This window comes from Musca autumnalis, unplaced genomic scaffold, assembly GCF_047663935.1.
Source record: "Musca autumnalis isolate F117 unplaced genomic scaffold, ASM4766393v1 scaffold_1, whole genome shotgun sequence".
Lineage (NCBI taxonomy): Eukaryota > Metazoa > Arthropoda > Insecta > Diptera > Muscidae > Musca > Musca autumnalis.
In genome coordinates, this window is record NW_027411644.1 from 267,548,943 (window position 1) to 267,837,300 (window position 288,358).

At 34.7% G+C, this 288,358-nt stretch overlaps 2 protein-coding genes across 7 annotated transcripts; both read left to right on the forward strand.

Annotated features, from left to right (window-relative positions):
- Positions 1–7,593: 7,593 nt before the first annotated feature.
- Osi24 (Protein) lies at positions 7,594–135,375 on the forward strand. Its single transcript, XM_073964162.1, has 7 exons — positions 7,594–8,818; positions 60,943–60,988; positions 111,501–112,671; positions 121,195–121,308; positions 133,229–133,414; positions 133,506–133,968; positions 135,071–135,375. The coding sequence occupies exons 3-7, from the start codon at positions 111,699–111,701 to the stop codon at positions 135,279–135,281; spliced, it is 1,947 nt and encodes a 648-aa protein (XP_073820263.1). The 5' UTR covers positions 7,594–8,818; positions 60,943–60,988; positions 111,501–111,698; the 3' UTR covers positions 135,282–135,375.
- A 76,291-nt stretch (positions 135,376–211,666) lies between these two features.
- Osi2 (DUF1676 domain-containing protein Osi2) lies at positions 211,667–258,467 on the forward strand. 6 transcript variants are annotated; one of them, XM_073964166.1, is made up of 5 exons: positions 211,667–211,764; positions 248,538–248,895; positions 248,972–249,121; positions 257,559–257,695; positions 257,773–258,467. In XM_073964166.1, the coding sequence occupies exons 2-5, from the start codon at positions 248,540–248,542 to the stop codon at positions 258,249–258,251; spliced, it is 1,122 nt and encodes a 373-aa protein (XP_073820267.1). In that variant the 5' UTR covers positions 211,667–211,764; positions 248,538–248,539; the 3' UTR covers positions 258,252–258,467. The 6 variants fall into 6 exon arrangements, with proteins under 6 accessions (XP_073820267.1, XP_073820268.1, XP_073820265.1 ...); XM_073964167.1 differs by lacking the exon at positions 211,667–211,764 and adding an exon at positions 232,435–232,453; XM_073964164.1 differs by lacking the exon at positions 211,667–211,764 and adding an exon at positions 238,325–238,579.
- The last annotated feature ends 29,891 nt before the right edge of the window (positions 258,468–288,358 follow it).

A 288,358-nucleotide genomic window follows, 5' to 3' on the forward strand; every position in this document is an offset into this window, starting at 1 on the left:
CCGTTCTGTGGGGGCTATATCAATACGTGGACCGATATATCCCATTTTCAATATTAACCATCCTGCAAGCAATAAAAGCTTTTGTACTCTCTATCTTTAAAATTGCGAGCTGTATCTTGATTTCAACAGACGGACGAACTGACGGACGGACGGACATGGTTAAATCGACATAGAATTTTATGCTGATCAATAATATATATACTTTATAGGGTCTCCGACGAATATTTCGATGTGTTACAAACGGAATGACAAATTTAATTATACCCTCCATATGGTGGATGGTATAAAAATCAATGCAAAATTAAGAGACCGCTTAATTAAGGTAGTTATAGATATAAACACATCATATAAAGAAAACCATTGACTAAATAGCAGAATATCCCGATTTTCTGCTATTTAGGCCCCAAAATAATATCTAATGGTGCAGGAATGCGCGGGCTCATATAGCAAATCCAATATAAAGCAGATTTTAGCACAACCATATCTACAGTTATGGTTGCAAAAGTCTTGTAATACTGTAATCATAAATATAAATTTGGGAAGTTCAAAATTTAATGTCCGTGCTACGTGTACTTATAGTAGGCCTGTACATTGTTTTCTGGCGAGAATATAGGCAAAGACAATTTTTTCTATTAAAACTGTTATTACTTATTGCTTTCTGACTCAATAATATATTATACCGATGTTGATCCTAACCAGACACAGACAACATAGAAGATCTACGCAGTAATCAAATATAAAAAATTGCGATATTTCAAATCTCTTAGACCTCAATAGTGCTATTCTTGAGGTGCGAGGCCATATGGACCGTTATAGACCTATTCCTCAAGTAGCTATACTATAAGTCCACATATCAAACTTAATTGCTATTCTGGTCTAAGGGAGACCCCTTTAAGTTCTAAATATGATTTATATAATAAAATATGGTATTATTTATTATAATGGACTAATTTAAATAGGGTGCATCATTTAAGCTGTGAGTAGGATTTTTGGAGTAGTACGAATCTTTTGATTTTCATTTCCCAAGGGTGTAGATTCTTTAACATACTTTTATAACAAATCAATTTATTTTACTCTCGCTTGAAAATAAGTCGAAATATTGTAACTTTTCATAATAAATTGTACCTGCATCAAAAAAGCTGAGAGTAACTGTATACTGTAGATTTTACTATGAGTAATGTTACCAAAAGGTTAACAAGTCGTTCTTATGTGCATTTATGCAAATATAACATTTTAATTTTTTCTTTTTTTTGTTGGATAAATTGGAATTTTTTCAATTTTTACTGACCACAAACCAAATAAATAGAGAAAGAAAAATTTAAAACAGGATTCAGGACCATGTGAAGAATGGATTAATATTTTTATACCCTCAGCCTTTAGGCTATGAAGGGTATATACACTTTCATACGGGCAAAATGTGCCTCATCGAAATAATGGTTTTAGACCCCAAGTATGTTTGGACGAAATGTGTTTCAGACAATTTGGAGTCGATCTAGCCATGTCCGTCCGTCTGTCTGTCTGTCTGGCTGGCTGGAGCGCACGATAACTCTCGAAGGGATGAACCGATTCGGTTCAAATTTTGGCTTTCGTAATATTTTGTCCAAACTTAGTTTAAGTTCAAAGATGAGCTATATCGGTCCACTCCTTCCGGTACCTCCCCCACAAAAGTTCGGAAATGTTCGGAAAATTTGTACGCACGATAACTCTTGAAGGGTGTAACCGATTTGGTCCATACTTTGCCCATCGTGGAGCGTGTACCAGTCTTAGATCAGGTTTTAATATGGACTCAATCGGTCCACTCCGTCGGGTACCTCCCACACAAAATTTTGGAAAAGTTCAGTTTAGGAATATCTCTCGAATCGCTTTGATTTTTGCTTTAGCAACTTGTATTCACTGCCCTCCATACGACGGTATAAGTTTCATCAGGGGCAAGTCCATACTTCCTGAGAAAATGGCCTGAAAGTTGCAAAAAACCCCTATGACACCGTGTGAGGAGGTTGGAGGGCAAAATAACTCTCGAACAGGTCTGCCGATTCGGTCCAAAGTTTGGCCTTAGTAATATTTTGTCCAAACATAGTTTAAGTTCGAAGATAAGCCATATCGGTCCACTCCTTCAGGTACGTCCCCCACAAAAGTTCAAAAATGTTCGGAAAAATTGTGGGTACAATAACTCTTGAAGAGAGTTGCCGAATTGGTCCATACTTTACACATCCTAATATATCTACCAGATATAGATCAGGTTCAAATATGGACTATATTTGTCCACTCCATCCGGTACCTCCCACTCAAAATTTCGGATACATGTTCACTTTAAGACCTGCTTTCGAATCACTTTCATTTTTGTTGAAGCAACTTGCATTGCTGCCTCAATTGCGATGGTAAAAGTTGTTTCAGGGGCAAGTTCATACTTCTTGAGCAAACATCCCTGAAGTTCTAAAAAACCCCTATGGTACCATATGTAGTGGCTGGAGATCCATTCTTTTTAGTATCTCCTCCGCAAAACTTTTGATATTAAATCCTAATCAACATTTTTGTCAGTTCAAACGCCAAAAATTTTTAAAACTCCCTAAATACATGCGTTTTTTGGAAAAAAAATTGTTTCAATATACACAGGCCAGGCTGAGGGTATATCTCTGTCGGCAAAGCCGACTGATACTTTTTTACTTGTTCATTTACTATATTGCGATATCCAAAGTTTGGGCAAAAGCAGTCTCAGTAGCCTAAACTCCGAGAACGGCTAAACATATTTCGACAATTTACATCAATTCGGAATGGTCTGGTGGCAGAAAAGGATAAAACCAAAAAAATCGAGAACATTTGTAAAATACAGGAAGGAAAAGATCAAAGTCAGGCAGAGCCGACTCTATGATGCTCTACACCACAGCGAATATGTTTACAACATGGAATAATTAATTATATGGTTTACTTACTTACTTAGCTGGCCTATTACAGAGCATTTGTTCCATAGACCGAAGTAAGAAAAGATCCTTTTCATTTCTTCATCCACTTGTATGCTCCATCGAAGCTTAGGCCTGCCGATTCTGCGTGCACCGCCATGTGGCATGTATTCATTAGGGTTATGACTTTTTGACATTTTTCCTCAAAAATGATTTCCTGTAACTGGGATGAATGAAATTTTGCCTATTAATCACTATGCTATCGTTTATTCCACTAAAAAAATAATTTTTTGAAAAAAAAATTAAAAAAATTATTTTTTGTTGCACGATTGAATAAATATAAGCTTACTAATTACTATAATAACGTTTATTTCATTCAAATATTAAAAAAGTCGTGAAAAAAGAAAGAAAAAATTTTAAATTTTTTGTTAAAAATATTATATTTTTGAATAAAAGCGTATACGACATTTTTACAATTCTCAGAATTGAAGAAAAATAGTTAGAAATAAATTTTATGTCATTTTAATTATCTCATGTGGCTCTAAAGTTTATTTTCAATTATATATCTGTTTTCAGTGATTTCAAAAAATTGTCCATAATTTTGATAAATTCAAATTTTAAAATCATTTTGTGCGTGAGGTTTTTTCACCGAATCACCTTATAATTAAGATTTTATGTAATCTTATGGCAAACTCATCAAGCTATGATACAGGGATATGAGGTTGTAAAAAAGTCATAACCCTAGTATTCATTTTCATCGGGTTCATCATCGTTCATTCTTATGATATGGCCTAGCAATCATTGCATCTCGATACATTTAACTATATTCATGTCTTTGTATAGCTGACATAGCTCGTGGTTCGTACGACGTCGATATTCACCGTGAACGCAAATCGGCCCGTAAATTTTTCGAAGAATTGCCCTCTCAAACACACCAAGCACTGCCTTATCTGATTGTGCAAGTACCCATGTTTCGGAGCCATACATTAGCACGGGCAGTATCAGCGTTTTGTATAGTGTTATTTTTGTTTGACGAGAAGTGGCTTTGTTTTTAAATTGCTTATTTAAACCATAGTAGCATCTGCTGGCCAATACAATTCTTCTTCTTATTTCACAACTGATGTTGTTTGTTGTGTTTATGGCAGTGCCGAGGTAGACGAAGTCTTTAACTACCTCAAAATTGTAGGTACCAACTTCCACAGTTGGTCCGAGCTCTATGGACGCTTTGTGCGTCGACACCATCAATTTGGTCTTTTCGCCGTTTACCGCCAGACCCACTTTCGCAGATTCTCCTTCGACCTTCCTAAAGGTATCAGTTACTTCCTTTACTGATCGTCCTATGATGTCTATGTTATCAGCATAAGTAAGTTACATGTGGCTATTGGTGTAAATTGTGCCATTTCTTTTGACATTTGCATCTCGTATTACCTTTTCCAGCAAAATTTTGAACAGGTCACACGAAAGGCTGTCTCCTTGTCTGAAATCTCTTGTGGTACTGAACTGTTCGGAGAGGTTCTTTCCAATTTTAACTGTGGACCTTGTATCAGTTAAAGTCACCTTACAAAGCCGGATGAGCTTTGCGGGGATACCAAATTCAGACATTGCATGGAATACCTTTGATCGGAGGGGACTGTCGAATGCTGCTTTATAATCGACAAAAAGGTGATATGTGTCGATCTGCATCTCTTGGGTCTTCTCCAGTATTTGACGCAGGGTAAATATCTGGTCAATGGTGGTCTTGCCAGGTCCAAAGCCGCATTGGTATGGTCCAATTATCTCGTTGACAATAGGCTTTAGTCGTTCGCACAATATCCCTGGCACTATCTTATAGGCAAAAGGGAGAATACTTATGCCCCTATAGTTGAAGCATACAGTCTTATATCCTTTCTTGTGCACGCAGAGAAAAAATATTGTTGGAACAATCATATTCTAAGAGCAAAATGGTGTATTTTAAAATTCTTAAAATATGTATTGTTGGCGCAACAATATATTTTGTGTCATCATGTTCCATAATAAAAAATATATGGTTGAAACAACAATATATATTTTCAGGTTTTTAAAATACACTATTTTACTCTTAGAATATGATTGTTCCAACAATATCTCTTCTCTGTGTGTGGACGGGACACATGATGCTCAAGTTCCAATCGTCGGGAACGCGTTCTTCCTGCCAGATGATGCTAACTAGCTGAAGCATACACCTTATCAGCGCGTCGCCTCCGGTTTTAAACAGCTCGGCTGGTAAGCCATCGGCTCCTGCTGCTTTATTATTCTTCAGTCGGTTGATTGCTATTTTTACTTCATCTTGGCCGGGCGGTATACATTCTATACCATCTTCTGGGATTGGATCTGTGGTATCATCGTCTTCGCTACTATTGGATACCAGCAGATTGGAGAAATGTTCCTTCCATATCCTGAGCACGGTATCTGTATCTGTTACCAGATTACTTTGCTGGTCTCTACAGGAGGATGTGCCTGTACCAAAGCCATCTATTTGATGTTTCACTCTTTGGTAGAATTTTCGGACTTCATTCTGGCTCCTGTACATCTCGATTTTTTCCATTTCTCTCTTTTTCTCGCGGAAAAGACGTTTCTCTTCTCTCCTTTTCTCCCGATATCTCTCTCGTGCGCTACACGTTGCTACTGATTGTAAAGTAGCTCTTTATGCCGCATTTTGCTCTCGGTAGCAGCACGACACTCCTGGTCATACCATGAGTTCCTATGGGGAGGTCTCTGAAATCCAAGTATGGATTTTGCGGCTGTTTGCATGGAGTGGGCAATATTTTGCCATTGTGTTATTATGTTATCGGGACAAGAGTGCTCTCATTAAGCAATTGGGCTAATTGAGTGGAATATGCTGTGGCTATCTGTTGTGTTTGCAGCCTATCGATGTCCAACTTCCGCATTGTGTCTGTTCGTGCTTTATTTGCAACGTTTAGATGGGTACGTACCTTTGCTGCAACAAGGTAGTGGTCCGAATCAATGTTTGCGCCTCGGAAAGATCGTACATCCAACACGCTGGATGAATGTCTTCCATCTATCACAACATGATCAATTTGATTACTTGTTCTTTGATCTAGAGACAGCCAGGTGCCCTTATGAATATCGAGATGATTAAATCTGGTACTGCTAACTACCATGTTTTCTGCAGCTGTAAAGTCTATTAGCCTCATACCATTGTCAGATGTTTCACTGTGGAGACTGAATTTCCCGACTGTTGGGCCAATGATATTCTCCTTTCCAATTTTGGCATTAAAATCGCCTAGAATGATTTTAATGTCATGGGCAGGGCAACGGTCATATATTTCTTCTAAGCGCTCGTAAAATATATCTTTGGTCTGTTCGTCCTTTTCTTCAGTGTGATCATGAGCGCAAATAAAGCTGATGTTGAAGAATTTAGCTTTTATTCGAATTGCAGCAAGTCTTTCATTCACTGCGGTGAAGTTGGATATCAGATGTTTTAGTCTCCGACTAACTACGAATCCGCACCAAACTCATGCTTTACGTCATGGCAACTATAGCACAGTGCGTCACCTTTAGGTATTGTTGTGACGCCTTTCCCAATCCATCGTATTTCCTGTATGGCAGTAATATCGGCCTTGTACTTTTCAAGTACGTCTGCCAATGCGAAGACAGCACCTTCTCTATAAAGAGTGCGAACATTCCAGATGCAGATTCGCAGATCATGGTCCTTAAAACGTTTGCGGGGTTCGTCAACTTTAGAGGGGTTTGTTTTTCTTTTCTTTCGTTTTTTCATAGTAGGCTGTTTTTTTCTAGGGGAGGGTTACTAAACCGACGCCCAAACCCAAGTTTTTAACGTTCTTATGGGTGAACGCGCGGCACATGTTAGCTCACTACTTTTAACGGATGTTAAAGGCAGTTCCCCAGGTGACACCACGGTTGAGTGACTTGACCGCGGAAAAATTGAGTGATCCCACGTCTATGTCTTCATTAGTCTAATGCTTTTTGAGAATTGGCTGTTTAAAATATGTACACGGTGCGCCTTAACCAATTTTAAATGAAAGGTGTTTACACCTGGGAAGTTTTTGCACCACCTTTCATTAAAGTTGGTTAAGGCGCATCGTGTGTGCGTTTCTATTTCAGTTAAATCCAGCTAGAAAAAAATTAATTTATTTGTGTTTTTATAATTTCGTAATATTTTTACACGTTACATCAAATTAAAAAAAAAAACTAATTAACACAAAAAAAATATTTCTTATAAAAATTACCTAAATATAAGCAGACTGGTAATAACCAGGAATTTGGTCACAAACAAAAAATTGTTTACGCTGCTTGGGAAGTAATGACTCCAACAAACGCGTCATCTTGTAATTCCAAACAAAAAACCAGAAAATGATGATATTAACATGCCAAGCTAGAGTCAGGGTAAAACGACAAGTGTTTTAAATTGTTGTTCATGGGGGCCAACGAAGAATGGGAAGAAGCTATTTAACAATTCAAAGAAAATCATAATCAATGTATAAAAAAGAGAATATGTTTACTCTCTTTGGTTTCTCTTAATGCTAAAGATTTTCTCTTAAATAAACATAAACGCAAAGCAAAGCTTACGTTAAAACAGTTATGCCATATTACACCGGACTACATACCGACAAAACACATGGCATTTGTTTGATGCCAAATGTTGTTGTGTTGGATGGAGCCACAAGCATGGCTTTCTCCGACTGCAACTTGATTTAGTAAAGAAGCGCCATTTACTTCAGACGGTTGTGGTAAGCGGAAGATTGTTTTTTTGTCGTTTCAACATTTGAATGTGAATCGCGTTAACGTGGAAGTGCGTTTGGCCAACTTAAACTTGTTGTGTAGTGGATTTTCAAGCGTTTAATCTAAGCTTAAAGAAATCTGGCGAAATCTTGACCTTTGCATTAGCTTTAAAAATAATTTGTATTGTGGATTAGAGATTAATAGAGTTTAGCTAAGTTGAAAATAGGTATTAAACAACAACACATCGATTTACTTTGTTTGGGTATTATTTACACAAAAACCAAGTTTTACTTAACCGCAGATCATCATCTTTGGAAAGTTATACTTTCAGTTGCAACAACAAAGTGTTAAAAAAAACTAAATACGTGTAACAAATATTTAAGTTTTAAATTGCATTCGTGTGGTTATATAGAGTTTGGTAGCTGCTTACCAATGCGGGTGCAGTTAATTGTTCAATGACCTTTTTTCGGCTATTAACCATTACATGCGGGCTCTAAGCTAAAACTAAACCAAAATCATAATTGGAAAAATACCAAAAAAACCTATTACTCATTATTACGGAAAACCCCTCAAAACAAAATCACACCTTTCGTATATGGCTCTGGCTGTCTTTACTTACGAAAGTTTTGAATGAAAGGAGTGAAATTAAACTACAACAAGAAAAAAAAAACAGACAAGAGAAAAGTAAACCATGCCTTGTGATCCTTACCGGTTTTGTATTGTTTAAGCATCGTTCATAGTCCGGCAGCATCCAAAAAGTCGTATAGTGAAATTAATTCATGCTGCAGCAAAGCATTTTGGCCAATCTTGTTGTCATTGTGTTCACGTTTTTATGACCAACTAAACAAATAAACAAAACAAAAAGCCACCAAAACTTGGCAAAGTGCAAAAAAAAAACGAAAAAAGAAGTGGCCAAAATCTTGAAGTTGTTGTTAATGTTTGTGTTAAATGAATGAAAACCAAAAGCGAACATTTCAGCTTATCACCAAATTAACCACAACAACAAGAAAAATATAAAAAAATATAAAACAAAAACAACTGTTGCTCTCTTACCATTCAAAATTCATAAAGGGTTTAGCAGCATCAGATTTTTTTTTGTTAGCAGAATTGTTGATTTGCATCTTTGAAGTGGATAACTTGGGGATTTTTTGTGCTGTTTCGGTCATTTCTTTTGGTTGTCGTTCAAGCAAAAGTAAAAGGTAAGTTAATGAAAGTGAAATTAATGGATAAGGTGTTGCTTGCTGTCTGTTTCTTCTTGTTATTATTAAATCAAAAACAAACAAAAAAATACCTTTCTTGTTACTCAGCAGCTCAATAAGGGCGGGCGGGCAAAGAATTTTCAACAAACTTTTTAAATAAAAGTTGTGAGCAAACTTTTTAATTTTGTCTTTTAGTACAATATGCATCAGCGTATGACAACGTTTATGCGGGGGCATTGTTATGAATGGGAAAGTACGGAACTTTTTGTAAGAGTTTGCTTTTTTGGCAGTTAATTTTAATTCGAATAAATAAGAAGAGTTCAGTTAGGTTGCCGTCATTTTTTCCCCACATATTTGATGAATGTACCTCTTAGAAAGATTGAAATTGACAAACATAAAACTTTTTTTCGCAACAGCTGTTCATGGAGAGAAAGGGGAAAATTCATGGTTAATATTATTTTGTACAAAGTTAAGAAGTATTTCCTCATCATTATCTGAGAAGTGGCAGTGGGGGAAATAGAGCATCTAACTTGGTAAAAACAAGCAAAAAAAGTATCAGTCGGCTTTGCGACAGAGATATACGAATGTATTTAGAGCTTTTCTGAATTTTGTCTATTTTGGAAGTGGACCACTGGTCATTTCAGTGGGTCAATATGCCAAGAAGCATGGACGAAAAAATAATAACGCAGGACCACAACGAACAGCATCGGTATACATTTCCAAAGGATCTTCGAACAGACCCTAAACTGCACTTAGACACAAATTTTGAACTTTTGTGGCGGAGGTAAACTAAGGAGAGGACCTATACGGGCCGAGATAAGCTAAATTTAGACAAAATATTAGGAGATCCACAGTTTGGACAAAATTGGTTGCCCCGTTCAAGATATATCGTGCATACCATTAAAGTGACATTTTTTTAAATATTGGGGGGAAGTATCGGAAGTTGTGGGCCGGTATTGCCCATCTTCGAACTGAAACTAAGTTTGAACAAAATATGACGAAGGCAAATTTTGGACCAAATCGGTCGATCAGTTCGAGAGTTATCGTGCTCTCCATCCACTACATATGGTGCTATAGGGGTTTTTTCTTACACCTTTCGGGCTGTTTTCTCAAGAAGTATTGTTTATAGAATTCCACTGCGTATACGAGAGCTGCACGATAACTATCTAACAATGAAAATGCGAATATTTACCATCCATCATAGTTTTATTGTTTTCTCAAGTAGTCTCCAGCATGAGTTATACACTTTTTCATGCACTCAAACCAATTGTTGAAGCACTTCTTCCACTCCGATTGAGACACCTCCAAATAATGGGTTTTGAACGCTTCAACAACATCGTTGACCATACCTTTTTTTGATATGCTGGAATCAGATCAAGTCATTGGATCACTAGTCAGGACTGTACGTCTGATGACCCAACAGTTCAACGTTTTATCCAGTCAAATAGGCGCCACACAGTGGATGCGCCCAACGACAAAAACCAAAATAATCGTGTCATCATTTTAAAAATTAAAAGTTCCAAATCCCTTGTAAACACTTCAAATTTTGCAAAACTCAACTTATTTTTGCCATTTGCCGCGGTTCTTAAGGACGAAAAAGCTTACAAACATGACTAATTTTGAAAAAAAAATTATTTTAAAATGAGAAAATGTGGTTTTATTAAAAGCGAGTTTCTGAATCAAAGGACTACTATTCACGCCTTAATTTGTGTTGAATAATTTAGTAAATCTTCTAAGCTTCGTTTTCTCATTTATAAGAATTCCTCTAATTTGCAAGGGGTAACCAAATATTTGAGTTGTAATATTGGTCAAAATGAAAATATTTAATATAGATGTATGAATTTCCTTAAAGTTTTAGTTACTTTCCAAACATACAAGAATCGCCACTAGTACCAAAATACAACCAAGGGCCTGAGATTTCAAAACTGCTTGGACTATTTGCGGACATTTGTGCACGCAAAAAAAAAACGGCCTCTCTAACATATGTCCCAAACATATTTTGCAGCAAACATATATATGTTTGCAATAGTCCCAAACATAATATATGTTGAATTGTGCAAAGATATTTATGTTTGGGTGCAAAGATATATATATTTGGGTGCAAACAAAGATATGTTTGGGTGGAAACAATTTTATGTTTGGGTGCAAGCATTTTATATGTTTGGGTGCAAAAAAGTACAAACCCAAAAGGCACAAAAAAAACTAACACATGCACCAGTGGGCGCTTACTGAGAGCAAGGGAGCGTAAAATTCAATGTAAAACACTTTGAAATGTGTGCTCACTGGCTCTCAGTAAGAACTCACTGGCTATCTCTATAGTATACACAAATGTTGAGGTTGTTTATTGAAAGGCAAAAGAACACCAAACACATAGGTACATACAAAATTCCAAAGAAATACATAATACACTTTAATAAAAGAAAAACTGATTGAAATAATTTGTAAATAGTCACACTTTTAAAAAGGGAAAATACATATATAGAAACGTAGTTGAACGCTTCTACTTAGTTGTGAAATAAAACAAATTGTCCTCATCGTTGAAATCATCAGCGGGGAATCGGCATCTAGAACCAAATGATTATGTAATGTATTAAATAAATATGGATATGCCATATTTCAAATATACATAAGTATGTATGTAATTACTAATATTAAATGCAATTTCTTCCTTGTCCAATAAAATAATTCCATTCAACTTTCCGATTCAATTATAAAATATATTGGGCATTTAATTTACTAAAAAGCACAATTTCTTTAAGAAAACACAAACCACTGATTTATTCACTCACTTGACCGTCTTGACTCTACAAAGGCATCTAAAACACTGAAGAAAGAAAAAAATATAATTCATATCATCTCTTCTTTTCTTCTTCGCCTGCTAAGTTGGTTAACAACAACAAAACAAGAAACATACGAGTTTTTCGCATACATGCCACCAAAGCCCCCTTCTTCGCTTCTACGTCTTCTATTATACAATACACACAACTCTTCATTATAAAACAGCATTCCACAGCCGTGAGAGCACTGTTATTAATCTCGTTGACAAACATCCTCTCTCCACCCATGAAAAAAATGTTCTAACATAAAAAATATGTGTTACCCAAACATATCAAATTGAGATATGTTACAAAATGTTGCAAACATATATTTGTTTGCAACCGGTCCCAAACATATATTTGTTTGGATCCAAACATATTTCTAACATAAATTTTTCTGCGTGTGGTTTTAGCTGTTATGGCCAAAAGGTCTTTTGTGCTGGTTTTTTGTGCTGAATTTATATTTTTTAGAATATGTTAAAACAATTTTATTCCTTCCATTTTGTTCAATATAATGTTTCTGGCTATTATTGATTTCTTTTATCATGATAAATTGCATTGGGTATACACTTTAATACATGTTTTTTCTTGTTTGGGACACCTTAATGTTGTAACTCGCCAGTACGTGGTAATTTTCCCCGCACTGAGAAACACAAATACGTTATTATACAAAATGTTGATTATATCTTATAAAGTACTGAAAATGGATGGTAACCCTATATGGAGGCTGTGGTCAAAAGTGGGTTTGAATATTTGGTTAACATCTGACGAAATAAACCGAGCTACAAATCATATGGGAGTATATCAAATCATCGACCAATACTGACAATTCTTCGCGGGGAGACAAGACAAAAGCTTCGCGGGATTAATTAATTGTTAATTTTAATACTCGTAGAACATTGGTGGCGTTTTTTATTGGGATAGCTGTTACAATTTTGATTTTTGAAAATGGTCAGGCTTAATCCCATTGATTTTGTTTTAATATTTAAAACAAACTAGTTTATTAGTGGAGAAGGTTTGGCATTGTTCGCCAAGGGGTAAGGCAGGGAAGACTAGTTTCGATCCTCGCCACAGGATCTCATCAGTTTACTTAACTTTAATATATACTGAAATACTATGCAGTAAGAACTCCTGGTAGCGGATTACAGAAAATTCAATTAAACAATGTATTGGTAACAGTAAAATACTTAAATTCAGGATGATTCGTTACATGGGAACTTGGATCAAGGACTACAATATTTTTGCTGTAGTGTTTTAGGCAACTAGAACCCATTGATAAACAATTTAGTTCGATATATTATCTAGAAGTGTTTTGTCACACCTTCTCATGTAAAGGCCACCACTGTGCGCTGGTTTGAATCGATGTGTACGTCCGTATAGTCGCCACACAGTAAGCTTTGCCGAAAAAACAGGCGAACATTTGCATCGAAGTGCTTCTTACATGAATAACTTTCGTTGGATTTGGCTCGCTTTCGAAGGCCTAAACGGTCGATTCGTGTTTTGTTTCGGGTTCCTAAGCATATATTCCAGATTCGTCATCTGTGACGATCTTAAATGTCGTTTGAAGCACGGCGATCGTTTTTCCTTGTACCTTTGTTTTTCTTTGTTTTCTTTGTACCAATCCACAAAAGCCTTTTTTTTGCCTCAGTCTTATAAAATATATCATGGTGATTTTGTATTATCCGTTCACGCACGGCTTAATTTTTTTTTCTGGCACACCATCTGTTTTTGGACGACCCTCACGACCTTCGTTTTTTGCGAATGTCGGCTACTATTGAATTTATTAAACCAGTTTTTCATAGTGCTTTAGGCAGAGCTCCGATTTACTCGCGAGTGAAAATTTGGGCGGAAGGTGTTAGTTTTTGCCCCTCCCAATTTCTTCGAATTCAAGAGGAGTTTCTTTTACTTGCGACATGATCGTCTGACAAACTGTACTGAGTACGTGTAGGTTCAAAACTATCAAACTTCCCAACAAAAAATTCAAATGGCACCTGGCAACACGCGCTGTTTCCTAGGCCAGATAGTTTTCGTGCAGCCCTCGTAGTTATGAAAAATCATATTCGTTTCTTTTTTAGTATGTTGGTATAAAAGCAGGACAAAGTGACCTTATTTGGAATTTTTCTCAATATTTAAGTTGTTTATTAAAATATAATATGCAAAATAAACAACGTTTTTTTAATATTTTTTTTTGTAATTGTAATGAAAAGTAAGTTAAACGAATTAAAAATATTCAGTGACGCCAATTAAATGCGCGTGTTTTAATAACACTAATGAAAACAATTGCAGCTGAGGATTTTTTGAAAGTACATACCCAAACGACAAAACCGCTAGTTGGGTTTTGTTATGTCAGATTACTTTTCATTTTTTGTATTCTTCCGAAATTAACCTACCGACACCCACTTGGTATATACAAAAATTTCAAACGGTATAGTCCGGTCAAAATAGACATTGAAATAGCAAAAATTCCCACAGAGCTGAATTTTGGTGGAGAGCTAGGGTTTGCCATTAGAAGCAACGTCCTAAAAGTCCCCATCGATGCCATGTGTGCAAAAAAATTATTCGGGGTCAAACGTCAAAATTTAAGGGTTTTTAGGTTTTCGGATTAATTTTTTGGAAACGGTTGATCTAATCAAAAAGTGACTAAAGTAAATATTGTAGACAGAAAAATTATCTACAAGTTTGACCCTTAAAATTTTTTTCTTAGAAGGAACCATTCTTGAGATATAGCCGTTCTAAAAAACACATGATTTTTATGCACATATAAGGGAAATATGCACATACATATGTATTCAGACGAACCGGCTAAAATAAGCGAAGTAATCGGGTCTGTTCCCCCAAAAAATATATATGTTCTTGAAGAGCGAAATTATAGCTATCTTCTAAAAAAATTCCAATAAATCGGAGTGTGTTTAGTAGAGTTATTCAATGTTAGAGTCATTTTATGCAAAAATAGCCCATTTAACCCACATGTATAATCGAAAGCCCAACGGGAACGACCCCAACGAAAACTCTCCGATTTTTTTCAAGTTTTGTGCGAAGGTAGGGTTTGTTGCGCTGATTACGGAAATGTATAATTTTCAAGGGTGGCGGATCCGGTTCGCCGGTTATTAGACCCGAAAGACAAAATTTAAAAACCGGGTTAGACCCGATTCTACTGAACCGATTACTGCAAAGTGGATATCGTTTGAAAGCTTACGGAAGTATCTAACACATAGTGTCGTTACTTTAACCGGTTCGCCTCATAATGTACTTACGCGGGTGATTTTTTATTTGACCTTTAGATCGAGACATTTCGAAAATGGTAAGTCTGTTTTAAGAATCATTAAGACCAATCTTGTGGGGGCCACCGTGGTGCAATGGTTAGCACGTCCGCCTTGCACTCATAAGGTCTGCGGTTCGAATCCCAGGCCAAGCAACATCAAATTTACAACGGTGGCAAAATTCCCCCTCAGTAATGCTGGCGACATTTCCTGAGTATTTCAGCCATGAAGAACTTCTCTACAAGTGGTGTCGTGAGACACGCCGTTCGGACTCGGCGATAAACTGTAGGTCCCATATCATTGAGCCAATATGAATCGGCGTGCACTCGTTGGTATGAGAGAAGTCTCCCTTGTCCCTTCAGGGATGTTGTGGGAACATATGTATGTATGTAAGACCAATCTTGTAGACAACTATTAAATCTACAACTTTTACTTTAGCGGGCTTTTGCTAAGTATTACCGTTTTTGAGAAAAATTAAAAAAACTGAATAATGCCTCCAAAAATGACCTTTGACCCCGAATAACTTGTTTTGCACACATGGGATCAATGGGGACTTTTAGGACGTTGCTTCTAATGGCCAACCCTAGCTCTCCACCCGATCCTCTCCGAAGACTTTACTACCAAAAGAGGCTTCAGACTGTAGTGTGATCTCTTGCAACAATATATACAAACAGCCAAATGTTACTTGCCCATGCCGACGACATAGACATCATGTGCCGATCGGTAAAAGAAGTAACTGATACAGTCGAAAAAGACGAAAAAGAATCTTCTAAAGCAGGTCTGGCAGTGAACGGCGATAAAACCTAGTTGATGGTATACACGCGTAATACGTGCACACATCTCGTACCAACTGTGAATGTGCGTACAATTTTGAGGTAGTAAAAGACTCCGTCTACCTCGGCACTGTCATAAACACAACAAACAACAACAGTTGTGAAATGAGAACAGATGCTATTTTGCGCTAAGTAAATAATGTAATGAATTAACGCTCTACAAAACATTGATACTACATGTTCTAATGTATTGTTAATAAGCATGGGTACTTGCGCAAGCAGATAAGGCATGTTCGAGCGGAAAATTCTTCGAAAGATATATGGCCTAATCCGCGTTGACGGTGTATATCGACGTCTTATAAATCACGACGTCTTATGAACCTATTCAACGGTATCAGTATAGTTAAACGTATCAAATTGCAACGATTACATTGGCTAGGCCACGTCTTGAGAATGAGTTTTGATGACCCCACTAAACGGCGTATAAACACGGGACCCATGGCGGCACACGCAGAAATGGAAGGCCAAAGATTACATGAAGTCAGTATGCAAAGCGGGCGTTAATATCACTGTTACACGGTGGCTCTCACCTATGAAATTTATACCTAAAGTCTACATTTATGCCTAAGTAATAAATTTTGATTTTATCTGAAATTTCAACTGAGGAATCAGAATCGAATTCTGAATCACTGTGCGTCGGGAGACTGTACCAAAACTGAGATATTGATATTTACTTGCTGGTAAATGTTCAGATTTCATTCTGAATTCCGGCAGGGTGTTGGATCTTTTGGGCAACTATCTGAGGAAGTAATATAATATGTTTGCTAAATTTTTTTCTGCGTGTATGAATAGGCTTGCACTCACTGATACGAGAGAGAAGTCTCTCTTGTCCCTTCTGGGATGTTTAAGGAAAAATTATTATTATAGCCAAGATCACCCATATACGTTAACGTGACTGCAACAACAACATATTTTCTCTTTATTCTTGTCTGACTAATTCACAAATTATTTTGAGCACCACCAATATAAATGATCTCTTTCGCTATTTGTTGTTGTCTATAGATTCTATACCGGTGGTGCTCAAAATATTTTGTTCATTAGTCTCGCTGAGCGAGTCTTTCCTTTGCTAAAGGCCGACAGATGACAATAAAGAGAACATATGTTGTTGTTGGAGTCACGTTAACGTATATGGGTGATCTTGGCTGTTCTATACCAATGCTGAGCAAAATCGAGAGAGAGGCAAATTTAAGAGAGAATTAATATTTAATTTTTCTTGATGTTTCATTACTTATTTCAAAATTTTTTAAACATTAATGTTGTCTAAAATCGCCCACAATGCAAATTATTAAAAAATATAAATAAAAAATTGCATAAACTTGTAATTGTTTATGGTTCACAAAAAACTAAGAGTACGTTTTCACACAGGCGTGCTCACCCCTATTCTATAGGATGGTAGGCCAAAATTTCGTTGGAAAGAACGGGTGAAAGATGACATCGAAGATCGTGGTATTCCCACTAACTGGGAAGAGATTGCTAGAGATCGAGGAAAATGGAAATCTATCCTTAGTTCGGCTTATGGAACAAATGTTCTGTGCGCAAGCAGAGCCACCTAAGTTAGTAAATAGATTCGGATAGATTATCAAATTTCCTTCTGCGCTCCTCCTTCACTTGAGCTTTTCTAAAAGTATTAGCATTTTCCACTTTATTATTGAAATGATTTTTTCGGAAGTGAAGTGGTGTATTCAACATAAAAAAATTAGTATTTGTATACGCCTTAAATTATGTAGTATTGCCATGGGGGCCTTTTATGGCGGTAGTCAAAACCTGTGGGAGAGAGATTGCTGTGAAAATATTTTACAAGCATAAAGTGTTATTGTTCTAATAAGTCGAACCAAATCATTTTACCACTAATTTCAAACATATGAAAGCTGCCATTGGACTGTTCCCCTTGTTTTGTAATTATAATTCTCTATGACACTTTTCGTTGATGATGCATTTGAAAGAAAATTTGATTTCGAATATTTCAATTTTTAAAATATACTCGTAAGTAAAAACGAAAAGAAAAGCAATATTTTTTTAATGGAAGTATAAATCCACATGAAAAATAAATAGGCATAATTTGTTAGCTATAGTGTAAAATCAAAAAACATATTGGTTGACGTGAAGCGTTTAGAGTAGCCAAAAATCATTAATAACAATTTGTATTGGACATTAAAACGTATTGAATGGTTTCGGCAACTCATCGCCATTAGCCAACCATTACAGTTAACAGCGTTCGAAATAGGCGTTCAAATGTAAGAAATTGATCCAGCCTGCCTAATGGCAAATGTTCATATAGAATTCACTATACAATATGGTACGTCTGTATGCATATGTATGTACACTGAATAAGAAATTGTGATTGGTAATAATTTATGGAATTTTTTTCATCGAATGAAAATGTAATGAAACGCATGGTTTACAATTGGGTTTTAGATCTTTGATGAATATACAAAATTATGTATGTAGTATATGAATGTCCGTTTGTGTTTGAAAATTTGATTTTAAGCAGAACCTTATTTTTTTTTAATTTTTTGATAGCAAGAAATTTCTTTTTTTGTTTTTGTGACATACAAAAAAAGTTTAGATAAGTTCGTCCTTTTATTTTAATATGTTACGGATGCACAGTGCTTCGCAACCTTTTTTTTTCTTGTAAAAATTATGTAACTTTTGAACGGATAGATAGATATACATATTTTCATAACACAATCAGCTTTCCGGTGAATTAAAAACGATTCAAATTCGGTTGGACGAATTTAAAAACAAAGTTAAATTTAAAGTTTTTTTTAGTATTTTGTATCAAAATATTAGTGTGGCAAATCCCTTCAGTGTAGTTATGCTGGTTTACATTTCAACCATGAAAAATTCCTCTACAAATGGTTTCGTAAGACGCACCATTTGGAGTCGGCGATAAACACTAAACAATATGAATCGGCGTGCACTTAACTGATATGAGAGAAGTCTTTTCGGGGCTGTTGTAGGAACATATGTGTGTATATATGTAGCTTCAGCGGTTTCATCTGGGCGATGATCCATATTAATGTATCTCCTTTAAATAATAATGAAACAAAGGTCCATTGTGCGAGGTCTGATCATTTTCCATTTTATTCTTTTTACAGGAGCGTGACACCCGCAAGTTTTACTCTATTAGCAGTGCATTTTAACTAACCCATTGGCATTGCAACTAACCCTTTAGAGTAGAATAGGATGCATTCCAATTTGCATCCAAAGGACGTGTTTTGATGCGGTGTTTTAGATTGAATTTAAAGCAGTAATCGGCACACAACAACAACAACTTCAGCAAACACTGTAGTCAGTGCATGGTTTTTCAATTAGTTAAATTGCGTGAGTGGAGAGAGAACCTGTGTTTGCTTGCTTGCAAGTAAAGGGCTGTCGAATGCTGATTTAGAGTCACTCTTCGGAATGTGTTTTTAATCAGTTAATCCCATTGTTGTTGTTTTATTATTTTAAAGCAACTAATTTATTAGTGGAAAAAAGTTGGCATTGTTCGCCAAGGGGTAAGGCAGGGAAGTCAGTTTCGATCCACGCCACTGGATCTCATCAGTTCCCTTGTTTCTTGTTTGTGGATATTCTCCACCGAACTTATTTTTCAATAACTTCTTCAACAAGAATCTTTTTATACCGAAACATCAATCGTCAGCTCGAAGTATAAATGTGAACAAAGAAAGAACTTCAATGAGAAGTTTTTCTTTGTCAACCTAACACAACTCCGACGAAAGTGTTTGCGGAACGCACCAAACCTTTTCCCACTGCTATGTGTCGTTGAATTTCGACGAATGCACATAATAAAATGTAGTTGGTAGCTTGTCGCAGCCAACCATAAAATAACTTCGGTGGAGAATATCCACAAACAAGAAACAGGGGAACTGATGAGATCCAGTGGCGTGGATCGAAACTAGTCTTCCCTGCCTTGCCCCTTGCCGAACAATGCCAACCTTTTTCCACTAATAAATTAGTTGTTTTAAAATAATAAAACAACAACAATGGGATTAAGCCAGACTATTTTGAAAAAGCCAGACTATTTTGAAAAAACAAAACTGTATTAGCTATCCCAATAAAAAATGACGCCACCAATGTTCGGTTAAAATAAATTTATTTTTTGTAAAAAACAAGAATATTAAGAACTTTATTCATAAACACAAATTACGAAAATTAATCATTAAATTCAATCGCAACTGAGTTTGCTTCCACCTCTCTCCGTTTAATCCAAGTTAACAGTGTTCTTGCTTTATCTGCCAAAGGGGTTATTATATTGTCTGCCCATCAGCAGTGGAGATTTCGACATGCACTTCAACAACACATAAAAAATTTCCGAACTTTTTATTTTATATCGAAATTTTAGAATTTGATGCACTCTTTTTTGTCTTTCGAAGAATGATGTCGCTCTACGCGGCGTGCTTATAGGGATCTCTATGCAACTGCTTGTAAAATGTATCGAACGGAGTTCATTTTTTACGACTCCGATTGATCTGCACCCAGATGCTGTTAAAATGTAAGAAAAGATGGTCATTCCTTGGATCGCATCAGCATGCGGTTAAAATGTAGGGAATAGAGTGCCTCTTTCACGACTCCGTTTGAACTGCATCAAAACATGCCATGAAAGAACGTCTCTATGCTGCACTACTTCTAATTTATTTTGCTGGGTTATTAACCGTGTTAACCTTATCAAAAATAACAGTATTTATTTATTCATCATTGGGTGCCACCGTGATGCAATGGTATGCACACCCGCCTTGCACACATAAGGTCGTTGGTTCGATTCCCCGGCCAGGCAACATCAAAACACTTTTCAACGGTGCCAAAATACCCCTCAGTAATGTTGGCGATATTTCCTGAGTATTTGAGCCATGCAAAACTTCTCTACAAAAGTGGTGTCTTAGACACGCCGTTCGGACTCGGCGATAAACTGTAGGTCACATATCATATAGCTAATATGAAACGGGGTGCACTCATTGATATGAGAGAAGTCTCCCTTGTCTCTTATGGGATGTTTGTGGAACAATTATTATTATTATTTATTTATCAATAACTATCTTATCCCCTTTAAAGTAATCCCCCTCAGATATAATACACTTTTGCCTACAGCTTTTCCAATCATCGAAACACTTCTGAAACGGTTTTTTGGTATAACCAATAGCTCGTATTTCGATTTTTCTTTTTTCCTTTCCTTTCATTGGTGTCTTCACTTTTGTGAAGAGGAAAAAGTCCGCGGGGGCCAAGTCTGGTGAATACGGTGCTTGAGCCATAATAACGGCTTTGTTTTGGCCAAAAACTCACAATTCTGTGCGTTTCTGTTTAATTGTTTCTCGCCAACGGGGCATAATTTCATGGCAAGTGATCAAAACCTTCACATTGACCGAAATTGGTGGGTTTACAAAGTAATGTAAACTATCTATTTTCCACATTACCTGTAAGCTGAAAATAATCAGTTATTTTTTAAAAATGTCAAATTTTTTAAAAATGTTGTAAGTAAGTAATGAATACGGTGGCACAGAGCGTGCGTGCCCGACTGCAAATCCGAAGGTTGTGTGTTCAACTCTCACTGTCGCCACGCGATTTTTTTGTTAATAAACAAGTAAAAAAGTGTCAGTCGACTTTGCGGACAGACACTCAGCCATGAGAATTGAAAGTTTAATCTACGGACAGATCAAATGTGTTTAGGGAATTTTTGCCAACAAAAACCGATATAGCCCATTATGGGAGTCATATCTTTTCATATTTGAACAAAATATGACGAAGGCCAAATTTTGGACCAAATCATGCTCTCCAGCCACCACATATGGTGCCATTGGGATTTTTACACCTTTCGGGTTGTTTTTAAAGAACTATGGACTTTCCCCCGAAAAAACATTTACCGTCGTAATTGAGGCCTCTAATGCAAGTTGCTTTAACAAAAACCAAGTGATTCGAGAGCAGTAGTGCGATTCTGTAACTTTTTTTAATAACGAACCGACATCGGTAGTTAACGAAAATATTCGGTTGAGTTAACGAATGTGCTATTCTGTAACTTTATGTTAACGATTGTAGAAATCGTTAACTCATACCGACGAAAATCGATAGGAAGGAAATGTCAAATATTATATTTTAATATTAATTAAAATATATTTTGAAGCTGAAAACATTATTTCGTCGCGAGTACAAAACATAAAGGGTTTAAGAAGGAAACAATTCAGATTTTTGGAGGAATTTGGCTCAAATGTGTGTCTTTTGGATGAATACGGATGCCAGTAAAGAAGGATTTCTTAAGATGTTTTTATTGTGTGTGTGATTTAAAAGTAATAAAAGTGATAAAACCATCATTAATTCTTTTTTAAAAGCGCAGTTGTATTTTTTTAATTAAAAGTTGGGATCATATTTTGGGTTGTCGCGCTCTGTATGGATCGTGGATCCACGTTACCGTCATTTGAGTTTATATATTCACATATTCAATTCACGCCCACATTAAATGAAATTTCTCATAGCGGAGAGTATGAAAAGTTCGAAAATCCATGCTTATACGCCACTTTTAGCATTCTGATTGTTAGTGATGCTGAGTTAAAATCTATTAGATAATCACAGAACAAAGTAGGTTATAGTAATACTATTCACGTGTTGGCCTCAATGCTAAATTAAAGCCAACGAAAGCCTCCTAGAAAGATAGTGTTACGGACATTGGTATAGGTCTTACATAGCAGTACCACACTTGAGTTCTTTCGAAGCATTAGCTAACGTTTTTCCTCTTTAGTAAGTAAAACAAAGGTTAGCGTAGTCTTCATATGTAGGATAGCATGGGGCAGCTCCGCCACTGTTGCGCCTTCGCCAGCGCCGATTTAATTGATGCTACATGAAGCTGGTCTAAAGGAAATTTATGAGTTAATCGAAGATCAAAGATAACTTTTATGATCTTTATGCAGTTTCAATAAAATCGGCGCTGGTGAAAGCACAACTGTGGCGAAGCTGACCCATGTTATCATACATAGTTAACCCTTATGTAAACGCTTTAAGAAGATTTTTCTCAATAAGGCAGAATTTACCTTGTGTACACTCCTCATTAACATAACATATGCTCATATAAAAACGCAATTTTTAAAGAAATCAACAAAATATTGCAATAATGTACTGTCGTTAAGACTTAACAACAACTTTTTTTTTGTTGTTAACTTAACAATAATTTTCGGTAATTAACGACAAAATTTACCGACAAAAATTGTTAAAATTGGTATACAGAATAGCACTTACCGAAAATTATAGTTAACTACCGACATTCGTCGTTAATTCTGTCGTTAAGGAGTTACGGAATCGCACTACAGGGGCCCGATTCTATTTCTATGAAAAATTGAAATGAAAAAATATTTCCTTTATATTTTTTCATTTGACAGTCTTTTTCTTTATAAAAGTTTTCAATTCACATTTTCATAGAAACAGAATTGAGCCCCAGTAGTGCGATTCTGTAACTCCTTAACGACAGAATTAACGACGAATGTCGGTAGTTAACGATAATTTTCGGTAAGTGCTATTCTGTAACCAATTTTAACGATTTTTGTCGGTAAATTTTATCGTTAATTACCGAAAATTATTGTTAAGTTAACAACCAAAAAAAAGTAGTTGTTAAGTCTTAACGACAGTACATGATTGCAATATTTAGCCGATTTCTCTTAACAAAGTCGTTTTTATTTGAACATATATTATGTTAATAAGAAGGGTATACAAGATAAATTCCGCCTTATTGAGAAAAAACCTTCTTAAGTCATTAACATAAGGGTTAACTATGTAGGATACATGGGCAGCTCCGCCACTGTTGCTCTTTCGCCAGCGCCGATTTTATTGAAGCTTCATAAAGATCGTCAAAGGAACATTTTTGGATATTCGACGGTCTTGGATGGTCTTTATGTAGCATCAATCAAATCGGCGCAGCCGAAGCCCATTTTACAATATACATATATCAAGGCTACGCTAATATTTGTCTTTATTTTTAAAGAGGCAAAACGTTAGCTAAAGTTTTAAAAGAACTTAAGTGTGTCACTTTTATATAAGACCTATACCAATGCGCTTAACACAATCTTTCTAGGAGACTTTCGTTGGCTTTAATGCCGTATAGAGGCAAAAACGTGTATAGTGTTCCTATAACCTACTTTGTTCTGTGGTAATCTTATAGATTAAAACTCAGCATCACTAACAATAAGAATGCTAAAAATGGCATATAAGTTCGGATTTCCGAACTTTTCATACTCTCCACTATGAGAAATTCTGTTTAATGTGGGCGTGAGATGAAGATCTGAATATATAAACTCAAATGACGATAACGTGGATCCCCGAAAATCACTGAAAGGACAGGCTTAAGTCATGTTATATTTTTAACCTCAATCTTCATCTAGTTCTTCTTTTTATTGCGCTATTCAGAATTTGCTTTCAAAGCTCCATAATCCAAAACATGACCCCACCTTTGTAATTAGAAAAAAAAAAATTAATAAAACAGCGCTTTAAATACATACATATAGGATTGTACATTTATATATTTTTATATCACACACATGACCTTTTGAGCAAAGATTCTGATTACATATATCTATTAAACATATTCATATAATGTATCTTCTTTCACTGCAACACAGACGGTGTATACTTCCTGAGACTACAGGCAAATTTGTTGGTCCGCCAGACAAGTTCCTGTCCACTTAAAACACATAAATCGGAGATATTCTATATTTTGCGTTGTGGTCCCTTTACGTGGATATTAAAGCAAAATATTCTGGAAAAAACACCAAAATCTATGATATGTATGTATGTACTGTTCATTTATCTCCTAGAAGCAGTTACATACAAACTTTACGTTGAAGTTACCCTTGGAAAACGCATTGTTGGGATACTTGCATTGTTGGGATACTGGGCACATTACTTCCAAAAAGAGATATGTTTTCTTCCTTACGCGTTTTGTCTTCTGTAGTTGTGAAGAAATAATATTTTCAACTTAAAAATACAATAATAAATATTAAAATATAATTTTGACAATTTGTCTTTCTATCGATATTCGTCGGTATGTGCTACCGATTTTTACAATCGGTAACGTAAAGTTACAGAATAGCACATTCGTTAACTCAACCGAATATTTTTTGGTTTGTTCCAGTACTGCAAGAATTTACTAATTTTTACTATTTTTTCCGATAACATAAAGGAAAAAATGTTATCGTAGTAAAAAATAGTAGCTTCTTGCAGGTTCTGGAACAGAGCATTTGTTAACTACCGATGTCGGTTCGTTATTAAAAAAAGTTACAGAATCGCACTACAGGTCTTAAAGTGAACTTATCGGAATTTTGTGTGGGAGACCTGAAGAAGTGAACAAATATAGTCCATATACGAACCTGATCTATATGTGGTAGATATGCTCAGATGTGTAAAGTATGGGCCAAATCGGTCACTCCCATCAAGAGTTATCGTACGCACAATTTGTCCCATGGCAGAACAAATATAAGGTAAAGTAAATACTACAACAAATACAACTCAACAACAACCACAAAGGAATTTGTTTTTGTTTGTAAACGTTACTGTCACCTGTACATGTAAACAAAACAAGGAAATGTCTATAAATTATTGGAATTTATAAAACTAATATTTTTGGCATTTGATTGATTATTTTGGAAAACATGAATGACAATTCGCTACATTTTCAACATGAATGTTTCCACATCAATCCACTAAATGCATAATTTCTCGCAGAAAGCAGAATTCTTGCAAAAATGTTTGGGGGTCGCTGGAAATTCATTGAAAAAGGAGAAGCTGTCTTCACTTTTGTTTTTAAAATCAAAGAAGCACATGTGTATTAGGGCTTTATGTTTTTCAAATTTAACAAAATACCACACATATTAATAAATATTGTACCGCCTCTATAAGCGGTGTTTTAGTATGCGGCATGTCGTTCGGACTTGGAGGAGGTTACATGTCATTTATATGAAGAAGTCTTTATGGGAAATAGTTTTTTTTTTTTGATGAATATATTTTTTCATCTTTGTGTTTATTTCAGCTTTAGTCCATATTTTGTTGTATTCAAGTATTTGAATAACAACAAAATGTTTTACAGTGGATATGAAATTGATTAGTTGCGGGCGGAGGGTAGGAAATACTATAGTTTCAGTTGTCACCAAACAACTTCATCAGTTCCCTTTTCCGCCGACTCTGTATCGATAAACAGGTCAATAAGCCCATCCAGCAAATTAAACAAAATGAGAAATTTGCTATATGGCCCTAAAACTGATTACCCTACAATTTGAGTCGAACTAAAGAATTTTATATCCACCACTGTTTTTATGTCGTCTTTGCTTTGCAAAGAATGCGAACATAGGAGTGTTGCTTCAATAAGCGGGGGTAAAACAACGAGAAAGTTGTTGTTTTTGCATTACGCATTGATCAACAAGGCCGTGCTGATGCCTATTATTGTTGTTGGCGTTTTTGGCGCAACTAATCAATTTCATATCCACTGTAAAACATTTTGTTGTTATTCAAATACTTGAATACAACAAAATATGGACTAAAGCTGAAATAAACACAAAGATGTAAAATTCTGCAGTCCAACAATAAAAAACGCCAACAATATATTTTTTCTTAAAAAATATATATCCCTAATGTACATCGAAATAGAAATAAAAAAATAAAATGTCGTATGGAATTTGACACTAACGTTACAACCCAGTTCAGTCAGCTGTGTATTGCTGTTACCTTTTATTGTTCTACCATGAATTTGTCCGAACATTTTTTAACTTTTGTGGGGGAGGTACTTAAAGGAGTGGACCGATATGGGCTATCTTCGAATTTAAACTAAGTTTGGACAAAATATTATAAAGAATCGACATGTCCATTCGGGAGTTTTCTTGCGCTCCAACCACTACACCCGGTAACATAGGGTTTTTTTTCAACTTTCAGGCTATTTTCTCAGGAAGTATGGACCTGTTTTTGGTGAAACTTGTACTGTCGTGTGGGGGCAGCGAGTACAACTTGCTACCACAAAAATCAAAGCGATTCGAAAGCTTGTCCTTAATTGAACTTCTCCAAAATTTTGGGTGGGAGGTACCCGAAGTAGTGGATCGATTGAGTTCATATTAAAACCTTATCTAGGTCTAGTAGAAATTTGTGCACAGTATGGTCCAAATCGGTTACTCACTTCAAGAGTTATCGTGCGCACAAATTTTCGGAAACGAATCGGTTGATCCGTTCGAAAGTTATCGTGCGCTCCCAGCCAGACAGACAGACGGACGGACATGGCTAAATCAACTCCAAATTGTCTGTACTTGAGGTCTAAAACCATTATTTCGATGAGGCACATTTTGCCCGTATGAAAGTGTATATAACCTCGTTAGCATAAATGCTGAGGGTATAAATATGAAGTGTGTTGAAATTGAAAACCAATTCCACCTCAACTGTTCCAAAAATAATTTTTATACCCTCAACATTTATCACGGTGTGCCTTAACCAAATTTAAATGAAAGGTGCTTACACCTGGGAAGTTTCTCCAGATTCTGAAACTACAATGCTCATAGATGAGAAATATCAAGAAACAAAAAAAAATCGCCTGAGGGATTTTCAAATAAATCGCGATTTAAGTTCACACTTTTAGGGGTTCTCAAGATAGGTCCATATTTTGATTTAGCTCCCATACAAATGCACAGCTAAATTTGTATGAATTTCATGCAAAATCCCTTATTTTAAAAGTGCAGTCATCAAACGATTTGCAAATATTTGCAGCCCGAATGTGGTTATTCAGTATCCAGAGAGTCCAATTTCATTCCTCAAAAAATAATCGGACCTAAGTTCGGTCAAGTTTACAAGATGCATTCTATGGAACAAGCGCGTACAACCCATAAAAACACTAAAAAAATTAATTTCTTGAAAATGTATTGCTATATAACTAAGTAACTCCAGACCCCAAACTTATTTTTATAATTTAAATCACACCCTCTGCTATAGAGCTGGCAAACCATCGATATTCCCAACATTAGATATTTTCGATATAATGTTTTAAAATATCGATTGCTATCGATATTATCGGTAAGTTGTCATCGCCATTAATTTGGAGATGAAAATGGCGGAATTGTCAATGATTTTCTTGAAATTATGCAAAAGTAGTTAACAGAAATGTAAAGGAGAATAAACAACTGCTTTTATTTTATAAAACCTGTAAAAAATTAAATTTTATTTTATTTTTGCCAGCTCTACTCTGCTATTAATTAAAAATATATCTTGTCCATTTTCATTACGAATTTATTTAACATTTAAACAAATATGAAGTTAATTTTTTTGCAAAATTTTTTTAAAATCTGGTGCAACAAAAACTCTTGTATTTGATAGTGAATAACTGAGTGAATATTTACAATAACAAAAATGAAAAAACAAACTCTTTGTCTGCAAAGTGTCTGTAATCGATACAATGGAAAATATTTCGCATTTTTATAGTTCGATTTTTTGACTTTGGCGCCGCTAGATCAGTGGTTTCGACCAGTGTGCGACGGTCCAATTTTTTTTCTTGTGCAAGTCCATACTTCCTTAGATATTAGCCTAAAAGCTCCATGAAACCCTGAGGGCACCAACCAAAATTGTGTGTCCGCAACATAACACTATGTTACAGTGAAAAATTGCAGGGGTTCTGATGCATAAATTTGGTATTGTTGGAGTCCATGGAAGACGAAAAAACCTTTGGGTCACTTCGTTTTTGATTTTATAACGGTAAATGTAGTGAAAAACGGGGTTTCTTGGATTTTCAACTTAAAAAAGGACATAACTTATTTTTTCCACAGCGGACACTTATTTCTTTTTTTATGTAAAAGGTGAAAATCATGTCTGTCGAACAAGCCCACAAAAAACTCGGAAAAAAGAGAAGTTTAATAGCTCTCCTCGCATCGTTTTGATTCTTTTTCAGTAGGTTGTTCTAGCGGCCTCATTTACAAAGGTACATTTTTTCCGGTGTGTGAGTGAATCAATATTTCCGGAGATAATGACCCAAAAGCTCCAAAACCCTGCCGGTACATACAAAAATAGTTTTTGTGCAAAATAAATCTAAAACTTTTTCAAAAATTTCTTCCAAACTTTTTTAACTAGTTGCAAATACCAAAGATGCTACAAAAACCCAGTTTTTGGTAAATGCTGGGGTACTGTCCAATCAACGCGAAAGAATATTATCTTCTGAATTCGTCTTTCAACGCGAAAGAATATTATTTTCTTAATTCGTCTTATCCTCACTTCCACGCTAAATATTGTCACAATTGAAATATTAGTAAGACCTCTAATCTACAGACAATAACAATAGGGTTAGTTTTCACACTTAACTGACCACATTCATAAAAGTAATTGGCATCAATGAATGGTTAAAAGTTTCAAGTCCGGATTTCAAGTTGGATCCAAAACTGCAAGAACTCCCAAGTTATAATTGAGCTCTGTAGGGGAATGTTTTGTGTAAATATATACACATGTTTTGACAGCAAGAAAAAAACTCGACTAGTCACCTTGTTTATTGCTCCATTATAATGACCATATAATTTGGTAAAAGAAATTGTGTAATTATGACATTCATGAAAGTGCTGATGATGTCTGTAAGACAATTAAGCGGGTGGCTGGCTGGTCGGTTGATGGCTACAGGTCAAATGCGTCACAAATGAGTTATGTTTGACATATTCAGCTGTCAATGTGTGATTTGTTTCTTAATGATAGACAGTGAAACGAAAAAGGAAAATAATTCATTTTTCTTTGCAAGAAAATTATTTATTTTTTCTTTGCATACTTTGGAGGAAATCTTTTGTTTCCACTTTAAGCATTTTGATTTTCATAGAAAATTATAGTATATCCATGGAAATTTCCAATCAAACGAAACGTCCAACGAAACAAAACTCTCACTCTCGTTTTGGTAAATTTTTGTTGTATTTATTTTCGGTCATTGAAAAGAAAGTGTCATAAAGATGTGAAATCTATGGGGCGATAGAAGCAACGCAGCAACAACAAGAAAAACAAACACAAGATCCGATGGTGATCCATATGTAATAAAAATTGAATTTTTATAATGCACACACACAAACTACCTAGTATGGCTCTTTTGGCCATTTGCCAAGTCTGGTGTGGTGGTGGTCAAAACGGGTTTTGTGCTTTTAGCCATCTTTGACAATGCCATCCATACGCATGCATAGGGGCGACATAAAGTGAATTTCATTTGATGTCACAGAGTCAAGTTTTGTTTATTTCGTTTTGAATAAAAAAACAAGTCAAAGAAGAAAGAAATGATGTTAGTAGCATAATTGTGCCTTAATTAAATCAATGTCTGTTTTTTTTGTCTGATTTTGTTTTGTGAAATACCATCATCATATTACATAACTCTGCCAAATGGGCTAGGGAAGTAAAACAACAAAACAGATCACAAAGAAAATAAAAAAATCAATGATCATCATATTACAGAGAAATGTTTACTGTTTTATGACTCAGCGAATTTTATTGATTTGATGGAAAAGTGTTGCAATAGCAAAGGTGGCCAGGTTTACAAAAGAGTACGGAAACGGATATGAAACCGATGATAGCATTCAATTAAATCAGGTGAAATTTGTAAAGAGGTTGAAGTGATTACTCATTAGATGTGTTTTTCTGTGTGCTCTGATCTCAGGGAGTTGCTTTTACTTTTAGCTACCGTTGCGACCTAAATAAGAGTGTATTATTTGCATTCTTTAAAGGTTAACTTTCTATTTTAGATTGTAGATTGCTTTTTGCAATAATTGCCATGATTCGGTTTTAAAATCAATTAACAACAATTAGTTAATAAACTGTGTCAGTTGCGATGTATTTTTTAGTTATTTTGTTGAAATATGCCAAAACCTGGAATGCTGTCGGAAACAAATATAACAAAGCAAGTGTAAAAGTTGAAAATTTTTGTTAGATTTGTTATCGCTTATTAATTTCAAAGAAACAAAAAAAATAATTTCGATTAATGATCATCAATATCATTTTTATTAAATTCGGAAACAAAAACGATACGTTTTTTGAGACCTGCGAGTAGTTTATCAATTTAATTTGGAAATAAATGGACAGACAGAGCAACTAAGAGTTGTACGACCGGTTATAGCATATTTATGTAAATTCCATTTGTAACACGTGGAAATAATAATCTTAACCCTATATAACTAATCTTTTTAATCCCGTTTCATGTTCCGATTTAGACTGGATCCTCTAAAATATTTTTGAGGGGCTGGGGATTCACCAAATATGATTTTATTGCAAGTAATTATACACGGTGAAAATAAGGCAATATATGTCCCAAACATATTTTGCAGCAAATATATATATGATTGCAGTAGTCCCTAACATAATATATATTTGGGTCCTGCAAACAAATATATGTTGAGTGCAAACAAATATATGTTTAGGTGCAAACAAATGTATGTTTAATGAAAGAAAAGCTAAATAAAATAATTTGTAAAAAATAAATAATAATGTAGTGTCACACAAAAACAAATAAAAAAACTATTAATTATATAAAACTAACTAGCAGACCCCGGTCCGCGTTGCTGGCCCGTCGTAATGAGTTTTACTGTCAACTTTTTATCGACTTTATGCTTGACAATTCAAAAATAGGTATTTTCTACCTCACTTCTTCGGTCCATTGTCAAACCGAGAAGGATTTTAAATTTATCAACAAATTTTGTCTGTAAACTTTCTTTTCTCTTACGGACTTTGTCGAATTTTTTCGCCAATTTGCGACTTTTAGGATTTATTTTCGTCCATGTCCCTGTCTTTATCCTAAAGCGATCTAATTATAAAAGTTAAAAAAATGGTTAAATCGAATTCTCCTGCTTATTGAGACTTATATGTTATATCTTTTCATGGTTGATGGACCGTTGAACCTCACCATTTAAGTACATTTGTAAATATATAGTTTTTCTTGATCGGTGGAGCTACCACCGTTGTCTCGAAAACTAATTTGCAACCTGATGCACTCATAAGTTTAGCAAATATAGCGATTATAAAAAAATAGGTCCCGAAATTCGTCTACAAATATATACCATTTTGGACCACGGACATTCCTGAACATTTTTTGAAAATTAGGATCAGTAGTTTTGGAAAAATAATGTTTTGAAAAGAGTGGGCGTGGTCATCAGTTTTCAAGATATAACATATTAAAAAAGTGGGCCTGGTCCGGTATTTTGGTTCCAAATATGTACCTAGGGTGCACAAAATTTCATTGCCTACCAAAATGTATGCTGAAACCGATATAATCATAAGTTTGGCTTATACGTATAGCGTTTAACAGAAAGGCATGGGGAAGGTACCCCACCTCTTCCGAAATTCATACAATATACATAACAACGGCAAACATTTAGGTTTTGCTGCAAATTTTATGGAAATCCCTTCAGTAGTATTGGAGTTATGACATATTAAGAAAACAGGCGTGGTCGGGCCTAGATTGTGGATTAATCTGTAAATTTTTAATCCGATACATACATAATTTTTGCAAATATAACTTTTTTTTAAGAATATCGCATAGGGAAGGTACCCCGCCCCCTCTGGAATTCAATAAAATATGTAACCTGTTTTCGGGGGCGTGGTAAACTTTTCTTTCCAAAAAACCTAAGTTGGGTTATGACAGCATTTGATTTTTATTCATAAAGGCAAGGCGTTTTTTTAAATATTCCCCCTTCAAAATTCAAAAAAATAGGTAGGTAAGGTCGGAGACACAACCACAATTGTCTCGCAAATTAACTTCCAAATAGATACATTCGTAATTATTGTAAATATAACATTTTTTAAAAAAAGTAGGGTATAGGGGAAGTACCACGCCCTTTCCGAAATTCAACTGAATTTGTAGCCTATTTTAAGCGGGGGCCATCTATGTACATTCCCTGGCAATTTGAAGGAAATCGGTTCAGTAGTTTTTGTAGAAATGATAAAAATTGAAAATTGAAAAAAGTGGGCGTATGTGGGCATGGTCAAATTTTCTTTGGATAAAAATCAAAGTCGGGTTATGGCGCACATTTTACAGAAAAAATTATCGAAATCGGTCCGATATGACTTAATTAGAAAGTGAGCGTGGTCGGATCTTAAGTCCCAAAATAAGAACGTAAGGTTGGAGACACAATCGCCATTGACTCGCAAATAAATTCCCAAACCGATACATTCGTATTTGTTGCAAATATTGCATTTTTACCAAAATAGGGCATAGGGGAGGTACCCGCCCGATCCGAAAGTCAAAAATATGTTTTATCGGGGACCAACCCTGTACATTCGCTGAAAGTTTCAGGAAAATCGATTCAGTAGTTTCGTATATATAACATATTTAAAAAAGTGGGCGTAGTCCAGTCTTAATACCCCAAATAAGCACGTAAGGTCGGAAACACAATCGCCATTAACTCGGAAATTAATTTTCAAAGCGATACATTTGTAATTGTTGCAAAAATTGCATTTTTACAAAAATAGGGCATGGGGGAGGTACCCCGCCCGATCCGAAATTCAACCAAATATGTAGCCTGTTTCAACCGGGGGCCATCACTCTACGTTCCCTGAAAATTTCAGGAAAATCTATTGAGTAGTTTAGTATATATAACATATTTATAAAAGTGGGCGTGGCCAATTTTTCTTTGCATAAAAACCTAAACTGAACTATGACTAACATTTCCACAAAAACTTATGCAAATCGCCCCAGCCGTTTTCAACTGATTCAATTACCAACAAACGACAATTGAGTTTTATATATAAAGATATTAAAAACTGTATAATGTTTAAGTGGCAAATCGTGTATATTAGGAATGCAAGTCTAGTATGTATGTTCATATAAGTACGCCTCTATATCTTAGGTGCCACCTTGGTGCAATTGTGAAGCTTTGTACACAAAAAAAGTCTGCCTTGTAAAAAAACTTTATCAACGGATTTATTCTATGATCGACACGCCCTTCGAACCATAAAAAGAACTCCCCATATAATTGACCTAAAAAATAGAGTCGCACAGCAATCATTGATATGAATTTGTTATATATGATGTACTGGTACTTTCGCGTTAATATTGTTTCAAAGAGATAACTAATGATACAACTATACATATAAGGAGTATTTATTTCCTTTATGTTTGCTCTCTGCCACGTCTATGCACCACAAACTCGATTTCTCATAGTCCCGGGAATTCCCGTGTTGCCGGGTATGAGAAATTTGTATTCCCGATTTCCCGGGAATGAAAAAGAGTTGGGAATTCCCAAACTCTAGTTATTTCTCATATTTATTATGATTTTCCGAAGATGACGTACGGTACGGATTTTTTCTCATTTTTACCGAAATTACTATTCATATGACGTTCTCTTACTGAATATCGCTCCTCGTTTCTTTGTTTACTACCAGCATCTGTTTCTTTCATTTTCTTTTGTGCGTTATTCTCCTTAACCTAAACAAACTGGGGTGTGCTAATTAGAAGTCCTCCTAATATATTTGCCTTCTTCAAAAAAATATTATGTATTTGAAACAGAACACCAATAGTATTTTTCTTCTACGACATTGAATAAATTTAGTACATAATACTAAACCATTTTACATAAAATAATATAAACATTGTATTCTAAAAAACATACTTTGAATGAAATCCGTTGAGGTATAGTGGGTGTGCTAATAGTGTGACCGACACTGTACATACGAGTATAACTTAATTTGTAATGTTATAAAACACCCAATAGAAAATATAATTTCCATTTCATAAAAATTGAATAAATTATGGTTTGTTTTAAACCACAACCACAAAAAATGCAGCGAATAAAATTGATTTATGCACCATTTCCTAAGCGACCACATGCCTACCAATGAACTACACAATTTCTTTTGATCAATTTTTCGTTATGAAATATAAAGGCTGAAATTAATTACATTCATCTGTATAAATGCATGTCGTATATATGAAAATACATATGTATTTATGTGTCTCCCGAAATGCGTTTCCAATATTCAATATGGCTATTTTGTAATCAGCTGCATGTGATTGCAAAATATGAAACTAATTAGCGACTCGTTCATTGGTTTTCATGTCATCTACCATAATATGGTGGGTATAATTAATTATAGTATTTGTCATTCCGCTTGTGACACATCGAAGTATTCATCGGAGACCCTATAAACTATATACAGTATAGTCTCGATAATCCGGACACCACATGTTCTGGGCGATGTCCGGATTATGGAATTGTCCGGATTACCGAGTAGTAATAAAAACATATAATTTTGAAAGTTTAAATCATTAATATGGGGTGTTTACTATATAATAACCTGACATCTAATGTACGCGAATTCATATTAGGCAAACATCATGGGTTGCGACCATTTTAAGACCGAGAGCAGCTTTCCTGGCTACCAAATTTACTTCTTATATTCCTCCATCGTAAGGTGACATTTACTAAGTGTTTTTGTCACCTAAAACTTCCTTACAACTGGTGTATATTAATTCAAAGTTATTTTAAGGACATAAACGTTGTAGTCCATGTACATATAATGATTTCCCTTTTTCATGGGACACGAGCCTCTTATGACTGACTCGCGATAGAAGTTCTATAGCCTATATATATATATTCTATAGTTCTATCATAGAACTATAGAATTAATATGCACTCATCTCATTATGGTGAATATTTAGCGATTTCTATTAACATCACCAAAAGACGACATCTCGTCGACGAACCAAAAAGAGATGTTTTTTATATAAATGTTTTAGCTTACCAATAAGACAAAATGGAATTCAAATCTTTTGGTTGCATAATGACGAGAATGCAATACAACAATCCTTAGTCGTCAGTGATTTTGAATGTCAAAAAAGAAAATGAAAGGGGCCATACGATTTTTTTAGTTTATTGATTCTATGGTATCTGCTCGTTTCCTCGTTTAGTTGTAAACCCAATAAAAACTAATCTATTAAACCCGACGCTTTAAATGATTTAAACATTTCTAGATAAAATGTCCTTGGAATACATTACATGGCCCGAGGGACTTTCTCACTAACTGGAGGGCGAATGAACTAATTCTTTCAGCAGGAAAGAACACGCAACATTGATCTTTCTGGGAACTAGGCTACCCAACATTAGGTTTTAAATACTGTTGCTTATCATAGCCAGGCATCAATAGTTGAGTGATGAGAAAGTCATTTGAAAGATTCAGATAGTTAATTCCATATTGTTTATATAACTGAATCAACACAGGCTAGCCAGAAAGCCGAGATTTGAACCGAAAACTTTGAAAAGCTTAATTTTTCTCATTTATACATCAATTGCCGAAAACGTCAATGAAATAAATAAGAATCTAATACTAAAATAGGAAAAAAATATTGGTGTCCGGATTATCGAGGTAAGAAAAATGTGTGATGTCCGGATTACAGAGTCTACAATGTAAAAAATTCTAGTGTCCGGATTACCGCGTTGTCCGGATTATCGAGGCTATACTGTATATTCTTTAATTAATTCTCTTTCTATTCTTGATCAACATAACATTTTAGGTCGATATAACCATGTCCGTCTGTCTGTTGAAATCAAGACACAGATTTCATTGTTTAGTATAGAGCTCAATAATTTTGTATAGGAGCTTATATTACTCCTAGGTTGTTTGGTATTGAAAATGGGCTACATCGTTCCACGTTTGGATATAGTGTCCATAGAACGGTCCTCCCGATTTTCGGTATTTTGAAGGTTGTGGCCTCAATGTCGCACCGAAATGACTGAAATTTTGTATTTAATATAAAACTTTCCACCAAGTGGTATAAAACTTTCCATCATTTGTCGGTGTCGTTCCACGTCTACATAAAGTCCCCATAGGAAAGTCCCTCCCGATTTTGGTATTTGGATTGTCATTATCATACCGAAATGCATGACATACAGTATTTAGTCTTCGATACATTTCAGAAGAGAATCATAAGTATAGGTCCACATTTTCATATAGTCCGCATAGTATGGTACCTCCCTCCTCTCTCCCGATTTTAGGTACTTTGATGGTTGTTGTCTCAAGTTCCAAACGAAATGGCTGAAATTTGACATTTAATCTGCATAAGGGTCTCCAAACTTTTCCCAAGAAATTTGTCACTATAGGTCCACGGATTCATATAGCTCCCCATAGAACGCAAACTCCCGATTTTCGGTATATTGAAGGATTTAGCTAAATAAATTATTTTGAAATGTCTGAAATTTGGTACATATTTGTCTTCTTTGAAGCTTCAGCTTTGTCGGCATAGAGGCCACGTTTTGATATTGCCTCCAACAGAACGGTACCGCCCGATTTTCTGTATATTGAAGATTTTAGCCACATTATCTAACCAAAATGGCTGAAATTTAGTTTTGGTCTTCGTTGGGGGTACAATACGTTTCCGCTGATAATAATCGTTTGATATCCACGTTTTGATATAGTTCCCATTGAAGAGGTATTGTGGGTTCTCACATTGGAAGATACAACGATACCGCTCGATTTCCCGGTATCGAGTGGTACTTAGTATTTCGGATTCTCAATGAGAAAAAAACCTCCACGCAGAAAACTATCAATATAGGTTTATCTTTTGCTATGTTCCCAATATGATTTAACGTAGTTTGGAGATAGTACACTAGGGTTATGACTTTTTCAACCTCGTATTCCTGTATGATATTTTGATGAGTTTTTATCTAAGAATACATAAAATTTTAATTATAAAGTGATTCGATAAAAAAAGCTTTCGCACAAAAAGCTTATAATGTTTTTATTTTTTTGAACTTTTGACAATTTTTAGAAGTCACTGTAAACAGATATTTAACTGAAAACAGGGTATAGGGGCACAAGACATACCCAAAATGACAAAACCGTTTGTTTCTCACTGATTTTATTACATATATATATATATATATATATATATATATATATATATATATATGGCAAATAACAAAATTCCTTTGCAATTCCATTTGAAAAAAATTAAAAAATTTTTTCGCGAGCACATCTACGATTTTTGGTGTAGAGTTAAAGGAAAAAAATTTGGTTTCAAATCTGCTCGCGTTCACGAAAGTGGCAGATGCGCGCAAAAGTTGTAGCGGTTTTTATCCTCTTATAAAGAAAAAATATTTTAAAATTTCTTATTTTTTGTATTGAGAAAATACAAGCATATATCAGTATTACTGATATAAGATATATATATGGCGAATAACAAAATTCCTTTACAATTCCATTTGAAAAAAATTAAAAATTTTTTTTACGAGCACATCTACGATTTTTGGTACAGAGGTAAAGGAAAAAAATCCGGTTTCAAATCTGCTCGCGTTCACGAAATTGGCCAATGCGCGCAAAAGTTATAGCTGTTTTTATTCTCATATAAAGAAAAAATATTTAAAAATATCTTTTTTGTTGTTATGAGAAAATGTATGCATAAATCGTTAACAGCAGTCCATATCTATTCGTAGATGTTTAAATAGTTATTAAATTTATTATTATTTTCGCGGAAAGTCAACAAATAATAAAAAAATTTTGAAGTAAATCCAAATTATCCTGTCCAAGAAACCGTACAAACCCTCAAAAAATAAATTAAAGAATATATGCGGAATCTAGACAATGCGTAGAAAAATATGATACCAAATTTATAGAGATTGGGTACATAAATTGCATATTATAGCAACAACAAAAGAGAAAAACTTATTGTTGGAAAATATTGATGCAAATATTTTTTTGGTTTGATTCTAAAAATTAGAAAAAATATTTGGGAGTTCTCCAACTATTTTGCTAAAATCCCATAGAATAATGAATGTATACAGTTAAAACTTCATCAAAACATATGGTTTACCATCGCGAGGGTTTAACTGATTACTGTGATAACTTATAAGGGTAGGAAATTAAGAGTAATATTGAAATTACAATCATTCAATTAATATTATAATTAAAAAGCCTGTTATTCGCGAATTAGTTAAAGTCGGTTGATGCACATCCGTTTTTGGATACAGCGAATCAATCTCTTTCAAAATTTATGCATATTTCGATGTTTCACTCAGGGGCCATTGTGTGCCACCAGTTGCATCATACACTGCAAAAAACCTTAAAGTTGGTAAAAGTCGCGCAATGTGCATACGATTTTGATGCGCATCCGGTTTCGTCAGCGCCTATCAAAAATACGTCCAAATATACCAATTTTAATTAGATTCTTCAAGAACCGCGGATGTGCCTCCACATTCTATTTTTGGTGAAAAACCCATATTACACGCGAATCTCTGTAATTTATGACACGCGTTTTCGCAAATATTATAATCGCGTATAAAGGATTCCATTTACGTAAAAAATTTTCAAGAAAATCGCGGTTTAGTACGCGGATTTGTCGAAATAATTTTTTGCTGCTTTTCCTATTTTCAGGATATCTATATCCGCGGTTTTAGTGGATGGATTCGATCGCGGAAGGTCTCATTAGATCCGCCGCGTAAAAAAACTAAATTCACGCGGGGTACAAAGGAAATTGAATGGCACTTGTAAATTTTAAACGCAAAAAATAGTTTTTTTTTTAAAAAATCACGCATCAAATATTGGCCTTTACACTCCAATTACTAGGATGCTGTAAGGAGCAAACTCATGAGATATGCATAAAACGACGTAGAATCACGAGTTTTATAATCCTAATGTGAGTTTTGAATATTATCTTGTTGCGCGTCCGAATTATTAAAACAATTCAAAAAACCCCGAAATTCCGGCTTCAAAATGTCAGCATCAATTTTAGGTGGATGCAGTGGATATATCGAAAAATGATACACTAGTATCATATTGCCCATGAAGTATTCTTTGAGTCTTTCTTTGGGCATATGTCTATAAAATGTAAGGTTAAGCCTAAAATCGGAAGGGAACATAAAAAAACTTGTTGGCTTCAACCCATTTTTACCTATTTTTCTACATTGATGCCAACACAGCTTCCACGTAAATTAATTTTAATGGTCGACCTTATGTGATTCCTCCTAAAACACTTCATTTTAAAGAATTTCAATCATACTATATAGAATATGTTAACAGTTCGCGAATTCTGAAAGGGTGAAACTCGGATTCATCGATTGTAAAAAATTTTTGTTTTTCGCCATATATAGTAAATAACAAAAATGTTTTACAATCGATAAATCCGAGTTTCACCCATTCAGAATTCGCGATCTGTTAACATATTCTATATAGTATGATATACATTCTTAAAAATGAAGTGTTTTAGGAGGAATCCCATAAGGTCGACCATTAAAATTAATTTATTTGGAAGCTGTGTTGGCATCAGTGTAGAAAAATAGGTACAAATGGGTTGAAGCCAACAAGTTTTCTTATGCTCCCTTCCGATTTCTGGCTTAACCTTACATTTTATAGACATATGCCCAAAGAAAGGCTCAAAGAATACTTCATGGGCAATATGATACTAGTGTATCATTTTTCGATACATCCTCTGTATCCACCTAAAATTTATGCTGACATCTTGAAGCCGGAATTTCGGGGTTTTTGAATTTTTTAATAATTCGGACGCGCAACAAGATAATATTCAAAACTCATAATAGGATTATAGAACTCGTGATTTTACGTCGTTTAATGCATATCTTATGAGTGTGTTCCTTACAGCATACTAGTAATTGGAGTCTAAAGGCCAATATTTGATGCGTGAATTTTTTTTAAAATAACATATTTTTTGCGTTTAAAATTTACAAGTGCCAGTCAATTTCCCTTGTACCCCGCGTGAATTTTGTTTTTTTACGCGACGGATCTAATGAGTCCTTCCGAGATCGAATCCATCCACTAAAACCGCGGATATAGATATTTGAAAATAGGAAAATCAGCAAAAATTTATTTTTACAAATCCGCGAACTAAACCGCGATTTTCTTTGAAATTTTTTACGTAAATGGAATCCTTTACACGCGATTATAATATTTGCGCAAACGCGTGTCATAAATTACAGAAATTCGCGAGTACTATGGGGTTTTTTCCAAAAATATAATGCGGAGGCACATCCGCGGCTCTTGAAGAATCTGTTTGAAATATGTGTATATAGACGCATTTTTGATGGGTGCTACTGAAACCGGATGCGCATCAAAATCCTATGCAAATTGCGCGATTTTTACCCACTTTAAAGTTTTTTGCATTGTGTGATGCAACTGGCGGCACACTTTGACCGCTGAGTGAAACATCGAAATATGCATAAATATTGAAAGAGATTGATTCGCTGTATCCAAAAACGGATGCGCATCAAGTGATTTTAACTCGCGAATAATAGGCTTTTTAATTTCCACATTTTTTGAATGATTGTAATTTCAATATTACTCTTAATTTCCTATCCTTATAAGTTATCACAGTAAGCAAATAAGCTTTCACGATGGTAAACCATATTTCTTGATGAAGTTTTAGCAGTACACATTAATTACTGTATGGGATTTTAGCGAAATAGTTTGAGAACTCCCAAATATTTTTTCTAATTTTTCGAATCAAACCAAAAAATATATTTGCAACAGTATTTTCCTACAATAAGTTTTTCTCCTTTGTTGTTGCTATAATAAGCAATTTATGTACCCAATCTCTATAAATTTGGTATCATATTTTTCTACGCATTGTCTAGATTCCGCATATATTTTTTAATTTATTTTTTGAGGGTTTGTACGGACTCTGTGACAGGATAATTTGGATTTTCTTCCATTTTTATACCCTACACCACTATGTGGGGAGGGTATTATAAGTTGGTTTTGGCCAAAAAGTTTGTAACGCATCGAAATAATGGTCGTAGACCCATACTTATATATACCAAAATGAATGTCTCGACGAGCTGAGTCGATCTGGCTATGTGTGTCCGTCCGTCAGTCCGTCCGTCCGTCCGTCTGTCCGTCTGTCCATCTAAACCTTGTAATCACGCTACAGGTCGCAATTTTGATCGGATCGTCACCAAATTTTTGGTGTTGATGAGGGTCCCGGAGGGGAAGAAGCCTATTGATTTTGGTGATGGTCGGATAATATTTAGGGGTCGGAAAGGGCAAAAAACCTAGGTGGATAAAAAGACAACGTTTTTTTCCAAAGCGAATATCTCAGCTTCTATATGGGGTATACCAAAAGCAAAACCTGACAATGAAAGTAGAAAATATCACCTTTCTAATGATGTAAAGTTGGTGCTCGTAGATGACCAAACAACGAAGATATCACAATAGTAGCAAATAAAACACCAATTTTATTTTTTGCGATTTCAATTATATTGACGAATATCACAGCTTTGGTTGCAAATTTTCCAAAAGCAAAGCCTGACTATGAAAGTAGAAGATCCCGTCTTTACAATGATGCAAACTAGGTCGGCGTAGGTAACCAAATAACGGAGATATCGCAATAGTCGGTAATACATCCCATTTTTCTATTTTTTTTGAAAATCACGCTACAGGTCGCAATTTTGATCGGATCGTCACGAAAATTTGAGGGTTAATGGGGGTCTCACAGATGAAGAAGCCTATTGATTTTGCTGATGGTCCGATAATATTTAGGGGTCGGAATGGGCAAACACTTATTTGGAGAAAAGTCAACATTTTATTTCAAAGCCAATATCTCTGTTTCTTTAAGAGGTATATCAAAAGCAAAACCTTGCCAGGAAAGTAGAAAAAATCACCTTTACAACGATGTAAAGTAGGTTGTCGTAGGTGGTCAAATAGCAGAGATATGGCAATAATCGATAATGCATCCCATTTTCCGATTTTTTTGTAATCACGCTACAGGTCACAATTTTGATCGGATCGTCACGAAAATTTGAGGGTTAATGGGGGTCTCACAGATGAAGAAGCCTATTGATTTTGGTGATGGTCCGATAATATTTAGGGGTCGGAATGGGCAAACACTTATTTGGAGAAAAGTCAACATTTTATTTCAAAGCCAATATCTCTGTTTCTTTAAGAGGTATATCAAAAGCAAAACCTTGCCAGGAAAGTAGAAAAAATCACCTTTACAACGATGTAAAGTAGGTTGTCGTAGGTGGTCAAATAGCAGAGATATGGCAATAGTCGATAATGCATCCCATTTTCTGATTTTTTTGTAATCACGCTACAGGTCGCAATTTTGATCGGATCGTCACGAAATTTTGGGGGTTAATGGGGGTCTCACAGAGGAAGAAGCCTACTGATTTTAATGATGGTCGGATAATATTTAGGGGTCGGAATGGGCAAAAACTCATTTGGAGACAAATTCAAAGTTTTATTCTTTGTCAATATATCAGCTTCTAGTAGTGATATTCCAACGGCAAAACCTGTCAATGGAAGAAGAAAATATTACCTTTACATTGGCGTAAAGCAGGTTGGCGAAGGTGGTCAAACAAGGGAGATACCACAATAGTCGGTAATTCATCCAATTCTTCTTCAAGCTACAGGTCGTAAATTTGATCGGATGGTCACGAAAGTTTGATTGCTTATGGGGGTCCCAGAGAGAAAGAGGCATATTATTTTTGGTGGTAGTCGGATTATATTCCCTAAAAGAAATGTTTACCAGTGAAAACCTTATGCACAGGGGTAGTGGTGTAGGGTATCACATGGTCGGCCCCGTCCCGACTATAGCCTTTGCTCACTTGTTTCAATTTATTATTTGTTGAATTTCCGCGAAAATAATAATAAATTTAATAACTATTTAAACATCTACGAATAGATATGGAATGCTGTTAACGATTTATGCATACATTTTCTGATAACAACAAATAAGATATTTTTAAATATTTTTTCTTTATATGAAAATAAAAACCGCTATAACTTTTGCGCGCATCGTCCAATTTTGTGAACGCGAACAGATTTGAAACCAGAATTTTTTTCTTAACCTCTATACCAAAAATTGTAGATGTGCTCGCAAAAAAAATTTTTAATTTTTTTACGCGGGAACTTTTTCCCAACTTAAGTGGAATAAAAGTTATTTTAGTCATTAATAGGCAAAAGGTCATTCATTCGTGCAACAGGAAATAATTTGTTATAAATTTTTTTTTTCATTTCATAGAATATTTGATTTTTTTTAGAAGTGGTTTGTGCGGAACCTTTTTTTTATAATAAAATGGAGTGAATGTTATTTTAAGCATTATTAGGAAAAAGTTCATCTATTCTTACTACAGGAAATCATTTTTAAGAAAAAATGTCAAAAAGTCATGGCCCTATTGTACACAGAGTGACCCAAAAAACACAAAATGTCTTTTTTTTGGAACTCCTACCCCTGTTTTTCCATTTGATCCAACACCCTTATATATGAAAATTTATGACGATCGGTTAACGTTAACCCGCGCCAATCTAGTGATCTTTGTTTCCATAGTAATTTGTATGGTGCTAAAGTAGCATTATTAGGAAAATACTCTAAAGGCCGCACATATGGTCCAATCGATGAAAAAACTTACCAATTTATTGTGTGGCTAAAAAACTATTAATACAAAAATGTATGACGATCGGATAACGATAACCCGATAGTACTTTGAATGGGAGCCAAAAGAGAATTTTCGAAGAAATATTGTTACACACAATTTTTTGTTTTCAGATTGATGAAGACATTTTACCAGTTCATTGTCGTGGCTAAAGAACACAACAATTTTTTATGAGCCGGATTTGCATATTGCTCCAATATGCATATATGGTCAATTATAGGTAATTTGGTCCCTCATATTAAAATCCAAGCCTATTTTCATACATTTCTGTAGGATTCGGTTTTTAGCCATAATAATAATTGTGGCCTGTAGAGCGATTTTCTGAAAAAAAAACCGTCATAGAACATTACCACCCGATTTTCGGTATTTTGAAGGTTTTAGCTTATCACAACGAAATGGCAGAAATTTGGTACTTAGTCTTCGTTGGTGGTATAAAACTTTCGCCCAGAATTTTGTCGGTATAGGTCCACGCCTTTATATAGCACCCATAGAACTGTACCTCCAGATTTTCAGTATTTTGAAGGTTGTGGACTCAATAATCCAAAATGGCTGAAAGTCGGTACTTAGTCTTCATTTGGGGTATTAAACATTCCATATAAAATTTGTCGGTATAGGTCTACGCCTTCTTATAGCCCCCATAGAACGGTGCTTCCCGATTTCCAGTATTTTCAATGTTGTGGCCCCTATATTACACCGAAATGGATGAAAGTTGGTATTTAGACTTTTGGGGTATTAAACATTCCATATAAAAATTTTCGGTATAGGTCCACGCCTTCATATAGTCCCCAAAGGATGGTACCTTCAGATTTTCGGTATTTTGAAGGTTATGGCTTCAATATTTTTCCAAAATGGCTGAAATTTGGTATTTAATCTTTGTATTATACATTCCATATAAAAATGGTCAGTACAGGCCCCGCATTAATATAGCCTCCATAGAACGGTATCTCACGATTTCCGGTATTTTTAAGGTTATGGCCACAATAATCCATGGCTAAAATTTGGTATTTAGTCTTCGTTGAGGGTGTTTAACTTACCCTCGCCTTCATATGGCCCCATAGAACGGTACATCCCAATTTTCGGTATTTTGAAGTTTGTGTCCACAACAACCCACCGAAATGACTGAAATTTGGTATTTAGTCAACGTTATAGGTAGAAACCTTTCCGACTGAAATTCGTCGGTATAGGCTCACGTTTCGATACCTCCCGATTTTCGTAATTCTGAAGTTTGGGAAGTCAATATCCCACCCAAATGACTGAAATTTGTTATTTAGTCTTCCATGGGGTTAGATAATATTCCAGAAGAGAGGTCCGCGTCTTTCTATAGCCCCCATAGAAGAGTACTTATTTATGTTCGTTTTTTTAGATTTTATCCACATTATCTTACCGAAATATCAGAAATTTGGTATTTAGTCTTCTTTGAGTCTAAAAACTTTCCGCCGGAAATTTGTCATTATAGATCGACGTGTTGATATAGCCACCTAAGAACGGTACCACCCCAATTTCGGAATTTGGAGGTTAGTCACATTGTTTTGTCGAAATTTCTGAAATTGGGTATTTAGTCTTCTTCATAAACAAAAGGAAACTAATTGTTCCATTTGGGGTAGCATATAGTCGACCCCTCTGACTTTGAAACTTTCCGTATCGAACCAACATTTAACTATAGTTTGAAGGTATCACAGGGCGATCCAACTGATTAGAGATCGTAAAGCCTACAAGGATTATGCGTCGATTTTTATCGCCACCAACACCCTAAAACATATCTACAATCATAAAACTAAAGTTTCTTTGCAATTTCTTCTTAAGAAGAGGTTAAAAAGCAGCACCTTCTGTCCTCTTATCCATGGCTAAAATTGTTTAAAAAAAACACTTATAATTTGTTGTTAAAGAAAATTACATTTGAAAATTTGTCTTCTCCAACCTTAATTATAACCAGACATAAATTTAATCATTCATTATTAACAATGAGTAGATCTCAAAGAACTTGTATTTTTCATTTATCTAGTAATGTCTGAGATAAAAAAATAAATTCAAAATAATTTTGTCTACGGCGGATTGCATTTGTATGTTCATTTTGTTCACATTCAAGTGACACAGACTTTGTCGATCCGTGAACCGTGAATAATAAGCTAAAAAACGTTTTTTCTATAAAAGTGTTGAATTCACTTAAACCGTCTGCTATAAGAATACAAACAAAACTAAGCACAGAGAATAGACCAGACACAACCTCAGTATGGCATTGTTAAAAACTAACATTTACCAAGAGGAAAGTAGAGTAAAATTGTTTATAAACATTTAAGGGGTGAGTGTAAATTTAAAGCCATTTTATATGAAATATATTCTATTGACCCGCAAATATCAATTTTTAAACCTTATTACATAAAAGCTAAGGGTCTCAGGATTCAAAAACTGTGTAAATTTTGAACTATGGTCAACAGTTTGTTTTGCTATGGTCATCATTTAAAATGTAAACTTTTTATATACAGGCGTTAAATAATATACTTACATACATATGATACATATGTCTCATATCAATGAGTAAATGCCGATTCATATTGGATCTATGATGTACTTTGGTACAAAATTAATGATACATTTCATTGATGTAACGTAAGATTTCATTTATGTTATGAAGTCATTTGTTAACAAAGTAACTGGTTTTCTACACAATAACTTACCTTCATATTTTGCCGCTGAGTCATCCCCTGTGTACATCCATGATGTTGGGATATAACATACAAAATTCACATAAAACAACTGTACACATAAAAACTACATGAAACAGTTTTTGTTTAATATTTGTATTTGTGTCCTATTGGGCGTTGTCAGCAGTAAGTAACAGTAAAATTGAAAATCATAAAAAATGATAGTAATCTATTTGTCTTTTGTCGCTGGGCAAATTCTGGCATTTTCTCCGTCATTCCACTCTTCTTTACGAGTAGATATTCTATAGCTTGCATCTTTTAAAAAGAAAAAAGCAAATAAATAAAAAATTCACTTAAATAAACAAATTAACATATAAAACTTACCAGAAATAGTTTGCCCAGTATTTATTTACTTACTTACTTTTCTAAGTTAAAAAACGAATGGTTAAATTTTTATTCATCCGCACTTGGTGGTGTTATAATGTCAACTAAAATAATGTTGTTGAAAATGTGCTGATCAACTAAAGCCTGTGCTTATTGTTGTGATAGAGAGAAGGCTTGTTTTGCCTAATCGTGTTTTCTGTTTGTTAAACGCACACACGCACATTCACACCACACAGCTGGAATTTACTTCTTAGCAACAATGGAATAAATAACAAAGAACAACTAAGAAAAACATACCGAGAGAATAAGTCTTGATACACGAGTAGAAAAAATGAGAAAAATATATTTTAATGAGAATGAATATGTGTGTGTATTATAGGTTTTGCAAATATTCCTCCATGCATATGTATGTATGAGGTATGTGATTCCATACACACATATGTATTTATGTGGCACATTTATAAATGTGTTTTGTTTATGATTGAGGAAATTTTAAAACATTTGTTTAATAAAGAAAAAATAATTAGAAAAAATTATAATATAAGGGTAATAGATAATATAGATAAGACCTCATTATAATAGACCTAATTTTCATTCCGCAAAATAGTATTAGGCACTTCAGAAATGTTTCATTTATTTAAGAAACTGTTGCATTTATTTAATGAAAATGTTTCATTTATTTAATGAAATTGTTTAATCTATTTAATGAAACTGTTTTATTTAATTAATTAAACTGTTTCGTTTATTCAATGATACTGCTTCATTTATTTAATGAAACTATATCATTAATTTTGGGAGCCAACCAAAAACATTAAATGTATAAAATTTTCCTCCATTTTCTCAAAATATGTTTGCGTACTAGTGTTTAAAGCCCATACTATTTAGCATAGTTTCAATACTCACATATTTTTTTTTTTAAATTTAAAGAAATAAAAAGTTTTATAACATTAATGAAATCCGTTTAATTTATACAATGAAACCTAAAATCATTAAATTGTAGGTAACGTAAGGTTTCACAGCGTGAACGATGTAATGTAACATTTCATAGCATCAATGAAACCCATTCATTGATACAACGAATCATTTTTCTTTCAGTGTATTGCAAATGGGCTATATCGGTCCACGTTTTGATATAGCCCCCACAGAACGGAACAGCCCGATTTTCGGTATTTTGAAGGTTTTAGCTTCATTATCACACCGAAATGGATGGAATATGATACTTAGTCTTCGTTGGGGGTATAACACTTTCCCTCAAAATTTTTTCGGTATAGGTCCACGCCTTCATATAGACCTTTTTAGAACAGTACCTCCCGAGTTTTGATATTTTAAATGTTAATAGTTAGTCGTCGTTGCGGGTATGAAAATTTCCAGCTCAATTTTGTCGGTATAGGTCAACATCTTTAGATAGCTCCCATAGAAAGGTACCTCCCGATTTTCGGTATTGTGTAGGTTGTGGCCTCAATATCTCACCGAAATGACTGAAATTAGGTATTTAGTCTTCGTTGGGGTTATACAATTTTCCACCTAAAATTTGTCGCCTGTATACACTGAAAGAAAAATGTCTCATTGATTTTGAACCAACGTAGAATTTCATTGAATAACTGAAAAGTTTCATTAAATAAAAATAATAAGTTTCTTCAATATTCCAATGAAATTTCCTCAATTATGCAATGATACTTTTCTATTAATTCAATAAAGTAGTTAGAAGTTACATTTCTATTATTGCTTTGGAACTTTCACATTAATACTATGGAACAATAATGAAAGTTATTTTATGAAACTAAATGAAACTTCTTCATTAATAAAATGAAGTCTTACATTGGTTCCAAATCAATGACAAATTTCATTTATACAACGTAATTTTCTTTCAGTGCATAGCCCCCATAGAACGGTAATGCTACTTCTGCAATAAAAGGATGAGCTTAGTACTTTCATAATCGAAGGGAAATTAATTGTTCCTATTCACTTAAGTACATTTCGTGGTGGAGGGTGTATAAAGTTCAGCCCGGCCGAAATTAACACCGTTCATACTTGTTATTTGTGAAAATTTTAATTGATTGAGCTAGCATGACCTAGGAGGAGTTGTATTGAATAATTATATCTAGCTATGAGTTCGAAAATACGTGTTACACCAAACAACTGGACTGGTTCATTTTGCCTTAAGGGGTAATGGCCGCTTACAAATTTAGAAAGAGAAAATTCATTGTGATTTGTATGTAACATCGAAGTTTGAAACGCGGTTTTCTTAAAATGGCATTTTGAAATGCGGTGTCCACTGTACATATAAAATGCCTGTACTTACGCGAGAGACTTTATAAAAAAATTTTTTGACGCATTTATGGCGAAAAAACCATCAATTTTTTTAGTTAAAATCGAAGTTCAAGATTATTATGTTCTTAATGATCCCAAAAAAACATATGCTGATCGGTTTATTCCTTTTCGAACTAAAGTGGCCACCGTTTGCCAGAATACTCTACAATATTTTTCAACAAAAAAAAAATTCCGAAAGTAGCTCAAGTTGTGGTCTTTCAATTAGTAGATTTCTTGTAAAAAAAATTAATGAAAAATTCCATTTGTCCTGCTAAATAAGTGGCCATAACCCCTTAATATCTTCTTTGTTTCCAATTAACTCCTTGGGGAGCATAGGGACAAAGCTTTTTTGCCTTAGCATATTCGGTACTGTAAATAACTTTAGAACCTCCGTAGCAAATGTTGATTCGTGAAAAGCTTAAGCTTAGGAGTAGTCGTGTAGGGTAACACAAAGTCGCTCCCTCCCAGCACAAGACCACTTCGACGCCTCCAAACAATAGTATGCTAAGTCGACTTAGCATTTTTTCAAGTTCTTTAAATTTTTATATTTAACGTCCTTTAACTTAAATTCTGTCAAAGTTTGGTAATCATCTTACAATCCGAACAGAAGTTATAAACAAATATTTACTTAGCATAGTACTGAAGGTCAAAGAAATTTCCAAACTTTTAGAGTTGTCCTGCAAAACTCACTGTTCAGAATTGGCAAACTATTATTTGGAGGTGTCGAACGTCCTTAAATTCTGTCAAATTTTGGTAAGGATCGGTCAATCCGAACAGAAGTTATAAACAAATATTGACTTAGCATAGTACTGAAGTTCAAAAAAATTTCCACACTATGAGAGCTTCTCCTGCAAAACTCACTTTTTAGACTTAGCATACTATTATTTGGAGGTGTCGACTTTAAGCTTGAATAATCAATAAACATTTAACTCTGTTTAATTTCCGTTAGAAAGCGATTCATTATAACGCACTTTCAGCTTAAGATTACATTCTATATTTTACATAAAATACCTTGACCTTGGCGTCTGTTTGTTGCACACTAGGATCATAACAATATGCAGACCATTTCAAAAGTTGTCCTCATTTTTTCCAACACACCCCATTATTCGTAAATGTTTCCCTTTAAAGTTTCTTTCTACAATTAACCAACACAAAACTCTTCAAGTGGAACAAAATTTACCTTCACAAAAAAATACCTACCAAGGTCACATACATAATTAAATAGTTCAAAACAATTTGTACAAATTAATTTAATTGTTTTATTTTGAACGTGCCACAAAAATGCTTTTAATTTTTAAAGAACAAACATTCATTCTGAGAATTGCCAAAATTGTTTCCGATTTTAAACAATTTCATTAGCAGGAGAATATTTTTCAACAAATTGTTCACACTTTGTGAAATTATAGCATTTGAGGGAATTGAAAAGCAAACAAAAACTTTCTCTTGACAATTTTGTTCTACGTTCGTTCTGTCATCGTTAGGTTCGAAAGTAAACCATAACAATAGAAACATCTATTCATTTCGCCTAAAAGTTGCGGAAACTTTAATGACAGTTTATTGATTGTTGAATTTTTAACAAACCATTACTTTATGTTAGTGGCGGAAGAACTAAACTGTTATGGTAAACTTGGCAATTCTATGAAATTGTATTTAGCAATTATGTTGTTCATTGAAAAGCAGAGGGTTTTATGAGTGCGTGTGGATGTAGTATGTATACCCAGGGTTTTGGTTAGAAAAGTACTTATGTTCAATGTTACTATATGTTTGTACACTATGTATGCGCGGAAGCCACATCAAAGTAACCATTAATTAATTAATTAGTATGTAGATGGTTTATGTGCTTGTCATTCGAATTCGTAGTCACCGTAACGAAAACGTTGCTGTTTGACCAGTTCAACCAACAACCATCATTACTAGTAGCAACGAATTTTCAAGGCAACTTTTGCATGTTTTGCTCCTGCTGCTGCCGCCGTATGTAGAACAAATAGAGAAAATAAATATTTCTTTAATTATAACTTTCGAGCGTTGAAAATAATATTGCTTTTCTTGTTTGGTTCAATGGCTGGACGGGTTATATAAATAGAAAAAAATATACAGCTTTCAAATGGGGCATCTGATCTAGGAAAAACACTTTCCTATTTCTAATTCATGATTAAAAATATATATATGTACATTGTCTGTATAAAAACATAATGTGTTGGGTTAAAATGTAATTAAAACTACTACTAGATATCTTATAACGACGCACAGTGTTGACTCTTCCATACAAATGGGGACAAAAACAGATGGCGTTGACCTAGGTTGATGAATTTTTGCAGAAGTACTTATGAATGCAATGGTATGCACGCCCGCCTTGCACGCTGAAGGTCGTAGGTTCGATTGCCCGGCCAGGCAACATCAAACATTTTTCAGCGGTGGCAAAATACCCCTCAGTAATTTTGGCGACATTTCCTATATAAATCCTATAAATCGGTCAATTTTTGTAAAATAACCTTCAAATTTAACATGGGATGTTTCCTTAGGTCTGTGTCCTCATAAGTACTTTTGCAAACATTCATCAACCCAGGTCAACGGTAAAACTAAACAGGGGACTGATGAATCCCATGTTAAATTTGAAGGCTATTCATCAAAACTTGAGCGAATTATAGCAAAATCGGGAAAAGATATATATGGGGGCTATATAAAATCTGAACCGATATATCTCAGAAGTTTGCAGGGATGGGCAGAATGTTTTTACACATTTTGATTTGGAAGAGATGTCCAATTATCGAAAAACAGGAGCCAAGGTGGCAATCAAAAGATCTGCTCTACTAAATATTAAGAATTTTGAATTTTTTTTTTCAAATTTAAATTTTGATTTCTTGATAACGGTACATTGCCCATGTGCAGTTAATATCAACTTTTTGTACTAAAACGTTATATTTATAGCCCACTCATCAAATCACCATCCAAAACTTTTAGTATTGTCAAAAAATTTTTCAGAAGCTTCCTCCTTATAAAACAATGTCATAACTGCAATTTCCCAACTTAAACTTTTATATTTCAAAAACGGCACAACCTAGGAAAAAACCTTGTGGGGCTTTTTTACGGCAACAACATATTCTTTAGTCCCATTTCGAAATGATTTGCAGTTTTCAAGCTAAATCCTGAAGACCTACGAAAAAAATTTGAACGTTTGATCCGAACCTTTATACCTCAAAAATGGTAAAACCTATCAATCAGCCAATCTCTTACAGAATTTTCACTGCTACAACATTTTCTTCAGTTTCATTTCATTTCTCATCTATGAACATTGTAGTTTCAGAATCCGCAAAAACTTCCCAGGTGTAAGCACCTTCCATTAAAATTTGATTCAAGAGCACCGTGATTTTTGAACGAAAAAATGATTAAAGAGTGGTACTGAGTCTTCTTTGGGCCTACTAAACTTTTTCCCGGAAATGTGTCAGCTCTGGTCCACGTTTTTTATTACCCACCATAGAACGGTACGGCCCGATTTTCGGGGGTTTTCAGGGATTTAGCTGCATTATCCTATAGAAATGGTTGTAATTATACCCTCAGCATTTATGCTAACGAGGGTATATACACTTTCATACGGGCAAAATGTGCCTCATCGAAATAATGTGTATCAGACAATTTGGAGTCGATTGAGCAATGTCCGTCCGTCCGTCTGTCTGGCTGGCTGGAGCGCACGATAACTCTCGAACGGATGAACCGATTCGGTTCAAATTTTGACTTTCGTAATATTTTGCCCAAATTTAGTTTAAGTTCGAAGATGGGCTATATCGGTCCACTCCTTCCGGTACCTCCCACACAAAAGTTCGAAAATGTTCGGAAAATTTGTGCGCACGATAACTCCTAAAGGGAGTAACCGATTTGGTCCATACTTTGCCCATCCTGAAATGTGTACCAGACTTAGATAAGGTTTCAATATGGACTCAATCGGTTCACTCCTTCCGGTACCTCCCACATACAATTTCGGAAAAGTTCAGTTTAGGGCCATCTCTTGAATCGCTTCGATTTTTGTTTTAGCAGTTTGTATTCACTGCCCCCCATACGACGGTACAAGTTTCATAAGGGGCAAGTCCATATTTCCTGAGAAAATATCATGAAAGTTGAAAAAAACCCCTATGACACCGTGTGAGGTGGTTGGAGCGCAAGATAACTCCAGAACGGATCTGCCGATTCGGTCCAACATTTGGCCTTAGTAATATTTTGTCCAAACATACTTTAAGTTCGAAGATAAGCCATAGCGGTCCACACCTTAAGGTACCTCCCCCACAAAAGTTCAAAAATGTTCGGAAAAATTGTTCGTACGGTAACTCTTGGTGGGAGTGGCCGAATTGGTCCTTACTTTACACATCCCAATATATCTACCAGATATTGATCAGGTTCAAATATGGGCTATATTTGTCCACTCCATCCGGTACTTTCCACACAAAATTTCGGATAAGTTCACTTTAAGACCTGCAATCGAATCACTTTGATTTTTGTTGTAGCACCTTGCATTCGCTGCCTCAATTACTATGGTAAAAGTTTTTTTCAGGGGCAAGTCCATACTTCTTGAGCAAACAGCCCGAAGGGTGTAAAAACCCCATAGGCACCATATGTAGTGGCTGGAGATCCACTTCCATAATGGTCAATGTCGATCCATTCCTTTTAGTATATCCTACGCAAAACTTTTGATATTTAATCCTAATCAACATTTTTGTTGGTTCAAACGCCCAAACTTTTTAAAACCCCCTAAATACATACATACGTTTTTTGGGAAAAAATTCAATATACACAGGCTGAGGGTATATCTCTGTCGACAAAGCCGACTGATACTTTTTTATTTGTTTAATACATATTTAGTCTTCTTTGGGGCTACTAAACTTCCCTTCAGAAATTTCTCAGCACTGCTCCATGTTTTATATAGCCCATAACGATTTTAGGAGTTTTCAGGATACTCTGCTACAGAAATGGCTGATATTTAGTATTTAGTCTTCTATGGGGCTATAATAACTTTTCCCCCTTATTTGTCAGTACATTTCCACGTTGCGATATAGCCACCGACATTTATGATAAGTACCAGTGTTCGAAATTTCGATCAGTCAACTTTGCATATATGTAAAGTCGTGCTTGGGCATCTAAATCATCTTCTTTATATTTTGTGAAACGGTTCCATATATTGACAAAAATTCACCACGACTACTTTTTAAATTTCATTTTTTTAATTTTTTAATTAATTTTAAAAGTATCCAAAAATGTTGGTTTCAAAAATCCATCTAGGAGAAGGGGAAGTTTTCAAGGGAAGATTTTTTTTATTTGCTGACAGATGAATACATACTAAAACTTGTTTAAAATTTGTTTACTGTTCAAAAAATCGAACACCAACTACGAAATGGGTTAAACAGGTAAACAGAGACATAAATATATTAACATTATCTAGGTATGCTATATGTATGTATATGTTAAGAAATTACTATGCTCGAACCACAAGAGAATGTGCATCCAATGTCATTAGGTGTATATTTCGCTTGTTTCGGAACATATTTTGTAAAATGGTGTGAAGGATAACTCTCGACGGGAGCCATCGATTTGGTCCAAAATTTGCACATCGTATTATTTCATCCAGTCATGTATCAAGTCGTATATAGTCCATATCAATCCCGTTCTTCGGGTACCTCACATTCAAAATTTCTCTATAAATTGGGTGCAATTTAAGGGTTCATAGTGATCAAAATACTTCTCCGCCAATATTTGTGGACATAGGTCCACGTTTTGGTATAGCCTCTACCGCCCAATTTCAAGTATTGTACAAAATTTTAGCTGACCAGATAAGGTTAGGTAGTAGGTAATTGGTTTACGAAGTGGTTAAACAAATTCGCCTAAAACTTTGGGCAATGGTACTTTCGTAACAGAAAGAAAACTATCTGTTCCATATTAGTTCAGGTGGACGTTTTTTGTTTGTTTTTCATTAGGTAAGTACCTAAATAAAGGTTTTAAAATTTTGTATGTAAAAACTATACACATCACAAACAAAAGTTGCCTGCCCCCACCTAGATTTGATCCTGGCTACGCCCTTGCTTAAATGTCGTCTAATTTTCATATGATTATCGCCTTAGATTACCTGAGAAATATTTTTCATATTTAAAGAGCTATAACTTCATTATAGATGCACATATCGACAAAATTCTTTCAGATTCCTTGTATTGGACGTGTTTACTGTAAGAAAAATACATAAACATACATATGCAAAAGTTAACATCACATTTTTTGATTTTTGTCCACGCGGCAACACTGTGAGACGGTAAATGACTATCAGTCGGCTTTGTCGAGGGTATGTCTCTGTGAATTGAGACTTTCTTCAATGCACAGATCGAATAAATAAATATAAATCTTTTCCCCAAAGATTATGTATTTAGGGGATTTTCAGAATTGTCTGGCCAAATTGGAAGTATGAGCTTGCTCGTGGTACAACAAAGAAGGTAAATTAAATACGGAGGGTTGGCGTTTTTTATTTGGGATGACGACTTCTATTTCGTTTTCAAAATAGTCAGGCTTAATTCCATAGTGGTTGTGTTAATATTTTATTAAAACAACTTTAATTTATTAGTGGGAAAAATTGGCGATGTTTACGAAGGGGTAAGGCAGGGAAGACTATAGTTTCAGATCTCGCCACAGATCCTCATCAGTTCCCTTGTTTCTTGTTTTTCAAGAAGAAACTTTTATACCCAAGTGTCAATTGCTCGCTCAAATATATACGTGTCCAAAGAAACACTCTGATCGAGAATTTCTTTGGCACTACCTAAACTCGAGCAACTTTACTTGCAAACAACTAATTTGTTGGTATTGCATACTACAGCAATAAACAACATTTTGACGGTGCCCGGTCTCACAATTAGGAGAGTTGGCGTTTTTTATTTGGGATGACGACTTCTATTTCGTTTTCAAAATAGTCAGGCTTAACCCCATAGTCGTTGTTTTAATATTTTATTACAAAACTTTAATTTATTTGTGGGAAAAATTGCCGATGTTTACCAGGGGTAAGGCAGGGAAGACATATTTTCAGATCTCGCCACAGATCTTCATCTTGTTTTTCAACAAGAAACTTTTATACCCAAGTGTCAAAAAAGTAAATTAATTACTACAACAAATGCAACTCAACAACAACCACATTGAAATCTGTTTTTGTTTGTAATGTTAGTGTCACCGGTAAAGTAAACAAAACAAGGAAATGTCTATAAATTATTGAAATTTAAAAAACATGAACATGAATGAAAATTCGTTACATCTTCAATTTGAATGTTTCCATATCATTCCAATAAATCTCGCAGAGAGTAGAATTCTTGCAAAAATGTTTGGAGTCGTTGGAAATTCATTGAAAAAAGTGAAACTGTATCAGTTTTTTTGCTTTTGAAATCAAAACGAATATGTTTATTAGGGCTTTATTTGTTCAAGATTAACAAAATATTACATATACGAGGGCTGAACAATAACTATCTGGCCTTACAATGAAAACGCGAATATTTACATCAAAAATGATTTTATTGTTTTCTTAAGTGGTCTCCAGCATGATTTATACACTTTTTCGTGCGCTCAAACCTATTGGCGAAGCACTTTTTCCACTTCGATTAAGACAACTCCAAAACATGGTTTTTGAACGCTTTTACAGCATCTTCAGGCAACAAAAATAGTTGACCACGCTTTTTTCCTTGATGTGCTGGAATAAATTGAAGTAATTTGATCCCCAGTCAGGGCTGTATGACGGATGACCCATCAATTCCACGTTTTATTGGACCAAACAGGCGCTGGTTTGAATTGATGTGTGAGAGTCCACATTGTAATGCTATTGAATGATTTGTCTTCTCTTGTTCGTTTTTCGAACTTCTTAGGATACTTCAGGAACACAAATTATAGTGTACTACTCAGAATTAGCCGTCCTATATTTCTCAAGCATTATAGTCACCACACTGTCAGTTTTTCTGAAGAAACAGGCAACCTTTTGCTTCGATGTGCTTCTTACATGCATAGTTTCGTTTGATTTGACTCGCTGTCGAAGACCCAAACGGTCGATTCCTGCTATGTTTCAGGCTCCTAAACATAGATCCTAGATTCGTCTGTGACTATCTTATAAACGTCGTTCAAGCACCGCGATCGTTTTTATTCACATTTCCTTTGTACCAATTGTCCAATTTTGCCGAATCTAACGAGAAAAATCCATTTTTGCGGCCAGGTGTTCATGGAATATCAAATGTTAGTTGGTGGAAGAAATGCCCAAGAATGCCTCTATCTCACGGTATTTAACATGGCGATCTTGCATTATCCGTTCATGCACGGCATATTTTTTTCTGGCACAACGACCATCGGTCCACTCCTTCGGGTACCTTCCACACAAAATTTCGGAAAAGTGCAGTTTAGGACCTGCTCTCGAATCGCTTCGATTTTTACTGTAGCAACTCGTATTCACTGCCCCCCCCCCATACTACGGTACAAGTTTCATCAGGGGCAAGTCAATACTTCCTGAGAAAATAGCCTTAAAGGTGCAAAAAAAACCCCATGACACCGAGTGTAGCGGTTGGAGCGCAAGATATCTCTCAAACGGATCTGTCGATTTGGTCCAAAAATTTGACCTTCGTAATATTTTGTCCAAATTTAGTTTAAGTTCAAAGATAAGCCATATGGGGGTACCTCCCCCAAAAGTTAAAAATGTTCGGAAAAATTGTGCGCGCGATAACTCTTGATGGGAGAGACCGATTTGGTCCGTACTTTACACATCCTAATATATCTACCAGATATAGGTCAGGTTCGAATATGGACTATATTTGCCCAATCCTTCGGGTACCTCCTACAACAATTTTGGATAAATTCACTTTAAGACCTGCTCTGGAATCACTTTGATTTTTGTTGAAGCAACTTGCATTCGCTGCCTCAATTGCGACAGTAAAAGTTTGTTCAGGGGCAAGGCCATACTTCTTGAGAAAACAGCCCGAAAGTTGTAGACCCCTATGGCACCATATATAGTGCCTGGAGAGCTCGAACCGAATACTTCGTTGGTTCACACTTTGGATATCGTAATATTTCTTCGTTGGGGGTATAAAACTTTCCCCCAGAAATTTGTCGGTATCGGTCCAGGCCTTCATATAGCCCCCATAGAACGGTACCTCTTTATTCCGGTATTTTGGAGGTTGTGGCCTCAATATTCCACCGAAATGGCTTAAATTTGGTATTTCGTTTTCATTTGGGGTATTGAATGTTCCATATGAAATTTGTCGACACAGATCCACGCCTTAGTATAGCTCCCATAGAACGGTACCTTCCTATTTCCGGTATTTTGAAGGTTGTGGCCTCAATATTCCACCGAAATGGCTGAAATTTAGTATTTGGTCTTAATTTGAGGTACAAAACGTTCCATATAAAATTTTCGTTGCAGATCCACCCCTTAGTATAGCCCCCAAAGAACGGTACCTCCCTCTTTCCGGTATTTTGATGGTTGTGGCCTCAATATTTCACCGAAATGGCTGAAATTTGGTGTTTGGTCTTAAAGGTTCCATATAAAATTTGTCGGTATAGGTCCACGCCTTAGTATAGCCCCCATAGAACGGAATCTCCATAATTCCGGTATTTTGAATGTTATGGCCTCAATATTCTACCGAAGTGTCTGAAATTTCGTTATTTTTAAGGTTTTAGTCTCATTAGTCTCTCAGCGAAATGGCTGAAATTTGGCATTTAGTCTTCGTTGCGGGTACAAAACTTTCTACCAGAAATTTGTCGGTATAGGTCCACACCTTCATATAGTCCCATAGAACCGTTCCTCCCGATTTCCGAAATGATTGAATTTTGGTATTTAGTCTTTCTTAAGGGTAAAAGCCTTTTTGACTAAAATTCGTCGGTATAGGTTCACGTTTCGATATAGCCCCCATAGAGCGGTACATACCGATTTTCGTAATTCTGAAGGTTGTGACGTCAATGTCCCAACTTGTTATTTAGTATTCCATGGGGTTATAAAATATTCCAGAAGAGAATTATCAGTATAGGTCCGCAGGTTCCTATATCCCCAAGCGTACCTCTTCATTTTCGGTATGTTGAAGGTTTCGGAAATTTTGTATTTAGAATTTTAAATTTATAGATATAGATCGACGTTTTGATATAGCCCCATGGAACGGTACCTCCCGAGTTTCGGTATTTTGAAGTTTAGACACATTGTTTTACCGAACTTGCTGAAATTTGGTATTCATAAACGAAAGGAAACTAATTGTTCCATTTTACGTCAATACAACTCGTGGTGGAGAGTATACAAAAACAGATTTGGCAAGGCGATTTTATTTCTTAATTGTATTGTACCAGAAATCATTGATGTAGAATCAAACATTTTTTGGATTATTTTCAAATGAAAATTCAATTTTGTAAATTTTTGCCCACATGTAGCCAGAAAGTTTTGTCTGTCCATTATAAAATAAAGAAAGTAACATATAACGTGACACAATCATATATAAAAAAATTCCGAGGAAAAGAGGAAGTGGTGTAGGGTATTACAAGGTCGGCCCGTCCTGCTACAGCACTCTCTTACTTGTTTTACATGTTTTTTTTAACAATTGTGTAAATAAAATCATTGAAATGTCTTCACAAAAAGCAAAGGTTTCTTACATGTCAATACATTTTAATTTGGGCGTGTTAATTGGATATTGGATAACATACCCAACAAGAATCGTATCAATTTTCTTTTATAGTTTGTTAGACATATCAATTTACATACGAGTAAACACATATATATGTATGTATTTTCTTCATGCTATGTTTATTCTAAACTTTTGCTTTCCATAAAATGAATACTTAAAATATTCAAGAAATTTCTTGTGAAATTAAAAATTGGATATAATGGATTATATAATATATATATATATATATATGTTGTAATATAAAAATGATTTTCTGGATTTATTTGAGCATGGGAGCATTTTCTCCTTATGCATTTGGAAATATTTTGGTTTCTTCTGCAGCATAGATAAGTTTAATCTATTACACACAAATATCAGTAATTACCTACATATAGTTATTACTGATATTTGTGTGTAAAAGATTAGACTTATCTATCCTGCAGAAGAATAACGAGAAAATTAAATGTAATAAAATATATTTCTTAGAATTTACAATTGTATTGTTCTTTTGTTGTACCATATATACATTTTTTCAATTATGCTAAAAAATGTGATTAGAAAAATAATTGCTAGATTTTAATTACAACTAAATAATATAAAAATGCCACTTATCGTCTTCTATTCAACACAGACAACGGGCATGTTATATGTAGTAAAAACTCAATATTTTCATAACAATTGTTGGTTAAAGTGTTTGCAAGTGACATCGTTTTCTTTTCTCTGTTAATTGAAAATAAACTAACAATAAAATGACTATAAACTAATAATGTAATTTTAGTAAATTCTAATTAAAGTAATAGCATATAATTCTTAGTTTGAATTTTAATTATTTTATCTTAATTTAATAATAATAGTAAATTTTGACACTGCATTCACTTTATGTTTTAATGAAGTTTTTATTTTATTTTGTTTTTTTTTTTCAGTCTTCTGTCAATGTCACTAAATTTAATAACCGGTTGATTATGTCAGGTATGATTATAATATTATTTCATTTATATTGTGTATTTCTTACATGTAGTCATAATTACATTTAACAAGTTAGGAGATTGTTATTATGTTTATTATAGTAACAACAAAACAATGGCTGACAAGTAACATGTTTTATTTTGTATTTTAAATAAGTACAGCAACAGCTGAGACAATTGGTTAGTTGGTCAAATACATATTACATTTTACAATCAGCCTTATGTCTAAGGAGAGTAGATTCACGTTGATACCATCAAACATATGCCTTGTGGAAATAATGGTTTTAGATCCCACATTTGTTAACACCAAATTTGTTAAAGAAAATTTAGAGTCGATTTGGCCATGTCCGAACGTAGTAACCGACTTGTTAAGTCTAATATTTTCCCAACTAATTTTACGTTCGAAAAAGGATCATATTGGCATTCGCTTCTCTATAGCTCCCACATAATTGTAATTTCGGATTTCATATATTTTGAAGATTTTAGCCCCATTTTTCAAACTATGAAAGATAACTATCCGTTCGAAGGTTTTAGTATTTCAAATTCTCCCTGGACAGGAATTTTGATTTTACGTATTTTTGGGGATTTATTGAAGTGGAGTGATCTATAAGGGGTGTGGTCTATAAGAAGCGTGTTATATAAGAGGCGTGGCTTATTAGAGGAGTGGTATATTAGAGGCTTGGCCTATTAGAGGAGTGGTCTTTAGGAGGAGTGGCCTATAGGAGGCATGATCTATAAGAGAAGTTGTCTATAGGAGGTGTATCTATAAGAGGGGTGGCCTATTAGAGAAGTTATATATAAGAAATAGGCTGTAAGAGGCGCGGCTTATTAGATGAGTGGCCTATAATAGGCGTGACATATTAGAGGAGTTGTATACAATATAGGCGTAGGCGTATATAATATAGGCGTAGCCTATTAGAGCAGTGGTCTTTAATAGGAGTGGTCTCTAAGAGGCGTGATCTATAAGAGGAGTGGTCTATAGGAAGTGTATCTACAAAAGGCGTCGTCTATTAGAGGAGTGCAATAAGACGCTTGGTCTATAAGAGGAGTGGTCCATAATAGACGTGACCTATTAGAGGAGTGGTCTGTAACAAGCGTTGCCTATTAGAGGAGTGGTCTATAAGAGGCGAGGGCTATTAGAGGAGTAGCCTCTAAGAGGAGTGGTCTAGAAAGAAGAAACTATAGAGAAGGCGTGGTTTTCAAGATAAGAAACTATGGAGTATTCTTGGCATAATAAACAGGAGAGACTATAGAGTAGACGTGGTCTTAAACAGAAGAGACTATAGAGTAGGCGTGGTCTTAAAAAGGAGAGACTATAGAGTAGACGTGGTCTTAAACAGAAGAGACTGTAAAGTAGGCGTGGTCTTAAACAGGAGAGACTATAGAGTAGGCGTGGTCTTAAACAGAAGAGACAAACAATAGGAGAGGTCTTAAACAGAAGAGACTATAGAGTAGGAGTGGTCTTAGACAAAAGAGACTATAGAGTAGGCGTGGTCTTAAACAGAAGAGACTATAGGGTAGGTGTCATCTTAAACAGAAGAGACTATAAAGTAGGGGTCATCTTAAACAGAAGAGACTATAGAGTAGGCGTGGTCTTAAACAGAAGAGACTATAGAGTAGGCGTGGTCTTAAAAAGAAGAGACTATAGAGTAGGCGTGGTCTTAAACAGAAGAGACCATAGAGTAGGCGTGGTCTTAAACAGAAGAGAATATAAAATAAGCGTGGTCTTAAACAGAAGAGACTATAGAGTAGGCGTGGTCTAAAACAGAAGAGAATATAAAATAGGCGTGGTCTAAAACAGAAGAGAATATAAAATAGGCGTGGTCTTAAACAGAAGAGAATATAAAATAGGTGTGGTCTTAAACAGAAGAGAATATAAAATAGGCGTGGTCTTAAACAGAAGAGAATATAAAATAGGCGTGGTCTTAAACAGAAGAGAATATAAAATAGGCGTGGTCTTAAACAGAAGAGAATATAAAATAGGCGTGGTCTTAAACAGAAGAGAATATAAAATAGGCGTGGTCTTAAACAGAAGAGACAAAAAGTAGGAGAGGTCTTAAACAGAAGAGACTATAGAGTAGGAGTGGTCTTAGACAAAAGAGACTATAGAGTAGGCGTGGTCTTAAACAGAAGAGACTATAGGGTAGGTGTCATCTTAAACAGAAGAGACTATAAAGTAGGGGTCATCTTAAACAGAAGAGACTATAGAGTAGGCGTGGTCTTAAACAGAAGAGACTATAGAGTAGGCGTGGTCTTAAAAAGAAGAGACTATAGAGTAGGCGTGGTCTTAAACAGAAGAGACCATAGAGTAGGCGTGGTCTTAAACAGAAGAGAATATAAAATAAGCGTGGTCTTAAACAGAAGAGACTATAGAGTAGGCGTGGTCTAAAACAGAAGAGAATATAAAATGGGCGTGGTCTAAAACAGAAGAGAATATAAAATAGGCGTGGTCTTAAACAGAAGAGAATATAAAATAGGCGTGGTCTTAAACAGAAGAGAATATAAAATAGGCGTGGTCTTAAACAGAAGAGAATATAAAATAGGCGTGGTCTTAAACAGAAGAGAATATAAAATAGGCGTGGTCTTAAACAGAAGAGACTATAGAGAAGGCGTGGACTTAAAAAGAAGAAACTATAGAGAAGGCGTAGTCTTAAAAAGAAGAGACTATAGGATAGTCTTGGTCTTAAACAGAAGAGACTATAGAGTAGACGTGGTCTTAAACAGAAGAGACCATAGAGTAGGCGTGGTCTTAACCAGAAAAGAATATAGAGAAGGCGTGGTATTAAACAGAAGAGACTATAGAGTAGGCGTTGTCTTAAACAGAAGAGACTATAGAGTAGGCGTTGTCTTAAACAGAAGAGACTTTAGAGTAGGCGTGGTCTTAAACAGAAGAGACTATAGAGTAGGCGTGGTTTTAAACAGAAGAGACTATAGAGTAGGCGTGGTCTTAAGCAGAAGAGACTATAGGGTAGGCGTAGTCTTAAACAGAAGAGACCATAGAGTAAGCGTGGTCTTAAACAGAAGATACTATAGGGTAGGCGTGGTCTTAAACAGAAGAGAGTATAGGGTAGGCGTGGTCTTAAACAGAAGAGACTATAGGGTAGGCGTGGTCTTAAACAGAAGAGACCATAGAGTAAGCGTGGTCTTAAACAGAAGATACTATAGGGTAGGCGTGGTCTTAAACAGAAGAGAGTATAGGGTAGGCGTGGTCTTAAACAGAAGAGAGTATAGGGTAGGCGTGGTCTTAAACAGAAGAGACTATAGGGTAGGCGTGGTCTTAAACAGAAGAGACCATATAGTAGGAGTGGTCTTAAACAGAACAGACCATAGAGTTGGCGTGCTCTTAAACAGAAGAGACCATCGAGTAGGCGTGGTCTTAAACAGAAGAGACCATCGAGTAAGCATGGTCTTAAACAGAAGAGACTATAGAGCAGGCGTCGTCTTAAACAAAAGAGACTATAGAGTAGGCGTGGTCTTAAACAGAAGAGACCATAGAGTGGGCGTGGTCTTAAACAAAAGAGACCATCGAGTAAGCGTGGTCTTAAATAGAAGAGACTATAGAGTAGGCGTGGTCTTAAACAGAAGAGACCATAGAGTGGGCGTGGTCATAAACAAAAGAGACTATAGAGTAGGCGTGGTCTTAAACTGAAGAGACTACATAGGTCTTAAACAGAAGAGACTATAGAGCAGGAGTGGTCTTAAACAGAAGAGACTATAGAGTAGGCGTGGTCTTAAACAGAAGAGACTATAGAGTAGGCGTGGTATTAAACAGAAGAGACTATAGAGTAGGCGTGGTCTTAAACAGAAGAGACTATAGAGTAGGCGTGGTCTTAAACAGAAGAGACTATAGAGTAGGCGTGGTCTTAAACAGAAGAGACTATAGAGTAGGCGTGGTCTTAAACAGAAGAGACTATAGAGTAGGCGTGGTCTTAAACAGAAGAGACTATAGAGTAGGCGTGGTCTTAAACAGAAGAGACTATAGAGTAGGCGTGGTCTTAAACAGAAGAGAATATAATATAGGCGTGGTCTTAAACAGAAGAGAATATAAAATAGGCGTGGTCTTAAACAGAAGAGACTATAGAGTAGGCGTGGTCTTAAACAGAAGAGACTATAGAGTAGGCGTGGTCTTAAACAGAAGAGACTTTAGAGTAGGCGTGGTCTTAAACAGAAGAAACTATAGAGTAGGCGTGGTTTTAAACAGAAGAGACTATAGAGTAGGCGTGGTCTTAAACAGAAGAGACTATAGAGTAGGCGTGGTTTTAAACAGAAGAGACTATAGAGTAGGCGTGGTCTTAAGCAGAAGAGACTGTAGGGTAGGCGTGGTCTTAAACAGAAGAGACTGTAGGGTAGGCGTGGTATTAAACAGAAGAGACCATAGAGTAAGCGTGGTCTTAAACAGAAGAGACTATAGGGTAGGCGTGGTCTTAAACAGAAGAGACTATAGGGTAGGCGTGGTCTTAAACAGAAGAGACTATAGGGTAGGCGTGGTCTTAAACAGAAGAGACCATCGAGTAGGCGTGGTCTTAAACAGGAGAGACTATAGGGTAGGCGTGGTCTTAAACAGAAGAGACCATAGAGTAGGCGTGGTCTTAAACAGAAGAGACCATCGAGTAGGAGTGGTCTTAAACAGAAGAGACCATCGAGTAGGAGTGGTCTTAAACAGAAGAGACCATCGAGTAAGCGTGGTCTAAAACAGAAGAGACCATCGAGTAAGCGTGGTCTTAAACAGAAGAGACTATAGAGCAGGCGTCGTCTTAAACAAATGAGACTATAGAGTAGGCGTGGTCTTAAACAGAAGAGACTATAGAGCAGGCGTCGTCTTAAACAAAAGATACTATAGAGTAGGCGTGGTCTTAAACAGAAGAGACCATAGAGTGGGCGTGGTCTTAAACAAAAGAGACCATCGAGTAAGCGTGGTCTTAAATAGAAGAGACTATAGAGTAGGCGTGGTCTTAAACAGAAGAGACCATAGAGTGGGCGTGGTCTTAAACAAAAGAGACTATAGAGTAGGCGTGGTCTTAAACTGAAGAGACTACATAGTATGCTTGGTCTTAAACAGAAGAGACTATAGAGTAGGCGTGGTCTTAAACAGAAGAGACTATAGAGTAGGCGTGGTCTTAAACAGAAGAGATCGAGGAAAACAGACCATTAAAAGTTATTTTGAAATGCAAACTTTTTGAGTATGTCCCCTTTTTTTGTGAAAAGTTTCACAGTATTAAGAATTTTCCTTTCAAGCTGATTCTTTTGTATAAATAATACAAATGTGGTAAATGTCTCTTATTCAAATTTTTCTGTAAGCTATTTTTTTGTTAGCTATGAATATAACTTGTAGACTGATGGTCATGCTGCAGGGAATCACGTTATGTTCTTTACCACAGCAATACGATTATGTCCATTTCATTAACTGTAATATTATGACATTTGATCAACCTACAGGGAGGGTCATTGTTATTGTTGGTCAAAAGAACCACACAACCCATTCTTCATGCACAGTTATGTAATGTCATTAACCGACATGTTAATGTCAAAGTCATGCTTTTATCTAATGTTTTTCTTTGTTGTTTCTTTTTTTTTTTCTTTGTCATTATTTTCTTATGATAATTATTATGTTGGAGACATCAACCTACTCACAAATTCCTGTCTATTCTATGCTGCAACTATGAACTTCTTGGTCACAGCATGTGGCCTGGCAACAGCATATTGTGACTCATTGTATCTTTATTTCTTGTATGGCATTTAAGTAGAATATTTTTTTCTTTTTTTAATTAGATAAAGAAAACATGAGCATGAAGAAAATTCTCGCTCGTTACTTTTAAAAATAAAATATTTGCTGATATAATGACTTGTTATCGTGGATGAAAACTAAGAAAATTATAACAAATTCTCTTTGTGTATTTCCGAAAGGCACATATAACTTTATATCGCTTTTAATAGTAGAAAATACATAATAAGGCGATTCGTTCAAATGCACAAACTGAGTTTTCTGTGTAGAAATTGAAAGGAATAATTGGCAAAGTTAGTAGTTTCATAGATATGTCAAAATATGTGATACATGGAATGTTTACAGTATGAGCACGTGTATTGTTGAAAGCTTTGCTGGTCTTCTTGATTAGCTTTATACATGTCTTAAATACACCAAATAGAAACAGAGGTATTTGTCATTAAAGTAAAAACTTCAACATATTAAAATTGCGATAGATTAGCGATAGTGAATGCCACATTTTGTATTAATTTAAAGTTCAAATGGTTTAGTTTCATTATCAAGTTCTCTCCTTGGAATATGTCCAACAGAAGCAGAAATATCTGACATGGAAATTAAATTCCATAACTGGGAAATTGGGATAACCCAGCGTCTTTTTCAACATCACAAGCATTTCACCAATTTGGTGGGAACATTTTAAAGCTCAGGATGTCTTCAATGTTGAAATGCATCCAACCAAAGCTGATATACTCGTCAGTACAAAAAAAAAAACAAACTATTTTGCATCATAATAAAGGTGATTTTTCATGATCGATTGACGGGCTTTCCTTTTGGAATACAACTACTAAAAGCGGAGATATTCGGATAAGAATAAAATTTGTTGCTGTAAGTTGTTTGCCCATACTCAATATGCTTCTTCCCCTTCGGGACCTCTCTTAATTCACGAAATTTCCTTACGATCCTATCAAAATTGAGAAAATTGGATATATTATCGACTATTGCGATATTTCCTTTATTTGGCCACCTACGCCAACCTACTTTGCATCATTGTAAAGATGAGATTTTTCTATTTTCACCAACCAAAGCTGTAATATTCGTCATTATAATAAAAACAATTATTATTAAAATCCCAAAAATGAAAAGTTTGGTTTTATTTCCGATTATGGTGATATCTTCGTTGTTTGAACACCCACGACAACCTTCTTACCGTTAGAAAGGTGATATTTTCTACTTTCATTGTCAGGTTTTGCTTTTGATATGCACTTATAGATGCACAGCTATTCGCTTTGGAAAAACGTTGACTTTTTTCCCAAATAAGTTTCTTGACCATTCCGACCCCATTCCCCTCCTGGACCCCCATCAACACACAAAATTTGGTGTCGATCCGATTACAATTGCGACCTGACCCATGATTACAAAGTTTAGATGGACTGACGGACGGACGGGGGGAAGGAAGGAAATAGCTAGATCGACTCAGCTCGTGGAGATATTCATTTTGGTGTATATAAGTATGGGTCTCTACGACCATTATTTCGATGCGTTACACACATAGTTGTGTAGGCAAATATTTTTTTGCAACTAAAATTAAAAGTTTCGCGCAAAAGATTGGACCGTTTTAATTTTAATATTTATAAACAATTCTAAAAAATCGAGGCTTGAAAATAAGCTGTTATAAGTCATTGCCGTTAACTGAATTTGTATCCTTTGTAGTGATGTCAAAATGGATTAGCGAAAAATCAAATTTATTACAAATTGTACGTATTGGTAAGTATATTTTAGAAATAAAAGCGCTCATGCTTACAAAAAATATGAAAAAACATTACGTGGGGCACTACAAAATCTTCTGGGCTAGGCAACACGCAGTGTCGCCAGGAGTCATTTGACATTTTTTTTGGAAAGTTTCACAGTAAGTGTACTCAGGACAGTTTGGCATACGAATAAAAAGTGGTAAAACTTGAAGATTCTTGAACGTAAAGAAACAGAGCTACTATGAAAAACTGGTTTAATAAATTTACTAGTGGCCCGACACTCGCCAAAAAAAAGAAGGACGACCAAAATCAGAAGTTGTGCCAGAAAAGAATAAAGCCGTGCGCGAACGGATAATACAATCGCTATGTCATATACCGTGAGATAGAGGCACCCTTGCGCATTTCTTCCACCAACGAACATTTGATATTGCAGTGACACCTGGCCACAAAAATGGATTTTTCTCGTTAGATCTAGCAATCGCTCAAAAAAGTCTCTTCTGGATTGGTGCAAAGAAATTGTGAATAAAAAAAATCGCGGTGCTTCAAACGACATGTATAAGATCGTCACAGACGACGAATCTTTAATCTATGCTTAAAAGCTCGAAACAAAACAGGAATCGACCGTTTGGATATTCGAAAGCGAGCCAAATCCAACCAAAGTTGTTCGTGGGAAAGACCTTTAAAGCATACTCGGCAAAACTGACCGTGTGGCGACTATACGGCTTGAGAATTGTAGGACGGTTATGAAATTACAATGTTCATGTTATTTCATAAAATTCGAAGGCAATATGAGGAAAAACATAAAAATTATATTGTTCCATTTTTTTTTGTTTTGTTTTATGGTTTTAAAGGAAAAGTTGAAGAAAATGAAGATATTCCATTGCAAAAATTTTTGCTTTATAGTTGACCTATTGGTGAAAATTTTTATATTAAATCACAAGGACTTCAAATTGTGGAATATAATTAAAGTAAATTTAAAGTAAATATTACAACACTTGAAATGCATAGAAACCGCGTAATAGTGGAAATAACATGTTGCGCATGCGATTTTCCAAAACAGCGAATCAATCCCTTTTATTTGATATACACTTTGTTTTATTCTATTTAGCGACCACGATATATCACATGTTGCATATTAGGGTGCAAAAAACAGTAAAATGGCTGTGGTTTCCACAAAGTACATTAACATTTGATGCGCATACGATTTCAATGATAACTATTAAAAAATATATCATTATATGCCGTTGCAGTGCGATCCATAACGAACCGTGGATTTAGCATCTCACTCAATTTTTAGGAAAAAACTATTAATATTATATTTAAATATCTCTTTTCGCACATTTTAAGGCCACTTACATATTTTACAAAATCAATATTTTTATTGTCATCATTTTAAAGTATATGTAGAATAGAAAATGGTGCAACAAATTAAAAATCAATCGGACAAAAATTAGCTGAGATATGAGCGTTAGAATGGAAAATATCATTGTGATTTGTATGTAATATCGACGTTTTAAACGCGGTTTTCTCGAAATTGCATTTTTGAAAGGAGTGCCCACTGTAGCTCGAAAACGGATGATCCAATCTGCATATGTTTGTGTGGGATTATTATACACATAAAGAGCTTGTCCTTAAGCGAGAGATTTTTTCACGGATTTATGGCGAAAAAGCTACCAATTTTTTTACTTAAAATTTAAATTTTGATTTTGACAGTTTACCATTTTTTTTAATTGACAGTTTTAATTCCGCTTCGCTTAAGGACAAGATAATTAGGTTCTTAATGATCCCACAAAATTATATATTGATCTGTATATTCGTTTTCGAGCTAGCGAGCGAGTTTGCGTCTATATCAAAACATTGACATAATTTCATAATTTTTGGGTAGATAAGATTAGCGGCCAATAGCACCCTAAATACCAAATTATAGCTAATTTGGTTTGAAACAAGTAAAAAAGTATCAGTCGGCTTTGCCGACAGAGATATACCCTCAGCCTGTGTATATTGAAACAATTTTTTCCCAAAAAAACGCATGTATTTAGGGAGTTTTAAAAAATTTGGGCGTTTAAACTGACAAAAATGTTGATTAGGATTAAAGATCAAAAGTTTTGCGGAGGAGATACTAAAAAGAATGGATCTCCAGCCACTACATATGGTACCATAGGGGTTTTTTACAACTTCAGAGATGTTTGCTCAAGAAGTATGGACTTGCCCCTGAAACAACTTTTACCATCGCAATTGAGGCAGCGAATACAAGTTGCTTCAGCAAAAATCAAAGTGATTCGAAAGCAGGTCTTAAAGTGAACATGTATGTGGGAGGTACCGGATGGAGTGGACAAATATAGTCCATATTTGAACCTGATCTATATCTGGTAGATATATTAGGATGTGTAAAGTATGGTCCAATTCGGCCACTCTCTTCAAGAGTTATCGTACGCACAATTTTTCCGAAGATTTTTGAACTTTTGTGGGGGAGGTACCTGAAGGAGTGGACCGATATGGCTTATCTTCGAACTTAAACTATGTTTGGACAAAATATTACTAAGGCCAAACTTGGGACCGAATCGGCAGACCTGTTCGCGAGTTATTTTGCCCTCCAACCTCCTCACACGGTCTCATGGAAGTTTTTTTGCAACTTTCAGGTTATTTTCTCAGGAAGTATGGACTTGCCCCTGATGAAACTTATTCCGTCGTATGGACGCAAAGCAATTAGCGAGATGGTCCTAAACTGAACTTTTCCAAATTTTTGTGTGGGAGGTACCCGACGGAGTGGACCGATTGAGTCCATATTAAAACCTGATCTAAGTCTGGTACACGCTCCACGATGGGCAAAGTATGGACCAAATCGGTTACTCCCTTCAAGAGTTATCGCGCGCACAAATTTTCCGAACATTTTCGAACTTTTGTGGGGGAGGTACCGGAAGAAGTGGACCGATATAGCTCATCTTCGAACTTAAACTAAGTTTGGGCAAAATATTACGAAAGCCAAAATTTGAACCGAATCGGTTCATCCGTTCGAGAGTTATCGTGCGCTCCAGCCAGCCAGACAGACAGACAGCCGGACGGACATTGCTCAATCGACTCCAAATTGTCTGTAACACATTTCGTCCAAACATACTTGTGGTCTAAAACCATTATTTCGATGAGGCACATTTTCATCGTATCAAAGTGTATATACCCTCGTTAGCATAAATGCTGAGGGTATAAATATGGCTAAAAACGACAAAATAACTTAAGGTTGGGCGGCACCATTATATGAAGGTTATACCAAAACGTGGACTGATATAGCCCATCGAACTTCAGCTGCCTGCAACTGAAATAGAAAAAATGTTTGCACAGTGTGATTGGGTGAAATTTTCGCGATTCAATATTTTTAATCACTTTTTATCAATGATTGTACTCTTCGATATTTTTTGAAATTTGGTAGCGGGATTCGAATTACTATTACTATTAATACCCTAAACACTATGTGGAAAAGGTATTATAAGTTTGTTTTTCCGAAATTTCATGTTACACGGCGAAATATTCGTCGTAGACCACACATGTGTTATACCAATATTCATATCTCGACGAGATAAAGCGATTTTAAGATGTGTGTCCGTCCGTCTATTAAAAATTGTAATCACGCATGGACCAATCGTCACACAATTGTGTATGAGGTCGGGTCCAGACCAGAATAGAACCCCTATAGTTTTTGGTGATGATCGCAAAACATTAAGGGAATAAAATGGACCAAAAACAAATTGTTTATCCGATTTTGTAGCGGCTCTGTAGGCCACAGTAAATCGTTGGTCCCATACATATTACTATGGAAACTTTGAGGTCAATTTGCACGTGTTAACATATTCCAATTGTTCTCAAACTCTGGTAATCTTAAAAGCTAACAAAACTAATAATTTTATAGGGGAGCCGCCGACATCAATTTTTCCCTTTGAGTTAAATCCAGCCTAGGTATCATGTATGCATGTCAAATTATGTACGTATGGTCGGAGGCAAATATATGTCACAGTCATATAAAATAAATTCCGTGGAATACTAGTGCCCTGGATTAGTGGTGTAGGGTATCACATGGTCGGCCCCGTCCGACCATAGCCCTCTCACACTTGTTTTTCGTAATTTTTTAAAATTTGTCAATACAGTTTTTCCTTTATACCAGTGGGAAACATTTATTATTTTACAAAAAATACATCTTTTAACATTTGTTTTATCGTTTTATTTGGGAATTTATCTTAAAAATCGTTAAATCTGCTTCATTTTAAAAAGTATTAGCCATTATTGTACCAGACGGACAATAAACTAACTAAATTGATTATCAAATAGCTACAGCTCAGGACCAAATATTAAAGTGATATTTTCATAGCAAAATGTTCGACGCAAAAGATGTCATTCAATCATATGTGCAAGTGATCTGGCATGTCATCTTTTAAGCATCTTCATCGATGAATTTTATATGAGCGTGGACCCCAAAAGATGCTATTAATTTTTGGATCCAAAGTATGTCATTTACACCAATGCTTTGCCATGTCATTTTCTCCAATGCTTTGGCATGTCATTTTCACCAACCCTTTGAAATGACATTGTCATTACGACGAGGGTTTTGGTTTGTGATTTCGAGTCTCCGAGAACATCTCTATTGGATCGATGGAATGGGTTCAAATGAAAATATCGGATCTTTTACGACTTACTTTGCATGGGTTCAAATGCTGATGAAAAGATCGGATTTTTCACGACTTCGTTTGAACCAATGCGAAAGATGTCATGATATCACGTCATCGCATGGAACCCCTTCCTTTAAATTTTGCTGGGTTTCTTTAGAAAATGATTATTTAAATACGAAAGAGGATTTAAATTTAAGATTTACAATGGCTGAATGCCCAATAATTGAAAGTGTATATACCCTCGTTAGCATAAATGCTGAGGGTATAAAAATTCGAGAAAATCGAAAAGTACAATCATAGATAAAAATTGATTTAAAATATTAAATCGCAAAAATTGCCCAACATTTTCCTATTTTTATTACGTAGCTGATTGAAAAACAAAAAAATACATAAAAATATTTTTTCTAATTGGACCAATATTAACCCACTAAGCGCAACATATACTGAAATATTTCGCTGATGAGCAGCATCAACACAGCAAAAAATTAAGTAAATCGAAAAACACTTTTTGCGAATGTGTCTGATTTCACTCAAAAATCCCCATCTACACTTTATAGCAGTGGTAGGCATTGTGACTCACAAGAGAGCCCATGTGCTCTAAGTGAGCGTAAATTGGTTATCAATCACAGCCTGTGTAGATGCTATCACGTTCCGAGCAACAACAATAGACCAATATTTCGCGGTGTTTCACACATTTTGGGAAAGACAAACTCATAATACCCTCTTCACATACTGAAAATTGGTAATTGGAAATTTTCTTCACCTACGATTTTATAGTTTCTATTTTCAGAATTTATTATTCTTTAGTACTACCCAATATTAGAGAACAAACCTCAAATATCTCCACAACGTAGTCCCACCTTCAACATTCACCTACTTCTTGGCTTTTTTATAAGCGTATTATCTCTTTGCTTTTGTCTTTTTCTTTTTTGACATTTTCTCATACCTTAACGGTTTTATGTAATTATTGTACATTATAAGATTAGTTGTTGTATATTTTCATATCTTAGATCCAATATTCGATTATGTCAAATACACGTTCACATTTTAATGAACCGTTATTATCAGAACATTATCGAAAGAACATTATCGTCTCATAATCGAAGACATACATACACACATCCATTTTATTCACATATCCATGGAAATTGTAATTTTATGCTCGATTTAAATAATAGGCAGATAGAATTAATAGAAGACTTCCTCCGAAGCAGCTGAAGCAGGAGATAAACATTATAGATATGAATGGGAAGAAGCGGCAAAAAATTGTTGAAAAATTGTTTTCTAAATGAATTGATACAAATGAGTATTTAGTTGGTTATGTTGAAATACACATATCCAAAATGATATGATAATATGGGTGGGTAACTTTATTGTTTGAATTCGTTCTTAATATTAACTTATTGGAATTGTGTACTTTTTTCCTAAGAAATTTACTGTTTTGGCAATATAGAAAATGAGGCAAATGAAAATATGGTAATACTCTTGTTTAATGAAAATAGATTTCGATTAATTATAAGGAACGTGTGTAAGTATTTCAACCTTCCTTATTGCCAACATTATAAACATAAGTAATTCAAGTTTAGTAATTACAAAAAAACTTGCACGAAATTAGATGTCTAGATGTCTAGTGTATCAACACCATTTGTGGTCGAAATGAGCACGCCGTTGTCAATTTGACAACGTGATGGTGTCAACGGTTTCGAGAATGGACAACGTACCTTGCTCAAAGTATAGAACTTGATTGTGGTAGAAATATTTAAAATTGAACACGCATGTGTTCATATTGACACCATTCGTGGTCAGATTCAAAAAGTGACAACAGTCGTGGTCAAAACAAAAAATTGAGAACGCCTGTGCTCATGTTGACTCCATACGGTGTTGATTTTAAATCGATATTGAAAGTTTGATTTAAAGTTTTGCTGGTCTTCTTGACTAGCAGGTTACATCTTTATAATACATCAAATAGAAACAGAGATATTTTTCATTAAAATAAAAGTGTTTAAATACAAAAATTGGGATAGTTCACAGCCTGTTGCAATAACCTGATATTTGACCATCTTCACCAACACATTAGGTTTGATTAAAAGCTCAGACGCTCTACTTTCATTATCAGGATCTTCCCTTGGAATATGTCTAACAGAAGCGAAGATATTCTTCTTCATATTGGTCACTGGGATATTCGTCATTGCAATTCAATGCATTACCGACTTTTGCGATATCTCTGTATAATGACCATTTAGCCAACCTACTTTGTATCACTGTAAAATTGATTTTCTCTTCTTTCATGTTGAAACTTTGAATATTTCTCCAAATAAGTTTTGTGCCCATTCCGACCGCTGATTATCGTTCGACCATCAAGAAAATCAACCGCTTACAATTTCGTGAACATCGACCTGTAGTGTTATTACGATGTGTAGATGGACATACGGACGGACGGACACACATAGTCAGATCGACTCAACTCGTCGAGACATCCTAGCAAAATTTGAAGGAAGGGTTTCCATGCGATGACGTGATATCATGTCATCTTTTGCATTGGTTCAAACGAAATCGTGAAAGATCCGATCTTTCCATTAGAATTTAAACCAATGCAAATGAAGTCGTGAAAGATCCGATCTTTTCATAAGCTTTTGAACCCATGCAAAGGAAGTCGTGAAAGATCCGATCTTTTCATCAGTATTTGAACCCATTCCATGGATCCAATAAAGATGAATTTTGTGTTTTTATTTATACACATTTTTCTAAATATATAATATTAATTATTTACAATAGGCTTGATGTTGTCGGAGACTCGAAATCACAACCAACGTTGTTAATTAAAACTGTCGGCGTAATGATAATGTCATTGCAATGCATTGGTGGAAATGACATGGCAAAGCATTGGTGACAATGACATGTCAAAGCATTGGTGTAAACGACATGCTTTGAATCCAAAAATGAATAGCATCTTTTGGGGTCCACGGTCATATAAAATTCATCGATGAAGATGCTAAAAAGATGACATGCCAGATCACTTGCACCCATGACTAAATTGCATCTTTGGCATGGAATATTTTACTGGGACTAATTTTGGATAGGCCTACAACATAGGTGGCCAACAAGAGAACGACTAAAAAGATAATGTATTGTAGAAAATGCGATTATTGCAACTGTATTAGTAAATTTGTAGGTCAAACAATGTGTTGAACAGCAACAAATCAAAACAATTGTTCTCTTTGTTACACTCTTTCTTGGTAATCGTGTCGTATGTGTGTAAATTACCAAAAACGTCGGCACCGCCGTGCCAAGCGTGAAAGCAATGGGTCTTCGACCATTATTTTGACATGTAAGAACCTTTTGGGCCAAAACCAAATTAAAATTTCCTCCCCACATAGTGGTGTAGGGTATAACAAGTAAAAACTTATCAGTTAGCTTTTCTGACGGAGATATACCTTCAGCATGTGACATGAAAAAGCAAACCCTCCCAGCAAAAACTTTGAATAATCCATTACAAAGTTACCTAAACAAGCTACTTTCTGCATTACGATTAAGCCTAAAAATGTTGGTTATTTCTTTACAAGGCCAAACTATTACTTTTCTCATTACTAGGTAATGAGTACGGTGGCACAGGGCGTGCATATCTGACTACAAAACCGGGCAAACAAGTTTTTTGATAGGAAATTATTAGCGTTTAAATAAACCTAAATGTTCGTAAGCGTAGCACAGTGTGTAGTGTGCTTGCCTACAAGTCAGAGGTTCGCATGTTTAAATCCAGCAGAGAGCAAAACAAAACAAAATAAAACAAGTGAGAACGGTGTTAGGTTCGGCCGGGCCGAACTTTTTATACCCTCCACCATCCCAGCAAAATGTTCGATGCCAAAGATGCCATTCAATCATGGGTGAAAGTCATCTGGCATGCCATCTTTTTAGCATCTTCATCGATGAATTTTATATGAGCGTGGACCCCAAAAGATGCTATTCATTTTTGGATCCAAAGCATGTCATTTACACCAATGTTTTTACATGTCATTTTCACCAATGCTTTGGCATGTCATTTTCACCAATGGTTTGCAATGACATTATCATTACGACGAGAGTTTTAACAACGTTGGTTGTGATTTCGAGTCTCCGACAACATCAAGCCTATTGTAAATAATAAATCTTATATATTTAGAAAAATATGTATAAATAAAAATACAAAATTCATCTCGATTGGATCGATGGAATGGGTTCAAATGCTGATGAAAAGATCGGATCTTTCACGACTTCCTTTGCATTTGTTCAAATGCTAATGAAAAGATCGGATCTTTCACGACTTCGTTTGAACCAATGCAAAAGATGCCATGAAACCACATGGAACCCCTTCCTTCAAATTTTGCTGGGATGGGTTGTATTGGAGTAAAATGGAACAATTAGTGTCCTTTCATTTATGAAAGGCTTATTCCTAGGAGAAGTGGAATATGCTAACTGAAGCATATAACAAGGTTTAATACCAATGAGACATCAATGTTTTATACCTGTTCAGAATCGGAAATACCATGTTACAATTCTACGATACGTTTCAAACTGAAAATATGTAAAATCAGGAGGTACCTGCGTACATACAAAAAATATTCACCTATGAATCCGTTATATTTCTTCAATGCCATCTATTTTAAACCGTACCTCTTTACCAACAATTCCCTGTAGGCTTGTTCTATACCCACGTTGAACACCATAGGCCAAATTTCCACCATTTCTGTGGGCTATTTTCAGTGGGAAAATGGTGTACTCTCAACGAAAACTAAATACCAAATCATCCATCTTGGTTAGATAATGTGGCTAAACCTACAAAATATCGAAACTCGGAAGGTCACGTTCTATGGGGGCTGTATCAAAACGTGGACCTATGCTGACAAGTTTCGGGGGGAAAGTTGTTTGGTCCCAAAGAGGACTAAGTACGCTTCTATATGAAGACTTGGCTATTTGAAGACTTGGACCTAATAATTCTCTTCTGGAATATTTTATACCCCCATGGAAAAATAATTACCAAATTACAACCATTTCGGTGGGGTGAGGCCACAACCTTCAAAATAACGAAAATCGGGAGGTACTGCTGTAGAGGTCTATATAAAAATATGGACATATACAGACAAATGTCAGGTGGAAAGTTGTATACCCATAACGATTACAAAAACCCAATTTTTTGCATTTTCGGTGTGATATTGACGCCTCAACCTCAAAAATACCGAAAAAATGTGGACATATACCGACAAATTTAAGGTGCTTAGTTTAATACCCCCAACGAAGACTAAATACCAAATTTCAGCCATGTCGGTATTATATTGAGGCCGCAACTTTCAAAATACCGAAAATCGATAGGTACCGCTCTATAGGGGTTATATGATGGCGTGGATGTATAACGACAAATTTTGGGTATGTAGTTTAATAGCCCCAACGAAGACTAAAACTAAATTTCAGCCATGTATATTGATGCCGTAACCTTTAACCTACTGTTCTAGAGAGCCGCAACTTTCAAAATACCGAAAATCGATAGGTAGCGCTCTATGAGGGCTACAGGAAGGCGTGGACCTATAAAGACAAATTTCAGGTGGAAAGTTTGAGATCCATATCGAATAATAAATACCAAATTTAAGCCATTTCGGTGGGATATTGAGCCCACAACCTTCAAAATACTGAAAATCGGGAGGTACTGTTATAGAGCCATAACGAATACAATAACCCAAATTTCAGTATTTTCGTTGGGATATTGACGCCACAACCTTAAAATTACCGAAAATCGGGAAATGAAGGCGTGAACCTATACGACAATTTTCAGGTGGAAAGTTTAATATCCCCTTCGAAGCCTTAATACCAAATTAAAGCCATTTCTACCTACAACCTTCAAAATACGGAAAATCGGGAGGTACATTCTTTGGGGTCTATATTTAGGCGTGGAGCTAAGCCTACAAAATTCTAGTGGAAAGTGTTATACCCCTAAAGAAGACTAAGCACCAAATTTCAGTCATTTCGTTGTTATTATGAAGGTAAAACTTTCAAAATACCGGAAATCGGGCGGTACAGTTCTATGGGGTTATATGAAGTCGTGGACCTATACCGACTAAATACCAAAATTTAACCATTTCGGTGTTATTATAAAGCTAAATCCTTCAAAATACCGAAAATCGTTAGGTATGGGGCTATATGAACCCAGGGCCAATACCGACAAATTTTAGCGGAAAAGTTTAGTATACCCAACAAGAACTAAATGCCAAATTTCAGCCACTTCGGTGTGATAATGAGGCTAATATTAGGGCCTCTGACGAATATTTAAAAAAAAAATTGCTGTTTGGCCAGAAAAATCGATTTCTGAACTATTGTGTGACGGTCCTTTTAAAAGCTTCAAATGTCTTATTGTAATTTCACTTTCATTTCAATATGCCACAAAATAACATTCAATTTTTATTATGCACTAAAAATATTTCGGTATTTGTCATTTCCCTCAAACATTGATTGAAGTGTTAATTTTACAAACAAATCATGTTTGTGCGGCTGGATCTCTTGAGTGCCAAATATGTAGACGATAGAAAGTGAAAATGCATGCCGCACTCTTTTTTAACTAGAAAAATACCAAAACAAAACAAAAAATGCATTGATGGTTTTCTGCTATAAGCCAGGTTAGTACAAACGTAATACTAAATCATTGTTAAGGCCATATGATGATAATGATGATTTAAGTGGTAACCACAAACATAATGACGATGATGACTATGGTAATCATCGTGTGCATAAAGCAATAAGCGTAAAACGGCATAATAATAACCAACACAAGACACGCACACAACAATTATTAATATTTACAATTTCACTTTCTGTTTATAAACAAAAAATAAAAAAAATGAAAGAAAAACAAATATTAACTTGTAGATGGATATGTCTGCCTACCCCGCCATATCTTTAATGTTCAGCAGAAATTGTTTGGTTGAGTGATTATCTCCTGCTTTACTATGAAATAGATCCGAATACCTAGACATAATATGACTACCTACCTACACACTTACAAACCCAATGCCCATTTGATTAATGTGGAAAATGTGTTAATTAATCAATTTAGTAGAGATTAATTTAAATGCTAATATTGCATCAACACACCGCTTTATTGACAATGTTATGTCAACTACTAAATATTAACGTAGTATCACTTTCTATTTAATACACACACACACACACACACACATATTTTTGTCATTTTGCCAAAAATACCGTGACTGCTTAATGCTCAAAACAAAGAATCACGTACAAAATTTCTATCTACACGACTGACTTTCTGTTGTGCAATAGTCACTTTGTGAAAAAAAAAGTTTTATAGCTGTGTTAATTACTCCACGGTCAAGTACCTAAGCATATGCATGACGTGACCAATAAAATGACAACATATTAGTACTTGTCGGACAATTAGGGAGCTTAGAATTTACATAGTTTAGCAAAAGTCAAATGTTTTTTATTAAAATAATTATAATGAATTTTAGAATGGGCACAGTTTAAAACTGGAAGTTATTTTGTTCACGTCATTCACTAAAAACATGCATGTAATAGAACCCAGCAAAAATTTAAGAGTTACCCAGCAAACAAATTATTTACAAATATCCTTACTAATCCATTTTTTAGCAAAGGCATATCGGGAGACATTAAACTAATTTTTCTCATCGATCGTACACTAAATGCTAGATAAAATATTAAAACGTCCGCTAAACGTGTATAGAGACGAGCAAAAATACTCATTACAAAACGCCTTACTAACCCATTATTTTAACAAGATATTGTCGGCGTAATAAGTTGTTATTTTTTGCCACTAAAATAAGTAGTTTCTAATAGTTTTAATTGCTTATTTAACTACATATTTTAGGGGCAAAAAGTATACAATAATTACATGTGACATATCCTTGTCAAAATAATGTACGTTATGCAGTATTTTGTAATTGTACATTATACTATACAAAAGTTAAGAAAATCAAATATGTAAGAACAGAGTTAAGTTCGGTCAGGCCGAAATTGTTATACCCTCCGCGTTGTATTGAAGTAAAATGGAATAATTAGTTTCCTTTCGTTTATGAACAAGACTAAATACCAAATTTCAGCAAGACCGGTAAAACAATGTGGCTAACGTTCAAAATACCGAAACTTGGGAGGAACTGTTCCATGGGGGCAATATTAAAACGACGATATGTACCTACAAATTGCTGTCGGAAAGTTGTTAGACCAAATTTCCGAAATTTCGGTAAAACCTTCAAAATACCTAAAATAAAGAGGGGGATATAGGAAATCGGAAACCTATACTGATAATACTTTTCTGGAATATTAGGTCTGTCTCGTTACCCTAAAATTTGTAACAATTTGTACCCAATGTTGCTGGAAGTCGTCTGTTAACACAAAAAACCAGCAAAAGAGAGCGATTCGAGAGAGACATTTTTACTTTCACTGAGAGTTTACAAATTCTTGCTGGACAAATTTCTTCTAGCTATGCTTCTTCTTCCTGAAAGCAGTCAATCATTATACCCTACACCACTATGTGGGGAGGGTATTATAAGTTGGTTTTGGCCAAAAAGTTTGTAACGCATCGAAATAATGGTCGTAGACCCATACTTATATATATCAAAAATGAATGTCTCGACGAGCTGAGTCGATCTGGCTATGTGTATCCGTCCGTCAGTCCGTCCGTCCGTCTGTCCGTCTGTCCATCTAAACCTTGTAATCACGCTACAGGTCGCAATTTTGATCGGATCGTCACGAAATTTTAGGTGTTGATGGGGGTCCCGGAGGAAAAGAAGCCTATTGATTTTGGTGTTGGTCGGATAATATTCAGGGGTCGTAATGGGCAAAAAACTTATGTGGATAAAAAGACAACGTTTTTTTCCAAAACGAATATCTCAGCTTCTATACGGGGTATACCAAAAGTAAAACCTGACAATGAAAGTAGAAAATATCACCGTTCTAATGATGTAAAGTATGTTCTTGTAGGTGATAAAATAACGAAGATATCACAATAGTCGCAAATAAACCCCAAATTTTCAAGCTTGCGATTTTAGTTATAATGACGAATATCACAGCTTTGGCTGGGGACTTTCCAAAAGCAAAGCCTGACTAATAAAGTAGAAGATTCCACCTTTACAATGATGCAAACTAGGTCGGCGTAGGTGACCAAATAGCGGAGATATCGCAATAGTCGGTAATTCATCCCATTTTTCCCTTTTTTTGGAAATCACGCTACAGACCGCAATTTTGATCGGATTGTCACGAAATTTTGGGTGTTGATGTGGGTCCCGGAGGGGAAGAAGCCTATTGATTTTGGTGATGGTCGGATAATATTCAGGGGTCGGAATGGGCAAAAAACTTATGTGGATAAAAAGACAACGTTTTTTTCCAAAGCGAATATTTCAGCTTCTATAAGGGGTATACAAAAAGCAAAACCTGACAATCAAAGTAGAAAATATCTCCTTTCTAACGATGTAAAGTAGGTTCTCGTGGGTGATCAAACAACGAAGATATCACAATAGTCGCAAATTAAACACAAATTTTCATTTTTTCGATTTTAGTTATAATGACGAATATCACAGCTTTGGTTGGATACTTTCCAAAAGCAAAGCCTTACTATGAAAGTAGAAGATCTCATCTTTACAATGATGCAAAATAGGTCGCCGTAGGTGACCAAATAACGGAGATATCGCAATATTCGATAATACATCCCATTTTTCCATTTTTTTTTTCGGAAATCACGCTACTGGGCGCAATTTTGATCGGATCGTCACGAAATTTAGGGGGTTAATGAGGGTCTCACAGAGGAAGAAGCTTATTGATTTTGATGATGGTCGGACAATATTTAGGGGTCGGAATGAGCAAAAACTTTATTTGGAGAAAAAGTCAACGTTTTATTCCAAAGCAAATATCTCAGCGTCTATACTGGGTCTACAAAAAGCAAAACCTGGCATTGAAAGTATAAAATATCACCTTTACAACAATGTAACGTAGGTTGTCGTAGGTGGTCGAACAACGAAGATATCGCAATAGTCGCTAATAACACCCAACTTCTCATTTTTGCGATTTTAATAATAATGACGGATATCACACCTTTGGTTGGGGACCTTCTAAAAGCAAAGCCTGACTAAGAAAGTAGAAAATCCCATATTTGAAATTATGGAAAATAGGTTGGCGTAGGTAGTCAAATAATAGAGATATCGCAATAGTCGTTAATGCATCCCTTTTTTCCACTTTTTCTGCAATCACACTACAGGTCGGAATTTTGATCGGATCATCACGAAATTTTCTCACAGAAATAGAAGCCTATTGATTTTGGTGATGTCGACAGTAGTCAAATATAAAATTAAATATTAATTATTTTGGTTCAGTTCGCCTTAAGTCATTTGGTATAAAAGGCAGGTAGGTGAAAACTTTCGTATCTCCAAAAACAAAATGTTTTCGAGTGAAAAGATTATTCACAGAGGTAGTGGTGTAGGGTATCACATAGTCGGCCCCGTACCGACTATAGCCTTTTCTCACTTGTTTATTTTTAATAAAATACGAGGTGTTTGCTTCCTTTATTGGCGGACAAATTGTTCTGTTTTGGCAAGTCAGCTGTTTGCTTGCTAGTTTCTCCTGGGAAGGTGTCTGTTTACTTTTTAAAAATTTCTAGCAAAAGAGAATAAAAACCCCTTACTCTCAGAGAAAGTTCTTGCTGGAAAATTCTTGCTCGGAAAGTAAACAGACAGATTTATTTTTTAACCCCATGGAAGACTTAATAACTAATTTTCTGTCTTTCGGAGGGATATTAAGGTTACAACCTTCAGAATTACTAAAATCGGGAGGTACCGAAAATCGGAGGACCCTATGGGGGCTATATAGAAGCGTGGACCTATACTGACGGATTTCAGTCAGAAAAGCTTTTAGCTCCAACAGAGACTAAATACAAACAACATTTAAGCGATTTCGGTGGGTTGCTGGAACGTTTAATACCCCAAATAAAGACCAAATACGAAATTTCAGCCATTTCTGTGTGATAACAGGGCTAAAACCTTAAATACCGAAAATCCGGTGGTACCGTTCTATGGGGAATATATCAAAACGTGGACCAATATAGCGCATTTCCAATACCAAAAATCTCTACCAAACTACAAAGCCCTCTCTTAAAAATTGCGAGCTATATCTTGATTTCAACAGGCGGACGGACATGGTTATATCGACTTAGGATTTTACCCTGATCAAAAATATATGTACTTTATAGGATGTCCGACGAATATTTCGATGTGTTACAAATGGAATGACAAATTTATTTATACCCTACATATTATGGTGGTATCGCCTAAAAAGTACCCGCTAATATTAACATTAATCAGAATATTGGTGTTTAACTCATACATACTTAAATGAGAGATAAGAATATTTCATGAAACACTCGAAAATATCACATGGGTACAAATTTCACATTTTGAGTACTCTGAAGCGCTACTGTGGCATATTGTTTTAGTGCCGCGAAAATAATGCTACTTCCAATAATTTAGATTTTAAAATAACATAGAATCGGGTATCTATTATAAAACCAGTATAAACTGGCAATATATCATCCATGCATTTCTAATAGTAATATGGCCTGGTATTTTTATCGTCAGATATTTACCGAAAACACGGGGTATAAATTTTTTTGGTACTTGATGTATTTTTTAATAAATGTTATAATGTGCAAAGTTTCGGCAAAATCGTTTTCGTGCTCATCAATCACATAAGCTGCTGCCGGCAGGCAAATCCTACTGCAAACAATTTCATGACGATCCGAGAGGAGTTCCTAAGCTACACTTTTGCCGTAAATTTTAAAATTTTGTGAGGGAGGTGTATAGGGTTGCCCACCGGAACAAAACTTTGGAAGTTCATGTTAGCGAAAATTTGTTATTTAATAATGATGAAAAACTGGTGTTAGACTTTTATTGCTGACGATGTATGACGATATTCACCAATTTTTTCTTGGTTTTAGAACACTTTGCAAAATTATAAATCGGTTTTAATATACGAATTTTCAATTCAATAATAGTCACATATATTTTTGAGCATATCATTTATCAAATTGTAGGCCGCCGTCAGTAAACTTCAGGAATAGGCTATAATTCACATCGAGATGATATAATTACCATTCACTTTGGTAAGACCTTAAGAAAGAGAATGCAATCATAAAACCATAGGAATATCTTAAAATATTTAAAATAATGTTTTTTTTGGCTTCGACATATTTATTTATTTATTTGTGCATATTGAAATCGGTTCATATTTGGATGTAATATATGGTAACATGGGGCGCCTTCGCCACGTTTTTGTTCAAAATGTTCTCATACCGACACCGTTAAAGTTTTTTCAAATATTATTTTTGTTACATATATTAGCGTATCTTGACTATAAGTTTTGATATATAAGTGGTTATAATTTTGTTTTTAAAATGTTATTTTTGAGAATTTACAAAATGTCTAAAACGTGGCGAAGCCTCCCCACCCATGGGGCAGCTTCGCCATCGATATTGAACATTTTCCAACGGACTCTAAAACTGTAATTTATCATACTTTTTCCTTAAATATCAACATTAGCGAAAAAGGAACATGTCTTCTATTGAATAATCAAAAATGATTCTAAAATTCACAAATAGTAACCGATTCTAGCGGTTAATTGAAATAGGTTCCTTGAATTTAGGTACAAAAATCATAATATAACCAAAACAAGATACGTTTATGATAGTATTTGATTTTAACTTCACATTATAGTGTGGTATATCTATGGCATAAAAAATTGAAGTTAAACATGACAAATTTCTGACATTAACCCACCACACCCCTATCATGGCGTAGGCGCCCCACCCCCAACATATCTCATAATATGAATATATTTACACTTGTTATTGTTTTTTTTCATGCAAATTATTGGGATTTCTATTCTTCAGTAGTTGTTTTCTAACGGTATAAAATATGTTTTTGAAATCACAAAAGGTAAAGAAGATATCACAAAAAACATCCACCATAATTATTTTCTCCAATACCCTCAAAACACAAAACCGCGTGCGTTCTCTATCATACTTATGACACATCTGCCAGCTTTTGGGAGATGATAGATCTTCATTAAACTCACAATTTTGCCTTTAACGGATTTTTTCTAACGCTTGTATTTTGCGAGAAAATCGGCGATGGCGTACCCGCCCCAGTGGCGAAGGCGCCCCATGTTACCATATATGTTTTTTTTTTTTTAATTGACAGGCAGGATTCAGGAGTTATAAAAGTGATGGGAAAAAATGGTGAGACATCTTCTTTTTTATAACGCTGCGGTATCAGAAAATGGCTAAATTTCCAAGACTCAAAAAATTACACACAGTGTTATTAGGGTTCTCCCACGAGGGCCTGTTATTATAAAATTCTTGCGCCAAGACATGGGTTATTAGTAGACAATTTCTGACTTCCAATCTTGTATTTTAAGTAGACACAATCTGGTGACAAAATGTGAATCTGTTAATAGAAAAATTGTGACTTTCAATCGTATTTCTTTTAACAGACAGTTCTGGGGCTCAAACAGACTTTTTTCATAGGACCACCTAAAAATTTCAATGAAACTACTATAGTGTGACCTGCGACTAAGCAATGTAAAGAATTCTTTTAGTAAAAACCCACGAACACAAATTTGTCCAATGTAAATGTTTTTGACATTTTGAGGCACAATAATTTGTTTCAGCCCTTTTATCGTTTATCTTCCCAAATTCCTATGCGTAAGAGACAATACGCATCTTTTGTTTTTGTTCAAAAGATAGGCGGCAAAAAGTCCCTGGTCGCCAAGTGACATTTTAGCAGAGAAAATACGGCTTACTCTTAAACGGCTATATCTGGGAAACTTATTCCAAATAAAGCAAAGTTGTAGCAAGATATCAGTTAAAATAATATTAACGGACAGGACTGCGATGGAACAGTTTTCCAAGTAAAAGGGTTAATATATTTTTTTGTAAAAATTTTAACAACAACAAGGAATTGGTAATTGTTATGATATTAAAAAATGTAATTAAGAAGTTATGGAAAATGTTAAACCGCAAATATTGACCACTTTTTGCCTCTGGTTGTTTTAACGCCACAAAAATGGTTGCAACAATTTACGTAAAACTCGGTTATTTTCACAATTTTTTGTGCTTTTTTCCATTTTCTTATAGTGTTATCTTTTATTTGTCGTTCCACGCTTAAAGAGTTTCAATTGGCTTTTGTACTTCCAAAAATTTGGCCTAAAACATAAGCAATTAGAAAAATCGATTTTTTAACTGCTTGCGAGAGTAGAGAGTATTTACTTCAAAACCAAGGGATTACATCAAATCTATACCCCTATATTACCCCCCAAAATTGACAGTATTTTCAAAAGAAGGCGCGATTCCGTTCTATTTTTGTTAACATTTTTTTTGAAAGTCTTAAAAAGGTAATTTTCTTATATAATTTTAAGTTTTCTCGCAAAAAATATCGGTGCTATGTAAGTTAAGCAATCATTTCATCTTCAGCGATTTTCCAAAAATTTGAATTGGTCTTATCAAAAATCTCAAAAACCAAAAAAAAAAGAATTGTTTTTCCAAATATTGTTCATAAGCCAAAGTATTGATTGTTATATGCCACAAACGTAATGTTCTGAAGACAATAATACTGCAGCCAGTCTAAAGTTACGGTTAAACACTTCTAAACAACTTAAAACATGACATCGACTATGCAGAAATTTACTATAAAGGTCTAATAATTCATTATTTTTGTACACTTTATATATTTAGTAAAATTATCATCTGTAATACTTCCCCCAATACTTTAAATTTTTCTTGACAAAGCACTATGGTTTCAGCCAGTAATTTTTTGCCCAAAACTATTTTTTTTTTGAAGTTCCAAAATTTTAATTTGTTTTTGCGCAGAATAATAAAAACACTTCAAAACAACGGAAAATAATTAGTTTTTGTAAATACCGTTAGTTTCCGTTGGTTGGAGCAGTACCAAAGCTGACACTTTTTTATGTAAAAATAAAACAGACTTTGTGCTGTAAAATATACAATTTTTGTAGTATTGCGTCGCTGCATAAATATACAGAAGTGAGACCAAAGTTATTATGAATCGGGAAGCTGGTAGTGAGTACTTTTATAATATTTACAAAAAGAACGAAGAAATTTGTAAAATTAGAGTAATAAAATCAATGTTTTTATATATATTGAAAATTATTTTTTACAAATATTTTTTAAATATATTTAAACTTTAAAAAAAATGTCCAAATATGTCTACCTCCAAATCGAATTTGGAAGCTAGCAGGGGGTCTGTACTAATAAATTCAGAAGTAAAATCTTGCTCAAATTTGCCACAGGTAAAATAAAGTAGATTTTTCTATTTTAATATGGGAGCATTTTTTGTAAATACCTGTTGTGACTGTACGTAGTATCCAATTAAAATAGAACAATAACACCCACATCTATCAACCAATTCTTAAAATTCGTATTTAAGGGTTTCAGAGTGTAGAAAACAAGTATGTGTAATTTTTTTTTTTTTGAAAATAGGTGCATTTTTTGTCATAGCCTCCACATAAACGTACCACCCGATTTTAGATATTTTGTGGATTTTAGCGACACTTTATGACCGATTCGGCTGAAATTTGGTATTTCGACCTCTTAGAAGATATGAATCCTTCGTACCAAAAATTATTAACATAGGTCAATGTATATATGGCGAATAACAAAATTCCTTTACAATTCCATTTGAAAAAAATTAAATTTTTTTTTTTACGAGCACATCTACGATTTTTGGTACAGAGGTTAAGGAAAAAAAACCGGTTTCAAATCTGCTCGCGTTCACGAAATTGGCCAATGCGCGCAAAAGTTATAGCGGTTTTTATTCTCATATAAAGAAAAAATATTTAAAAATATATTTTTTGTTGTTATGAGAAAATGTATGCATAAATCGTTAACAGCAGTCCATATCTATTCGTAGATGTTTAAATAGTTATTAAATTTATTATTATTTTCGCGGAAAGTCAACAAATTTTGAAGTAAATCCAATATATCCTGTCCCAGAATACGTACAAACCCTCTAAAAATAAATTAAAGAATATATGCGGAATCTAGACAATGCGTAGAAAAATATGATACCAAATTTATAGAGATTGGGTACGTAAATTGCATATTATAGCAACAACAAAAGAGAAAAACTTATTGTTGGAAAATATTGTTGCAAATATTTTTTTGGTTTGATTCTAAAATTTAGAAAAAAATATTTGGGAGTTCTCCAACTATTTTGCTAAAATCCCATAGAATAATGAATGTATACTGTTAAAACTTCATCAAAACATATGGTTTACCATCGCGAGAGTTTAACTGATTACTGTGATAACTTATAAGGGTAGGAAATTAAGAGTAATATTGAAATTACAATCATTCAATTAATATTATAATTAAAAAGCCTGTTATTCGCGAATTAGTTAAAGTCGGTTGATGCGCATCCGTTTTTGGATACAGCGAATCAATCTCTGTCAAAATTTATGCATATTTCGATGTTTCACTCAGGGGCCATTGTGTGCCACCAGTTGCATCATACACTGCAAAAAACCTTAAAGTTGGTGAAAGTCGCGCAATGTGCATACGATTTTGATGCGCATCCGGTTTCGTCAGCGCCTATCAAAAATACGTCCAAATATACCAATTTTAATTAGATTCTTCAAGAACCGCGGATGTGCCTCCACATTCTATTTTTGGTGAAAAACCCATATTACACGCGAATCTCTGTAATTTATGACACGCGTTTTCGCAAATATTATAATCGCGTATAAAGGATTCCATTTACGTAAAAAAATTTCAAGAAAATCGCGGTTTAGTACGCGGATTTTTCGAAATAATTTTTTGCTGCTTTTCCTATTTTCAGGGTATCTATATCCGCGGTTTTAGTGGATGGATTCACTCGCGGAAGGTCTCATTAGATCCGTCGCGTAAAAAAACTAAATTCACGCGGGGTACAAAGGAAATTGAATAGCACTTGTAAATTTTAAACGCAAAAAATAGGTTTTTTAAAAAAAATCACACATCAAATATTGGCCTTTAGACTCCAATTACTAGGATGCTGTAAGGAGCACACTCATGAGATATGCATTATACGACGTAGAATCAAGAGTTTTATAATCCTAATGTCAGTTTTGAATATTATCTTGTTGCGCGTCTGAATTATTAAAACAATTCAAAAAACCCCGAAATTCCGGCTTCAAAATGTTAGCATCAATTTTAGGTGGATGCAGTGGATATATCGAAAAATGATACACTAGTATCATATTGACCATAAAGTATTCTTTGAGTCTTTCTTTGGGCATATGTCTATAAAATGTAAGGTTAAGCCTAAAATCGGAAGGGAGCATAAAAAACTTGTTGGCTTCAACCCATTTTTACCTATTTTTCTACATTGATGCCAACACAGCTTCCACGTAAATTAATTTTAATGGTCGACCTTATGGGATTCCTCCTAAAACACTTCAGTTTAAAGAATGTATATCATACTATATAGAATATGTTAACAGTTCGCGAATTCTGAATGGGTGAAACTCGGATTCATCGATTGTAAAACATTTTTGGTTTTCGCCATATATACTGCATAATTATTGTGTTCGATTCTTTTTTGGTCATAGGCTGAGGGTATATTTCTGTCAGCACAGCTGACTGATACTTTCATACTTGGTATACAATATTTTGCCAAAGGTAGCATTGAATTATGTATTGCAACATAATAGTACAAATATAATAATTTTGTAATGGGATAAATACAAGCTCTTGCCATCAACAAAAATCCTAATTGGATTAACTCATTAATACTAAAAGCGGATTACTGTAATGTTTATATAATATGAAAGAAAGCTTCAGAAATATATGCTCGCTCTATCATTCATGGTCAAACAATATGCATTATGAAAATAAACAATATAGTCATAATAATAACAGATTTTCATCATTCATAATTAATATACATACATACATATGTAATTTCAATGAAATCGAATACTTATTAAGAACAGTTAATTAATAGAAAAAGACTAATTAGCTGTATTTATAGCTAATGCCAATGATTTTGTTTTTAATTCCAAGAGTATACATTACAAATTAATGCGAATTTTGTTACAAAGAATTGCTTTAAAATACATACTTACAAAAGTGAATCATTAATAACGCATTTTCATTTAACATCATCACAAGAAAATTTGTGCCGACACTTTAATGAATTCCCTCCACTCAGTTATCGTTCTAAATCTTTAGCCATCTTTCTATTAGATAAATGGTGAAGCTTAAAACTTTTGCTGACATCGTTTCTAGAGCATGAAATTTTAAACCATAAAAATGAATGTTTATGAAAAATATAAGAATGAAAGTATTAAGAAAAGAGTTACAAATGGCCACTATTGCAGAGTATTGTATTCCCGGAATTTGTTAACATGAATGTTGACGAATTTCAATATAATGCAAAACTTGGGTTATTCAATTGGGAGTAAAGCTTGGAGGAACTAAAATTTCATAACGTTAAATAAACATTTTAAGGGACATGAGTGTTACATAATATTGATTTGTGTGCGCTCAGGATTTGTTTTCAAATTAACAAGTAACAAGAAAGAAAGTATCAGTCAGCTGTGCTGACGGAGATATAACTTCAGCCACTGCCCAAAAAAAAAAACCAGAACCATATTCATTTTGTATCATGAATTTGCTTTAAAATCTGTAGGCATCGTAATGTGCGGTTGTACAAAATCATTGAAATATACCCAACATTTTTAGTAACCAAATTTCTTCATAAAGGACCCGAAATATTAAATTACGTTAAAATAAGTTTGGAAGACATTTTTGAAAAAGTTTTAGAGTTATCTTGCATAATAGCCATTTTAGTATGTACCGGCAAGGTTTTGGAGCTTTTGGGCAATTATCTCAGGAAGTATTGACTTAATCCGGAAAAAATATACCGTTGTAAATAAGGCCGCTAGAACAACCTACTGAAAAAAGAATCAAAACGATGCAAGAGGATCTCTTAAACGTCTCTTTATCCGAATTTTGTGTGGAAGTTACCCGAAGGAGTTGACCGAATACATGACTGGATGAAATTATACGATGTGCAATGTCTGTACCAATCAGAAACCCCCTGCGAGATTTATGTTGCGGATTTGCCATTTTGGTTGGTGCCGTCAGGGTTTCAAGAAGCTTTTAGACCAATATCTCAGGAAGTATGGACTTGCGCAAGAAAACAAATTTACCGTTGTAAATGGGGGCGTAAACCTACTGGAAAAAGTTCAAAACGATCCGAGAGGAGTTCCCAAACATCACTTTATCCGAATTTTTGTGTGGGAGGTACCGAAAGGAGTGAACCGATATAGTCCATATTCGAAACCGATCTATATCTGGAAGGAATAATACGATGTGGAAAGGTTGGACTAAATCGATTGCTCCCTTCGAGAGTTATCGTTAACACCATTTTATAAACAAATTTTGAAATTTTGTGGTGGAGGTACCCGAAGGAGTGGACTTCGAACTTAAACTATACTTGGATAACATATTACTATACCCAAAATTTGGTTCGAATCGGTTGATACGTGCGAGAGTTATCGTGCGCACCAGCCAGACAGACAGACGGCCATACAGACGGACTGACAGACAGACTCCAAATGGTTTGAAACTAATTTCGTCCAGCCTTTCTAGCCTAAAGGCTGAGGGTATAAAAATTTCTCATGGAGATTGTTTCTTTGGCCAATCTTATCTTTTGAGCCGACGATTGATGTTTGGGAAATAACTTGGGCGAAGAATATCCGCAAAGAAAAACAAGGGAACTGATAATATCCTGTAGCGAGAATCGAGACTATAGTCTTCCCTGCCTTACCCCTTGGCGAAAAATGTCAAATTTTCTCCATTAATATTCTCGTTGTGTTAAAATATTAAAACAACAACAATGGGATTAAGCCAGACTTCAAAAAATAAATATTTTTTTTAATTTTTACGAATTTTTATACCCTCAGCATTTATACTAACGATGGTATATCAAGCTTTTTGTAGAAAATTAACTTATGTTGAAACTGAGGTATGGGGTATTGTAAATCGCGATCAGTTTTACTATAATCAGTTTACTATATAATATAATCATTGTTGCGTGAAATTTTGACGAAAATGCCGAAGAACTCAAACATTTTTTCTCCAACTTTTCCTATAAAACCATAAAAAAATAAAATTAGAATAATATGATTTTAATTTTTTCGTAATATTTTCTTCGTATTTTTGCAAATAACATAAATACTATAGCTCCAACCTTCACAACTTAGGTTTCATTTTATTCCTCAAAATGTCTGGATGCTGTTATAATTTTTTTATATACTTTTCGTAACTATGAGCGCTATTGTTTCAAAAATATGTTTGTAAATACGATAAATTATTTATCAAATTTGATTTTTCGCGAATCCATTGAGACTTTGCGATTATTTTTTGCATCACCGCAAAGGGTACGAATTCAGTTAACGATAGTAGGATATAACAGCTAACTATATTAAGCCGCGATTTTTTTAGAATTTTTTTCTAATTATCATAATTAAAACGGTCATATCTTTTGCGCGCAACGATCAAAGTTAGTAACGAAAACAGATTTGGAATGCTGATTTTTTTCTTAATCTATGTACCAAAAATCATTGATGTAGTATCAAAATTTTTTTTTGATTTCTTTGAAATGGAAAAGACAATTTTAGACATTTTTCCTGATATACACTTTCATACGGGCAAAATGTGCCTCATCAAAATAATGGTTTAAGACACCAAGTATGTTTGGACGAAATGTGTTTCAGACAATTTGTATAGCTCTTGAAAGGAGTAATTGATTTAATCCATAATTTGCACATCGTGAAATTTCTACTAGAAATCGATCCACTCCTTCGGGTACCTCCCACACAAAAATTCGGAAAAGTTCAGTTTAGGACCTGCTCTCAAATCGCTTTGATTTTTGTTGTAACAACTTGTATTCACTCTCCCTCATATGACGGTACAAGTTTCACCAGGGGCAAGTCCATACTTCCTGAGAAAATAGCCTTAAAGGGGCAAAGAAAAAAAACCTATGACACCGTGTGTAGTGGTTGGAGCGCAAGATAATTCTCCAATGGGTCTGCCGATTCGCTTTCGTAATATTTTGTCCAAACTTTGTTTAAGTTCGAAGATGGGTTATATCGGTCCATTCTTTCACGTGCCTCCCCCACAAAAGTTCAAAAATGTTCGGAAAAATTGTGCGCACGATAACTCTTGAAGGGAGTGACCGATTTGGTCCGTACTTTGCACATCCTAATATATCTACCAGATGTAGATCGGGTTCGAATATGGACTATATTTGTTCACTCTTTCGGGTACCTCCCACACAAATTCACTTTAAGACCTGCTCTCGAATCTCTTTGATTTATGTTGAAGCAACTTGCATTCGCAGCCTCAGTTACGACTGTAAAAGTTTTTTCAGGGGCAAGTCCTTACTTCTTGACAAAACAGTCCGAAACCTGTAAAAACCCCCTATACCACCATATGTAGTTGCTGGAGAGCTCGAACCAAATACTGCGTTCATCCACTTTGAATATCGTAATATTTCTTCGAATATTTGATGAAATTCGAAGGTGGTGCTTATAGGTCTACTCCCTTCGGTACCTCCCCCACATAAGTTTGAAAATATTCGTTAAAATGGTACGTGCGATAACTCATAAACGCAGCAACCGATTTGGTCCAAACTTTGGATCTCTAAATATATTGTACAAACTTAGTTTATTTTCAAATGTGGGCCCTATCGGTCCAATCCGTGGGGTACCATCCACACAAATGTTCAACATGTTTGTGTGGATAAGGAAGATCCTTTGGAAATTTGTACCGTAGGTTTTCCTAGTGACCCTGTTTATAGCGATATTATGTTTTTCGTAGGCAAATATGGTACAAAAGCCCTATCTATCGATATCCCCTGCAAATGTTTGAGCTTTAATCCAATCCATATTTTTGTCGGTTCATAAGCCCAAAATTTTGGAAACACCAATAAATACATAAGTTTTTTTTGGCAAAGCCGACTGATACTTTTTTACTTGTGTATTGGTTTTTGACTTCTTAAATACATTGCAACATATGAAAAACTCAAAAAAAAAAATCATATTTTTCTTATTAAAAAATCAACATTTCAACATTGAAATTGAATTCCTTTGCAACTGCTAAACCAAATTTAATCGTTTTCGATGCATCAAAATGCTGATTGTGTTATCCGCCGAAGAAACAACAAAATTATGAAAATATCTCTCTATCCATTCAAAAGTTATTGAGTGTTGTGTCTTCCTTCACTTGAATTTGAATAATATGTGTGTTCGTTTAGCCAAAATTTGTACAAATTGTTACTGGATGTTGTTAGTTTACTCTACAGTATTACAGCACAATGCAAAAGACCTCAGTCGTTTACAAGAAGTTACTAACTTTGTAGAAATTTGTACAAATTATTGAATAAACGAACACACATAATAAAATCCCTTTTGTAAAGTTTAAGCAGATCTCAAACATCTGCAGTGCACGATGGAACCCTCGTGCCATCCTAGCTCTTCTTGTGTTTATTCTGATACCTGACAGGCGGAACAGGTTGCGTAAAATCGCTTCAATATACTTATGACCAGCGTTGTCAGTATTGGGGATTTATTTCTGGAAATGGGCACAAAAAATTGACTTGGAGATTTGGGGGATTTTTGGGGAAATCTGAAAAAATATTGGGCATTTTTGGGCAGTTCCTTCTTAAGTAGTTATTTGATTGTTTTTAAGTCTGAAGTATTAATATTATCTCAACAGAAAGTATAAAAGATAAAAAAACATTGAAAAAATAATGTAATTCTGTAAAAACGCCTCGAAATATTTACCATTGGAAGTCATTGATTACCCAGAAAAAATCTGATACGTTAGTCACTATGTAACTCATTACAAAGTAATGTAACAAGGTGAAACTACTTACTTAGTAATGAGTACGGTGGCACAGAGCGTGTGTGTCCTAGGGTTGTGTGTTAAACGCTTACCGTCGGCACGCGAGTTTTTGTTAGCAATATAAAAAACATGCACAAAGTTCATACTCGTAGCACAGTGTGTAGTGTGTTCCGCTACAAATAAGAAGTTCGCATGATCGAATCCAGCAGAGAGCAAAATAAAAATATGAATTGTGTTGAAATTGAAAACAAATTCCACCTCCACTGTTCTAAAAATAGAACGTATGCTTTTAGCATATTTTTCAACTTCTAGTGGCCTATAACTATTTATTCTAGTGATAATATTATAACTAGTTATTAAGTGCTACATGCCCTTGTTGAAACAATGAGTAAGTAGGGGGTTTGTAAGCTGTTACGACTACCCAAAAGTAAAAATAATGGGTTTTATTATTTGGTAAAGATTTTTTTGCTGGGTAGTTTTTGCCAAAAATTATGAGTTTAGAAGACCTGTGCCGAATATCTTAAATGCTTGTTAATACCAATGCTTAAACGTAAGTTCGGCCACTTAGGCTACTTGTGACAAAAAACATAATAGATTTTTCATTATTGTGATTTGAATTTCTTTGTATTTTAAATCACAATAATGTTTTTGACTACAAACATAATAATAAGATTGGCTTATTGACCGACTTTGTGGAGGTAGGCCTTGCTTAAACGTCTTCTTACGAATACATACTAATTTTTTTAAAACGTACAAGCAATTTCCCCCAATATTTTCTGTAATAAATTTGCTTGTTCTGTTTAATCTTCTGGCCAGCTTCACAAAGTCGGTGGGAACTGATGAGGAAAAGTTGCTTCATTCATTCAATAAACTAAATTTGGACAAAATATTAGGAGATCCAGCATTTGGATAAATTTGGTTGCCCCGTTCAAGAGATACGGTGTATACCATTTTAGTGATATTTTTTAAATATGGGAGTGATTTACAGGAAGTTGTTTCCAATCTTCGAACTGACCAAATTTTGAACCGAGTGTGCAGATCCGTTCAAGGGTTATCTTGCGCTCCAACCACTAAACACGGTGTCACAGGGTTTTTTTAGAATTTTCAGGCCATTTGCTCAGGACGTATGGACTTGCCTCAGATGAAACTTGTACCGTCGTATGAGGGGCGGTGAATACAAGTTGTTACAACAAAAATCAAAGCAATTCGGGAGCAGGTCCTAAACTGAACTTCTCCAAACTTTTGTGTTGGAGGTACCCGAAGGAGAGGACCGGTTGAGTCCATATTGGAACCTCATCTAAGTCGGGCAGACATTTTACGATGTTCATTATGGACCAAATCGGTTACTCCCTTCAAGAGTTATCCGCACACAAATTTTCCGAACATTTTCGAACTTTTTTTGGTTAGGTACCGGAAGGAGAGCACCGATATAACCCATATTCGAACTTAAACTAAGTTTGGACAAAATATTACGAAAGCCAAATTTTGAACCTATTCGGTTGATCCGTTCGAGAGCTATCGTGCGCTCCAGCCAGCCAGACAGACGGACGGACAGTGCTAAATTAACTTCAAATTGTCTGAAACGGATTTCGTCCAAACATACTTGGGGTCTAAAACCATTATTTCGATGAGGCACATTTTGCCCGTATGAAAGTGTATATATCCTCGTTAGCATAAATGCTGAGGGTATAAACACAACATATAAATATATTCTGCATTCTAATAATATAAGTTCGGGAATTCGGCTGATGTCGATTGGGTGTGATGGTTGTAATAACTAGCAAACTATTAATATACAACTATAAGCAGCTGAAAAATCATGAGTTATTTCTTAAAAATGTTACAAGTCAAAACTACTTACTTTAATGAGTACGGTGGCACACAGCATATATGTCCAACTACAAATCACAGCAGAGCTGAGCAAAATCGAGAGAGAGGCAAATTTAAGGGAGAATTATTATTTAATTTTTCGTGATGTTTCATTACTTATTTTAACATTTTTTAAACATTAAAGTTGTCTAAAATCGTCCACAATGCAAATTATTAAAAAAATATAAATAAAATATTGCATAAATATTTAATTGTTTATGGTTCACAAAAAAAACTAAGAGTACGTTTTCACAATCTGCCTGTGGCTAGCACACAGGCGTGCTCACCCCTGAATCACAGGGTTGTGTGTTCAACGCTCACAGTCGACTAACAATTTTTTTGTTAGCAAAACTACGAAGAGTTGGTGGCGTTGTCCGTACGCGCAGCACAATGAGTAGTGTGTTTGGCTACAAATTAGAAGTTTGCATGTTAAAATCCAGAAGAAAGAGACAAATAAAATGTGGAGTGTGTTGAAATTAAAGACAAATTCACCTAAACTGTTCTAGAAATATAACAAATTATTTTAGCTTATTTGTCAACTTCTAGTGGCCTTTTTAAAATAATGGGTTAGTAGGGTGATTTGTTCGTTATTACGAATATCAAAATGTGCTATAAAAATTCGTTGATTGTAATGCTGGCTGTAATTTCTGCTACGATCTCCAACATACTTCAACCCATCTCTTTAAAAAGGGAACGGACGTTCCTGTGAGGCACAAATGACTTTAATGCATGACTGCATATTTAATCCTAAAAATTCCTACATCCCAAACGCGGCACAGTGTGTGCAAATTCAATATTTTGTGCCAAAAATGCAAAAAAAATGAATTGTCGAAAATTCCCCAAATTTTTACATGAAGGTATAGAAACATGCTGGCTCATGCTAACGGTACTTAAAACAAATACTAAAAATCGCAAGGAAATCCGTCGATTTTGTGTGGACCATATTATCACAAGTTATTGGAATTTTTTAATGGTTCTTTTTGCTATCCGATAATACGAAACTTGACGTATTAAACTGTGCTTATAAGTAAATATATTTGCTTTCCTGTTCTGTAGAATAACCTGATTTGTTTTGAACATTTTTTGCGGGTATATTTTTAATTAGTTCGTTTTTAATAGGATATAACTAAAAACTTCCACGGGGTTCCACTCAAATATAGAGGAGCACTCGGACTCTCGATTTCTCAATAGATTAATTGCGACCAAGTGCGACTCCGGGAAATAGGCCCCCTATAACGGTACCACCCGATATTATATATTTTCAGGATTCTACCTACAATATTAAACGGATCTATCTAAAAATTTAAATATAACGATTTCTACGAGTATATAAGGAAAAATGTCTAAAATTGTCTTTTCCATTTCAAAAAAATCAAAAAAATTTTGATACTACATCAATGATTTTTGGTACATAGATTAAGAAAAAAATCCGCATTCCAAATCTGTTTTCATTACTAACATTGATCGTTGCGCGCAAAAGATATGACCGTTTTAATTATGATAATTAGAACAAATTCTAAAAAAATCGCGGCTTAATATAGTTAACTGTTATATCCTATTATCGTTAACTGAATTCGTAACGTTTGCGATGATGCAAAAAATAATCGCAAAGTCTCAATGGATTCGCGAAAAATCAAATTTTTTAAATAATTTCACATATTTACAAACATATTTTTGAAACAATAGCGCTCATACTTACGAAAAATATATAAAAAAATTATAACAGCATCCAGACATTTTGAGGAATAAAATGAAACCTATTTTGTGAAGGTTGGAGGTATAGTATTCATGTTATTTGCAAAAATACGAAGAAAATATTACGAAAAAATTTAAATCATATTATTCTAATTTTATTTTTTTATGGTTTTATAGGAAAAGTTGGAGAAAAAATGTTTGAGTTCTTCGGCATTTTCGTCAAAATTTCACGCAATAATGATGATATTCCGTTGTAACAAATTTGTCGCTTATAGTTTTCCTATTGGATAATATTATTAGAACCTTATTTTAAATCACAAGGAATTCCAATTGTGGCATAACGTTAAAATAATGTTATATTGAATATTACAACATTTGAGACGCATATAAACCGCGTAATTATGAAAATGACATGATGCGCATCCGATTTTCCAAGACAGCGAATCAATCCCTGTTATTTGATGTACAGTTTGTCAAATTCTATTTGGCGGCCACGATGTAGCATCTGCTGCATATTAGGGTGCAAAATACAGTAAAATGGTCATAATTTCCGCGAAGTTCATTTACATTTTATGCGCATCCAATTTCAATAGTCACCATTAAAAAATACATCATTCTATGCCGTTTCAATGCGATCCATCAAGAACCGTGGATGTAGCATCTCACTCAATTTTTAGAAAAAATCTATTATATCTCTGGATTTACGAGAGTTTTTAAATATCTGTTTTCGCGCAGTTTAAACACGCGTATCGATCTATTTATTTAAGTAGAACTGACACATCTAAAACGCGTTTTAATATGCGATATTTTCAAAATAATTTTTTGCAAATTTTCGAAATTTGGGGGTATCATATCCGCCGATCTAGTGGGTGGATTTTTACGCGCCGTGGCTTCTTAGATTCAGAACGTAAAAAAACTAAATTTACGCGGGTTTCCACGAAAATCGAATGACGTTTGTAAATTTTAAACCAAAAAAATAGGTTTTTGAGAAAAATTTACGCACAAAAATTTCGTGTTTGGGCGCAGATTACTGTGATCCTGTGAGGGCTACACCCTCATGTTATACATAAAAAAATGCGAAATCGCGAGTACTACAATCAAATAATAAGCTTTTAGGGAAATCCTGCTGCGCGTCCCGATTAGAGCAAAAATTCAAAAAAACCCATTTTTCAGGTTTCAAAATTTCAGCATCCGTATGAGGTAGATACAGTGGATATATTAAAAAATCATACATTAGAAACTTAAACTCTGAAGTGTACTCTTTAACTTCTCCTTTGAGCATTAAGCTCAACATTGTGTTGTAAAACCACTAATTGGAAAATAACATAATGAAACTCGTTTATTTCAACGATTTTTTCCGATTTTTTTACATTAGTACGACCACAGCTTCCGCTCAAATTATTATTTTAAGAAACCCCTCGGTGAATCGGGCTAAAACAATTTATTTTACCGAAATGCGGTCAAAAGTTATGATATAGTAAAACTGATCGCGAGTTACAATACCCCATACCTCAGTTTCAACATAAATTAATTTTCTACAAAAAGCTTGATATACATACCAAAAAGTGTATATATAGATCCACGTTTTTATGTAGCCCCCATATAACGGTTCCGTCCGAATTCAGATCTTTTAGAGTTTTTAAATACATTTTCGGAATGAAGTTGCTACAATTTTGCATTTAGGGTTCCTAGTGGTCAAAAAACTTGCACACCAAAAATTGTGGGCATATATCCACTTTTTGATAGAACTCTTATATAACGGTACCCCCGATTTTAGATATTTTGGAGTTCAAAGATAAATTTTCCGACCAAAGATACATTGCTACCAACAGTAGTACATTTAAATGATAAGGACTTTAAAGTTGAAACAGAAATGATACTTTGTATGGTTGATGGACATAAGGATACACGGAAATACCGCCAGATCTTTACGCGAATGATATCCAGAAAGGCCACAAACGAAGACTTGGTTCATCGATTTTTTTCCGTTTAGAAAATATAGATTTTTGACACATATTCAAATATTACCGGACACACTGTGCGCGGTAATATTTGTATATATGCATTGCCTTCCCTAAGGTACTTTCGATCATACCAAAGACATTTTTTCGAATAATTTATTACAATTCAATTTCATCGGTTAAATGCTCAAATTATAAACCCACAATATTATTACAAATCAATTTCATTAATGAAAGAAATAAATAATTGTGTCACATATTGAAAAAACTAATCGTCGGTCATTAGATTAGATTCCACATGTGGAGTTTCTCGGCATTCAACACCAAAGAAATGTTGACTTTATGACTTAAGTATTGACTGTGTATTTAATAGAATGCAGAACCATTATATGGAACACATTAGCATACACAATATGTGTTATTTTTCCCCATATAATGACTATATAATTATGCATATATGTATGTTTATACATACATTGACAGTTATTATGAATTACACAGCCAAGGACACTTATTATGAATAAAAATGATAGTTAAAACATAGTTAATTGGATATTGAAAACAATTGGCAGCCGTAACGATGTGCTAATGACGACTTAATGTATATACGAGTATTTACATTACGGTTATGACTATTTTACAAGCTCATTTTCCTGTACCATAGCGTGATGAGTTCCGCACAAAATGTTTTTAAAATTTAAATTTTTCAGAATTTTGGTCAATTTTTTGAAGTCACTGTACGCGGATATACAATTGAAAATAAAATTAAAATTAGAGCCACATGACATAACCAAGCTGACATAGCATTTATTTCTCAATCAATTTCTTTAATTTTTAGAATCATATAAATGTCGTAAACGTTTTTTTCAAGGATATTTTGTTTTTTAAATTGAAAATTTTTTCGATGTGGTTTGTGCGCACTTTGCACAATTTTCAGATTTGGATGACAATACATGAATATGAAATTAAAACAATGATTGGTCCATTTTACAGTGTTTTAACGGTGTTTTATTTAACTTGCATTTTATATCTGGTAACTCATTTTCCACGCAGTTACAGTTGACCAATCGAACTGAAATTTTGCACACTTTTCAGATTAGGATGGCAATACATGAATATGAAACCAAATCCAATATGGGCCCATTTTTCCTATAGCCCACATATAGCGGTACCACCCGATTAAGTTCAAATCTAGTAACTCATTTTAAACGCAGTTGCAGTTGTTTACCCACCAAACTTGTGAACTTAGGTCCAGGTTTTGTTATAGCCCCCTTATAGCCGTACCAATTTCAAGTATTATGAGGATTTTTACTTCATTTTTACGCCGAATTTGTTGTAACTTGCAAATGGGAACCCCCATAGGTACAGAAACTTCCTCACTAAAAATTATGGACATAGATAGGTACAGGTTATGGTATAGCCCCCATATAGCGGTACCACCTGATTTAAAGTGTTTTAAGGATTTCATCTTCATTTTTAACCCGAATAGGCTGTAATTTGGCATTTGGAGTCCTCAATGGTACAGAAACTTCTCCACCAAAAGTTGTTGACATAGATCCAGCTTTTGGTATAGCCCCCATATAGTGGTACCACCCGATTTCAAGTGTTTTAAGGATTTTATCTTAATTTTTAGCCAGAGTTGGCTGTCACTTTGCATTTGGAGTTCCCAATGGCAAAGAAACTTCCCCACCAAAAATTATGAACATAAGTCCAGGTTTTGGTATAGCCTTTACATAACGGTACTGCACGATTTCAGGCATTTTAAAGTTTTTATCTAAATTTTCGGCCTGAATTGACTATAATTTTGTTCTCAGTGGTAAAAAAATGTATTTACTATAAAGTTAAAAATAATTAAAAAAATTAAACTCATTGTTTTATTTAGAAATGCACTTAAAACTAGAAAATAATTTGTAGCTTAGCCTCAATAAATATATTCTTTCTCATGATGAAATCTCTCAAAAAATTAAACGGCAAGCGTTTTATTTGAGAGATTCCATCATGAGAAAGAATATATTTATTGAGGCTAGGCGACAAATTATTTTCTAGTTTTAAGTGCATTTCTAAATAAAACACCAAAATTTAATTTTTTCAAAAAAATTTTTTGTTTTCATTTAAAAAAATATTCTTTCAAAATCGATTTGTGCGTGAACTTTTTTCATATTTCAATGGAATAAACGCTAATTTAGTGATTAATAGGCAATAGTTCATTCATTAGTGCTGCAAGAAATCATTTTTTGAGAAAAAAATTTCGAAAAGTCATAACCCCAACGTACATACATATGTATACATGACATCATTTGTTTGTCTGTCACTTGGAAAAGAAATGAGCAATGTCATGACTATTATTCTGAATGACACACCATAAACAAATAGATTGGATAAAGAACAAATAAAAATCTATTTCTTATTAAAGTCTTTTTTACCATAACAATGAAATTTAATGCCTGTGAAAATTATTCAACAAATGACAATCCATTGGATTTAACACTCATTTTGATGAAGATTTAAATTTTTATGGATGAAATGATGTTTTTGAAACTGTAGTCATTTTCGTAATATATCCACTTGACCTCAATATTAGCTGTTCGAGGGACGCTAACGACAGGAAGTGTCGTCGCACAGCATTTAATAAGTTTGTAAAGTTCAACATTCCAAAGGAATATATTTTGTGTCACTTAAATACAGTGGGGATGATACTAGAAGTGTCATGTTTCTCTTAACCACATCTAAGAATAAAAGGGACAAATGGCTCGATTCTATGACTTTCGGGCGGGGGCATCATTATCCATTCTATTGACATGAGCCAGCCAATGCTGTGTGGTTCATACGATGCTGGTATTCACAGTAAACGAATATTGTTCCTTAAATCGTCCGAAGTTTTTCGGCTATAACCCGTTTTAATCAATCTATTTAGGTGTCATCTGCGTATGCCAGTAACATTATTTCTATTGTATTTCTATAGTGCTATTTATACCCTCGGTCTCTATACTACCTAGCAAGTCTATACTTCCTGAGATTATGTCCCAAAAGCTCTAACAAAACTCTTCTGTTGAATGATGAACACTAAAACTTACGAATTGAGTATCCGATTTATATTTATATTGGAAAACATCTTCGGGTACCTACCTCACAAAAACTCAAACATTTAGCTTAAAATTTATTTAAGTGCTGTTCGAGCATCGTTTGCAATTTTTTATCGAAAGTACTTTTTGTGGTCCTTTTTATAGTTCAAGTAAAGAAGTATCAGTCGGCTTTGAAGATGGAGATATACCCTCAGCCTATGTGAATTGAAACTTTCATCTACGGACAGATCGAATGTATTTAGGGTCTTTTAGAATTTTGCGGCCCTTTTTTGACATTTGAAATTGCCGACAAAAATGTGGATTAGGATTAAAGTTAAAAATTCTTGCGGAGGAGGTACTTGAAGGAACGAACCGACATAGTCATCTATTTTTGATACATATCGCGCCCACTAGTCATTTCTGTGGGTCATAGTATAACTTTTGAATTAGTACGCCAGGAAGCATAGACTTGTCCACGGAAAACATAATATCGCAAAGTGATTCGAGAGCAGGTCTTAAAGTTAACTTATCCGAAATTTTGTGTGGCAGGTACCCGAAGGAGTGGACAAATATAGTCCATATCCGAACCTGATATATATCTGGTAGATATATTAGGATGTGTAAAGTATGGACCAAATCAGTTCAAGAGTTATCGTGTGCACAATTTTTTCGAACAGTTTTAAACTTTTGTTGGGGAGGTACCTGAGGGAGTTATTATTATTATATTACGAAGGCCAAATTTTGGACTGAATCGACAGATCCGTTCAAAAATTTTTGCAACCTTGAGCCTATTTTCTCAGCAAGTATGGACTTGCCCCGGATGAAACTTGTACCGTCATATGGTGGGAGTGAATACAAGTTGTTACAACAAAAGCGATTCGAGAGCAGTTCCTAAACTTTTCCGAAATTTTGTGTGGTAGGTACCCGAAGGAATGGACAGATTGAGTCCATATTAGAACCTTATATAAGACTGGTAGAAATTTAACAATGTGCAATGTATGGACCAAATCAGTACCTCCCTTCAAGAGGGAGACTTTTTTTATGGGGGAGGTACCGGAAGGAGTGGACCGATATAACCCATCTTCGAACCTAAACTATGTTTGGACAAAATATTAAGAAGGCCAACCTTTCGACCGAATCGGTTGATCCGTTCGAGAGTGTGGAGTGTGCTCCAGCCAGACAGACGGACGGACATTGCTAAATCAACTCCAAATTGTCTGAAACGTATTTCGTCCAAACATACTTGGGGTCTAAAACCATTATTTCGATGAGGCACATTTTGCCCGTATTTTTGTAGGCAAGTCCATGCTTTCTTCCATAATTGCTAAGAAACCAGAGTGATCAAGTATAGTGCCTGATAACTATAGAAGGGTGTGATTGCCATTGGTCCATATGGACTATAACGGTCCACTCCTTCGAGTTCAGGGACATGTCTAGAATCGTTTTGAAATTTATATAACAGGTAGTCCTTGCGGCTCATATTATGACAGTATAAGTTTTAACGGGTGTAAGTACATACTGACGGCGATAATTACCCTAAAGCCTTACAGAACCTACAGTCACCAACTAAAATGGCTCTTAAATGGAATCCTGGATTTGGTCCATTCTTTGGCCTTATTGGCCTGAAACGTATTTTGTCCAAACATACTTGGGGTCTAAAACCATTATTTCGATGAGGCACATTTTGCCCGTATTTTTGTAGGCAAGTCCATGCTTTCTTCCATAATTGCTAAGAAACCAGAGTGATCAAGTATAGTGCCTGATGGACAAGAAAACTATAGAAGGGTGTGATTGCCATTGGTCCATATGGACTATAATGGTCCACTCCTTCGAGTTCAGGGACATGTCTAGAATCGTTTTGAAATTTATATAACAGGTAGTCCTTGCGGCTCATATTATGACAGTATAAGTTTTAACGGGTGTAAGTACATACTGACGGCGATAATTACCCTAAAGCCTTACAGAACCTACAGTCACCAACTAAAATGGCTCTTAAATGGAATCCTGGATTTGGTCCATTCATTGACCTTACTGTCGAAGACGGATTTATGGTTGACGAACTGGTGGTATGTGTCGATCTGTTTTTCATGAGTCTTCTCTAGGATTTTGGGTATAGTGAAGATTTTGTCTATTGTAGATTTACCGAGTCGAAAACTGCATTGATATGATCCGATTATTCCACTGATCATAGGTGTTAACCGCTCACGCAGTATGCTAGACAGCACTTCATATGCGATGGGTAGGATACTTATGCATCTGTAGTTGTACACGTGGCATAGCAGATTGATTTTTTCAATCGTCGGATATGCATTCTTCAAGCCAAATTTTTCCAATCAACTGATGAATATTCCCTTTCAGCATTTAGCCACCGGTCTTGAACAATTCGGCAGGAAGCCTATAAGCTTCCGCTGCCTTATTGTTCTTCAGCTGATTTTTTGATGTCATGACCTCGCTTTGGCTAGGTGGTAAACACTCAATACAGTCGTTTGGCATTGGCTTTGGGATATCGTCATCGCCGCCCATGTTTGATACCAAAAGTTTGATGAAGTGCTCCATCCAGATCCTCAGAACGCTATTGTATCAGTAGTAAAATTCACTTCATCATCTATGCAGGGGAATGTGCCTGTCTCATAATCTTTTGTCTGGTGTTTTCCATTCTAATAAAATTGTCGGACTTCGTTTTATCTCCTGCACATCTTGAGTTTTTCAACCTCAGGGTTTTCCTGCTTTTTCGTCTGAAAATATCCAACTCGTCTTCTCCCGATATTTATCTTAGCGCGTAATATTGCCTCTGACTGCAGAGTTGCTATATATATGCCGCTTTCTTCTCTTCTGTAGCCTCGCGATACTGCTTATCATACCATGGATTTTAGGTGGTGGTTTTTGGTACTAAAGTATAGTTTTTGCGGCAGATTAAAGAGGTTGGCCTCTTTTTTGCCACTGCGCTTTCACAATATCTGGACAACGAGTGTCATCCTTCTACATGCGGGTAAGTTGAGCAGATTAGACTTCTGAATACTGTTGTGTTTGCAGCAACTCGACATTCAACTTTCGTTTTGTGTCAGATTGCACTTTTGCGGCAATATTAAGAAAAGTGGGTATCATGGCTACTACAAGGATATGGTCTGAATCAATGTTCGCCCCTTCAATCGCTCGGACATCTAACACATTGGAAGAGTGTCTTCTGTCTATCACAAAATTATCGATCTGGTTTCGGGCTTTTCCATTTCGGAACATCCTTGTGGACTTGTGTATGTGAAGGTGTTGGAAGCTACTATGCTAACATGTTTTTTTGCCTCTGAACAATCGATCAGCCGGATTCAATTGTCTGATGTTACCCCATGAATTTGGCTGAATTCTGGAGACCGTGAAACAAAAGATATTTCTTCTCCCATTTATTTTGATACCCTCATATTTAATGCTAACGACGGCATTATTGAAATAATGGTTTTAAACCCCAAGTATATTTGGATGCAATGCGTTTCAGACGTTTCTAGCCGTTCTCTGTCTGGCTCGATAACTCTTGAACGGACTAAACGATTTTATCCAGACTTTATCTCTCGTAATAGTTTGTCCAAACGTAGATTAAGTTTAAAGATGGGCCATATCGGTCCACTCCTTCGGGTACTTGCCACTCAGAAGTTCAACATTTATCGCAAAAATTGTGAGCAAGATAACTCTCGAACTGATAAATCGATTTGTTCTCAAATTTTGCACATCGCAATATTTCTTCCAGACATAGATATGATTCGAATATAAACTTTTTCGATACACTTCTTCGCATACATCCCACACAAAATTTTTAAAAAGCGCAGTTTAAGAACATGGATCGATGGAAGTGCATACGTTCACAAATTTGTGTAGGGTATAAAATGCTGTACTTACGTTTCAATAATAAACACCCAAATAAATACCCACAAATGGGTATTTACCAGGTGCACACATAACTTACCGGGTATATTCCCTGTAGGGTATTTACTCCCTGTCCATATATATACACCAAATTTCAAAATTGTTCGCACACGAGCATTTTCGGACATGGCTGTGATAGTTTTGCGACGGTAAATTTTTAGAGAGAAATTCTATACTTCCTGAGATAATTGATCAAAAGCTCTATAAACCCTGAATATTCCAACCAAAGCAATTAAGAACGGCGTTATGTTCGGCCGGGCCGAACTCATTGTACCCTCCACCAAGAGTCGTATTGAAGTAAAGTGGAATACAGTCGAAATCGCTTATAACGTCGTCGTTTATATGTCATATCGCTTATAACGACGAAATCCAAAAGTCCCGAATTAGACCTTTGTGTTCCACAAAATATCGCGTATAACGTCATATCAGTTATAACGTTGGTTTTTTTGTGAAATATTTGAATTTTGGACAACTAAATTTCGACTGTCATATAGGCGCTCTCAAGTCAATTAAGTTTGAATTTTTCCACCCAATGTCATCCCTGTTTTACAACCCATAGACCAAGGAGTAATAGAATCATCAAAATCGCATTACCGGAATCGCCAAATATCCACTATCCCGTCAAAAATAAAAAGGGATGAAAGTTCGAAAGTAAATGTGTTGGTTGCAGTGTTATTGTTAGATTGAAAGTTTTAGAGGAAGGCAATTCTAACGAAGAAATTGAGGATACTACAGAACCAGACTTTCAATTACCGTCAGTGTCGCAGGCCTGCCTATCAGTAGAAACTCTTCAAAAATGTATTTACTCTGTTTAGGGTCTGTTCGAAGATCCTTTGGAAATGTATACCGATGCTATTTGTTGTGGTCCTGTTTACAGCGATATTATGTTTTCCGTGGACATGTTAATACTTCATGGAATACTGGTCCAAATATTATACGATGACCCATTGAAATGACTAGTGGGTGCGATATCTATCGAAAAGATGTGGCTCCCAAAATAAGATTCACTTTCATAATGGAGTATGTCGGTCCATTCCTTCAAGTACCTCCTCCGCGACACTTTTGAACTTTAATCCTAATCCACCTTTTTTTGTAAGTAAGTTCATTCAGTTATAGCGTCCGAATTTGATCGGTCCCTTGACCGACGTTATAAGCGATTTCGACTGTACTTAGTTTCCTTTCGTTTACAAAGAAGACTAAATACCAAATTTCAGCAATTTCGGTAAAACAATGTAGCTAACCTTCAAAATACCGAATTTCGGGAGGTACGGTTCTATGGGGGCTATATCAAAAGGTCGATCTATAACTAAAAATTTCTAGAGGAAATTTCCGATAGGACAATGTGGCTAAAATCTTCATAATACCGAAAATCAAGAGGTACGCTTCAATGGGGGAGATAGGAAGACGTGGATCTATACTGATAATTCTCTTCTTGAATATTTTATAACCCCATGAAAGATTTAATAAAAAATTCTGACTTTCGGTGGGATATTGACGTCACAACCATTAAAATTACGAAAATTGGGGGTATCGTTCTATGGGGGCTATATCGAAACGTGGACGTATACCGACGAATTTCAGTCGAAAAGGGTTTTACTTCCAACGTAGACTAAATACCAAATGTCAGCCATTTCGGTGGGTTGTTGTGGCTTCAAACTTCAAAATACCGAAAATCAGTAGGTACCGCTCTATGGGGACTATATGAAGGCGTGAATCTATTCCGACAAATTTCTGGGGAAAAGTTTTATACCACCAACGAAAACTACAAACAAAATTTCAGCCATTTCGGTTGAATGTTAAGGCCACAACCTTCAAAATACCGAAAATCGGTAGGTCCCGTTCTATGGGGCCTATATGAAGGCGTGGACCTATACTGAAAATTTGTAGGGGAAAGTTTTATCCCCCCAGCGAAGATTAGGTACTAAATTTTAGGCATATCGGTGTGATAATGTATTATGTAATATACTTTATAGGGTCTCCGATGGGTATTTCGATGTGTTACAAACGGAATGACAAATTAAATTATACCTTCCATAGTATGGTGGATATAAACACTGATGAGACCGAATTCACACATAATAATATTTCTCTCAAACGTAAATCTAATTCTAAGATAGTCTATATCGGACAACCGTTTTCTGTACCACCATTATTAAAGTCCAAAACGTTCCTTAAGTGCAGTTTGGGGATTGTTTCATCTGAATTCATTTCATACGATTCTATCGGAACTATTTTTTGTGGATACATCCATGCCTGCTGTCTGTCATAATGACCCAAAAGGTTAAAAAATTTTTGTGTGTGGAAATGTTAATTGTGTAGTTGTTTACGATACTTATTGAGATATGAGCCCCGATGTTTACGGCCACTTCTTCATACAGCTCTCACAATAAATTTGTTAGCAGTTTTTGTTACAATGCTATAATGTTATTCTGTGTAGACTGTGTTGATTACGTTTGTCAGCGGAAAAATTAGACCAACTGAAAACTTCCAAAACTTCTTTTGTCACCTACGAGAATGCAATTTATTTTTAAAATTAGGGATCTATACTTTGCACATTTAGATTCACCGCTCTATTATTGTTTGTTGTACATTCAAAGGCTGAGGGAATATCTCAGTCTGACTTACACTTTTTACTTGTTTTGGTAGTAGGATATTTTCTTATGGGTTTGGGTTACATATGGCTAAATACTTCAGGGGCTCGATTCTGTTTCTATGAAAATATGAAATGAAAAATTTTATAAAGGAAATAAATGTCAAATGAAAAAAATTATAAAGAAAATAGTTTTCATTTAAAATTTTCATAGAACAAGAATCCAGGTGCAGCTTGTATCTTTTAATTTTATGTTTATGTCAAACTAAAAAAAGATAAAAGTTTTTTTTCTTCAACCACTTTTCTAATTCAACTTTTAAAATTCTTAGATTTATATTAAATTCTTTTCTTCCTTTTCCATGTTATTTTCAGATGCAGAATTGCTGAAACTATTACAAGGATTTTGTAATGCAAGAATATAAAGCATAAAAAGCGATTCGCATTGAAACTTTCGTCATTTCATCTGTCATCAACATTTTCCTGTAATATACCGAACGAATTTACTACTGTATTTATTATGTCCCTAAAGGATTTAGCTTAAATCCTCAACGTAATAAACAGCATATTAACATGAAACTTCAATTTTCTTCAAAGGACGACAACAATAATATTGACATTATAGCCAACAACAAGAGTCAAGCATTTTCCAATAACATAACAACATTCATTAATGAAAAATTAAACAAAGGACCATTCACAATGAACAGTCGAACATTTGAACATTTTAAACAAAGGAGATATCAAAAAACCCACACAAATATATTCGCCCAAGTTGCACAGAGGATAACACCGCTGCTTATTTTGATTATCCTCGTGAACAGTGTGCACGAATCCTATGCAACGACTGCAGAAACGAGAATAACAACAATAAAATCAACAACGCCCAGATACAGTCAACTGTTATCGACAAATGGAAAATTCATCGAAATGTCTGGTGGTAGTGGTGATGACGACGACATGTTTCGTCCATTCGTTCTAAAAGATCCAGAGATTATATCACGTAGTGTTTTTACACCTTCAGGACAATTTCGAGTATTCCAACCCATAGAAAGCGATTTACGTGCTACCGTTACATTGGAACAAGCAACCAACAAACATCAGATGGCATTATCTAAAGAATTCTCACCTCAAGCCAAAGAAAATGCAAAAGCGACGAAAAGCATCAAACATAACGAACATCCAATAATTGAAATCACCAAACCCATCGTCAATGGTACTACACACAAACCTGTTCGTGATGTTCGTAAACAAAATATCGACAAAAAACTCAATACAATAGAACCGAATAATAATGACTTGTCATCTGATTTAAAGAGTTTGGAAGATTTATTAGTTGAATATGTCCAGAATTTCTTTGAAAAGGGTCAATACCAACCGTTGCCAGGTTTGGTGGTTGAATTGCAAAAGAATCACAGTGACCCAGTGGAAAACTCTCACATGGAAAAAACAAGAAATGTTAGACAAACCTCCAAACCCATTGGAGCCAAAGTCAGTTTGGATGTTCCGCGCACATTGGCCACTGGACGTTTATTGTTTTTAACAGGTAAATTAAAATTTGTACATATGTATGAATACACTATGTTAAGTTTTTCTAATCTTATTATATAAAAGTGCTTAGTGATGAGTGAGTGACTGACATATCATCGTCCAGACGAAACGGCTGAAGCTAAAAGCTTGAAATTTTGATTGTGGGTTGCTGTTGGTGTGTAGGCGTAAGATAAGGCTGGGTTTTTGGAAATTCGAATGGGAAGGGTACGAAAAGTACTAAAAGGTACTAAATATGGCACCCTAATGGAGAGTTAGAAAGATGTACCAAAGTGTTTTTGGAAATTCGACTTATAAGTGTACGAAAGGTACTAAAAGTTATTAAATTTAGTACCAATTGTATATTTTGAACGCCTATAGCTAGAATCTTGGCATTTGGTATGGAAATCAAGGTTGGGATGTGGTGTTTATAAAACGAAATGGATTTAGAAATTCGTACTGATGTGTACGAAAAGTACTAAATGGTACTAAATTTAGTACAATTTGGATTTGGGTGAACGGATAGAGCTGGAAACCTGAAATTTGGAAATAGGATTACTGTTGAAGTAAAAGATTGAGATATGGGGGTAGTTTTGAAAATTCGTACTTATGTGTACGAAAAGTATTAAATGGTACTAAATTTGGTACAATTTGGATTTGGGTGAATGGAAAGAGGTGGAATTCTAAAATTTGGAATTAAGATTACTGTTGAGTAAAATTGAGATATGGGTAGTTTCGCAAATTCGTACTTATGTGTACGAATAGTACATACTAAATTTAGTACAATTTGGATTTGGATGAATGAATGCAAACCTGAAATTTAAAATTAGGATTACTGTTAAAGTGTATGATTAAGATATTGAGGTAGCGTTGGAAATTCGTACTTCTGCGTACGAAAAGTACTAAAGAGTACTAAATTTGGAACAATTTTGATTTGGGTGATTGGATAGAGGTGGAATCCTGAAATTTGGAATAATGATTACTGTTGGAGTGTAGGATTGAGGTAGTTTTGAAAATTCGTACTGATGTATACGAAAAGTACTAAACGGTACTAAATTCGGTACAATATGGATTTGGGGGAACGGATAGAGCTAGAAACTCAAAATTTAAAATTAAGATTACTGTTGAAATGTAGGATTGAGATATTTATTGAAATTCATATTTTCGTACGAAAAATATTAAATGGTACTAAATTTGGTATATGAATAGGGGTAGAATTCTTATATTTGGTATTATAGTCGCTGTTGGTGTGTAGGGTTGAGATATGGAAGTGGTTGAGGATATACGTACCACATAAATCAACGAAAATTAATAAATGTCACATAATTTCGTTCAAATTGTTATTGTGTAAATGGGTATAGCTAAAATTGTGAAATTCATTATTATGATAGCAGTTATCGTTTAGAGTGGAGATATGAAGGAGGTTGCGGAAATTCGTACTTTTGTATACGAAAAGTACTAAATACTGCTATAATTGGTTTTAGGAGAACAGATAGATGGATAAATGAGTATCGCGGATGGGATATTGTTTTGGATATAGGGATGTAATTTTTGATACTTATACACACACGCAAAAAAAAATCGGCCTCTCTAACATATGTCCCAAACATATTTTGCAGCAAACAGATATATGGTTGCAACAGTCCCAAACATAATATATATTTGGGTCTCCAACAAATATATGTTTGGGTGGAAACAAATATATGTTTGGGTGCAAACATATATATGTTTGGGTGCAAACATATATATGTTTGGGTGCAAACAATTTTATGTTTGGGTGGAAACAATTTTATGTTTGGGTGCAAACATTTTATATTTTTGGGTGCAAAAAAATACAAACCCAAAAGGCACAAAAAAAAACAAACACATGCACCAGTTAGCGCTTACTAAGAGCAAGGGAGCGTAAAATTCAATTTAGCACTTTAAAATGTGTGCTCACTTGCTCTCAGTAAGAACTCACTGGCTGTCTCCATAGTATACACACAAATGTTGAGGTTGTTTATTGGAAGGCAAAAGAACAACAAACACATATGTAGGTATATACAAAATTCCAAAGAAATACATAACACAATTTAATAAAAGAAAAACTGATTGAAATAATTTGTAAATAGTCACACTTTTAAAAAGAAAAAATATATAGAAACGTAGTTGAACGCTTCTCCTTTGTTGTGAAATAAAACAAATTGTCCTCATAGTTGAAATCATCAGCGGGGAATCGGCATCTAGAATCAAATGATTATGTAATGTAATAAATAAATATGGATATGCCGTATTGCAAATATACATAAGTATGTATGTAATTACCAATATTAAATGCGATTTCTTCCTTGTCCAATAAAATAATTCCATTCAACTTTCCGATTCAATTATAAAATGTATTGGGCATTTAATTTACTAAAAAGCACAATTTCTTTAAGAAAACACAAAACACTGATTTATTCACTCACTTTACCGTCTTGACTCTACAAAGGCATCTAAAACACTGAAGAAAGAAATAAAATATAATTCATATCATTTCTTCTTTTCTTCTTCCCCTCCTAAGTTGGTTAACAACAACAAAACAAGAAACACACGAGTTTGTCGCATACACGCCACCAAAGCCCCCTTCTTCGCTTCTACGTCTTCTATTATACAATACACACAACTCTTCATTATAAAACAGCAATCCACAGCCGCGAGAGCACTGTTATTACTCTCGTTGACAAACATCCTCTCTCCACCCATGAAAAAAATGTTCTAACATAAAAAATATGTTGGTACCCAAACATATCAAATTGAGATATGTTACAAAATGTTGCAAACATATATTTGTTTGGACCCAAACATATTATGTTTGGATCCAAACATTAATTTGTTTGCAACCGGTCCCAAACATATATTTGTTTGGATCCAAACATATTTCTAACATAAATTTTTCTGCGTGCACTATAAGTACTAAATTTGGTACCTGTTTGGTCTTGCATAAAAAGATATAGCTGGAATTTCTAATTTTTGTATTAGGATCAGTGTTGGTGTTTAGATAAAGAGTTTTTAAAGGAGTTTTTAAAAGAGTTTTTAAAGTAGGATACAACTTCTGAATTTAGGTATGGAGGTCGCTGAGGACTGAATTATTGAGTTGGTGTTGGAAATACGAAATGTACAAAATGGTGCTAAATTTGGTGTTGGGTGAAGTTGCAATTATATAATTAGTGTGCGAAAAATACGAAACTGCAATAAATTTGGTACTGGGCTAAAGAAACAAGTGAAATATTGATTTATTATTTATTTGTCAGGTTCACTATTAGAGGTGTTAGTACAACAAGTGTATTAGAAGTATTAAATAATACTAAATATTGAAGCACTGCACAGTGGATCCACTTGTATGGAGAAAGTGGCCAAAAATATTTAGAGTGTAAAAATCAAGCAACTGCACCGGTTACAGTTTTGTGCTGCTGCGAAGAGTATTTAAAGAAACCACGAGCGTAACATTCTCCCCCTTTTCCCCTCTGGAGGGGGTATACAGTAAGAATTGTTTTATGCTGTTAATACAAAATGACAAGAACAAAGGTCCCGATTATCTTATGATGCAAAAATAGGCTTGGGGAAACAAAACAATCTCTAAAACAACATAAAATCCAATCAATTTAGCAAATTAAAAAAATCAAAATTTTTTCTGAAAATTGGTAAAATGTTTAATATAGATCTTATAGCGTTCTTCCTGGAAGGCACGTACCGCCAACGTAAGACAAGTTTGGAAGAAGATTTCTTCATCTTGCCACTGATGCCAATTATGTTAATGTACGTGGTCAGATAACAGAGTTAAACGCTAATATATCCATAGAAACCCTATTCTAGGGCGGCTTTAGTCAGCTACCCACCATTTATAGTCTGGCACTAGATGCCAGCTGATTTTAATACTTTGGAAAATTATTCCCGAGGTGGGCACTGGTGGGCATCATGACTAAAATCTTAGGTCAAATTTAAGTATATGATCGAATTGGCATTACAAAATACACTAAGAAAATATGCAGCTAACTAGAATTCCAAAAGACGCTAAAACACTACTTTTTAATGGGAAAAGTGAATACAAGTTGTTACAACCAAAACCAAAGGGATTTGAGTCCAAATTTGGCCCGATTCGGCTGATCCGTTCGAGAGTTATCGTTCACTCCAGCCACTACACACGGTGTATTTAAAACCTTTCCGACTATTTTCTAAGGAAGTATAGATTTTCCCCTGAACAAGTAAGAACGGCGTTAAGTTCGGCCGGGCCGAACTTGTTATACCCTCCACCACAAGTTGTATTGAAGTAAAATGGAATAATTAGTTTCCTTTCGTGTGTGAAGAAGACTTAATACTAAATTTCAGCAATTTCGGTAAAACACTGTGAGGCACCATTCTATGGGGGCTATTTCAAAACGTCGACCTATACCGACAAATTTCTGACGGAAAGTTTTTAGGCTCAAAGAAGACTAAATACCAAATTTCCTATATTTCGGTAAGAGAATGTGGCTTAAACTTAAAAAATAATGAACATCAAGAAGTACGCTTCTATGGGGATATATACCGTTCTATGGGGGCTATGTCGAAACGTGGACCTATACCGACGAATTTTAGTCAGAAATGGGGCAATATGAAAGCGTGGACCTGTACAAACATATTTCTGGCGAACAGTTTTATATCACATTGAAATCTAAATACCAAATTTCAGCCATTTTGGTGGAATATTGAAGACACAACCCTCAAAATACAAAAAATCGATAGGTACCTTTCCATGGGGGTTCTATGAAGGCCTGGACCTATACCGACAAATTTAAAGGGGAAGTTTGAGTACCCCCAACGAAGTCTAAATAACAAATTTCAGCCATTTCGGTGGAATATTGAGGCCACAACGTTAAGGTACCGTTCTATGGGAGCTATATGAAGGCATGAACCGATACCGACAAAGTTCTGGGGGGGAAGTTTTATACCACCAACGTAGACTAAGTACCAAATTTCAGCCATTTCGGTGTGATTATGAAGCTAAAACCTTCAAAATACCGAAAATCAGGAGGTATCGTTCTATGGGGGCTATATGAAGGTGTGGACCGATACCGACAAAATTCTGGGGGAAAGTTTTATACCCCTAAAGAAGACTATGTACCAAATTTCAGCCATTTTGGTATGATAATCAAGCTAAAACCTTAAAAATACCGAAAATCGGGAGGTACCGTTCTATGAGGGCTATATTAAGGTATGGACCGATACCAACAAAATTCTGGGGGAAAGTTTTGTACCCCTAAAGAAGACTACGTACCAAATTTCAGAGATTTTGGTGGGATAATGAAACTAAAACCTTAAAAATACCGAAAATCGGAAGGTACCGTTCTATGGGGGCTATATCAAAACGTGGACCGATATATCCTATTTTCAATACCAACCATCCTGCAAGTAATAAAAACTTCTGTACCAAATTTTGACACTCTATCTTTAAAATTGCGAGCTGTATCTTGATTTCAACAGACAGACGGACTGACGGACGGACGGACAGACGGACATGGTCAAATCGACATAGAATTTTATGCTGAACAATAATATATATATATATATATATATATATGGGGAATTCCAAGTGAAATCGGACAGTTCGGAGAAAAGTAATTTTTGATTTCAATTGTTTTTGGTTCAATTAATGCTCCTAGCCAACAGAACATTTTAGTATATTTTAAAATTTTTTTTGACCAACGGTACAGAGATATCGCCTATTGAAATTATCACATTTTTAAAGAACTATGTCCAAATAAATACTCATAACTTCTTTAATATTGGTCCAAATGGGACCATCTTTTTTTTGAATTGTTTGTTTTTTCATCAGCTATCGAAAGAAATACTTAAAAGAGAAATGCACAGTGGGCTTCAATGCAATTTTCGGGATTTAATATTTAAAATCAATTTTTAAATATGATTGTACCCTTCGATTTTTTTCAAAAAAAATTATATGTTAAACTACGTTCAATTACAAAAATTTTAAGCTCTAAATCGTAATGGGATGCGAATAAATACTGTTTTTCTGAATTTTTTAAAATTTGTCAATTTAATTTTTCCTTTATACCTTTGTGCAAAATTTATTATTTTATTAAAAAAGCTAAAAGTTTCATTTATAAATATTTGTTTTGATTTTATATTTATGAATTTATCTCAAACATCTTAAAAACTGCGTCATTTTTCGATTTTGAAAATGCATCAGCGAAAATTCCATTAATGTCCACTGTGGATTTTTTTTCTATTTTTTATGATAAATATATAATATATAATGATAAATATGTACTCTTAGCTTCAAAAATACAGGAAATACAAATTTTGGACAAAGGTATTAAGGAAAAATTGTATCGACAAATTTTAAAAAATTCAGAAAAAATAGTATTTATTCGCATCCCATTACGATTTAGAGCTTAAAATTTTTGTAATTGAACGTAGTTTAACATATAATTTTTTTTGAAAAAATCGAAGGGTACAATCATATTTAAAAATTGATTTTAAATATTAAATCCCGAAAATTGCATTGAAGCCCACTGTGCATTTCTCTTTTAAGTATTTCTTTCGATAGCTGATGAAAAAACAAACAATTCAAAAAAAAAGATGGTCCCATTTGGACCAATATTAAAGAAGTTATGAGTATTTATTTGGACATAGTTCTTTAAAAATGTGATAATTTCAATAGGCGATATCTCTGTACCGTTGGTCAAAAAAAAATTTTAAAATATACTAAAATGTTCTGTTGGCTAGGAGCATTAATTGAACCAAAAACAATTGAAATCAAAAATTACTTTTCTCCGAACTGTCCGATTTCACTTGGAATTCCCCATATATACTTTATAGGGTCTCCGACGAATATTTTGATGTGTTACAAACGGAATGACAAATTTAATTATACCCTCCATATGGTGGAGACATTACTGTCGTAATGGAGACGATTTGAGAGAAGACCTTAAACTGCACTCTTTACAAATATATGTGAACCTGATCTATGTTCCGTAGAGATATTACGATCCGAAAAGTATGGAACAAATCGGTTACTCCCTTCAATAATTATCGTGCGCATAAGTTTTCCGAACATGTTCAAACATTTTTGGGGGGGAGGTGCCTGAAGGAGTGAACCGATATGATATAACTTCGAACTTAAACTAAGTTTGGACAAAATATTATGTACGCCAAATTTTAGACCGAATCGGCAGATCCGTTCGAGAGTTATCGTGCGCTCCAACCACTACTCATGGTGTCATAAGGGATTTTTTTCAGCTTTCGAGCTATTTTCTCAGGAGGTATGAACTTGCCTCTGATAAAATTTATACCGTCGTAATGGGGGAACAACAAAAATCCAAGCGATTCGAGAGCAGGTCCTAAACTAAACTTCTGAGATATTTTGTGTGGGAGGTACCCCAAGGAGTGGACCGATATAACCCATCTTCGAACTCAAAATAAGTTTGGACAAAATATTAAAAAAGACAAATTTTGGACCGAATCGGTTGATTCGTCCGAGAGTTATCGTACGCTCCAGCCAGCCAGACAGACAGACATGGCTAAATCAACTCCAAATTGTCTGAAACACATTTCGTCCAAACATACTTGGGGTCTAAAACCATTATTTCGACGAGACACATTTTGCCCGTATGAAAGTGTATATATACCATCGTTAGCATAAATGCTGAGGGTATAACAAGTGAGCAAAGGCTATAGTCGGGACGGGACCGACCATGTGATACCCTACGCCACTACCCATGTACATAAGCCTTTTACTGGTAAACATTTCTTTTAGGGAATATAATCCGACTACCACCAAGTTGGGTTGAATTAGCGACTATTGCGATACTGCTAGCGACTATTGCTACTACACATCGTTGTAAATGTGATATTTTCAACTTTCCTTGCCAAGTTTTGCTTTTGATATACCTCTTAAAGAAGCAGAGATATTGGTTTGAAATAAAACGTTGACTTTTTCTCCAAATAAGTTTTTGCCCATTCCGACCCCTCAATATTATCCTTCCATACGGGTCCTTGTTTTGGTATATCCGCCACATAAATGTACCAACAGATTGAAGACATTAACTATTTCACTTTAGTCAAGAATATTTTATGATGGAGGGGAAAAAAGTTCTGCCCGGCCGAATTTAATGTTTTCTACTTGTTTTTTTACTTGTATACCCTACACCACACTGTGGTAAGAAAACGAGATAGGCCCATAGTTCCTTTTGGGTATATACATAGAATCACTTTCTGAGCCAAGTTATATTGACATCGGTTCAGTTTTGAATATTTCAAGTTATTAAGTACTATTCACAGTGGTGTAGGGTATCTATCATATAGTCGGTCCCGCTCGACTTTGATCCTTTCCTTACTGGTTTTATTTTTCAAAAACATCCTCCCTCATATTTAAATAAATTTTTTAGACAAAGTGTTAGATTTTTATCTTGTGATCCGGATCGTTCAATTGAACGAGATTGCCCAACCAATAACCATGACTATAACATCAAAAAATTAAAATATACGTTTTTTTCTTTTAACACATTTTTTCTCTTCCTTTCAGGTCTGAAAAAAGTTCTATGGCCCGTGTTTATGGGTTTGCAAGTTCTAAAATCACTGCTCATCGCTATGTTCATCCCAGCACTAATTGGATCATTTACAAAACTTCTGGGCAAAGGTGAGGCACAACTTTTATTATTCCATTTATATATACATACATACATGCATACATACATACAAACATATATAGTATAATTATACTACTATCCCAGCAAACACAACGTCGGACGTCCGACGCGAATGCTGGTAAATAAATCAAAAATTCATACGATAATTCATCAGACTTAGGACCGAATTCGGTCCGAAAGCCGTCCAAAACTTCCGAATTGCATAAGATTTTACTTCGGACCGATATCTGTCCGAACGTCGGTTAATAAATAATTAATTCATCAGAATTCGGACCGAATTCGGCCCGAAAGTTTGCAAAAACGTCAGATTTTCATCCGAATTTCGGTCAGAGAACACGTCAACCAATCCATATGACTTTCGGTCAGAGTTTGAACCGAACTCGCATCCGAACTCGGATGTTTCTTCCGATTGTGGTTTGCTGGATAATGGCAAAACTTTATTTGTAATTGATAAAACCAAATATTATTGTTTTTCTGTTTCAACGGAAAGTTTGTTAATTATGATTTATTCAAATTGAATATAATTTCAATTACATACTGGCATGTGTATATTCATACAATTTTAGCTAGAGTTACATATTTAATCACTTTAATGTTATATTTGTCTATTAATTGAGCTGTTCATTGCACGCTTCGATTAACTTCATAAAACGACAAGTTTAGAAACACGGTTATGCAATGTATGTTTGCCATTGTGCATCTGTATATTAGCCATTTAACAGTGCTAATCTTTATTATTCAGGAAAGTTATTAGGAATATAAAAAGTTATGACTATATCGATGGCTTTGACACTTAAATTTAAGATTTATCAAAAAGAGGAGTTAATCGATGTATGCACTAGGCGGCTTAATTGTTGATACATTAAAGTATCCTGAAAAAAAAGATGAATTTGACAAAGAGCAAGAAAAAATATATCAGTCGATTTAACGACTTCTGTATACCCTCCGCTCATGACAGGCAAAATAAATAATAGTGAAGAAGACCGTAAATTGGAGTTACGTATGGAAACGCTTAATTGAGAAACGTTTTTTTTCCTGCTCAAAATTCTGTATCTTTTGAACGGATAGAGATATTTTCATAATTCTGTTTTTATTAGACAGTAAACACAGTCAGATTTCCGGTTTATTTCTGATTTCCATAGCCATAGGAATTCAAGGTCAAAATTAAAATATTGAGTTTTTACTTTTTTTCATCAAACTATGAGTGTTTTTCATAACTCCCTATAACTTAAAAATGACCAAACCCCAACAAATAAACTATAGTATAATCTAAACAATCCGGACACCACATGTTTCGGCGGTGTCCGGATTTGCAAAATGTCTGGATTACCGGATAAAATAAATCGCGGTCAAAGTTCACATTTTTAATTTTTTTATGTTTTCAGGATTTTGCTGGAAAGTCCTATCGAAACGGGATTAAAGAAAATATTGTAGAGAATTTTCACTGCTGCCTCATTTTCGTAAGTCCCATTTAAATAGGACCTGCGGCTTTCAAGTAAAATCGTAAAATCCAAAAAAGCCCTTAAATGTAAACTTTGATCGCAATTTATTTAAAAAACCATCCAGCGATTTTTTTCTTTTTTTGGATTTTTCTCAGATATGGACATTGCTCTTTTCATTTACTCGTAAAGTTAGTTAAGTTGCACCGTACATGACATGATTATAAGCAGGCGATACAGTCAGTACATTCTCCCAATTTGAACTTCTATATTTCAAAAAATGGTAGAAGCTACGAAAATATATCAAAGGCCAATCTTGTAGAGAATTGTCACTGCGGTTTCCAAGCAAAATCGTTAAAACCCTTAACAATGTCAACTTGAATCGCGATTTATTTAAAAAGCACTGCGGCGATTTTTTTATTTTTTGATATTTCTCATCTATGAGCAATGTATTTTCAGATCTGTAATTCGATATTTTAGGTTTCCAGTAGTCACAAAACTTCTCCACCAAAAATGGTCAACATAGGTCCATGTTTTGTTATAGCCCCCATATAACGGTACCTCCCGATTTTCGGTATTTCTAGTATTTTAGCAACAATTTTTAACCGAACTGTTTGTAATTCGGCATTTGTGGTTCCCAGTAGTCATAAAACATTTCTACCATAAACTGTCAACATAGGTCCGTGTTTTGGTATAGCCCCCATATAACAACTGCACCTCCCGATTTTCTGTATTTTGAGGATTTCAGCTACAATTTTTGACCGAAGTATCTGCAATTCGACATTTGAGAAGGTACCTAGTGGTCACAAAACTTCTCCACCAACAATTATCAACATAGATCCACACTTTGATTTATCCTCATATAAGGTTGCCATCCGATTGAAGACATTTCTATATGAATTTGTTTACCTTATTTAGGTAAAATAAAATATAATTTAAAAAAATTAAGTGTCAGTGTTTTATTTAGAAATGCACTTAAAACTAGGAAATAATTTGTCGCTTAGCCTCAATAAATATATTCTTTCTCATGATGGAATCTCTCAAATAATTTTGCCACCATTTAGGATTTAAATGCAAGCGTTTTATTTGAGAGATTCCATCATGAGAAAGAATATATTTATTGAGGCTAAGCGATAAATTATTTCCTAGTTTTAAGTGCATTTCTAAATAAAACACTGACACTTATTTTTTTTAAATTATATTTTATTTTTAACTTTTTAGTTAATAATTTTTTTTGACCACTGAGAACAAAATTATAGTAAATTTAGGCCGAAAATTTACATAAAAACTTTAAAATGCCTGAAATCGTGTAGTACCGTTATATAAAGGCTATACCAAAACCTGGACTTATGTCCATAAGTTTTGGTGGGGAAGTTTCTGAGTCATTGGGGACTCCAAATGCCAAGTTACAGCCACATCGGCCTCAAAATGAAGATAAAATCCTTAAAACACTTGAAATCGGGCGGTACCGCTATATGGGGGCTTTACCAAAACCTGGACATACACATATGGCCAAAATAATAAGTACATCATAGTTTATGTTTGATTGTGTACTCCACAATCAGTTTTTTTCTCAAAAACGATGTGAACTGCTTTACATTTCGAAACTTCTATTCGTAATAAATGATGCAACAAGCATAAAAACGCAAAAAATTGGTAATATTTTGTTTTTGTGCCACTTTTTTCTAAATGTTCAAAATTTTGTTGGCCAAAAAAATAAGTACATTTTGGATTTTTTATTATTTACCAATAACCGAGTAAATTTTAATAAAGGTTGGTTAGTAATTTAGCTGTGCTAATAATATTAGACAAAAATAAAAAAAATTAATTAGTGGATGGGACGAAATGAGCACTATTACACTGGAGAGGGGAGATTGGAGTAAAAATTAAGAAATGAGAGAAAAAAATTTCGATAAAAGCCAAATCCCTGGAAAAGCCGGTGGGTTTTTTCTAAAATACATTGAAACCAAAATGAAACTGAAAAAACACGGTGTAGGCCTAAAAAGGCAACAATAAACAGTCGACCTATTAAACTCATCTTGGGTAAGTACTGTTGGCATAGGTAATGTTATATTCACCCGAATAGCTCGGAGAATACTAGGGGCTATCAAATTACCAGAATAATTAACAAAAGGCGTTCAAAATTTTTGTTGACGAGGTCTTCCTTAGCTAACAATGATATGGGTCGGTCGGGAAAAACTTACATGGACAAAATTGGCGAAATTTTCTCTAGAGCATTGAAATAAATATGAATAAAATAAGTTTATTCGGTAACAATTACGACAAGATGAATTTTAATCTCAAGGGAGAGGAATTTCATACAATAGTTACAAAAATCCAATTAAACACGGAGGTAGCCACCTAATAGTGTGAGACTGATTATTTTTTCCTGGTATGGTCTTTATCCAATATATCACATTACAGATGCTGGGACCCATTTCCAATACAAAAACATATTGGTCAACACATTGTTGCTACTAACAGAAGAAAATTTGTTTTTTATATGGATTTTTCAACAGAACTACGGTCCAAAAAATGCATCCCTATATGTCAAGGATGGGTTCCAGGACAATATAGTGAAGTAACTTGACTCGCCTATGCAGTAATCGGATATGAATGCAATAGTAAACCTTTGCGGACACTTAAAATAGCGCATTGGTACACAATCGTTCCAAAATAAACATCAAATTTGGAATTTTATTCAAAAAGTTTGGTATTAAATAACTTTTGAAAATTACAGCAAACTTCTAAGCAATATGCCAAAAAAGAATACAAAAAGTAGGTCAAAATAAAGGTGGAAGCAACAAATATTAATAATATAAACATCCTAATTACAATCTATCCTAAAACAATTGAATATACTAATATTAATTATTGATTTCCAAAATGTACTTATTATTTTGTCCATCAATTTTTATGACTTTTTTCTTAATATCGCATTTAGAAGTTTGTTTATCTTGAAGATCTACGCAAAATTTATTTTTTAAGTGTCATTTATGTTGCAAAACTTAAATTTAAACTGAACATTGTCTTACAGTGAATACATTTTCTGAATTGAACGAAAAATATGCATACTTATGTTTGTACTTATTATTTTGGCCATATCTGTATGTCCATAATTTTTAAGGGGTACGTTTCTGTACGATTGGAAACCCTAGTTGTCAAAAAACAGCCAATACGGGCTTAAAATGACGATAAAATACTTTAAACCGAGTGGTACCGCTGGACGGTAGCTACAGGAAAAAATGAACCCATATTGGTTTTGGTTTCATATTCATGTATTGTCATCCAAATCTGAAAAGTGTACAAAGTTTTAGTTCGATTGGTCAACTAAAAATGTGTGAAAAGCAAATAAGATAAAAAACTGTAAAACAGTGTAAAAATGGACCAATATTGGTTTTGATTTCATATTCATGTATTGTCGCCCATATCTGAAAAGTGTGCAAAGTTTTAGTTCGCTTGGTCAATTACAACTGTGTTAAAAATGAGTTACTAGATTTGAAAAGCATGTAAAATTGAACACTGTACAACACTGTAAAAATGGACCAATATTGGTTTTGATTTCATATTCATGTATTGTCATCCAAATCTGAAAAGTTTGCAAAGTTTTAGTTCGATTGGTCAACTGCAACTCTGTGAAAATTGAGTTACCAGATTTGAAAAGCAAAATGCCGAAAATCGTGTTGTACCGTTATATGGGGGCTATAGGAAAAAATGGACCCATATTGATTTTGGTTTCATATTTACGTATTGTCATCTAAATCTGAAAAGTGTGCAAAGTTTTACTTCGATTGGTCAACTGCAAACGTTTTAAAAATCAGTTACCAGAGTTGAAAAGGGGGTTAAGTTAGTCACCGTAAAAACACTGTAAGAATGGACCAATATTGGTTTTGATTTCATAATCATGTATTGTGATCCAAATCTGAAATGTGTGAAAATTTTAAGTTCGATTGGTTAACTGCAACTGTGTGAAAAATGAGTTACCAGATTTGAAAAGCAAATTAGATAAAACAGTGTAAAAATGGAACAATATTGGTTTTGATTTCATATTCGTCTATTGTCATCCAAATCTGAAAAGTGTGCAAAGTTTTAGTTCGATTGGTCAACTGCAACCGTGTTAAAAATGAGTTACCAGATTTGAACTAAACACACACCAAAGCAAGTTAAATAAAACACTGTAATAATAATAAAAAAATATCTCCACCTCAAATGATGGACAGGATATACAATTATTATTCTGTTTTAGTTTAGAATATTTTATGGTGGAGGGTATAAAAAGTTCGCCCTGAACCTAACGCTTTTTTACTTGTTTATATTTCAGTGGAATAAACGTTATTTTAGTAATTAATAGGCAAAAGTTTATTTATCCGTGCTACAGGAATTTTTTGAGAAAAAATTTCGAAATGTCACATTCCTATTTTTTATATTTGAATATGATAAAGAGTGAAACATTACGATGCGCAAAGGTTGGACCAATATCTATCCCTCCTGTCGATATTATCTTGCTCATCAGGCACTTTAGTTGGTCACCGTGGATTTTTTAGTGCTTTTGGAAATTTGCAAACTATATTCCAACAGTTTTTAAACTGCAATTATGCAAAAATGTTGAACTCTTATGAGGGCGTTGTCCGAAGATATTTTCCAATATAGAGCTTCTTGGAGCTTGATGTACGTTTGATAATTCACTTCGCAAGAAGTTATGCCCATCTGTAAATTTAGTTGTAGCCAGCAGGGACCGCGAGCACAACATGCAAACAGTTTTATAATGATCCGAAAAGTGTTCCTAAACTGCACTTGTACCAACATTTTCAAATGTTTTGTGGGAGGTACCCGAAGAAGAAGACCAAACAGAAAATATGTCTGGAAGAGTTATCGTGTGCACAATTTTAGCGAAACATTTTGAACTTTTGTGGGGGTGGTACACTTAAGAGTGGACCGATATGATCCATCTTCGAACTTGATCTAAATTTTAGAGAAAATATTACGAGAGCTATATTTTGGACCAAATCTGTTGATGGCTAAATCGACTCCAAATTATTTGAAACTGATTTGGTCCAAACATACTTGCGGTCTAAAACCATTATTTCGATAAGGTACATTTTCATCATATCAAATACCTTCGTTAAACTAAAGGCTGAGGGACGAAATCGGTTGCTGCATTCAAGAGTTATCGTGCGCACAGTTTTTGGCGAAATTGTTTTATCTTTTGGGGTATCGGGAGGAGTGGACCGATATTTGAGCCTGATCTTAGTTTGGACAATAAAATAAAGGAAATAAAAACCTCATTTTGAAAAAGAGCCCACTTTTACTCAGAAATCCCCATATTTTGTTTTCGAATTACAAATGGAAAAATTCGAAATTCAAATGAAATAATTTGGATTTCAAATTGAATAATTCGAATTATAAGTAGAATTTTTGAATTACAAGTGAAATGTTACACATTGCAGCTAAAATGTTTCGAATTACTTTTGAACAAGTAAGGACGTATCAGTCAGCTGTGCTCACGGAGAAATACCCTCAGCCACTGACCAAGAAAAAAAAAAAAAACAACAAAACAAACACAATAATTATGCCGTATATACTCGTAAAATATATTGATTTTATATCGCGAGTTTGTTTTAAAATCTGTAGGTACCGCAACGTGGGCTTATACCAAATCATTGGCAGATACCAAACATTTTTGGCAACCAAACTTCCTCATAAAGGACTCAAAATATGAAATTATTTTAAAATAAGTTTTTAATTAATTGAAAAGTGAATTCTAGCGAAATACCACACACTCAACCATTACGCTACGATCGTCTCGCCTGGTGGTTTAAGCCAGGCTCATCAGGCGTATTTTGAATGTTAATGGCTAGAAGACAAAGGCTGATTTAGATAACTTCTATTTATACAAACATTTTTACAAATTTGTAATTTTGAAGTATTTATTGAAGTATTTTTCTTTATCAATTCACCCTTGTGTCTTGTCTAGGAATCATTTTTCTCAATACATTCACATGTACAATCGAATGAAAACTTCACAGCAGAGCCCGGCTGTGGTTTGAACCTGGGTCCTCTCCAACAAACAGACAATGTTGTCGAGGTCTCAGCGTTCTAAGCCATTGCAAATCTATCATATCAAGAAACTAGTCGACATGATATCAACAAAAAAAAACTTCAGAAACTGAAGACATAACAATTCATGAAGGAAACCCCCCTTCGATTGTACATGTGAATGTATTGAGAAAAATGATTCCTTACTATTTGTTGTAGTCAAGCTTAAAGTCCAATTTACATATGCACATTAAATGATTTCGTTTTACGAAATCCTAGAATCAAATGAAGTGTATTTACATCTGTTTTTTTGCGTCATTTGCTTACACACACAATCGCACATACACACTTATACAATAACACAAACACACGCACACAATATATTTATTCTGAAAAATAGGAATTTCACAACACAAATGTGTATCAAATAACTTAAATTAATTCCAAAAACAAAAAAAACATAATTTTTGCAAGTTTTTTAACCATTTATTTTCACTTTTGTCATCGTTTGAGTATTTTTGTTTTTCTACAACACACACAAACAAACAAAGACATAATAAAACAGTTGCATTTTTTGGTAGTTTATGACGAAAAAGCAGGGTTGCGTATAATAGTATGTTGTTTTCGTGCGTTGTTTAGAATAAATGACGCAGCTATCGTCATTTATTTTTGTATGGCAAATGACGCAAAATGTTGCCTGTTTTAGCAAATAAATGACGAATCAGCTCCAAATGACGAAAAAGTTGCTAATGTAAATTGGACATAATCTCATATTTGTTGTTTTCAAATTTAAAAAAAAAACAACAAGTTTAAAGTGGGGTGTAGTTAAAATTGATTACTTTTGGGGATGGCAGAGAATACTATTTTCGTCCAACGCCACTTGGACTCATCAGTTCTCTTAGTTCTTTGTATTGAAACAAAGAACTAGAGTTGTGTAGTTCGCGAACGAACTAGTTCAATTGAACGACTCACCTCAAAGAACGACTGAACTAGATCACTCGAAGTCGTTCTTTATAGTTCAGTAGTTCAGTAAAAGAACGAAAGAAATGTCAGCTGTTTCAACCAGCGTTTGCACCATACAATTTGTCTTCAAACTCTGATTTACTAACACATACATACATTTGTCAGCTGTCCATCATTTTTTCACAGACAGTAGGGTTAACAAATTTTTGACATTTTTGTAAAACAAGTGAGATAATAATTGCAATGTGTTGAAAACAAAAGAACATGAACCAAAACAAAATCTGTGAGATTAAGCTTGACTACAACAAGTAGTAAGTAAAACATACATCTCAACAAAACTGCCAAAGTGAATCTAAAAATAGACACAGAGCACCGTGGACGATTGGTTGTTGTTATTTTTCGACAACTATCAAAATTGTTATGTGCATTCTCTGCAATGTGGAGACACATGACAGTGGGAGTAGTTAATTTGGTTTACATATGCGGCTACGAGAGTTTTTAGGCGTTTTCGGTTGAATTCGCATTGAAACGAATTCATCAGTCACACTTATTCTTGAGCTCGAGTCGTCATAAAATTGGGGAAGGGTTCTTTGTTTCAATACAAAGAACTAAGAGAACTGATGAGTCCATGTGGCGTTGGACGAAACTAGTATTCTCTGCCATCCCCAAAAGTAATCAATTTTAACAACACCCCACTTTAAACTTGTTTTTTTTTTTTTTAAATTTGAAAACAACAAATATGAGATTAAGCTTGACTACAACAAATAGTAAGTAAAACATACATCTCAACAAAACTGCCAAAGTGAATCGAAAAATGATTCCTAGACAAGACACTAGGGCAGGGACGAGCTTCTTTGCTTAGATCGTATAGTGAGGGCGCCCACTGAGTTGTTTTTGCATTTGCTTCTCTCTCTCTCTCTCACGTACAGTGTAAATTAATGAAAACAAACAAAAATATAATGTGGTTGTTGCTTTTTTCACTCATACGTTCATACATGTCTTCGCTTTGGTTGTATTTCTGTGGTCATCGCTGCACTAGGGTGACTTGATAAAGAACAAGTAAAAAAGTATCAGTCGGCTTTGCCGACAGATATATACCCTCAGCCTGTGCAAATTGAAACACTTTTTTCACAAAAAAATTATGTATTTAGGGGGTTTCAAAATTTTGGTCGTATGAACCGGCAAAAATGTTGATTAGGATTAAAGTTAAAAAATTTTGCGGAAAAGGTACTTAAAGGAATGGACCGACATAGACCATGGGGGTGCCATAGGGGGTTTTTACACCACTCGGGCTGTTTTCTCAAGAAGTATGAACCTGCCCCTGAAACAACTTTTACCATCGTAATTGAGGCAGCGATTGTAAGTTGCTTCAACAAAAATCAAAGTGATTCAATAGCAGGTCTTAAAGTGAACTTATACAAAATTTGGTGTGGGAGGTACCGGATGGAGTGGACAAATATAGTCCATATTCGAACCTGACCTATATCTGGTAGATATTATGAGAATGTGTAAAGTATGGACCAAATCGGTCACTCCCATCAAGAGTTATCCTTTGATTTGGTTCGAATCGGTTCGTACCAAAGTGTATATATACACTTTTAGCCTAAAGGCTGAGGGTATAAAAAAGGTGTAAGAGTAGAATCCAGTCTTTTATTGATTGCTTATACAGTGGTGTGAAAAATAATAAGGACACTTCAATCCATAACCAAGATTACATTGAAAACTGACTATAGAAGTGAAAATTACATTAGTTTATAAAATTTTATGTTTTCTTAAAATGTTAGGAAAAGTATTATAAAAATATTTTGATTGCTTGTAACCATATTTTATTTATCTTTTATATTTTATGCGAATTGTCGTAGTTTGGTGTGTGAAAAATAATAAGGACACTTCATGACATCCTTTAATAAGGACCAAACTTGAAAGAAATTAATCCAGGTTTTTACTAAATAATGGCAGATAAAGTGTTTCAGTGTCATTAATACGTTGTAGACGATCCTTTGTTTTCTAAAACGAAAGCGCATCGTCTGGGCATCGAGTCGACCAAATTTTGGCACTTCTCTACTGGTATCGCGTCCTACGCAACCTGTATAAATTGCCAAAGGTCGTCATAATTTGATGGACACTTTCCCCTGCTTGATTTTTTAACTTCCATTCCACAACATTTTTCAATTGGGTTCAAATCAAGGGATTGTATGGGCCATTCTAACAACTTAACTTAACTATTCTGGAACACCTTTTTTCATTTTGCCGCCATTTTTGGGTCATTAACCTTAGTGAACACTCATTTGAGAGGCACACCCCCTTCAGCATACGGAAGAATTATATTTTTCAAAATTTCAATGTAATCTAGTGATTTCAAAAACACTTTGAATACTGTATAGAGACCCCACAGCATAGTAAGAAAATGAGCCCCACACCATGCTGTTACCTCTGCCATATTTAGCCGCCTTCAGAGTATATTTTGGGTTATATTATTGATTTTTAGGTCTTCAACCCTGATAAACTCCTCTATCGGAACAAAAAAATATATTTGTTTTCATCAGACCAAAGGATGGTACGCAATTTTTCTTAGACCAAGCGATGTGATTTCTAGCAAACTGTATTATTTGCTGAATATTTTTATACCCTACACCACTACGTAGGAAGTGTATAATTTTTCGATTAAAATGATACTTTTCTGACACTGTGAGCTCTAATGTGGCCACCACAGATGGTTTTAGGAGTCGTTGATGCGTCAAAATTAATATTTAAGTAGTTTTTTATTTGTAAAGATGTGGAAAAAGGATAAAAGGAATAACGCATTTATTATTACAGGTGCAATTTTTGGATTTCTACTACGATTTTTATCTTTCAAGTTCATTTAGCTGCATCCTCCACCATTGTTTTTAAAGATTCTTAGCTTTTTCTGTAATTTTTCTGTATGAAATTCCTTCTTTACGTAAACATTTAATGATTTCTCGAGTAGCGTGATAACAATGCATATTTTTACCCATATTTGCAAAGAAAAACTAAAAATACCGGTAGATTTAACATTTAATGAATAGAAATTAATTCATTTTAAACTTTTACTTACAGGAAAGAATCACAAAAAAATAATATCAATTTATTTTTACTAAAACGAAAAACTGTCCCTATTATTTTTCACAGCAGAAATCACGAATTTTACGAAAAATTTTGTTTTGTATAAAAACTAAACAGAAAGAAACCAAAATCGTAACGGGATTTCTTATTGCAATACATGTACATTTTCAAAAACAAATTTCCATCGCAAATTCTTCCATTTTACACATTTTAGGAGTGACCAAAAGTTGTGAATGTCACTGTCCTTATTATTTTTCACACCACTGTAGGTACCTGTTATAGTCAGGTCCGATTTCACGTATTTTTGAATATTCCCAAAAACATTAATATTCAAATTATTGAATATATTATAATTAAATAAAATTATTATATCTATATCTTATTTTAGGTATCAGCTCAGGTTCGGCACCATTGTTCATACGACCTATGGATCCACCACAGGAATTGGACTTCCGTGATAATTTTGGTGATGGTGGTGATAAATTCCTTGCAGCCGATGATGTATTGAATGATCCATTCCAACCAACAGATGATACACTAAAAGATCACAAAGCTTATGCCTACAATCAACCGGGTTTGTTGGAAATAAATTTTATGATAAAACCTTTGATACATTTCAGAATTACTTATTAACATTCGTTTGTTTTTCTAATTTCTTTCCACAGAAGCATCGCAATACAGCAATCAATATGCCTACAATAGTGTAGACTCTTCATCACATCTGGGACCATTGAGCTTTACACGCCTTGGCATGAATGAACGACAACATCAATTAATGCAAAACTCATATATGGGAGCGTTGCAAACCATAACATCGGCCTCATTTAAAAACTCTAACTCAATATCTGGTGGATCTTCTCAACTTTCGGCACCCATGGTTAACAAGCCAGCTGCCCCGGCAAATATGAATACATTTCAACAATTCCAAAAAGTTCCTGCATCATCGTTACTACTCTCCAACTATGATCCATTCTATAGTCCATTGCTATCGAGATTGGATTCGGTATTTGCTCAATTGAAATTGAAGTCAGATAATGAAGAATGTCGTGAGAAGGTCATATGTTTGATGTATGCCAATCCCGCAAAGTATGCTCCATATAGTAATCTTGTATCGGCACAATTGAGTCGGTAAGTAAGATGCAAATTAAAATATTTAGTGGAACCTATGTTGGTGTAGTAAAATTCAGATATGCCTAAAAGTAGGCTTTGTTTTTTTAATTTAAAAACGTTTAATACGTTCCAAATAACAGTGGAACATTGTTAAATATTTAGTGGGTTGTAGGTGAGTGATAATGCTGGGTTTTTAAACCAATAGGTACAGAAAATGTGGTTAACAGCCAAGTCGGACTATAGGAAAGATTTGGAATTAAATAACTAATATTAAAAATTAAAATAAATAATTGGAATGTTCAATTTTCGAATGATTTGTGGCATAAATGCTAGTTCCCTAGCTTAGCCTTCGTCCACTTACTAAAAATAACATTCTAATATGCCTGATGATCGTCTAACCACCCGTGAAACGTAGCATAATGGTTGAATGTGTCATAAACAGCTCAACTCGAGAAGAATTAATTCAAACAATTTTACAATTTAACAGAATGACTGATAATCAATGCCCAGTCAAAACGGCTGAAGTTAGAATATTAAAATTTTGGATGAGCCTTACTTTGAACTCTGACATTTGGAATCAGGGTCACTGATGTATAGGATGTACATATATAGTATAGGATAGATGTTCCAAAGGATTTGTTGAAATTCGAACTACAAATTACTAGAATGTAAAAAATTTAGTACCATTTGGTACAATGTGATTGAGCAGAGCTAAAGGTTTGAAATTTGGAATGAGAAACGAATCAGGTCTGAATTTTGGTATTCCAACCACTGGTGGTGTGTAGAGAAGAGATACGTAGCTGATTCGGGGAATTATTACTTAATTGTACAAAAAGTGCTAAATTTGATGTTGTGTGTAGCAATAGCGTGCGGGGTTCAGATATAGTTTTGGAAATACCTACCATAAGATTTCGAAAGGTACTTAATGACACTGAATTTAATATTGGGCGTAAGAATATAATTAGAACTATGACTTTTGGTACTAGGGTCTGAATTGTTCATCTTATTGTACAGCCTATTGTATTGTAAATATTCATTGTATTTATATGCAAATTTTATATACATACATATATTCCCATTGAAAGAAATAAACATAACATTAATATTGTTCTCTTTCCAGGGAATTGAATGAATTGCGAAAACCCACATCGGATAATCCTGACATTTTGCGTTTCTTTAAATACATGCGTGCAGCGAAAGATGGTCAAGATGGCGTTGATTGTGAACAGGCATTCGAAAAATGTACGGAATTTAAGGATTTCGAAAATCCTGCAATGGTTTCCACTTATCACGACATCAACAAATTGGTACAGGCCAGAAAAATGGCGTAAACTTCATAAGCAAATGTTTCAAGTCAAGCAATTTGGAATACTGTAAATCGATGCAACTTAAAATTAATTTAATTTTTAAGTAGAAAAAAAAACTTATCAGCCATAGATATTTTTAGAAACTATTTATTTATTATTTATTTAATTTATTTATTATTTATTTATTTAATATTTTTATTTATATAATTTATTTATGATTTTTCTTGTTTTTAAGTCAAAATATTTTTTTGAAACAAAAAATGTTATCCTAGCATTTTTTTGTAAAGTCCTATATAAATTATTGTAGATAGTAATAATATTGCAATACTGAAATGTATAGATAACTACAAAACCATTATTATTATTAACAGATAATGTAAAATGAAATGATACTTTAGTCTGTAATTTAAGAATTTGAAGAAAAAATATAATTTTTTAAAATACATTGATCTTTTTGGTTTATGTGTTGCATTTTTCTCCAGAAATTTTTAATACATGATATTCCAGTCAAGCCGTTATTCTGTATTCAAAAGGTACAATTTTAAAGTTTTGAGGCTTTGAAAATTGTTAATGAAAACGTTGGGTGCAATTAGAACTTGACTAGAGTAAATGTTGAAGATGGAAAAATTGTCCTCATTCATTCAATGAACCGTATATTGACCAAACTTAATTGCAATATTGAAAAACAAGGTATTAACTTATTTTTTATGCAGTTTTGTGTTAGTTAATTTTTATACCCTCAGCATTTATGCTAACGAGGGTATATACACTTTCATACGGACAAAATGTGCCTCATCGAAATAATGGTTTTAGACCCCAAGTATGTTTGGACGAAATGTGTTTCAGACAATTTGGAGTCGATTGAGCAATGTCCGTCCGTCTGTCTGGCTGGAGCGCACGATAACTCTCGAACGGATAAACCGATTCAGTTAAAATTTTGGCTTTCGTAATATTTTACCCAAACTTAGTTTAAGTTCGAAGATGGGCTATATCGGTTCACTCCTTCCCCCACAAAAGTTCGAAAATGTTCGGAAAATTTGTGCGCACGATAACTCTTGAAGGGAGTAACCGATTTAGTCCATACTTTGCCCACCGTGAAATGTGTAAATGTGTATAAGGTTTCAATATGGACTCAATCGGTCCACTCATTATGGTACCTTCCAATATGGACTTAATAGACTCCTTCGGCTTCCTCCCACACAAAATTTCGGAAAAGTTCATTTTAGGACCTGCTATCGAATCGTTTAGATTTTTAATGCAACAGCTTGTATTTACTGCCCCCTATATGACGGTATAAGTTTTATCATGGGCAAGTCCATACTTCCTGAGAAAATGACCTGAAAGGTGCAAAAACCTGTCATAGGGGGTTTTTCAAGATCTGCCGATTCGGTGCAAAATTTAGCCTTCGCAATATTTTGTTCAAACTTCGTTTCAGTTCGAAGATAAGCCCTATCTGCCTACCGCTTCAGGTACCTCCCACACAAAAGTTAAAAATGTTCGGAAAAATTGTGCACACGATAACTCTTGAAGGGAGTGACCGATTTGGTTCATACTTTACACATCCTTATATATATACCATATATAGATCAGGTTGAAACATGGTCTATATTTGTCCACTCCTTTATGTACCTCCCACACAAAATTTCAGATAAGTTCACTTTGAGACCTGCTTTCGAATCTCTTTGATTTTTATTGCAGCAACTTGCATTCGCTGCTTCAATTACGACGGTATAAGCTTTTCCACGGACAAATCCATACTTCTTGAGAAAACAGCCCGAAAGGTGTAAAAACCCCCTATAGCACCATATGCAGTGGATGGAGAGCACGATAACTCTTGAACTGATCAACGGATTTGGGGTAACATTTGGCTTCGTTATATTTTGTCCAAACTTAGTTTCAGTTCGAATAATGGCAATACCAGCCCACAACTTCCGGAACTTCTATTTATTATTTAAATATATATCTCATGAACGGGGCAAACAATTTGGTCCAATATTTGGATCTCCTAATATTTTGTTAAAATTTAATTTATCTCGGCCCGTATCGGTCCTCTCCTTAGCAGAAAAGACTTTAAATACATTCGATTTGTCCGTTGATGAAAGTTTCAATTCACAAAGGCTGAGGGTATATCTCTGTCGGCAAAGCCGACTGATACTTTTTTACTTGTTTCTATGCCCTTCAATAAAAACACCACCATTTATAAATGTGTTGACATGTTAGAAATACCCAGTGACCGCTTGCTGAGAGCAAGTGAGCATACATTTCAATGTGTTTGACATTTACGCCTCCTTGCTCTCAGAAAGCGCCCACTGGTGCATGTGTTTGTTTTTTTTGTGGCTTTTGGGTTTGTATTTGTTTGCATCCAAACATATATATGCTTGCAGGACCCAAACATATGTTACGTTTGGGACTGCTTGCAAACAACTATATGTTTGCTGCAAAATATGTTTGGGACATACATATGTTAGAGAGGCCATTTTTTCTGGGTGTATGATGTGTCCTATATGACGATTTTTTCCTCTGTAACAAACATTTTGAAGAAAATTATATCTTCAAAAAACAGAAACTACATACCACTACCATTCCACTGAATATCATATATATGTATTTGATTATCACCAAACTCAAACAAATTGCGTTTAATTTCTGCCATAAATTTTAATCTTTTTTATTTTTCCTTCGAAATTTTGATTTTGACTTCGAATTATACCCCGAATTTTGAACATTTTTGAAAACAAATTGCATATCCCTATACTTTGACATGTTCTTTCTTCAAATCAAATTATAAAACTCGCGTTATTAAAAGTGCAAAAATCTGTTTTTTGCTTAAAAACCTATCCTAATTACCTATTGTGCACCGAATTGGTTGCAACTTGGTATTTTGTGCCTCCAGAGGCTAAAAAACATTTGTACGTACATTTTTTTTATGTAGGTTTACGTTTTGTTATAGCAGAAATTTGGTATTTAGTCCTCTCTTGGGCTACAAAACTTTCTCCCAGAAATTTGTCAGCACAGGTCCACGTTTTATATAGCCCCATAGAAAGATACCTCACGATTTTCGGTATTTTGAAGGTTTTGGTTTGGTATTTAGTCTTCTACGGGGCTATAAAACCTTTTCCCAGAAATTTCGGCCACGTTTTGATGTACCCCTATAAATTTAATCCAGAACTTTGTTGGTATCGGTTCACGTTTGATATTCCCCCATAGAACAGTACATCCAGAATTTCGGCATTTCTAAGGTTTTAGCTTTATTATTACACAGAACTGGCTGAAATTTTCTGTATTTTGTAGGTTTTAGCCTAATTATCACACCGAAGTGACTGAAAATTGATATTATGTCTTGTGTGGGCCCAGCAAAAAACCTGTAAGGATAGGATCAAAGTCCCCGTCCGACTATATGGTACCCTACACCACTGTGAATATATAGAATATATATGGGAACTATATTCAAATCTAGACCGATTACAGTATGTTGAAATGACTTCAACAAATAGTTTAAATTAGTCAATTAAGAAATAAAACAATAAATTTCCCTATTTTTATTGAATTGAAAACTTGAACTACTGCTTTAAATCTAACTGAATTTAGCTTATGCGATCTTGTAACCTTGTTTTCTAATAAAACTGCCCTCAATTATCAAGGCTACCATTTCTTAGATTTAATTCCATTCGTTTCTCTTATTGCAAACAGAAGAAAATGCATGCAGCATTACATTGCAACTTCACTTGTATCAGAACAATAAACACGACAAGAAGTTGCATCAATAAAGTTTCCCGCATTTTGTACACATAAATAAGAAAACAAATTCTTTTTCATTCTTCCGCTAAACCGCTTTGCACTTGAGAGAGTTGCCACCGCCAATCCGCAGACAAATCTACAGTCCACTTCTGGCTAACAGCCGCAAATGTGGTCTTTAAGGGGTCGATTATGCATTGCCACTAAACTTGAGTTGCGTTGTCAATTGTCAGCACAACTGGTATGAAATGTTGTATTATTAATATCAACCCAACTGGGTTGTCGATAAACGTGTTACCTATCACTGTTTTTCAAACTTGTGAACTCTATATTAATCCAAAAGGCACAATTCGCAAACAAAAAAACTATTTTAAAAATATAAGTTCAGTGAAATTATTTTTTGATGAAGAAAATCTACAGGACATGACATCTATTTGAAGAAATTTGAGGGACAAGTCGAATCCTTTGAAATTGCCATCTGCACTGTAAGTTGAAGCTCATGTTGGAAAGATCTGTATAATCAGTAATTTATTTTATGTTTAAGGGGTATTTTCGTTTGAAAAGGATGCCGTAGTTTACATTGCGGAAACGTTAAAGGATGACTTCAAAGTAAGTTACAGATCAACAACAATACCCCCACTTTTAAAAGTGTGCGCTGCGTTGAGATTTTTTGCAGAGGGAAGTTTAAAAAAGTCCCATGACAACGATTACAACAATTGCATGGCTCAATCTATATTGTCGAACGTATTGAAGGAAGTTGTTCCCTTGATAGAGGACAAATTGTGCCAAAAATGGATCGTTTCGAAATTGTCGGAGAAGGAAGAAAGACAAAACAAAAATCATATTTATTCAAAAACGAAATTCCCTGGTGTTGTCGGCTGTATAGAGGGTACCAATCAGAGGTCCGCAAAATGCATATAAAAGGCACACTCTATTGCCTTTTCCCAAAAGCGAATAGTGCTGTGCCTTGCATATAAAAAATATGAATGTGCAAAAAACAGATTCACCCCAAAAAATGATTCACTGCTTTAGTGCATGCTTGCTTGCTTTTACATTTGTAGTCACACGATTCGCAAATGCAGTATGCACAATACTGCATACCACCACACAGTATCGTACCATCTTCTGTTTGAATAAATGAATACATTTGCCAAATTTCGCTTTTTCTTTGAGTTTCTTTAATAATAGGATAAACTAAACTAGTAATTGTTTTTATTTTCTCAACATTAATTTTTTTATGTTTATTAACATGTAAATTTGACCAGAAATATCTACTGCTTTTTGTAATGCAACGTGCTTTTTCGAAGGCAGCGTGCAAAAAAAGGCAACGAGCTCTTGCAGTGTGTAGTGTGTGTGCAATTGGCACACACTCATGAAAGTAAAGGCAAAGCAAGCAATAGCACTAAACAGAGATGGCAATAGCAAGCAATGAAAAAAGCCCGAAATCGCGAATATGCATTAAAAGCGAGTGGCATTTTGCGGACCTCTGGTACCAATGTGCACATATTGGATTTGCACTCAATTTATAAATTAATATTTCAAATTGTTGTTTTATTGATACACAAAACACTGTGAACACAAATTTTGGGGGAGAGATAATTTCTTTTGGAGATGAAAGCCCTTGTTGATTATATTAAGAATCCCAAAGGACAGATCCGCCGTGAGTCGAACTTGATGATGAAGTTTTTGCTAGAGCCGCTATAAAAGTACCACAAACTGACGTTTTTCAGCTTCGAAATGTTCTGCAAAAATATCGCTCAGAAAATTTTAGGTACGGCTCTCATTGACAACTAATCGATTTTGTCCCGTTTTCATAGTCATTTTTGACATTTACCCCTGTTTGCTCAGAAAAAAAAACTGTGTTTTGTGTTTTTGTACGTTCTGTAACGAACATACAAAAAACAAAATATAGTCCTTTTCTAAAAAAACAAGTAAAAAAGTATCAGTCGGCTTTGCCGACAGAGATATACCCTCAGCCTGTGTATATTGAAACAATTTTTTCCAAAAAAGCATGTATTTAGGGAGTTTTAAAAATTTTGGGCGTTTTAACTTACAAAAATGTTGATTAGGATAAAATATCAAAAGTTTTGCGGAGGAGATACTAAAAAGAATGGATCTCCAGACACTACATATGGTACCATAGGGGTTTTTTAGAACTTCAGGGATGTTTGCTCAAGAAGTATGGACTTGCCCCTGAAACAACTTTTACCATCCCAATTGAGGCAGCGAATGCAAGTTGCTTCAACAAAAATCAAAGTGATTCGAAAGCAGGTCTTAAAGTGAACATGTATCCGAAATTTTGTGTGGGAGGTACCGGATGGAGTGGACAAATATAGTCCATATTTGAACCTGATCTATATTTGGTAGATATATGAGGATGTGTAAAGTATGGACCAATTCGGCCACTCTCTACAAGAGTTATCGTACGCACAATTTTTTCGAACATTTTTGAACTTTTGTGGGGGAGGTACCTGAAGGAGTGGACCGATATGGCTTATCTTCGAACTTAAACTATGTTTGGACAAAATATTACTAAGGCCAAACTTTGGACCGAATCGGCAGACCTGTTCGAGAGTTATTTTGCCCTCCATCCTCCTCACACGGTGTCATAGGGGTTTTTTTGCAACTTTCAGGCTATTTTCTCAGGAAGTATGGACTTGCCCCTGATGAAACTTATACCGTCGTATTGAGGGCAGTGAATACAAGTTGCTAAAGCAAAAATCAAAGTGATTCGAGAGATGTTCCTAAACTGAACTTTTCCAAAATTTTGTGTGGGAGGTACCCGACGGAGTGGACCGATTGAGTCCATATTAAAACCTGATCTAAGTCTGGTACACGCTCCACGATGGGCAAAGTATGGACCAAATCGGTTACTCCCTTCAAGAGTTATCGTGCGTACAAATTTTCCGAACATTTTCGAACTTTTGTGGGGGAGGTACCGGAAGGAGTGGACCGATATAGCTCATCTTCGAACTTAAACTAAGTTTGGGCAAAATATTACGAAAACCAAAATTTGAACCGAATCGGTTCATCCGTTCGAGAGTTATCGTGCGCTCCAGCCAGACAGACAGACAGACGGACGGACATTGCTCAATCGACTCCAAATTGTCTGAAACACATTTCGTCCAAACAAACTTGGGGTCTAAAACCATTATTTCGATGAGGCACATTTTGCCCGTATGAAAGTGTATATACCCTCGTTAGCATAAATGCTGAGGGTATAAATAGGGTAAATGCACAAAACGACCACGAAATCGCGACAAAATCGATTAGTTGTCAATGAGAGACGTACCTAAAATTTTCTGAGCGAGATTTTTGCAGAACATTTTGAAGCTGAAAAACGTCATCATGTGGTACTTTTATAGCGGCTCTTAAAATAAAGGACGAAAAGGACATTGAAGGAAGCGAGTTAGAAGGTCGAAGTGTTCTACGAAAATAAACCTCATTCGATTTAACTGCAGATATATCATCTCAAAAATAAGCTAAAATAACAGTTAGCAAAGATATAACGCTAATTTCAGATGCCTTACAGGGTTTCTAGCAAAAACTTCATCACGCCATAACGCGGAAGTTCGACTCACGGCAGATCTGTCATTCGGGGTTCTTAATATACTCACCAAGGCCTTTGTTTCCCAGTAGAAATTTTCTGTGCCCAGACTTTCACCTCCAATTTGTTGAACAGTGTAATCAACAATTGCTATGAAATTAATTTTTCCTTTTAATTTTACTTCTTGTTTCTTCGAAAATATTCACTGTAACTGAAAATAACTGGTTGCTGAAAAATAGCCTGTTCGTTAACTGAGATTCGCAACTTCAGTTGAAGGTTGCCATACATAAAGTAATTTTGATAACTGACAACTTCACTCAACGATAATTGCTATCGATAAATATTTAAATATAAATATTTAAACTTTTCATTCATAATTTTGCTTTTTAATTTTACCGATTTTTGTCGGTAACTCAAAAAATTACTTAGAGAATCTAAAAAATCTAAATCTTAAAAATAAGCTGCTAATCCCGACGCTTTAAATTTTTTAAACATTTCTAGGTACAAAATCATTGGAATACAATAGACAGTTCCAAGGGACTTTCTCACTAATCGGAGGCCTAATAAATTAATTCCTTTAGAGGAAAGGACCAACATCGACTTTTAAGGGAACTAGGCTATTCAACACTAGGTTTAAAATACTGTGGCTTTTCATAGTCATCCATCGATGATTGAAGGGTAGAAAATTATTCTAAAGATTCAAAGAATTAATTCCATATTGACTGTATAACTGAGTCAACAGTTGCTAGCCAGAAAGACGAGAGGTGGACCGAAAAATTTGGAAAACTTAATTTTTCTTATTATACACCAATTGCTATTGCTAAGAACGAAAACGTCAATGAAATAAATAAATATCTAATGCTCAAATAGGAAAAAATGTAAGATGTCCGGATTACCGAGTCTACAATGCAAAAAAATTCTAGTGTCTGGACTACCGCGTTGTCCGAATTATGGAGACTATACTGTATATCCAAATCTGAACAGATTCTTTCCAAAATAAATACGGTTCGTCCTATGGGCATAAAACGTCTCTTCACCAGTTTTTATGCGAATCGAAAAATAAATGCGATTTGTACATTGTTTACAAAAAGACATGGACATACAGACGGAAAGACAGACGGAAATCGACTCAGAACGTGAATCTATGAAAATCATCAAAAGGAACTATGCACAAAGACATAATACGCCTTTACACAGTGTGGTGTAGGGTATAATAAAGGAAACCAAAAACCACTATTTGAAAGTGTTCGATTTCACATAGAATTTCTCATATACATATGTATGTACATATTTTAATTTATAGACGACCTTGGTTGAAATATTTTCTTCCCCTTCCCCATACACTTCAATGAACTTCCATGAAAGATATAAAACATTACATATAACACCAAACATTGTATTTTACACATGCATCTTTTATGTTATTCTTTCTTTAGAAATATCTTATTAACTTGATATAAAATAGAAGTCAATAAATAAAGAGAAAGAAAACGAAGAATTGCAATTTATTTAGAATTTGTACAATTTTCCTAATTGGAAATTATCGAAGTGTATCTATCCATTACAAAATACGGATACTGACAGTATAATACCAACAATGAACTTTTTTGTATTGCAAAATTTAAAATCCCTTTCTTCATTACACTAATTGGATGGATGGGCAAAAGTTGATATTGATTCGGATAACACATGTCAATGGTGCCGAAATATTTGCTCAGTTTTACCCACGGCCCGTGACAACGGGACAATAAAGTGTGCACACTAGGGTTATGCATTTTTTACAACATCGTATTCCTGTATCATATTTTGATGAGTTTTTACCTAAACTTATATAAAATCTTAATTATAAGGTGATTCGACAAAAAAGCTTCAGCGCAAAAAGCTTTTAAAACTTTTATTTTTCAGAATTTTGAAAAGGTGTTGAAGATATTTAACTGAATACAATGTATAGGGGCACATGATATAACCAAAATGATATAACCTTTTGTTTCTCACTAATTTTATCATCGTATTATAAAATATATATAATTTTATATTATATACAACTTTATTTCATATATCATAAAAATTAAAAGTGGTTTGTGCAGGTTATTTAACTAATTAATAGGCAAGAAAAAAGTGTTTGTCATTTCATAGTATATTTAATTTTTTTAATAAAATTTAATGAATATTATTTCAGGTATTACATAATAGGCAAAAGTTCATTCATTCTCACTGCAGGAAATCATTTTTGAGAAAAAAAGATCAAAAAGTCAGTAGGGTTATGAATTTTTTACAACATCGTATTCCTGTATCCTATTTTGATGAGTTTTTACCTAAACTTAAACTTTTGCAGAATTTTGAACAGTTTTTGAAGTCACTGTAAGCAGATATTTAACTGAAAACAATGTATACGGCACACGATGTACACAAAATGACATAACCGTTTGTATCTCACTAATTTTATCATCGTATTATAAAATATATATTATTTTATATAATATATATAACTTTATTTCATATATCATACAAATTAAAAGAGGTTTGTGCAGGACCTTTTCTATATTTAAATGGAATACTAGTTATTTTACTCATTAATAGAAAAGATGTCATTCATTGGTGCAACAGGAAATAAGTTTTTGAGAAAAATATTTTTTCATTTCATAGTATTTTATTTTATTTTTATTTTTATTTCAAAAATTCATTTGTAATACAAAGCCAAAAGGCCAATAAATGTATCAATTAACAACAAATAATATATCCTGAGTTTAATGTATTTACAATACTCATAATTATTACTAAAATTTAAATATATTTAATTACTTTTAATTCTTCAAAAATGAAAAAAAAACAAGTGCGGCTCCCCAGCCATAAAAATATGTATTTATATAAATACTATGATATAAGAATGTCCAATAAGCGGCAACACTCTATACAATTAGCAATAACTATCAGGCCTTTGAAAAAATTGAAGAACTTTCACGAAAAACATTGTTGCTATGAGAAAAAACACGTAGTTCAAGAGGAAGTACATTCCAACTTCTCGCACCTCGAACCAAATACGATCTTGCAAAAATATCTTTAACTATTCTGGGAATATAAATCTGAGGGTTCCTTAATGAATGTATAAAAGAAAATAACATCCTTAATGAATATGGAGAATTATGTTTGATAATATTATGGAACAAGATTAAGCAGCGATAGTTAATGAACATATCAAATGAACACCCTGGAAATCGCGTAACATCTGCTGTTATATGACTATCTCGTCGGAGATTATATACAAAGCGTGCGATTGTATTTACAATCCGATTTAGCTTATCGAAATGCGATCCTATAGTCCCAGAAAACATCTCAAGACCGTACAAAACTTGTGACATCAAAAGAGAATTTGCCAGTGTTTGTTTTACATGTTGAGTTAAGTACAAGTTCGTAGAGTAAATCCGACGTAAGGTAGCATATATTTTCCCAGTCAGTGCATCAATATGATTTTTAAAGGAAAGTTCGCAATCAATTATAACACCCAGACACCTGTGCTGTTCAACAAACTCGATTCTGGCTTGGTCTATAAATATATTTAATGATTGTGATAGTCGATTGTTTAATCGAAAATCTAAAGCCTTAGTTTTTGACGGATTAACTTTTAAAGAATTTCTGGTTGTCCAGCCAACAAAGCGATTAAGATACAGTGGCGGCCATATAATTAAGAACGACATCGTATTAAAAAGTATTTGACTTGCTACGTTCCAAATATTTGAATATTTATATGGAACAAAATTTGTTAATAAAGTACACGGTAAGCACTTTCAAATAAAGCCAAAACATGTTTTAATTCTCCCTCGTTTATACGAAAGAAACCACGATTTATTAAAATAGTCATAAATCGACCTGGCCACATAATTAAGAACGATATAAGTAAAGTTTACTTTAAGGTAATTTTCATACACAATATGTGAATATATCGTTATGTATTTTAGAAATCGGTTACTTTGATTCATTTTTAGTATCAAATGTCCTTCAGTGGTACATATTATTGAGTCTAAGTTTGATAATTAGGGCATACCTAACGTTTTCAAAAATTTGCCCATAATTTGACGAATTTATTTTATTTTTGGGATTTAAACCACAGTTTTGGCTTCCTCTCATTCCCTCGATGACGCTCTAAACGATACCCTGTGATTGTCGTTCCATAGTCGGCGCTTACTTACCCTTAAATTGGCTTTTATCCCACTTCTTTGAGTCCTTGACGAGGAAATTGTCTTGGAAATAGTTTCGTAAGAGCAATTTCCACCTTATAAAGCGGTAGGATTTTTGTCTGCAGGTAGTAGACAGGAAATGAAACAATGATATAACGTCTATACAAAAATTTGAAGAATTCCACACCGAATATAATATTAATTAACATAATGTTTTGAATGCTCGAATTCCACAATAATTTTGTGTATGTACATCAGACATTAGTTTATACAAAAATTGTATTTTCTTCCATAAAAATTATTGATTTGACTGGTTTTGATATTAATATGAGCTTCATTGATTAAAAAGTCTTACATAACTATGCCTATCACACCCACAAAGACATTGTGCAATGAAACCTTTCAAAATATTAAACCTTTCATTTTTGTTCGGTGTACCGTTAGGCCAATTTTTTGTACAAAACGAAATTATTTTTTTATTTCCTGTCTACTATCCGCAGACAACAATCCTGCCGATTTATAAGGTGGAAATGGCTCATACGAAACTATTTCCCAGACAATTTCCTCGTCAAGGACTCAAAGAAGTGGGATAAAAGCCAATTTAAGGGTAAGTAAGCGCCGACTATGGAACGACAATCACAGGGTATCGTTTAGAGCGTCATCGAGGGAATGTGAGAAAGCCAAAACTGTGGGTTTAGATCCCAAAAATAAAATAAATTCGTCAAATTATGGGCAAATTTTTGAAAACGTTAGGTATGCCCTAATTATCAAACTTAGACTCAATAATATGTACCACTGATGGACATTTGATACTAAAAATGAATCAAAGTAACCGATTTCTAAAATACATAACGATATATTCACATATTTTGTATGAAAATTACCTTAAAGTAAACTTTACTTATATCGTTCTTAATTATGTGGCCAGGTCGATTTATGACTATTTTAATAAATCGTGGTTTCTTTCGTATAAACGAGGGAGAATTAAAACATGTTTTGGCTTTATTTGAAAGTGCTTACCGTGTACTTTATTTACAAATTTTGTTCCATATAAATATTCAAATATTTGGAACGTAGCAAGTCAAATACTTTTTAATACGATGTCGTTCTTAATTATATGGCCGCCACTGTACATGTTTATGTCATTCTCAAGCGCTTTAGGGGATTCACGACAACCATTGAAAAGCATGAAAATGTCATCAGCAAATAAGTATGTTGAGCACCTTGAAGAGTTAGTGTGAAGCGGTAGATCGTTTACATATAAAATGAAAAGAAGTGGACCAAGGACAGAGCCTTGAGGTATACCTGAGAATAAGGGATATGTATTAGACATAACATCATTTAATATAACAAATTGACAACAATCTTTTAAATAAGAAAGAATTAGCCTACAGGCAGATTTGGAAACATCAAAGTAATATTTAAGTTTCCATACAAGTTGGTAATGGTCAATTGAACTAAATGCTTTTGACAAGTCTAATGATACCAGAACACTTAACTTATCATCATTTAAATTTTTCCGAATAGAATCAGTTAGGGTAAGAAGCAAGTGGGTGGTATTATACCCTTTGCGGAAAGCATATTGAGAATCGCTTATTTTATGTGAGCAAGCCTGTAGCATTTGTTTCTTAATAATAGATTCTACAACCTTTGACAATGCTGGTAAAATTGATATGGGTCTGAGATCACTTGGTTCGTGGACCGAACGACATTTTGGAATTGGCACCACTCGAGCAGTTTTCCAGCATAAAGGAAATGTAGATGTAGTTAATATGCTATTAACGAAGTCCAACATGACTTCAGAGATGTATGGAAACACTTTCTTAATAAATGTAATAGGAATCCCATCAACACCTACTGATTTGGACTTAACTCCACATAAAGCCTCTACAAGTTCCAATTCGTCTACACAACGAAAAGAGAAAGATGAATCTGAATCTGGAAAATCATTTATATTAAGAGACGAAGTATATATGCTCATAGAAGTACTGCAGAAAAAGTTATTTATGCTATCGACATCAATATCTATATTATCGTGATCATTTCCAACACATCCGGAACCTTTAAGTACTTTCCATAACCTACGAGAATCTAATCCACTAAAAAGTCTGGAATAGTGAAGTCTTCTTCCTCTGCGAATGGCCGATTTTGCTCTATTGCGATATTTACAATAGATACGCCAATTCTCATGCGATTGAACATTTTGGAAAGACGAAAAGGCTAAATCCCTTACAGATATAGCAAATCTAACATCCCTTGACATCATCCAGGGATCAACTGAATATTTAATCTTCTTCCTAACAACTGGAACAAATGAAAATAGAGAATTTAAAAGAGAACTAATGCAGGCACATTTAGCATCCACACCTACACTTCTAAAAACCAAATTAGGATCGAAGGAGGCAAGGAAGGACCATAAACCACTCCAGTCAATATTTTCGAGGTCTCTATATTCAATATAATCCGGAGAACTCCTAAATCTTAATGAAAGTGATCCAAAAATTAGGGCATGATCTGATATGGCCGGGCATTGAATTTGGCCAGTATAAACTATAATGGAAGAATCACTGGTTAAAATAAAGTCAATTAAGGATGTTGAACCGCTACCGATGTTAAAATGAGTAGGCCTAGAGTTATGGACAATTGTCAAATTTAAGCGGGTGCAAAGTCCACGAATCAGATTCGCTTTAGCAGGGTCAAACATATTGCTGTTAAAATCACCAAAAATTACAATGTTGTTGTATTCTGCAAGAATGTCACAATGGAGGCTTTCGAACAAATCAATATCACCTGAAGGCAAATAAATAACACCAAAATGGATGTTTATATGTCCAAACTGTAATTCTAAGAACAGTGATTCGCAATGTCGAACTGACGTTTTAAAAACAAACTTAAACTGAAGATTCTTAGATAGGTATATTCCAACACCACCACCTCTTGTAGTGTCTGGTGTCTGGCGATCACTACGTACGAAGTTGTAGCCCGGAATAGAAACCGCTGTGTCTAATATCTCAGGAACAAGCCAAGTTTCAGAAACAGCTAGGATATCAAAGGTATTATTTCCCACAAGGTTTCTTAGCTCATCCAGCTTAGTAATAGGCCGAATGCTTCGACAATTCAAGTGTCCAACATTTAAGTTATTGACATAAGGAGACAATAGATTTTTTAAGTAAGAGCGACCACTTACTATTGGACCAAGGTTTTCATTAGAAAGCATCAAAATAGATAAAAAGTGCAGAGGCGGGGAACCAAATAAAGAACAATAATTGCAATAGGCAAAGTAAATAAAAACTTAAATTCATCTCTAATATAAAAAAACTTTACTATCTTAACACAGCTAATCGCTTATTAAAAATAAAATGTGAGATCAAAAATTAAACATCGAATTTATAAAAGAATGGACAATAATGCTTTACCAAGATGTAGCTAATATTTATGTACACCTCAAGGAGGCTATATGAAAGAATTCAATAGGAAAATAACTACATCCAGGTTTACATGAAAAATATGCATGTAGGGAAAAGTGATAAAACTTCAATTAGAGTTTGTAGCCTGATCAGTAAGCAGCGATGAACATCCACTTGCATCTCGCACAAGTACAGAACCGTCTGGCATTATAATTCGAGCTTTGGTGCCATTATCACCGTTTAATATTCTATATTTTGCTATAATATTCTGTTTACGAAGCTTAGCACAAATAGAATTCAATTTGCTGGCAGCAGGAGAGAAGTGGTCGTTTAAATATAACCGACTGTTGATATCCCCAGCAACATCAGGTAAAACATCTCCAAGTTTTAGAGAACGATTTTTGAAATATTTTCGCATAATTTGGTCACGAAATTCCGCACAATTCAGCTTCACTAGAACATTCCTCTTTTTGTTAATATAGCAAACTAAACCAATATCACGGCGTGTTAGCTCCACATCAAAAATAGCAGCAATTGCAATAATCACACCCACTAAATCATCTAAGCCATCAGGCAGGCAGGCCACTAACGAGGAAATCTGAACGATTTAGCCTGTGATGCAAGGAATTATTTTCTAACCACAAGGCTTTATTTTCCTCCTCCAGGGTGGACACAGAGCTCTCAACCCTAACAACACGATCATTACACTTCGAAATATCTGCTTTGATTTCTGCTAGACATGACGTCATCTGGGTGTTCATGTTTTCTATAGCCACCTTGATATCACTCAATTCATCATGATGCTTAGCAGTAAAAACATCCAGTTTCTTGTTAAGTTTAACAAAATCACCCGTTGAATTATTACGACCAATGTTACAATCACAAGATTGGCATATAAACGCACTGTTCTTTATTGCCTTAAGTGCCGAAAGGTCTTTGTCAGATAGGTTGACACAAGCTCCATGAAAATAAATAGAGCAAATGTTGCATTTTATGGATCCTTGAGTTTTTGTCACAGATTTGTCACAAGATCCACAAATAAATGTTCTAGTAGATGGCATATTTAATGTCCACAGCAGCAACAACAGATAAATTCCAGAAACAGGTAACAGCAAAAACAGCAGTAGCAACAACAACAATTCGTATCCAGCGAAAGGAAAAACGGCAAATGATGTTATGTAATTGCCGTTTATCATAAATAAGAATAATCCTATTTAGGCCAAAAAATATTAAAAATTTCAGCTTATCCGAAATAAATATACTCTTAGCACGAGATTTCAATAGTAAACATTAGCAGACAATCGATATTTAAGAATAAACAATAAACTTGCGATCAGCTGCAGTCAAAACACGTTTACTCAGGCATAGGGTTGGAGAAAAAATGTCAAAAAGTCATAACCCTAGTGCACACTATTGTTATGAATTTTTTACAACATCGTATTCCTGTATCATATTTTGATGAGTTTTTACCTAAGCTGAGATAAAATCTTAATTCGATAAAAAAGCTATTTTTTCACATACATTTTTTATTTCATATGTCATATCAATTAATATTTAATTGGAATGAAAGTAAATTTTGTCATTAATAGACAAAAGGTCATTTATTCGTGCAAAAGCAAATAAGTTTTAACAAGTAAAAAAGTATCAGTCGGCTTTGCCGACAGAGATAAACCCTCAGCATGTGTGGTTTGTAATACTTTTTTCCCAAAAAAAAAACTTATGTATGTATTTAGGGGGGGGTTTCAAAATGTTGGGCGTATGAACCGACAAAAGTATGGATAGGATTAAAGCTCAAAAATTTGCGGGGATAACGATAGATAGATAATATCGCTGTAAACAGGTCCACTAGGAAAACCTTCGGTAAAAATGTCCAAAGGATCCTCGAACAGACCATTAACCATACAAAAATGTTGAACATTTGTGTGGGTGGTACTAAACTAAGTTTCGACAATATTTAGATATCAAGAGTTTGCACCAAATCTGTTGCTACGTCTATGAGAAATCGCGTTTACCATTTTAGGGAATATTTTCGATGTTTTGTGCGGGAGGTATAGGAAGGAGTGGACATACAATCACCACATTCGAATTTCATCTAATATTCGAAGAAATATTATAATATCCAAAGTTTGGACGAACACTGTATACGGTTTCAACTCTCTACAAATGGTGCCATAGAGGATTTTAGCAACTTTCAGGCTGTTTTCTCAAGAAGTATGAACTTGCCCCTGCAAAAACTTTTACTGTCGTAATTGAGGCAGCGAATACAAGTTGCTTCAACAACAAGTAAAAAAGTATCAGTCGGCTTTTCCGACAGAGATAGATATACCCTCAGCCTGTGTGGATTGAAATTTTTTCAAAATTTTGGGCGTATAAACAGACAAAAGTGTGAATAGGATGAAAGCTCAAAAATTTGCGGAGATATCGATAAATAGCCTACGAAAAACATAATATCGCTGTAAACAGGGCCACTAAGAAAACCTTCGGTAGGAGTGGACCTATAAGCAGCATCTTCGAATTTCAGCTAATATTCGAAGAAATATTACAATATCCAAAGTGTGGACGAACGCAGTATTCGGTTCGAGCTCTCCAGCCACTACATATGGTGCCATAGAGGGTTTTTGGAATTTTCAGCCTGTTTTATCAAGAAGTGTGGACTTGCCCCTAAAAAAACTTTTACTGCGGTAATTGAGGCAGCAAACGCAAGTTGCTTCAACAATAAAAAAAACCAAAGTGATTCGAGAGCAGGTCTTAAAGTGAATTCATCCAAAATTTCGTGTGGGAGATACCCGAAGGAGTGGACAAATATTGTCCAAATTCGAACCTGATCTACATATGTCTGGTAGATATATTTGGATGTGTAAAGTATGGACCAAATCGGTCACCCCGATCGAGAGTTATCGTGCGAACAATTTTTCCGAACATTTTTGAACTTTTGTCGGGGAGGTACCTGAAGGTGTGGACCGATATGGCTTATCTTCGAACTTAAACTAAGTTTGCACAAAATATTACGAAGGCCACCCAATCGGCAGATCCGTTTGAGAATTATCTTGCGCGCCAACCACCACACACGGTGTCATAGGGGTTTATTTTAACTTTCAGGCTATTTTCTCAGGAAGTATGGATTTGCCCCTGATGAAACTTATACCGTCGTATGAGGGGCGGCGAATACAGGTTGCTACAACAAAAATCAAAGCGATTCGAGAGCAGATCCTAAACTGAACTTTTCCGAAATTTTGTGTGGGAGGTACCCGAAGGAGTGGACCGATTGAGTCCTTATTGAAACCTCATCTAAGTCTGGTAGAAATTTCACGATGTGCAAAGTATGGACCAAATCGGTTACTTCCTTCAAGGGTTATCGTGCGCACAAATTTTCCGAACATTTCCGAACTTTTGTGGGGGAGGTACCGGAAGGAGTGGACCGATGTAACCCATCTTCGAACTTAAACTAAGTTTGGACAAAATAAGCCAAACCTAGGACCGAATCTGTTGATCCGTTCGAGAGTTATCGTGCGCTCCAGCCAGACAAACAATACGGACGGACATTGCTAAATCAACTCCAAATTGTCTGAAACACATTTCGTCCAAACATACTTGGGGTCTCGTTAGCATAAATGCTGAGGGTATAAAAATCAAAGTGATTCGAGAGCAGGTCTTAAAGTGAATTTATCCAAAATTTTGTGTGGGAGATACCCGAAGGAGTGGACAAATCGTCGGTGCCATGTTTAAGTGTTCCATACGCCATTTGCCCGTTTTGAGATAATCGCATTTTTTTTAAGCAAATATTTATATTTTTGACTTGAAATATTAATAATAGTATATAGAACTTATTTGCAAAAATTTAGAGGAATATAAAAGTTATAAAGTTATAGATATTTAAAAAAAAAGAATTTTTGTCGATTTGTTCCATATCCGCACTTATGACACAAATGTGAAATATTGTAAATCAATAAATTAAATACGAAATACGAAATTAAATCGAAAATTAACATTCTGATTTTTGAAATGTGTTTTAACACTTGTAAGTTTTTAAAATATTAATTTCATATCTCAAAAAGGTTTATACTTTCCCGTCGAGGCGTGGATATCTCAGATGAGGCACATTTTGGCAGTATGAAAGTGCATATACCTCGTTAGCATAAATGCTAAGGCTATAAAAATCATTAAAAAAAATTTTTTTAAAGTTGTTTGTGCGTGACCCTTTTTATACCCTTCATCCTAATATGGAGGGTATAATTAAATTTGTTATTCCGTTTGTAACACATCAAAGTATTAATCGGAGACCCTATAAAGTATATATATATATATATATATATATATTCTAGATCAGCGTAATATTCTAAGTAAATATAACCATGTCCGTCCGCCCGTCGCAATTGTTAAGATAGAGCTTTGTAATTTGGTATAGAAGTTTCTATTACTCCTAGGATGTTTGGTATTGCAAATGGGCTGTATCGGTCCACGTTTTGATATAGGTTTTAGCTTCATTATCACACCGAAATGCGGAAATTTGGTACTAAGTCTTTATTGGGGGTACAAAACTTTCCCCTCAGAATTTTGTTGGTATGGGTTCACGCCTTCATGTAGCCCCCATAGAATGATATATTCCGATTTGCGGTATTTTGAATGTTGTGGCCTCAATATTCCTTCGAAATGGCTCAGAAAATTTGTCGGTACAGGTCCACGACTTCATATAACCCCTTATAGAACGGTACCAACGGATTTTCGATATTTTCAAGTTTGTGGCCTCAATAATAATCCGTAGTAGCTGACATTTGGTATTTAGTTTTCGTTAGGGGTACGAAACTTTTCCCCAAAATTTGTTGGCACAGGTCCACGCCTTAATACAGCCACCATAGAACGGTACCACCCGATATTCGGTATTTTGAAGGTTGTGGCCTCAATATTCATCCGTAGTAGCTGAAATTTGGTATTTGGTTTTCGTTGTGGGTACGAAACTTTTCCCAAAAATTTGTTGGCACAGGTCCACGTCTTAATACAGCCCCCATAGAACGGTACCACCCGATTTTCGGTATTTTGAAGGTTTTAGCTTTATTATCACACCGAAATGGCTGAAACTTGGTACTTAGCCTTCGATTGGAATATGAAATGTCCCCTCTGAATTTTGTTGGTATGGGTCTACGCCTTCATATAGCCCCCAAAGCAGGGTACCTCCCGATTTGCGGTATTTTGAAGGTTGTGGCCTCAATATTCCTCCGAAATGGCTCAGAAAATTTGTCGGTACAGGTCCACGCCTTCATATAACCCCTTATAGAACGGTACCAACGGATTTTCGGTATTTTCAAGTTTGTGGCCTCAATAATAATCCGTAGTAGCTGACATTTGGTATTTAGTTTTCGTTAGGGGTACGAAACTTTTCCCCAAAATTTGTTGGCACAGGTCCACGCCTTAATACAGCCCCCATAGAACGGTACCACCCGATATTCGGTATTTTGAAGGTTGTGGCCTCAATATTCATCCGTAGTAGCTGAAATTTGGTATTTGGTTTTCGTTGTGGGTACGAAACTTTTCACAAAAATTTGTTGGCACAGGTCCACGCCTTAATACAGCCCCCATAGAACGGTACCACCCGATTTTCGGTATTTTGAAGGTTTTAGCTTTATTATCACACCGAAATGGCTGAAACTTGGTACTTAGCCTTCGATTGGAATATGAAATGTCCCCTCTGAATTTTGTTGGTATGGGTCTACGCCTTCATATAGCCGCCAAAGCAGGGTACCTCCCGATTTGCGGTATTTTGAAGGTTGTGGCCTCAATATTCCTCCGAAATTGCTGAAATTTGGTATTTAGTCTTCATTTTGTGTATAAAACTTTCGATATGAAATTTGTCGAGATAGGTTCACGCCTTCTTATAGCCCCATAGAACGGTACCTCCCGATTTTCGGTATTTTGAAGGTTGTGGCCACAACAACCTACCGAAATGGCTGAAATTTGGTATTTAGTCTGTGTTGGAAGTAAAACCCTTTCCGACCGAATTTTGTCGGTATATGTACCTCCCGATTTTCGTAATTGTGAAAGATGTGACGTCAATATCCCACCGAAATGACTGAAATTTTTTATTTAGTCTTTCATGGGGTTATAACATGTTCCAGAAAATAATTATCAGTAAAGGTCCACGTCTTCCTATACCCAACATAGGAGCGTACCTCTTGATTTACGGTATTTATTTAGATTTTAACCACATTATCTTACTGAAATATCGGAAATTTGGTATTTAGTCTTCTTTGAGTCTAAAAGCTTTACGCCAGAAATTTGTCGGTATAGATCGATGTTTTGATATAGCCCCCATAGAATGGTACCTCCGGAATTTCGGTGTTTTTAAGTTTTGCGACGTTCACGGTGTGTCTTAACCAAATTTAAATGGAAGGAGCTTACACCTGCGAAGTTTCTGCGGATTCTGAAACTGCAATGTTAATAGATGAGAAAAATCAAAAAACTAAAAAAAATCGCGGTCAAAATACACACTTTTAGGGGTTTTTTAGGTTTTCACGATTTTGCTTGAAAACCGCAAGTCTTATGGAAATGGGACTAGAAAAAATGTTGTAGCAGTAAAAATTCTCTACAAAATTTACCTCTATGATATTTTGGTAGGTTTTACCGTTTTTGAGATATGGAAGTTCAAATTGGGACAACGCACTGTCTGTATCGTCTCCTTAAAAAACAATATCATGCACGTGCGCCATAACTAACTTTAAATGAAAACCGCTATACCTAGGATTTTTTTTTGCGGATTCTGAAACAGCTATGTTTGTAGATGATAAAAATCCAAAAACAAGAAAAAATGGCTGGAGGGATTTTTAAATAAATCGCGGTCAAAGTTCACATTTTTAGGGTTTTCTTGGGTTTTCACGATTTTGCTTGAGAACGGTAAGCCCTATCGAAATGGGGCTAAAGAAAATATTGTAGCTGTAAAAATTCTCTAGAGGACTGACTATTATGATGTGTTCGTAGGTTTTACGATTTTTGAGATATTGAAGTTTAGGTCACATTTTTAGGTTGTTTTTGTTAGGTTTTCGCGATTTTGCTGAAATGGGACCAGCGAAAATCTTATAGCTGTGAAAATTCTCTACAAGATTAACTTTTGTAATTTTTTTCTAGGTTGTACCAATTTTGAGATATATAAGTTTAAGTTGGGAAATTGTAGTCATGGCATTGTTTTGTAAGGGGCGATACAGTCAATGCATTGTCCCAATTTGAACTTCTAAATCTCAAAAACGGTAAAACTTACGAAAATATCATGAAGGTCACTCTTGTACAGAATTTTCAATGCTACAACATTTTCTTTAGTCCCATTTCCATAAGAGTTGCGGTTTTCAACCAAAATAGTTAAAACATAAAAATCCCCTAAAAGTGTGAACTTTGACCGCGATTTATTTAAAAAGCCCTCCGGCGATTTTTTTTTAGTTTTTTGATTTTTCTCATCTATGAACATTGCAGATTCAGAATCCGCAAAAATTTCCCAGGTGTAAGCTCCTACCATTTAAATTTGACTAAGGCGCACCGTGCATTGTTTTACCAAAATTGCTAAAAATGCAACTGATGGTGGAGGGTATAACAAGTTCGGCCCGGCTGAACTTAAAGCCGTTCTTACTTGTTAATACTTAAATTTAATTAACATTATTTTAGTAATTAATGGGCAAAAGTTCGTTCATTCCAGCTACAGGAAATCGTTTTTGAGAAAAAAGTCATAACCCTAGTGCACACACGCACACAAGAAAGCATAGACCAATCATATTATGTTTTTATATGACAAATATCCTTTTTGTTTTAAGCGAATTTGCGTAACATTGAAGCAATGTATACCGAAGCAATGTAACTTTGTTCCTTTATATTAGAATTTGAATCGCCTTAGTTTCCGAAATTAAATTATCTGTGTAAATTTGTTTTCAGAAGTTGGACCTTTGTTGCAGTGACACTAATTCAATAATATTATGTATTCTAAGGATAACGGGTGTCAGATCTCAATTTAGTGCGTACTGAAATTTTTTCCTTTTTTATTCAATATATGTGTGTAAATGTGTATTGTATTGTATTCTAGTATTTCTGTTCTCGAACTAGACATTTCTTTAAATCGGTCGGAGTATTTTATATCACATTCATAAAATACGAGGATTGTACGATAAATTTTCGGCCTAATAACACTATGCAACACTGAAAATGCAAACAACTTCTAGTATGCATTTTTTTTGAAAGTACATATTTAGACTAAAAAACCCTAGTAGGGTTTTGTCCTGTCAGATCCAGTTCGGATTTTATGGCCTCATCTAACTAGGGTCTGTACTTTCCAAAAATCCTCAGTTCGAATTGTTTGCACAAGATCACCTTAAAAATGTTGCACAGTGTTATTTTAAGCTTTCGCTAATTTGCTTGGAAGCCGCATGTGCTATCGAAATGGGCCTAAAGAAAGTGTTGTAGCTGTGAAAATTCTCTAGAGGATTGACCATTATGATTTGTTCCCAGGTTTTACCATTTATGAGATATAGAAGTTCAGGGGCTCAATTCTGTTTCTATGAAAACTTTTATAAAGGAGATATTTGTCAAATGAAAAAAATTATAAAGCAAATACATACATATGTACATACATACATATGTATTTTTCATTTCAAATTTTCATAGAACAAGAGTCCAGCCCCTGGTCACATGTTTAGGGTTTTTTAGGTTTGCACGATTTGCTTGAAAACGGTACCATTGTACCATTTTTAGATATATAAATTTAAGTTGGGAAATTGCAGTCATGACATTGTTTTATAAAGGAACGATACAATCAGTGAATTGCCCCAATTTGAACTTCTATATCTCAAAATGGTAAAATGTACGAAATTATCATAAAGGCCATTTTTTGGATGTCTTATTTAGTTTTTTTATTGATTTTTCTCAAAAACGGCAAGACTCATCAGAAATCGACTAAAGTAAAAATTGTAGCCTTAAAATTGGCTACAAGAATAATCTGTATGACTATTCAATAGGAGTCATCATTCTTGAGATATCGTGATATAAGTATCAAGCTTAGTAAGAATATCATGAGGAAGATCGGCATGTGTTAGGTATTTCCATGAGATTTCAAACGATAACCACATTGCAGTAATCGGTTAAGTAGAACCGGGTCTAACCGGTTTAAATCTGGCCTCTCGGTTATGTTAGCCGTTTCACCTGAATATATTCGTATTTCCCTTATAAGTGCATATAAATGATGTGTTTTTAGCAGGGTTTCGGAGTCGGAGTCTAGCAAATTTTGCTGGAGTCGGAGACGAAGTCGTGAAAAAAGATCGACTCCGACTCCGGACAAGAATTTTTTTTATACATTTATCAAAAGTTTGTAAAATCAAAAATGTGGAAATCTGTTAAAGGACCATAATTTAAACACAATTTTTATACCCTCAGCATTTATGCTAACGAGGGTATATACACTTTCATACGGGCAAAATGTGCCTCATCGAAATAATGGTTTTAGACCCCAAGTATGTTTGGACGAAATGTGTTTCAGACAATTTGGAGTCGATTGAGCAATGTCCGTACGTCTGTCTGTCCGTCTGTCTGGCTGGCTGGAGCGCACGATAACTCTCGAACGGATAAACCGATTCGGTTTAAATTTTGGCTTTCGCATTATTTTACCCAAACTTAGTTTAAGTTCGAAGATGGGCTATATCGGTCCATTCCTTCCGGTACCTCCCCCACAAAAGTTCGAAAATGTTCGGAAAATTTATGCGCACGATAACTCTTGAAGGGAGCAACCGATTTGGTCCATACTTTGCCCATCGTGAAATGTGTTCCAGACTTAAATAAGGTTTCAATATGGACTCAATCGGCCTACTCCTTCGGGTACCTCCCACACAAAATTTCGGAAAAGTTCAGTTTAGGACCATCTCTCGAACCGCTTTGATTTTTATTTTAGCAACTTGTATTCACTGCCCTCCACACGAAAGTACAAGTTTCATCAGGGGCAAGTCCATACTTCCTGAGAAAATAGCCTGAAAGATGCAAAAAACACCTATGACACCGTGCGAGGTGGTTGGAGCGCAAGATAACTCTCGAACGGATCTGCCGATTCGGTCCAAAATTTGGCCTTAGTAAAATTTTGTCCAAATATAGTTTAAGTTTGAAGATAAGCCATATCGGCCCACTCCTTGAGGTACCTCTTTAGAAAAGTTCAAAAATGTTCGGAAAAATTGTTCGTACTGTAACTCTTGAAGGGAGTGGCCGAATTGGTCTAAACTTTACACATCCCAATATATATACCAGATAAAGATCAGGTTCAAATATGGACTATATTTGTCCACTCCATCCGGTAACTCCCACACAAAATTTCGGATAAGTTCACTTTAAGGCTTGATATCGAATCACTTTGATTTTTGTTGAAGCAACGTGCATTCGCTGTCTCAATTACGATGGTAAAAGTTTTTTTAGGGGCAAGTCCATACTTCTTGAGCAAATAGCCGGAAGAGTGTAAAAACCCCCTATGGTACCATATGTTGTGGCTGGAGATCCACTTCCATAACGGTCAATGTCGATCCATTCCTCTTAGTATCTCCTCCGCAAAACTTTTGATCTTTTATCCTAATCAGCATTTTTGTCGGTTCAAACGCCCAAAATTTTTAAAACCCCCAAAATACATACGCGTTTTGGGAAAAAATTGTTTCAATATACACAGGCTGAGGGTATATCTCTGTCGGCAAAGCCGACTGATACTTTTTTACTTGTTTATCTTTATGTTGTTACGAAATGCATAACGAAACATTTTGTGTCAATTGATTGTTTATAACACACTTTGGAATAATGGTTTCATATCCCACATATTCTTGGGGAAGATTTTCTGGAAGATTTACTGGTCCTCTCATCTTGTTTCTATTAGAAGTCATCAATATCTTCTGTGTAAGGACCTGTGGGACTTATTGAAAATACCTTGTGGTTTTATTTTAAAGAAATCGTACTGAAGACAACATGGATTTTTATAGAAGTGAACGCGGTGCGCCTAAATTAACTTCAAATGTATGGTTCTTACTCGTGGGAAGTTTTAGCGGATTCCGAAACTACAATGTTCGCAATTAAGAAAAATAAAAAAAAATCGGAAAAATGGAAACCGCAAGTCCTATCGAAATGGGACTGAAGAAAATTTTGAAGCTATTTATGATAATGGCATAGGTTTTACCGTTATTGAGATATAGAAGTTCAAATTGGGACAATGCATTGACTGTATCGTCTCCTTATAAAACAATGTCATGACTGCAATTTTCCCACTTAAACTTGTATATCTCAAAAATGGTAAAACCTATGAAGAAATCATAACGGTCAATCCTCTAGAGAATTTTCACAGCTAGAACATTTTCTTTAGCCCCATTTCGATAGGACTTGCGGTTTCCAAGCAAAATCGCGAAAAGCTAACCGCTATTTATTTTAAAATTCCTCCAGCGATTTTTCTTGTTTTTAGATTTTTCTCACCTATACATTGCTATTTCAAAATCCGCAAAAAAACTTCCCAGGTGTAAGCGGTTGTCACTTAAAGTTAGTTAAGGCGCACCATGTACGAACTTGTTTTAGGTAGCGGTAAAAGCTATGAAATTATGATAAAAGTCAATCTTGTAGAGAAAGTCAATCTTATAGCTTGAACATTTTTTTTAGTTCCATTTTGATAGGACTTGCGGTTTCCAAGCAAAATCGTGAAAACCTAAAAAACCCCTAAAAATGTCAACTTGAATCGCGATTTATTTTTTTTTTCTGTTTTTTTTTTTTTTTTGATTTTTCTCATCTATGAACATTGTAGTTTCAGAATCCGCAAAAACTTCCCAGGTGTAAGCAACTTCCATTTACCTTTCGATTTTCGGTATTTTAAAGGTTGTGGCCTCAGTATCCCACCGAAATGGCTGAAATTTGGTATTTGCTTTTCGTTGGGTGTTTAAAAGTTTCAACCTGAAATTTGTCGGTATAGGTCCTAATCTTCATATACGAAACTGCTGAGATTAGGTACTAAGTCTTCGTTGGGGGTATACAAGTTTCCAAATTAAATTTTTCGGTATTGCTGCACGTCTCCATGTAGCCCAGGTAGAACTGCCTCTCCAAATCTTTAGTATTTTCAAATTATTCAAACGGAATAACTGAAATTTTGTATTTGTTGCCTGTTTCCCTAAAACGATTCGAATACAAATTAGGTCGAACTATTATCTGTGTTTTTTGAAAGATATTTGATTCCTTTTTTCAATCAAACAAAATTTTTCTACATCAACAGGAGTTGGGGAGTAATTCGAACAAATTTGAATTCGAATCGTCTTAGAGAAACTGGCAATTAGTCTTTGCTAAAGGTACAATATTACAGGTACAAAACATCACTTGAAAAAAACCTGACAGTATAGGTTCACGTTTCTTTTTAGCCCCCATATAAGCGTAGCCACCATTTAAGGTTTTTTGAAGATTTTTGTCACATTTTTCTACCGAATTGGTCATTAATTGGATTTTTACGTTTCCCGAAAATAGAAGAAGGAAACTCGCAAACAAGCTGCCCATATATATCCGGATTAAAGTGTAGACGGTATTTCCCAATTTATTGTATTTCGAGGGTTTTTCGATGGCCCCCCATATGAGCTTTTTGGAAGGGATTATTATCAGTTGGGATATATTATTCCTGCAATAACAGGTGTGTTCTTATTCACTTCAATACAGTTCGTGGTGGAGGATATAAAAAGTTCGGTCCGGATAAATTTAACGCCGTTGTTACTTGTAGGTTGGTATATATTTTATTTTATAACAATTTTTTGAAATATTTACACGCTTTCACGTTGTTGGTAAAGTTGATACCGAAAATATGTGTACTTCCTTGTAAGTTATTTAATCAAACATTATTAATTTAATACTTGTTTCAGTTTAGTTTTTCGGAAAATTAATATTAACAATTTTAAAAATTTTTTGAAATACATATTTACACCCTTTTATGTTTTTGGTAAAGTTGATACCGAAAATGTTTGTACTTCCTTGTAAGTTATTTAATCAAACATTATTAATTTAATACTTGTTTCAGTTCAGTTTTTCGGAAAATTAATGTTAAGAATTTCATATTTAAAATGTATAATTATAATTAAAATTTACGTGCTTGTAAAGATTTTTACTATGCTGTTCGTTACGCAGTTGTTACATTTTGCTATGAAATATTTGTATTTCCTAGTAAGTTATTTAATCAAACATTATTTATTTAATAATTGTTTCAATTAAGTTTTTCGGAAAATTTCAACATTAATGTTAATAATTTCATATCTAAAATGTATAATTTTAATTAAAATTCAAGAGATCAAATATAAATTACATTTAACCAAATTAAGTTTTTCTAATAAATATTGAATAAGTAACATTGTAAGAGGAAGATAACTTTTAAAATTTATTGATTTAATTTACAGTTAATGCATTCTCAATAATAAAATGCCATAATTGAAATTGTATAAAATGTAAACGGTTTCGATGACATGTACATTAGGGTTATAATTTTTCTCGTGTAGAGCATGGAAAACTTTTCCCTTACCCTTAAAAAAGTTATCTCACTAATTGTATGAATCACGGCAGGAAATCGTTCTGAAATAAACTATTTTGTATTAAAATTGTATATAATATTCATGGTATAATAAAGTAGAGGTAGGCCAGGTATGAAAATCGATGAAAATACAACCCTGTAGCCATGACTTAAAACGTCAAATGACATGAAGCAATAATAAAGGTAGATGTATATGAATAGTTAGTGGGTTTTACAAAAACATATGAAATTTAGAACTTCACTGTTTATTTTAAAAGTACCAAATAGAGAAAAAAATAAAAATTTCTTCACTTACACTGTGCAACATTTTCAATATAGTTTTGTGCAACAACTTCTAATGTGGTTTTTATAAAAGTAGACAAAAACCACATTTGGGTTTTGTTTTGTTAGATCGGGTTTGGATTTGATGGCCCTATCTAAACTTGGTTAAATATTGACTTTTTAAAGCAACTCGGGGCTACATCATTGAAAACAATTCGAATTTTTCTATGACGTCCGCAGCAAACTTGTAGATAAGAAGAAGCATATCATATTTTTCAACGACAATTTGATAAATATATCGATAATGCATTGAAATTTCAAATATGAGAATAAACATCCTGTGTGAACATAGTTTGAAATATGTTTTCTAGAAACTGTGATATGAAATACCGCCTACACAACATGAAATAAGTGTTTTACAGTTTCAGAATGTTCTGAAGAATTGCTGAGGACATTATTTGGAAAATGTTTGGGAAAGGCTACTTGGTTCAACTCCCAATAGCTGGGCAGTTACTGACCATAATTCCAGAAATTATCTAATCTTTCCTATATTTTATCAATTTTGTTGCGCTATATGCGGTTTTTCGTAGTTCGTCTGTTTGACATATAAGTTCTACTAGCAAAATTCTTATTAGTTTCTGAGATAAAGTACGGATCAATTGAAAAAAGGGTCGTTTTAGCCCGGTATAGATGAGGCCATAAAATCCAAACCCGATCTAAAAACACGAAATCCAACTAGGGATTTGAAGTCTTAATATGTACTTTCAGAACATGCCCACTTGAAGTTGTTTGCATGTTCAGTGTTGCACAGTGTTATTCTTCAGAATATTATTGCTAGATAAGTGTTCCAAAAATAGCAAAAGTATCCAAAACTTAAGACAGCGAAAACAAAACGCCATTCTCTTATCTTCTACTTGAAAAGTTTAACTGATTTAACATCGTAATTATGTGTGTTCGTTTACTCAAATTTTTTACAAATTGTTACTGAATGTTGTTCGCTTACTCTATAGTACAATGCAAAAGACCTTAGCCGATTACAAGAAGTTACTGGACTTGTACAAATTTTTACAAAATATTGAGTAAACGAATAAAGTTCGATTAATTAAATTAATTAAAATCTCACAAATAATGGCCTTCGCCCCTAAAAAAGGCAAAAACTTAAAAATAAAAATTAAGCTGAGCCCGGCTGGGTTGTCGCCAACTAACAGACAATGTTGCTGACGTCTTAGCGTTCTGAACCACAATCCACTTAAAATCTTTCGATGTGAAGGACATATGTATATAGCCTACGATGGAAAGAAAGCCATTGGCTGTAATATGAATGTAATATTGAAAAATTGATTTCTGGAATAGAAGGGGAACAAATGAGTCGTCTTTGGAAATAAAAAGCTTCAATTTTAAATTCACAAATGCAAATTTGCAATCTTGAATGTATAAATAGGGGCTCCAAATGGCGAAAATTGTCTAGCAACAACAACATCTAATATGCTTGAGGAAGTAAGCCTAACCAGCTAAAGGCCTCGGTACATAAGCTGCTTCTGATAAAAGATAAAAGGGCAACCCTGTTCAAAATTTGCTCGGCCTTGTTTATTCTTTATACCCTCCACCATAGTATGGAGGGTATATTAAGTTTGTTTTTCCGTTTGTAACGCATTGATTACTTATTTGGGACCCTATAAAGTATATATATTCTTGATCAGGGTAAAATTCTGAGTCGATCTGTGCACGTCCGTCCGTCTGTGGTAATCACTCTAGCATCCACAAAAATGGAGATAGAACGCTCAACTTTTGGGAAAATGCGTCTTTTGTTTGCAGGCAGGTCAAGTTCTATGATGGGCTATATCGGTCCACGTTTTGGTAAAGCCCCCATATAACGGTACCCCCCAATTTACGGTATTTTGCCGTTTTTAGCTACATTTTCAGACCGATTTAGCTACAATTTGACATTTAGGGTTCTTAAGTGTCAATAAACTAATATAACAAAAGTTGTGGACATAGGTCCACGTTTTGGTATAGCCCCCATATAACGGTACCCCCCGATTTACGGTATTTTGACGTTTTTAGCTACATTTTCAGACCGATGTAGCTATAATTTGACATTAAGGGTTCTTAAGTGTCAATAAACTTATATAACAAAAGTTGTGGACATAGGTCCACGTTTTGGTATAGCCCCCATATAACGGTACCCCCCGATTTACGGTATTTTGACGTTTTTAGCTACATTTTCAGACCGATTTAGCTAGAATTTGACATTTAGGGCTCTTAAGTGTCATTAAACTTATATAACAAAACTTGTGGACATAGGTCCACGTTTTGGTATAGCCCCCATATAAGGGTACCCCCCGATTTACGGTATTTTGACGTTTTTAGCTACATTTTCAGACCGATTTATCTATAATGTGACATTTAGGGTTTTTAAGTGTCAATAAACTTATACAACAAAAGTTGTGGACATAGGTCCACGGTTTGGTATAGCCCCTATATAACGGTAACCCCGATTTACGGTATTTTGACATTTTCAGCTTCATTTTCAGACCGATTTAGCTATAAATTGACACTTAGGGTTCTTAAGTGCCAATAAACTTATATAACAAAACTAGTGGACATAGGTCCACGTTTTCGTATAGCCCCCATATAACGGTACCCCCCGATTTACGGTATTTTGACGTTTTTAGCTACATTTTCAGAGCGATTTATCTATAATGTGACATTTAGGGTTCTTAAGTGTCACTAAACTTATATAACAAAAGTTGTGGACATAGGTCCACGGTTTGGTATAGCCCCTATATAACGGTACCCCCGATTTACGGTATTTTGACGTTTTTAGCTACATTTTCAGACAGATTTAGCTATAATTTGCAATTTAGGGCTCTTAAGTGTCACTAAACTTATATAACAAAACTTGTGGACATAGGTCCACGTTTTGGTATAGCCCCCATATAACGATACCCCCGATTTACGGTATTTTGACGTTGTTAGCTACATTTTCAGACCGATTTAGTTATAAATTGTCATTTAGGGATCTTAAGTGTCAGTAAACTTATATAACAAAACTAGTGGACGTAGATCAATGTTTTGGAGTAGCCCCCATATAACGTTACCGCCCGATTTCAGGTATTTTGACGATTTAAGTCTCATTTCTAGACCGAATTAGCTATAATTTGATATATAGGGTTCTTAGTGACCAAAAACTTATATTCGAAATAATTATGAACGTATGTCCATGTTTTGGTATAGCCCATATAACGGTACCTCGGTATAACGGATTTCGGTAGCCCATATAACGGATTTTCAGTATTTTTAGAATCTTACCTACAAGTTTAAACCGAATTATCTGTAATTTGAACATTTGAAAATTGAAATTTTTAGTGGTTACAATACCTCTCCATCAAAAATTGTCAAGAAATTTCGATGCATTGATAAAGCTCCCATATAAAAGTACCTCCCGATTTTCAGTAATTTGATGATTTTAGCTACAATATTAAACCGAACTAGCAGTAATTTGACATTTGAAGTTCTTTGTGGTCACAACACCTCTCCATAAAAAATTGTCAACATAGCTCCCATATAACGGTACCTCCCAATTTTCAGTAATTGGCAATTTTAGCTACAATTTTTAACCGAACTAACTGTAATTTGACATTTGACAATTGTCAACATAGCCCCAATATAACGATACTTCCCGATTTTCGGTACTTTGAGGATTTTACTTAAAATGTTTAACCACGTAGGTCCATGTTTTGGTATAGCCCCAAAACAAACCTCCCGATTTTCCGTACCTTAGCTTTATTTTTTGGACGAACTTTCTGTAATTTGAAGTTTAAAAGCCAACAAAAATTCTGCAACAAAAATTGTTCATTTAAGTTCATATTTTCGTGTAGCCCACATACATCCGAACTAGCTGTTAATGACATATGAAGTTCCCACGTTATGTACCGATTTTCGGTATTTTGAGGATTCTAGCTACAATTTTTTACCGAATTAGGAGTTATTTGACATTAAAGACTCCCATCAAAAACTGTCAACATAGGTCCATGTTTTATAATAACCCCTATATAACGGTACCTCCCAATTTCTCGCCCACCAAAAATTGTCAACGTACATAGTTAGATATAGGCACCATAAGAAAGGGCCTCCCGAATGAAGCATTTTATGTACATTATCTGACATTTTAACGTACCCACTTAAAGTTGGGGACAGGAATGAAAACTAATTATTCCATTTTAGTTCAGAATATTTTATGGTGGAGGGTATGAAAAGTTCGGCCCGGCCGAACTTAACGCTTTTTTACATGTTATTTTTATTATGTCAGAAATGAAGCAGGAAAGCAAGGCAATCAGGCGAGTCAGCTTATGTACCCAGGCCTTAACGAAACGATCGTCGCATAGCGGTTGATGTGTGTGTAGGACTTCGCTAGATACCAATTTTTTAATGTAATCTCATTAGGTCATAAAGCTCGATTAATTAAATTAATTAAAAGAACACACCTATTGCTGGCATCCGATTTGCAGGTACGCGTACCGTATATACGGTGACATTTCGTTTACAATATTTGTAATTTTTCCGTTCCCGTACTTCTAGAACAAATTTCAATAAATGTCAATACTTGACAAATCGTTCATTCGAAAGTATTACTGCATATTGAAAATCAACAATTTTATTTAGCTACGCGAATAAAATGTCTTGTCCTTGTTTTCAATTTTAAGATATAGGGTTAAAGCAGTTTTTTGTTGGAACAATTCAATTCAACAACAGTAAAAAATTACAACCCTGCTTTTGACAGAATAGGCCATAACAAGAAAAAAATTGTAATCAGCTGTTAGCTGTGGCCTACCTTATACATTATTGTACCATGACCGAACCATTCCACAGAAGTCGTATACAAAATGTTCGCCAAATCGCTGGAATACTCTTATTAATTCTAAACTTTTGAAGTAAAGGTAGAGGTAGTTTTGGAAAATCATACTTATGGGTACGAAGAGCACTTAATGGAACTAAGTTTGGTACAATTTGGTATTGGACGAACGGATAGAGCTGGAATCCTAAGATTTGGAATTAATACTACTGTTATTATTTGCTATTAATGTCAGTGTAGGGTTGAGGTATGTGGCTGTCGAAATATGTGGTTTAAGAAATACGTACGTACATACCATAAATTTACGAAAAGTACTTAATCGTTCTAAAATTGGTATCGGATGTAGGAATTCTAAAAATTGTTCTTAGAATCACTTTTGGTGTGTGGGGTAAAAAAATGGAGATGAGACTGGAAATGCATAATATGAAAAGTACTAAATGGTACACAATTTGTATTTGTGAAGAGGAGTTAGCGGAAATTTTAAAATATTTGGCAACGGTTTCGGAAATTCGTACTTATCTTATTATATAAAGGAGCTTAGTGATGAGTGACTGACGGAAATATCATCGCCCAAATGAAACCGCTAAGGTAGAAAGTTGAAATTTATAAGATAAGGCTTGGTTTTTGGAAATTCGTTCCAAAAGGGTACGAAAAGTACTAAGAGGTACTAAATATGGTACCCATTGTATTAGGCAAACGGGAAGAGCTAGAATTCTGAAATTTGGAACGAGGGTCACTGATGGAGAGCTAGAGAGATATACCAAAGGGTTTTTGGAAATTCGACCTATAAGTGTACGAAAAGTACTAAAAGTTACTAAATTTGGTACCAATTTCATATTTTGAGCGGATATAGCTGCAAACTTCAAATTTTGTATATGAATCAAGGCTGGGAAGTGGTGTTGATATAAGGAATGATTCTGGAAGTTCGTACATACATATGTGTACCAGAGGTCCGCAAAATGCATATAAAAGGCACACTCTATTGCCTTTTCCCAAAAGCGAATAGTGCAGTGCCTTGCATATAAAAAATATGAATGTGCAAAAAGCAGATTCACCCCAAAAAATGATTCACTGGTTTGGTGCATGCTTGCTTGCTTTTACATTTGTGTTCACACGATTCGCAAATGCAGTATGCACAATACTGCATACCACCACACAGTATCGTACCATCTTCTGTTTGAATAAATGAATACATTTGCCAAATTTCGCTTTTTCTTTGAGTTTCTTTAATAATAGGATAAACTAAATTAATAATTGTTTTTATTGTCTCAACAATAATTTTTTTATGTTTATTAACATGTAAATTTGACCAGAAATATCTACTGCTTTTTGTAATGCATCGTGCTTTTTCGAAGGCAGCGTGCAAAAAAAAGGCAACGAGCTCTTGTAGTGTGTTGTGTGTATGCAATTGGCACGCACTCATGAAAGTAAAGGCAAAGCAAGCAATAGCATTAAACAGAGATGGCAATAGCAAGCAATGAAAAAAGCACGAAATCGCTAATATGCATTAAAAGCGAGTGGCATTTTGCGGACCTCTGATGTGTACGAGAAGTACTAAATGGTACTAACTTTAGTACAATTTGTATTTGGGTGAATGGATAGAGCTGAAAACAATAAATTTGGAATTAAGATTACTGATGGAGTGAAGGATTGAGGTAGTTTTGGAAATTCATACTTATGGGTCCGCAAATGACTAAATTTGGTACAATTTGGATTTGGGTGAACGGATAGAGCTACAATCCTGAAATTTGGAATTAAGTTTATTTTGGAGTGTATGATTAAGGTAATTTTGGAAATTCGTATTTAATGGGTACAAATGAGAAAGTACTAAGTGGTTCTTAATTTGGTACAATTTAGATTTGGGTGAACGGATAGGGCTGAAATTCTGAAATTCGTACTTATGGGTACGGAAAGTACTAAATGGTTCTAAATTTTGTACAATTTAAATTTAGGTGAAATTTTGAATTAAGATTACTATTGGGGTGTAGGATTGAGTAAGCTTTGGAAATTCGTACATATGGGTACGAAAAATACTGATTTTTTTATTTTTTAATTCAATTTATTTCCATTTTATAATGCCCAGTCTTTCAACCTTAGGGCTGTATACTACATTTGAATTTAAAATAACAAATTGCATGACTTAATGTAGTAGCTTAAAATTAATAAGGAAAGGGTGTTAAACTACTCCAATCAAAACAAAATACTATCACAATAAAGGGTAAGAAAATCATATAAATTTTGCATATCCTAACAGAAAACTTTTGATTTAAAATTCATGTATTACAACTACTCCAGGAAGGAGTGGGAGGGATGTTCAACTACTCCAAACAAAACTTAAAAAGTTTAAGAATTAATTGCAGTAAAATAAATAAGTTATATAAAAAAAAAGATCTTAAAAGTTTTTTGATTGAGTTGTGACTACTCCAGAACAATAACAATAACAAATTGCATGACTTAATATAGTAGCTTAAAATTAATAAGGAAAGGGTGTTAAACTATTCCAATCAAAACAAAATGCTATCATAATAAAGGGTAAAAAACATATAAATTTGCATCTCCTTACAGAAAACTTTTGATTTAAAATGCATGAATTAAAACTACTCCAGGAAGGAGTGGGAGGGATGTTCAACTACTCCAACCAAAACTTACAAAGTTTAAGAATTAATTGTAGTAAAATAAATAAATTATATAAAAAATCTTATTAAAAAAACCCTTTTTGATGGAGTTGCGACTACTCCAGAACAATATTCAAAATAAGAAAAGAAAACAGTTAATGGAATTTGAACTACTCCAATAAAAAATACGTTTTGATATATGTATGAATATATAAGATTATCATTGCAATGCAATTATGAGCAATAAAAGGGCAAAAAAACTTATATAATTGGGCAAAACTAAGAGTAATTTGAAATAAAATACTCTAACATCTTTTCATGAAATAACATTGATGAAAGATTAAAAGTTTTTAAGGGCTGTGGCAATACATTATAAACCCGAGCAACACGTACATGAAAAGATCGATCCAGAGAAGATAATAGCATTGGGATACGAATTTGACGATTTCGCAAAGACCTCATGAAATTAAACATTTTGAGAAAGTGAAGTGGAGTCTGCTTCTTAAAACATTTATAAAATAGGATGTACATCCGCAGTTTTTTGAAATCATGAAACTTGCAACCTAAGAAATCAACAGCGGGTGAAGTACCGCGCTGCCAACTTCTGATTGAATAGACGTACATTATTACTCTGTTAAAAGCTACTTGTAGTTTTTTAAGAACGTAACCAAAAGTTCCTGAAAAAACTTCAATACAGTACATAACTAACGGCATAATCAGGGCTTTAACGACATACTTGTTTGTATCAACCGATAGACTTAGCTCTGTGCTATACAGTTTCCTTAACATAAATTTCAATTTTGATACTAATGAATTGATGTGAGCCTCGAAAGTCAATCCATTATCCACAAAAACTCCAAGACATTTTATAGATTCAACGAACTCAATTTGCGTGTTGTTATATCTAACAACAATTTCAGACCTAGCAGCTATACCAAACGCCATAGCCTTGGTTTTATTAACATTAATTTAGGGACATCCAACTAGCCATACTTAAATTAGCATGATCAATAACACTATGCATGACATCAGGGAAATCGGCATCACACTTGAACAACAACTGAATGTCATCGGCGAAGGCAAAAGGAAGACAATTTTGGGATGAAATAGAAGCAAAGAAATCATTCAGGAACATAATGAACAATAAGGGCCCAAGAACGGACCATTGGGGCACACCACTGAAGACTGGCAACAAACCCGAATGATTTCCTCCAGCACAAACATATTGATATCTACCAGCGAGATACGATGCGATTAGGGAACACGACTCGAAGGAAAATCCAAAATGACGGCACAATTTAAATTCAAGCAAATGATGATCAAGTCTATCAAAAGCTTTCTCTAAATCAACAGAGAGAAAAACACATAAACCATGGTTACTCGTGACATGACGAATTTCGTCAGTAAGACCAACTGGAAGGGATGTGGTGTTTCTATCACGCCTAAAACCATATTTCGAATCATGGAGGAGAGAAGGAAAATATATATAATCCAAAATTTGCTTTTTAATTATGTGCTCCGCCATCTTAGAAAGATATGGGCCGAAAATCATTAACAGCATCAGACTTACGAATAGGGATTACTTTGGCTACTTTCCATAGTGAAGGGAACACAGATGTCATAATTATAGTATTAACTATGTGAAGAATATGATTACCAACTCCAGCAGTTCGAAACGAAAATTCACCAAAGCAGCTGAGAATAGGCGAAGCACTGCTGCTACCTCTCTGAAAAGAGGCAAATAATGAATTCAGTTTATCAACATCAACATCGATAACGTCCTTATTTTTACCAATACCATATGTATTTAAAAGGGACCATATTTCTTTAGGAGTTTTTCCATTGAACATCTTATGATGAAAAGAGGCTTTGATCCGCCTTATCACACGCTTCGCCTTATTGCGACTTCTGCAATATCTACGCCAGTTTGCTTCACTTGGACTATGTAGATATGCCCTCCAGGACAAATCTCTAAGCGAAAGCGAATATTTGATTTCAGGCAACTTGAACCAATCATCCTTACGACCATTCATACATCGCCTCCTGCGCACAGGAAAACAGTTATGCACCCCATATAAGTTCATGTACAAAACACTCAATTGCTGATCCACATCATTCGTATTATAAAGACCGGAAAAATCATAGTTTTGCAAAGCACTTTCCAATGTTTCGTTCGTTGCCGCAGAGTAGTCAGTGTACTCATAATACTGGGGAACAGCATTGAAAACAATGTCCAACGAGATAAATATAAATGAATGATGCGATATTCCTGGACACTGGAATTGGCAGGAAAAACGTACCAAATTAGGCATCGACATTAAAAAATAATCAATTAAAGAAGATGATTTATGGAAAAGATCGTAGTGAGTTGGTATAGAATAATGAACAACAGAAAGATTCATGTTGCGACATATTGATCTAACGCTAAACGATTTACGAAGATCGTATAGATTGTTATTGAAGTCTCCCATCAAAATAACATTCTCATACCTAACTACTAAGTCTGACAGATCTGCCTCTAAAGTACTGAAAGCATCATGAGGGAGGTAAACAGTACCAACTAGGAACTTATTATACCCTACACCACTATTTGGAAAGGGTATTATAAGTTTGTTTTGGGAAAAATTCATGTAACACCGCGAAATATTCGTCGGAGACCCCCAATGTGGTATACCAATCTTCATATCTCGCCGAGATAAAGCGATTTTGAGATGTGTGTTCGTCCGTCCGTCCGTCCGTCCGTGTGTCCGTCTGTCCATTATAAATTGTAATCAAACTCCAGGCTGCAATTATGAACCGATCGTCACGAAATTTGGTATGGAGGTCGGTTTCACATCAGAATAGATCGCTATTTTGATTGGTGATGATCGTGAAATATTTAACGGGTGAAATGGACCAAAACACTAATTTTTATCAGATTTTGTAGCTGCTCTGTAGGTCGCAATTTTGCACGAGGTAAGAGTTTAGGTTGAAGAAAATGCCTATAATTTTGCATGATTATCTGATACTATTTAACGGTTGACATAGATTATTACTTTTGTATGAAAAATATACAAATTTTATTTTTGGTCCATATTTTCGTTCCTGGAGGGCATATACCGGCAAAGGAGCCTACATATGGAAAAATAACTACTGATCTTCCCCCTGATGCAAATTGCAATAATGTGTCTGCTAGATAACGCACCTTCTGCCTGATATATAATGTGTTTTGTGTAGAGAACCACAATTTCCTCCCATGCTACAAATTGTCTCTATCATGACAGAAAAATTTTCAGTTCAGTTGTCTAATTGGATTTTTATACAAATATTGCAACATGGGGTCGCTTCGCCACCTATGTTATACCTCAGGATTTAGGGTAAAGGGGATACAAACAAAATATGACCAAAGATGTGTCTCATCGAAATATAGGTTTTAGACCCCAAGTTTATTTGGACGACAATTTAGAGTCTATTTAGCCCTGTCCGTTCATCTGTCTCTCTTAATGTCTAGCTGGCTGGTGCGCACGATAACTCTCGAATGGATCTACCGATTAGAACCAACTTTTATACTTCGTAATATTTTGCCAAAGCTTTGTTTAAGTTCGAATGTAGGCTACGTTGGTCCACACCTCCCCCAAAAAAGTTCAAAATTGTTTTCGAAAATTTGTGTGAACTATAACTGGCGAAGTGAGCAATCGATTTGCTCCAAACTTTCCATATATTATTATTCCTTCCAGATATAGATCAGATAAGACTATATCGGTCCTTAGGGTACCTCCTACACAAAATTCGGAAAAGGGAAATTTAAGAGTCCCTTTGAATCGTTATGAATTTTTTCAGCAGATTGTACTTGCGCCGCAAATCCACAAGTTAACTCTCAAGGGGATTTTCTGATTGGTCGAAACTTTACACATCGTATTATTTCATCCAGTCATGTGTCAGGTCGGAATATGGACTATATCTGTCCGTCCTTCGAGTACCTCCCACACAAAATTTGGGAAAAGTGCAGTTTGAAGACCCGTATCGGATTTATTTGATTATTATTTTCTTTTTGAAGAAGGTTCTTTTTACGTTCCGTATTCTGGTCCCTTTCCCGGGGTAAGTCATACTTCCTGAGATAATAGTTCAGAAGTTCCAAAAATCCCTGCCGGCACGATAGATCTTCAATAAACTCTCAATTTTCCCAATAATCAAATATACCAAATTGCGTGGTACATATCGACACCTCCAAATAATAGTATGCTATGTCTAAAAAGTGAGTTTTGCAGGAGAAGCTCTCAAAGTGTGGAATTTTTTTTGAACTTCAGTACAATGCTAAGTCAATATTTGTTCATAACTTCTGTTCGGATTGACCGATCATTACCAAAATTTGACAGAATTTAAGTTAAAGAACGTTCGACACCTCCAAATAATAGTTTGCTAATTCTGAACAGTGAGTTTTGCAGGACAAGCTCTAAATATTTGGAAATTACTTGGACCTTCAGTACTATGCTAAGTAAATATTTGTTCATAACTTCTGTTCGGATTGTCCAATTATTACCAAAATTTGACAGAATTTAAGTTAAAGGACGTTAAATATAAAAATGTAAAGAACTTGAAAACATGCTAAGTCGACTTAGCATACTATTGTTTGGAGGCGTCGATATGTATTTATTTTAGGTGTATTCCAAAGAGGAACCTGATACTCAAAGACAATTTGAAGATGTAGCAGGAGGGGCTAATCAATGTGAATTTTCCAATTTTCGAATATTATTTAGAAATGTATAATTTATATATTTTTCCACAAACATCCCAGTAAAGACAAGGGAGGCTTCTCTTATATCAATGGATTCATATTAAGTTATTGATAGTGTCCTAAGTTGCCACTTGTAGAGACTTTTTCATGGCTGAAATACTCAGCAAATATCGCCAACATTACTAAGGGGTATTTTGCCACCATTGACAATTTGATGGGAATCGAACCCGGACATTCAGCGTGCAAGGCGGTTGCACATAGCTAATTCCGACAGGTTGTGGTGTAGGGTATCACATGGTCGGCTCCGTCCTTTGCTTACTTGTTTCCATTGAAATTAACCTCAACAACAATAGCTTCAACAACACCTTCATTTACACTAGCAAAAACTACCACCAGAACGATCATTTCTGTAGCAAGAGTACCCCGGCATGTCAGCAATGTTGGTACAATTTCGATTTGGGGGAACGAATAGAGCTGGAATCCTGAAACTCGGAATTAAGATTACTGTTGGACTGTAGGATTGAGTTAGTCTTGGAAATTCGTACTTATAGAAATTTGGTATTATAGTCCTTGGTCACACTAGATGGTTTCATTGAAATAATTTCATGAAATCCATGGTTCCTTGGTCGATGTCCATACTAGAGTAAAATCATGAAGTTGCTGTAGTGGGGAAACCGATTTAAGAATCCCTAAAAGTTTCAATAAAACCACTCTAGTGTGACCTTCGACATAGCTGCTGTTGGTGTGTAGGGTTGAGATATGGGTGTGGTTGTGGACATACAGTGCTGCTCAAAACATTTGCAACTGGATTGACTACTTAACTTTTTATATAGTTGTGAGGTAATTTATGGATTTGAAATGCAAATATTTTTGTAGGTTGATTGTTTATTGACCCCTTTTTAAAGATTTAAAAAAGAATTGGCAATAATTGAACTTATTTTACAAAAATACACGAAACAAAGCTCGTACTCACTTTTGGTGATTTGATAATATATTGTGAGTTTAACCTTTTATTTATTATCTGGACATATTATAAAGGTATCCAGGTAACTAAATAAATTAATATATCCTTTTGAATCCTGTCTCTAAGGATAACTATTAAATACAAAAGTTTTATTAGATTTTTAATAGTGCAGAGTCCATTTTAGGGTCCCGGAACCTTTTATATGGATTCAGATCACTTAAGCTGATAGGGTCCGATAAGAACACAAACAATATTTCCAAAAAGTTGCTAGTTTTACGTGGTCATACATGCGTTTAGTGGCGGTATTATGCCAAAAATCCCTCTTATACGACATCTGTGGTTTGTACTTGGTGCGATTTCGACATATTATATGTCTGGTTAGTTTTTAAATCCAATAAATATCTCGACCTCATGCCTCTAGTACCATCTCTGTCCATAAAAGTACCTCCAGGTCAATATAAAACACCATATTCGTTTTGGGTCAACTTTTTTGTATAAGGGGACAAATTCGATTATCATTCGACTTGGTGATCAAGTACATTTTTTCAAGTCATATAACTCAAATATTGATTTAAGTCGACCAAAAATACTCGATTTTATAACTCCAAAATCAATTCCAAATATTTTTTGCAAAATTTATATGAAAAATTGAACTTATCCTGGAAATTACTGTTTTCGTAAAATTTGCCTATATTGGTACACCGGTATCTATGGTATGTATCAGAGGGTTTTGTATATATTTATCAATGTAAAGCCTTTATTTAACGTCTGTTGATGTCCTCTGAGGGATCTGCTTAAAAATTCGCATCATTATTTGATTATCCCCTGCAGTAGATCTAGTTGTACATTCACCTCCTTCCCATCTTATCGCAATTTTAGTACTTTTTACGCGGTATACAGGTTAATTTTAAATATTGTCATGTTCTTATCTTTATTTCTGGACTGCGTTGGATCCACAATTTTCAGAAATAAACATTTTTCATATCTTTGATTCAAATTTCGGACCATAACTTTTGTTTTTATTAAAAAAATAGAAATGTCTCGTTTTCGGCATACTTGTCTGTCAAAATTAAACATAGGCGACATAACATGTATTTCTCATGAAAGCTTTTTGCCCCCTTCTTCTGATTAAAAACCATCTTATGCCAAACAACACAAAAAACTCAACAAAAATTAGGTAATAAATATTCGAACCACGAAGTTGCATATGTTTTGAGCAGGCTAAAACACGTGATCGTCCGAATTTTCACACATTTCTGTAACATAAGTGTTAAGAACTGAATAATCATTTTAAAATCTTGAAAGTAGGGTCAATAAAGAATCAAATTGTAAAAATAAATATATTTCAAAACATAAAATGTCCTTAAAAATAGTCTAAATATGATATGGACATCTGAGTTGCAAATGTTTTGAGCAGCACTGTACGTACAATAAGTGTACGAAAATTACTAAATGGCACATAATTTGGTTCAAATTATTATTGTGTAGAGGGGTGAGCTGAAATTGTGAAATTCGTTATTAGTATAGCAGTTGACGTTTAGAGTGGAGATAGAGAGGAAGTTTTGGAAATTCGTACTTATGTAAACGAAAAATACTAAATCGCGGTTGGGATATACATAGTTTTGGATAAAAGGAAGTAATTTTTGAAAATTATTCATATTATAAGTACTAAATTTGGGACCAGTTTGGTGTTGTATGAGGGATTGTATTGGTGTTTAGATAAGGATTTTTTAAAATGCATACAAATTCTAAAATTAGGCTGAGGGCTGGCTGATTTATTGACAAATTCGAAATTTTCTAAATGGTAGTAAATTTTGAGGTTGGGTGTAGCCATCAATTATATAATTAGTGTGTGAAAAGTACAAAATTGCAATAAATTTGGTATTGGGCTAAGGAATAGAAGTGGAATTCTGATATATTAATTATTTGTCAGGTTCATTGTTAGAGGTGGTCGTACAATAAGTGTACTAGAAGTAATAAATAATACAAAATATTGAATCACTGGTATTTAGTGAATCGATAAATGAAATTTGTTATGAGGGTCGCGGTTGAGATTGGATCAAAATGTTTATTAAAATCCGCCTTTAAATGTATGAAGTTTTCTATATGTAATACCATTGGCATTGTGTGAATAAATAGAGCTAAAACTGTAACATTTGATCAAAGGTCTTGGATTTTTAAAATTGTACTGAATAATGTTCTACTGTGTTAACTCGAATTCGGTTTCTAAATAATGTACTGACATGAAAAAGGTCAAACGTACCTATTAAACAAAATTGTTTTTATTTTTATTTTTTGAAATTTTGCCTGTTAGGGCGAAGGATAATTTTTAATGATTTTTATTAATTTTCTCGTTTAGAGTTTAGCTTGATGATCGGAAAATTTTTTGTAAGTGAAAAAGGAAAGCCAAGGACTCGAATCCACACAGTCACCAAATTAGGTGACCTGGTTTCACTGTTAGTTGAGCAGCTCTTCAGGCGTATCGACTGTGGAATGGCTTCTCTGTCCTAGAACTATTCGTTTTTCAAATGCAAATGTGTTTTATACATTAAAGGATATTTGGCCTTTGAATTGTATTTCTTCATGACAAACGCTATTTTGCGCTGCCTTTGAAGTTATGAGTTGTGGCTTTGAACTTGCAAACAAATTTCCGATCATCAAGCTTAACTCTAAACGAGAAAATTAATAAAAATCATTAAAAATGATCTTCGCCCTAACAGGCCAAAATTAAAAAAAAAACAGGCTGAGCCCGGCTGGGATTTGAAAACATATCAAAAATGTTGTCACGGCGTGTTAGCGTTCTAAGCCAAAACTCATAACTTCAAAGGCAGCACAAAATAGCGTTTGTCATGAAGAAATACATTTCAACGGCCAAATATCCGTTAATGTATAAAAACACATTTGCATTTGAAAAACGAAAAGTTCTAGGACATAGGAGCCATTCCACAGTCGATACGTCTGAAGAGCTGCTCAACTAACAGCGAAACCAGGTCACGTAATTTGGTGACTGTGAGGGTTCGAGTCGGTGGCTTTCCTTTTTCACATGTAAAAAAATTTCCGATCATCAAGCTTAACTATAAACGAGAAAATTAATAAAAAATTATTTTTATTTTTGTTGTCTATTCTGAACGTTATAGTAAGTTCATTTGAAAAGGTAGATCTATGCGGCTAATGTTTTGCAAGAAGGATTTTACACCCTGAGAATAAAAAAGCCTTAAACAAAATGCCTTAAAAATTAACTGTTATAACATACTGTTATACATAAATGTTGTAACATTTTAGAATAAAGGTTTGCTACATTTTGATGTCACCAATTCCAAAATTCGGTTGGAAAATGTGGATAATATTTTCAAAATACCCATACCGTTGTAATAAAACATGGACTGGAATTTAAAATGTAGGCCGCTGTTGAAGTGTAGAGGTCTTTTTTTGAAATTGGAACAAAACGTGTACGAACAGTACTTGAAAGAAATTAAATATCAATTCAAATATAGTTAGTGAAAATAATATTCGGTTTTCAATTTTACCAGTAATAACACCTCAGTAATTTAGAAACCCTTGCCCAATAACCAAAAAAACCAAATAATGAAAAATATGTTGGCAAATCCTGTGGCATTTAAAAAAGTGTATAACATGGCATTTAAAAAATGTGTATATAACCATATAAACTAAAATAATAAATAAAAGTTTGTTAACCCTGTGTCCTATGAGTCAAAAATATTCGGGTTTTTAACTTTTTTTTTTTAAATATTTTGTTATATAACAGGTTATTATCGATCTTTTTAACAATATTAATATACAATTCAATAAATGCGAATAGAGCTTTTGTCCCTGTGTGCAAAAATAATACATTTTATATCAAATTATTATAATTAGGCGCCAAGGAAAAACCTGTTATATTTCATTATAAAAACGCCAGACATTAACAGAAATTTTGCTTGTTTTGAATATTTAGTCGTATATAGTTGAAACACATGCAAAAGTCACGAAAATATAGGAATAATAGATTTCATGAAACAAATAACCCAGCCAAATCCAATGTCTGGAAGAGAAGATAGTGGAATCGTGTGTAAAATTATTGCTAACCCGCCCCTAATTTTCTTGAAAGTGGTCAACGAGCCTTAAATGAGTTTATGATGAAAGAATCAACACTTACCTGCTAAAAAAATCGTAAGGTGGAACGCTTCTCATAGCCTTGTGAAATGGAGATAGTTTTGAATGCCTAAGAAGGAAAATCATCATACCACCATGTTTCCTACCATTCTGTGTACTCCATCACAAAACGTAAAAACGATCTTCTAGGAGACATGTATTTGCAATGACTTATGATGTGTTACAAGCCTATGAGAAGCTTTTTAACTTATGATTTTTTTGGAATGTAAATGTTGATTCATTCTTCTTAAACTCATTTAAGACTCGTTGACAAATTTCAGGAAAAATAAAGCAATTTAGCAGTAATTTTTCACAAGATTCCACTATCTTCCCACCCAATCATTGCTTTTGGCTAAATTATTAGTTTCATGAAATCTGTTATTACTATGTTTTTGTGACTTTTGCACATGTTTTCAACTACATATATTCGACTAAATATTCAAAAATAAGCAAAATTTAATTTTTCATTCATTAATTTACAATACAAACGCCTTATCTCAACCCTAAACACCAACAGTAACAACTACAACCATTTTATCATTTCATCCTAATGTCAACTTTGGACACCAATTCCATTTCACCCAATTCCATATGTTAACTTTTTTCGTAAATATTGCCAAAATCAACATAATCAATAATCAACCGTGCTTTTAATACAAAATTTTAAGATGTTAGCTCTATATGTTCATATATGTAAAACCAATTGGTTCAAAATTTAGTACTTTTCGTACTCGTTTTGTTCGAACCAGGCGTTTTTGTTATAAGGAATAATACTTTTCCCCTAAAACTCCTCAATTGGGAGTATCCTAAAAATTATAGTTTAACTTCATATGAAGTTTTATACAGATTTAAAGCTTTACAGGTATCTTGCCATTTGTGAGGATACCTGTAACGTTTTGGATATTTTGAATACCTTTACATTAAACCGATGCTCTGTTGATCTACTTCTTGTAATGGTAATGCATGTTATTGTTGTTGTTTTAACATGTTGTGTGCAACCATTCGTCATTCCCTGTTAGATTGTGTCTGTGTAACGGTGTTGGAGGGGAATGGTGAACTCATCATTTGACATGACCTGCACCTGCGGCTTAGACTATTGTTGATTAACCACATTCAGTTTAAGAAAGGGTTGTGAATGTTTGTGTTTGTACTGGTGTTTGGTATTGTAGCTGCTTCTGCTGCATATTGGTCTCTGGTAATTTGTTTGCGTTGTTCAGACGTTGTTCAATTGTTTACTCATTGTCAATACACATATTTTGAGAATTTTGTTGCTTTATTGCTGGCTTTTGTTGGAATAAAAGTAATACATTTTTAGTTCCTGACATAAAGCCTAGACAACAAAACCTTCAAGTATTCCAGTCGTGCAATTTTGAATTTTTATACCCTCAGAATTTATGCTAACGAGGGTATATACACTTTCATACGGGCAAAATGTGCCTCATCGAAAAAATGGTTTTAAACCACAAGTATGTTTGGACGAAATCCGTTTCAGACAATTTGGAGTCGATTTAGCAATGTCCGTTCGTCTGTCTGTCTCGATGGTGCACACGATAACTCTCGAACGGATGAACCCATTTCGTCCAAAATTTGGCTTTCGTATTATTTTGTTAGTTTAAGTTCGAAGATGGGTTATTTTGGTCCAATCTTTTAGGTACCTTCCCCACAAAAGTTCGGAAACGTTCGGAAAATTTGTGCGCACTATAACTTTTGAAGGGAGTAACCGATTTGGTCCATACTTTACATCGTGAAATTTCTACCAGACTTAGATGAGGCTGTAGTATGGACTCAATCGGTCCACTACTTCGAGTACCTCCCACAAAAAAAAAAGTTTAGTTTAGGACCTGTTCTCGAATCTCTTCGATTTTTGTTGTAGCAACTTGTATTCGCTGCCCCGCTTGCAACGGTACATGTCTCATTAGGGGCAAGTCCATACTTACTGAGAAAATAGCCTGAAAGATGAAAAATCCTCTATGACACCGTGTGTAGTGGTTGGAGCTCAAGCAAACTCTCGAACGGATCAACCGATTTGGTCCAAAATTTGGCCTTCGTAATATTTTGTCCAAACATAGTTTAAGTTCGAACATAAGCCATATCGGAAAAATTGTTCACACGATAACTCCTGAAGGGAGTGACCAATTTGGTCCATACTTTACACATCCTAATATATCTACCAGATATAGACCAGGTTCGTATATGGACTCCACTCCTTCGAGTATCTATCACACAAAATAAGATAAGTTCACTTTAAGACCTGCTCTCGAATCACTTTGATTTTATTGAAGCAACTTGCATTGACTGACTCCCTTTACAATACACACTGGTCCGAAATCCAATTTTTCTGGCCAAAATTATTTGTACGTTCCTTTTTAAAAATACTTAGTTTTATTTATAATTACTGTCACAAAATATTAATACAGAATTATTTTCACCCTGAATTTCCAAAAAACCGTTAAAATATATTAAACAGGGTGATCCCATTGTATGAGGTCTAAACTAAAACTTTGACCTATGTTCATCATATTTGGTGCGAAGGGTTCATATCTTTTAAGAAATCAAAATGCAAAATTACAGCTAAATCGGCTTAAAAATATGGCTAAATATGGCAAATTACCTTAAATTGGGGGTACCCTTATATGGGGGCTACACCCCAACGTGGACCTATGTCGACAATTTTCGGTTGAAATATTCTCTGGACTCTCGAAATAAAAATACCAAGTTTTCAGGAAAATTGGTTCAAAATTGTGTTTCTTAGAATTAATTTTGTACCAGCCGAATATAAAATATTTCGAAATTTGATGTAGCCTGAAAAAATTGTGCATCATTTATCGCAACGAATCGCACCTTTAAATGATTTTTTTATTAAAGTATACACATCAAAGTATTTTTGATTTTTTTCTAACATCGACCACTAGCGATCAAAATTATTTCGGTACATAACAATTTTACCATTGAAACAAAATGTAAAAATTTAAGAGTGTTCCAGAAATATGTTGATAGCCTTGTTCTTAGACCGAATTTTTCTGTTCTTTTTGGAAAATGATTTTATTTACATTCTTCTTTCTTCTCCATATTTGAGTTTAACATTTACACTTTTACTTATTGCGATTTTATAACCCACAAATTATCACAAAATACTGCGCACTCAACTCGATTTATAACACACTAAACAAATCTCTACTTTGACTCCTTCTCGTCTAACGTTAAATGCAAATTTAGAATAAACAATCATTGTTTTTGTTGTTTTGGAGTGTTTACTTCAATATTGCGAAGAAAAAAACTCAAAAGAAGAATGTCAAAAAATTGACTTTTGGCCAAAGAATTCGCATTTGCGACCAATGTGTGATGGTACAAATTTTTTCAGGGGCAAGTAAATACTTCCCGAGAAAATAGCCCGAAAGTTGTAAAAATCCCTGGAGTGGCTGGAGTGTACTATTTCACTCGAACTCGTCAACCGATTTGTTCGAAATTTAGCCTTCGTCATATTTTGGCCAAACTTAGTTTCATTTCAAAGATGGGAAATACCGGTCCACAAGTTCCAGTACTTCCCCCCCAATTTGGTCCAAACTTTGGATCTTTTAATATTTGTCCAAATTTAATATAACTTCTAAAATAACATATATTGGTCCACTCCTTAAGGTACCTCCCCTGCAAAAGTTCAACATTTTTGTTTAAGTGCAGTTTAGGGTCTGTTCGAAGATCCTTTGGAAATGTATACCGATGCTATTCGTTGTGGCCCTGTTTACAGCGATATTATGTTTTCCGTGGACAAGTTCATGCTTCCTGGCATACTAGTCCAAATGTTATACGATGACTCACTGAAATGGCTAGTGGGTATGTTATCTATCGAAAAGGTATGACTCCCAAAATATGCATTCGATCTGTCCGTAGATGAAAGTTTCAATTCACATAGGCTGAGGGTTTATCTCTGTCGGCTAGTCGACTGATACTTTTTTACTTGTTTTTGTACCATCCACCTGTATGTTAAAATCAAGGTAAAGCTCGCAATTTTTAAGATAGAGCTTTGAAATTTGGTATAGACGTTTCTATTGCTCCTAGGATGTTTGGTATTGCAAATTGTATATTGTATTGTATTCTAATATAGCCCCCACATAGAACTGTACCTTCCGAATTTCGGCATTCTGTAGGTTGTGGCCCCAATATTCCACCGAAGTGGCTCAAATTTGGTACTTAGTCTTCATTAGAGGTACAAAACTTTCCCCCCGAAATTTGTTAGTATAGGACCACGCCTTCGTATAGACCCCATAGAACGGTACCTCCCGATTTTCGGTATTTTAAAGGTTTTGGCCTCAAATTTAGTATTAAGTCTTCATTGGGGGTATAAAACTTTCCATGTGAAATTTGTCGGTATAGGTCCATGCCTTCATATAGCCCCCATAGAACTGTACCTCCGATTTTCGGTATTTTGACTGAATATGGCTGCAATTTGGTATTTAGTATTCGTTGGGGGTATAAAACTTTCCCCCGGAAATTTGTAGGTATAGGTCCACGCCTTAATATAGCTCCCATAGAACGGTACCTCCCGATTTTCGGTATTTTGAAGGTTGTGGCCCCAATATTCCTCTAAAGTGGCTGCAATTTGGTATTCGTTGGGGGTATACAACTTACCCCCCGAAATTAGGCGGTACAGGTCCTCGCCTTAATGTAGACACCAAAGAACGGTACCTCCCGATTTTCGGTATTTTAAAGGTTTTGGTCTAAATATTCAACAGAAATGGCTTAAATTTAGTATTAAGTCTTCATTGGGGGTATAAAACTTTCCATGTGACATTTTTCGGTATAGGTCCATGCCTTCATATAGCCCCCATAGAACTGTACATCCGATTTTCGGTATTTTGAAGGTTGCGGCTTCAATATTCCACCGAAATGTCTGACATGGTGTTATTAAACTTTCCCCCAGAAATTTGTCGGTACAGGTCCTCGCCTTCAGATAGCCCCCATAGAACGGTGCCTCTTAATTTTGGTATTTTGAAGCTGGCCACAACAACCCCACTGAAATGACTGAATTATGGTATTTACCCTATGTTGGTGGTAAAATTTGTCGGTATAGGTCCACGTTTCGACATAGCCCCCACAGAACGGTACCTCACGATTTTCGTAATTCTGAGGGTTGTGACGTCAATATCCCACCGAATTGACTAACATTTTTCATTTTTTATTCCCTGGGGTTATAAAATATTCCAGAAGGGAATTATCAGTCTATTTCCACGTCTTCCTATATCCCCCATAGAAGTGCACCTCTCAATAGCCGGTATTTTGAAGATTTTAGCCACATTATTTTTTGAGTCGAAAAACTTTGCCAGAAATTAGTCGGTATAGATCGACCCCATTGAACGGTACCTCCCAAATTTCGGTATTTTGAAGGTTAGTCACATTGTCTTACCAAAATTGCTGAAATTTGGTATTTAGTCTTCTTCATAAAGTCCCAATTTACATTAGGCGAGTTTACTTGCGGCAATTGTCAGTTTGTAGGTGAGAGAGGGTGCTGAGAGGCCATATGCCTCACCTCTCTCTCCTACAAAATGACAATTGCCGCAAGTAAACTCGCCCAATGTAAATTGGGACAAACGAAATTAAGGTATAATAAGTTCGGGTCGGCCAAACTTAAGGTTCTTATTAGTTTTTTTTTTGGTTACGAATAAAACACGGTGAAATTAAATTGAAAAATAACGAATGATGTTTAATAAAAAGTTGGCAGCGCTGTTGCTATGTGTGGGGTATAGCAACTAGTTTATTACATATGTATTTTTGAGTAATATACGAAAATATAAGAATATTAATTTTACCGATTTTTGTCGGTAACGACAAAATGAGTTAGAAAATTTCACCACTGACAACCATACATATTTTGAAGAAGAAGTTCTGCATATACATATTATTAATTTTACATATAAAATTTACATATTTGTTCGAATTAGACCCTCCAAATATTAAATTGGGTTTGAGGAGGATTAATAAACCTTTAGTCCAAAAAACTAACCTTCCCATTTCATTAATGTTTTCCAACGCCGTGTCTACACAAACACGCTGTATTCATTCAATGATATTGTTTCTTCTGATTATAGGTCAAGACTTTATAACGCATCAAAAGTCCATACAAGGTCATTCCACAATAATCGAAAGCATTTAATAATCATTTAAACAAACTGGGTTTATATTCGTTGTATGTTAATTGCCACCTTAACGGTGACTCATCATATCGAATTCGAATTACAATAATAACAAAACAAAAAACGTTGACAATTTTATAAAATTGCAAATAAAATATTATTTAATTATTTGTTTTCAACACCCAACAATTTTAGTGGGTGTTGTAATTTCAATTTCAATAATAAAATCATTACTTTCCATCAGTGTACCGACGAACGAAAAAAACTCTTTAAAGTCAAACCGCTAACCCGAAAAGATCATTACCAATGTGAGCGTTGAAATCCAGTTTATCAGACTAAGCCACAATGAACAGATTTCGAGGTGGTTGAAACGTAATACATACAAATGTAGTTGTAATCATATCCATCATCATCATCATCATCGTTGTAGACATCATAATGATTGTCACTGGAATATACAGCCAGCCCAGTCAGACAAACAAACAGTTCATGAGTGTACATGAGAAATTGCATAATAAATGATAAATTGCTTTTTATTTCACGTTTTGGCCACAAGAAAATCCGTACGAATTGTTTGGTGTATTCCCACTTGAATGAGTCATATTTAGTTACACTTAATTGGTTTACAAATAGTTCAGTGCTGAACTAGTAGACCGTTGACGACTTTTGTATTACCCTACACTGCATTAATAAAGACGGGAGTATGTTTGTCTATTCGAAATTTTTGCACCATCTAAGGAAAACATTACACATATTTCAACTTCAAATGAACATTATGTCCAGGTGAACATGGAACTACCCCGAATAACCTATTACAAAATAAAGTAAACAATCTACCTTTTCCATTAAAATTTTGACCACGCCCACTTTTTTCAATTTTAATCTTTTCTAAAAAAACTACTGAACCGATTATCCTGAAATTGTTAGGGAATGTATAGTGATGGCCCCTAGTGAAAATGGGCTACAAATTTAGTTGGAATTCAGAGAGAGAGGGGCACCTCCAATATACCCCCTTTTTTATGCTGTATTTACAAGAACTACGAATGTACCGGTTTGAAAATAAATTTGCGAGACAATTGTGGGTTTGTCTCCGACCTTCCGTGCTTATTTGGAACCCAAAGACTTGGCAACGCCCACTTTTTTAATATGTTATATCTACAAAAACTACTGAACCGATTTTACTGACATTTTCAGGGAATGTACAGGCACCCGATGAAAATAGACCGGGTATTTTGTTTAATATTTAAAAATAGCTACATTTGCAATAATAACGAATTTATCGTTTTAAAAATGTACGAATTAATCTAGGTACTTCTTTTAAGCCTAAAAGCACGACCACGCTTACTTACTTACGTATGTACGTACTTTTGCTGCAACAAGGTAGTGGTCCGAATTAATGTTTACGCCTCGGAACGATCGTACATCCAAAACGCTCGATGAATGTCTTCCATCTATCACAACATGATCAATTTGATTACTTGTTCTTTGATCTGGAGACAGCCAGGTGCTCTTATGAATATCGAGATGATTAAATCTGGTACTGCTAACTACCATGTTTTTTGCAGCTGCAATGTCTATCAGCCTCATACCATTGTCAGATGTTTCACTGTGGAGACTGAATTTCCCGACTGTTGGGCCAAAGATATTCTCCTTTTCAATTTTGTCATTAAAATCGCCTAGAATGATTTTAATGCCGTGGGCAGGGCAACGGTCATATGTTTCTTCTAAGCGTTCGTAAAATATATCTTTGGTCTGTTCGTCCTTTTCTTCAGTGGGAGCATGAGCACAAATAAAGCTGTTGTTGAAGAACATAGCTTTTATTCGAATTGCAGGAAGTCTTTCATTCACTGGGGTGAAGCTGGATACCAGATGTTTTAGTCTCCGACTAACTACGTATCCGCAACCAAACTCATGTTTTACGTCATGGCAGCTATAATACAGTGCGTCACCTTTAGGTGTTGTTGTGACGCCTTTCCCAATCCATCGTATTTCCTGTATGGCAGTAATATCGGCCTTGTACTTCTCAGGTGCAGATTCGTAGATCATGGTCCTTAAAACGTTTGCGGGGTTCGTCAACTTTAGAGGGGGTTGTTTTTCTTTTCTTTAGTTTTTTCATAGTAGGCTGTTTTTTTCTAGGGGATGGTTACTAACCCGACGCCCAAACAAGTTTTTAACGTTCTTATGGGTGAACGCGCGGCACATGTTAGCTCACTACCATTAACGGGTGTTAAAGGCAGTTCCCCAGGTGACACCACGGGGAGGTCAGTCAGGGACGTACGCAGGATTTCATTTCGGGGGGGGCCCAACTTGACCAAAAATCATGAAAAATTCAAATGTTGTGTAGCCTTACGTAAAGCTATTTTAATGGTTTATGGCCACTTATAAGAATCAGAAAAGCCATTTTCATGCAGTTTTTATAATACCCTAGACAGACGGCAGATTTAATTTGCATTAAAAATTTCCTAATTTGAATTAATTTTTCACCCTGACAGACGATAGTTTCTGCATTTATGAAACAGCTGTTTGTGTTGTTTGTTTGTACCCAGCAGACCATTTCATAAAGCTTTACAAAAGTTCGCCAAAATATACGAAACAAATACACTTTCTACCATTGACATTTTCACCACGATGAAGCAAAAATAAATTTAATTTTTTCGCGATGTTTTTGAGTCTTTTTAATATTATAAAAATATTGCAAAACTTTAAAAAACATTTGAAGAAGATATAATTTTCGATAGAATTGGTATGGTGGGTAATGATATTTTTTGTTAAAATAAAAAATTTAAAAAGTCGATGGTCAGACTAGCACGATTTCAACATGGCGACGTCAAGTTTATAGGCGAGGGGTATGAAGTAGTGAAACCCATGTACATGGTTTTCTGTGTTTGTTATGTTGCCTCTTCTTGTTTTTCGTTGCAAGATTTTTTCTTCCATTTTCTTTCATTTTTATTTTCTCAAGCAAACGTTAACAACAAAACAAACATAAAAAGATTTAATAAAAACATTTAATTAATGAAATAGTGAAAATTTAACTATAAATATTAATTTAATTATTAATGTTAATTATTTTATGTTGTTTTTTTGGTTTATTTATGTCTTTTTTTGTTTTTATTGGTATGAGAAACACAACAAACGCGAATGGTAAAATAAAGAGGACACGCAAAAATCTTAAATTACACGTTAACGTGTGTGGACATTAACGAAACTTGAAAAGAAACTTTACCGAAATTGGTTTCAAGAAACCTTGCTAGTCTGACCATCGACAAAGAGATTTGTTAGAAGGCGCGAAAAACGATTAGCTGCTATTCTACTCACAAAAGACCACTACTTATTTTGAAAAAACGCGAAAATTGCTGATTTTTTTCTTTTTTATTTTCTTAAACATGGAAATTTGACAAAAGACAATTGATTTTCAACAGCATTGCCATATTGAAATTGCTAAATTCAGTTTAAATTTCCTTTGATTTTGTGCATTAAGAATGTGGATAATGCACGAATTAATTTGAATTAAGGCAGTTAATGCAAATTAACGCTGCCGTCTGTCTAGGGTGTAAGAAATCTATTAAACCTTGAGTTACCTTCCATTTATTTATTTTTTTTTTTTGAAAAATCGTTCAATACCCACGTATAAAGCACTGTTTTTACTAAAGCAGTTTGCGGTACCCACTGTAGTTTGAAAAAAGAGTAAACCGATCAGCATATATTTTTGTGGGATCATTACGAACATAGTAATCTGGTCCATTATCGAAACGGAATTAAAAAAATAAATGTTTAAACATTTTGAACAGCTAAAATCAAAATTTAGATTTTAACAAAAAAAAAACTGTAAAAAAATGATATTTTTGTCGGACTCCGTCAGCAGTTACTTAAGGACTGTCTCGGTTAATCACATGCTTTATGTGTATAATAGTCCCACAAAAACATATAAAGACCGGAGCATCTGGTTTCGAGAACCGCTTTCAAAAGTGCCTCTTCGAGGAAAAGACGTTTTTAGATTCTATGCTACATACAAAGCTCGAAAGCTCATATCTCAGTAAATTTTTGTCCCATGGACTGGAGATTTTGGCACATATTCTAGTCTACATGTACTTTAAAATGAGCCAACAAAATTTAGATTTTTCGAATTTTATATGAAACTAGCGGACCCGGCGAACTTCGTCTCGCTATTAAGGAATAAAATTTCATACAAAAACTCAATTTTCGATTTTTCCAATTTTCCGACTTTTCCAGAGAGATTTTCCAAAATTTTCTTCCGTAAAGACCTTCTCCTCGAAAATACGAATAACTGACAAAAAATTTTACAGAAATCGGCCCAGCCGTTCTCATTTTATGAATTACTATACATTTTTTACACCATTTTTATATATATAGATATTGGTACATAGTATATAAATTCAATAGAATGAATTCATAATATTTAGGATACAATTTTAAATATTTGCAGAGTAGGATATTTAGAATTGAAAGTAGGCAATATCGAGCCACGTTGGTACAGTTTTTAATCATACAGGTCCACGTTATGGTTTATCGCAGAATTTTACAACTACAAAGAATTACCGTTGTCGTTGCTATAGCAAGATTTTCATTATTTCGATGATCTTAGCTTAATTTTTAAGAATATCGTCTGTCGTTGTCGTTGATATGTTTCCAAATGAACACATTAAGAAAAATTTAACAGATTTGGAGATATGGTGCGAAATGTATTCATGAATACAAATTATGGAATTTTTAGATATATTACTAGCTGACCCGGTCCGCGTTACTGCCCCGTTTTTGAGGTCCCGGTATAAACATTTACAACTACAACTTTTTTCAACAACGGATTTCTACTACCAACACAACAACTAATGATGTAGACCACAATACCAATGTCATGTTTACCAATGGTCAAAACAGCTGTGGGGGAGGTCACCCGAGACCACTTCCTCCCGTTATACTATGAGAATTTGCAATGAAAGCTGTTATTTCGATATTTTGAAGAACTTTGGCTGATTTCCCAATCGATTGTTTTGGAATTTTGGTCAAGTGCCATTTCAAATTATCGGAATTTTACTGTGAAAATTGTGAAGTTGACCGCAATGTCTAACTTACTGAAGCCAGTGTTTATAGCGCTTTTAAAGACACGCGTACTAACATTAAGGATATTATCTGCAAATATACATTTTTGAAAAAAAAAAAATTGTGGACCGCGATATTTCACTTCCGCGATGACCATTCAGGGTCAGGGCAATAATTACCATAGCATTCCAAACAATTTTGAAACAATAGGTTGAAAAATATCTTCGATTTCACGTTTTATTAAAAAAATTTGTGTGGGAGGTACTCTGGTCACTCCACTGACCACTATAAAAAGTAGTTAAAAACCTATTCTCAGACCTACAAATTCCATATACAAAATTTCATCAAATTCGGTCCAGCCGTTTCGGAGGAGTTCAAAGCCGAACACCGTGACAGGAGAATTTTATATATATATATAGATATAGATAACATTTGAGGCAATAAATGTAGTTTTTCCAGTTCATTATTTCTCCAGAGATATAGCCCCGAGTTGCTTTAAAAAGTCAATATTTAACAATGTTTAGATGAGGCCATAAAATCCAAGCTGGATCTGACTCAACAAAACGCAACTAGGGCTGTTATATTTTGGGTCTGTACTTTCACAAAATCCTCACTTCGAATTGTTTGCACAAGATTACCTTAAAAATGTTGCACAAGCTGGGGGTGAATTTTTTTTTTGGTGATGAATGTCGATTAAGATAATATAATATTTGTGGTAAATATTTTAAAAGCACCCCAGATGTCAACGTAAGCAATAACCAATTGTTATGTCTACTTATCTATACATAACCAATTACGAATGTACAGAAAAACAAAACATAGTTTAATTCTGAACCAAGTCCGAATAAATGCCAAAAATGGCAATGAAAACGGGACAAAATCGATTAGTTGCCAAGGAAAACCGTACCTAAAATATTCTGAGGAACATTTTTGTAGAATATTTGGATGCTGAAAAATCTTATCTTGTGGTACTTTCACTACGGTTCAGAAACAATGGACGAAAAGGACATTAAAGGCATTGAGTTAGAAGAATGAAAGATATGGAGCTATTTTCCCAAGTATTATAGGTTAAAAATCAAAAACTTCATCGCGCAATATCTTAGAAACTTGACCTATGGCGAAAATTCCTTTTCGGTTCTTAGTATACTCATTAAGGGCTTTCATCTCCAAATGAAATTTTCCACCCCCAAAAATGCTGCTGCACAGTGTAATAAGCTAATTAATGTTTGAAATGGATCTTATTTTGAGAGACACTCCTCTCGATATTTATCGCGTCCATAAGTTATTTTAGTTGGTCACCGTAGTATTTAGAGCTTTGTCAGAAAGCATTAACTTGTCCACGAAAAATAGGATATCGCTGTAAACAAGACTACAAAATGTTTAAAGGATCCTCGAACAGTATTTAAACTGCAATTATGTTAGACTTCTATGAGGGACCTGAAGATGTTGTCCAAACATATTCTCTTGGAACTTGATCTACTTTTGGAAGTAATTTTGCGAGTGGACCGAGATACTCCATATTAGGTTCGATTTTAGACTGAATCGGTTTGTCACTTCGACCATTTTAGTTTGTATTTTTTAACTTTTATGGCAGAGGTACCGATATGACTTAAATTTAATTTGGACAAAACATTACGAGATCCATATCTTGGACCAAATCGGTTGATCCGTTCTAGAGTTATCATGAGTTCCAACCTGCCAGAAAAACAGAGATACAGACGGACGGTGGTAAGTACTTCCATCTTGTCTGAAACGAATTTCGTCCAAACATATGTGGAGTGTAAAATCATAATTTTGATGAGACATATTTGTATCATATCCTAGTGTATATAATCTCGTAACCTTAAACTCTGTGGCTACAATTATACTTCGGTGATGATAAGGAAAAAATAAAGTGAAGCACAAAACTTCATTTGTCTTCATAATTTTCTCGTACTGTTTAGCAGTCAATTTGTCTAAAATAGAATAACAAAATATTTGCGATGGCAGTAAAACAAATGTTGTTATAGAATGAGTTTTAAGCCTTGAGAGCTCTATATAGTTCAAATATGACATAAACTTGGAGTATATTTATTATGGAATTCGCATTTGATAGTGGAATGATATGACATGAAGAAGTAATTCAGATTTCATTGGATGTTTCTCTCAAAAACAGCACACAAACAAATTTTTTTAAATATTTTCTTACAAAACTTGTTAATGATGAACATTTTTCTGCTCAGAAACTTAAGAAAAGTGTACGTTTTAATTTTAAATCTTCAAACATACAAACATTTTTATGAGAAAAAATATAATAACTAGCTACAGTAGCTTAACAAATTTTGTTCGGCCAAACCATTTCGGGGGGGGCCCGGGCCCCCTGTGCCCCCCCCCCCCCTGCGTACGTCCCTGAGGTCAGTGTCCACTTGAGATGAAAGAGGGACAAAGATAAATAATAGGCTTTGTCATGTTGAAACCGGTCAGGACCGTTCCTTGGTATCTTCCATCCTCTACGTCACCCAATACTCGTATGTTATATCTCCAAAACTACTGAAACGATTTCCATGAAATTTGCAGCAAATGCTCAGGTTTGCCGTGTCAATATATGTATATATGAATACTTTATGAATTTCAGAGAAGGTGGGGTACCTTAACCACGCGTTTCTTTTAAACGCTATTTGTATATGCCAAACTTATAAGTATATCGGTTTCAGCATTAACTTTGGTGGACAATGGATTGTGTCTCCGACCTTAGGTACATATTTGGAGCCAAAAATACCTGACCATGCCCACTTTTTAAATATGTTATTTTTGTTTAAGTATGTTATGTCCAAAAGCTCAAAAATCCAAGCATCCGACAGCAATATACACAACAACAACAGCTACAATTAAACATCACAAACATAGCACCGCATGGCAACGTTGATTCGAAGTGGAATGCTATTAAAGATGCTTTTATCGATGCAGGATCAAAAGTACTCGGTCACCAACGCAAAACCAAAAAAGACTGGATATGTACATCTACCTGGGAGGTTATCGATGAACGCCGAAGAAAAAAAGGCAGCTGTCAATGCAGCAAGAACTCGTGCTTCCAAGGAAGACTTTAAACAAATCTGTAAAGCGAATGTGCAGACACGACAAGCGGATGTAGATCAGTTGATTGCAACACAAACAGAAACTGCAGCTGGAAGCGGGAACACTAAAATGCTTTATGAATGCACAAAACGACTGTCAGGTAGACCAATAAAATCTAAAGATGGCACAATTCTTACCTCAGAAGAAGATCAACTCTCACGATGGTATGAACATTTCACCGAGCTCTTTCAGGTTCCATCTGAGAAAATGGACAACCTGACTGAATTCGTACCTCACTTCGCAATCCAGCAAATCAACCGCGTCGGGTTCCAATGCCCCAGCATCCGAGAAATTGAATCGGCAATAAGGAGTATGAAATGTGGCAAGGCGGCTGGTATCGACAATGTCCATGTAGAACTCTTTAAAGCGGATAATGAACTATCTGCTCGGGCTTTGCATGAATTATTTCAGGATATCTGGACGTCAAAAATGTTTCCAAACGATTGGCTACAAGGGATAGTTGTAAAATACCGAAAAGGAGCACTAAGCGACTGCAATAATTGGAGAGGAATCATGATCCCGTGCAGCTGTCTAAAAATATTCTGCAAAATCATTCTAAACCGTATTGAGAACAAAATTTACGATACCCTGCGGAGCCAACAAGCCAGATTCCGCAGTCGCAAATATTGTGTCGACCATATTGCCACTGTACACATAATAATGGAACAAATAAACGAAATGCAAGACACGCTCCACCTTGTCTTTATTGGCGTCCAAAAAGCGTTCGACTTAATTAAAGTATAGTACACATTGACAAGCAAAACTGACAGTCATCTAGGTCTATTTCGTGAATATCAAAGCCTAACTGAAAAAATTTCTTTTGTAATATCTAAATAATCTATACTTATAAAAGAGTTCAGTAATGATGACTCACTGACTCACTGACTGATTCATAATCAACGCCCAGGCTAAACGGCTGGAGCTAGAATCTTGAAATTTTGAGGGAGTGTCACTCTTGGTTCCAAGGTGTCAGATAAGGCTGGGTTTTTGGAAATTCGAACTAGAACGGTACGAAAAGTACTAAAAGGTACTAAATATGGTACCCTTAGTATTAGGCAAACGCGAAGAGCTAGAATTCTGAAATATGGAATGGAGTTCACTGATGGAGAGCTAGAAAGGTGTACCAAAGGGCTTTTGGAAATTCGAACTATAAGTGTACGAAAAGTACTAAAAGTTACTAAATTTAGTACCGTTTGGTATTACGTGAACGGACAGAGCTAAAATCTTTAAAATTTAAATGAAAATCAAGGTTTAGAAGATGAGTTGATATAAGGAGGTAGTTTTGAAAATGTGTACTCATGTGTACGAATAGTACTAAATGGTACTAAATTTGGTACAATTTGAATTTGGGCTAACCGATAAAGTTGGAATTCTGAAATTTGGAATTACTATTACTGTTGGAGTGTAGGTTTGAGATATGGAGGTAGTTTTCGAAATTCGTATATATGGGTACGAAAGGTACTAAATAGTACAAAAAAGGTACAATTTGAATTTGGGGGAATGGATGGAGCTGGAACCTTGAAATTTAGAATTATGATTACTGCCGGAGTGTAGGATAGAGGTATTTTGGAAATTAGTACTTTTGGGTACGAAAAGTACTAAATGCTACCAAATTTGGTACAATATGAATTTAAGTGATCGGATAGTGCTGGAATAGTCAAATTTGGAATTATGATTACTATTGGAGTGTGGGATTGGGATACTTTTGGAAATTCGTACTTATGGCAACGAAAAGTTCTAAATTCGTACTTGTGGGTACAAAAAGTACTAAGTGGTACTAAATTTGGTACAATAGGGATTTGGGTATATGGATATAGCAGGAATTCTGAAATTAAGATTACTGTTGGAGTGTAGGATTGAGTAGTTTTGGAAATTTTTGGTTATGGGTACGAAAAGTACTAAATGGTACCAAATCTTGTACAATTTGGATTTGAGATATAAATAAGGAGTACTGTTGGAGTGTAGGATTGATAAAGTTTTGGAAATTTTTATTTATGGGTAGGAAAAGTACTAAATGGTACTAAATTTAAATTTGGAATCGTGAAATTCAGAATTAAAACTGCTGTTGGAGTGTTGATAGAGATAGGTTTGGAAATTCGTACTTTAGATACTTATAGTACTAAATGGTACCAACTTTGGATTTGAGTTATCGGATGTATATGGAATCCTGAAATTCGGAGTTAAGCTTATTGTTTGAACATAGCACTGAGGTAGTTTTGAACATTTTTACTTATGGGTACGAAAAGTACGAAATGGTACCAAATCTGATACAATTTGGATTTGGGTGAACGGATATAGCTGGAATCCCTAGATTCGGAATATGGATTACTGTTGGTGTGTAGGATTGATGAAGTTTTTGAAATTTTTAGTTATGGGTACGAAAAGTACTAAATGGTACCAAATTTGATACAATTTTAATTTGTGTGATCGGATACATTTGGAATCCTGAAATTCGGAATTACGATTACTGTTGGAGTGTTGATAGAGGTAGGTTTGGAAATTTGTACTTTGGATACGAAAAGTACTAAATGGTACCAAATTTGGTACAATTTGGATTTGGGTGAACGGATATAGCTGGAATCCCTAGATTTGGAATAAGGAGTACTGTTGTGGAAATTCGTACCTATATTTACAAAAAGTACTACATATGGTACAATCAGGATTTGGTAGTCCTAGGGGTACGAAGATGGTCCAATGCATGGTACAATTTTGAATTGGACTAACGAATAGACCTGGATTCGTGAGATTTAGAATTAAGATTACTGTTGTTATTTGGTAATAAAGTCAGATTTAGGAAATATGTACCATAAATATACGAATTGTACTATATGGTACAGGATTTGGTACTATTTGTTATTGTGTAAAGGGAATTTTGAAACATTAGGAGGAGGTTCGTATTTATATGTAAAGTACTAAATAGTACAATAAATGGTTTTGTGGGAACAGATAGAGCTGGAAATGAGGATCGCGGTTGGTGGATTAAGCCGTCTTGGTGCTGAACACCCCAATTAAAATATCTCAACAATTATGGCTGGCTCTTGATGTGTAGGCGTGAGGAAAATCGGACTTATGTGGTACGAATAGTACTTACATGAAAACAAATATCAATTAAAATAGGTATTAGTACAAAATTTTTTCCATGTTCACCGTTCTATATTACATATTGTTTATTTGCTTTGTATATCCTTTCCGCATACGAAGTAGCGGGTACTTTGCTAGTACCGTATATATTGTATTTAAAAGGTTTTTCGCTAAATAAAAGTTGTTATTTGCGGAAAATTGTCCCCGACAAGATTTGTAACCTAATCAAAGCAATCAAATCAAATATCACCGTTTTGAATGCAGAGTAAGACATGGTAATAAACTCTGCCCTTTATATCCGTAAAATCCGGGGTGAGACAAGGATGTGTGCTGTCACCGCTGCTATTTCTTATTGTTATTGATGACATACTTGTCAGTACAATCGACAACAATCCGCGTCGAGTAATAATGTGGCACCAATTAAAGATGTAACACCTGAACGACCTGATGACATTGTTTTAAGCAAAATAACCGACATAGCATCAACTTCAAGTGCATATGGCTTAAAGATTAACGTGGACAAGACCAAATCACTTCAATTAAACTCCACTCAAAGACAACCGCTCTCTGTATGGACAAGACATCGAACAGGTGGCGAACTTTACGTACCTAGGCAGTCAAATTACGAAAGATGGAGGTACACGTGATGATATATCAACCCGCATCCGAAAGGCTAAGGTCGCTTTTAGGGTTTCTATAAAATATGGAGGTCCAATTAACTAAGTACCAAAACAAAGATACGCATATTTAAAAGTAATGTTCTGTCAGTTCTGCTTTATGGATGCGAAACCTGGCTTGTGTCCAACGAACTCACGAATAAGCTGCAATCTTTCGTAAATAGATCCCTGAGTTTTATTCTCCACATATGTATGGTGGCCAAATAACTGGATATCAAACTTGGATCTTTATCAGAGGAGTGGATAGGTGGATAGGTCACGTTCTTCGTAAATCAGCGGTTGATATATGTCGAGAAGCCTTTGATTGGAATCCACAAGGAATGCGAAGAAGAGGCAGACCGAGGGGTAGCTGGAGAAGAAGCATTGAAGAAGAAATAACCTTACATCCAGGAAATCTATCTTGGAATAATGTTAAAACTTTAAGTTCAAATAGAAATGATTGGAATAATTTTGTATTGGCACTATGCGCCCACGATTTGGCGTAAAAGCAATAAATAATAATTAATAATAATATTTTGGAAACTGATGACCACGCCCGCTCTTTTCAATACATTTTTTTTTTCAAAACTACTGAACCTAATTTCATAAAATAATGTTTAGGAATGTCCCGTGGTTCAAAATGCTATATATTTGTTGGTGAAATTCGGGGTCCTCTTGTTTTGTAATCGCTATACTTGCTAAACTTATGAATGCATCGGCTTGCAAAATAATTTTAGATACAACGGTGGTTGCGTTCTTTCTTGATGCCCGAAGTCCCACTCATGGCCAGTATTTAAGTATGTTATATCTCGAAAACTAAGGAACCGATTTTTATGAAATTTTGTGGAATGTGCCGAAGGTTACACGGTATTCAGGAAAATCATATATTTATAAATTTCCTTAAATGGTCGCTATAGGATAAAGATTGGGGATATGGACGATAATAAATCCTAAACAACATCAATGGGCGAACAAATCCGACAAAGTCCGTAAGAGCAAAGAAAGATTACAGACAAAATCTGTTGATAATTTTAAAATCCTCAATGAAAACCTCGTTTTGTCAATGAACCATAAGAAATGAGGTAGAAAATACCTACATATTTGTTCCCTCAGCATTTATGCTAACTTTAATAATAATGGTTTTAGACCCCAAGTATGTTTGGACGAAATCCGTTTAAGACAATTTGCAGTTGATTAACCATGTCCGCCCGTCAGGCTGGCTGGCTGGAGCGCACAATAACTCTCGAACAGATCAACTAATTGGATCCAAAATTTGGCCTTCGTAATATTTTGTCCAAAATTGGTTTAGTTCAAAAGTTCAAAAATTTTCGAGAAAATTGTGCGCATCATAACACTTGAAGGGAGTAACTGATTTGGTACATTCTTTGAACATTGTGACATTTCTACCAGATATAGATGAGGCTTGAATATGGACTCTATCGACCCACTCCTTCGGGTGATTTTTGTTGTGTCTCAAGGCCAAAACTGCCTAAAGGAGCATCCCAATGCTTTTGAGATGTGCAAGCGGGTTCTTAATTATTGTCTTGGCTCCACTTTTAGTCTTAGTGTTGGATCGAAAATGTCAATGGTTTGGATGTTATATGCCAAATTATCCAAAAACATGGATAAAAAACTTTAAGTCAAAATCGGATGGCTCGATTTTCCCCGTAGACATATGCTCTAGTACAATCCCAGGAATCAGAAATGTGTCCCAGCCATTAAGGTTTTTTCTTCCAAACAAATCGCCCCGGTCTAATGTATATACTTGATCAGCATAAAATTCTTAGTCGAAATAGCCATGTCCGTCCGTCTGTTAAAATCAAGATACAGCTCGCAATATTTAAGATAGAGCTTTATAATTTGGTACAGAAGTTTCAATTACTCCTAGGATGTTTGGTATTGAAAATGGGCTATTTCGGTCAACGTTTTGATATAGCCCGAATAGAATGATACCTCCCGATTTTCGGCATTTTTAAGATTTTAGCTTCAATATCCCACCGAAATGGCTGAAATTTGGTATATAGTCTTCGTTGGAGGTATAAAACTTTCCACCAAAAATTTGTCGGTATAGGAGCATGTCTTCATATAGCCTCCGTAGAACGATACCTGCCTCTCTTCGTGGAGAAAGAGCTTAAAAGTTACTAATTGTTCAAATTTACTTCAATGCAGTGGTGGTGTATAGTATAAAAAGTTCGGCCCGTGCGAACTTAGCGTCTTTCTTCCTTGTTTGGTGGCTTCTTCTAATAGTTATACGATTTTTTCCGTTTTGTGGCCAGTGACCTGTTTCTCTAAAACGATTCGAAACCAAATTTGTTTGAATTGCTACCAAACTTCCATTTTGGTTCATGTTTGTTCTCAATTAAAGTACAATCTGGTACAATAACACGAATCTGTTGGTAATTGGAACGAATTTGTTTCCAGGTAGTAGTAGACAATCATGGAATGATTATCATCATTATTTCAAATTCAGATTTTTTACAAAGGAAATCATCAACATCAACCTGTAAATTCCACAGCAGCATGACTTGTCTTAATTACGTTTGCTAAGGGTATGCAGATACAAAATCTTATCGCATTTCTGGGAAAACTAAAGTTAAAAGTCACAACATGTTCTCTATATGATTTAACGTCCTCTGCTCCAAATACCCAGAAGTCTTGTCTTGTTACTATGATTTTACTACAAACGTATCCTCATTATTAAAAATGAAGAGTAAAGAAGCAGAGCAACAAGGGGGGTAAACTATGTATGTGTTAGAAATATAAACCAAAGATTGTGAGTACGGTGTTACAGGGATAAATTACGTTAGACACGTACGTACGTATTTCAATATATAATTTTAAATGCACATTTTGTAATGATATAGACATTTCCTGAGTATTTCAAAGTGGTGTGTCTCTACAAAGTGGTGTTTTAAGACACGCCGAAATGCTTTTAAAGTTTTTATTTTTCAGAACTTTGGTAAATTTTTTGAATTTACTGTAAGCAGTTATATCACTGAAAGCTAGCTTTACGGCCACACTTTTTATTTTCGTAGTATTTTTTTACAAATACATATATAATTTGAAAGAGGTTTGTACGGAACCTTTTTAATACTTCAACAAGTAAGAACTGCGGTAAGTTCGGCCAGGACGAACTTTTTATACCCTCCACCATGAGTTGTATTGAAGTAAAATGGAACTCATTCCAGCACAACTTCGGATTTGTTAGTCATTATGTAACCCATTACAAAGTAATGTAAACAAAATAAACTACTTAAACTACTCCTTATTAAGTTATGAGTACGGTGGCACAGAACTTGTGTGTCCGTTACAAATCAGAGTGTTGTGTGTTCAACGCTCACCGCCGGCCGGGTAACCAATGAAAAAAACCAAAAAAACCAATGAACACTTGGTCACGTGTGCGTGGCCTAGTATATAGAGTGTTCTGCTACAAAGCAGAAGTTCGTGTGTTCAAATCCAATAAAAGGTGAAATAAAATAAAAATATGAAGTGTGTTTAAATTGAAAACAAATCCCACCTAAACTGTTCTAAAAATAAAAAAAATACTTTTTTCATATAGCTTATTTTTCAACTTCCAGTGGCCGTAGAATAACTAGTTATTCTAGTGATCATAGAATAACTAGTAATTGAGTGCGACATGCCCTTGAGTAGTTACGGCTGCCAAAAATCCCTTACAAAACCCATTATTTGGCAGGATTTGTTTGGAGGGTTTCCTTTCGTTTATGAACGTACTAAATTCTGCGTCACATCTACAAAACCGATTTTCCTGAACTTTTCAGGGAATGTACAGGGAATAAGGACGCATATTTTCTTGAATTTCGAAGGGGGTGGGATACTTCCATTTGCCATATTTAAAAAGGCCATATCATTATAAATAAAAATCAAATGCCGTTATAACCCAACTAAGGTTTTTATGGAAAGAAAATTGTTCACGCCCACTTTTTTTAATTTTCAATTTAAATTTTTACTGCAAAAACTACTGAACCGATTTCCCTGAAATTGCCGGGGAATATACTGGGATGGCCCCCGAAAACAGGCTACATATTTGATTGAGTTCCAGAGGGGGCGGGGTACTTCCCCTATGCGATATTTAAAAAAAACGCTATATTTGGGGTACTTTCCCCACGCTTTTCTTTTAAACGCTATATGTATAAGCCACGCCCACTTTTTAAAATATGTTACATCTACAAAACTACTGAACCGATTTTCCTGAAATTTTCAGGGAATGTACAGGGAATATAGGACGCATATTTTCTTAAATTTCGAAGGGGGCGGGGTACTTCCAATTGCCATATTTAAAAAGGCCATATCATTATAAATAAAAATCAAATGCCGTCATAACCCAACTAAGGTTTTTATGGAAAGAAAATTGTTCACGCCCACTTTTTTTAGTTTTCAATTTAAATTTTTACTGCAAAAACTACTGAACCGATTTCCCTGAAATTGCCGGGGAATATACTGGGATGGCCCCCGAAAACAGGCTACATATTTGATTGAGTTCCAGAGGGGGCGGGGTACTTCCCCTATGCGATATTTAAAAAAACGCTTTATTTGGGGTACTTTCCCCACGCCTTTCTTTTAAACGCTATATGTATAAGCCACGCCCACTTTTTAAAATATGTTACATCTACAAAACTACTGAACCGATTTTCCTGAAATTTTCAGGGAATGTACAGGGAATATAGGACGCATATTTTCTTAAATTTCGAAGGGGGCGGGGTACTTCCAATTGCCATATTTAAAAAGGCCATATCATTATAAATAAAAATCAAATGCCGTTATAACCCAACTAAGGTTTTTATGGAAAGAAAATTGTTCACGCCCACTTTTTTTAATTTTCAATTTAAATTTTTACTGCAAAAACTACTGAACCGATTTCCCTGAAATTGCCGGGGAATATACTGGGATGGCCCCCGAAAACAGGCTACATATTTGATTGAGTTCCAGAGGGGGCGGGGTACTTCCCCTATGCGATATTTAAAAAAACGCTTTATTTGGGGTACTTTCCCCACGCCTTTCTTTTAAACGCTATATGTATAAGCCACGCCCACTTTTTAAAATATGTTACATCTACAAAACTACTGAACCGATTTTCCTGAAATTTTCAGGGAATGTACAGGGAATATAGGACGCATATTTTCTTAAATTTCGAAGGGGGCGGGGTACTTCCAATTGCCATATTTAAAAAGGCCATATCATTATAAATAAAAATCAAATGCCGTCATAACCCAACTAAGGTTTTTATGGAAAGAAAATTGTTCACGCCCACTTTTTTTAGTTTTCAATTTAAATTTTTACTGCAAAAACTACTGAACCGATTTCCCTGAAATTGCCGGGGAATATACTGGGATGGCCCCCGAAAACAGGCTACATATTTGATTGAGTTCCAGAGGGGGCGGGGTACTTCCCCTATGCGATATTTAAAAAAACGCTTTATTTGGGGTACTTTCCCCACGCCTTTCTTTTAAACGCTATATGTATAAGCCACTCCCACTTTTTAAAATATGTTACATCTACAAAACTACTGAACCGATTTTCCTGAAATTTTCAGGGAATGTACAGGGAATATTCAATTTAAATTTTTACTGCAAAAACTACTGAACCGATTTCCCTGAAATTGCCGGGGAATATACTGGGATGGCCCCCGAAAACAGGCTACATATTTGATTGAGTTCCAGAGGGGGCGGGGTACTTCCCCTATGCGATATTTAAAAAAACGCTATATTTGGGGTACTTTCCCCACGCTTTTCTTTTAAACGCTATATGTATAAGCCACGCCCACTTTTTAAAATATGTTACATCTACAAAACTACTGAACCGATTTTCCTGAAATTTTCAGGGAATGTACAGGGAATATAGGACGCATATTTTCTTAAATTTCGAAGGGGGCGGGGTACTTCCAATTGCCATATTTAAAAAGGCCATATCATTATAAATAAAAATCAAATGCCGTCATAACCCAACTAAGGTTTTTATGGAAAGAAAATTGTTCACGCCCACTTTTTTTAGTTTTCAATTTAAATTTTTACTGCAAAAACTACTGAACCGATTTCCCTGAAATTGCCGGGGAATATACTGGGATGGCCCCCGAAAACAGGCTACATATTTGATTGAGTTCCAGAGGGGGCGGGGTACTTCCCCTATGCGATATTTAAAAAACGCTTTATTTGGGGTACTTTCCCCACGCCTTTCTTTTAAACGCTATATGTATAAGCCACTCCCACTTTTTAAAATATGTTACATCTACAAAACTACTGAACCGATTTTCCTGAAATTTTCAGGGAATGTACAGGGAATATTCAATTTAAATTTTTACTGCAAAAACTACTGAACCGATTTCCCTGAAATTGCCGGGGAATATACTGGGATGGCCCCCGAAAACAGGCTACATATTTGATTGAGTTCCAGAGGGGGCGGGGTACTTCCCCTATGCGATATTTAAAAAAAACGCTTTATTTGGGGTACTTTCCCCACGCCTTTCTTTTAAACGCTATATGTATAAGCCAAACTTATGATTATATCGGTTTTAGCATAAATTTTGGGAGACGATGGGGTTGTGTGTAGGTACATACCATTGCACCACGGTGGCACGATATACATATTTACAAATTTCCTTTAATGATGAGATTCAACGGTCCATCAGCCATAAAAACCTAAAATATATAAGTCTCAATAAGGGGGAGAATCCGAGTTAACCATTTTTTAACTTTTATAAATCGAATCGTAGACTATACCTATTCCCAACGAATATAACATACCGAACTTTTCATATCCCTGTAGGATAGTGCGACTAAAACTTCATAATACCGAAAATCGGGAGCTACGGTTCTGTGGGGGCTATACCAAAACGTGGAACTATACGGACGAATTTCTGGTGGAAAGTTTAATACCCCCGAAGACTATTCCCCCAAATAACAAATTTCAGTCATTGTCAAAATAGCGAAAATAGGGATGTCCCGTTATATGTTGGCTATATCAAAACGTGGACCTATACTGACAAACTTCCGGGGTAAAGTTTGTTCTCTTCTGCAATAGTTATACCCCATGGGAAATTTAATACCAAATTGCAGCCATTTTGGTGGTGTATTGAGGCCACAACCTTAAAAAATACCGAACATCGGGAGGTATGAATGAGTGGACCTATACCGACAAATTAAAGGTTGAAAGTTAAGTACCCCCAACAAAGACTAAATACTTAATATCAGCCATTACGGTCAGATATTGAGGCCTAATTTTCAAAATACCTAAAATCGGGAGGTACTGTTCTAACCAAATTTCGGCAATTTCGGTGGGATATTGAGACCACAACCTTCAAAATGCCGAAAATCGGGTGGTACCGTTTTATGGGGGTTATATAAAGGCTTAGACCTACACCCACAAATTTCAGGTGGAAAGTTTTATACCCAACACGAATACTAACAACCAACTTTCACCCAGGTATATTGAGGCCGCAGCCCTCGAAATAATAAAAACCGGGAGGTACCGCTCTATGGGGTCTATATGACGACGTGGACCTATACCGATAAATTTGAGGTGGGAAGTTTAGTGCACCCAACGAAGACTAAATACAAAATTTCAGCCATTTCGGTGGGATATTGAGGACACAATTTTCAAAATACTGAAATCGGGATGTACCGTTCTATAGGTGCTATATGAAGGAGTGGACATATACCGACAAATTTCAGGTGGAAAGTTTTATAGCTACAAAGAAGAATTTTATGCCGATCAAAAATATATATGGAGATTTCTGAGTGAAATCGGACACTTTTTCAAAATGCGGTTTTTGTTGTCCTTTATTTTTGCTGTGGTGATGCTGCTCCCCAGCAAAACATAGATTTTTTTGACTAACGGCTCCAGAGAAAACGGCTTCTTGAAAAAGTCAAATTCTGTAAAAACTTTATGCAAAGAAATACTCATAATATCTTTAATATAGATTGGTCAAATTTGAAAAAAAAAATTGTATGTTTTGTTGTGTTATCAGCTATTTAATAAAAAAAATAGAAAAAGTTGTGCACAGTGGGCTATGATGCAATTTTCTTGATTTAATATTTAAAATGAATTTTTAACAACGATTGACCCCTTCGATTATCTTGAAATTTTTTTGTATGAAACTACGATCAATTACAAAAATTTTAAGATTTTAAATTTTTTTATATTGCCAAAAAAAAAAGACAATTAAAAAAGCATCAGTCGGCTTTGCCGACAGAGATATACCCTCAGCCTATGTGAATTGAATCATTCATATACGGACAGATCAAATGTATTTAGGGTATTTTCAGAATTTTGTGGCCCTTTTTGAACATTTGAACATACAGACAAAAATGTGGATTAGGATTAAAGTCGTACTTAAAGGAATGGACCAACATAGTCCATTATGGAAGTGGATCTTATTTTAGGAGTACTGGAAGTTGTGTACCGGTATTGTCGATCTTCGAACTGAAACTAAGTTTGAGCAAATTATTACGAAGGCCAAATTTCGGACGCTGCGCTCCAGCCACTACACATGGTACCATAGGGATTTTTACAACTTTCGGGCTATTTTCTCAGAAAGTATTTACTTGCCCCTGAAAAAACTTGTACCATCGTAAAGGGGATCAGTGAATGCAATTTGCTTCAACAAAAATCAAAGGGATTCGAGAGCAGGTCTTAAAGTGAACTTATCCGAAATTTTGTGTGGGAGGTACCAGAAGGAGTGTACAAATATTGTCCATATTCGTACCTGATTTATACCTGGTAGATATATTAGGATGTGTAAAGTATGGACTAAATCGGTCACTCCCTTATCGTGCGCACATTTTTTCCGAAAAATTTTTATCCTTAGTGGGGTAGGTACCTGAAGGAGTGGGCCGATATGGCTTATCTTCGAACTTAAACTTAGTTTGGACAAAATATTACGAAAGCCAAATGTTGGACCGAATCGGCAGATCCGTTCGAGAGTTATCTTGCGCTCCAACAGCTACACACGGTGTCATAGGGGTTGCTTGTAATTTTCTGACTATTTTGTAGGGAAATATGGGCTGGCACCTGATGAAGCTTGTATCTTCGTATGGGTGGCAGTGAATACAAGTTGATACAACAAAAATCAAAGCGATTGGGGAGCTGTTTCTAAACAGAACTTTTCCGAAATTTTGTGTGGGAGGTACACGAAGGAGTGGACCAATTGAGTCCATATTGTATCCTCATCTAAGTCAGGTAGAATTTTCACGGTATGCAAAGTATGGACTAAATCGGTTACTCCCTTCAAGAGTTATCGTGCGCACAAATTTTCGAACTTTTGTGGGGAGGTACCCGAAGGAGTGGATCGATATGGCCCATCTTCGAAATTAAACTAAGTTTAGGTAAATTATTACGATACCCAACATTTGGTTCGTATCGGTTGATCCGTTAGAGAGTCATCGTGCGCACCAGCCAGCCAGACAGACAAGCAGACTGACGGACATTGATAAATCGACTCCAAATTGTCTGAAACGGATTTCGTCCAAACATACTTAGGGTATTAAGAAAATATAGTAATCATTCGAATCCCACTACCATAGGACTTACAATTTTTGTTATTAATCGTAGTTTAATACAAAAAATGTCAAGGAATCCAAGGGCTCAATTGTTAAAAATTGATTTTAAATATTAAATCGCGAAGATTGCATCTAAGCCCACTGTGCGTTTTTTTATTTTTAGTAAATAACTGATAAAACAACAAAACATACCAAAAACAGATTTTTTCAAATTGAAATTCAACTTTTTCAAGGCGCGATATCTCTGCAGCCGTTAGTCAAAAAATCTGAAGATGAGCAGCATCACCACAGCAAAAAATAAAGGAATCCAAGAACCGTATAACCTTTTAATTTATAAGTAGACAGCGGAATTTTATGCAACCCCAATTTTTGGTCCGATTCATGTCAAATTTTGGAACTGGGCGTATTTTTGGCTTCTGATTACATTGCAATCGAAACATATGACATATGCAAAATTATGCAAAATGCATAAATTTTTGCATATGCAAAATTTATGCATTTTACATATTTTCTTATGCAATAAATATTTCAATAATAGGTACAAAAATGTCTGTGTGTACATTTTTATACCCTACACCACTATGTGGTAAGGGGTATTATGTGTTAGTGCATTTGTATGTAACATACAAAAGGAAGCGAGATAGACCCATAGTTCCTTCTAGGGATATACATAGAATCACTTTCTGAGTCGATTTATGCATGTCCGTCCGTCCGTCCGTCCGTCCGTTCGCAACATACAGAGGAGGGATATTGAGGGCACAACCTTTAAAATACCAGAAATCCGGAGGTACCGTTCTATGGGGGCTATAAGAAGACGTGAACCTATACCGACAAATTTCAGGTGGAAAGTTTTATACCCACAACGAAGACAAAAAGCCAAATTTTAGTCATTTCGGTGGGATATTGAGGCCACAACCTTCAAAATACCGATAATCATGCGGTACAATTCTATGGGGGCTATATGAAGACGTGGACCTATGCCGACAAATTTCAGCTGGAATGTTTTATACCCCCAACGAAGACTTAATACCGAATTTTAGCCATTTCGGAGGGATATTGAGGGCACAACCTTTAAAATACCAGAAATCCGGAGGTACCGTTCTATGGGGGCTATATGAAGACGTGGACCTATACCGATAAATTTCGGGTGGAAAGTTTTATACCCCCAACGAAGACTTAATACCGAATTTCAGCCATTTCGGAGGGATATTGAGGGCACAACCTTCAAAATACCAGAAATCCAGAGGTACCGTTCTATGGGGGCTATATGAAGACGTGGACCTATGCCGACAAATTTCAGGCGGAATGTTTTATACCCCCAACGAAGATTAAATACCAATTTTCAGTCATTTCGGTGGGATATTGAGGGTACAATTTTCAAAATACCGAATATTGGGAGGTACCGTTCTATGGGGGCTATATGAAGACGTGGACCTATGCGGACAGATTTCAGTTGTAAGGTTGCGTACCCCTAGCGAAAACTTAATACCAGATTTCAGCCATTTCGGTGGGATTTTTAGACCACAAATCCTTGTATATATTTTTGCATATGGTTTTGCATATGCTCATTTTATGCAGATATATAAAAATATGACAAAATATGCACGATATGCAAAATATGCAAAAATTTCTGGGCCTAATTCGTTTTATTTTGTAATAAAACGAGTTTCTGTCTAATCAGATTTTCTCTACGACCATCCTAACCATATATGCATTCGCATAAGATTCCGCAGTCTATTTATAAGGTGTCCAACTGATATTGCGATGCGTTACAAATTAAAGCCTCCATATTATGGTGTAGGGTATACAAATTGCCGGAAAATATATGAGTATAACTTTGTGCCTGACATGATTTAACGAATCACCTTATGTGTAAGATTTTATTTAAGCATAAATAAAAACACATCTATATATTATACATGAATATGAGGTTGTAAAGAAGACATTACCCTAATGGACACACATAGACAGATCGACTCAACTCGATGAGACAATTTTTTTTTTCGATATATATTAATTTGGGTCTACGACCGTTATTTCGAAAACCAATTTTATAAAAACGAGCCTTTAAAATTGTTCACAACAATTCATTCATTCCTTTAAACACTGAATTGAAAATGCCGATAATTTGAGTGTAGCTCAATGTAAACATAAACAACCTCTTCTTCGAATGTGTGTTTTGTCAAGGCCTTTAAAAACGTCACTTCAAACGTGTTTGGGTTTTTGGTGTTTTGGCCAACAAAACATCTCTTTTGGTCAAAACAAAAAAACGAAAAAAAAACTCTTGGCCACGCGTTCCCCTTTAAAATTCTCATGAAAAATTTTTAATATATTTTGGGGCTCTATTAATAATTTAATGATTGAATACAGCTCCTATATTTCGCTGCAGTAATGCGGTTATTATTCAAAACAAAAAAAAAAAAAAAAACTATGTGTGTGTACATTTGTGCGAGCATAGTAAATTCCCAACCTACCTCAATGTGAATCTGGTTAAGATATCTCACTCTTATACGCGAATTAGGTTTATACGTATTGCCAGAAATCCATATTGTGGATGCATGAATGGCTATAGCTTGTGGTCTTATACATGTTTTGGTGGTGTTGTGGCAGTGTAGATTTTTGTAGGAAATTATTGTATGCATATAGTATTTGCTCTTTTTTATACGTTTGTTTTTTGTATTTAACTTAACGTTGTTGCTTTTGTGTTTTTTTTCTTCTTGGATTTGTTTTGGGTTTTTACCAATATCATCATTATTACTTCTCTGTCTCAGTAAACCAACATCATAATGTGATTTCTGGCTGCATTGTTATTGTTGTTGTTTTTGTTGCCATCCAATTCAAAGTTTGTGTATGGTTTGTATAAAACCATTGTTGCCGGCAATTGGTGCCAACAGTTCAAAATTATACACCAGTTAAGGTAGTTACATCAACTGCCAAAAACATTTAAATCTTTGTCGTAAGGACCAAACAACACTCCTGCAAACAGTAGAGAGCAGCATCAGAAAGTAAGTTGTTTTCCTAGTGTTTTGTTGTTGTGTTAATACGAAATAGGTGTGACCACACCTAATACATTACAATGTCAGTGTTATAAATTAAAAATAAAAATTAAAAATGTGTATATAATAATTGTGTTGTTGTAATAATGACTTAAAATTACAACTATTTAGAAGTGAACAAATATTAAAAAGCAAATAATTAAGGAAAAAAACTGTATTGGAAAGTTTTACAAATGTGATTAGAATGAAAATTCTTAATTGTTTAATGGTAAAATAAATAATAGTGTAAAAGTTTATAACAACAATATATGTATGTGGGTTTCTAAGTGAAACCGGTAACTTTTTCAAAATTAGGTTATTAACTTCCCTTACTTTTTGCTGTGGTGATGCTGCACATCAGCAACACATTTTAGTATATTTTCAGAATTTTTTTAACTAACGGTTCCAGAGATATCGCGCCTTGAAAATGTCAAATTCTGGGAAAACTTTTTTGTTTGTTTTTGTTTTTGTATTTTTTGTTGTTTTATCAGCTATCTAATAAAAGATGTAAAAACATTTTGCAATGTTGGCTTGGATGGAATTTCGCACACTGATATAAAAGAAAAATTTAATTGACAAATTTAAAAAAAATTAAGAAAAAATTGTAATCATTCGAATCCCAGTACCAAATAGGTCTTAAAATTTTTGTAATTATTCGTAGTTTAATACAAAAAAAAAAAAATCCAAGACAATCGAAAAGTACAATCATTGATAAAAATTGATTTTACATTTTAAATCGCAAAAATTCAATCTAATCCCACTGTGCAAAATTTTTTTTATATATTTTATTAGATAGCTGAAATAACAGCAAAAATAGAAAAATAGTTTTTACAGATTTTGACATTTTCAAGGCGCGAAAAAAATTCTGAAATATTAGTCCGGTCAAAATAGACATGCGTATAAGGGGGAAATAGCAAAAATTCCCACAAAGCTGAATTTTGGTGGAGAGCTATGGTTGGCCATTAGAAGCAACGTCCTAAAAGTCCCCATCGATCCCATGTGTGCAAAACAAGTTATTCGGGGTCAAAGGTCATTTTTGGAGGCATTATTCAGTTTTTTTAATTTTTCTCAAAAACGGTAAGACTTAGTAAAAGCCGGCTAAAGTAAAAGTTGTAGATTCAATAATTGTCTACAAGTGTGGTCTTTATGATTCTTAAAATAGACTTACCATTTTCGAGATATCACGATCTAAAGGTCAAATAAAAAATTAGCCGCGTAAGTACATTGTGAGGCGAATCGGTTAAAGTAACGACACAATGTGTTAGATACTTCCATAAGCTTTCAAACGATGTTCACTTTGCAGTAATCGGTTCAATAGAACCGGGTCTAACCCGGTTTTTAAATTTGGCCTTTCTGGTCGAATAACCGGCGAACCGGATCCGCAACCGTTGAAAATTGTACCTTTCCGTAATCAGCGCAACAATCCCTACCTTCGGACAAAACTTGAAAAAAATCGGAGAGTTTTCGTTGGGGTCGTTCCCGTTGGGCTTTCGATTATACATGTGGGTTAAATGGGCTATTTTTGCATAAAATTACTCTTACATTGAATAACTCTACTAAACACGCTCCGATTATGTTGGAATTTTTTTTTGTTTTAGAAGATAGCTATAATTTCTCTCTTCAAGAAAATATATATTTTTTGGGGGACAGACCCGATTACTTCGCTTATTTTAGCCGGTTCGTCTGAATATGTACATATTTCCCTTATAAGTGCATAAAAATCATGTGTTTTTTAGAACAGCTATATCTCAAGAATGGTTCCTTCTAGGATAAAAATTATAAAGGTCAGACTTGTAGATAATTTTTCTGTCTACAATATTTACTTTAGTCACTTTTTGATTAGATCAACCGTTTTCAAAAAATAAATCCGAAAACCTAAAACCCCTTAAAATTTGACCTTTGACCGCGAATAATTTTTTTTGCACACATGGGATCGATGGGGACTTTTAGGACATTGCTACTAATGGCAAACCCTAGCTCTCCACAAAATTTCAGCTCTGTGGGAATTTTTGCTATTTCAATGTCTATTTTGACCGGACTATATTCTAAAATATTTTGTTGATAAGCAGCATCACCACAGCAAAAAATAAAGGAAATCAAAAACCTCATCTTGAAACATTGTCCGATTTCACTATATTTGAACTGAGAACAAATATTCTCAAAAATAGGAGTTTGTCTTATTATGTCCTAAACATGAGCTATAAATAATTTTTATTAGAAGGTGTTTAAGTTGCTTTATAAAGGTATTTAAGTTGTTTTTCTGTAATCGGAAACGGGTAATGTTCTGTATTAAAGTAAAAGTTAACGGTTATAATTTCAAATATAAAAATATGGACTACTTTAAGCGGATTAACAAATTTGATTTCGGTTGAAATTTGTGATATCGTAAACTGGCAATCTACATCAATCCAAATATGTTTCCATGTGTATCTGTCATCACATTGGCGCACATTGATACAAAATTCGATTTGTCTGACCAAAGCCCCCTTCTTTCTAATTTATATATGTAATTCAACAGTAAACAATATTGAAACCACGAAAACCAAAAAATATAGGTCAAAAAGAATCCCTAAACCAATTATTCATATAGGTTTTACTATACCCTCAGCCATTAGGCTAAAGAGAGTGCATACAATATCACAGGATAAAAATGTGCCTCATCAAAATAATTGAACGACATCCGTTTTAGAAAATGGAAACGACATAGCGCTATCAGTCCGTCAGGAACGGATAAACCGATTTTATTCCAAATTTTGTCTTTATAATATTTTATTCAAACTAAGAATCAGTTGGCGGTTAGGTCATATGGGCCCACTCGTTCCGGTATCTAAGAAAAGTTAATTTTTTCGTCAATGTAATGCGTTTAATGACTCTAAAATTAATCTGCCGATTTGGTCCAAAATTTATTCCTGGTAATAGTTCACAAAAAAAAAAAACAAATCATTACAAAATAATGGGTTTTAAGAGTACTTTTTGGTAGTCATAATTACTTACAAAACCCCCCACCAACCCATTATTTAAACAAGGGCATGACCACTAAATAACCAGTTATATATGGCAACTAGAAAAATAACCTAAAAATAACCTAAAAAAAATATATTTCTATTTTTAGAATAGTTGAGGTGGAATTTGTTTTCAATTTCAACACACTTCATATTTATATCCTCCACCATTATATGGAGGGTATAAATAAATGTGTCATTCCATTTGTAACACATCGAAATATTCATCGGAGTCCCTGTAAAGTATATATATTCATAATCAGGGTAAATTTCTACACCTAGGCTATATCGGTCCACCTTTTGATATAGCCCCCATAGAACGCTACCACACGATTTTAGGTATTTTTAAGGTTTTTGCCTCATTATCACACCCAAATGGGCGAAATTTGGTACGTAGTCTCCGTTGGGGTATAAAATTCCCTCAGAAGTTTCTTGGTATAGGTACCTCCCGATTTTTAGTATTTTAAAAGTTGTGGCCACAATAATGCACCGAAATGGCTAACATTTGGTATTTGGTCTTTATTTGGGGTATTAAACGATCCATTTAAAATTTGTCGGTATATGCCCAAGCCTTCATATCGACGCCTCCAAACAATAGTATGCTAAGTCGACTTAGCATGTTTTCAAGTTCTTTACATTTTTATATTTAACGTCCTTTAACTTAAATTCTGTCAAATTTTGGTAATGATCGGACAATCCGAACAGAAGTTATAAACAAATATACACTTAGCATAGTACTGAAGGTCAAAGAAATTTCCAAACTTTTAGAGCTTGTCCTGCAAAACTCGCTTTTCAGAATTAGCAAACTATTATTTGGAAGTGTCGAACGTCCTTTAACTTAAATTCTGTCTAATTTTGGTAATGATCGGTCAATCCGAACAGAAGTTATAAACAAATATTGACTTAGCATAGTACTGAAGTTCAAAAAAATTTCCAAACTTTGAGAGCTTCTCCTGCAAAACTCACTTTTTCGACTTAGCATACTATTATTTGGAGGTGTCGATATAGACCCATAGAACGGTACCAGCCGATTTTCGGTATTTTGGAGGTTGTGTGAAATTTGGTATTTAGCCTTTGTTGGAGGTAAAAGCATTTCTGACTGAAATTCGACGGTAGAGGTCTACGTTTCAATTTAGCCCCCATAGAACGGCGCCTCCCGATTTTTGTAATTTTGAAGGTTATGACGTCAATATCCCACCGAAAGACTAAAATTTGTTACTTAGTCTTTCATGGCGATATAAGATATTCCAGAAGAGAATTATCAGTATAAGTCCGCGGGTTCCTATATCCTCCATAGAAGCGTACCTCTTGATTTTCGATATTTTGAAGGTTTTTACCGAAATATAGGAAATTTCGTATTTAGCCTGCTTTTAGTCTAAAAACTTTCCGCTAGAAATTTGTAGGTATATATCGACGTTTTGATATAGCTCCCATGGAACGGTACCCCTCGAATTTCGATATTTTGAAGATTAGTCACATTGTTTTACCAAACTTGCTGAAATTTGGTATTTAGTCTTCTTCATAAACGAAAGGAAACTAATTGATCCATTTTACTACAATACAACTCGTGATGGAGGGTATAACAAGCTTTTTGTTTTGCTCTCTGCTGGATTTGATCATGCGAACTTCTGATTTGTAGCGGAACACAATACACACTATGCTACGCGTATGAACATTAAAGGTTGTTTAAACGCTTACATGTTCACCACCAACAGTTTTCTTATATTTTTAACAAAAAATGTGTGTGCCGACCACGAACTTTGAACATACACACCCTAGGAATTTGTAGACGGACACACACGCTCTGTGCCACCGTACTCATTACTAAGTAAGTAGAGAAGTAAGTAGTTTTACCTTGATACATTGTTTTGTAATGGGTTACGATTTTTTGCTGGGTTTTAAGATCAAGGTCGAATATGGAACATAAATCATATCGTTGCATCAGGTAGTCCTCGCGGGCCCTATTATAGCAACATAATTTTTTTGGGGGGGCAGGTCCATACTGTAGACACCAACTGCAATGACAGATGCGCACGACTACTTCCGAATTGGCCGAAACATTGTACGCCGTACAATTTCTTCCAAACGTGTATAAAGTTCGCACAACACCTTCGGCTACATCCCTCACAAAAATTTTAAATGTTCACGTAATTTTTAAAATTTTTACCGAAGGTACTTCTTGTGGTCCTATTTACAGCGACATAATGTGTTCAGTTGGTATGTCCGTGCTTCTAGACATAATGGCCCAAAATATCTAAAAAATCCTACAGTGATCAACTAAAACTGCTGACCCGAGCGGATCAACCGATATTTCTTCGGTATATATAACAGGTTCGAATATGGACTATATCGATCCTCTCTTTCGGGTACCTCCCACAACAAAATTTGTCGCACAAGTTCAGTTTAAGGACATCGGATAAATTTTTTATACCCTCAGTCTTAAGCTAATGAGGGTGTTATATACGAAATAATGGTTTCAGACAATTAGACTTTCGAACAGATTAAAGGATTTGGTTCAAAATTAGCTTCTCGTAGTATTTTGTTAAAATTTACATCAAGTTCTATGATGGGCCATATCGGTCCCGGTACCTCTCGGACAAAAGTTCAAGAATTTTCGCCATAACGCGGCGCACGATAATTTTCGAAGGGAGAATCCGATTTGGTCCTAACTTTGTGCATTGAAATATTTCGTCCAGATATAGATCATCTTAGAATATGGACCGCTCTTTCGGTTAAATTCCAAATAACATTTTAAAAATTTGGCACAAGTACAATTTACGAACACTTCTCGAATAATCATGAAATTGTTTGTAGCAGGTTGTACTCGCGGCCTTTTTTAAACGGTACAATTTATGTCGGAGACACGTCCATACTTTCTAAGATAATGTACCAATTAAATAACTGTAAAACTTTAAATAATCCTACCGCCATCAACTCAAATTATGCGCACGAATACTTAGGAATATTTATCCGATTTGGCCAAACATTTAAAGTTAAATTTCTTACAATTGCATCAATTTTCAGGATGGTCTTAATTTTGAAATATTTTTTTTACAGTACAGTTTAAGGGCTGCACGAGGTTCGTTTGCAATTTTTTACCGAAAGTACTTCATGTTGTCCTGTTTACAACAAGAGACATAATGATCCGAAATGTCAAAAAATCCTATAGTGACCAAATATGGACTATAACGGTCCACTCCTTCGGACACCTAAAACAACAAAATTTGGAAATGACCCAACAAAGAATCAAAAATTCTACACGAAAACTATCGAAAGGAAGAACTCCCAAAATTAGATCCAGTTCCAAATAGGACTATGGCGTGCGGAAATTTCAATAGGGCGTAGTCATTGTAGTCATGACGACAATATTCCAGAGATATAGGCGCCGAAATAATAAGTTTTTTGTGCATATGTTTGTAACGCATCGATGAGCTGAGACGATCTGGCTATATGTGTACTTCCTTCTGACAATCTAAACATTGCTACAGGTCGGGTGAAGATGGGCGTCCCACAGAGAAAGGTGATGATCAGATAGTATTCAGGGGAGGAAATGGCTAAAAAAAACTGCGGAAAAAGTCAACGTTTTATTCTTATTTGGTGTATACCTAAATAAAAATCGGACTCTGAAAGTAGATAATCTCACCTAATTTGCATGTACATATATTTCCATTTATTTAACTCTCATTGCAGCAGCTTTGGTTGTAGCAATTTCTTCTGAGCTTGCAATTGATCCTAATTGTGTTACCACGAGTAGTCAAATACTAGAAGCTCGGGTATCCGAATGCCTTCTTCTGTTGGATGTATTCCGCGGCACAATATTTTACTGAAAATAGATCCCCTGAACTTTTGATCAAATATCAGAGTTATTGCAAAAGAACCAAGCTATCCCAAAATTTTTATTTCAAAATATTTATGTTAATGACCATTATCTTTGCCTCTGTTTGGAGTATTTACAACATGAATAATAATCAAGAAGACCAGCAGATCATTAAATCAGTACCAAGTCGGTTGTTGACTGTGGCGAAATATAAAAAGTCAATTCAATCAAATTAATTTTGGACTTTTATTTCAATTGTCTTTCCACTAAAGACTCAATCAAACATTGTTTTATTGTATGGATGTTTTCTGTCCACCCTAAATACAAAAATAGTCCGGTATTGAGATATTAGTTGTCGAACAAGGAAATTAAATATCTCGTTCCGGTGAAGAGTTCGCCGAAAAAAACGATTGCAAATCACTGTGTGACGCCCATAACAACACCTTTCATAATGGCCAGATTTCATAGAACTGTATTTCCCACACACGCCTAACAGAAAAATTCGCAAAATTTAATCAATCTGTCTTGCAAGTTTAGAAAATTATTTGATTTCATTTATATTTAATTTCATTATTTGAATTTAATATTCCTGTCATCTGTTGCAGTAAAATTCCTTTACAAGATTTCGTTGAAATTTTTTTTATCTCGAAATCTCTGACATCTTTGACTATTTTGTATAAAAAAAGTTTTCCAACAAAAATTCCACTTACAATATGGCCAATAATTGTCCTGGAATTTTGTTCTTCTCATTTTACCTGCATAACAATTCCACTTAATTTGCCAAGAGTTTTGGCATGAGTGTTGTTGGTGTTCTTGTTGATTGTTTTTATTTTAATTTGCTTTCTTTTTTTAGCCATCCTCCACTCCATAAAATTCTTGACAATAATCCAATTTTGGCATGCCATATGGCAATGTCAGAGAGTATATGGTATTCACATCTTTCACTTCTGATTAATTTTCATTATGTCAACTTCCTTTGTCTGTCTCTATGTGGGTGGAATGGGGGTGTGTAGATGAGTGTAGAAAGGTGGCATTGGCTCCCAGTACTCAAAACATTACAACCAAAACCCAGAGGAAATTATAAAAAGGGCTTCCTTGCGAAATATGTGTGTATGTTCGATGTCTACCAGAATATAAATATAAAAAAATATTCGAGATATTTGTAAAAAAACAAAACGAATTCCCTCCACGTTTTTATATTTATAAGATTTTTATACAATCCTTAATTTTAATACAATGGCATACTGATGATGTGTTTTCCTGTTGTTGTGTTCCCACAAAAACCTGCCCCCCATATTTCTTTTCTATAGCTACCTTACTTTTATTTCAAAGGAGGATATATACATAAATTGTATTGAAGGTGTTTTTTTTTAGCTCAACAACATCCGTTGTGTAAATATTTCTTTTTCATTTCAAATGTAGAGGAAAAGCAAATAAACGAAAAAGTGTCATACATAATTAATTAGATGTCTCGGAAAAATATATTTTTAAATGGATTTTAAGGGGATATCTAACATGAAAATGCCTTTAAAAATATTTCAATGTATTTTAAAAAACAATCCCCCAAAAGATGTCTTGGATTATATTTTACAATTTTTTTTTTTGCGTATCATTTCTTTACTCTGTTGGAGACAAATTGTATATACTCAGATATGTATTTATGTACATATAACTATATACATATGTACATATGTTTTTTCTTCATCTCTTTTCCCATGTTTCTCTGTGTAACAAAACTACTTTTTTCCAAACTTTAATTAAGTTCAATGAATTGTTAATGTATTCATGGAGTGTGAATATTAAAGACCACCAAACACATAAATTTGTCATAACCTAATTTTGATTTTCAAGGTTATGATGCAGTCGGTTTTTATTTCCATATTTTATTTTTATGATATTGGCATAAATAATAGTAAAGATAAAACATTAAAATGACCTCTAAAATAAAAAATATATATTTATAGCATATTTGCAAATTTTTTGATTTTATTTTTTTCATCCGAAATTTAATCATTGTCACATACTAGCATGTAATATAAACAAGTTAACAAAGGCTATATATAGTTGGTAACTATGTGATACCCTACATCCTATTCACGGATCAACGTTTCTTTCAGGGAGATACAAAATTTATTTACCAGATAACTTATGATGACTAAATTAAAATGATGACAGTACAGTAGATGTACATCGATTACTTCAAATCTATGTCCCATTAAAAATCTGAAGAACTCGACACTATTATATTATTTTAAAACTTTTGCTTTAACTTTATTACAATCTCATTAGATAGAATATTGTATATAAGGTAATTCGATATAAAATATCTCGTAAAATGATTTAAAATTTTTATTTATATTTTTGGACTAATTTTTGAGGTTTTTAAAAGCAGATATACATTTGAACACAAGCTTCCTAGCAAAAATGGGCAGTCACATGAGACGAAAAACACATTAATAAGTAATGTAAACAATCTACTTTCTGCATTATTTAACAAGGCAAAGCTACTTACTTTACTTTAAAATACGCGGTTGTAGTCAACCTATTACAATAACAACTTACCTTAATCATTGCTAAGTAATGAGTACGGTCCGACTACAAAACAGAGAGTTGTGACGAAGAGTTGGTTGTACATACATACATATGTGAGAGTTTGAACCCTTTTATTCGCACGCGTGGCACAGTGTGTAGTATGTTTGGCTACAAATCAGAAGTTCAGTGCGAAATACCTTTGTAAAATAATAGGTTAGTTTGTTTTGGACAACGATTCTATAATACTTTATTGACGTGATTCAATTCAGTTATTCACGCAAGGCTTTACCTATCTACTAGCACAAAGCCTATCTCAAGTAACTAGTAAGCACACAGCTTTACTCTATTCAGGTTACTTATTTACTCTTTAGATTACAGTGGCGGTTATAGCTCGTGTTAAGATACACAATTAACTGCTCAAACTCCCAACCGTTCCTTAGCTGTATTTATACGTGCCTGCTGATACATAGCCTGTTCTAGTCTCCTTAACGTAGACAAACCACAATGATCACGCGACATTGGAGATTTTTTCTTAGTTCGGTCTATGGAACAAATGTTCTGTAATGGACCAGCTAAGTTAGTAAGATCACGCGGCATGCTAGTGGATTCAAAAATACACATACACACAAAGAGACGACTTGATGTAAACAACTAATGAGGCGGAGGTAGTAAATAAGGGAGAGGAGCAGGGGTTACAATGAATGCGACACAATACATAACTGAATGCACAAAATTAATAAGAGAGAGGGAAAGAGATAGAACTTAAAGCGTACAAAAAAATAGCAAAACAAACGTAGAAAAGTAGTTATTGGAATTCCATACAGTAATTGTTGTTGTAATTTTGGGTACGTTTACCTCAATGATATTTGATCTACAATTTATCGCCAAGTCCGACGTGTCTCACGACACCACTTTTAGAGAAGGTTCTCATGGCGGACTGAGGAGATTTGCCACCACCGATGGTGATGTTCTGGTCTGGGATTGAACCGCAAACGTTCTCAGTGCAAAGCTCAACGGTGGCTCATCAAAAACATAAAAAAGTCAAATATTCACGTTGTCATTGGAGATGATGATTCTCAAGCATTTGAGAACTTTTTGATAGTCATTCAAAGCTACAGCTATTTCTTCAAAATCTTCTAGAATGTCACAAGAGTTCCAGGATCTCACTTCACTCAGTGAAGTTAAGGAGGAGAATATGCAAGTCTCTGCAGCAGCCTCTTTCCTTTAGCTCAGTTTTACTTTTGGTGAAGACGGCTTTCAATTGAGCATAATTACTTATCAAATCCTGCACAAAGAAGCACTCGATGTTTGGCCATATCCATGACAACTCGAAGAACGCTATTCAGAACATTATGCTCGAACATTTCGACGCCTCCAAACAATAGTATGCTAAGTCGACTTAGAATGTTTTCAAGTTCTTTACATTTTTATATTTAACGTCCTTTTACTTAAATTCTGTCAAATTTTGGTAATGATCGGACAATCCGAACAGAAGTTATAAACAAATATTTCCTTAGCATAGTACTGAAGGTCAAAGAAATTTCCAAACTTTAAGAGTTTGTCCTGCAAAACTCGCTTTTCAGAATTAGCAAACTATTATTTAGAGGTGTCGAACGTCCTTTAACTTAAATTCCATCTAATTTTGGTAATGATCGGTCAATCCGAACAGAAGTTATAAACAAATATTGACTTAGCATAGTACTGAAGTTCAAAAAAATTTCCAAACTTTGAGAGCTTCTCCTGCAAAACTCACTTTTTAGACTTAGCATACTATTATTTGGAACTAGAATGACTGTCATGTAGCTGGCATTCACGCTTCCCAGCAAAAAAAATCATTACTAAACAATTGGTTTTTATAGAACTTATTGGAAGTCGTAACTACTTACAAAGCCCTCTACTAACCTATTATTTTAACAAGGACCTATCGCATTTTATTACTAGTTATTCTACGACCACCGTGGTGCAATGGTATGCACACCCGCCTTGCACGCTAAAGGTCGTGGGTTCGATTCCCCGGCCAGTCAACATCAAACACTTTTCAACGGTGGCAAAATACCCCTCAGTAATGTTGGCGACATTTTCTGAGTATTTCAGCCTTGTACAACTTCTCTACAAGTGGTGTCTTAGACACGCCGTTCGGACTCGGCGATAAACAGTAGGTCCCATATCAGTGAGCTAATATGAATCGGGGTGCACTCACTGATATGAGAGAAGTCTCCCCTGTCCCGCCTGGGATGTTTGTGGAACAATTATATATATTATTCTACGACCACTAGAATAACTAGTTATTATACTGCCACTGGAAGTAGAAAAACAACCTTAACCGTTGCTCTCAATTTGCAGTTTGTAGAGGTTTCTTCTTTGCACAAACATTTCATTCAATGAATCAATATTCTGTTTTTTCTGCACCGGTCGTACTCCTACAGAAGTCTTTTTAATTTTGCACAAATTGGTACATCAAATATATGTGGCAAGTTCAATGTGCTGCTCCATGCAGCTTTATGCTTTAAATAGGGCTTTAAATAGTGACCGCTCATGAATGTGGTTTCTGTAAAAACTTATAATTAACAGGTAGCCGAAGGAAGAAAAAACTTCTATAAAATCAAGTGATCAAAGGTTAAGTGTTTCGAATGCACCAATTAGAAGCAAAGGCATTTGTCATCAAAATAAAAGTTTCAAAATATTGAAACTGGGACAGTTTACTGTCTATTGATTTACTTTCATTATAAGGATCTTCTTTAGAATATGTTCAACAAAAGCAGAGATATACGTCATGGAAATTAAATTCCACAAGTTGAAAATTGGGTATACTCGAGCGCCTTTTTCTATATCTCTAGTATTTGACCACTTTTGATAACGTAATTGGCATCAATTTAAAGCTCAGAATGTCTTCATAACTATTGGTTACTTTTGTTGAAATGTGCCCAAACAAAGCTGAGATATTCGTCATTAAATAATTGTTCCACAAACACTCCCACTCCCAAGGGAGACTTCTCTCATATCAATGAGTGCACCCCGATTCACATTAGCTCAATTATATGGGACCTACTGTTTATCGCCGAGTCCGAATGGCGTGTTTAACACCACTTGTAGAGAAGTTTGACATGGCTGAAATACTCAGGAAATCTCGCCAACATTACTGAGGGGTATTTTGCCACCGTTGAAAATTTTTGATGTTGCCTGGCCGGGAAAACGAACCCACGACCTTCAGCGTGCAAGGCGGGTGTGCATACTATTGCACCACGGTGGCACCCGATATTCGTCATTAGAACTCATTAAAAAAATTTAAAAATTGGATTTATTATCGACTATGGGGATTTCTCTGTTGTTAAACAACCTTCACCAACCTACTTTGCCTCATTTTAAGGCTTCCATTGTCAGGTTTTGCTTTTGGATGGCCCCCAACAACGCTATGATATTCATCATAACATTTCAAACCCCAACAAAAACAGTAATGCTCGATTAGCAACTATTGCGATATTCTCTTCCTTCACTGCAGTTTTTGCTTTTGGAATACCCATACTAATGCTTGGTTTACATTGACAGTTGAAATCTAGTGGATTTCGTAAATGCAAACCAAGCATAAAAGTGGACGGTTTTCGCATAAGAAACTATCATCATCCAACCATCAACTATCCAACATCCAAATTTTGTGACGAACCGATCAAAAGTGCCAATCTGTAGCCCGATTACCAAGTTTACACACAGCCATATCGCGTCGAAACATTAATTTTAGTGCATATAAGTACGACCATTATTTCCATGTGTTACAAACAGTTGAGCCAAAACCAACCTATAGTACCCTCCCCACATTGTGGTGTAGGGTATAATAAACTAAAGTTCATTTGTTTCTGCGACAGGAAAACAAAATAATGAAATAATCAAAAATAATAGCAATGCAATCCCTATATTTAATAAACTTATGTATGTCTATTTTTAACATGGAAGTCTTGATATGAGTGTTGTTAATCCATTAGCGAAATCCGAAACCATTATTGACTTGTTCAAGCATAAAGCTTTTGCGCAGACGCACACTTCGTATGTAACATAATATTAACAGTAACATCAATGTTTGATGTTAACACTTTTAGTTAGCCACTTTTTTAATAACAATAACATCACATACTTTAGGGGGTATCAAAAATATTATAGCTTAGTTGCTATAATGGTTGGTTAGTTAGTTGCGGGGTACACATATTAACGTTTGTCACAATTTTTACGTACATACATTTCAAAGCAGGACCATTTCAATGATTCCAATTTAAAATTTTGAAAATTTAATGTTCAATGAAACAATTGCAAATGTCGGTGTGTAGGACACTACCTTCTAATGACACTACCTATAATAATTCGCAGCCGATTTTTCTACGACTCCGAAGTCAATTCCGTGGTTAATTTCCTATACCACTCAAACTTATTAAAATACGCACAGTGTTTCAATTTTTTACTATATGTTGAGCCATACAAGTTAGTTTTGTCCTAAGGGGTTCTTTAGGAACAACATTCTTCCAATATTATACTCAAATACAGAACTTTAAGAAATCGACTCTCTTTGACATTCACCCTAAACGATAATTCAATTGCCAAGGAAATTCAATTTGCTTGGAAATATTTAGAAGATTAAGTGGACCAAAAAATGTTCCCGCCATGCAGTATGTAATCAACAAAGGGATCTCTCATCCTAAAAAGTATTGCAATGATAAATGAGGAAAAATTGATGCCCGGAGTCGAGTAATTTCTTGTTTTTTTTTACTTAGATTTCGACTTCAGGGAAATTGCTCGACTCCTACTCGTAGACTACGGCTCCGACTCCGAAACCGTGGATTATACCATGTAAATTTGACAAATAATATTGTAATCGATCCAGAGTGGAATATTGCTCCATTATATATATTTTTTTAGTCCAATCAGGCTACATTTGTAAAATGTTAACGTTAATTTGGACTAGAAAAAAGTTCGCTAAATTACTTTGGAAGCTGTTCAACGAATTTGATGTGATGATGATTCGAAAAATGTGATGGAAATTGGTCTAGAAAAATATCGCCAAGTCATATTGAAATCGTATTGGTATAGGGTATACTATTGTTTTTACTGTTTTTTTTTTTAAATTCCGAAAATTGACTTTAATACTTTTTATAGAATTATTTTTAGCAATGCATTTGGTTTGTTTGCGTCATGGGAATTTCATCATACATTTGACAAAACATATATAATCACATCAAAGGATTTTATGTCTGTTTTTATGTACGTACATACATATTTGCTTATACATACATATATGTAAATGTATGTAAAAACTTCAATATGGGTTTTCCATTTATTTTTCCATTGAAATTTGGTGTGCATGTTGTGCATATTAATAGTTAAAAACAACAAAAACAACAAAATCTTGTGCCAATAATAATTGCTGTTTTTTGACCTCATACAGTTAGACCACTAAAGAATTACAAATACCAAAATTGAAATAAAAAATCATATTACTTTTTCATTTATGCGGCTTTTGTGCAAATCCTCTGTCAAAAAAAAAAAAAAAAAAACAAGTAAGTACGTATCTGTCAGCTGTGCTGACGGAGAAATACCCTCAGCCACCAGTGTTGCCGTTTTGGGCATTTCGGCCCAAATTTGGGCCGAATAAAAAATATTTTTTAATTTTGGGCCGATGGGCGGCCCAAATCCATTTTGGGCCGTTTTCATGCTAATAATTTTAAACAATATTTTATAAAATATCAAATATTAGTGTTTGGGCTATTATCACATGCATACTTTTACCATTGGATTGATTTGAAAACGTAAAATAAAGCAATTTGGTGGCATTAAAAATATAATTTTCACATTAAAACATAATGCCAAGAAGGTCCTCGTAGTAGTTTAATGGTCACTTTTAAGTTTTAGTTACCCGGGTTTTGAAATATATTTATACCCTCAGCCTTTAGGCTAAGGAGGGTATATACACTTTGATACGATGAAAATGTGCCTCATCGAAATAATGGTTGTTGACCCCAAGTATGTTTCGACGAAATGTGTTTTAGACAATTTGGAGTGGATCTAGGCATGTCCGTCCGTCTGTCTGTCGGTCTGTCCTGCTGGCTGGAGCGCACGATAACTCTCGAACGGATGAACGGATTCGGTTCAAATTTTGGCTTTCGTAATATTTTGCCCAAACTTAGTTTAAGTTCGAAGATGAGCTACATCGGTCCACTCCTTCCGGTACCTCCCCCACAAAAGTTTGAAAATGTTCGAAAAGTTTGTCCGCACGATAACTCTTGAAGGGGTGACCGATTTGGTCCATACTTTGTATAGCGTAAACTTTCTACCAGGGTAATATGAGGTTCCAATATGGTCTCAATAGGTCCACTCCTTCGGGTACCTCCCACACAAAATTCCGGAAAAGTTCAGTTTAGGGCCATCTCTCGAATCGCTTTGATTTTTGTTTTAGCAACTTGTATTTACTGCCCTCCATACGACGGTACATGTTTCATCAGGGGCAAGTCCAAACTTCCTGGGAAAATAGCATGAAAGTTGCAAAAAACCCTTATGACACAGTGTGAGGTGGATGGAGCGGAAGATAACTCTCGAACGGATCTGCCGATTCGGTCCAAAATATGACCTTTGTAATACCTTGTCCACACATAGTTTAAGTTTGAAGATAAGTCATATCGGTCCACTCCTTCAGGTACCTCCCCCACAAAAGTTCAAAAATGTTCGGAAAAATTGTTCGTACGGTAACTCTTGAAGGGAGTGGCCGAATTGGTCTTTACTTTACATATCCTAATATATCTACTAGATATAGATCAGGTTCAAATATGGACTATATTTGTCCACTCCATCGGGTACCTCCCACACAGAATTTCGGATAAGTTCACTTTAAGACCTAATATCGAATCACTTTGATTTTTGTTGAAGCATCTTGCATTCGCTGCCTCAATTACGATGGTAAACTTTTTGTTAGGGGCACGTCCATACTTCTTGAGCAAACAGCCCGAAGGGTGTAAAAACCCCCTATTGCACCATATGAAGTGGATGGAAATCAACTTCCATAATAGTCAATGTGGATCCATTCCTTTAAGTATTTCCTCCGCAAAACTTTTGCTCATTAATCCTAGTCAACATTTTTGTCGTTTCATACGCGCAAAAATTTAAAAACCCTCTAAATACATACGTTTTTTGGGTAAAAATTGTTTCAATATACACAGGCTAGGGTATATCTCTGTCGGCCAAGCCGACTGATACTTTTTTACTTGTTTTCATGATACTTAAGTATTAGGTAAATATTCATACATTGTGTTCATAAATAAAAAAAGTTCATAATAATTTGGTGGCAACGAATCATGCCAAGCTAGAGGTTTTTTTCTATTTTTGGCATATATTTTACCTATAATTAACAACCTTAAGAATGAATATTTATATCCGAGTGTCAACTCATATTGTCTTTTTTTATAAAAAATAAATTAAAAAAAAAAATAAAAAAGAGCATCAATATATTGACATTGACTACAAAAATAAATCGTACCAGCTAGAAACTTCATAAATATTTGTAGGCACAGAAACAGACAATTACATTTATGCACTCTTATTTAACAGAAAATGAAAAGTTTGAAATAAAATTTGCTGTTTTGGAGTTTTATATTAAATTACTAGATCAAAATAATAAGAGAATAGACTATAAAAGTGACCCAAATACCCCCTTTATGACAACTCTTCTTTTGTTATAGTTTGGATTTTGCGTACAGATTTATAGCTTTTCGGCTAACTTAAAGTTGAAAGTAATGATTAAAATTGAAGGAGGACCTTCTCTGTATTAAAATTACACTTTTAATGCATCCAGATTGGTTTCTTTGCGTTTTCAAATCCATCCAATAGTAAAAGAAAGGATGTAATAATGGCCCTTAAACTACTAAATACAATAACTCCATATAAGATAACCTCAAACGAAGTTTTGCTTATTATATCAGGTATTACATTTTCCCAGACTTGTAGAATGTGACCCTGATTTACTAGTAACAGATTGGAATTTGCTAAGACTCGGTGAAACTGTACTTTCCTTCATCTTAAAGAGCACATCTTATAATAAAACAGAATTAAAAAAATATTTTTAAAAAAATTTGAGCTGTCAAAGTCAAAATTTCGATTTTAACGAAAAAAATTGAGTCTCGCTTAAAGGCTTAAAGGCGTTTTTTTTTGTATTTAATAAGATCACATGAATAATATAATAAGGTCATATGAAGATCGGTCAATTCGTTTTAGAGCTATCGTTGGCACCGACTTCAAAAACGCCGTTTCGAGAAACACGCACTTAAAGTTTACATGCTACATTCAAATCACAATAAATTAGCTCTGTTCCTTTACGTGCAAGAATCTTCAAATTTTACAACTTTTTACTGGAAAAGCGTTCCTTTACTTCAGACCCCATACAATTCATATGGAAGCAGATTACAACTTTTGCTACTTTTGTCGGTTTTACCACTTTCAAAAGTAAAGGAACAGACCAATTGTTGCCTTTCAATCATTATATCTCAGACAATTTTTTGCGACATACTACCTTTACGTAAAAATAGACAATATTTTTTTCGATTTTTCTAAAAGTAATAAAAGGTATCTATGAGATATATATTTTTTGTTTTAATTTTTAATGTTGGGCCGTTTTAGGTCGTTTTGGGCCGTTTTTAGGAAAATTTTGGGCCGAAAAAATTTTTTCGAACGGCAACACTGTCAGCCACTGACCAAGAAAAAAAAAAACAACAAAACCAAACCAAACACTATAATTATGCCGTATATAAATTATATTGATTTTATATCACGAGTTTGCTTTAAAATCTGTAGGTACCGTAATGTGGGGCTACACCAAATCATTGACATATGTCAAACATTTATAGTAGCCAAACTTCTTCATAAAGGACTCGAAATATTAAATTACGTTAAACTAAGTTTGGAAGAAATTTTTGAAAATGTTTTAGAGTTACCTTGCACACTAGCCGGCAGGGTTTTGGAGCTTTTGGGCCATTATCTCAGGAAGTATTGACTTACTCCGGAAAAAGAATCAAATCTATCCGAATTTTGTGTAGGAGGTACCCGTAGGAGTGGACCGATATAATCTATATTCTAACCTGATACATAACTGGATGAAATGATACGATGTGCAAAGTCTGTACCAATCAGAAATTCCCTGCGAGGATTATCTTGCGGATTTGCCATTTTGGTTGGTGCCGTTAGGGTTTCTTGGAGCTTTTAGGCCAATATCTCAGGAAGTATGGACTTCCGCAAGAAAAAAAATTGTACCGTCATAAAGGGAGCCGCAAGGAAAACCAACTGAAAAAAATTGCAAAACCGTCCGAGAGGAGCCCCTAAACTGCACTTTATCCGAATTTTGTGTGGGAGGTACCCGAAGGAGTGGACAGATATAGTTCATATTCGAACCAGACCTATACTTGGAAGGAATAATACGACGTGCAAAGTTTTGATCAAATCGATTGCTCCCTTCGAGAGTTATCGTTCAGACCATTTTACAGAAACATTTTGAACTTTTGTGGGGGAGGTACCAGAAGGAGTGGACCGATATGGCCCATCTTCGAACTTAAACTAAGTTTGGACAAAATATTACGATGTTCGAGAGTTATCGTGCGCACAAGCAAGACAGACATACATTTTTCGTATCAAAGTGTATATACCCTTCTAGCCTAAAGGCTGAGGGTATAACAAGTAAGAAAAGCGTTAAGTACGGCCGGGCCGAACTTTTTATACTCTCCACAACGAACTGTATTGAAGTGAATTCAAAACTTTTCCTTTTGTTGCAGGAGTAGTTCATACATAAATCTCAACAGATAATATAATCTCAACAGATAACATATGGGGCGACATTTTTGTTCCTTCCTAAACATCGACCAATATTTACAATTTTCCGAATAGAGCGAATTACATAAAATTTGGCAATACCGACTAGACCAAAACCTGGACATTCTGGATTTGGTGGAAAGTTGTAAATATTAAATTTCATTCGTCTCGATGGTATATTGATAACACAACCTTCACAATACCGAAAATCGGGAAGTACGCTTCTATGGGGTTATTTGAAGAAAAGTGCTTATACTGCAATATTTTGTACACCCATGGCAGTCTAAATACTAATTTTCAGTCATATCGGTGGTATATTGATGCCACAACTTTCAAAATATCGTAAATCGGGAGCTAACGTTCTATGGTGGCTATATGTAGACATGGACCTATACCGACAATTTCAAGTGGAAAATTTTGCACCCCCAGCTAACACTGAATACCAAATTTTATAAATTTCGGCGGAATATTGAGCACACGACCTTCAAAATACCGAAAATCTGGAGGTACCATTCTATGGGGGCTATATGAAAACATGGACCTATACCGACAAATTTGTAAGGACAGTATTCACCACATGGGACTGAAGAGGATTTTTCATAACCGCAATGTATAATTAGAAATAAAAATTATTTTCCATTTAATTTCTATTTCTAACAATAGACGTATCCTTAACACCAACACTTCAAGCTTACATGATGATACCAACAGTTTTCTACTCCATTATCATATATTAAGCAGGGAAAATGAAAAAGAAAACTATAACAACAACTCATGACCTTTACAACACACGCTTTGTTGTCATGTGTGTTTGTATATCAAGCTCTGTGAGCAGATAACTGGCTACTAGAAAAAGTAGTCTGTCAAAAGTCAACAACACAGCTAACAGCATGAGCTGGCTCTTGGTTGGATGCTGTTGAAAGACTGAAAAGAAATCTGTGTAGTAATCTCTAAGCGTCTGTCGGTCTATCTGTCTATTGGACAATGAAAGAGCTATCACATGCTTTTCTACAAAAAAACTTTTACTTTCATTTTATTTTTAGTTTGCTGTTTGTTTCTCTCCAACATCATCTACCTTTTTATAGTTTTGGTTACGTGTTTTCGTATTCATGTGTGTTGGTATTTGATATTTGTTTTATTTATTTTTTCCACTTAAGTTTTTGGCTTTGTGTCTTTATAGCGGTTTTAAAGTAAAGCTAAGAAAAATGTTTATATTGTTTTGAGTTATTTAAGTTTCTTGCGATTCACCATACCTTCATGGAAGACCAACTTTTTGTCTACATGACAACGCAGCACTACACCACATACAGTAAGGATTTATGTTTCAAGGATAAAGTTTGGTAAACAATTTGAAGAATTTGTTAAAGGTTAATTAAATTAAACCAACCACAAAGAGAGATAAAAAATGAAATATTTTACATAAGTTGACTTTTAATATGTCAAAAATGTCAACCATTTTTGGGAGGTTTTTGGATTTTGGGTAAGTGCATAAATTTGGATAAAGTTTTGAGGTATATACAAATTGAGTTATCATGAAAATGATTTACCAAAAAAACGTGTTATTTTCACAATAATAAATATGTATAATTAAAACACAAAAATTGCATGAAAAATTAATATTGCGCCTTAACTAAATTTAAATGAAAGGTGCTTACACCTGGGAAGTTTTTGCGGATTCTGAAACTACAATGTTCGTAAGTGAGAAAAAACAAAAAAAAAAAATCGCCGGAGGGATTTAAAGTAAATGGCGGTCAAATTTCACATTTTTAGGATTTTTTAGGTTTTCGCGATTTTGCTTGGAAACCGCAAGTCCTATCGAAATGGAGCTAAAGAAAATGTTGTAGCTGTGAAAATTCTCTAGAGGATTGACGTTTATGATTTGTTCTCAAGCGATTTTGCTTGAAGACGACAAGTCTTATCGATATGGGACCTGAAAGAATCTTATAGCTGTGAAAATTCTCTACAAGATTGGTTTGTGTGAATTTTTTTTAGGCTGTACCATTTTTTAGATATATAAGTTCAAGTTGGGAAATTGCAGTCATGGCAATGTTTTATAAGAAGACGATACAGTCAGTCCATTGTCCCAATTTGAACTTCAATATCTCAAAAATGGTAAAGTCATAAACTTCAATCTTGTAAAGACTTTTCACTGCTACAACATTTTCTCTAGTCCCATTACGATACGACTCGCAGTTTCCTAGCAAAATCGTGAAAACCTAAAAAAAATTGGAAAAATGTGAACTTTGAGCGGGATTTATTTGAGAATCCCTCAGGCTATGTTTTTGTTTTTTTGATTTTTCTCATCTATTAACATTGTGGTTTCAGAATCCGCAAAAACTTTCAGGTGTAAGCGCCTTTCATTTAAATCTTGTTAAGGTGTGCAAGAATCTACTATTTTTTTAATATTTTGACAAAATTATAAAGGAAACAATTTCAAAAATAGTAGACTCTTGCAAGTTCGCATCAAAATCATGGTTATAGGCTCCAAGAAGATAAAAAACGGTAACACTCGGTTTGGTCTAAACTTTACACATCGTAATAGCTTCGAATGTGGACTATATCGATCCACTCTTTCTGTACATCCCACTCAAAATTTCAAAATTTCAAAATTTTTTGATACAAGTTCAGATTAGGAACTCACGATCACTTTTTCCGGGGTAAATTTTGTTGAGGGGCAAGTCTATACTTTTCCCTCCCCAAAGTTCCCATTTCTGCTTAATTTCAGTTTTAAGGCTGTTCGAGAATCCTAGTGTTGTGTTTTCAACGCTCACCGTCGGCACGCCCGTTTTTTTTGTTAACAATATAAAAAAAACAGTTGAGGTGCACATGTAAGCGTTTAAATAACACTTAATTGTGCTAGGTCACAAATCAGAAGTTCGCATGATCAAATCCAGCAAAGAGCAAAATAAAATAAAACAAGTAAAAAAGTGTCAGTCGGCTTTGCCGACAGATATATACCCTCAGCCAATGTGAAGCGAAACTTTCACCTCCGGACAGATCGAATGTGTTTAAAGTATCTTAAGAATTTTGTGGCCCTTTTTGGACATTTGAACTTGCCGACAAAAATGTGGATTAGGAACTGACTGCACTAAGACACAAATGTTGAACTTTTGTAGGGCAGGTACCGTTAGGGAGCAGGTACACTTAGGGATATGGACCATTATAGAAGTTAAACAAAATTTTGACAAAATATTAGGAGATCCAAAGTTTGGACCAAATTGGTTGTCCCATTCAAGTGATATCGTCCTAGCATTTTAGTGACATTTTTTAAATATTGGGTAGATGTACCGAAAATTGTGGACCGGTATTGCCCATTAAACTAAGTTTGGATATAATATGATGAAGACCAAATGTTGGACCAAATCGGTTGAACAGTTCGAGAGTTATGGTGCTCTCCGACCGCCACATATGGTGACATAGGGGTTTTTTACACCTTCGGGCTGTTTTCCCAAGAAATATGGTCTTACCCCTGAAAAAACTTTTACCATTGTAATGGAGGAAGCGAATGCAAATCGCTTCAACAAAAATCAAAGAGATTCGAGAGCAGGTCTTAAAGTGAACTTACCCGAAATTTTGTGTGAGAGGTACCAGAAGGAGTAGAAAAATATAGTCCATATTCGAACCTGATATATATCTGGTAGATATTTTAGGATGTGCAATGTATGGATTACATCGGTCGCTCAATTCAAGAGTTATGGTGCGCAAAATTTTTCCGAACATTTTTGAAGTTTTGTGGGGGAGGTAGGTACCTGAAGGAGTGGACCGATATAGCCCATCTTCGAATTTAAACTATGTTTTGATAAAATATTACGAAGGCCATATTTTGAACCGAATCCACAGAACCGTTCGGCCATTTTCTCAGGAAGTATGGACTTGACCCTCATGAAACTTGTACCGTCGTATGGGGGAAGTGAATGCAAGGTTTTGCAACAAAAATCAAAGCGATTCGAGAGCAGGTCCTAAACTGAACTTATCCGAAATGTTGTGTGGGAGGTACCCGAAGGAGTGGGCCGATTGAGTCCATATTGGAACCTAATCTAAGTCTGGTAGAAATTTCACGATGTGCAAAGTATGGACCAAATCGGTTACTCTCTTCAGGAGTTATCGTGCACACAACTTTTCCGAACATTTTCGAACTTTTGTGGGGAGGTACCGGAAGGAGTGGACCGATATAACCCATCTGCGAACTTAAACAAAGTTTGGACAAAATATTACGAAAGCCAAAATTTGAACCGAAGCGATTCATCCGTTCGAGAGTTATCGTGCGCACCAGACAGACAGACGGACGGACATTGCTAAATCAACTCCAAATTGTCTGAAACACATTTCGTCCAAACATACTTGGGGTCTAAACCATTATTTCGATGAGGCACATTTTGCCCGTATGAAACTGTATATGAAGAAAAGACAAAATTTTTTAGTTTTCCATAAAAAAAAATTAAAAAAATTTTTTTAAGCTACATGAAAGATTTTTGGTACATAGATTGGGAAAAAAATGCCATTCTTAAATCTGTTCGTGATACTAATTTTGGTTGTTGCGCGCAAAAGTTATGGCGGTTTCAATTCTGATAAAAAGAAAAAATCTTTAAAAGACTCTAATCATTATATTGAGAAACTCTCTTAATTAGGGGCTCCCTACATACTATATGTTTACTGAGGTCCCATAACTTTAGTGAAAAAGTTGTGCATTTTCGCGGAAATTAGGAAAGAATTCCAAACAATTGGTAGTTTGCAACATGTTTTAATAAAATTCAACCTGATTATGCCTCTGAAAAATATATAAAAAATATGTACGTAATCTATACATCGCGAAGATTCAAATGAAACCAAAACTATACAAATCCGTTTAGTGGTTTTCATATTATAGCGAAAACAAAAAAATATATTGAGGAAATTTATAAAATTTTTGTTAGAGAAAATATTTATTAAAATTTATTTTGTGAGTTAGTTGAACAAAATGTAAGAAAAATAGGTTGGAGTTTTTCTTCTATTTTAGTTAAATTCCACGCAATAAATCACATTTTTTATTCTAATCACTTCTCGAAAACACGCTAACATCTAGCAGAAGATATGGATATCTTTCAAATAAATGTTGGGTTCCTTTAAATGGGGTATAATCTTGAAATAAAATTGTATCGGGTAATGTTCATTTTGAAATGCGTGTAAATCGCGAAATCCTCGAAATCACTTGATGCGCATGCGGTTTACCAATACAACGAATTCTTCTCTTTTAATGTGTACACATTTGCCAGGATTTACTTTGGCCGCTAAGATGTAGCATCGTCTGCAGTTTAGTGTGCAACAAACTGTATAACGCTTATATTTTGCACAAAGTGCATACACTTTTTATGCGCATCTGATTTCACTATCAACCGTGAAAAAATACATCGATCTAAACATATTTCAATAAAATCCATCAAGAACCGTGGATGTAGCATCACACAGTATTTTTTGGATAAATCGGATACAGCTCCCACGCCACTAAATTTTTCAAACCGCTGTTTTCGCACAAACGCGAGTGATGATTCACTTTCTTCATTGAAATAGAAACGATCCACTTAAAACGCGAATTAGTCAGCGATATTTTGAAAAACATTTTTCGCAAATTTTTCAATTTTTGCAGTAGCCATTTCCGCCGTTCTAGTAGATGGATTTTTATGATCTGTGATTCATATGATCCGGATCGTAGAAAAACTAAAATATCGCGGGGTACCAGCACACTCAAAACGATATTGTAAATACTGTACCCAAAAAATAGGTTTTTTAGAAAAAATATCACACTAAATTTTGGCCTTTGGTAGTAGATTACTCTGCTGCTATGTGGGCTACATACTCAATATACATATCAGATTATGCGAAATCGCGAGTTCTTTAATCCTATAATTGGTTTTTCGAAATATCCGAATGCGCGTCCCAGTTACATAAAAAATACAAAAAACACCTGAAATCCGGCTTCAAAATGTCAGCATCCATAAAAGGTGGATGCAGTGGAAATTTTGGAAAGTGATACATTAGAAGTGTAATCTTCATTTTGTATTCTCCTACTTTTACTTTGGACAGATGTCCGCCATTTGAATGGTTTAATCAGAAATCGAATAGCAATGTAAAAAACCTGTTTAGCTTCAACGTGTTTTTACCTATGTTTTTTCCTTTACGCGGTCGTAACTACCACGTAAAATAAATTTTTTTGCTAAATTTTTGAGCTTTGTACAAAAACATCTAAAATAATCCAGCAGTAGTCATAGTTACTGGTAAACTACAATAGTTCGCGTATTACAATAGTGCAAACCTTGGCTTCATGGAAACTAAAAAATTTTGACTTTTCCTCATATACCCTTTCTAGCCTAAAGGCTGAGGGTATAAATATGAAGTGTGTTGAAATTGAAAACAAATCCACCTCCACTGTTCTAAAAATAGAACTTATGTTTTTAAGCTTATTTTTTAACTTCTAGTGGCCATAGGAAAACTAAATGCGATATGCCCTTGTTAAATAATCGGTTAGTATAGGGTTTTGTAAGTAGTTACGACTATCAAACAGTTCTATAAAATCCCATTATTTGGTATTGATTGTTGTGCTGGTTTGGAAAAATTTGCAATGTTTGAAGCCAATCCACACTTATATTGAGAATTTTTGTGAGCACCAGACGGATAAACATCGAAAACAAATTTTTAAATTTAGGACAAACACTCAAGGTTGTATCTAAAACAAATTTTAAGATTAAGGTACCACTGTGTTTTCGTATCAAAACCTCTGCATTAAATTCAAGTTACATATTTCTTATTCCAATGTACCATGCAAACACAATAAAGAAATTTCATAACCATGTTAAAGCATGTTTCTATAACTGTTTTCAAAGTTATGGTTATGTGAACGTAAATCTAATAAACCTTAAAACCACACTCAAAACATTCACTGGCCACTTTAAACAAAGTAGACCAAGCAGAGAATTAGAGAATTTATAAAAAAGGCCAAGTCTCACATGAAAAGCTTTATATGGGAATAACAAAAATATTGCCAATGGTGCTCACTACCATTCAAATACCGCAACAAAATTATTATAAATACCACTTTAAAAACAAACACCTTTAAGCGTTTTAAAAATTTCAAAATTTTTCTAAACCTAAAGCAAGCATGGACAACAATTGCTGTCTGCTGCTACTGCTTGATGATTGTTGCCCTTCAACACAAATACTGAATCGAAATATGAACATTACACATTTTGCAGACCCATATTTACAAGCTAAAAAAAAGAAACCAAAATTACGAAAATAAATAAAATACTCTCAGCGGTGAGTGTTAACAACAGCACAGCACAGTGTGATGTTGGCTAAATTCATTACATTTAGTTTTAGTCAGCCATCAACATTGCTAAAGTGAAATTCTCTCACCATCAACCAGTTGAAAATTGCGGGCATTTCGTTTTATATTGATAACTGTTATTGATTGATTAATTTTGTTTAGTTTTGTTGGTTGGTGTTAGTGTTCGTAAACCAACGAAGAGGTTAATAACAAAAAACAGAAAAAAAAAAAAAAACAAAAAACGTATCTATTCAAACGACCGGAGATTAACTGCAAAACACCGTTTTCCATACTATATGTCTGTATGTAAGTGCAAGTGTTATTTTTTGTGGTGATAGTTTTTATGCACATTTTAAAGTGAGATAAACAAAAACAAGTTATTAAATTTATACTGCCATTGCGGGATTAAAGAGTGCAAGAGCCTTTAATCTAGACAAACAATTATACTACACTGTATGTACATACATACATATGCCAGATTTAACTGAACTGAAGAAAGAAGGCATTTGTCATTTGATACATTAATTAAGGTCGAGGTGATGTTTTTGATTTGCATCTTTATTTAATAACACTGTGCAACATTTTTAAGGTGATCTTGTGCAAACAATTCGAACTCAGGATTTTTTGAATGTACAGACCCAAACAACAAGAAACCCTAGTTGGGTTTTGTTGTGTCAGATCCAGTTCGGATTTTATGGCTCCACCTAAACATGGTTAAATATTGAGTTTTTAAAGAAATTCGGGGCTATATCTCTGAAACCAATGCGAATCTTTTTCTGACCTCTGAAGCAAATTTGTAGATAAGGACAAGAATAAAATATTTGGGGAAATAATGAAGTCGAAAAACTACATTTATTGCCTCAAATTTCAAAATATATGCAAATATTCCACAATTTTTATACATTTCGCACCGTATCTCCAATACCGTTAATTTTTTCTGAATATTTTCTTTTGGAAAAATATTCCCTGGAATGTAATACACAACTCTTCAGAACATATCATTGTTGTACAATGCCTCTATGCCGTTTTTTTCAGTACATTTTTCAACGACGATTTAATAAAAATTTCAATAATGTAGTGAAATCTGAAATGCGAGAATAAACTGTTGGTGTGAACTGTGTTTGAAATACGTGTTGCAAAAGATATAATGCAAACTACCGCTGAAACAACATGAAGTAAGCATTTTAGAGTTTCCGAATATTCTAAAGAATTGTTGAGAACTTTATTTGGAAAATTTTTGCAAAAGCTTACTTGGTTCAACTCCCAATAGTTTAGCCGATAATGACCAGAATTTCAGCAATTATGTAAAATTTGCTTTATTTTATAGATTTTGATGCCCTAGATGGAGTATTTCCTATGTGGTTTTTTTTAAAAGATAACTTCTACTAGTTTAGGTCTACAATATTGCTAAGGACAGCAAAGCCAAATTCCTATTCGTTTCTGAGATAAAGGCCTGATAAATGCAAAAAAGTGTAGATTTAGCCCGATTTAGATGGGAATTGGGATGTACTGTTCTATATTAAGGCGTGGACTACACCGGCAAATTTTGATGGGAAAGTTGAACACCCCCAAACGAAACCTAAATACCAAATTTCAGCCAATTCGGTGAAATATTGAAGCCACAGCCTTCAAAATTGAAACTTGATTAGGGGCATTGACATTTCTATGGGGGCATTATGAAGGTGAAGACCTATACGTACAAATTTCATGTGGAAAGTTTTGCTCCTCCAACGAAGATTAAACACCAAATTTCAGCAATTTCAATGGATTATTGTGGTCATAACCCTCAAAATACCGAAAATCGTGAGGTACAGTTCTATGCGGGCTATTAAGCCGTGGACGTGTACCGACACATATCTGAGGGAAAGTTTTACACCCCCAACGAAGACTAAGTGCCAAATTTCAGCCACTTCGGAGAAATATTGAGGCCACAACTTTCAAAATATCGAAAATCGGGAGGTACCATTCTGGGGGCTTATATGAAGGCGTGGGCCTATAACGTCAAAATTTTGGGGAAAAGTTGTATACCCCTAACAAAGACCAAGTAACAAATTTCAGCCATTTCGACTGTGATAATGGAGGTAAAACCTTCAAAATATCCAAAATCGTGAAGAACATTTCTATGGGGCTACAACAAAACTTGGACCGTTATAGCCCATTTGCAATACCAAACATCTTAGGAGTAATATAAACTTCTATACCAAATTAGAAAGCTCTATCTTAAAAATTGCGAGCTGTATCTTGATTTCAACAGACAAACGGACGGATGGACAGACGGGTATGGTTATATCGACTTATAGTTTTTCCCTGATCAAAACTATATACTTATAGAGCCTCCGATGAATATTTATATGTGTTACAAACGGAATTGCAAATTTACTTATACACTCCATATTATGGTGGAGTCTAAAAATATCAAAATATGTTAAAACTTCAACATACCAGAAATCGGCCTGTACCTTTGTATGAGGTCATACCAAAACGTGGACATTTTTGTTGATTGGGCATTTTGAAGCCCAAATGCCAATTTCATCCAATTCAGATCGAAAATATAAGCCTAAGGCCTTAGTCCAAAATTTTTGGCGGAAAAGATTTCTGATCACTAGGAACCCTAAATGTCAACTTATACCTAATTCAGTCAGAGAATATAGCAAAAAACTCCAAAATACATGAAATCGGGCGGTATTGTTATATGAGGGCTATTACAAAACCTAGGTTCACAATATTTGGTGGAAGAGTTTTTTTAACACTTTAAACCATAAGTGACAATCGGCATCTATAGGGTGTTTTTTAAGCCCGATAGAACTTGAAATTGTAAAAAATAACACAAAAAATTAAATTGTAATCACAATTTTTTTTTATTCGAAAGATCAATACGTGACATTAACATTTGAAAATGATTTTGGGCATATGGGCACCGCGACTGTTCTTGACGAAGTGCATTCTGGACGTCCAATTTTTGGCCACTTTTTCGAGCACTGCTGGCCGTATGTCACGAATAACACGAACAATGATGGCCTCCAAGGCATCAATTGTTGCTGGTTTATCAGCATAAACCAGTGACTTCACGTAGCCCCACAGGAAATAATCGAGAGGTGTCAAATCGCACGACCTTGGAGGCCAATTGACAGGTCCACTTCTCGAAATCAACTTATCGCCAAATTTTGATTTCAATAAGTCGATGGTTGCGTTCGCCGTATGGCACGTAGCGCCATCCTGTTGAAACCACATCTCCTTCGGATCAATGTTATCCATATTTTCAAACAAAAAATCATTGATCATGGTGCGGTAACGATCTCCATTGACCGTAACGCGAGCTCCGGCCTCATTTTTGAAGAAATAAGCGTGAAAACCGCACCATCGTGAAAACCGCACCATACGGTGCATTTTTCTGGATGTAATGGAGTCTGTAGGGTCTCTTGTGGATTGGTCTCACTCCATATGCGGCAATTTTGCTTATTAGATGGACGATTATGTACGCCATACAAATGACGAAGTCGTCTATAAGTTGCGCGAATCGACGACTGATTTTCAAAGTAAATTTGGATAATTTCGTAGCGTTGTTCAAGCGTGAGTCTATTCATGATGATTTGTCAGAGTATACTGAAACAAATAAAAAAAAGTTTCATCAAAATTTAATTTTTTGTGTTACTTTTTACAATTTAAAGTTCTATCCAGCTTAAAAAAACACCCTTTACTTTGGATAAAAACTTTAACATACCTGAAATCGAGCGGTACAACAACCCTAAATGCCAAATTACAGCTAAGTCGGTCAGAAAATGTAAATAAACACTTTAAAATACCTGTAATTGGACGGTGATATATAGAAGCCATACAAAAAATCGAATATAGGTCCATGTTTTTTTGATCACTTTAAACTCTTTAAATTAAATGCCAATTAGCATCCAATGTGGACTGAAAACATCTATAAAGACTTAAGAACACCTGAAAACGGGCGGTACTGGTAAATGAGGGCTGGCTATTCCAAAACTTGGACCTATGTGCACAATTTTTGGTTCAGAATTTTGATTGCCACTTTTAATCGAACATTCCAAATTACATCCAATTTGGGACGAAATTGTCGATAAAAATTTAAAAATCCCTGAAATCTCATTTTCGAACTTTACATGCCTGCAAACAAACGATGCGGCTGTGCAAAATTTTAGCAACCTACCTCAATTAGTGGTTAAGTTTTTTGGCGACTTTAAACTCTTAAATTAAATGCCAATTGACATCCGATGTGGACTGAAAACATCTATAAAAACTTAAGAACACCTGAAAACTGGCGGTACTGGTAAATGAGGGCTGGCTATTCCAAAACTTGGACCCATTTCCACAATTTTTGGTTTAGAATTTTGATTGCCACTTTTAATCTAACATTGGAAAATACATCCAATTTGGGACGATAGTGTCGATAAAAGATTTGAAAATCATTGAAATCTCATTTTCGAATTTTACCTGCCTGCAAACAAACGATGCAGCTGTGCAAAATTTTAGCAACCTATCTCAATTTGTTTGGATGTCAGATGATTACCAAGGAGGGACGGACAGACGGCGTTTCAAACGGAAGAAGAAACCTCCATGCTATGGTGGAGGGTATAAAACACCCAACACATTTTTAAATAAAAGGAGCTTACACCTGAAAAGTTTATGCAGATTTTTTAAATAAATTGTGGTCAAAGGTCACATTTTTATAGTTTTTTAGGTTTTCATGATTTTGCTTGAAAACCGCAAGCCCTATCGTAATGGGACTAAAGAAAAAGTTGTAAAGAATTTTCGTTGCTACAACACTTTCTTTAGTCCCATTCCGGTAAAAGTATCACCTTTGGCCGCGATTTGTATAAAAATTCCTCCGGCAACTTTTTTTGTTTTTTTATTTTTTATTTATTACTTTTCAGGTGTAAACACCTTTCATTTCATTTTATGTTAGTTCAGGTGCACCATGCGGGACATTGTTTCATAAGGGGCAATACAGTCAGTGCATTCCCAATTTGAGATATAGAAGTCTCAAAAATGGTAAAACCTAGGAAAAAGTCTTAAAGGTCAATTATGTAGCGAATTTTCACAGCTACAACATTTTCTCTTATCCTATTTCGATAAGACTAGCGGTTTCCAAGATAAAAATCTGGAAACCTAAGAAACCCTAAAAATGTGGCCTTTGATCGCGATTTATTTAAAGATAAACATATAAACATAATTGTTTCATAATGCGCAAAATTTTCCCAGGTGTAAGCTATTTTCATTTAAAGTTCGTTCAGGCGCACCGTGCACTATGGTGGCCGTGTTGATTTTATACAGTGCTTGACAGATTGTTTGATTTTCGATAGCTTACCGTCCGCCTACGTCAATATATAAATGGTATAACCTTTATATATATATATATCTTAGAAAGCCAGCTCCGGTTATTTGCCTTTCGATGATGTCAACATCGATGATAAAAGTCAACGCAAAATACCTTATCAATCCCAAGAAATAAACACAATTTCACCATGCCACAAATTTTGATGCGAACAAACACACTCGCAAATTTTGAAGTATTTTTTTTTTTTTTGATGACGTCTCTTCTATGTTTTATAGTCATGCCTACTACCACAAACGTTGTTTTGATTTGTTTATTCAGGGAGAAAAAAGAAGCTGCATTGTTCACCAATGTAAGGAAAATTATAGTTTCGGATCTCCCCACAAACCCTCAACAGATCTCTTGGCTTTTTGCTTAATCAACAAACTTAAATTGTTCGCTCGAATAGCTAAGTCTCAAAAAAATCCTCTCAATGAGGTGGAACCATTGAAATTCTAAAATTTCCATACATCAAGAATTGAGCCACTGGTCTTTCAAATGAATTTAAACGTAAAAACTGTAATTAAAAACGGGTGTTAAGGCCCCTTAATTGGTTTTAGACGTCCTTGTGCTGATAGTTATTTCTACTAACTCAGGCAAAATTCACTTGACAGAGTTGCAAGCTGTTTTCCATATGCGTGCAAGCATGCCTACACACTGATGTGACGTTATGATGGTGGTGGCATGGTCTTTTGTGTGGCCAAAACAAAGATCAACAGACACTGTTTTTGGAAAATGATAGTGGTGATTTGTTATGGCTTAAAACGGGTTACAAAGCAGCTTGCCTGCGTTTTTTCGAAAACAGTTTTATTTCGATCTTATTTGTATGCCTGGGCGAAGAAAGTGTGTCAGGTGGTGGTGGTGGTGTGAGTTCATCCATGTACAATTTTTTCTTATGTATGAAAGTTACAACTGAACACATAATCAAACGTATCTCCTGGCATGGAATTTTAAAGCAAACTGCACAGTTACATTAAATATCGGTATAGCCATGAAGAAGTTTAAGTTTGTCAACTATTTCAGCCGCACCAAAACCACATAAACAACAATCATAACAACAAGCTCTTTAAAAGACAGACAGCTTCCACTTGGAAGCTTATGGCGGCGGATGTTTGTCGCTTTCAAAATCACAAAAACAATTTCAAAAAAAAAAAAAAAAATTATTCGCTGAAATTTATGTTTGTTGTGATCAAAGTGAAAACCAGACATATCACTTCCAAAAGCCAAAAGGCATACAAAACCATTTTAAACACTACATACGGCATTACAAATAGTAGTGAGCGGTACAACAGCATCCATCCAACATGGAGTTATTTTTCAACATCATCAGTGGCGGCACCAACAAACACCGGTTTTGGCCAAAGTCAAAATGTGATTAAACTTTATTAGAAATCAATTAAATTTATGCATATAATCAAGTTGAATAGAAATGGTGGTGTTGTTGTTATTGTTGTTGATGGCGGGAAAGTTTTTTGGTCACACTGTCATGCAGGCAGAGAGCGAGAGGTGGACCGTAGGCATGTAATGTGATCAAGAGAAAATAATGAAATTGAAATTCAAACTTTATGGCATTTAAGATAAAAAATAAAATTGATTTGTGTTCAAAGCACACGGTGCTCTTGAATCAAATTTAAATGGAAGGTGCTTACACCTGGGAAGTTTTTGCGGATTCTGAAACTACAATGTTCATAGATGAGAAAAATCAAAAAACAAAAAAAATCGCCGGAGCGCTTTTTAAAAAAGGTTTTCACGGTTTTGCTTAGAAGCCGCAAGTCCTATCAAAATGAGACTGAAGAAAATGTTGTAGATATGAAAATTCTCTACAAGATTGACCTTTACGGTGTTTTCGTAGGTTTTACCACTTTTGAGATATTGAAGTTCAGTTTGGGACAATGCACTGACTGCATCGCCCCCTTATAAAAAAATGTCATGAAGGGTGCGCCTTAACTAACTTTTAATGAAAACCGCTTACACAGGGGAAGTTTTTGTGAATTCAGATACAGCAATGTTCATAGATGAGAAAAATCCAAAAACAAGAAAAAATCGCTGTAGCGATTTTTAAATAAATCGCGGTCAAAATTCACATTTTTAGGTGTTTTTTAGGTTTTCTCGATTTTGCTTGGAAACCGCAAGTGCAATCGAAATGATTGACGTTTATGATTTGTACTCAGGCTGTACCATTTTTGAGATAAAGAAGCTTAGTTTACATTTTTAGGTTTTTTTGTTAGGGTTTCGCGATTTTGCTTGAATATGGCAAGTCTTATCAGCATGGGACCTGAGAAAATCTTATAGCTATGAAAATTCTCTACAATACTGGCTTATGTAATTTTTCTTAGGTTGTGCCATTTTTTTAGATATATAAGTTTATGTTGGGAAATTGCAGTCATGGCATTGTTTTATAAGGGGACTATACAGAATTGAATTGAATTTGAATTGTCCCAATTTGAACTTCTCCATCTCAAAAACGGTAAAACCTACGAGAAATACACAAAGGTCAATCTTGTAGAGAATTTTCATAGCTACAACATTTTCTTCAGTCCCATTTTGATAGGACTTGCGGTATCTAAGTAAAATCGGGAAAACCTAAACAACCCCTAAAAATGTCAACTTAAATCGCGATTTATTTAAAAAGCGCTCCGGCGATTTTTTTGTTTTTTAATTTTTCTCATCCATAAACATTGTAGTTTCAGAATCCGCAAAAACTTCCGAGGTGTAAGCACCTTCCATTTAAAATTGTTTCAAGAGCACCGTGAGCATTTGGCAATTGTAAACGGAATTATTTTTTTTAATTTAATTATAGAGAAATTTGTTTATCAAAAAATGTTTTTTTTTCTTGCATACAGTGGAGCCTAATAATATGTTTGTGGAGTAAATATGAAATCAGTAGTTTTAAAAATTACTGTGAGAAAATTTTGTCAGATTTTTTGGGTATGGAAGGTATTAAAAAAATAACACACAGTTAGGAATGTATTGCACAAAATTTAACAAACTTTTTTTAAAACCAGAAAAGAAAGGATTAAAGGCGGACGGGGCCGTCTCTATAAAACGCAGACCATCACCAAGCAAAACAAATTCCTTACTAAATAATGGTTTTTTAAAGTACTTTTTGGTAGTTGTAACTACTTACAAAACTCCCTACTAACCCATTATTTTATTTATTTTGTTTTGTTTTGTTTTGTTTTGTTTTATTTTATTTTATTTTATTTTATTTTATTTTATTTTATTTTATTTTATTTTATTTTATTTTATTTTATTTTATTTTATTTTATTTTATTTTATTTTATTTTATTTTATTTTATTTTATTTTATTTTATTTCATTTTATTTTATTTTATTTTATTTTATTTTATTTCGCTCTATGCGAACTTCCAATTTGTAGCCGAATACTACTCCTTTTCAGATGTAATTCGAATCATTTTAGTTGTAATTCGAGATTTCCATTTGTAATTCGTAACATTTTATTTGTAATTCGGGAATTCCATTTGTAAATCGAAACATTTCAATTGTTATTCGAATTGTTCCATTTGTAATTCGAATTATTCTATTTGCAATTCGAAACATTTCAATTGTAATTCGAATTATTCCGTTGCAAATAAAATAATTCGAATTACAAATGGAATAATTCGAATTACAAATAGAATAATGCGAATTACAAATAAAATTATTCGAATTACAAATGGAATAATTCGAATTACAAATAAATAAATTCGAACTACAAATGGAATAATTCGAATTACAAATAAAATGTTACGAATTACATATAGAATTCTCAAATTACAACTAAAATGATTCGAATTACATTTGAAAAAGGTGTAGTTCAAACTCGGTGACATTTTTCAAATTTCATCAACATTGGGCAAAATTTGGGTGTTTGGTACATCAAATACATGATCGGGCGAACATATACATATATGGAAGGTACATATATCCAAATCTGAACCGATTTCAATATAATTTGGGAAGTTTTTGTTTAGACCAAATTCCATCACACATTCAAATTCCATTAATGAATGAAATACATGAAATCGGCCGAAAATATATGTCGCAGCCATGTCCAAATCTGAACCGATTTTCAACAAAAGTAATAGCATTATTCCTATGGGTAAAAATTATATTCCCCCATTTTTAGCTGAATTGGACAATAAATATGACCTGTACGTTGCGAAAGGACAGACGGGCATGTCTAAATCGACTCATAAAGTGATTTTATATATAACCTTAAAAGGAACTATGGCTCTATCTCGTTTCCTTTTGTGTGGTCTAGGGTATAATGAAGACTAGGGTGTAGTGCGTAGTGCAATGATGTCCAAATCGCTTACCTTTCTGGGGTTTATAAAGCAGTGGTGTCGTATTATGTCCAACGATGATTTCCACGGTATCTTCTAGGCTGCGCCTCTCACCAACACTTGAAAGATGACTAAATCTATCATTTTTAACGAATTTTCTTGAAAATAGACAATCTGGATACACTTTTAAAGCCCCAAATACTGATAGTACCGAAATTAATTTCAGTGAAGATAGAATTGAAAACTCCATATTTTACCATGAGTCCAATGTTCCTTCTTACCTACATTATTTGAAGAAAAATGCTAATAATGAAACATTAAAATAAATATTTTTATTTGAAAAATAAAAAAAAAAACAAATTTGCTGCTAGCATAGACGCTACTTAGAATCCGTTTGCCAATATTGTTTGCAACTAAAAGTATGTACATACATAAATTAAACTTTCCCCAGACATCTAACCGATTATCATAGTTCAACGGTAGTGTGTCAGTCACTCTGTCACTCAACCTGTATCTCTTGTATATTTTGTTTGCCATTGACATTCAACATTTAAAATTACAACAACACCATTCTTAATTTATAATAGTAAATTATTATACAGACCTTTTTCTAATAATTTTTTTCTTTCATATTTTTCCAGAGATGGATACGAAACCATTTGGCTTTTCATTATTAATAACAACCATCGTTTGTGCGACCATCTTAATTGGGCAAATATCAGGAGAAGCTTTACGTTTGCCGGACCAGCAGAGCCCTGGTGATAATGTCCAACAAATTTATCAACCCCAACCTCAACAACAACAACAGCCCCAACAACCACAACCATCTGGTGGTGAAGGACGTTCCTCGATTTTTGATATATTCGGTTTAGGTGGTGGTGAAAGTGATCCATATTTGGCCCGTACCAATTCGAATTGTTTAAGTGGTGATCTATCAGAATGTTTCAAAAATCAAGCTTTATCAAGTTTTGATGAAATTTTCTATCGCAATAGTTATCCGTAAGTTATTGAGATTTATCCGAAATTTTGTATAGGACAATATTTTATGAGAGTTTTTCTATTTCCTCATTTAAAGCAGTTTAAGCCAATTTGCACGAATTGTTCGTTTACCTGAAACACAACAACGTTCGCTGTTGCATGAACCCTTTGAATATTCCGAGGAACCACGTAATGAAGATAGCGATTGGGATCAAATGGTGAAATATGCCTTAAGAAGGGCTGAAAGGTAAGTGAAAATAAATGAAATAAAATACCATAACCTTAACATACCAGTAGTGCTATTTTGTAAATAATTTCTTCAGTTACCGACAAAAATCGGTAAAATAAAAATTCTTATAATTAACGATATTTTCGTTAAGCTAGCAATCCAAAAAAGGGGTCGGAAGGTTGTGCCCATAGCAAAAGAGCTGTTAAGTTTTATTTAAACATTTCATTCATAATTATACGTTTTAATTTTAAATTTTTGCGGGTAAAAAATTAGTTGTAGAGTCGCACTGTAGATGAACTAAGAAAATGTGACTAATATTGTGTTGAATGCCAAAATAGGTGGTGCTGTATTGTCAAAGTTTCGAAATCACATCCTTCATTGTGAAATGCGGGCGAGTTAACCACAGCACAATGAAGGCACCCACGGTGATATTAGCATGAAGTAAACGAAATTGACGCAGAAATTAGTTTTTACTAAGCTTTTCAGTTATTTTTATCATTGACAGCTATGAAGTCAGTTTAACTTTCTGAGAAAATGAGCGAGCTAACCACAGCACAATGAAGGCTCCCACGGTGATTCTAGCATGAATTAAACGAAATTAAGGCAGAATTTAGTTTTTACTAAGCTTTTCAGTTATTTTTATCATTGACAGCCATGAAGTCAGTTTAAGTTTCTGAGAAAATAAGCGAGCTAATCACAGGACAATGAAGGCTCCCACGGTGATACTAACATGAATTAAACAAAATTGACGCAGAATTTAGTTTTTACGCAGAATTTAGTTTTAATAAAAATAACTGAAAATATTTTTATCATTGACAGCCATGAAGTCAGTTTAAGAGTCTGAGAAAATGACATTAAACATTCAAACTTCATCTTATGGTAGGATTATCAGTAATTTTCATAAATCAAATACCACAGCAAAAAGTCTACTTTGGTACTAAAAATGGGTGCAGTAACACCAAGGAAAATCGTACGATCATTAAAAGACGCACATTAAAACAATACAAAATATCAACATTAACATCACTACCAGACAAAAAAAAAAATGATGTACCTGCGTGTGATTTTAGGAAGCACGAAACAAACAGAAGAAGCCCCATTTATAAAGACCAAACTCTGATGAAAAAGCCCAGAAAATCAGCGTCATTTGACATTTTTGGAAAGTTTGATAGTTTTTAGCCAAAATGTACTCAGAACAGTTTGACATACGACCATGTGTTGTGTTATTTACAGTGACTTGAAAAAATCACTTGGCAAAAAATGGAATTTACTTGTGAACATTTTCGTCCGATAATTTTTCACAATTTTCGACGTGCATAATCATGGCAAGAGTGCATCGATCAAATTAAATCTTTGTATGTCGACAAAGGACCATCCTATAGCACTATGAAAAACTGGTTTAATGAATTCAATCCTGGCCGACACTCACCAAAAAAACGAAATTCGTTATAAAAACGATCGCTGTGCCAGAAAAAAATTAAGCCGTGTGTAAACGGATAATGCAAGATTGCAATGTTATGTACCGTTAGATAGAGGCATACGTGGACATTTATTCCACCAACTAACATTTGATATTGCATTGACACTTGGCACCAAAAATTGGGTTTTTTCTCGTCGGATCCCGTGTTGATCGGTGCAAGAAATTTCGAAAAAATACGATTGCGGTGCTTCAAAAGACATTTATAAGATGGATCCAGGTGACGAATCATGGAACTATGCGTACAAAATGTAACTATGCCCGAAAAATCGCAACAGTCGCCAGAAGATGCTGTAAAAGCGTTCAAAAGCCATGTTTTTGAAGCGTCTCAATCAACCCAACATACGAGTAGGGTCGTATGTCAAAATGTCCTGAGTACGCTAAGGCTAACAACAGTCAAACAAACTCTACCGTCCGGATCATGACATATATGCCCAGTTTCTCTAAGACGATTCGAACTCAAAGTCGTTCGAATTACGACCAAACTCCTGTTATTGTAATAAATATTTGTTTGAATAAAAACAAAAATTTATGAAATATTTTTCATAAAACAGAAGTTTGGTAGTATTTCGAACGAATTTGAATTGGAATCGTCTTAGTGAAACAGACCATAAATTGGAATAGACAATATTTTTGTGACGTTGCCTTCACAATGGCGTTGATTAAAAATCATCAGGTTATAAGAGACTGAATATTGTGACGGAACACACTTATCGAGTCATTCGGAGAAGAAATATCGACTCGGATCACTACATTAGTGCAGCAAATGTTCGCCTCCGATAAAATGCAGCTTATAAAGTTCGAACTGATACAAGACGAAAGCAGAACATAGTTAAAATGTTATCGAAACAGACAACCGCATTAAAATTCGATTCGACTTATTGAATTTTTAATCGTCTTTAGGCTAACGAGGGTATATAGATTTTCGTATGTGTCTCATCGAAATAATGATTTTAGATCCCAATTATGTTAGGACGAAATCCGTTTCAGACAATTTGGAGTCGATTTTGCCATGTACGTCCGTCTCTCTGGCTGGTTGGAGCGAATGATAACTCTCGAACAGATTCGGTCCAATATTTGACAGTTGTAATATTTTAATAATTGGCTGCCACCGTAGTGCAATGGTATGCACGGCCGCCTTGCACTATGAAGGTCGTGGGTTCGATTCCTCGGCCAGGTAACATCAAAAATTTTCAACGGTGGCAAAATACCCCTCAGTAATGTTGGCGATATTTCCTGAGTATTTCAGCCATGTAAAACTTCTCTACACGTGGTGTCTTAAGACACGCCGTTTGGACTCGGCGATAAACAGTAGGTCCCATATCATTGAGCTAATATAAATCGGGGTACACTCATTGATATGAGAGAAGTCTCCTTTGTCCAAACTTAGCTCAAGTTCGAATATGAGCTACTCTGTTCAAAATGTTGGGCTATAACGGTGCGCATGATAACTTTTATAATATTTCTACCATAGAAGAGGCCCTAATATGGAATCTGTTGGTCCACTCCTTCGAGTATCTCCCACACAAAATTTCGAAAAAGATGTCGTTTAAATCCTTCTCTCGTATCGTTTTGATTTTTCTTGCAACATATTCGATGGAGAAATTTATTTGAGGGGCTAGTTCAAACTTCCTTAGATAATGACCCGAAAGCTGTAAAAAGTGTAGTGGCTGCTACGCACGACAACTCTCGAACCGGATACTGCTTTGGTCCAAACTTTGCATATCGTAATATTTCTTCGAATATTAGATGAAATTAAGATGGTGCTTATCGGTCCATTTTTCCCGTTACCTCATCCACACAAGTTCGAAAATATTCGCTAAATGGTACGCGCGATGTCACTTAAACGGAACAAGCGAACTTTTCATTACGAAATATTTTGTCCAAATTTAGTTAGAGTAGCTCCATCACAAAAGTTTAGCAATTTTGTTTAAGTGCAGTTTAGGGACTCTTCATGAGCCTTTGAAAATTTTTACCGAAGGTACACCATGTAGTCGTTTGCAAGTCTATGATTCTTGATATAATGTTCGAAAGCTGTAATGACTGCACTGAAAAAAAAAATTGTCATTGATTTTGAACCAACGTTAGACTTCATTGTATTAATGAAGAAGTTTCATTGAGTTTCATAAGATAACTTTCCTTATTGTTTCATAGTATTATTGTGAAAGTTTCACAGCAATAATAGAATTGGAACTTTTAATTACTTTATTGAATTTATAAAGAAGTATCATTGCAAAATTGAGAAAATTTCATTGGAATAATGAAGAAACTCATTATTGTTATTTAATGAAACTTTTCATTTATTCAATGAAACTCTACGTTGGTTCAAAATCAATGAAACATTTTTCTTGCAGAATGGAGGGGGCGTTATCTATCGAACAGAATGACTCCCAAAATAAGATCCACTTCGTTGCCAAATCATGCTTCTTGCTATAATAAGCAAAAGCTCTAAATTATACGGTGAGCAACTGTAGTTAATGACGCGCTATCTATCGAAATGAATGACTCTCAAAATAAGATCCACTTTCATTATAAAAATTGTGATTCATTCCTTCAACTACCACGTCCGCAACACTTTTGAACGTCCAAAAAAGAGACACAAAATTCTGAAAATCCCCTGAATATATCATAACTGTTGGGAAAAAGGATTTTAGTGGTATATACGGATTCGATCTGTCCATAGAATAAAGTTTCAATTCACTTAAGCTGAGAGTATATCTCTGTCGGCAAAGCCATCTGTTAATTTTTTTACTTCTTTTGCCCTCATTTAACGCTTCCCATTAAAGAAATTAACTTGGTGTTTGCTTTATTACTCACATTTGTCTTTGTTTTCTAAATTTTGTAATAAACATTTTTTATGTCTTTTATTGCTTGTGTTTAAAGTTTGAAATTCAAAAGTTCCTAAAACTAAATTTAATTATTTTCGATGAAAAAAATGTTAAAGAGTATTTTTGCATAATTACTTTGTAAAGTTTTTAATACACATGAGGAAACCCCAAAACGAAATTCGTATTAATATTTTCTCTCCATACATGGACATACACATGTCCATGTATAGAGTTAAGTTTTGAGAAAATAATTTACACTTATAATTATTACTTAGATGTTAGTCTATTGTACATACAAACATAGATATATAGGAATGATATTATTCTGTTTTGATTTCAAATCAAAATTGTTGATAAGGGTATTTAAGGGAATTTTATTAAATAAGATAGGTAGATGAATGTAGAGATATACATATTATGTAACTAGATGAATTCAGTTCTTCAACGTATAAAAAAATATTTCGCATTAGTATGACCGAAGGAAAAAGGGAAGACTTCTCTCACTTTTGTTTTTGGAAAACAAATCTAATTTAAGCTCAAACAAGTAAGAAAAGCGTTAAGTTCGGTCGTGCCGAACTTTTTATACCCTCCACCACAAATTTCAGCCATTTCGGTGGATTAATGTGGCCACAACCTTCAAAATACCGAAATGCGGAAGGTACCGTTCTATGGGGGCTATATGATGGCGTGGACCTATACCTAAAAATTTCTGGGGGAAAGTTTTATACGCCTAAAGAACACTAAATATCAAATTTCAGCCATCTCGGTGTGATAATGAGGCTAAAACGTTCAAAATATCGAAAATCGGGAGATATTGTATTATGGGGGCTATATCAACACGTGGACATATATAAACATTTTATGGTAGAAATGTTTCTTAGCCTCTGGAAACACAAAATACAAAGTTACAACCGATTCTTCGGTCAAATGGGTCTAATACATTCAAAATATATTCAAATGACGCGTACTTTATAAGGGGCATTATGTGGGGGCTATACCAAAACGTGGACCTATATAACCCAACTTTGGTAGGAATGTTTTCTGGCCTCTGAAGACACAAAATACCAAATTACAACCAATTCTGTGGTCAAATGGGTCTAATACATTCAAAATATATTAAAATGACGCGTACTTTATATGGGGCCTTATATGGGGGTTATACCAAAACTTGGACCTATATAACCCAACTTTGGTAGGAATATTTTTTGGCCTCTGGAGACACAAAGTACCAAATTACAACCAATTCGGTGGTAAAATGGGCCAAATATCTTAAAAATTCCTTAAAACGACGACGCGTCACGCGTCATTTTGTATGGGGGCTATACGAAAGCGTGGACCTACATAGCCCGCTTTCAATACCAAAAGTCCTACGTAAAAATAACATATTTTCCCAAAATTTCATCAACCTACGTCAATCCGTTCGGACGCTAGAGTGATTTCCACAGACGGACAGACGGACAGACGGACGGACATGGCTATATCGATAAAGAATTGCACGCTGATCAAGAATATATATACTTTGTGGGGTCTACAATGATTATTTCGAGTAGTTACAAACGTAGTGACAAACTTAATATACCCCCATCCTATGGTGGAGGGTATAAAAAATAGGAACACCAATTGTTATCGTCAAGGTGGACATGCTAAACATTCATTTTGGCCTACAAAAAATAGTTTAGATACAATCTTTAGATGTATTATTCAAGGTGAAAACCTTGTTTCAAAAATTGTGTAAATAAAATAGTTATTTTGATATGTGGATACGATGCAAGTTGCAACTGAGGCAGATGGTATACAACAGAAAGCATTACACCGATGACAAAGACTTAACAAGCGTTTTGGTGTAATGTTTCTTTCAGTGATACCCAGTCTCAAATTTTTATACCCTTCACCATAAACGGTGCTCTTGAATCAAATTTAAATGGAAGGTGCTTACACCTGGAAAGTTTTTGCGGATTCTGAAACTACAATGTTCATAGATGAGAAAAATCAAAAAACAAAAATCGCCGGAGCGCTTTTTAAATAAATCGCGATTCAAGTTGACATTTTTAGGGGTTGTTAGGGTTTTCACGATTTTGCTTAGAAACCGCAAACCGGGGTTGTTTAGGTTTTTGCAATGTTGCTTGGAAACCGCAAGTCCTACCAAAATGAGACTAAAGAAAATTTTGTATCTATGAAAATTCTCTACAAGATTGACCTTTACGGTATTTTCGTAGGTTTGGCCATTTTTGATATATTGAAGTTCAACTTGGGACAATGCACTGACTGTATCGCCCCCTTATAAAACAATGTCATGTAGGGTGCGCCTTAACTAACTTTTGATGAAAACCGCTTACTCAGGGGAAGTTTTTGTGAATTCTGAAACAGCAATGCTCATAGATGAGAAAAAAAATCCAAAAACAAGAAAAAATCGCTGTAGGAATTTTTAAATAAATCGCGGTCAAAATTCACATTTTAGGTGTTTTTTTAGGTTTTCACGATTTTGCTTGGAAACCTCAAGTCCAATCGAAATTCAGCTAAAGAAAATGTTGTAGCTGTGAAAAATCTCTACAGGATTAACGTTTATCTTTTGTTCTCAGGCTGTACCATTTTTGAGATAAAGAAGCTCAGTTTACATTTGTAGGTTTTTTTGTTAGGGTTTCGCGATTTTGCTTGAATACGGCAAGTCTTATCGGCATGGGACCTGAGAAAATCTTATAGCTGTGAAAATTCTCTACAAGACTGGCTTACGTAATTTTTCCTACGTTGTACCATTTTTTATATATATAAGTTTAAGTTCGGAATTTGCAGTCATGACATTGTTTTATAAGGGGGCGATACAGAATTTAATTGAATTTGAATTGTCCCAATTTGAACTTCTATATCTCAAAAACGGTAAAACCGACGAGAATACCATAAATGTCAATCTTGTAGAGAATTTTGATAGCTACAACATGTTCCTTATTCCCATTTTGATAGGACTTGCGGTTTCCAAGCAACATCGCAAAAACTTAAACAACGCCTAAAAATGTTAACTTGAATCGCGATTTATTTAAAAAGCGCCCGGCGATTTTTTTTGTTTTTTGATTTTTCTCCTCTATGAACATTGTAGTTTCAGAATCCGCACCTTCCATTTAAATTTGATTCAAGAGCACCGTGCATAGTATGGAGGGTATATTATGCTTGTATTTCCGTTTGTAAAGCATTGAAATAATCATTTGCGACCCTATAAAGGGTAAATGATCAGGGTAAAATTCTGAGTCGATATATGCATTCCCGTCCGTCTGTGATAATCACTCTAGCATTTACAAGATTGTTTGTAGGTAGCTCAAGTTCGATGATTGGTCCACGTTTTGTTATAGCCCCCATATAACAGTACAGCCCGATTTCAAAAATTTGGACGTTTTAGTCACATTTTCAAACCTACTTAGCTATAATTTGACATTTAGGGTTCCTAGCTATCAAAAAACTTATATTCCAAATATTATGGGTATACATCCATGTTTTGGTATAACCCCCATATAACGGTACCTCCCGATTTTTGGTATTTTGAGGATTTTAGCTAAAATTTTTAGCCAAACTAGCTGTATTTTAACATTCGTGGTTCTCAGTTGTCACGAAAGTTCTCCACCAAAAATGTTCAACATTGGTCCATGTTCCGGAATAACTTTATCTCCCGATTTTCGGTATTTTGAGGATTTTAGCTACAATCTTTAACCGAACTAGCTGTAATTTGACATTTAAGGTTCTCAATGGTCACGAAACTTCTTCAAAATCGTCACCATAGGTCCATGCTTAGTTATAGCTCCCATATAACGGTATTTTGAGGGTTTAAGCTACATTTTTTAGCCCAACCAGCTGTAATTTGAGATTTGAGGTACTCTGTGATCACAAAACTTCTTCACTAAAAATCGTCAACATAGGTCCATGTTTTAGTATAGCACCCATACAACGGTACATGTACAACAAAATACGGACATACACTTGGGTATTACCATGTTTGCTCAATAAATATTAATTTTTTATTTAGGAGGGTTGGCGTTTTTAATTTGGGATGACGACAAAAATAATTTTTTATTTAGTTGCAATTCTAATAATGGCTATGGAAAACAATATTTTTTATTGGGTGGAATGGTATTTATTTATATTTTTCTTTTTTATATTTTTTTAGATTCATAAAATCCACGGCCTTGGAAGTTGAAGTACCAGAAGAATTGACAGAAGCTGGACGCTATGAAGCACGTTTCATTGGCAATGATATTGACAGCGAATTGGATATTATTGAAGAAAAACATGCCTCAACATTGAGTAAGTCTGACATCATATTGCAGTTTTACATGATATTTAAATTTAACCGCATTCTTTTCTCTTTTTATATTCTCCAGAACGCAAGAAGTTGAAGAAATTGATCATTCCCTTGTTGTTGGTATTGAAAATCTTCAAATTGAAATTGTTACTCTTCTTGCCTTTCATTTTGGGCATTGTTGGTCTAAAGAAAATTCTCAGTTTGGCTGCTATTATTTTACCTGGTGTATTTGCATACTTCAAATTCTGTCGTCCACCTGGTGCCCATCAAGGTGGTGGTCTATTCTCTGGTTTATTTGCTGGCAAGGAATCGTTTACCCAATATTCACCACAAGGTGTCGGTCCAGCTACATATTATCATCATCATGATCATTATGAACATGGTGGTTATAGACCAGAACCACAATTCTCCAAACCCTATGGTGATTATTACAGCAAGAATTATCAAGAAAGTGGTTCAGCAAACACAGTTAGCTTTGGTAATGCCCAAGATGCTGCTTATTCTGGTTATTATGGCAGAAGTACTGGCAAAGATATTGAAAGTACCCAAAAGAGTTAAGTGTGGACTGAAATATCTACCCATACAACATTTTTGTACTGGCCATGCATTTTATTGCAAATGCAATATTTGTTAAATTTTTTATTGTTAAATTGTTTTTTTTTTTATTTCTTTTAGTTCATTTCCATACGTCATATTTATTTAATGTTTCCTTAAAAAAACATATTTATTTATATAACACTTTTATAATAAAATACACAAAAAAAATCATATAAATGTGGTTTTATTTATTTATTAATTTATTCATTTAATCATTGGCGGATTATTCCAAACTAATATGGAATAATTAATTTTCTTTCTGTTGTAAAAGTAACAATGTTCACAATTGAAGGTGGAAAAGTGACCGCTGGGAACACCAAATACCTAATTTTACCTTATTCGGTCAGATTAAAACGTGAAAATACCTGAAATAGGGTGGTACCATTATATAGGGGCTATACTAAAACATGGACAACCCTGTTCCGCGGAAGAGCACTGGACATATAAAGGGAAACAAATAAGAATTGCAAATGAATACAAATATCTCGGAATGCTGTTAACCCCAAAGCTATCATTCAGCAAACACCTTCTAAAGAAAGAGGAAGCCACAAAGATGTCCTTGAATATAACTTGGAAGAATTTTATTGCAAAATCAACGGTAAACCTAAAGGCAAAATGGAAAATGTTTCTAGCTGAATGTCGTTCAATACATAGTTACGGCGCACAGATATGGGGTAACGGTTACTTTAGCGAGGTGGAAAAACTCTATCAATTTTTCATAAAGAAAATGTTAAACCTTCCTGACTGTACACCTAACTATGTCATCGCACTAGAAACAAACTACGAACCAGGCTATATCTACACGTATTCTATGCATATACAATACTTATTCAATGTTATCCACAATCTCGGGAGTCACCGACTACCCAACATACTCGGTACAAAACTGGCCAATAAGAACCTTGCGTGGTTTAGAGATTTCAAAGAAAAACTGTCCGAAAATACTATTGACTGCAGTAATGTTTTCATAACCTGAACATGCTGGATGGATGCAGCAAGTAAGCTGTTGACGGTTATGAAAACGAAAAATTTTAACACACACAAAGAAAAAGCAGAGAGAAGTGAAAACCGAATTTACAGAATTCTAGATTTTAACATGGGTCCCTTTTACTGTACGGATAATTATAGCCAAGAGCAAATATCATTAATAATGAAAGCTAGAGGTGATTTACTCCCTCTGAACTTTAAGACATTTAGATCCCCAGATGAACAACGATGTTCATTGTGCAACATAGGAGAAGTGGAATCAATAGAACACTTCCTAGGCCGATGCTCAGTACTGAAAACCTTTCGGGTCAGACATTTCCATAAAACATTGTTATCCAACACTGAAATAATAAATATTTTAAATGGTGGTGAATCCTTTAGCTGGCTTTATTTAGTTAACTTTTTAAAAGAAGCACTACGTTATAGAAAAATATTAATATTTATTTCAATATACTTTTATAACGTTATATGAAAATAAGGAATCATTGAATTGAAAACATGGACATATGTATGTGTATAATTGTCGGTGGAGAAGTTACTTGATCAATGAGAACTCTAAATGCCAAATTAAAGCTAATTAGGCCAAAAAATGTAGCTAAAAACGTCAAAAAAACCTGAAATCAGGCAGTACCGTTATATGTGGTCTATAAAAACAAGTAAAAAAGCATTAAGTTCGGCTGGGACGAACTTTTCATACCCTCCACCATAAAATATTCTGAACTAAAATGGAATAATTACTTTTCATTCCTGTCCCCAACTTTAAGTGGGTACGTTAAAATGTCAGATAATGTTTATGTACATTTATGCTTCATTCGGGAGGCCCTTTTTTATGGTGCCTATATCTAACTATGTATGTTGACAATTTTTGGTGGGCTAGAAGTTGGGAGGTACTGTTATATAGGGGTTATAATAAAACATGGGCCTATGTTGACAGTTTTTGATGGGAGCCTTTAATGTCAAATAACTCCTAATTCGGTTAAAAAATTTAGCTAGAATCTTCAAAATATCGAAAATCGGTACATAACGTGGGAACTTCAAATGTCATTAACAGATAGTTCGGAGGTATCTGGGCTATACGAAAATATGAACTTAAATGAACCGTTATATGGGGGCTATACCAAAACGTGGACCTATGTCCACAAGTTTTGTCATATAAGTTTATTGACATTTAAGAATTTTAAATGTCAAAATATAGCTACATCGGTCTGAAAATGTTGCTACAAACGTCAAAACACCGCAAATCGGGGGTACCCTTATATGGGGGCTATACCAAAACGTGGACCTATGTCCACAAGTTTTGTTATATAAGTTTATTGACACTTAAGAACCCAAAGTGTCAAAATATAGCTAAATCGGTCTGAAAATGTACCGTACCGGTACCGGGGGGTACCGTTATATGGGGGCTATACCGAAACGTGGACCTATGTCCACAACTTTTGTTATATAAGTTTATTGACATTTAAGAACCCTAAATGTCAAATTATAGCTACATCGGTCTGAAAATGTAGCTAAAAACGTCAAAATACCGCAAATCGGAGGGTACCGTTATATGGGGGATATACTAAAACGTGGACCTTTGTCCACAACTTTTGTTATATAAGTTTATTGACACTTAAGAACCCTAAGTGTCAAAATATAGCTAAATCGGTATGAAAATGTAGCTAAAACTGTCAAAATACCGTAAATCGGGGGGTACCGTTATATGGGGGCTATACCAAAACGTGGACCTATGTCCACAACTTTTGTTATATAAGTTTATTGACACTTAAGAACCCTAAATGTCAAATTATAGCTATATCGGTCTAAAAAGGTAGCTAAAAACATCAAAACACCGCAAATCGGGGGTACCGTTATATGGGGGCTATACCAAAACGTGGACCTATGTCCACAACTTTTGTTATATAAGTTTATTGACACTTAAGAACCCTAAGTGTCAAAATATAGCTAAATCGGTCTGAAAATGTAGCTAAAACTGTCAAAATACCGTAAATCGGGGGGTACCGTTATATGGGGCTATACCGAAACGTGGACCTATGTCCACAACTTTTGTTATATAAGTTTATTGACATTTAAGAACCCTAAATGTCAAATTATAGCTACATCGGTCTGAAAATGTAGCTAAAAACGTCAAAATACCGCAAATCGGAGGGTACCGTTATATGGGGGCTATACTAAAACGTGGACCTTTGTCCACAACTTTTGTTATATAAGTTTATTGACACTTAAGAACCCTAAGTGTCAAAATATAGCTAAATCGGTCTGAAAATGTAGCTAAAACTGTTACAATCCCGTTATATGGGGGCTATACCGAAACGTGGACCTATGTCCACAACTTTTGTTATATAAGTTTATTGACATTTAAGAACCCTAAATGTCAAATTATAGCTACATCGGTCTGAAAATGTAGCTAAAAACGTCAAAATACCGCAAATCGGAGGGTACCGTTATATGGGGGCTATACTAAAACGTGGACCTTTGTCCACAACTTTTGTTATATAAGTTTATTGACACTTAAGAACCCTAAGTGTCAAAATATAGCTAAATCGGTCTGAAAATGTAGCTAAAACTGTCAAAATACCGTAAATCGGGGGGTACCGTTATATGGGGGCTATACCAAAACGTGGACCTATGTCCACAACTTTTGTTATATAAGTTTATTGACACTTAAGAACCCTAAATGTCAAATTATAGCTATATCAGTCTAAAAAGGTAGCTAAAAACATCAAAACACCGCAAATCGGGGGTACCGTTATATGGGGGCTATACCAAAACGTGGACCGATATATCCCATCTTCGAACTTGATCTTCCGACGGCTAAAAAAATGGTATTCCCCAATTTTCAGCGAAATCGCTCAACAAATGCGACCTGTATGTTGCGAACGGACGGACGGACGGACGGACGGACGGACATGCATAAATCGACTCAGAAAGTGATTCTATGTATATCCCTAGAAGAAACTATGGGTCTATCTCGCTTCCTTTTGTATGTTACATACAAATGCACTAACACATAATACCCCTTACCACATAGTGGTGTAGGGTATAAAAATTGGATCTATGTCCATAATTTTTGGTGAAGAAAGTGTTGTATTATTGGAGACTCTAAATGCCAAATTATAGCCATCGGCAAGTACCGTTATATGAGGGCTATAAAAAACCTCGACCTATGTCCATAATTTTTGGTGAAGAAGAAGCACTAAATGTCTGAAAATATAGCTAAATACGGCAAAATACCTGAAATCGTGTGGTACCGTTATATGATACATATTCCAAAATGTAAACCAAGGTCCACATGTTTTGGTGGAGAAGTTTCTATATCACTGGCAACTTTTAATACAAAATTTTAGCTAATTCGGCAAGAAAGTGTAGTAAGAATCAGGGTTACGGAGTCGAGTCGCTGTTCATTCGACTCCGACTCCGGATTCCAAAGTCGTTTTTTTTTCAAGACTCCGACTCCGGAGTCGACTCCGACGGTAATTTCCAATATCACTTAAAATGAATAAAATATGCAACACTTTTTAATTTTTTTCCTATATGTTTGTTCGAATATAATACTCAACCACATTGTTTCTGCTTTATTTTACAGCGAAAATAGCAACAGCTTACAAATTAGAAAGTTTTATTCATTAATTTGATAAGTTTAAAAATGTTTGCCCGTAGTCAAAGTCTAGTTATATTTTTCAACTCAGATTCCGAATCCGACTCCCTAACCCTGGTTAAAATACCTGAACTCTGGCAGTACCGTTATATGAGGGCTATACCAAAACGTGGACCAATGTCCATAATTTATGGTAGAGAAGTTTTTTGGTCAATGGGAACATAATTTTATACTGATTAAGAATATATATGGGGATTTCTGAGTGACACTTTTTCAAAATGAGGTTTTGTAACGTGACCATTACATTTATTTCTTTTCCTTAAAAATATTTTATTTTGTGGTTAACCCACCTTTTTATATGTCCCACCTTAATGTGCATATTTCTACGAGTCCTGCTATCTATGAATTTAGCATTGGTCAATACATGCTCTGCAATTTTTATAAATTATTTTACTTCGGTGCATATAAATGAGAATCATTTCCACAGTGTGTGAATATTATTCTCATTCGCTTCCTTTTGCTACCCATATACATATTTCAGTTTTCGACACCAGAAGGGGTGAAGTGCTGGAGTTAACCGAGGATACACGAAGTTGACGTGTGGCAGTGTCTGCAGTCGCCTGGTACCCAACATAACCGAAGCTTCTTGCGATTCGTTCGCTTCAGCGACTCGTTCGCTTCTTGTGTATACACTGCGATTCGTTCGCTTCCGAGAATCGTTCGCTTCGCTATTCGTTCGCTTCCGAGACTCGTTCGCTGCGCTATTCGTTCGCTTCCGCGATTCGTTCGCTCCCGCGACTCGTTCGCTTCCCTCTAAATACGATCGTCTTCTTGTTCCAGGCTGACTAAACCAAAGGGCCCCAACGAGAACAACTAAACCGACTACCGCAGCCGAATCCAAAGCCGAGAGCCACAACACGACTACACCTAGACGAGTATTATCAACCCAAGTCGCTCCAACACGACTACACCAAGCCGAGTAACATCAACCCGAGTCGATTCAACACGACTACAGAATCCAGAATACCACAAGCCGAGTCGTTGGGTACGAGTACACATCCGAGCATTGAGTCAACACCTGCCGCCAGCGCTACAACTACAACTTTACCAACATTACTCTTTATCGTTTCGCCTGAATACGATTGACTACGAGCCCACAGTAAGATTCCACCCAGCTGAGACGAATAACCACCATATATAATTGCTTATATCACATAAGTATCAACATGTTAATCATAAATTAAGCACCAAGAGGTGATAATAAAGAATTGAATTGTCATCACTCGTGTGTGCACATAAGGTTTCGTGGGTCCTTGAGTTATCCCTGGCTGCGACTGAACTCACCTCAGCCTTAGACAAAACCCTCGTTATAGTTTTTGATTTCTTTTATTTTTAGCTGTGGAGATGCTGCTCATCAGCAAACCAGTTTAGTATACTTTCAGACCTTTTGACTAAAGGTTCCAGGATATCGCGCCTTGAAAAAATCGAATTCTGTAAAAACTATATGCAAAGAAATACTCATAACTTCTTTAATATTGATCCAAATAATTTTTTTTTATTTTTTGTTGTTTTATCAGCTATCTTATTAAAAATAGAAAAAAATTTTTCTTCATTTTTTTTTAAATCTGTCATAAAATTTTTCCTTTATACCAATATGATACATCTTTTATTTTACCAAAAAATTAAAATAATAATTTTTTTAAAGTTTGTTATCTTGTTTTATTTAGGAATTTATCCTAAAAATCGTAAAGAACCGAATTATTTTTCGATTTTGAAAATGGTTTAACAATAAACTAACTAAACTGATTATCAAATAAATACAGCTCGTGAATTATATGACTGGGCATCCGAGCCAGATAATCTACCAAATATTAAAGTGATATTTTCTTCAAAAGATAATTATTTAAATACGAAAGAGGATTCGAATTTGCAACATGCAATGGTTTAACCTATCGCGAACACAAAAAATCTTTATTCAGTAATACCCGCTAATGCTGGTACACTAATTTCTAAATCATTTTTAACATCGCAAAATGACATACATATTTTGTACAAATTTTATTGACAAATTTTAAAAAATGTAGTAAAAACAAGTAAGAAAAGTCTATAGTAGGACGGAGCCGACCATGGGATACCCTATACCACTATCCCTGGACAATCGCTCTCCACGGAACTTCTTTTCAATGATTGTGAAAATTTAATTATCAAATATCAGAGATGTAAAGTATAATACTTATGACCAAAACCAAAAAGTTATCTAGCATGACAAAGACATTTTTGTAGCAGGAAAGGAAAATTTAGTTCACACCAAACTAAAATGTAATGAAACCCACTTATGTAGTACTATTACTTTCGTTGTTTAACCGCTACGTTATTGAAATTTTTACCAACTTCACACAAAAGTTTCAGTCCATTAACCCGCTAAGTATTATCTGATCTTCACGTTGACCTTTTGACCTACAGAGCCGCTACAAAATTGGTTAACATTTTGTTTTTGGTCCATTTCATCCCGTGAACATTTAACGATCATCACCAAAAACTAATCATTTCTACTCTGGCCCGAACCCAATCTCCTTAAAAAATTTGTTACAATCGATCCATAATTGCTTGTTTACAATTTTTAATGGACGGATACACATCACTAAATCGCTTTATCTCGTCGACATATGAATTTTGGTGTTACATAAACTTTTCGAGAAACAATATGTAGCATGGTATAAAAATGTGGTTCTCTACACAGAACCTACTATATATTAGGCAGTAGGCCCGATATCTAGCAAACACTTTATTGCAATTTACATCAGAGGAAAGGTCAGTAGTTTTTTTCCATATGTAGGCTACTTTGCGAAATATATATGTCCTCAAGGAATTCAAATATCGACCAAAAATAAAATTTTTATATTTATCATACAAAAGTAATGGTCCATTTCACCCGCTAAAGAATATCAGATCATCGTTCAAAATTGTAGGCATCTTTTTCGACCTTTACTCTTACTCGGTGCAAAATTTCGTGACTATTGATGTATAATTGCGGCTTCTAGCGAGTTTATTATTACACTACAAACAAATAACGGGATATATTAGGCTGTAACTCTGTTATCTAATCATGCACACCAACATAATTGGCATCAATTGAAAGGTCAAGCGTTCCACTTTCATGTATATCTCACTTGTCCGGAATGTCACTTCCAGGAATTAAGATATAAGCTGTATATTAAAATTTTTCACAATTTTCACACAAAAGTTTTGGTCCAGTTAACTCTCTAAATATTATCCGATCGCCATCTCAAATTGCAAACTTCTACTTTGTGATATACTCTTACCTTATTTAAAATTACGCGTTGATCGGACTATTATTGAGACCTACAGAGCCGCTACAAAATTAGATAAATATTATGTTTTTGGTCCATTTCACCCGCTAAATATTTCACGATCATCACCAATAAGAATAGGGATCTATTCTGATCTGAACCCGACCTCCACACAAAATTTCGTGACGATCGGTCCATAATTGCGGCCTGGAGCGTGTTTACAATTTATAATGGACAGACGGACGGACGGACGCACGGACGGACGGACGGACGGACGGACGGACTGACGGACGGACACACATCTCAAAATCGCTTTATCTCGTCGAGATATGAAGAATGGTATACCACATTGGGGGTCTCCGACGAATATTTCGCGGTGTTACATGAATTTTTACCAAAACAAACTTATAATACCCTTTTCCACATTGTGGTATAGGGTATAAATAGTAATTATTCGTATTCTACTACCAAATAGGACTTAATATTTTTGTAATTAATCGTATTTTAATACAAAAAAATTCAAGAAAATCGAATAGTACAATCATAGATAAAAAGTGATTTTAAATATTAAATCACGAAAATTGCATCCAAGCCCACAGTGCAAATTTTTTTTCTATTTTTCTTAGATATTTTTGTTTATTTGGACCAATATTAAAGAAGATCTGTATATTTTTTGCTTTGGTAAATATTTGCTCCAGCGACCGGCAGTGTGCGCTTACTGAGAGCAAGTGAGCGTAAATAATGCTCTCAGAAAGCGCACACTGCCGGTCGCTAGAGCAAATATTTGCCTAATGTGACCTTACCTTAAGACTTTCAACATTTCCATAAATGGAGATTTATAGTTCTATCGGGGCTGTATGAATACCTGAACCTCTATACCGACAATTCTTTGTATGTTTTATACATCCAGTGGCGACTATGTAAATACCAACTTTTAGGCATTTGTTTGAATAATATGTTTAAAATCTATGGAGCCTTTATCAAAAAGTGGGTCTTTCCCTGCTGGAATGTTTCACACCCCCAACGAACACTTAACACCAATCTTCAGCTATTTCGCTAGTACAACATGGCTTGAACCTTCAAACTTCCCAACAATGGGGAGGTGTCGTTCTATTGGCGCTGGAGGAATGTTGTATACGCCAAAGAAGACTATATACCAATTTTTAGTCATTTCAGTAGGATAATTAGAGTAGAACTTTAAAAGAAATATGGAAAGCTGTATAGCCCCAACGAGGACTTTATACTAATTTGGCTAAAACCTCCGTTGATGGGGGCTACATAACAAGAGCTATAGTTAATGGCTGTAGAGTTTTTACAGCCAGTATGTGGTAAAAAAATTCCTTTACAATTCCTTTTGAAAAAAATTAAAAAAAAAAATTTTCGAGCACATTTTTTCCCTAACCTCTATACACAAAAATCGTATGGGTATTATGGATAAGGAACAAATCATGGTTTCAAATCTGTTCGCGTTCACAAAATTGGCCGATGCGCGCAAAAGTTATAGCGATTTTTTTTTCTCTTATAAAGAGAAAATATTCTAAAATTTCTTATTTGTTGCATTGAGAAAATGAATGCATATATCAGTAACAGCATTTGACATTCAACTGTAGCTGCACCATAATTTCTAAAATTTGTTTTTATTTTCGCGGAAAATCAAAGAAATTAAATAAAATCTGGGAGCAAATCTAATTTATTCTATCTCAGAGTCCGTATAAATCTCTAAAAAAATAAATTAAAAATACGTACAGAATCTAGACAGCGCGTAAAAAATATGAAACCAAAATTATAAGCATTGGCTTTATAAATTGCATATTATAACAACAACGTAAGAGAAAAAACGTATTGTTAAAATATTATTCCAAATACATTTTTTGTTCGATTAGAAAAAAAAATTATTTGGGAGTTCTCCAACTATTTCGATAAAATCCTACACAATAATTAATAATATACTGCTAAAACTTTATCAAGAAATATGGTTTACCATTGTGAGAGTTTAACTGCTTACTGTGATAACTTATAAGGATTGGAAATTAAGAGTAATATTGAAATAACACTCATTCAAAAAATATGAAAATTAAAAAGCCAGTTATTCGCGAATTAGTTAAAGTCGGTTGATGAGCATCCGATTTTGGATACAGCGAATCAATCTCTTTCAATATCTATGCATATTTCGATGTTGCACTCAGCGGCAATTGTGTGCTTCAGTTGCATCTAAAAAAAATTTTGCGGAAAAGGTACTTAAAGGAATGGACCGACATAGAACATGGGGGTGCCATAGGGGGTTTTTTACACCCTTCGGGCTGTTTTCTCAAGAAGTATGGACTTGCGCCTGAAACAACTTTTACCATCGTAATTGAGGCAGCGAATGTAATTTGCTTCAACAAAAATCAAAGTGATTCAATAGCAGATCTTAAAGTGAACTTATCCAAAATTTTGAGTGGGAGGTACGGGATGGAGTGAACAAATATAGTACAAATTGGAACCTGATGTATATCTGGTAGATATTATGAGAATGTGTAAAGTATGGCCCAAATCGATCACTCCCATCAAGAGTTTGAACTTTTGTGGGGTAGGTACCTGAAGGAGTGGACCGATATGGCTTATCTACGAACTTAAAGTAAGTTTGGAAACAATATTACGAAGGCCAAATTTTGGCAGGAAAAGGCATTTTCGTTCGAGAATTATCTTGCGCTTCCACCCATAAACATGGTGTCATAGGGTTTGTTTTTCAACTTTCAGGCTATTTTTTCAGGAAGTATGGACGGAAGGAGTGGACCGATATAATCCATCTTTGAACTTGAACTAAGTTTGGACAAAATATTACGAAAGCCAAATTGTGGACCGAATCGGCAGATCCGTTCGAGAGTTATCTTGCGCTCCAACCACTACACACGGTGTCATAGGGTTTTTTGTAACTTTCAGGCTAATTTCTCAGGAAGTATGGACTTGCCCCTAATGAAACTTACAGCGTCGTATAGAGGACAGCGAATACAACTTGCGTAAACAAAAATCAAAGCGATTCGAGACCAGGTCCTAAACTGAACTTTTCCGAAATTTTGTGTGGGAGGTACCCGAAGAAGTGGACCGATTGAGTCCATATTGGAACCTCATCTAAGTTTGGTAGAATTTACACGATGTACAAAGTATGGACCGAATCGGTTATTCCCTACAAGAGTTATCATGCGCACAAGTTTTGGACAATTTTTGAACATTTGTGGGGGAGGTACCTGAAAGAGTGGACCTATATGGCCCATCTTCGAACTTAAATCGAATCTGGACAAAATATTTCGATACCCAATGTTTGAACCGAATCGATTGATCCATTCGAGAGTTATCGTGCGCACCAGCCAGACAGACGGACAGACAGACGGACGGACATTGCTAGATCGACTCAAAATTGTCTGAAACGGATATCGTACAACATACTTGGGGTCTAAAACCATTATTTCGATGAGGCACACTTTTGGTCGTATCAAAGTGTAAATACCCTCTTTAGCCTAAAGGCTGAGGGTATAATTAAGTGACTCTTATAAACGCAGAAATAGTTTTTTTTATGAAAATTCACGTATCAAATGTGCTGTACGGAGCACACTAATGAGATATACATTAAACGACTTTATTGCGCGTACGGATTATAAAAAAATTCATCAATTTTAGGTGGATGTAGAGTATACATCGAAAAATCATAGACAAGTATCATGTTGTTCAAGGAGTGTTCTGCGATTCTTTCTTTCGGCATAGGTCTATAAAATGTAAGGTATAGCCAGAAATCGGAAGGAAGCATAAAAAACTAGAATTCTGAATGGATGAAATTAGAATTAATCGATTGTAAAACATTTTTGGTTTTTAGCCTGAAAAATCTAAGATCGATAGCAAGCTGCTAGTTACAATATTTCGCAGTTCCAAAATTACAAAAAATTCAGTATAAATATAGCACTTGGTAACTAACACCGAATCCGGTCGCAAAATTTGGTGGTTGATATCCGTTATCCCCACATACCTTAGTTAGGTATTGATCCAATTAAAATAAAAAACTGCCTCTTAAAAATTTAAAAATAACTTTAGAATATTTTCCACTCGCTGCTCTTTATTTAACAGCGCTATAATAAATAGACCAATTTAAATAATTACAAGAAATTTAGATGACATTGAATTTTCTTTCTGTCTGCATTCGTGAGAGGTTACATAAATTGCCCCCACACTCCTATTCTATTGCGGCAATGGAAGGCTAATAAATATTCTTGGAAATCATTGTAACATTATTTTCGCTTTCGCGAAACCAAGAAAAAATTACGGTTATTTCATTGCCTTTAAATTTTTAACAAGGATTTTACGTTATAAATTGTGCGTCCTGTGAACATTCTCTGAGCTAGAGAAGAAGAAGAGCTACTTTTTAAGATACGTTAAGTCATTCGGGTTGAAGTATTGAGTTTTTTGTGGTTTTATGTTTGCTTTGTATATAATATCATTGTGTTGATTTTGTTGCACAGTGATTGAATTCCCTAAAGACATATTAGAAAAAGCGTTCGTATTGCCATGGTATGTTGGAAAGAAGCTGCGAATATACATATATAGGCTTAATAGATTTGTAGCAATATCAGTTTAAACATTTTGAAAACGTATACATTAGAACTATAACTAAAAAATTCCACATAAGTACTATATGTCCAATTTTGTCCTGATAACGAAAACACGAAAAGCACATCGAAAACGATTTCTAAGTTCTTTGGGTAAATTTTTCTTTATAGAAATTTTGATTTAAATTTTTAAACAAACATTTATATGTATACATACATATGTTAAAAACCAGATTCCTTTTGCAATTCTATTTGAGCACATCTACCAATTTTGGTGTAGAGGTTAAGAAAAAATGTTGGTTTCAAATCCGTTGGCGTCCACAAAATTGGCCGATGCGCGAAAGTTATAGCGGTATTTATTCTCATTTAAAGAAAAATATTTAAAAATGTCTTATATATTTTTATGAGAAAATGTATGCATAAATCGCTATCAGCGATATCTATTCTTTGAAGTTTTCTAAATTTATTTATAATAATTTCGGGACAAATCAACAAATAGCAAGTGAGCAAAGGTTATAGTCGGACGGGCCGACTATGTGATACCCTACACCACTATCCTTGTGAATAGACTTTTCACTGGTAAATATTTCTGTTAGGGAGATACTAAAGTTATCAGCCACCCTGACTTTTATACCAAGTGACTTAGGGCGAAGTAAACAGGTTTCGAATACAGAAAATAGAAGCAGATATATTTGTCTTTAAAATAAAAACATCAACATGGAAAAATTGGATATCTAACCGCCTTTTGCAAAAACTCATATATTTTACCATCAATGCACAACCTTGCATAAATTTAGAGCTCAGATGGCTAGTTGTCCCCTTGGAATATGTCCAACTGAAACAGAAATATCCGCCATGGAAATAAAATTCCACATATTGGAAATTGGCATATCTGAGCGTCTTTTTCTACATCGCTTTATTTGACCAATTTTTGTAACGCACCTGGGACGCAACTGGGACCAAGCAAAGCTATGTTATTCGTCAGTACAATTCAAATAAAAAATGAAAAGTGGGATGTATCCCATCTTAATTTGCATCATATTTCCGATTCAAGTAGGGGTATTCCAAAAGGGAGTCCGCCGAAGGAATACTTCTACTTGAAACGGAGACATTCGCATTAAAATAAAACTTTAAACTTAATGTGATTCTCCCTCTCTAGGAAAAAATGAATATTATCCGAACATGGCTGTCCTCAAAATTTCGTGATTATCAGAACACAATTTCGATCTGTAGTGTGATTAAAAATTTCGTGACGATCCGATCAAATTTGCGACCTATAGCGTGATTTCATAAACAATTTAAAAATAGGATATATTAACTGCTATTGTGATATCTCCGTTATTTGGGCACTTACGCCAAACTGCTTTGCATCATTGTAAAGATGGGATTTTCGTCTTTCATAGTCAGGCTTTGCTTTTGGATGGTCCCCAACCAAAGGTGTGCAATTCGTATTATAACTAAAATCGCAAAAATTAAAAGTTGGGTTTTATTAGCGACTTTTGGGATATCTTTGTTTGTAGGCTTCTTCCCCTCCGGGATCCCCGGATCCGATCAAAATTGCGACCTATAGCGTTATTACAAACTTTAGATGGACAGATGCGTTACAAACTTTTTGGCCAAAACCAACATATAATACACTTCCCACATATTGGCGTAGGGTATAATAAAAAAATCTTGAGAGTCCGTACAAACCTCTAAAAAATAAATTAAAAATATCTACAGGATCTAGACCATGCATAGACAAGTATGAAACCGAATTTATAGAGATTGGGTATATAAATTGCATATTATAGCAACAACAAAAGAGAAAAAACTTATTGTTAAAATATTACACTGTGCAACACTGAAAATGCAAACTACTTCTAGTGGGTATATTCTGAAAGTACATATTAAGACTACAAAACCCCTAGTTGGGTTTCGTGTTTTAGATCGGGTTTGGATTTTATGGCCTCATCTATACCGGGCTCAAACGACCATTTTTTCAATAGATCCATGCTTTATCTCAGAAACTAATATGACTGTTGCATTGCGGCCTTCAGCAATATTGTAGTCCTAAAGTAGTAGAACTTATGTGTCAAATAGACGAACTACGAAAAACCGCATATAGCGCATCAAAATTGATAAAATATTGGAAAGAAGAACATTTGGAAAGAACATAATTTCTGGAATTATGGTCAGTAACTGCCAAACTATTGAGAGTTGAACCAAGTAGCCTTTAGCAAAAAGCTTCCAAATAATGTCCTCAGCAATTATTCAGAACATTCTAAAACTGTAAAACACTAATTTCGTGTTGTTTAGGCGGTATTTCATATCATACTTTCTACAAAACATATTTCAAACAACGTTCACACAGGCTGTTTATTCTCATATTTGAAATTTCAATGTATTGTTGATATATCTATCAAATTGTCGTTGAAAAATATGATAGAAACAACGCGATAGAGGAATTTTACAATAATGATATGTTCTAAAGAGTGTATTACATTCCGGCGAATATTTTTCTCAAAGATAACGTTAAGAAAAATTGTACGGTTTTGGAGATACGCTGCAAAATATATACAAATCACTGAAATTTTAGATATTTTATAAAATTTGAGGCAATAAATGAGGTTATTCGTGTTCATTATGTTACCAAATAAATTCTTCTTGTTCTTATCTACAAGTTTACTGCGGATGTCATGGAAAGATTCGTATTGGTTTCAAATATATAGCCCCGATTTTCTTTAAAAAGTCAATATTTAGATACGTTTAGATATGACCATAAAATCCGAATCCGATCTAACAAACCAAAACCCAAAGAGGGTTTTTGTCTATTGCGTCTGTACTTTTATTAAAACCGCATTTGAAATTGTTTGCACCAAATTACCTTGAAAATGTTGCACAGTGTTGTTCCAAATATATTTTTTGGGTCAATTACAAAAATTAGAAAAAATATTTGAGAGTTTTCCAACAATTTCACTAAAATCCTATACAATAATTAATGTATACTGCTAAGACTTCATCAAGAAATATGGTTTACCATCACGAAAGCTTAGTTGCTTACTGTACACGGTGCGCCTTATCTAATTTTAAATGGAAGGTGCTTACACCAGCGAAGTTTTTGCAGATTCTGAAACTACAATGCTCATAGATGAGAAATATCAAGAAACAAAAAAATCACCGGAGGGATTTTCAAATAAATCGCGATTTAAGTTCACATTTTTAGGGGTCCTTTAGGTTTTCACGATTTTGTTTGGAAACCGCGAGTCCTTGGTTTTTACAATATCTGATTGAAATTGGATACTTTTTCAAAAAGTGATTTTTGATGTCCATTATTTTTTGGTGTGTTCATGCTTCTCTTCAGCAAAACATTTCAGAATATTTTCAAAATTTTTTTTTTACTAAAGCTGCTTGAGGATTCTGAAACTACAATGTCCATACAAAAAAAAAAAAGAAAAAATCGCAGAAGGGCTTTTTAAATAAATCACGGTCAAAGTTCACATTTTTAAGGTTTTTTAGGTTTTCACGATTTTGCTTGGATACCGCAAGTCCTATCTATGGAAATGAGACTAAAGAAAAATATTGCTCTAGCTCTTCTGCAATTACCAAAGTTAAACCTATGTATGTCGAAAATAGTACAACCAAGGAAAAAAATACGAAAGCCAATCTTGTAGAGAATTTTCACAGCCATATGATTTTCTCTAGTCCCATTTCGATAGGCCTAACCGTTTCCCAGCAAAATCGTGAAAACTTAAAAAGCCCTAAATATGTGAACTTTGACCGCGATTTATTTATAAAGCGCTCCGGCGATTTTTTTATTTTTCGCATCTATGTCCCAATTTGAACTTCTGTATCTCCAAAATGGTAAAACCTACGAAAATATCATAAAGAAAATCTAGTAGAGAATTTTCACTGCTACGACATTTTCTTTTGTTCCATTTTGATAGAGCTTGCCGGTTCCCAGCAAAATCGTGAAAAACTAAAAAACCCTAAAAATGTGAACTATGACGGCGATTTATCTAAAAAGCCCTCCGGCGATTCGGGTGTAACTCTGTTATCTGAACATGTACATCTACATAATTGGTTTCAATGGAAATACCAAGAGTTCCTCTTCTAAATATGACTTACGTGAGTGGAACATATTAGTGTTGGGCAATCTCGTTCTTTTCATTCCGTTCACCAAAAAGATCCGGATCTTTCACTTCGTTCTTTGGCCCCTTTTCGTTCAATAAAACATTTCAGTCTATCATTTTTTGTGAATATCGTTAGTTATCTGCATCAATATTCAATAGTCGTTTTATCAGTCTTAAAAATAAGCCACAAATGTTTCTTTCCATTCAATATAATTTTTATTTGAATATAATTTCAAAATATTTTTAATTTACACCTATAAATTAAAAAAAAAACACTACATTTGACACACAAGATATTTATTTTTTAATTCACCAACGCGTAATGATGTTAACAAGAAAAAAAACCAAATCATGGTTTAATAAGAAAAGTTAGCTAAAGCTTCCTGTCAATTTAATTTTTTCTTTCGACTGTTCCTAAAACTTCAACACAATCCCAGCTAGCATTTGGAAGACTGTTTTTTCAAAAATTACATTGAGGAGTCTTTTTAGAGTCATTTTGGTGATCAAAAATTGATTAAGTCGCTTGTATGAACAGAAAGGGACTCGAAAGTGACTCCCTATAATGATTAAAAAGAGTTCAATTTAAAATACAACAACAAATATGTAGCAATCACAAATAAATCGTTCAGGTGTTTAAAATGTAACCATTTTTTATTATTTATTCTTGGGTCAAATTTAGTAACTCAAATTTGATCCTCTTCCTGTCAACCGATTAATCTGAAATTTTGTATACACTTTGGATTTTGGTGACAATACAATTATGTTTATTCATTATCATTATAAATTCAAGAGGGCCGCCGCTGCAAAATGGCGGATAACGTAGGTTTTATCAATCCCATCAATATGGGTATCAAATGAAAGGGCTCAACAAGCAGAATACAATATACTATAAAAAATTGAAATCCAAGATGGCGGCCGCTACAAAATGGCGGATAACGTAGGTTTTATCAATCCCATCAATATGGGTATCAAATGAAAGGTCTCAACAAGCAGAATACAATATACTATAAAAATTGAAATCCAAGATGGCGGCAGCTACAAAATGGCGGATAACGTAGGTTTTATCAATCCCATCAATATGGGTATCAAATTAAAGGGCTCAACAAGCAGAATACAATATACTATAAAGATTGAAATCCAAGATGGCGGCCGCTACAAAATGGCGGATAACGTAGGTTTTATCAATTCCATCAATATGGGTATCAAATGAAAGTGCTCAACCAGTAGAATACAATGTACTATATAAAATTAAAATCCAATATGGCGGCCTCTACAAAATGGCGGATAACTTAGGTTTTACCAATCCCATCAACATGGGTATCAAACGAAAGGTCTCTACAAGTAGAATACAATTTACTATGCAAAATTGAAATCTAAGATGGCCGCCGCTACCAAATGGCTGATAACAATTTTTTATCAATCCCACCAATACGGGTATCAAATAAAAGGGCTTGACAAGAAGAATACAGTGCACTATACAACCTCAATATTTAAGATGGGCGCAGCCACTAAATGGCGTATAATTAAGATTTAAATTTAGAAATTGAATCTGTAATTTAGGTATCTGATTAATCCAGCCTGAATCCACCACCCAAGTCAAGATTTTGTATCGTGTGTGGCGTTAGGGTGGCTAAAAACGATACGTCGTTAGCGGTACACCACCCAAGTTAAGGTGAAAGGTTAAAACGCGCCGAGAACTGTATGGCATTAGGGCGGATAAAAATGATATGTCGTTAGCGTTTTCCCCTCAAGACTCAGGCGCATCTTGTTGTACATAGCCTTGCCCCTTTATTGGACCTCTGTCCTTTGTCCTTTATTGGACAAAATGGTAAAAAATATATTAAAAATACAAACACAAATAAAACAGAAACTGCAACACAACGTAAACGAAGGCTTCAGAAAGCGAAAGAAAAGTATAAAGCAAAACGAGCTAAAGAAAGTGAAGGTGATAGAAATAGTCGATTACAGAAACGACGGGAACAATTAGCGTCAAAAACACCTGAGCAATATGAGGCCAGGTTAAAAAAGCAACGTCAGCGATATACACAAATGACGGCGTCAGAAACGCCTGAAGAATATGAAGCCAGGTTAACAAAGCAACGTGAGCGATACACACAGATGATAGCGTCAGAAACGCCTGAAGAATATGAAGCCAGGTTAACAAAACAACGGGAGCGACACACACAGATGTGTGTTGCCTTTAATACTATCATGGGCTTCTACAAAACATAAAATGCAGGCCAGCACTGTGGATCACGCAGTCGTATACTTAGGTGCGAAACTGTTTGAAGAAGGTCAAGCCTACGTGGCTCTTAGTAGAGTAAGATCTTTGCAGGGACTACGTATAGAGGAGTTGGACTGCAATAAACTAACGGGCAAGAAACCTTGCAATAATGAAGCACTAAACGAATCAAACAGAATGCGAAATAAAAACTAAAAACTAGAAAATAAAAATAGGAAAAAAACTTTTTAAGTTAAACGGTTTTATGTTAAACATACATTGCAATGTTTAAGATAAATGTACTAAAAACCAAAAAATAATAAAATAGATACAGTCGTTGGAATTATAAACATATGCATAGACTAGACTAAAATAAAACCGTGGGGCACGTCAATTGTCTACAATCGTTGATTAAAATGTTTGTTTTGTAATGTTACACTATAATTAGGCAGTTGTTCAACCGACAACGATGGACGTGTGATAAGTAGGGCTAGAATGTGGAAACAAGCTAGCAAGCTCGATTATAAGCGAGTTTTAGGGTTTCATAGTGGTGAGCGAGTAGTACTTTGTCGATTAAAGACAAACTACGAGCAGTGAAACGATTCCTCGCCAGCCAGCAGTGTGAATGTCCAACGATAAACTAGTTGAAACATCTCTTTTATTTACATGGAGTGTATAACTATTGGAATTTCCATGAGCAAGAAAATAGTAAGTAATTTCCTCACCGTCTGCGGGCCGACTGCCTAACGACGAATTAAACGATTCTTCTATCCCACATTAAGTCGATAATTTGTAGACAATTGACGTGCCCCACGGTTTTATATTAGTCTAGTCTATGCATATGTCTATAATTCCAACGACTGTATCTATTTTATTATTTTTTGGTTTTTAGTACATTTATCTTAAACATTGCAATGTATGTTTAACATAAAAAAGTTTTTTTACCTATTTTTATTTGTTATTTATTGTCACATTTTGATCATCTGGAAGATTGAAAAATGCTTAATCAAAAAAGGGTCGTGCAGGTGTTTGAAAAGTGACTATAATTATGTATCTTCTTATCATATTTTGAACAGTTAGGTGATTAAAATTGATTGTTTTGATTTATTTTTGTTTGTTTGATAATAATTCTCATATACACTTTCTACAAAACTTTGATATAAATGTAACGTATAATATTAAGAGTATAGACAAACACAACACATGTTCTGGTTTTGCCCAGTGAAAGAAGCACGCAACATAAAGGATAATTAAAATACATAACATAGAAGAAAAGAAAACAAAACAGAGGAAAGAAACAAAGAAGAATGAAGAGAACTTTCTTTTAATTTATTTCGTCTAATAAAAAGACTCATAAATGACTCTCTAAAGACTCATTAACAATTATAACATGACCCAAAAAAGAGTCCCAAAATAATCAATAAATCACCAATAAATTATTGAAATACGACTCGAAAAAGACATTATATACCATCAGAAAATGGGCAAAAATGACTCGAAAATAATGCAGAGGAAGACTCATTTGTGATTTCCTTAGACGAGTCGCCTGAGGTTATGTTTTCCTACCGACGAAGGAGTCATTTATGATCAGAAAATGAGCTCATATTCCAGCTTTTTAATCGTGCAGTCGGATCAAAAAAGACTCGAATTTGATTAAAATTTTCAAAAAATGCTGGCTAGGATGCCAAACAATTTTAAAAGCAATCGAATTCAATGGTTTTTTAAAATAGTTTTTAGAACAGTTGTGTGGAAGAAATATGTCAGCTTTTCATTGAAACAAACATTTTATCATATCCACAACTCGATTATGTGGAGAAACCTTGGCCCTTCATTCATTTTTCGTGTTTTTTATAAAATGCTCAACATTGGTATTGTAAACAATCCCACTTGTTGCGTTTGTGTTTACTAATTTTGATGTTTTAGGAATTCAGGAAAAACAAGGGTTTCTTAGATTTTTTCCATTTAAATCTACCTATTTATGTACTTATACCATGAAAACCAAATGTTTTCATCGTAAGGGATAGATAGAGCGAAAATTAACACACGTTCAGCTTAAAAACGAGAAAAAACAAGCCCTTTAGAACGAGAACAGTAAAAAGAACGAGATAAGCAAAAAAGAACGAGCGGAGCCAACTGAACGAGATGATTCAGCTCAAAATTTAAACCTACGATGTAAAATAACGACACAACTCTGCAACCATATGCATTTGTTTTTCTTTCTTGCTTGTGTGTGTGCAAAGCTAATGGAGGTGGTTTTGTTTTGTAAGCAGCAATGCCTTGGTCATTAGCGATCTAAATGAACGATATAAACGAATGAGCTGGATACGGATCCGTTCGTTCATTTCACGGAGTCATTCCTTTGAGCCGGTTCGTTCATGAACGACACAACTCTAGAACATATCTTCCAGGAGTAAAGTTATAATCATTATAGTAAAAATGTTACTAATTTTCACACAAAAGTTCTGGTCCATTAAAGTGCAAGCTACTTCTTTGTCGTAAACCCAAACCTTACATAAAATTTCGTGCCAATCACTCCCTAACTATTTCTCGATCATAGCCAAAAACTATAGGGGTGTATACTTGTCTGAACCCGAAGATTGGTCCATAATCGCTTTATCTCGTCGGGATATGAATCTTGGTATACCACATGTGGGGTCTACGACGAATATCTTGAATCAAATGATTATATAATGTAATAAATAGGTACCCAGCAAACAAATCGTACCGACATCGTAACGAAATCGGATTAAAATTCGGAAGCTACGATATTTTAACGAAAGTTGTATGAAATGTCGGAGCGAAATCGGCTCGATCGGAATAATGTCGTATAAAAATCGGAGGACCTTCCGAATCTTCGTAAAGATTTCTGAACGATTTCGGAATATTGTCGTATGAATATCGAAGGGATTTTTCTTCTCTAACGCCTTTTTATTGATCAGTTTTTTTTGATATTTTTTTTGGTAAGTTAGTATTTAGAAAACCAGACAAACTATTTTTTTATATTTTTCAAATTAACTTACAGATGACAACGCCAAATGGTATTCTTAATTTCGTTAATCCTGAAGAATTAAAAACTTACGTTTTGTACTTATGGTTAAAACTGTTTGCAATAAAAATCAATTAAACATATTTATTATTGATTTATTTTTTGTTCATTTAGTGCATCTTACGTTACATCAATGAAAAAGTTTCATTGTATTAAAGAAGAAGTTTTATTAAACAAATGTAAAAGATGCATTACATTAATGAAAAAGTTTCATTGCATCAATGAAGATGTTACATTGCATTAATGAAAAAAATTAATTAATTTTACTTTAATAAAAGTCAATGAAACTTATTTCATTTATTCAATGAAGTTCAGCGTTGGCTCAAAATCAATGACAAATTCCATTGATATAACACAGGATTACATTGAATGAATCTTTTTCTTTCAGTGTATGTTTTTCGTAAAAGGGTTAGTTTTTATGTTTTTTTTTAATAGCCGACCAGGTCCGCGTTACTAGCACTTGCCTTATCTTTTCTTAAGTCATCAATTATATTTTTCTTGTATCGCTAATTAGTCGGGATCTGCAAGTGACTATAAATGCAAAAAACTTCAGAAATGTTGGTTTCGATGTGCCATTTTAACATACCTCCAAAGAACTGATGACTTGAGGCATGCATTTATTTCATCTGGTGGAAGTGTTTGTCTGAACTAAACGTAAATTGCTTCTTAAATCCTTCAAGAATCGATCTATACCTTCTAGGGAATATTTATTTGCCATCGTACATTCGTTACAAATGATAACTTCTTTTCCAGTGGCAACTTAAGGACCGACTGTGTCGTCCTTCCACCTTCTTAAATGCATATCTTATATACCTGATGAAGCTATAGCTATCGATATTTTGCCTTCCAATCCCAACACTTGCATTCCAATAAGACCAAAGCTTCATTATGTATAACATCTGTTATTTCCATTGATTTGTAACGTTCGTAAGTTTTACATATGTATATAGCGCATTTAAAAAATAGGGTACAGGAGATAACCCTCTTCTCGAAATTCAACAAAATATCATCTAAAACTGATATGGAAATCGGTCCAGAAGTTTTGGAGATACAACATATTTAAAATAGGGATGTTCGGCTCTTTAGGTCCCAAATGAGTACCTAGGGAGAGGGACACAACCACCACTGTAAATTCATTTTCAAACCGATACGTTCGTAAGATTTACAAAAATAGCGTTTTTAAAAAATAGGGCCTTGTGGAGTTATCCCTCCGAAATTCAACAAAATATTTTACCTATTTTCACCACTGGTCATCCCTATAGATTCTCTGAAATTTTCAAGAAAATTTAAAAAAGTGGGTGTGGTCAGGTCTTCAGACACAACCACGATTGGCTCGCAAATTAACCAATACGTTCGTAATTTTTGCTAAAATAGCGTTCTTAAAAAATAGGACATGGGGGAGGTACCCCGCCACCTCCGAAATTCAACATATTATATAAACTTTATCACCATGGCACCTATCAGTACCTTCTCTGAAATTTTCAGCTAAATCGGTTTAAAAAGTGGGCGTGCTAAAATGGCGTTTTTTTAAAAAAATCGGACATAGGGGAGGTTCACCGCCGCTCATTCAACAAAATGTATAGCCTATTTTCCCCACGGGTCATCCATGTACATTCTCTGAAATTTTCAGGGAAATCGGTTCAGTAGTTTTCGATATATAACATATTTAAAAAGTGGGCGTGCTAAAATAACTTTTTTAAAATAGTAGGGCGCCTCGAAATTCAAAAAAAAAAAAATGAAGGCTATTTTCACCACGAGTTTTCCCTGTACTTTCTCTAAATTTTTCAAGAAAATCGTTTCAGCCGTTTTTGAGTCTATACGGAACATACAAACATACTCAAACACATACATTGTCTTTTATATATAAGAAGATAGCATTTTCAAAAAATAGGGCATAGGAGAATTAACCCGCACGCTCCGGAATTCAACTAAATTTGTAGCCTATTTTTACCGGGGGCCATCACTGTGCATTCCCTGCAAAAAAGATAAAAATTGAAAAATGAAAAAAAGTGGGCATGGTCAAATTTTCTTTGCATAAAAACCTAAGTCGGTTTATGGCGAACATTCCACAAAAATAATTATCCAAATCGGTCGAGCCGTTCTCAACTGATACCATTACCAACAAACGACATTTGATTTTTATACTCTCAGCATTTATGCTTACGAGGGTATGTACACTTTCATACGGGCAAAATGTACCTCATCGAAATAGTGATTTTAGACCCAAAGTATGTTTGGACGAAATGTGTTTCTGTCTGGCTGGCCGGTGCGTAATATTTTGTCCAAACTTAGTTTAAGTTCGAAGATGGGTTTCATCGGTCCACTCCTTCCGATACCTCCCCCACAAAAGTTCGAAAATGTTCGGAAAATTTGTGCGCATGATAACTCTTGAAGGGAGTAACCGATTTGGTCTAAGGTTTGCACATCGTGAAATTTCTACCAAACTTATATGAGGTTCCAATATGGACTCAATCGGCCCTCGCCTTCGGGTACCACCCACACAAAATTTCGGAAAAGTTCAGTTTAGGACCTGCTCTCGAACCGTTTTGATTTTTGTTGTAGCATCTTGTATTCACGGCCCCCCATACGGCGGTACAAGTTTCATCAGGGGCAAAACCCTACTTCTTAAAAAAAAGCCTGAAAGTTTCAAAAAAACCGTATGACACCGTGTGTAGTGGTTAGAGCGCAAGATAACTCTCGAACGGATCTGCCGATTCGATCCAAAATTTGGCCTTCATATTATTTGCCCGAACTTAGATAAAGTTCGAAGATAAGCCATATCGGTTCAGGCACCTCCCCCACAAAAGTTCAAAAATGTTCGGTAAAATTGTGCACTTGATAACTCTTGAAGGGAAGGACCTATTTGGTCCATACTTTACGCATCCTAGTATATCTACCAGATATAGATCAGGTTTGAATATGGACTATATTTGCCCATTCCTTCGGGTAACTCCCACACAAAATTTCGGATAAGTTCACTTTAAGACCTGCTCTTGACTAACTTTGATTTCTGTTAAAGCAACTTGCAATCGCTGTCTCAATTACAACGGTAAAAGTTTTTTCAGTGGCAAGTCCATACTTCTTGGGAAAACAGCCCGAAAGTTGTAAAAAACGCCTATGGCACCATATGTAGTAGTTGGAGAGCAGAATAACTCTCGAACTGATAGACCGATTTGGTCCAAAATTTGACCTTCGTCATATTTTGTCCAAACTTAGTTTAACTTCTAAAATGGCCCATATCGGTCCTCTCCTTGGGATACCTCCCCCACAAAGGTTCAAGATTTGTGTCCAAATGCAGTTTAGGGTCTGTTCGGAGATCCTTTGGAAATTTATACCGATGATGTACAACCATATTATGTTTTCCGTGGACAAGTCCATGCTTCCCGGCATACTGGTCCAACAGGTGTACGATAACCCACTGAAATGACTAGTGGGTGCGATATCTATCGAAAAGATATGACTCTTAAAATAAGATCCACTTCCGTAATGCACTATGTCGGCACATTCCCTCCTCCGCAAACCTTTTGAACTTTAAGCCTAATCCACATTTTTGTCGGTAAGTTCAAATGTCCAAAAAGTGTTACAAAATTCTGAAAAGACCCTAAATACATTCGATCTGTCCGTTGATGAAAGTTGCAATTCTGACTGATATTTTTTACTTGTTGTTTATAATGTAGATATAGCAATTTTAAAAATAGGTTATAGCGGAAGTATCCCGCCCCTTCCGAAATTCAACAAAATTTGTAACCCATTTTAACCTGTATGTTCCCTGACAATTTCTGAAAAATCGGTGCAGTAGTGTTTGTTGAAAAGATGAAAATTGAAAAAAGTTGGCGTGATTTTTACACAAAAAAGAGTTATCCAAAACTGATGCCATTACCAACGAACGACATTTGATTTTTATTTATAAAGATATAGCATTTTTGTAAAAATAGGGTATAGGGGAAGTATCCCGCCCCTTCCAAATTCACCATTTAACACAAATCGAGGTATGAGTGTAGACTTTCCAAAATTTGATAACAAATCTTCTCAGCCATGATTTTTGTGGCGGATAACAAACCCCCTGCGTTATTTTGCCGATTTCAGTGGCGAAAAGTGGAGTACTTACGACTCAGATGCCATGAGGTGAATAAGAATACGAAGTGAACTAAATACATATACTTTAGGATGGAAAGTGTTATATAATGGATGGATATACAGACGCGAGTAATAACATGAGGCTTTGAAAGGTTTAGGTAAGTGAAGATTTGTCACATTACAAATGTAACGTACGTTACAGTTTTTCAGCTTATTTGTTGACTTTTAGGGGTCATAAAATAACTAATTATTTGATGTGATGTGTCCTTGATAAAATAATGGGTTAGTAGGATGATTTATAACTAGTTATGGCTGCAAAAATCGATTATACATTTAAACTAGTTATTTGTAATAAGATGACTGAATTGGACACATCTAGATTGTATGGCTCCAGGAATATGGATCCGAGCGCCTATAGCACACACAGAAATATGTACAAAATTATTTGTACAACATCGCCATACTGTTCAATATATACTTTTTATATCGTTAACATTGCAATAATTTTTGCTACATCGTTTTATTGAGACTATACAACTATGGACTACTATTGTTATATACTTAAATCTATGTAGGAATTCAGTAGCTTTGATCGATTGAAAAGTTATTAAAATTTCTTTTGTTTTTGTAACAACAAAAAACAAAATTGTTGTAAAAGTTACTGAACAGGACCCAGGCATACCACAACGTCAACTTATATTGCAATTTTCAATACTAGTACAATGCCTCATAGCGTAATAAAAATTTGGGACAAATTTAAAGGATGACGGATGTTTGTCAATCTTTTCTGCTGAGCAAGTATATTTCCCTATGTTCTTTACGACGAATATGTCCTCGTATGGCTTAATGTACAATAACTTGATACTTTAGGTTTGCCATTTATTGGCATGGATTTCCTTTCACTTCAGATAATACTCAACTTGTTCTTAGTACCTACATAAATACGTGACATTAAATTTGCGGAAAACGAACAATTTATTGGAACGTCCATTAACATCAAATCACTGTACTTGCTGTAAATCTGTCTTCGTAGAATTGTTTTATTTAATTACGGTTGGATCATAACCCAAAGGCAAAGACAAAAAAGAAGAAAATACTCGAGATAAATTTGACAATTTTTTGTGCTATGGGAAATGTGATGGGCAAGAAAAGAAAATAATGAAATGAAAAAAACGGTTTTTTGCATGTCTGATTAAGTATTTAATTTTTCCCTCCACAAAAGGAATATTTCCATAAATAAGCAATGCAGTCGCTCTATGGTTGTCTCTTAACAGCAGGGCATGAATTAATATAATAAAATGCTTAACGATGAACATAATTTCGTATCTCGTTTCTTGTGAAATGTTATTGCCTGATGTGACGTCAATGTTAGATTAATTTGTCTTGGTAATGAAAAGGGGTTTCTTAGAGAAGTAAATGTTAGAAATATTTAAATAAGTAAATTAGCATTTTTCGATCATAATACCCTAGACAGACTGCAGCGTTAATTTGCATTAACTGCCTTAATTCAAATTAATTTGTGCATTATCCACATTCTTAATGCACAAAATCAAAGGAAATTTAAACTGAATTTAGCAATTTCAATATGGCAATGCTGTTGAAAATCAATTGTCTTTTGTCAAATTTCCATGTTTAAGAAACTAAAAAAGAAAAAAATCAGCAATTTTCGCGTTTCTTCAAAATAAGTAGTGGTCTTTCGCAAGTAGAATAGCATTTAATCGTTTTTCACGCCTTCTAACAAATCTCTTTTTAAAATTTTTATTTTCACAAAAAATTTCATTACCTACCATACCAATTCTATTGAAAATTATATCTCCTTCAAATGTTTTTTAAAGTTTTGCAATATTTTTATAATATTAAAAAAAACTCAAAAATATCACGAATAAATTAAATTTATTTTTGCTTCATCATGGCGAAAAGGTCAATGGTAGAAAGTGTATTTGTTTCGCATATTTTGGCGAAATTTTATAAAGCTTTATGAAATGGTCTGCTGGGTACAAACAAACAACACAAACAGCTGATTCATAAATGCAGAAACTATCGTCTGTCAGGGTGAAAAATTAATTCAAATTAGGACATTTTTAATGCAAATTAACTCCTCCGTCTGTCTAGGGTATGGTTTATACCGGTTAAGGACTTTATAATCTATTATATAAAACTCAAATGACGTTCGTACGTGAATCAAAAACTCGACCAATTTACAACCGATTTGCTTCGCGTTTGTCTTAAAATGTTCGTATTTATCCAAGGAAGGATCTGACGTATTTTATTTTTGAGATATCGCGAAGAATCCGCGAAAATTTGCAAAAATATATTTTGAAGAAAGATTGTCAGAAAAAATTGTATCAAAATGTTCGTATTTATCCAAAGAAGGATCCAATGTATTTTATTTTTGAAACATCGCGAAAAATCCGCGAAAATTTGCAAAAATATATTTCAAAGAAAGATTGTCAGAGAATATGGTCTCAACCTGTTCGTATTTGTCCATGGAAGGATCTGGCGTATATAATTTTTCAGATATCGCGGAAATTTGCAAAAATATATTTTTAAGAAAGATTTTCAGAGAATATTGCTGCATCGCCTGAAAGTAACATTGGATATATACATTTTTGAAATTCTACGTTTAACTGGAGATACAGCATCGGGATCGGAGGTATCTCCAAAATATGTAAAAGTTGTATGCGGATATCTATAGAACGGTAATAGATTTAGTCTCCAAAAATTAAGTCTGTGGCGGAAAGTAATTTAGATATAAGTATAGCAAATTATATTGAAATCGGCTCAGATTTCGGTATAGCTTCCATATATATTTTCGGCCGATTTGATGTATTTTATGCATCAAACACGCAATTTGATGTGGAAATAAGTATGTCAAATTCCATAGAAATCGGTTCAGATTTGGATATAGCTCCCATATATATTTTTGACCGATTTTATATATTTGATAAAACAAACACGCTATGTATGTCCAATTTCATTGAAATTTGGAATGTGGTTTAAAATATATTTGTCAATTATATTGAAATCAATTCAGATTTTGATATAGCTGTCATATATGTGGTGCTCAGCGCCAAAACGACCAATCCCACATGACCAAAAAAATCAAACAGGCTATAAAGATCTAAACAGAACCTATTGAAATGTCTACTAAAAAACTATATATTGCATTGAATAACACTAGGTTTTACTTCCTTCTAAAATAATGCAATATGGAATTTTTTAGAATGTATTTCAAAAGGTTACCGTTTCATCTTTATAGACAATTCAATTTTTGGGCATGTGGGTTAGACCGCACAGTGTCCCAACCGTGGCCAAAAGTGGTAAAAATCAAGTACTTCGGAATACAAATTTATTGATTAGAATATAAATATATTTTTTTTAAGTAAGCGCTTTGCGGTGTTGGCTATAGCGCGAAAAGGAATGAACCGATCATCATATATTTTTGTGGGCTTATTAAGTACTTAACTTTTGTGGATATTGAGGCCACAACATTCAAAATACCAAAAATGGGGAGGTACGGTTCTATGGGGGCTATAGGAAGACGAGGACCTTTACCAACAGATTTCTGGTAGAAAGTTGCTTATAACGAAGACTTAATACAAACTTGCAGCCATTTCGGTGTGTTAATCAGGCAAAAACGTCGAAAATACCGAAAATCGGGAGTTACTTTCCTATGGGGGCTATATGAAAGCGTGGATTATGCACGATATCAAAACGTGGACCTACACCCACAATACTCTTTTGGAATGTTTTATACCTCTGCCGAAGACTAACCACCAAATTTAAGTAATTTCGGTTGGTCATTATGCCTAAAACTTTTAAAATGCCAAAAATCGGGAGGTACGGTTCTATGGGGACTATATCAAAAGGTGGACCGACCATCCCAATTTTTTATCCTGTAGATTGTAAGTCAATAATAGGTACGTGTACCAAAATTGATGTACCTACGATAACTCCTTCCATTTTTGGCCACAGTTAATATGAACCCGCGATACAGTGGGCCGTTTTCGCTCCTCATATATTTTAGATGTATTTGATGCACTAATCACGTAGCGTGTTTATCCAATTTCAATGAAATTTCAAATTATATTGAAATGGGTTCAGATTTCGATTTCATATATATTTTCGGTCAATTTGAT

What these genes read in the sequence shown, in the direction of transcription:
- Osi24 (XM_073964162.1), top strand. Translation starts at nt 111,699, where the DNA reads ATGAAACTTCAATTTTCTTCAAAGGACGACAACAATAATATTGACATT. An exon ending in TACAAAACTTCTGGGCAAAG is followed by an intron (nt 121,309 to 133,228) that starts GTGAGGCACAAC and finishes ATCTTATTTTAG; the next exon opens with GTATCAGCTCAGGTTCGGCA. An exon ending in TTATGCCTACAATCAACCGG is followed by an intron (nt 133,415 to 133,505) that starts GTTTGTTGGAAA and finishes TTCTTTCCACAG; the next exon opens with AAGCATCGCAATACAGCAAT.
- Osi2 (XM_073964163.1), top strand. Translation starts at nt 247,910, where the DNA reads ATGATGTCCAAATCGCTTACCTTTCTGGGGTTTATAAAGCAGTGGTGT. An exon ending in TTCTATCGCAATAGTTATCC is followed by an intron (nt 248,896 to 248,974) that starts GTAAGTTATTGA and finishes CATTTAAAGCAG; the next exon opens with TTTAAGCCAATTTGCACGAA. An exon ending in GCCTTAAGAAGGGCTGAAAG is followed by an intron (nt 249,122 to 257,558) that starts GTAAGTGAAAAT and finishes ATATTTTTTTAG; the next exon opens with ATTCATAAAATCCACGGCCT.